Source organism: Acipenser ruthenus, chromosome 2 (assembly GCF_902713425.1).
Source record: "Acipenser ruthenus chromosome 2, fAciRut3.2 maternal haplotype, whole genome shotgun sequence".
NCBI classification, from domain to species: Eukaryota; Metazoa; Chordata; class Actinopteri; order Acipenseriformes; family Acipenseridae; genus Acipenser; species Acipenser ruthenus.
Genome location: NC_081190.1, coordinates 31259310 through 31547667, shown reverse-complemented (window position 1 = coordinate 31547667; position 288358 = coordinate 31259310). Strand labels below are relative to the sequence as shown.

The window sequence follows — 288358 nt, the reverse complement described above, 5'->3', positions numbered from 1 at the left end:
AAAGGTACTTCAGAGGACTCATTACACTGGCAGGAGATTGTTCCTGATGGGACTCTCTAATACTGAGGCATGTCTACATTGTGAAGAAGGGGTTCCAGACAATTATCTACATGCACTTTGGTCATGTCCACCCATTCAACAATTTTGGTGTAAGATTCTGAAGGCTATATCAGACATTATGGGCTTGAGTGTTCCTTATTCTCGAGCTGTGTGTTTTATTGGAGACCTCTCTGTCGTTGAGCTTCCCACCCATAAGTCAAAGTTTCTGCTTCTTTCCCTTACGATAGCAAAGAAGGTTATATTACAAAACTGGAAAAATAGGACCAACTTGTCATTTATACACTGGCTTAATTTAATGACTGAACATGCATCACTTGAAAGACTCACAACGAGAATTAACAATAAAAACACTGGTCTGGGACCCATTCTTCACATTCCTAGATTAAAAAAAAAAAAAAAAAAGATCTGCCCCATCATACTCATTTTCAACCACTGTCTGTTGTAATGATCAGTACCCAATGTAACAGCTCAGCTATGATCTGTTAAGACACCTTCAACAGCCTTCTCTTATTTAATTCATTTCTCTTCTACCGCTTCTCTTTTTATCATTTGTTTTCTTTTCTATAACGAATCTGTTATTTTTTATTTTATTCTACTCGTTTTGTTTTGTTTTTTTGTTTTGTTTTGTATGTGCTTGTTTGATTTTGTATTGTATTGTTATTTTTTTTTTAATAAAGGAATATATATATATATATATAGTACAGGCCAGCCATTATGTTGGTTCTCACCAATTGGCCATACGTATATGTTATGTTTTCTGAAGAGTCTCTTACTGCTGACTCCAAAAGCTAATCCTGAATTACTGCTTTATATCTGAACTCCCACTTTTCTGAAACCAAGGAAAACATACTTGAAGTTATTGACTGGCAGTGATTGTAATAGGAGTTAACAGATTCTTGCTCTGACAAGATAGCAAAAATTGAGAAGCTTTGATATTTTGACACATGTAAATATGTACTTACATTGCCAAACAACTATCAGAACACTACAGAATGTCAGGGTATTTTACAGAAGATCTTTCAGTAAAGCAAACAAAGTAATTTGAATGAATGTTCAATAAACTACAGTATAGAGAGAGAGAGAGAGAGAGAGAGAGAGAGAGAGAGAGAGAGAGACACATTCTTTTTTTCCATTGGGTAAACTCCTCTCACAGAATATGTCAATAAAGAGGTTGTGATACCATTTATGCAGATCCATTAAATCATATTGCCTCTAATGCAGGAGTTGACCAGAACTGGGAGCAGCATATTCTTTGATAGGGTAAACCTCCTGCAGTAGTGGGTTTGACAGCAGGGATTTGTGGACGGTGAGTCATTCCAGGTGGGATGGCAAAGCAATGACACATCCATAGTCGGATCTACACTTGAACAGTGTGCAAAAATCAGTGTGAGAATAGATAAGGTTGTGATAAAGGTCATCTGATCTAATCTCCCTCTCCCGACTGTGAGTCTGCTAGTCACACTGTGTCCCTGTGTCATGGCTTTATTAATGTATGCCTGCACACCAATCCAAAAATTAAATTTCGTAATGAGGGGAAATGAAAAAGTTTTACAAGTTGTGAGGTGAAACTGTTTTCAGCACGGAGAATTAGATTTATTGATTGCAATTGCAAATGGTTTAGTGAACTGTGATGTGCGCTCAGGGCCCGATTACTGTGATTGGCGCTCAGGGCCCGAGTGAATAATATATTTGGCCAGAGGCCTCGTCCGTGGGTGCGCTGGGGGAAGAGCCCAGCATCTCCAGCCTGACCACGCACCCCGCGGAACTAAAAACAAACCGCTCAGCACAGGTAAGGAAAAAAAAAACACTCATATATTTTAATTTTTTGTAGGGGGAAACCTCAGGGAATCCATGGCTGAGGGTAGCCCTTCCTCCAGGCTCTAAGTGGTCAACTCCTATTTCGGCTTCCCAGCACTTGACTGAGTGGCCGAAACAAAAGAAGCAACATGAGAGAATAACACACAGAGCTATTATGCACTTGCTGATGATGTGTTGGTTAGGGCCAGATTCTTCTGCAGAAAAGCAACCGAGTTTACAATTCTGATGTTTCTTACAGTGTCTGTATATAGGTGAGAAAACAATGTGATTGTCATGGCTCATGTGCATTGCGAGGCACACAATCGCTTCAGTCAAGCCAGCAAAACCACAGCACATTCTATAAAGTGGATCCTACAGCTGTATGTGAGCAAACACAACAGCAGTCTCTCTCTCTCTCTCTCTCTCTCTCTCTCTCTCTCTCTCTCTCTCTCTCTCTCTCTCTCTCTCTTTCTCTCTCTCTCTCTCTCTCTATATATATATATATATACACACACATAAAGATAGATAGATATTAGGGGTTTAAATCTTGACATTGTCTATTGATCGAATAATCATCTGATCTACACGATTGATTAATTGATTAATCACACCTGTTTGCTAGTGATATGAAATATGAATTTATTTCTTAGCTGATGCCCTTATCCAGGGCGAGTTACAATTGTTACAAGATATCACATGAACTTAGTTTTGAATGGCTGTTTGTGGTGTTTTATGGGTTGGGATGCTTTTTTTAATTTGAACGTTTCATTGGAAGGGGAGGGAGAGAACTACAAATGGATGGTTTTCTTTTTCTATTTAATCAGTGGTGCTGAGGATGGGTTAAAAAGTGTATATAGCTTTAAAAAATAAACAAAGAGAAAAAGGGTGAAGATGTGTGTCTGATTGTTTGGAATGTCAAGATGTGTTTGTTTATTTGATTCACTCTTGTTTGCATGTTTTTAACGATTTGATTAATTGCATTTATTTGATGGAGATAACAAAGTAACATTTAAAAGTTAAAAAAATAAACGTGTCCAGCATCAGAAATGTCTTTAGATTTCTTCACCTTAAGTTTTAACACCCCTAACTATACAAAAAGAAAAAAAAAACATTTTATTGAAAATAAGGCAAGAAATAAAAAAAGCTCCCCACTTCTTGAAAGCTTATTCATTAACTTACTCTACTATCTGATTTCTGAACTATTTTTATTTTTTATGATGCAAACATACGGCTAATTCTACCAGTAAATGAAACAGTCCTCAAACATAATATATAACAAGTAATTTGAAATAATATGAATTTAAATCTCAATTAATATTAAAAAAAGAAAAAAAGAATGCAATACATCAATTGAGGAATCCAGAGGCATTCTAATTTAATCAGGGAACTCACTTCATATAGTGTAGAAAATGGTAGGAACCATGTCCTGAACAGCAGTGTACCAATTTGTATGAAACCTACAGTATTTGACCAGTCCAAGCCTTTCTTCCAACCATATTAATACATTAAGTCAGCTGAGACACTGACCAGGTCCTGAAGTACTAAATCATTTACTTATACATATTGAACCTGGAGTGGAGTAGCTATGGCTGCAACATTAATCAAACTTTGACTTCATTTAGGCCTAGGTCACAGATGGGCAAAGTTGGTCCTTCCAGCCTCTTCCTAACCCTGTTCTAAATGATTAAATTGCACCAATTAAACTTCCATTCAATTCCTAAAGCAGCTATTTGTTTAATTTAAACCTGGAATTGAATGGCCCTCCAGGAATGGAACTGGGTACCCCTGGTTAAGGTGAAGTGCTTAAGCATGTTTTTCAAAGCACCTGCAATTGAATACATTTATCCCACATATCTTTGTTGTTAGCCCACGCATATGTAAATAAAAAAAATGAAAATGAATCACTTTCTCATGAATACAAATGTAATTAGTTGCAAAATAAATTTTATTGACATAATCTATGTATTTAGCAAAGTGGTGGTTCAGGCAGGGAATTTACTTTTAAAATTGCAAACATCAAACATACTAGACGCCTCCATTGCCAGAACATTTGTCAGTCAAATGGCAAGCATCTAATTTGTCATTCGATAAACAATACCTCAATCCATTTGTTCCTGTTATCAAAGTTCGCCTCCTTCTCCTCAGCCTCCACCTGTTTTTTGGCTTTGTTTAAGGGGGAGGGATTTCCTGCTCCCCTGTCCATGGCTTCCCTACAGTCAGCCTCTCCTCTATCAGCAAACTACATTATTATTTATTATTATTATTTATTTCTTAGCAGACGCCCTTATCCAGGGCGACTTACAATTGCTACAAGATATCACATTATTTTTACATACAATTACCCATTTATACAGTTGGGTTTTTACTGGAGCAATCTAGGTAAAGTACCTTGCTCAAGGGTACAGCAGCAGTGTCCCCCACCTGGGATTGAACCCACGACCCTCCGGTCAAGAGTCCAGAGCCCTAACCACTACTCCACACTGCTGCCCCCCAAATTAATAAATAGCTCATAACTGAAACTGTACATTAATTCTGACTGGTTATCATTATTCTTTAAAGGGCATAAGCTGAGTTAAATAATGACCATTTTCGCTGATGGAAATTGTCAGAATGCCAGTATATTAGAAATATAACATGAGAGGGAGCTCTGCCATCATGAATTTTATAAGCTGCGTTTTCTGTCTGTGAAATATGATCTTCTTGTGGTTATCCTACAGCATGTCATAAACGCATTAACACTCATATAATCTCCAGCAGTGTTAACCTCAGTTTACTCAATAAGCCTATCTATAAGAGAAGGCTAGTTGTGACGGGTGGATGACGGTGTAATACTTTGTTCGAATTCAATGACCATTTATATAACTGGGCTGGCTCCTGTAAAGGAAAGATTATTTAGATTATCCAGTTAAATAATCACACACTTGATTATGCAAATCACTGAAAGTATACGTGAAGTACCTGATTACTCATGTTTGCTGTGTTCCTTGCGTGCCAGTGCTTTTGTGGGTGATTACTGTTTTTTTGTTGTTTTTTTTCTTTACACCTTCCTGGCTCTGAATGAACACTGTTAAGACTTTATAAACAGTCACACATCTGAGGCACTTGCTAAATGGTTATTTTTCTGCCATGCAAAAGCTGTACAGGCCTGTACTGAAACCACTTCATCGTCCAGTTGGCAGCACTGAGCTTGGGTAATCACAGCTATCATTCTCCTAATTATCAATCAAGGTGACCACTGTAATCAATCCAAGAGTAGCATCCTAAAATGCAAAACAAATGTCCCTTCTAACACCATGGTAACAGAAACAATACTTGGAGCAGACATGCAACTTTATTTATTCAACCAAAAGCCTGAAAAAGTACTGTGCTTGTCATCTATGTATTTTTATTATTTTGTTTGGTACCTAAAATGTTTTTTAAAACAGAAGGCATTGTTATTGGTGATTTACAAAGAAGCCTCACTAATATACAGTATTTTTTTTTTATTTTTATTATTATTTCAAAGCGAGATCAATATCAAATAAAGCTCCAGTTGATTTTCTCCTATCTGATAGTGTTTTTGACATTGGAAAGTATGTGAGAAACAAAATCGACTAGTTGTAAACCTACCAAACACCTAATTACTCTGTACTCTGTACCTAATTGCTGTAAACAGCACTGGAGGTGCACAGTAAGGGTCACATATACCAAGAATTTGACATTTCTTGTTGCATCTTGTTAACTCCTTATTTTGGAGGTGACAAGTGTGTTCGTTATTAGTGTGTTGTGTGGAATCTATGTAATTTGCCACCATTGCTGTTTTGGCGCTGGGGTCACGTGACTGCAACCCCTCAATAGGCTTCAATTTTTTTTCACTCAGTTTGCATTTACCCTTATGTGTTTATTACTCACACCATTCTCATCCTTGACCTAATTGAATAGGTATGCTAATTTTTGTGTATTTGAATGAATGACAAACCAAATACAATCATAATGAGTTCCAAACATACCAAAATTAAAAAAATAACCCACCTGCTAAACAAATGCCTGCAGTAGATTTTTGTTTTTTTCATTTAAAGGCACTGGTGACAAGCCATGTATTATATCGTGCATGGTGCTTGTCCTTTCTCTTCTTGTAGAATGCTGATAGCTTAGCATTTAGCTGAAAAATCACTACCATTAAGCATAGACCAGTTTTATACAAGTATTCTCTGTACAATTGAACCCCCTTATTTCTTTATAAAAACATGACAGAATAGCAAGTGAGAAACACAGCATTTTCCCAGTCTGTGAAACTAAATGGTCCCAAAATCGACATCATTTTTGCCATGCACTTAACTCTGAATCTCCTATACTTACGTACATTCTATTTTGTTTAATGTAGTGATTTTGCCAGTGCTGCTGTGGAAGGGCCATGGTTACTGGGTAGTGGAAGCCCTCAGGGAGGGTTGCACTTAGCATAGGTGAATGTAAACAAGAATACACTTTTTTGAAGGTGCAAATAATGAATAATGAAATTTAATCATAATTTTACCTGGTGAAAACACTTAAACACATTTAACAATGAATATGTTTCTTTATGTTTTAATTAGGAAACTGCTTTGTGGTACACATTCATTAAAATATTAGCAAACCTCTTCATCATTCCAAGTTTATTGCATTAGGATGTGTGTTAGAGCTGACTAATCATGACTGGACTCACCATGGGTGCAGTTTAACTGCAAGAGAAGAGCGTAGGCACTTCTGAGAGGGGGCTAAAGGAAAGGGCTCCTGACGTAAGGGATGCATTTTGACCACTAGACCTGCTTGAATTTGGGCTTAAAAAAAACTCCCCCTTGCTCTGGGGTTTGGTTAAAACAATCTCCAGTCTCCAGGATATCAGTGTCAGACTCCCAGGTTCCCTTCAAAATTGTAATTATTGATGGAATTATTATATGATATATCATGCACAAAATGCCCTCCTGTGCTTATACGATGGGAGAAATTCATTTGCTATTGGGAAGATATAGATATAGATATGTCTATTATTGTTTTACTGCACGTGTAATATAACTGTTCAGTTCACAGCAGTAAACAACTGACAGAGATTGGATCAAGAAGTAACGACATTTTGGACACAAGGATAGATTTGATTTAATGACTTTATAGTTATCTGAGTTGTGAATATGATACTTTGCAGGTATCAAATAGAAAGGGGTTGAAGACAATTTCAAATAAAAGCTGACCGTGTGAAGAAAGCTCCACGAAAGGACCTAAAAAAATGGCAACCAAGAAGGCTGTGGCTCAGTCTTATTTTATCGGAGAGTACAATAAGAGAATAGGTGGAGTTTACCTCTTTGATCAGAATCATGGAAAGTACTGTGTAAAGATCCACAGTAAAAAAAAATGGTACTGGTCAATTGTCATATTCCAAGAGCCAGAGCTGTTTGTCCCAGAAGAATCCACAAAAAATATATTTTTCAATCTATTTGATTTTCATATTTTAAACATATTCACATATTATTATTATTATTATTATTATTTATTTCTTAGCAGACGCCCTTATCCAGGGCGACTTACAATTGTTACAACATATCACATTATACATTATTTTACATTTTACAGATATCACATTATTTTTACATACAATTACCCATTTATACAGTTGGGTTATTACTGGAGCAATCTAGGTAAAGTACCTTGCTCAAGGGTACAACAGCAGTGTCCCCTACTGGGGATTGAACCCACAACCCTCCGGTCAAGAGTCCAGAGCCCTAACCACTACTCCACACTGCTGCCCTACATATTCAGAAAAGGGTATCATAAAAAGGTACAGGTAAACAACTACAACATATTTTTGACCCCAGAAAGGACTATCGTATGATATAGCATATGTTAAAATGGTAGGCTATTGTTATTCGTTATTTCAAATTCGATAATTCACATATCTGGTTAAGTCCAGCCATGTTGACAGTAAATTGACAATACTTTACAAGCTGCCGTCTGCTGGATGTCAAAGGGAAGCCCTGCAGGTGTCCACTTGAGCTCAGGAGGTGTCTGTGCAGTAGTGTCCGATGTGGCACAATGAGGAGAAACAGTCGCTGATGGTTTAGAGTGCTCCCTATGGAATACCCAATGGAGATCGTCAATTTGGCATAGACAGGATACAAACTAGCGCTCACCTGACTGTATGACTCACCCTACACACCACGCAGTCATGCCTTTACCAGGTGAGCCAATCAGATTTCCTATTAACGATGGATTACTGTATTACCAGATGTTTTAAAATGAAAATTAATGTATGCAAAAACAAGTGTTTCTTTCAATACTACATATTTGAGAGCTATATAGTGAATGAAAGTGTATGACAGGTAAGATTTATGAAATTATTTTTTAGCAACTAACTTCATTCACTGAGCTGTTATGTAGTTAAACATTACCTTCTGATGTACATTTACTAATGCCAATGATCAAAATGAAATAATAATAATAATTGTGATAATAACTTTATAAAGGCATGTCATGAAATGTGGTTTCACGCTATCTGAGAATCTTTGATTTTTGTGTAGGAAGTGTAATGCTAAATTCCCAGTTCAGTCTATTTCACCTCTGGTATTTGAACAGCCTACAAACAGGAAACTTTCTCAAAAAGGTTTTGTTAAACATACATATATATAAATAATCACTTTAGAGAACCCTTTTTGTGCTGTGAGGGAATCTTAATATCAACATTGAACAAATATTTACGCTTACCATCCAGTAGAACGCTCTGGTTAAATGTGCTGTAAACCTGGATGAGACACAATTAGGGAAGTAACATTGAAACGTGTCTGCAACATCATTCTAAAACCTTACATTGTAAACACCCGTTTTAATTATTAGCATTTCTCCTCCTTAATTACTATAAAATGACCCCCACTTAGAAGTTTGTTGTTTCTTCAGCAATAATAGTGTGACAATCATAGTGTGCTACCTCTATTTTCATTGTAAGACATGTCAAAGAGATAGATCTAGAGGGAAACAGACAGTAAATCCTGAGTAGAATACCTCCTGACTATCTGAGGTGACTTTTCTTACATTCTTATGGCTCCAGTAGTTCACTAAGGTACGAGGGCTAGGCCTTGAAGATTACAGATTAAAACAAGAATTTGTAATTCAATACAGAACAAAATAGGAGGCAAATTGTACAGTAGGGTAGCAGTGTGGAGTAGTGGTTAGGGCTCTGGACTCTTGACCGGAGGGTCGTGGGTTCAATCCCAGGTGGGGGACACTGCTACTGTACCCTTGAGCAAGGTGCTTTACCTAGATTGCTCCAGTAAAAACCCAACTGTATAAATGGGTAAAAATAATGTGTAAAAAATAATGTAATTGTATGTAAAAATAATGTGATATCTTGTAACAATTGTAAGTCGCCCTGGATAAGGGCATCTGCTAAGAAATAAATAATAATAATACAGTAGCCATGTAAGAAGTCTAGCTGCCCAAGTTTGAACATGCTGTAGCTTAGCAACAGAGACTTGTCAATGGCCAGTATAAGGGAATTGCAGGAATCAGGCCAATATGACACCAGAGCAAATATTGTCACATACTGTACTGGTCACTCACCAGTGAGATAAGCAGCAGAAATGTTGATGCTAGAAACACCTGCATCCTAATCATAAACTTTTATCACACTTTTACCCCAAATCTTTAACCTAATCGTAACTTTAACGTCACTATCAGATTACAAAATTGTATGTACATGATCCATGGCGAACCAGAGAAACAATGGCAAAAAAAGTCTTCTCTTTTTATTTTCATACTATGTTAGGAAATATAAGTCCAGATTCCATTCTCTTCTGTAGAACACACACATTAACTTTTGAACAAAGCTGTATTAATGCAAGAAATGGAAGAGAAACTGTAGATTATAATGTGTTACGCATGACAAATCACATGTCAGAATTTGGTTTTACATTTATTGAAGCAGTGATAACCAACAGTTTATTTTTTAAAGTTGAGAGAGTTCATTATTATTCATTTTAACATTAGGGATGAGATTATTCTCATAAATAAAAGCTTCAGTACTGTTGGTTCTACTATCTGCCTCATTAAACTGCCACTAAGTTTAGCGAACACAGCCACTCAAAACACAACATTTTGGATTCCTGATGCATTTATATGACTAATTTAGTGCGTACTACAGTGGGTGAAATAAATGCCTTATGTCAGTAACTTTAGCTCACTTCCACCCATGTAACTTATGCTAAGTGTCATCAACTCATAGGCTAACCAATTAACTGATATGACTGGAAATCGGTACCAATTAAAACAAAAAGAACACAGAAAGACATGTATTTTGTAAGAATAAAATAAAACCAATAACAATACACAGTGCAATAGCACACGTTAGATGCACAAGTAGAAGCGACTTTTATTATGAACCCAACTGACATCCAGTTGTCATGGTCAACTGTTCACTCTTCTTAACAGAGCATCATCTTTTTAATGGGTGCAGAGAGGATGGCTAGAGTCTGCACAGTATAATCCTGATGTGATTTCTGGCATGCCCTGAAGCATCTTCCACCCCTCTCTAAAGCGTGAGGCGCCTTAAGCGAGCCTGCACTAACAGAGCTCACTGTAGTTTTACTTCATATAGGATAAATAGGGGAATACGGGTTCAACTCTTTAGCTACTGATGTCCACATTTTTTGAACCCATAGTTTTTCAACTGAAGAACTGAAAACACGGTACAGCATTAGATTATGTGTTGTTTTTCTGGCTTGTTATGATGTGTTTATGACATTTTGTTTCTACCAACTTTTTTCACAGTCATGTTTTAGTTATGCATGTTTGTGTTCTATGCTATACATAAAGAGCTGCCCCAACCACACAACTAATCTTCTTTGTTAACCATCACTTTCAAGATTTTACATGTCACTTTAAACAAAGGATGCATTTATGAAGGCCTGCCTAGCATTTGCAGGTGATTTTCTTGATTATATAGTAGAAACACACCCACTAAAGTTACCAACCCAGGAATAAACAACTAAGACATTTGATTTTGGGGCTTGTGATAAGTCTAAAATATTTTTTTTTATTTGGTTTACAAATGCAAATGGTGTTTTTTTCTTTCGGACGAAACAAAGTTCTACTGATGATTTGGCGTAAATAGCTTTGAGAATTTAGCCCTTTCTTACTCAGAAACAAACTTATCAGGTGTTAGTTCTGTGTAACTGACACCGGGAAATTGAATTATATTGGATCCCCCAAGCTTTTACATACAACTCGAGAAAAACTTTTTTATTTTTGTATTTATTTTTTTATTTAGAAAGCCCTACTCCATTCTAAATTAACAAAGTGATCACTGCAAACACTGATCAAACAAATCTTACCAAACTGTTTAAAAGTGGGGTATGATGTTGCATCCACAACTGTACTACATATGGCTAACATGTGAAAGAGTAAAATGTTACCAGAAACTTACTTTTTACATTTTATTTGTTTAACCAGAATTAGAGAGTTGGTAATTTCACAACAGTTAGAGGTTACTCAGGCTATGCAAAAATATGAATAAAACATATTATTTGATAAACAGACCCGTTGCAATACTATATATTTCATTTCCAGTCTTCCAGTCTGTCACTTGTATATATCATGTCTGGCATAAAACCACATATGTATATGTTTTTATCATTTTTTCAAAAGTTTTGGCTGATAAAGAAAACAGTTATACGGAATTGTTTTCTTTATTCATGGAAATATTTATTCATTACAAGTAAATGAACTAACACAGTGTAACAAATTAAGTCTGGGTTTGAATTAACTCATTGATAGGTTCAGTCACAACACTTTAGTGAGTTACTTGTCATTAAAGTTTTTTTTCTATGGATTAGAAATGGATTCTAAAACTGTTCCATGACTATCAAAATGGATTTTATCCATTAAAAAGCATTATCACTAAAACTGTGAATTGGGCTCACAATATACCAGTGGGGCTAAAAATGCTGTGCAACCCTCGGATTAGCAAACAGTAACCCTCCAACTGCCATAGAAAAGTTGCTGTGGTACTATAATCTTTGTATTTGTTGTAGTTTGAAAGCACTCTAACTGTCTAGCTGTAGCCAAGTTCCAGGTGCAGCAGTTAATCTATAGTGTTGTGTTTTAAATTATTCCATGATCTGAAATAACATAAAAGTGAATAACTAAAAGATCCTCAGCAAAAGAGGTGCAGTAATTGTGTTAATACAGCTAAAAATAATTGATCAGCAGGTCAGGTCATTGGCTTTTATAGGGTGTCTGGTTTAAGTATTTTCAAATACTATTTTGCAAACCTAAATATATATGTTGACTGACGACTGAGTAAAAGTTGTGTGAATAGAGGCCATCATGAACCCTTTATATGTTCAAGTAATATATATAATAGACTTTTTGGACAGTTGGTACTCTCAGAACACCATGCTATCTGGATTTCTCAACATCTATTACTATTTTATACATTTCCATTGACTTTTGATCAATTCATATCCCAGATTAACCAATTATTGATCAAGTTTATGCTATAATTAAAATACAATTCAAATACAATATACGGAAAAAACTCTCCAAATTGCTTTCTCTGATGTACTGTATAAAATTGCTTGCTGCTCTGGCAGCTTCTGCATTAAACTAGCATTGCTCCAGATTACGTAAACCAGCAGAAGTACTCAATCACAGAGTTTACATGATCGCGAAACTTTCCCAAAGGTCGGGAAGAATGGCAGTGATCCAGTTTACATAGTGTATAAAAGTCAGATAACAAGGACCAGCCAGGATTTTTGGAGGAGAGATGTAAATGCTGGTGCCAAAGGGTGGTCACATTTCTATAAGTCTGACATAGCACTAAAGTCAGATAAAAGCTATATGTAAATCAGAATAAATGATAAAAAAAATAAACCATTGCATTATTTGCCCATGAGATAAACATGGGTTCTGGGATTTAAAGTCAGGGAGGTATGCGGTGTCCAACGAAGATGCAAATCAAAGCGAAGGTTTGGAAGTTTAACAAAGCAGAGCTTACCTTTGTTTTGTTTGATATTCTTATTTTTAATATATCACTTTGAATACATTTGTTAGGCTCGTAGATGCAATTTTAGCATGACAATTATTTTAAGCATCTCGCCTCAGAAATTGTAAACAAAATAACCCCCTCAAACATGGCTGTACAATCATTCTTGCTTTGACGTGATGTTTCGCTGTCCCCAAGCAGAGCCACGGAGGTCACATGCAAATTGACCCGTTAGAGATCAGATGGGCGTGCACAAAACAGATAGACATATGAGCTAAACATTCATTCTGTCATGTAAAGGCTTTCTGCAGCGCCCATGTCTAAAATAGTCATTGTTTACATACTAAATCTGTATATTATACTAATGTATTTGAACTATTCTGTTTGATATGTGCAAATAATTTGATGGTGAGGCCTACCGGAGCTGAGGCCTGCCTGCACTTTAAGTTATACTGTATGCCACACCAAGAGCACTAATGTATGTTTTAAATTGTAGCCCCAACCTGTAGGATAAATGCAATATACAGCACTTTACATTACAAGTAATGGTAATTTTAGAGCTTAGTAGGGTTCCGGTACTATATTTTATATGCACAATATCTTTTGTCAGATCATTATTTTTTTATTTTTTTATTTTAATTTGAAATACATTAGATATGATATAAACAATAATACCTATTTCTTGAAATTTACACATATGCTTGGAGAAGAGATGTTTGATGTCTTGAAAGCTAGTGGCTGTATATCACAGTAAATCAAAAACACTGTATCAGCTCTTCAGGTCTATTATTATTGTTTTAATTAAATAACCTTTAATTATTTGCCTTATACAGAGATAGAATCCCAGCAATGCACAGACTATGCCAGAAGTCACTCTCATGTCCAGGGGAATGTTGTAGAAACCATGGTTTTTATTAATATAACATTACACCTAGGATTGATGCAGGAGTTAGATAGTTCAACGTTTGATGGAAGCAGTGAATGACAGGGGTAGCTATAGCTTGCACGGTAATTCTGGTTTGTGATAAGTTTAAAAACCTTAAACAAGCTTTCCTGAATGAGCGTGTCCCCAAGTTGCACATCCAGTTAAAGTGCTGGCGCTGGGAGTGCAGGATGAGTCATACAGCTTGGACGACGCCAGCTCGCGTCCGGGCTGTGCAAAGAGGTTGAACTTTGCTGGGGACTCTCAGAGTGGATAAAAAGCAGGGCTGATCTCTGTTGTCCGGGATCGGTAGCCCACCCGCCTCTGCTCTGGATTGCTCGGTGTAAAAGCAATTCTGGCTTTAGGCTTGTGAGATCGTAGGACGTTCACTCGCCCTCAGAACGTCTGTGCTGTGTAGGGACTCGCTGCGGTGAGGAGAAAAAACATAATTGGACATTCCAAATTGGGCGAAAATAAATACAAATAATAATTGGTCACTATAATTGAAAAAAAAAATTAAAAAAATAAAATGGATCAGAGATTTCCTTTAACCTTTAATACGTAAATACAGTATTCATATATTTTACCTTTTTTCTGCTTGATGAAAGAAAATCTCTGTTCTAGTACATAACACACCCTCTGAATGCTGTCTGTCAATGTAAACTAAGTCTGCTTCCTCGCTGTCCTATACGTTCAATCTATCTATTTAAATTTAGCATAGCAAATACAGTTTAAAAAAAATCGAGAATAGTGTTTGTTGTCAGCAGCTATACAGTAACCACAACAGCAAAAACTGGATGCAGTCTGATTACTTCGGTTCGGGACATTTAACAGCACGTGACGGGCCTTACCAGATGGTAAAGCCCTCTTCTTTGGGTTTAATTGTAATATTGCACAGTGTATACTAGAAAGTTGCTTTTTGTCGTGGTTTAAAATTGAAACTTGCTCAATTTTTTTTTTAATTGAAGTGGGGCTGCCCACCTTAGAAATCAGGGAGCTTTTAAGCGTCACATGATGTTACCAAATTCTGCAAAAATCTTAGCCATGGAATATCATGACAGGAGGCATAGAAAACATGGTTCAGATTAAAAAACTCATAATTGTAGAATCGATGTCTTTGACATAAATCTATGTAATGTGCACCCCATCAATATGTATTACAAATACATATTGTATGCTGGCCTAAAAAGAGCTGATCATTAGCCTGTCTGCATTCAGACCTGAACGTGAGCTCAGTGGCTGCATTTGTCAGTGTCAGCTCAAACGTAAATCATATTTAGAGATGGCTGGTCAGGCATTACAAAACAGGGATTACTGCTCCTTAGTATACCGTCTATAATAATAATAAAAAAAATATTGTTATTGCTCGACGTACATCTCACATCTGTGGTTTTAAAACTGTTGTTTGTCTTTGCATCCAAACTATAATTATTTGGGTTTGTTGGTTCAATTTATTCTTAACCTACTCATTTACTTATTAGTAATATGGTCAGTTGACCAAAAAAACATATACATGTACCAAAATATGGAGCAGGTCTGTGGAAATTTGCCCCTTACAATCATCCATTTCTTATACAGTATATGTGTTTTCTTTTTAATTTTGCTGATGGGCTGACTGGTGTGGTGTTATACCAGGCCAGAAGGCAGCACTGGAAGTATGATTTTTGGGGTACAATTTAAAAGACTAGGTAAAGGTTACTCTTCTTCTATAAATTTCAGTCTTATAGTTGTTCAGTACGTCGACTTTAGTTAATAAGTCTATTAAAGTTGGATTCTCTGATATCAGTTTTTCAAAATGAATTCTGTTACACAAGGTTGCATTCGCAGGCAACACTGAAATAAACAACACTGGCCTCCAGATTTCACATCTGTTCTGAAAAAGAAGGGACTACATGTTCTTACCTTGTACAGTATGTCTGTTGTGGCCTGTGTATATTGTATATTGCTCGTGGAAGCCATGTCGCTGTATGACAGATGTGATAACCTCATACCAGTAAAGCTAATATCTAAGTGAAGACGTCATCTATATTGTTGATGCTGTCCTCTTAGGCTGTCATCATCTCTAGATAATTATAATAGGGATTAGACATGCATGGTTTGCGCCACTGCAGGCAACTGTAAGACTATAATGAGATCATTTAAAGGTCTTGAACATTCGTTACACTGTGGAAATAGTGCATGGGTCATTACTTTATTGGGGTCACTAAATCTTTTTGCACACATCCTTAAATTCGCTGTAACATGATAATTAATGCTTAAGGGGCAAGCTATTAATGTTGCTAACTTTTCTGATAAGAACTGCATAAAATCTGGGATTTTTATAACATTCTCACTTATACTGTTGCCTCTTGTGTACTACTATTTGCAAATGTATTTATGAACATAATTGTTTTTATATTTTTGTGTGTCCTTTTGACATAGTTACACTGGGAAATTGTTCAGCCACATAAATTCTCTGAGAGCATCTCCATTTTGATTTCTGATATTAACATAATAATCATTTAACATACGAGGTAGTTATCAGCAGTTTACTTTCAATCTATAGCACTCTCTTTGAAATATCACTCGATTCTGAGTGTAAAAAAGGAAAAGAACTAAAGATCTTGAATGAACGAAAAGGCAGGCCATGATACTGTTGCTAGTGCTAATCCGAGGTAATAAAATGGATTAAAAACCTTGATCATGCTTTTCATGATTAACACCTTAGACTGAATTGGCAAACAGTAAAATCTCTGATGGGACCAACTCAAAAAACATGGAACTGCTCAAAGTGCAATGCAATGGTTTTGTTGTTTTTATATCCATTATTATTTTAGATTTTTAAAGGGAACACAACAGCATCTTGGTAGTTAAGTGAACATGTCATATGAGTGTTCATCAAATACTGTATGGTACTGCAACTTCTACCACATGGTGTGCTGAACCTATAGGACTCCAAAGCACAATATGTGCAGAGGTTCCCTTTGGAATGATATGCACATCATTACATTACAGGAGCAAGTGAGCAGCGTGTATTCATAAACATTTTCTGAATTCAGAAATGCACACTGTTTTGAGGAGAATCCAAATATTTCCCCTTCTTTAAACATTTCCAGGCCCATAAAACGTTGCAACATAGATTTCCAACTTATTACTCAATATTTATGGGGCTTCATCAAAACCTCTTATTTAGGTCAATACCTTGAAGACATCCAGCAAAGGATGTAGATCAAATTATCCATCCGTCTGGAAATTGAACTTAATGGCCATAAAGAATCTCATTGAAAAACAACAGCCTGCAAACTCCTGTTTGCTCAACCATTCCAAACTAAATATGCTTTCAACTTACTTTCCAGAAACTTCAATTCATGTTTTTAAAACCAACAGCTCTGCAAATCTGGTTTCCAAGCCCAGGATGTTATTTGGCTGAAGTACACAGCAACAATCAGACTCATATTGAAGTCTAAAATATCAATAATGTATATGTATCTGTGGGTTTATTGTATTAGAATTGTATTAAAACACAATTTCCTCCGTTTTCAGAAAATGTCAAACAAATTATCTAAAAGGAAATATTAACTCTGGAACTGTTTCTTTGTTGTTACAGAAGAAAGTCAGGTTTTTTTTGTTAACATCACATTTTTATTTATTCTTTAGGATTAACATACAGAACTGAATAACATACAGTATATTATATATCCCCTCCCACCTCCCCCTCCCCCGGCAACCTGTCAACTTCCCTGGACCCATAGATATAGCAAAGCAAAAAAAAGTGAAAAAATACAGTACAACCAGAGCACATAGAGCTCATTCAAACTGCTGCAGAGTCCAACAGCAAGGACACTTTAGCTGCTGCTTCCCCCCATGTTACCAGCGTGGATAATTTGGCTTTATTTATTCAGGCTGTAGAAAGTTCCAACAGAATAATCTCTTTAAAATTAAACAGCCATTGTCGCAAAGGTAACTGGTGAGGGGGAGCCAGTGTTGCACTATCATTTTTTTTTGCTGCAAATAGTGACCATCACGCCCGTGGGTCACGTTATCATTCTAGAAGAAACTTTATATTGAGTGACTCAGGCTCTCTACTAGTTCCTCAGTAAAATTCCTAATTGAAAAGAAAGTCATTGACTATTAAAATACTGATGACAAAACACATTGACAGACAATTCACTTTACCCGATCCCGATGGGGTCGTATTTCGGCTTGGGGTCCTAATATATATATATATATATATATATATATATATATATATATATATATATATATAATCTCAACAGCAAGAACCAATTTTTTCAATGGAAATTAACCTTATTAGAACAATCACTTTTACAGGATCGACCCAGGTACAACGATCTCAGTAATGTTTAAATGTTGATCAATGTGAAGTAATCTTCATAAAAGTACTATATATTGATGGAACACGTTATAAGGCGGTACAGTCATGGCTCCCATTTGCCCCATAATGTCATTACAGTAACACTAGTAGTCTCGTTATAAGGCAAAAAATAAATAGCATGGTCTCTTAACTAGGGCTCCCGACTACAGTGTTATAAATCTATAGATCTATCTATCTATCTATCTATCTATCTATCTATCTATCTATCTATATATAGTTTATGTATAATAATATCCATTTATATGGACACAGGCACATTGTTAGTAATTTCAGTGGGGTCCTAATGTTTATTTTTGTAATACATTTTAATTTGTTATTAAAACAGTACTAAAAATCTAAGTTTTCAAATTTGACAAATAAATAATTTAAATTAATATTATTATTTTTACCTAAGTGCTCCATTGGAGTCCTTTCAAATATATGCTTTTAAGAATGTTAATGGTGAATGGCCAGTGCTGCAAGATTGGTGGTTTTCCAGCCAAATTACCATAAAATTGTGTAATAATTTGGGTCATATAGGGTACAGTATTTTTTCATTGAATCTAGCCCTTTTACTTTTATCTAACAAACAGCGTTGGGAGAGTTTGCATTTGAAATGATATTATAGCCTTCCATCCAAATTCTAACAAGGCCAAAATCTAAGACCATGATTCAAGTTGATAAGACTTAAAAGTCCACATGTTCTGGTGCAGAAAGGATCCTCCTGTGGTCCTGTTTGAAGCTATCCAAGGTAAATCGCTGCATATTAAACTTTTAAGCAGAAAGCATATGAAGCGGTCTGTGAGGTTTAACCTAGTTAGTGCTGAGCCTGAACACAAATTTGGATTCAGATTTATAACAAATGTTGCCTATACAAGTATCTGGATACAATTTATAAAGCATTTTCAGCACTGAGTGGGTCCCTGTAGTGCACAGAGGCAGGGAGTTCAGAGTGACTGGACTGAGATGCGAGTTGTAATAAGTATTAAATAATTGTTTCAGAAGCAGCATTGTTTCAGTTAGTCTTTTGTAAAGGTTCAATTCATATTTATTTGTATTTATTCTCATTTAATACAACAGCACTAGCACTACATAAGACTGATCTTTTCAGGACATTCTTCTGAGAAAAAGACACATGACATGCACAATATGTTGGTTAATTGTGTGGTAATTGTATGATTTATCAACAGCATTTGTTAAACACTGACTTATAAAAAATGTGTACACAAAAATGGTGTTGTCTTAGTAATAGTGTGATGTATATTAAAAAGGAATCTTGTTTTGCCCTCATCTACAGACAGACAGACACAGATTTGTGCTTCACTTTATGAGAACATTCAACTGTAAAAGACATTGCATCAAACATCAATGACAAAACCCAACACTTGAATTGAAATAACAACTGTCAAACAGACAAAGCTCAGTACTCAAACTGAATTAATATATGCCAAACTCAAAATACTCAACACAATAATTGAATTAACATATGTGAAATTTTCAAAGCTCAGTGGCCACTGATATGTGAGGCACTGGCTTTCACAATTACACTTTTGTTACTTTCTCTCATACCAGTTTATTTTACAAGCATTCAGTCCCTTTTTATTAACAGTGTCTTCTCAAAACAAAAGACCAGAAAAATCCTGGTGCAGCATGTCATATCTTGAAAACATTAATATGTAAATATACATTTCCATGTACATGTTTCAATACCTTTTCCTGTGTTTGTCCTGTGAAATGATAGCAAGAACTTGACAAGAATCCTTTAAATGTGTATAGAATGCTAACCTATTTAGAATGTAGTATGAACATCATATAGGATCATATTTTACTATAAAATTGAACATGTATTAATATATGAATTGATAAACTTGTTTGTTTAAAAATCAATGCTAATTCTTAGATAGACTTGTTAATGTGCGTTGTCCTATGTTGCTAACTGTGCAAAAGATATTTTGCATGGTTTCCAAGCCCTACACAGGCTGAGAGGCATGGGTTTCGGTGGCCTTTCTCTTTATTAACAGATCTCCAGATAGCTAATCAAATTCTTCATCTTATAATCAGTGGAAGATCTGCTCGAAGGCCTGTCTGTTGAAAAGCACAAAAAGTAACTGTGGTCGACATTCTAACAACTCAAAAATCTCCCCACAATCAAAAGAATTGTATTATATTCTATGTTGTCCTTGACCAATTAAGGTTTGAATACTTAAATGTTCATTTAAAGTCCTAAATTATCTGACACACCTCTAATTTTCAAAGTTCAATCTGTTCAATACAAGTTGCTTGTAGGGTTCCCTTTTAATTCGAAGATGACCACCAAAACATTACGTATGGGATATGCCTGCCTATTGGTAGGCTCCTTCCTGGGATGACGCCCTCTATCCTGCCTACAGAGGGATTAAATAGTCAAACCACGGAAGCCATGGTCTCAAGACGGTAAGGTAAGACCCCCTGTGTTGGTATCTGAGCATATTGTGAAAAAGAGCTTTTTTAGTCAACTGCAGTTCCCTTGCCTTTCAGGCTGAAAACTGGCTTGCTGCTTTCACTGAATTAGTGACTCCTGATTCAGCCTTTTTCTTTCTTTTGCAACCTGTGCACGCTCGCGTTGCAGGCTGCTGCTTTCCTATCTGTGGTACGCGAGTCGACTGCCTGTGCAGTATTGATTTAAAGGAGTGAGTGTTGTTGTTTTTTTCCAGCCTTCATTCGTGTGGGAGCTGTGCCATACCCTTGCTGGCACATCTGCAGTGCTCATGCGGTATTCCCGCTTGCCTGTGTTGTGCAGCAGCTATGTAATAAATAAATAAATAAATAAATAAACAAATAAATAACAGCAGGCCTTGTCCTCCACGGGCTGTATTTTTACTAGACCCGCTGTAGAATAGACCTCGTCGACTGCCTCGGCCCGCCCACCTCAGTGCGTCGAGCCTTTGAAAAATCAAACAACAACAACAGCAGTGTGCTCCCCAGTAGTATTGTTTGTATTGTTTTTATTGTGTTGTACTCCTTCCACAGATTCGCCTGCCGCGGCTTCGGTCTGTGTGTCCCCTGGTATACCCGATGTGGCTGAACCCTCAGTGCAGGGTTACGGAAACGCATCTAAATAGGGCCTACACAGCAGAGGCGCATGTGACCTGCATTCCTAACGGCGTATTTGGATGGCGTGCTCACAGAGACCCCACTCCCAGAGCCGGTGGCCACTAAGCTTCGTCTTCTTTCTGGCACACTCTTCCAGATCTCCGGTCTTCAAGTGCAAGCCCTAGGCCGGAACCTGGCAAGCCTGGTGGTGGCTCGCAGACAGCTGTGGCTGTCGCAGGCAAAGGTGCCGATATCCCTGGGACATACCTTCAGGCCGGCTGTGGAGGAGATTTTGCAGTGCTCTCATCGAGAGCGCGATGCATCTTGGCATTGGCTGGGCTGCTCCCTCCCCGTGCTCCGGTGCGGGGTAGGTCGAGCCGTTGGCAGGATCCCCAGTCGCATACCTTTAGTAGGATGGTCCTGTTGCCAACAGCCCCACTGGGTGACCTGAGGCATCGCCTGCAGGCCACAGCGGTGGCAGGCAACCGAGCCCCTCCACAGAGCAAAGGGAACGCAGGGCGCGGTGCGTCCACGCAACAGCATTGATGATTTCAGCACCGTCACCCTAGGCAGCCACCTCAGCGTGCTCCACCCCACCCTCAGCAGCCCCAGTAGGGGCCCTGAATGCTTGCGGCCTCAGGCCTATTCGTTCTCTGTACACCAGCTGCAATACTGGCACGCTTGCACCTCTGATACCTGGGTGCTTGCTACCGTGCACAACATTTACGCGATGCAGTTCCGTTTGGGACCTCCCCCCATTCGAGGAGTCATGCACACATCCGTGATGGACCCTCTTCAGGTCTCGGTACTCCAGAAGGAAGTGGCCGCCTTGCTGTGCAAGCGAGCCATTCATCTCGTAGACCCCACCTCCTGCAGAGAGTTCTACTCGAGATAATTTCTGGTACCCAAGAAGGACGTCAGCTTTCACCCTATCTTAAACCTGAGATTCCTCAACAAGTTCTTGAAGGACAGGAAGTTCCAAATGTTGACTCACCATCACATTCTCCAGTCAGTCCGGCCGGGCAACTGGTTTCCCTCCGTGGACTTATGGGGCGCGTATTTTCACGTTCCCATTCATCCAGAGCACAGGAAGTACCTTTGCTTCGCCTTTCATGGAAGCATTTACAAGTTCTCCGTACTGCCGTTTGGCCTCTCCCTAGCTCCTTGTATGTTCTCATAGTGCGTGTACGCTATCCTGGCCCCCTTGCGGTTGTAGGGGATCAGAGTACTAAACTATTTTGATGACTGGCTGATGACAGAGTAGCAGCTATTCAGGGTTGCCTCTCCCTGTTTCAATAGGGATTGCAATAGGGGTCCCTTTTGTGCAGTACTAAAAACTGTTGGGTCTGATGGCCACAGCTGTATCAGCCATCGAGCTGGGTTTATTACGCATGCACCCACTCCAAGTGTGGCTCAATGCCTTTCATTTACACCCCAAGCGCAACAGACACTATCGTCTGACAGTGTCTCACACATGCTCCGCGGCCCTGCGATGGTGGAGGATGGGAGTGGTGTTAACTCGCCAAGTGGTGACAACGGACGCCTCCAAATTGGGTTGGGGGGCAGTCTGGGAAGTCAGAGGAGTCTGCGGCACCTGGTCGGGCCATTGGATAGCCCTGCACAGAAATATGCTGGAGCTGCAGGCTGTTTTCCTGGCTCTCCAGCACTTTCTTCCGGTGTTCCAAGGAATACATGTGCTAGTCCGAACGGACAACACTTCAGTGGTGGCATATGTCAACCACCAGGGTGGCCACTGGTCCCCGGGGTTGCATCGCATCGCCTTCCGGCTCCTGAATTGGGCGACACATCTTCCTGGAATGGCAAACTGGGCAGCGAACCTCCTGTTGAGGAAAGGTGCGCATCCATCAGAGTGGCGACTCCACCCGCAGGTGGTGCAGCGCATTTGGAAATGGTTTGGGAAAGTGCAGATCGATCTCTTTACCTCGGCGGAGACGACACCTTGCCCCCTGTGGTATTCCCTCCACCGCTTAGGCAGTCCAATTGGCATCGACGCCTTAGCCCACAAGTGGCCCAGGACGCTCCTTTACACATTCCCGCAAGTGCAGTTGCTCCTGGCCTTCTTCTCGGTGGCCCAGGAGAATCAGGTTCTTGACCCTATGCCAGCTCATACAGGCCAGCCCTGGGAAATACCACTTTGCCTGGTTCTCCTCAGTCAGACGAGAGGCACTCTCTGGCATCCGGAACCGGGCAGGTTCCAATTATGGGTCTGGCCCCTGAACGGGACCACTGGACAGCCCGAGAGCTATCAGACGCAGTTGTAGGTACTTTGCAGAGTGCTAGGCCAGACTCCACTAGGTCGCTGTACGCCTGTAAGTGGAAGTAGTTTCAGAATTGGTGTCTGACTAGAAGTCATGATCCAGTTTCTTGCTCTATGCCAGTTATCTTGCAGTTTCTGCAAGAGCTGTTTGTATTTACCCACATGCAGGATAACACTGTGGAAACAAATATTTTATCTTAGGTAGTAATTACTAATGACCTGAAAAAGCAGCTTAAAGCATTTCCACTAACCGAAATGCACCCTGTTGAGGATTCATTGTCCTGTGAAATAAACCAATATACTGGAAAATTTTGTGGAAAATGCCATGACCCCAAACTTGATCTGTTAAAAAGTTCAGGGATATAATCATAGTAACACACAACCCCTTGGGATGTGAAGTGCAGAGCAATATGTATTGTTGATGCAACTAGTTCCGAAGTAACATTGGTCTCCAGGGCAACAGTGACATCTGCTAAAACAAACCGACGTACATGATGAAGGTTGCTTCCGTCTCTGATATTCTTTGCTTCAAAGAACATGATGGAGATCAAGTTCTGCAGCAGAATAAGCCTGATAGAAAAAAAGAAAAACAACTTGGAAATGATTTCCATATTATATTTAGGCATATATCTCAAATTAATGAGATATATGTTGCATTTTATGTCAAGGGGTTGTCTATAAAACAGAACGTGTTCTGCAATACCCTACTTCACTTGTGTGGCATTGACAAGGATCAAGATACAGAGAAATTGTAATGGGCTAAGTGCTTGTGATAAGGTTGGGAACGAGTTCTGGGAATTGTTAAGCCCATTATGGATTTTGTTTGCAGACACTGCTTTTTCTTACTGAATGCTACACTGAAGAGTGGTTGATTGATTTAGTTTCCATGGAAACATTTATTTATTTTCAAGAAAAACATCATTTTAAGCAAGTATATTATAAACTTTTATGTATTTGACAAAAGATGTTCTTCATCATCAACATCATCTGATGGTACCAAACCAGTCTTTCTATTGTAGCAAGTTTTTAATAGCATGAGATGGAACAAAACTGCGCAGGATGCACAGTAATCTATATTACATGGAAATAAATGTCCTTTTGCAGGCAGAGGTCAGATCATGCAAACTTAAAAAGCTAAATTACAAACTTACTCTCAGCAAGCTAGAATATTCCAGAATCAACAGGAAAGCAGAAGTTATCAGTCAGCTACAGATATGATAACATGTTAAGGATTATTTTAGAGAACACTGATGTCCAAAAACACCTGCATGGTTTTTTGGATAGTCAGGTGAGTTCAGGTGTTTTGTTTTATTTTGTGAAAAAAAAGATAAAATAAAGGAACATTTTACCTTCCCTGTCAGCTTAGCCTACAATCTTTTATACCTGGACAAGTCACGTGACCAAGGTTTTGTGCAATTAGAACTCTAGTGAACTGTGCTGAGCACTGTCCCACCATTGCCACCAGTGTGGTAAAACAGCAAGCCTGTGGAACTTGCATGTAGCCTCGATCATAATCCACTGGTACCACCTGGCATTGGCGCAGAATTAGGTTTTGCACAAAACCTTGGGCTCTCAGCACTATATTCTCATACTTAACCAAGTAGTATTGATGAATGATTAATTGAAAATACAGTTAATTTCCGATTATTAAATTAAACACCAAAACCGACTTTGAACGATTAATAAACTGCACAATTTCGATTGATTATTATACTATAAAATTTCACGTCTTCTTTATGGTCAAGCATCATAAAAGTTACTTCCGCATTCCAGCCACTTTCGATTCCAGCGGTTCACGTCAGGCAACCACTGAGTCCAAGAGAACCTCGATACCCGCCCGCCTGTTAGAGCTCCCATAATGCATACAAAACGGCGTCATGAACAAAAACATACAGAGAGCATAGCGTAGTATCAAAACCCTTCGTTCTAAGTACTTGTCAGAGAAAGGTGAGCAAGTGTTTAAATATTGTAAGTGAGCTCCCCAAAGTTATTGTATTGTTTTACTTTGACTTTCACTTGTATGTATCTGAGACGGTTTCTCATTTTAGTTTAGTCAGCGAGGCAGGTTAAGAAATTACATTTTTTAAAATAATAAACAAAAATGTTTCAAATTACTATTTATTGTATTACGTTTCATTTAACAATTAGTAATTATTAAATGAAACGTAATACAAGTACAATGGCAACCTAAAAGAAATATTATAAAAATAATTGTAATTATTAATTAATAACAATTAATTTTATAATATTTTTTTGAGGTTGCCATTCTTTCTTGTATTGTTATATTTAATGAGTTAATAAACTGCCAGCCATGTATTATTATTATTATTATTATTATTATTATTATTATTATTATTATTATTATTATTATTATTATTATTTTCTGTTATGCAGCATTATCAACCCTAGAGAGTTAAGGATTCAAAAGAGCGAGAAGATTTCAGGCTGTTGAGACCAAGAGAGTGCTTTCCAAGCTAAGGGGCAGTCTGGACAGGGAACTGAGGGTAGTAAGAGGAAATTACCCAGCATTGTATGGGATTATTTTGATAAAACTGATAAAGAATCAGCAGTATGCAAAACATGCAATAGTGAAATCAAATGTCTGACAGGAAATACTACAAATGCCAAGGATCATCTAAGAGCAAAACATTGAAAATTGTTTAGAGATCTGGAAGAGAAATCAAAGTTCAGGGAAGCAGAGACAGCCTCACCCTCAACCCCAAAACGCATCAGGCTCAGCCTGATATTGGCAGTTTCATGTCCAATGTAAAATGTTCAAAGGATCATCCAAAGCAGCGAAAAACAACAAAGATTGCCTCAATGATTACACTTGATCTAAGGCCTTTCAGCATTGTTGAAGATCTCCTACTAGATGAACTTGAGCCTCGCTATGATATCCCTCATCGTACATCGTACATTTTCAGCATCAATCATCCCTGATTTATTTGCAAAACAGCAAACACGTGTTAAGCAAACAGTACACAATGACAGCCCTCCTGCCTTGGGAATGGCCAGTGATATCACCAAGAGCAAATGATTCATTTATTTCTCTTACAGTGCATTATCTCACTGAAGATTTCAAAATGAAATGTTATCTTCTGGATACACCTTATTTTCCTGAGGCACACACTGTTGAAAACATCCTGACAAAGTGTGATGAGTTACTGGACATGTTTGACACTGACGGGTCGAAAATAAAACTGTTCAGTGTAAATGACAATGCACGCAATATTCAGGCTGCTTTGAAAATGATTCAAAATGTACTGCCTGCAATTCCCTGTTTGGACACACACTGCAACTAACAATTAATGATGCTGTGAAAAATGTTCCAGGACTCAGCAACAATCTGCAAATTGGACTAGCTCTAGTGAGTTATTATTCGTGAAGCCATAGGAATGCACAGAACCTGTATGAAAATCAGAACAAGCTGGACCACAAAAAGAATAAATTGGTCCAAGCCATGGATGTACGCTGGAACTCAGAATATTATAAGGAGCAGCGCTTTGAAGAAAATCGCAGGCCATTACTTGTTTCATTGGTGGAAACAAAATGCTCCAAATCACGAGCACCTGCTGAATGGGAACAAGCCAGTGTCTTTGTGAAAATAATGAGCAAGTTTGAACAGGCAACAGCTGAAGCAATTGGAAAAAAACATCCAACACTGTCAATTGTGATTCCTCTCATCCACGGTCTCCACTCAAGTTTAGGAAAACTGATTGGCAGCTCTTCTAATGATGGGGAAATTGCAAGCAAACTCCAAGCAGCATTGAAGCAATGTTTCCCAGCAAGTTACAAAACCAGTCTGTACCATGTGTGTCCATGCTTGTCGATCCAAGGTTTAAGGACATTCTCTTGTCTCCTTGGGAACTACTTGATGCAAAACAAAACCTGTTATCATACACTGAAAGTGTACAAGTAGACAGTAACACTGGTGTGAAGGAAGCAGCTTGCAGTGGAAATCCACATGAGGAGGACACAGACACGGGTGTCAATGTTGTTTGGGCAGGCTTTGAAGAAGCATTAAGAAAAAGGAAAATAAATGAAGAAGTTCAAAGGCCTGATCCAGTTGAAATGGAAATTGACCAATTCCTCATGAGCCAACTACTTGTCGTCATAGCAATCCACCGAGTTGGTGGCAAGAAAACAGAGCCAGACTCCCTAATCTGGCAAAAGCAGTACAGTCCTGGTTGTGCATTCCAGCAACAGCTGGAACATATTGACAACTCAAAGGGAGAATCTTGCACCAGAAATTGTGCAGGAGTTACTATTCCATCATGAGAGCTTGCTTTGTTAAGAAATTAAACATGCCAAAAAGTCTTGTTGACCTGGGGTCAGTGTTGGTTAAATTATATTTATATTGACCTGCAAATTTGTCAGATTGTGTGTGCTTTTCTTCTTTATTTAGAAATGGTTTCTGTGAAGTGGTATTGTTTATATATTGGTTTTGCTGCTTTAGTAGTGACTTCAATATAAAGCATACTGTGTGTTTTGTAGGTTTGAAGGTGAAGGTTTTATAGGTGCTGTTAAAAAAAGTTATTGAAGTTTTATTGTAGTTTTTAATTAGAAATAAAAAATAACATTTATCAGGAACCTTTTTGTGACTTTTTTCCCCTAAAATGAATGTTATTAGAATAATCAATAATCGCAATCAGGATTATTTTCAAATATCAATCAATAATCAAATCGACTTGTAAAAGTGATAATCGCTCATCACTACCAAGTAGTATCCACATGTCATAATGAATATTGTATACCCAAAAGAAAGTTCATAGAAAGGTTTTAAAGGGTATCATCCTCTTATACTGTTGGGAGCAGGGGTCGGCAATTTGTCGGTACACGGACACGCATGCCCGTGGCAAGAGTTATCAGTGTCTGTGGCAGTGAATATGTCTAACAGACACACAAACACACATGTAATTCTATATAACTTCCATTTTGTTTGTTTGCGGCCAAGATGTTGTTGTTTTTTTAATTGTCCATCACCACTCAACATGGTGCTGACCCCTGGTTGGGAGGGCTTTTCTTTAGCCAGTGACATACAGTGGCTCTCAAAAGTATTCACCCCCCTTGGACTTTTCCACATTTTATTGTGTTATAACATGGAATCAAAATGGATTTAATTAGGAGTTTTTGCCACTGATCAACACAAAAAAGTCCATAATGTCAAAGTGAAAAATAAAATCTACAAATTGTTCTAAATTAATTACAAATACAAAACAGAAAATAATTGACAGCATAAGTATTCACCCCCTTGAGTCAATATTTGGTAGAGGCACCTTTGGCAGCAATTACAGCCATGAGTCTATTTGGATAAGTCTCTACCAGCTTTGCACATCTGGACGCTGCAAATTTTGCCCATTCTTCTTTGCAAAATTGCTCAAGCTCCGTCAAGTTGGATGGGGACCTTTGGTGAACAGCAATTTTCAACTTTCCACATATTCTCAATTGGATTGAGGTACGGGCTTTGACTGGGCCACTCCAGGACATTGACCTTTTTGTTTTTAAGCCACTCCAGTGTGGCTTTGGCTGTATGTTTGGGGTCATTGTCCTGCTGGAAGATGAATCTTCTCCCATCCCAGATCTCTTGCAGACTTCAGCAGGTTTTCCTCCAGGATTTCTCTGTACTTTGCTGCATCCATTTTGCCCTCTATCTTCACAAGCTTTCCAGGCCCTGACGCAGAGAAGCATCCCCATAGCATGATGCTGCCACCACCATGCTTTCACGGTAGGGATGGTGTTCTCAGGATGATGTGCGGTGTTAGGCTTGCGCCAAACATAGCGCTTAGCGTTGAGGCCAAAAAGCTCTATTTTGGTCTCATCAGACCATAGAATCTTCTTCCACTTGGTCTCAGAGTCTCCCACATGCCTTCTGGCAAACTCTAGCCGAGATTTGATGTGAGTTTTTTTTCAACAATGGATTTCTGCCACTCTCCCATAAAGGCCAGTTTTGTGAAGCACCCAGGCTATTTTTGCTGTTTGCACAGTGTCTCCCAGCTCAGCCGTGGAAGACTGTAACTCCTTTAGAGTTGTCATAGGCCTCTTGGTGGCCTCCCTGACTAGTGCCCTTCTCGCCCGGATACTCAGTTTTTGAGGGCGGCCTTTCTAGACAGATTCACAGTTGTGCCATATTCTCTCCATTTCTTAATAATGGACTTTAGTGTGCTCTGGGGAATATTCAGTGCCTTGGAAATGTTCTTATATCCTACCCCTGATTGGTGCTTTTGAAGAACCTTATTCCGGATTTGCTTTGAATGTTCCTTTGTCTTCATGATGTAGTTTTCGTTAGGAAATGTACTAACCAACTGTGGGACCTCCCAGAGACAGGTGTATTTAACATGAAATCATGTGAAACACCTTAATTGCACACAGGTGGACTCCATTCAACTAATTATGTGACTTCTAAAGGCAATTGGTTGCACCAGAGCTTATTTAGGTGTGTCATAGCAAAGGGGGTGAATACTTATGCAATCAATTATTTTCTGTTTTATATTTGTAATTAATTTAGAACAATTTGTAGATTTTATTTTTCACTTTGACATTATGGACTTTTTTTGTGTTAATCAGTGACAAAAACTCCTAATTAAATCCATTTTGATTCCATGTTGTAACATAATAAAATGTGGAAGTCCAAGGGGGGTGAATACTTTTGAGAGCCACTATATAACATATTTTGAGCTTTAGTTACAGGAAATGATGTAGTTTCCAAAGGAATTTGTGCTACATTATTTGAAGTGACCAAAATGAATGGGATTATAATGCAACTTGTTATGATTCAGCCTCTGGTTTTGAAATGTCACTTCTCATCCTCTGCATTCACATGTCTCTTCCCTAATTATTCAGATTAAGGCTGAAGTGGGGCAATATGTTTTAGCTTTCATCTATGACTGACTCATAAATGTCAGCTCCATCCAAGCCCCTTAAAAACACCTTCTTTCGTTGTTTTTGCTGCATAATTTACTGTGATTTGGACTGTGAATAAACATGTATGTATTACTGTTCATTTAGGAAGACCACGGATTGGACAAGTTAATTGTGCTTATTAGTACTGTTCTTAATTCTTACAAGGAATCATAGCAACCTCAGATTTGTAAGTTTATACTTAAAAATGAACTGTCTGAACCCAATTCATAAAATATTTACATTTTTTAATGTAATAAAACATATTTTACTTATTTATTTATTTAATTACTATTTTCAAATGTATATTCATTAAACATTTTTAGACTTTTGGCATATAAAAGTATGCTGTGGTGCTGGTTATTTTTCTATTCAAAAATTTCAGATTACAGATGATAGTTAAAGACTGAAGATGAGAAAAGCTCTATCTCATCAAAAAAAATTAAAAAGTTTTTTTGCTGGACATTCATTAGCTTTCTTGCAGCAAAGCATACTATGCATTGCCATTATTGTTAGAAATCATGGAGATTCTAGCCTTTCGGCTTTACATTACATTTTGAATCGTGCATCAAAACCAACATTTAAATTCTGGTCACACAAGCAACTTTTGCTGATGACAACAAGAGGGAGACTTGAGCTGTTGACTATTGCCTTGTGTGACCACGCTGGTCAACATTCTGTCGACTTGCCCAGTTTAGGACACTGTTTATTATACTTTTTATTTTTTATATACCAGAACTAAGGCCACATCAACACTAATACTGATTATGTGCTCATCACTATGTAATGCCCTACGGGGGCTGACTGTTCACCCCTAAAATCAAAGACAATGTTCTATGGAGGCCCCCTACCCCAAGACTGCTGCAATATAATATTACAGGATTTCTAAAATAGAGATAGCATTTATGTTTGTATTCATACATTTAGCTAAATTCACATTTTCCATCATTCTATTTTCAGTTTCATGTTAGTCTGCTGAAAAAAGCTGTTCATCCGATCCTGATTTGTGCCTCCAAATGAATGCATGAAACCCTCTCTTCATTGTTTTGGACCTCCTACCTAGCAGCTAGTTAATCTGTTTTATCCTGATTGCATACGTATTAGTGAGAGCTCTTTTAAGATTTATTTTGTCTGTCATCACGGTTGTAACTCCTTTGAATTTTGCTACAGATAAAAAAAAAAAAAAAACTGGCATGGTCAAAATACTGTAAATGCAGAGGAGAGAATACAGTATACTAAGCATGTCAGTTTAGATGGGGAGGAGAACAGATGCAGGCAATGTATACAGTAGATGAACCTGTGAGGAGCAGTGGGGGTTGCCGAACTGTCTACAACAAGCACCCTTGGCTAAACTTAATTTACCAGTTTGTTGCTGAAATTGAAAAAGACAGATATTAGGCATACAGTACAAGCCATGGGTGAGGTCATGAGTATAAGGGTCGTGAATGACCAGAAGCAGTTTCTGAGTAATAATTGGACATGTGGTGGGGATGATAAACCTGCAACACACAGTAAGCAATGCACAGCTGCAATGATATTAATCAAACTCCTTCCAGAATGTCTGTTTGTTAATGGGCAGCAGTGTGCAGTAGTGGTTAGGGCTCTGGACTCTTGACCGGAGGGTTGTGGGTTCAATCCCCAGTGGGGGACACTGCTGTTGTACCCTTGAGCAAGGTACTTTACCTAGATTGCTCCAGTAAAAACCCAACTGTATAAATGGGTAATTGTATGTAAAATAATGTGATATCTGTATAATGTGAAATAATGTAGAATGTGATATCTTGTAACAATTGTAAGTCGCCCTGGATAAGGGCGTCTGCTAAGAAATAAATAATAATAATAATAAAACACATGCAAGGCTGTTGCTCTTGTATTTTATTTCCTTTTCACAGACTTCTATATTATACTGTACGTGTTGAGTGGCTATTACAACTGCTGGCATATTGTGGTTTCAGTGTGGGGAAGTTATTATTAAAAAGTAATCTGTTAAGTTTCTCCGACTATAAGAAAACTACATGGGAACCTACACTACCCGAAAGGTACTACCAAAATAGCGTGTGAAAACATTGAGACTTATATTTCTTTTTCCATGGAAACTGCCCCATTGTTTCTCCTTCCTGATGTCTAAACACTTTTTTGCTCTGTTCTCAACATAGACACAGGGAGACCAGAGCAGAGCAGGGCAGCGTGGGTAGGGATGGTGTAAGGATACATTGCTATTGTATTTATATTTGCTTAAATTTATAAAAGTAATAAATACAGAGCTCATTCATTGCAAAAATAAATGGATGATAAAGCTTCAATTCGGACAGTTTTATAAGCACTATACCCCCAAATCATCAGGACATTATACTATAATCATGTCAGCTTGAAGCAATACAATCAATAGTCAGGTGTTCTGGACTCTATCCTTGCAATAATTTGTGTAGCCTTGTCTTCTACATTTTAAAAACTGCCTCTGACTATAGGTCAGTGGATATAGCAGCAAAAATAACTTTTTCATATCAAATGTTATCTGTTACCACATGTCATTATCTATCAAAAACATACCAATAACACAAAATTTACAAGAACAAATAATCTGATTAGTGTAACTTTATTTCTTTATTCCCCATCTCTGAGTACACTGACTGTTTGGTGCAGATGTTTCCCCTGTCTTCACCTCCACCCATCGTGGGTGTCAGAAGACCTCCTGGATGTACTGGTTTCTGCCTAGTGACAGCTCTTCTAGTTCATGTATGAAACTTGACCAAAACCCACAGCTTCTGCATCCTGCTTCCCGTAGAGATTTCGCTACTCCAAAAAAGCTAAATGAGTGAAGGACATCCATCAGGCAGCTGTCCTAAGCTCTGTCCATTATATCTTTTATCAAGATACAAAACTGACAAAAAATAAGCTGTCTAAAACATGTTATTTTACAAACGGTTACAACTAATGTAGAAAAAAAATCTCTCTTCACTTGATGACAAGAAATAGATTTTTAAATAACATTAATTTGAATGCAACAATTATTTAAAAAAAAGGTTAAACTTTCAATAAATAAATACATCACCAAATGTTCTGGTTTCTCCCAACACTGTAGACTTATTCCTTGTTCCCCGTTGCCACAGGGATCAATCTGAACAAGTCGATCTCGACAGTCTATGGCCATTTATCTAAAAGAAAGTATATTTAAACCTATATTGAGCAGATGACTTAGAAGGATTACTTTTAATAGATCAAGCTCCGCATCTGCTTCTGCTTTACAATGTGATATTTGATACACTCCGGTTATTTTGTTGTTGGATTTGAATAAATTATTATTATTATTTAATCCTGTACTTCAGAATACTGTAATCTGCCAAGTGTTTAACCTGTAGTACTTTGTATTTAATCATATCCTGATGTAACTATCACTATTATCTGCTGTATTATTGAATTGTGGTTTGTCACACTTGTACTTTGCTTGAACAAAAGTTATTGTATTTCTTGCTCTTATTGTATTACTTGTATTGTAACACTTGAAATGTACTTGCTTACGATTGTAAGTCACCCTGGATAAGGGCGTCTGCTAAGAAATAAATAATAATAATAATAATAATAATTGTTTTTTAATTACATGGTTCTACTCTAATAACACAGTACTATCTTAGCAAAGCCAATTACCCCACCAATTTCACATATTATATCGACGTGTACCCTGTTTTAGATGAAGCTGTCGTTTGGTACCTCGGGTGTTACAAATGTTCCCTGCTTTTCACATTTCGTGAGAAATAGCAATTGCCGCAAAGCATTAATTTCCACTCAAACATGACTAGCTCTCAACATGGCCAGCGCCAATCAAACTGGTGTGCCTTAGGGCGAATTTCATCACCTCCAACATTTACTCCAGCAGCTTCCTCACCAAGTCTCACCTGATCATCATTATCATTTACTCCAGCAACATCCTCACCAAGTCTCACCTGATCATCTTTATCATTTACTCCAGCAACATCCTCACCAATTTTTAGACACAAAAAAACAAACAAAACGCTCACGATATTCTTTCAGAATACTGGTCCTTCCGGGTCGTTCCTTAACCATAACTGAGGGAACAGATTACGTTGCTTCAACCCCTATTTGTTCCGTCACGCATGACCCCTTGGTAAACGATTGCAGCCGCTCCTCCAATCCGCGGCTGCCACATCATTTCCCTTCCGGGTCGATGAGTTAGTGCACCGAAGCTCCGCCTCCTTTCTAGATGACCGACTTCCTTTTAACCCTAGGAATAAATTGTCAGGCCAAACAGTCCAGGGTACTCTGTTCCCGTTACTTAGCGCCCTCACAGGTCGGGAGGGAGATTTACCCCCAAGAATCATTGTCTTTCTGTCACAATAAGTTACTTTTTGTCCCTTGAAAAGCTAATTAGAATTATAAATTCATCTGAGAAAGTCACGTGGGTGCAACACAGCTGAAGTGATTCTGTGGGATTGTATAATTTCATTCATGATGCATCACACAGGCTCCAGCCAGCAGCCTGATGTAGGTGGCTATAATCCAGGTCCTCGTCTCCCACGTCAGCACTGTGACTAATGCATTTGCTTTCCCACCTTACTTTCACTGCTGAATTATGGATATTAAATGCATCTATCATCTTTCATCTGACTGTAGTTTAAACCACTTTAAAACCTCTGGTTGCCTTTCAATTCGAAGATGACCACCAAAGCATACTTATGTGATGTGCCTGCCTTAGGTAGGTATTCACTGAGCTCTTTATATCAGAGCTGCTGATAGGCCCCTTCCTGGGGTGACGTCCTCGGTCCCGCCTACTGAGAGATTAAACATTCAACCCACGGAAGCCATGTTCTCTTTTGCCTCTCACCTACGGTAAGGTAAGACTTCTGTGTTACTAACTGAGCGTGTTTTGAAAGAGCATTTACGAGTCGACTGCAGTTCCCCTACATTCGTGCTGAAAGCTGGCTTGCTGCTTTCGTGGAATCAGTGGCTCTAAACTTTAGCTTCTTTCTACTCCTTTCCTCACAGCCTGTCTCGCTTGCATTGCAGACTGTCTGTATTTACTGTCTGTCATATGTGTGTGACTGCCTATGCAGTATTGATTTAAAGGAGTGCGTGTATGTTGTCTTTTCAGCCTACACTCTTGGGGAGAACGCAGTTCCTCCGCTGGGGCTAGGCTTTGCTGTACCCCCGCCACTGAGTGATTCTGCCTGCTGCCTGTGTGCGAAGTTGGGCGAAATATAAATAAATAAATATTACTGTGTACTGTTGTTGTTGCGTGTTGGTGTTGTCGGTGCACCAGTACTGTATTCTATCTCACTCAATGCCCCCGGTGCTTCTGCACCTTTGGTGCCTGAGTGCTTCAATAGACAGGTCTACAACCTCCGGTATTCAAACAACGCCCTTGGGGCCATACAGACATCAAGCATGGCTAAATTCCACTATTAAACGTCCCTCACAACATCCCCTGCTAGCATGGCTAAGCCGTAACTGGCGTTGGGAGCCCCTGGCCTGGCAACCTCAAGCCCTTGCTCTGGCCCCAGCTCAGCCGTTAACGCTGGCCCCAGAGCTGACTCCACCTGCACCAGTGGTCACCCTGGATATTACAGAACCGGATGTCAGCATTGCTGACCATGATGTGATTTCGATTGCAGCCTCATGGGAATGTGACTCCTTCCTTCAGAAGCAGCCCCTACCTCCCCTGACCATTCCTTTGAACCAGCGGTAGAGGAATTGCTGCAGGGCTCTCACCGAGAACACAAGGCGTCCCAGCAGGTAGCCTCAATGCTCCCCTCCTGTACTCTGGAACAGGAAAGAACGAGACGTTGGTGTCCGCCGTACTCGCCAGTCTGTCCGGCCAGGCGAATGGGTTATAACAGTGAACCAAAAGTACACATATTTCATGTCCCTATTCGTCCAGCGCACAGAAGGTATCTCCACTTCGCCTTTCAGGGGAGTGTCTTCGAGTTTTCCGTGCAGCCATTCAGCCTCTCCTTAGCCCCCCACATGTTTTCAAAGTGCATGGATGCCATTCTAGCTCCCTTGCGGCTGCAAGGGATCAGGGTGATGAACTACCTGAACAACTGGTCGATCTGTCGCAATCGCAGGAAGGAGCAGTGTCCCATGCAGCAATGTTGACAAAGCATTTGTTGAGGCTGGGTCTCGCCCTCAACGATGCCAGAGCCAATTAATACCGGTGCAAAGTACGATCTATTTGGGTTAAGCGGTTCTGATGCGTCCCTCATATGCTGCCATTCCTTCTCCCTCGCAACTGCTCTGGTATACTTTCCCATAAGTATGTTTTGGTTGTTGTCTTTGAATTGAGAGGGAACGTTAGGTTACTTACCGTAACCCTGGTTCCCTGAAAGAGAGGACGACCACCAACCAGTGAGATCACATCGGTCGCCCTCACAGGTACGATGCAAGAGAACATGGCTTCCGTGGGTTGACTGTTTAATCCCTCATTAGGCAGGACCGAGGACGTCACTTGAGGAAGGGGCCTATCGGCAGCTCTGATATAAAGAGCTCAGTGAATTACCTACCTAAGGCAGGCACATCCCATAAATATTTTTTGGTGGTTGTCTCCCCTTTCAGGGAACAAGGGTTACGGTAAGTAACCTAACATTTCAAATGTCCTGTAAAAACAACAAAATAATTTTTGTGAGCAGAGGTAACCAACTTGTCAATGATTTCATTAGCAATTTGTCACACAGACTGTAGAATGAAGTCCTCATGGAAATGCAGAGTTTGCAGACCAGAAATGAAAAAAGTCCAAAACAGAGGTGTTCATAATATTAATAGGGTACAGAGTCCCCAATATAACTGTCCCTCCTTCAATTTGTTTGTCCAAATAAATAGAGCGTTTTATAATGCATTGGGCTCTTAACTGCGGCAATACAAACAAGCATGTCAGTGACATTCATCCTCTGCCATGGCTATAAATACAAAATTAGAGTGAGCCATCAGTAACAGGAAGCAGTTGATTGTTTAAATCATCCTGTTGATGATGTACAAATTGAATTTCTACATTCAGACAGAGCAAGCTTCCACAACTGGACATGCAGTTCTCTAGATACAATATACATTTATATATAAAACTCTAAAATGACATACAGAAATACAGTCAAGAAAACAGACAGAATTGCCTCCATATACTTGATCCCCGGTGTGGGATAATAAGCATACAGGTACACTATATTGACTAGAATTGTATAACTAATACCATGTTGCTATTTAGCACAAAAATAGAAACAACCTAAGTCCTAGAAAGGGAATACTGTACCTTATTTTGTATAAACTGCTTTACACACCTTGTATTTCCATTTATACTGTCATTAATCAAGCCTATAATCCAATACACAGTGTTTTTTTTTTGTTTGTTTGTTTTAATTTAGTTATTTGTTTTAGCCAGTGAAAGTTTAAGTGCATTTGTATATATTTCCTAGAATTCCTGTTAGATTGCAGTGTCAGTTGTCTCACATCAACGATTATCCAGACAATGATAATTTGTACTATTGTTAAAAACAATAAGGAACTAAAACTACATTCTTTGCTGGCGCAGCTTTCTAAACTCCCTTTAAGACTTGAGCTGCTAAAAATTACCACAGCAAAACACAAAGAACATTTTCTTAATTCAGTGGTTTTAGTTCTACTTATAATAAACATGTATTTTCATTTTACAAAATATATCTGTTCTATACTAGGTTAAATAAATGTATGTGTTTGCTTGCCTTCATTTCATGTAGTGTGTCACTGTTTCATGTCGTAGGTCATTCACCTTACCAGTGTCAAAACATGTCACTGAGTTTCAAAGCAAATTATGAGAAGCAACTGCTTAATTAAAAACAGAAATTGGGAGTTGAAGGGATGGGACCAGTTTTACTATCTAGATGAAATGACCGAGCATGTGCAATACTAACTGAAAACAAGATGTTCAAGTAGATCCTTTCCTTTAAACTGAAAATTAGGGCTGTCAATGAATCGCAGTTAATTTCTGCGATTAACGTGTACATTTTTTGGGAGACTAATTTTTTTTAACGTACATTAATCGCACTCCTGTCTTGTCCCTCTTTGCATACCGTAATTCATTTCCTGAGGCACCATTTTAGTGCATGCCATGATTTAATGTGTAGTCATTGTCTGAATATAAAATTAGTCACAGAACTGCATTATGTAGCAAAGCACTCAAACTGAAGGTCTTGTTAATGGGACGTTTATTTTTTTAACTTTGTGATGGTTCATTGGATAAAAAGAGGGTTATTTGTATTTACTGTCAAAGTGATTTCCAGTGTCACAGAAGTGCATCTAGTCTGCTGTACCACCTGCGTGCTAAACATGCTTTCACTTCTCAAAATACACTCTAGAAGTTTTTTTTTCTGCTCCAGACAACAACAACACAACAAATGAAACCCGTCAGTTTTGACAGAGCACTCTTTTAGAAATTCAGGATCGCTGCAAACCCATGAATCAAGCTCAGTACGATACTATAACCAGTGCTGTTGGATAGCTACCGACTGCAGACCCGTTAACATTGTAGCTTTTTTTTAGTTTAATAACCACATTTACTTTTAAACAATATTATTCAAAATTATGGAGGATATAACCATTACTCAGTGAAAGTTATTTATAAAACAGAATTTAAAATTATTATTATTATTATTATTAGTCATAGTAGTAAAGGAAACTGATCATTGTAAATGCAGTAAGGTTAGTAATAAACTGACTCCATTGTGATTTAGCAGTTGGTTCAAACAATTTAACAACAATGCTGGATTGTAAATAAATATAAAACTATAAAGAGAGTCCAGAAATAGGAAAACAGGGTTTTTATGCTGGGTTGTTTTTTGTATAATAATAATAATAATAATAAAAAAAAAAAATCAAGTATAGAAAGGAGAAAATACACTTATCATATGTATTACAAGTATGTAATATGTTATATAATAATAATAATAATAATAATAATAATAATAATAATAATAATAATAATAATAATAATAGCATCAGTAATAAAAACAAACTTAAATGAGATGGATGCAGTAATTGTATCAATTAAATATGCGATTAAAACCAAGATGAACTGAGATTCATTTTTTTAATCCCATGATTAATCACGATTCATTTTTTAAATCGCTTGACAGCCCTACTGAAAATGCATTTGTTTTTCAAAACTGCCAATATTCTCACTATTCCTTCTGTTGAAGATATTTTGGTTCTTTGCTTGTATTTTATGAAATTTAGATGCATCATCAAAAACGCTATAGGTACCAGCAAGCAGCAACAACTTTTATAGAACAGTGTATCTCTAATCATAACCTACATATTTCCTTTCATCACTGCAATATCCAGTTTCCTGTGTATTTTGTTATTCTAGGATCTATATAACCAATCTACCAAAGTAAAACAACCCTCCTGATTGTTTCTTCCTCACATTATCTCCAGTCACCCAATGCTTTGCGCTCAACTGAACTGAAGGTCTAAATTAAATTACAGACGGTTTGCTGCAATGTGTCTCTGCTTGCGATACAGCAATCAATTTATATGACTACATTTGTATCATTCCTTAATTTCAGGTACAAAAGGGCCATATTTAAAAAAGCTAAACAAAAACACAAACTTTAAGGACTGGTTTAACTGCTTCCCTATATAGCGAATGGACGGCATGACAGGTAACTGAGATTTTTCTCTTGTTTTATGTTTATAGAAATATTAAAAAAATAAATAAAAAAAAAGCTACAGATACACTGTTTCGTCATGTTACCTTTGTTGAGGTCACATTGTTGGTCTGATTGCAGCCATAATGGTGTGTACCCCCGCAAACCTTATTCCTGTGACTACAGCTGTATCAATAAGTTTTAACACAATACAGAATTTAGCACAATACTGTAATTGTTATACTAAGTAGGGGCATTTCTCTTAGTATCCCTGGTATTATTTCAAAATCACTGTGCTCTGATGAGCCTCTGAGCAGGAGCCATGGTAATGTTTTTAGATGTACACAAACTGACACTGCAAGTACAAATTACTCCTGACATCATCTGCCTGCACCTGTCAAGCCTACAGATATAAACCGATGAATAATTCCAAGTGACTGCAAAATAATTATATAATGTGTTAAATGAAAAACAAAAATCTGTACAGCAGAACTAAAATGTAGGCGAAGACATCCATTCCTGTTCTCCATGACCACTATATCACAGATAAGAATGTCCTATATATACTGTATATATATATATATGTTAGGGTTCAAAGTCAGAGCGACCTCTCATTTAAACATTCTACAATCTGGTTGATCGTATTCCATCTTGGGATGCTGTCCTATACTCTGAAATGGTGGCAAGGTGGTCCTGTGGGGTAACTGACTAGCATCTCATGCCATTCACTTATGAATCCGGGAGGCCCAGGATCTGAATGGCAGGGGGTGTTCATGCTAAACTGAGGTGCGCTCACAGAGCTGTTTGAGGATGCTATGGCTGTAGCCCGTGCCATTGTCTCTACCATTCATGAGTACGATATTTGAAAGCAAATGATTTTACATACAGTAGGCCTATAATGGATTACCTATGAATGTGGTGTTGTTTTTATTTATCAGTATTGGAACATTTTTTGGAATCTAATGCATTACCCACATTATTAGAACGCTTTAGCATTGTAATATAATGGATCTTATACATTACTGAAAGGTTCTTGAAAGAAGTATGTCTCAAGTATAGAAAGGAGAAAATACACTTATCATATATCTAATATGGTATATATAATAATAATAATAATAATAATAATAATAATAATAATAATAATAATAATAATAATAATATGACTGTTGTTTTCCTGATAGATTCTGTTCACTGCACTTCCTACAGTATATACATTTATACAAATGTATTATTTGCTGACCTATTTTGCTGATCTTATTCTGTTTTCTGTGTCTATCACCTAAAATCTGTCCAAGGAAAATTGCATTGAGTTTTGTAATTGCAAAGATTATAGTAATAAAAACGAAAAATGGATTGAGTTTTTAAAATCCCATGTCGTAGGATGAAACTGTTTGGATGATGCCAAAATAATTGTTATAAACTGATTGATGATCTGAAAATCTTGCTGCTAGAAGCTGCTCCATTAAAACTCATGAAGCTGACAGCTGCTGTAAGCAATTTTTTGTAATGGGATCGCTTTACAAAACTGCTTACCATGGTGAAGGTACTGTACAAGTGAGCTAATAAAGTCAAGACATATTTCTGAAGTGCCATCACTATCAGAATTGGTGTAGTCTTAACAAATAAATAATGCCTAATAATGCAAAGAAAAACATGTTTCAGTATTCCACGCATTGTGTGTACTTTACAGTACTATTGTCCCTATGTATATTTTGCATTTTTGCACAAACTGTTATTTATTTGAAGGGAAATATTATTGCTTCTAAAGACCCTCTTCTAAGCAAAACAGATAATTGTGGAGATTACAGAACAGGAGTAGCAGTGAATAGATGACTAGGTGAATAGAAGAGTGACAGTCAACCTCCAAAACTCGTAGTCGACTGCTATTTTTAAATACAAGCCAATTTAAAACATATTGCACGAACAGTGTTACAAAACAGTGCGTTCTCACAATAAGTACCAGACATTATCAAATACAGTACATGATTTATTAACAAAATATTATAGTGTGGACTAGTTAAACTAGTCGACTTTCTTTCGACTACCCGTTACCAATGTTTGTATTTTAATAACTATTAAATAATAAGGTCTAGGAACTGTGGAAATAACGTGGAGATGAATTCTATTTTTTTTTTATTACTAAAAGCCCACAGATGCCAAGGTCTCATTTGCAGTGGTGTTCAACCTTTAATTTAATATTCCATTTCTTGCAGATTGACACATTTTCAATGCTTTAAATCCATAAATGTATTGGGAAATTGAATTTTATTTTTTGTTTTTGCTTACTGTGTATTTGGCAAACCCTATTTATTATTATTATTATTATTAGTATTATTATTTTTGTATCTTGCAGCAAAATGTTTTAGATTGCAAACTTCCATCTCAAAATTGAACATTTTTGACCTATAAAGTTAAGATGCATTTATGAAATTATTATTCAATTTCTATAAAACCATTTAAAGGGAAATATTATTTATTATCCGGACCAATAGGAAAGTTAATAATAGACACAGTGGGTGTAAGCACATTTAAAATGTTTTTCCTTTTGGTTAGGTAGCCAATGTTTAGTCTTTTATGCAGTGTTTCTTCAAAATAAGGTGAGCTAACACAATTACAGTGGGTAGTGTTGCATCCAGCAATATTGTTTGACAAGTATGATCACATGCAATGCTGTGTGCAAGTTTCCAGCAGGAATAACCTTTGTTGATTTTTGTTTTGTTTGCTTAGGGTTTGTCGGATGGAAGTATAGTTTATATTAGGCCAAGCTTTTCTTTTCTAAAGCCTTACTGATACTGTCAGCATTGCAAGGTCTGTCTTGAAGAGAAACACAACTTCAATTTAACTCCCCTGCTTTTATGCAAATCATTTCTGAAGATAAGTAATCATGCATTCTATGTTAATATTCATTCACTGAAACAGCCAACTGAGATTAACGTGTAGGGTCTTGATTTCAATAGGGTCTTGAGACACTGGGAAGTTAAATCAGTAGGGAGACATTGTGCATTGAAACAAATGGTCAATAATACTAGAGTACAGAGTGACTGTATAAATATACAGAATGATTCACAAGTGTTCTAAATGAATGGTTGTACAGACCGTGCAGTTTGCGTAATAAGGCAGCTCTTTATACCTGTTCTGCAGCTTCACGGGGCGGAGCAAGGCCACTTGATGTAATGTTTGAGAACATGGAGTTAGTAACGTATAAACATGACAAGACAGGGGCGCCGCCTCTTCGAAGGCCCAACATATAGAAGGGGGGACATCGTCTCTGAGGAGACCCGACATACGAAGAGGGGTCACCGTCTCTGATGAGACCTGACAAACCAAGTGGGGTCCTGCCGCTTGGGGGCCAACACACAAATAGAGGCATCAGAACCTGAAAAAGAAGAAGAAAGGGATCATGCAATGCTAAAGGTGGAGTTTGGCCGGGGATCCACTCTGGCTCGTGGAGAACCCTCCTCTAAGAGGTAAATGAAGTGCAGCTTAACAAAGGGTTGGAGAAAGTGGAATCACTAACCCCCCAAAGGATGGACCCCCAGCTCCCCGCTAAAGTCTCCTACATATGTAGACAGACAAGGAACCACCAATGCATATAGAAAAACAAAGAAAAAGAGAAAACATTTAATACAAGAAGAAAAGAAAACATTTAACATGACAAAGGGGTAAGGAAGTTGCTCCATACTAACTATGTGTAGACCCTCCGCACAGAGGAAAGGAATAACCCTTTGCTGTCCATTGTCGGACTGGGTCCGACATTGCAATTATTCCTCACAGGTCCTTTGTCGGACTGGGTCCGACATCATTATAGCAACGCAATAAACAGGTGTTTAGTCGTTTTTTCTCCGGAAAAAGCCGAGAAAACCATTCAATTGCCGAGTGGGAGCGACAAGAGCCGAGACAAGTAAAAAAAAAAAAAAAATTAAAAAAAATGGCGTATCTCATGCATAGTCATACATGGTATCAGGTATCAGATAACGGGGGAGGTCGTAAGTAAACAAGTTGGCTGACTGAATCAGCACACAGAAAACACGGACATTTGCAGAGCTTTTTTGAGATGTAATAAAATAATGACTTGGATCGCATTATTGAGGAGTTTGGTGATAAAACAAGTGATCCGGAGATGATCGATCGGTATGTATTATTATTATTATTATTTATTTCTTACATAGGTGAACGCTATAGCAAATGAAAGGGTGGGGCGGGGCTGGAGATGCCTAGTGAGTGCTTTGTTGATATGCAGGGCCATTTAAACCTGTTTGACTGTGAAAAAAATACTTTTAAACAGCGCGTCTAAAATTAACTGCGCGTGTGAAACTTAATTAGACCTGGCGTGCCTGACGCGCGATTAATAAATGGACCGCAAAGGGATAAAACCAATTTCTTTTTAGGAGGAAACCTTTGGTTGCCCTGGCGGAAAGGTCCTCCCCACTCTGCACATACTAGCAGTGGACTGGTGAGCAGAGGATATTTCGAATGGGGAAGAACGAATGTATTCAACTGCTGATGAGGAGTGTAGAATTGTGGGGGAAATCTTGCTCTGGAAACCAAAGTGGAGAGATGAGAAGTGAACCAATGTCTTGATACAACAAACCAGCTTGAATTGATGAACAGGAGGTCAGAAGATGAAATGGGTTTGCATTCTGCAATATATCTCTGCATGGAAGCATATGGGCATAGAGGAGAGTCAATTTTTGAAAGCTGAATACATTGTCCTTGGCGAAGCTGATCCGTTTTTGAAATGCATAGGAAGAGAATAATATGGGAATCTAAAATGACTGCAGCGAATATTATTATTTATTTCTTAGCAGACACCCTTATCCAGGGCGACTTACAATTGTTACAAGATATCACATTATTTTTACATACAATTACCCATTTATACAGTTGGGTTTTTACTGGAGCAATATAGGTAAAGTACCTTGCTCAAGGGTACAACAGCAGTGTCCCCGACCGGGGATTGAACCCACGACCCTCCAGTCAAGAGCCCAGAGCCCTAACCACTACTCCACACTGCTTCCCATAGTAGGCAAGCTGGCAAGAAGGAACTATATTCTGAGCATCTCAAGAAGCCAAAAAATGCAGATAGACATATGGTTTCCATTGTTAAGTCATCAAATGCTGCCTTGACAATATAATCTATTAAATCACTGCAGGACAACCCAGCAAATAAAGTCATTGATCACATACCATGACGAGTAAAATACAATTTGAAACAAAGCAGGCAATTACAGCCAATAATACAATATTTACATTGTTTCTAATATGATCAGAACAATTGCATTAGGCAGTTTTTTTCACACGTTGCAATCATATTGGCCACCCTCAAGAATGAAATGCTAATTCGGACGACAGTGATATGAGAGGATTGCATGTTGTTTTGGTTTTACGTGTTGGAAACAACAATCCAATGGCCATAACTAGCTTCCCTAGCTTTTTACTTTGGGGAAAAAAAGTCTGTTATGTGTATTACCTGTTTAATGAACAGTAAGTTTTACTACAGACCCCTATGTAACATGAATAACTTCTGACTGCTCTGTACAGTACGTATGTGACAGACTAGGAGTGTATGTGATGGACACGATCAGTGTATCATTTTTGGAATGAGGACCGTAAACATGAGCGACAACAAAGTTGTTCAAACTGACTTGAATTTGAAACTGAACTCACTTTAAAGATCACAACAGGATAAGAACAACTGGGATTAAAATAATACTATACTCGGCCATCACCTGCCCTGGGTCACCTGCTGTATCAATGTAAATGTATCATTTTATTTTACCTGTCATTTATTTAATATTTTGGTTCCCTCTAGTCTCTGTCTTAAGCTTCACTGTTCTAACTAGAAAACTCTTTCGGCTCTATTCTTGGATGATTTCATAAAATCGTGAATAGAAGCCTTGTACAGAATCTGGGGACCTTGACACTTGTGTGTTCCATGAAACATTCTATTATTATCAAGTTTAACTGTCATTTGAAATGATTTACATCTTGTTTATAAATTCAACCTAAAATAATTATTGATATAATATTTTTTAAACCAAAAACCCCATAAATCACTGAGTCCCGAAGCTACACATCATTTTCTTTTATTCTGATGCCCAAGGGCACTCTGTGCTGGAGGCTGACAATATTCATTGAAAGTTGTGTAGATTTCAGCGTACCAGCCTTGTTCTTACTTTCATTCGTTCCTAACTCACATGCAACAAACAGTTAAGGACTGTATGCACATCTTATTGCAGTTTTGTGCAGCAGAAGTAGACAACCTGCTTCATCCCTTCAACCTCCTGGCAAGAGCCTGAAGCCAGACTGGGATATCTGTTCAAATCAGACTCCTTATCACGACAGGAATAGCTTAATTCACTTGACATTGAGTGACAGAGTTTAAGATGCTGGCAACAGTCACACCAGGGTCCTTTAATTCTTTTTGACATTAAATGGCAAAGAAATACAGATGTTTGATACACGTTAGCTTTTGACAGAATGAATGAACAGATTGAGATAAATAGGAAGTGTCTTGAGAAATATAAGAAATGTATATTTATAAGAAAGTATTAGACTTAGCCATACTGATGAGAATGATGTTTAATTTATGAATGTGTATTCTATTTTCATTATTTAGAATACTGTTTATTGTTATTATCCATATAATTTAGGCAGGTACTGAATTTTAGTGCATATTCCGGAAGAAGAGAAATATTTGAATCCTAACAAGTACATTTTGATGAAAGGCATTATAACTTTCAAAATCCTTTTTTCAGCAAAAATCCTGAAGTTAAATTTGATCCTTTTATCAAATTCACAGTGACATTGTAAATAATATACTATTGTTTTTTTGTTTTTTTTGTCCTCTGTTAGAAGAAAATGTGCTGTTGACAACTTGAAGTAAATATGTTGTGTATGGTGGTGATTGTGTGAATTGTGGTGGTGGCTGGTGAGCTGAATTACAAGATATATTTTTAAAGAGGATGTGGTAATTGTAACTTGCCATGATTTGATACAGCCAATACATATACTGTACTGGATAAGTATAGCTTGTAAATTATATTAGTTTTCTCAAAAATATGTGGACCCTAAAGTATACCCTTTTCATACCCATAAACACAATTTGGCAACCTAGGTTCCACAGATTCATTCCTGATTTTGTCATTACGGTGATAAATTATCAAGGGGACAACATGGGGAAAATAAGTGATATGTTTTTGTTTGTTTGTTTGTTTGTTTGTTTTAACTACAGTATTGTACCTTTAATAATACCTTACTCAACTCAATCATAACTTGAAAACAATAAAGACATAATACAAATGCTGATTTATTTTAGCATTAAGAACTGTTAGGACAGCAAAAGGGCTATAGGTTCCCTTTCAATTCGAAGATGACCACCGACGATACTTTTGGGATATTGCCTGCCTTTGGTAGGTATTTCTGAGCATTTTATATCAAAGCTGCCGATAGGCCCATCTGCGGAGTGATGTCCCAGATCCCACCTCCCAAGGGATCAAATAGTCACTGTGCAGAATGCTCTGTCTCTTTTTGCTCTCACCACCAGTAAGGTTAGTATAAACTAACTATCAGTGTTGTGTTGAGTCTTTTCAAAGAGCTCTCACAATTAAGAGTATTTCCCCTGTGATAAACTCGCTGGAAGTTGGCATTGCTGCACTGCCTGTGCTTCTTCTTTCTTTCTTCACGGTCTACATCGCTGTGGCAATGTGCCCCGTCCCTGTGTGCATTTGTGTGTTGCGTGCGTGTGTTAATGTTGGTGTATAGATTGGTACACGGGATATAAACGGGTCTGTGTTTCACGTGTATTTAAAAAGTGTAGATTTGTATTTAGGCACGAGGAGGGCACAAATCACTTCACGTGCTGGTTAAATGTAATATGTGAGCACGGGGTTGCACAGAATTAATTCACGTGCTGGGATTCAAGTGAATAATTAATTAGTAATTGAATCCCAGCACAACAGTATATATAGAGACACGTAGCATTCAGTCAGTGTTGGGTGTTCGGTGAGTGGAGAACGGGATTGGAGACGGAGGTAATTGTGAATATATAAAAGTGAATAGTTAGCGTTTTCACTCACCGTGTTTGTTCGTCTGTCTGTTTAAGTGTATAGTACGTTTTGTTCGTCTATTTATTTTGGCGCAAGTGCCGTGTCCTGTGTTTTGTCTGTTCCAACCTTTTATTTTCTGTTCTGTTTATTAAATGCTGAGCGAAAGCATTCGCGCATCTTCACCAAACCCCAAATCTCTGTCTGTTTATTTCCTGCATCTGGTCTGACGCCACCCACTCCGGGGATAGCTGAGGAAGACAAGGGCGCTATTTCTTGGGTGCCCTCGTGGGATGGTGACTTCCTTTCTTTGAAGTGGGCCTCAGCTCTGAGATATCCTCGGATACTGGCTTGCCCCACCTCTCCAATTTGAAATCTGTGCTTCTAGGAGAGAGCTTCAGCCTTCCTCAACATTCCCTGGAGGGCAGCAGCTGAGCCACGCCGGTCCGTCTTTAGGACAGGCTGTGGCTCGGCACCTTCAGCCTGTCCCCGCGTCCCCCCACTTCCTTGAGGAAGTTCGCACCTCTTGGAAACATCCAGCATCGGCGCCAAGTGTGCTGAAGCAAGCTGCTCAGCTGGCTTCTTTGGAAGATGCAGAGAAGCTGGGCATGGTGGGCTTTCCCCCTGTGGACTCCACCATCGCAGCCTTAGTTAAGGCTCCACCGATAGGTGGCTTACCCAGAGACCCTGCTTGACCTAATCCACAATGCAGGGTCACAAGGTCCACTTGAAGAGGGCTTACACTGCAGGTACGCAAGCCACTTGCCTGCCGAACACAGCAAGCTTGCTGACGGCATACCTCGATGGTATGATCCAGGCATCGCCTCTCCCAGAGCCACTGGCGTCTGAGTTACACACAGTGACCAATTCTCTACTCCAGGTCTCTGGGTTCCAAGGGCAAGCCCTGGGCTGGAGCCTGGCCAGTATGATTGTGGCTCGCAGACAACTCTGGCTGTCCCAGGCGAGGGTCCCTGATGCAGACAAATCAGCGCTCGTAGATGCGCCGATTTCACCAGGGCATACTTTCGGTCTTGCGGTGGAGGAGATACTTCAACGACTGCAATGCTTCCGGCGAGGGGTAGGTTCAGCTGTTGGATGCAGCAGGTGACACGTACGGTCCCAGTCCCCACGGCTTCCGTGGGTGACCTGAGCCTACAGTCCACTGCGCCGGCGGGCAACCGAGCCTCCCAGCAGGGACATGGGAATGCAGGACGTGGAGCCCCCGCGCAGCAGCGTTCCAAGCGGCAGTTCCAAGCCCGCCGTAGGCCACCACAGCAGAGTGCCCCGCCTCAGCCCCAGCAGGGACCCTGAAGGCTTGCGGCCTCAGACCCTCCGCTTCTCTCCACACCAGCTGCAATACTGGCGTACTTGCACCTCGGACATTGGGTGCTCGCCACTGTACAAATCGGTTACGCTCTACAGTTCTGCGTGGGACCTCCTCCTTTTCAACGGGTCACAAATACATCTGTAACAGACCCTCTCCAGGCCTCTGTGCTAGGTGACAAAGTAGCCACCTTGCTCAGCAAGCTGGCTATTCGTTTCATAGACCCCATCTCCCACGGGGAGGGATTCTAATCGAGATACTTCCTAGTGCCCAAGAAGGATGGCGGCTTCCACCCCAACTTAGACCTGAGGCACCTCAATGGTTTTCTGAGAAGAAATGCTAACCCACCATCACATTCTCCAGTCAATCTGGCCGGGCGACTGGTTTACCGCAGTGAACTTAAGGGAGGCGTACTTTCGCGATCCCATTCGTCTAGCGCACATGAAATACCTCTGCTTTGCCATTTGGCCTTTCCCTAGCCCCCCGCACCTTTTCAAAGTGCGTAAAGGCCATCCTGGCTCCCCTGTGGCTGCAAGAGATCAGGGTGTTGAACTACCTAGACTGGTTGATCTGTTCCCAGTCACGGGAGGGAGCAGTGGCCCATACGGCAGTAGTGACAGAGCATCTGGCGAGGCTGGGACTCACCCTCAACAATGCAAAGAGCAAACTGATACCGGTGCAGTGCGTAACATTCTTGGGTCTCCGGCTGGACTCCCTGTAATGCGCGCTTACCTGTCACATGACAGAGTAGCAGCTATAGAGGATTGTCTCTCCCTGTTTCATCAGGGATCGAGAGTTCCCCTGGTGTGTTTCCAGAGGCTACTGGGTCTGATGGATGCAGCTATGGACCTCGGTCTACTCTGTATGCACCAGCTCTAAGCGTGGCTCAACATCTTCCGGCTACATCCGAAATGCGAGAGATACCGTTGGCTGATGGTAACTCGTGCGTGTTCCATAGCCCTGTGTTGGTGGAGACAGCCCTCACACCTCCGCGAAGGTGTGCATCTATGAGTAGTGCTGAATTATCAGGTGGTGACGACAGACGCCTCCAACACGGGCTGGGGTGCAGTCTGGGAGGGCTGAGGAGTCCACGGGTCCTGGTCGGGCCTCTGGACGTCCCTGCACATAAATATGCTGGAACTATGGGCAGATCACCTCGCTCTCCAGCACTTTCTCTCGGAGCTCCACAAAAGACGTATAAGTCCGGACGGATAATGTCGGTAGTGGCGTATGTCATCCACCAGGGTGGACTGAGGTCCCCAGGGTTGCATCACATAGCTTACCGGCTATTGATTTTGGCCCAGCAAAATCTTCTATCCCTCCGGGCAGTTCATCTCCCCTGTGTAGTGAATTGGGCAGTGGACCTCCTCTCCAGGGAAGGTCCATGTTCGTCAGAGTGGCGGCTCCATCCTCAGGTGGTGGAGTGCATTAGGGAACGGTTTGGGCAAGCGTAGGTTGATCTCTTTGCCTCGGCCCCCTATGGTACTCCCTCTACCGTGCAGGCGGTCCACTCGGCGCAGACACCCTAGCCCACGAGTGGCCCAGAATTCCACTTTACGCGCTCCCGCCGTTATCGCTGCTCCCAGCCTTCCTAGAGAAGGTCTGGTTTGAGAAGTCGACGGTTCTCCAGGTGGCCCCTCGGTGGCCCGGGAGAATCTGGTTTGCAACCTTGTGCCAGCTCCTTCAAGGCCAGCCCTGGGAGATGCCGCCTTCCTTTTCTATGTTGGAGGATAGGCGTTTGAATACTCGGGCATTGAGATGTTATGTTGAGCAGACTAATGCTTTGCGTCATTCTGACCAGCTCTTTGTCTATCATGGTACACCGACCCTGGGACAGGCCCTCTCCCAAGCAGCGACTGTCGCACTGGATTGCAGACACAGTCTCGACTGCATATGATAATGCCAGCTTACCACCAACTGGGCGGGTAGCTGCGCACTCTACTAGAGGGGTGGCCACTTCTTGGGCCCTCTTTAGAGGAGATCCACTGTCCGAGATTTGTACTGCGGCTAGCTGGACTACGTCACATACCTTCACCGGGTTCTATTGCGTTAATGTGGTAGATCCCTCAGTGCACAGGGGCATATTCTTTTATGTATTTGGGCACAGGAGCCCTTGAGGTTGCACACTCCCATCCTTATCGGTTATGTGTGGTTGAGGTATCCCTGTCATACTGCAGTCGAACTGAAAGGGAACGTTAGGTTACGGATGTAACCCTGGTTCCCTGAAAGAGAAGACGACCACCGACCAGCAAGGTCGCTTCGGTCGCTAATGCGGCTTTGAGGCAAAAAGAGAACGAGCATTCTGCTCAGTGACTATTTGATCCCTTGGGAGGCGGGACCTGGGACGTCACTCCGCAGATGGGCAGCTTTGATATAAAATTCTCAGAAATACCTGCCAAAGGCAGGCAATATCCCAAAAGTATTATATTTATACTGCAGTATCACATTTTAGTATCAAACCTTTAAAAAAAGGCTGGGTTTTGTTCACATGTAGTTGAAATCTTTAAATCTTGGAACATGCAGAATCATTTTCTATAATTGATGACTTACCGGTACTTATATAAATAATTGTTCCCCATAGAAATGTATTGTTCCTCTTTACTAGAATCGTGAGACCTGCCAGCACATTTATTACATGCAGTAACCACATTACTTACTTAATTAGTACAACAGAATGAGAACAGATACTGTCCAAAATGCTGACTTACATAGTTTCAGTTTCTAACACCTAAATTGATCAAGAAATTCAAGAAGTTATACAGATATTTTGCAGGTCGAACTACAGTATAAGCTACTAAGTTAATTTATTAGGTCAATTAATTTTACCTCAGAGAGTTTCTTTAAAGTTGAAGATGAACAGCGCATTTTAAAGCAGTCAACCATAAGGTAAAGAGCAGTTAAAATAATAAGTTAGGAATACTGTTGTTATGTATTCACAAGACAGAATTTAGTAAACAGGAATGGAACTTTATTGTTAGAACAAAACAGGCCCATTTGTCTCTCAACTATTTTACGACTGCCGTCAAAACTCAGCTGCCTCAATTTACGGTAGCTATTGCGACAGTCCATAATGTAATAGCAGTGCTGTACTACTGAATTCGTTTTTAAACTGAACATAACTGTCAACTTATTTATTTAGTCAAAACTATTGTATATATCCAGGCAACAGCTGTCAAATGAGTTGTCTACATCGCTCACTTGATCTGAGCAAATAAAACACTTTACATAAGCATGTACCACAGCAAATAAAACACTTTACATACGCATGTACCACAGCAATTTGACATGGTTTTGGTGCTTTCGGAGGACGTGGTGCGGCATCTAAGTTTTGATTGACATCTCTCTGCAGCCGCTGAGATAAGACAGGGAGGCATGGAGAGAGCATGGTTTAAATGTTCCTGGTTTAAATGCTGTTGGTAGCTTTCACTGACTGAAGGTTTACATTCATGTGGGAGACACCTCTTTAGTGCAATGTCTGACAGAAGGTTTACATTAATGTGGGAGACACCTCTTTAGTGCAATGTCTGTCAGACCTTTGGTGATGGTTGTAAGGAATTTCCTGTCAGCTAAATTATAATTGTTTGCAAGAGTATGAAGATTTTCTTGCCTGAAACTTTACAATATTCCTTTCTGTTTTAGATGGTATTCACAGAGAAACTAAAGTTCCAGATCCATTTTTGCTAGTAGTCCACAATCTCCACTTATTCATTAAAAAAAGTCACAGAAATGAATCAGTCCTCCCCGCATGTCCCCATACATGTGTCTCTGTAGTGTAGTGGAAACCTCTTATCGAATCATAAAGTAAAGCAGTCTTTATAATGCAGTTGAATTGATTAATGAGTGATTTTATTTAGCATTATATTGTATCTGAGTGTCCCATTTACAAGTGCATTAAACATAAAAATAGATATTACTGACATAAATTGCTATTTTTTAAATTGGGACTGTACAGTGGAATATTTTTTAAACTAGAAAAGGTCTCAGTTGAGTACATCTGACACACACATACATATATATATATATATATACACACACACACACACACACATTATGCTTTTTGTATATCTGTCTGACTTTCTGCTTTACTTTAAAATATCCCAATTCTGTTTCTTGTCACTCATACCTATACGAGTGTCTGTGAGAAGTAGTTTCTCAGCCTCATTACCTTTGCATTTTCAGTACATTCCACTGCTGATGAGGGCTCTGAATCTGCTGAAGTGACATGATCTGCCAATGGAATCCCTCAGCAGAGTTCTTATTCAGATTTTACATCGGATGTTTGCTTGCTTAAAAACAGCATTTTGCATATTTTGCAAAGCTTATTTCACACCTAATTAAAACACCTGTTAATATTAAGGGTCAGTCCATTTTAATTTCAGGAACAAATCTGGTAAACAAGGAGGTTTTTACAATTGCAAAATAGCAAATACCTAGGCGGCGTATATATATATATATATAAACACACCTTTAAGGCATGTAAGAGGTATATCTGTATATTAGAAAATTAATTGGAGATTTCCTTTAACCTGAAAAATATGTAAACATATTCCTTTATGTATTTGACCTTTTTCTGCTGTTGAAAGAAAATCTCTGTTCCAGTCACACCCTCTGAATGTTGTCTGTCAATCAACAGCAATACAGTAAGCCCAACAGGTCTCCGGTTTGAATGACAAGTTGTAGAAATCAAACAACTGGATGCAGACTGATTACAGTGCTTCTCTTTATAAGGCGGCCCTTTATACTGTGGAACTGGTTATAAGGCAGTACAGTCATGGCTCCCATTAGCCCCATAATGCTATTACACTAACACTAGTATTCTCGTTATAAGGTGGAACACAAATAGCACGGTCTCGTAACTATGGCTCCCGACTACAGCGTTATAAAGGGGGACACTGTACTTTTAATAATCTTTATGAACACGTGAACAAGTTACAGAGCAAACAGCACAATCATCACTAACACATGTAGTCTACTAGATATTTTTACTTACTAAACATTTATTTTGGTTTTTTACTTTCGCTAATACATTTTGGTACCTAATGGGTAACTTAAATTTACACAAATACACAAACCTGCACGCAATTCCTAATTAAAAATAAAAAGCTACAGATACTTTTATTCTTTTACATGTTTTACATTTGTTTAGATTTGTATGTAGGAGGTACCTGAAGTGAAGATCAGTTTTCAGGTAAAGCCCTCTTCTTTCAGTTCTATTGCTTAAATTAGATATTTCACAGATTCACTTCAATGTACCAAATGAATCAACAAGCATCACGAGAAGCTTCTCTCAGCTGTAGCACTGGATATTGGCAAGGTGAGGAACAATTGTAAGTGAAGGGATTTCAGAGAACAAAACATCTGATGATGGGACAGCCTTAAACACATCAATTAAAGTGGTGACTTTTGTGACTTTATTGTCACTCAATGATGAAACATTCCTATTAGCTGCATGAATCAAATCCGGCAAGGTTCTCAGCTGGTTTTCTAGACGACTAAAGGCCAAGTCTTTTGCTTAAGTGACCTTGATTAGTTGTGGAATAACATCCGTTGGCATGTGGAACCGACAGGCTTTCAATTGCCCTTGGAGCAGCCAGCAAAACGTTGTTTCAATTCGACTGTGGTAATATCCAAAGCTTCAAAATACTGCATTTTAAAGAATGCTTTTGGCGTTTTAAATGGATGAGAATGCAGCTCAATTGCGGCCAAACCATGAAAAAACTGCAGAAATTTAATTCTAGTGCCTTAAGGTAATAAAAAAAGCCTTGCATACCTTATTTCATAACAATACTGATCTGAAATGGCAGAAATGTAAAACAACTAGCATTATTTTTTTAATGGCAATTTTATATACATGTATAAGCAGAAATGGTTTACAGTAAATCGCTCACAAAAAGTCAAGTCCAATAAACTTTGTAGAATGACACTACATTTACAGTATTGTATCTCCTGCTCGCTCAGAGGGGCTACAAACAGAAGAGTTATTTTTAATATGTTGTCCGACTACGCTAGTTCAGTGTGACAAAGCACAGAACAATATTATATAATCGATCAGGTTCTTTTTATTCGGATACACAGTTAAAATATGGGAACAATGTCACCAAGAAAACACAGTCAATAAATACATATAAAATCAATGATAATGTTTTTTATTTGACACCATGGTTAAAAGGAGCAACAGCACACTGTTCAATATCCAAGTGATCAATTACACATTTTCCAGGTCATCATAATTAAGATTTATCAAAACAGTAATTTTACACTAACACTAGTAGTATATTGCACTTTAGAAAGTGCTCAGTGCATTAAGGAAGGGTGTGGTTCGTAAACTAGAGGATAACACAAACACTGACCGTTGTCTGTGCAGGGGAGGGAACATCAGAGCAAGAGAACAATCTGTATAACAATCGCTTTACTTTCCATGTCATAGGTTCCAAACAGCTCAAAACTCTTAATTCATTCACGCTCATTGTTCAAACCAACATATTGTACGCCAGCCAAATACTTCTTGTCAAGGTACAGTAAGCATCTCAAGTGTCAAAGTCTGCATAATGTAATATACCACAACACAAATCAATACTGTATAGATTTACACTGAGATACTGCAAGCCTGCAACACTACGGCAGACATCAACAATGTGTTTATTCTAAACTGTGCTGTGTACTGTGTTGCAAGCATGGGTGCTTTTTGGTTTTATAAAATGCATATACAGTGTACCTGAAGATTTCCTAAAATAAAACACAGTTTTGCAACTCATTGAGAGAGAGAAACCCGTTGGTGTAAGTACAATCCCTAGGCCCACAGCCAGCTTGTGGCGACAGGTAAAGAACAGCCAGGTTCCAGTTGTACTGCCAAGATCACACATGAGCTAAACTTATCATGTGCATGCTGTCACCTCAAGGTGCCAGATTACTTTGACAGTTCAATATACTCCCCAAAGAAATGTTTATACTGTATTCCTGGAAATGTGTTTTGGTGATTTGGTAAAATTGCAGGCAAATTATCCACTTCATAGTATGACATGGGCCACCTGCTCAAAGTGGAAAATAGGGTCATGTGACAGATTTCTGGAAACTCCAGATGATTTCTACTGAGAGAGTATATAAGAGCACATGCAGCAGTATAGTCTATTGCCAGCCTGTACAAATGAATCTATGAAAAGCAGCAGTTCAGTGTAGATTAAGAGCAAGTATAAACGTAGCAGGATCCAGAAAAGGGGAACCAGGCAATTGAAAATGCACACTATACTTCTGTGGTTTTGTATTTTTTATTTATTTTTTGCTTCAAAGTCATGTCTGATTATGCACTGGAAATAACTTTCAATTCTTACAAATCTTAAAACGTTACAATAGAATTGCGATGACAGTGGCATTTCAAAATGCAAAAGTCATCATGTGTATATCAGTTAAGCATTTCTTGTATTTTCTTTTCTTTTCCTGGACCATCTACAGATGACACCAATTTTAAACTTGATTCAGATTTTAAGCAGGTACAGATGTTATAAAACCAAGTCTGAAGACCACAACATTTCAGTGGAATGTGAGTAAACAGATTTACAAATGGTTACTTTTGTATCTGTAAGGCAGTTATGCCATGCCAATCAAATTAAACATGGCTGTATCTACTTAAATTTAATCCAATTGAAGCTCATCTGAAATTCATGTTTCTGATTTGAATGGAGCTTATCCAAATTTTGTGCTGAATGCTCCAATGAAGCTTGGATTTAGTAGAAAGGGAATGGAATGATAACCTTTGATCATTCTGGGTTTTCATTTGACTAGTGAGTACAGTATATACAGTGTGTGCTATATGCATTTGAGAACAAGACACAAAGAGAGACAGCAACACAGACCAGTAAACTGAAAATGCACATTGAAGGATTATATATATATATATTTTCCAACAAAACATATTCTAACATTATTTTAAGATGACTGTGAACAAGGCAGTAATCAATCAAGTAACAGTATATCCAAACTTTTTAATAAATAATTTATGTAACACGATTAATCAATTTGATTAATAACTCAATTTAGTTAATATTGAAACATTAATAGCTTCACATTAGTCACAAAAAATGTATTAATCATAGGCATCAGCTGGATTTCTAGTATCAAGTACAAAACTCAGTATCTCAAAACTTAGCCCACAGTACAATGCATTCAGTACAACTTTCTAGTACAAACACATTTAACAAATTAATATCCTAAAAGCATGTATTTTTTTTAAATACTGAATTTTTACTATATGTTGGTTTGTATCACATCAGCCAGCAGAGTAATCCTAACAACAGTGACCTATTGCCAGAGCGCTCGCCCTGTGCCCCGCCTCCAGATAGACAATCTGTTAACTCTGATTTGCAGATTTGTGTTTTGATTGACAGTCCGCCAATACTACTATGGTTATTTTTCTAATCCCAGTAGATTAGATGGCGCCTATATATTTTTTTCTGTTAAGTCATTAAAGTCATTAAAGTGTGCTCAGAAAAGGGTCCCCCCAAAGACTGGACCCATGTGGAGTTGCATCCCTTGCACACCCCCCTGAAGACGGCCCTGTCCTGGAGGATCAAAATTGTACGTTCTTGAACCAAGGTCTGTTTTGAGAAAGAGCCAGATGCTATCACAAAAACAACAGCATGTGTTCCTAGCTCTCGGATAATATGCTCATGTTTTTTTTTTCTGTCAAGATGCTTGGTTACTGAAGATGGTGAAAAGAATGAGCTAAGGCTAATCATTTTGAATAAATATGATTATCATTGATATTACAACTTTCTGAATTACACTTATGCTCTAAAAAGGATTCCCTACATCACTGTTAAGATTACATTTAGGGGAGACTTTTCTAGGCTTCCATTAAAGTTTCATATTCAGAATTTAAAACAACTGACTCACAAACAGGAGTTTATTTAAAGGGTTCATTAACGTGAACAGTTTAAATCCAGAAACCCTTCACAAAGTTTTGTGGAAGTATCAATTCTGAAACCATGGTGGTGTTTGTGAATCCTTAGGGGATGTCCCTTGAATAAAACTGAAAAATGTTAGCAAGCCACGGACTCCAATGTAACCATTTAGGGAATTTCCACTTTTGCTTCTAGGAATCCCGAGTATGGACATCACAAATCAGGCTGGAATCTCTCTCTCTCTCTCTATTTTTTACTAGAATTATCTCACAGGAAGGAAGACTGTTTCACATAATAAAATACATATGACACCCCCTCATGAACTGTTTTAACTCTAATGTGCTTTATGTAAACATATATTGTTTAGATTAGTTGAATGTAGGCCAGTGTGTCGAAGATACCCCTGCTCTAAGCATAAACAAAGTCTCCAGTACCGCCAATCCATAATGTAATGAGCATCAAGGAGGGAACAGAGGGAGGAGAGATGCATATTGTAGTTCCACAATGTAAATGTTTATGCAGTTAAAACTATTGCACCACTGGGATATGGGTTATCACCATAGTAAACTCTGAAGCAGAAAGAGGATGCAGAATGGAGCATTGGTAACAAGCCCCTAACAACTTCCCAAATAACCGTGGGATTTCTGTTTTATTCTGAATTTGAAAAAATAAGATACGTGTGTTTTATCTCCTGAGGTTGACTGGCTTGCTTTCTAGTTCATTCCAAATAGTTTGTTTATCAATAAATGTCAATTGTTTGTTCAGGATCCTCTTTCTATAGCTACGTTTACAAAGACATTTTGCATGCCAAAATGATTTCCTGTGATTGTGATGTCAATGCACTGCTGTCACACTTTTGGGTGTTTTTTGGAAGTGGGTGATGAAATGTTGGCAAATTCTATTTTGGCACTTCCTACATATTCCCACTTTTTTTTTTTTTTTTTTTTAACGGACCGTTCCAAAATCAAATATGTTTTCATTACAGTATGCAGAAAAACTATGGAGCAATACAGTTAATAATATGCTATTTAATATAGGCAAGGCTTGGTGGTCCAGTGGTTAAAGAAAGGGTCTTGTTCCCAGGAGGTTCCAGTTCAATCCCAGCTCACTGTGTGTGACCCTGAGCAAGTCACTTAACCTCATTATGCTCCGTCCTTCGGATGAGATGTAAAACCAAGGTCCTATTGTAAGTGACTCTGCAGCAGCAGTTGTGATGCATAGTTCACCCCTAGTCTCTGTAAGTCGCTTTGGATAAAAGCATCTGCTAATGACTAATAATAATAATAATAATGATTTTACATTTCAACAACACCACTTTGTGCTTGAATCTTAAAAGGAAGTACACTTAACCATTAAGGAAGTATAAAGTAATGGTGGGTGTTTTGGGGTTAAGGTTCATTATTATTATGTGAGTTTCATTCCTTAGACTTCCTTCCTTAGAGAGAAAGTGTATAATTTTTTTTTTTTTTTAATCATTCTAATAACTTATAAGTGTCACCAGCTTTCATAAAAATAAACAAAAATTGCATTTAAATGTATTTTGCTGTCCTATATACATTAACCGGCCAAACAATTTTGAAGGGTCACTCCGGCACATTCTTCCGATGGAGACAGGTGTTACTTGTTGGCTACCATGCACCTTGTGAAGTCTCTGAGATCCTTCATCTTTCCCACAATTGTTGCTGAATAGTTGCACACAACTGTCTCACAGCTTAGGTCTTGTAGGTCATATACAGTACATTTACATATACTGCAGACTAGGGTTGTTTTTTGTTTTTTTTTCAACAGTCAGAGTAGTTAAAGTGAAATTTTATATTTATTTTATATTTAATTAAATATATATCAACAGCATTTCTGCTTCATATTCTTGATAATGGATTTTAAATTGCATGTAACAAAATTATTCTTTACATTCTTCTGATGTTTGTATAATTAGTTTCCTATTTCCTACAGTTTACTAGTGAACAGGAATGTATTGGGGCAGGTGTACAATATGCTTATCTTTGAAAATGTTTACACATTTCTGCATTCTCTAGCAATAACATTATCTTAGAGAAATGCAGGCAATATCTGCATGCTAGAGAAAAATGAGCTTGACCCCAGATTTAACAAGGTGTAAAATATCACATTGTGTCCTTTTAAAAAGCATAGTGAACCAAACCTTTCTGGTAGTTTGCAATTCGGTCCTAAAAAAGAAGTACCTACTCTATTACTAACATGCTGTAAAGAAATGTGCAACTGTCTCGCAGTTTTTTTTTCATTACTGATGCTGGTGATAAAATGCTTACGTGATACAGGTCACACTACTTAAGATGTTCATTTCCTTTTGCTGTTCTTACTCATAATGTAACCAGACACCCATTTATGATGATGTGGCTTCTGCAGGCTGTGCAAATATGTTCTTAATCCTGAAAAATTGGTACGATAAATTACTATTCATATGAACTAGATTATGAACAAAGGTTACATTTTTCTATATCACTTCCCCAGTGCCAGACTGACATAATTCATAACAGTGGGGACCACTCTCAAAGCAGTTTTCATTGATGTTTCAAAGCACAAAAGAAACAACTTAAATGTGGATTACCTCAGCCAATGAGGTTCAAAGTAGAACCGATCCACCAGTGGATGGCCACTAAAGCTACAAAACAGTTTTACACTATAAAGTTGACCATGACTGCCAGATGAAGGACCTTTTCTTTCTTAGGTCACTAGTTTTTTTTAAATTTTGTTTTACTATTTTACCATGGGATTGATTAGACTTCTATTTAGGAAGGTGATAGCTTACCCTAGCTTATTTTAGACCAGCAGTGTATTTGTGTACAAGAAAGCAAGTCATTTCAGAAATATATTCACAGAAAGCAGATCGTAATCTTATTCAGCTTTGCAGAATTGGAGTGTGTTGTTGTTAAAAATCTTGCACAGCGTTTCTTTTGCAGTTTCCTTCCTTCCTTTACTTAATTAAAGTGAATAGGCCTGTCATAGAGCTGTCAGAGCTGGAGGTACTGGATCTCAGACCTCAAGCAGTCTGAAAGTATATCCTTCTATAAATGTATCGGAAGCCTTCATGTGACCAAAAACTTGTAATTCACAGTCTTGTCCGGTGTTTTATATATATATGTATATACATCGATACAACAGTGTTGGCTTTTTACTATTGGGGTATCTGCTGATGTCCAGTCCACTGTAATGTCAAAATGACAATACATTTTCTCATTATTGTTCATGAAAAAAAAAATCCACGCATGAAGATGGACAAATACCTGTTGTGCCTCAAAGAGGGTGAGAGGGTAGCCCATGGCCTTCCTCCTCAGGATAATAAACAGAGCACTCTATGAATGTTCATGGATTATTCTGTTTATATAATGGAGAATGTTAATCTAAATTAAATATAATTTGGAACAGTGCAATTTGCCAATTCATTCGCTAGAACTCTTGTTGTACAATTAGCTATCTCTAATGTTTTGTAAAACATTCTATTATACCCATAGTATATTAAGCGATAACTCAGATTGCATTCAGTGCAGAAAATAAAACCATAAACTGTTTTTTTGTTTGTTCTTCCTATTTCTACCTCATTTCCAGTGTAAACCGTGTGGCTGACTGATGCGTTCCAGTGTAAGATTGTTATCTGTTTAAAACTATCAGTGTAGGATGATGTGGCAGTATGGCCTTTGTGCGTATTCTTCGTTTCCAGTGTGGGATTGATTGGCTGTCTGGTTTACTGCAGACCTCATTCATGACAGAACCTGTACAGTAAACGATGCCAGGGCATTCATGTCTTGTTCAAAACAGGCATGAAAAGAATATGAAACAGTACCAGCAGTGACGATAATGGTCATTTCATACAATTCACTCGCACTGAAGGTTGGAGTGTTCAGTGTCATAGCATTTTATCTACATTTGCTATTAGTACACCGTGAGCAGGAAGCTTTCTCTTTGTAAAGTCAGCAATATTTATGTGCTGTCATTCCTGTGTTACAAATACTTGATACATCTGGGACCCAAAAAAATACATTTTACTGCATCAAGGAAGAGAGATTTATTTACTGGGGCAAATTATATTAGTAGTAACAATAGAGTATGATTCATTGGCAATGCCTGTTCTTTAAAGTATCACTTTTATGTTCCAAGCTGTGCGAAAAACTATGTGGAACTAAAATTGGCTTTTCTATGCTTTCAATACAGCTCATTCTAAAAGCAGTGGTAATGAAAGGTGTTTGATAGCTAGAGGTACAAACCACAATGAAGAGCAATAATTTGTGTGGGTTGACAAGGACATGTAAATTGTAAGTCCTCGTCCCCAAGAAGATGTACAAAGTCTCTGAGGTGACAAGGGGAGCGTCTGTGTCACGGCGGCCGCTGTGCAGAGGTAGCAGCCAGGTTGGACCTAACTGCTGGCTGCAGTGGTGAGTGGCCCGGGCTGCTACTAGAGCGGTCCCAGCTGGCGATGTAGATGCCCCAGGCAATGGTGGGTCTGGGTCCGCTGCCCTGTTCGCTGAACCGACAGTGCTCCAACCCCGGTGCAAGATGGTCATGGTGGAGTACCACTTTCCGGTCCCTGGGTGTGAGCTGGACCCGATAGACAACCTCTCCAACTCGCTGCAAGACCCGGCAGTGTCCCACCCAGGCACTGTCCAACTAGGAGCAGGGGCCCCGCTTACGTCAGGGACTGTAGACCCAGACTAACTCCCCAGCCAAAAAAAAGTGCCGTCCCCTTACCCAAGTGTCATAATGCCGCTTTTGACATCTGTCCCCGCCAAAACAGTGAGCATTATCCAGCCGGTCCTGTAGACGCCTGGAATATTCCGTGTCGGTAGCATCTGGCAGGCGGCCAAACAGTTTCTCAGCTGGGGTCTGGAGCTTCTGGCCCAACATTAGCAGTATGGGGGTGCAGCTGGTGGACTCCTGCACTGTGGAGCAGCAAGCCAGGAGTATCAGCGTCAGCTGGACATCCTAGTTGATGAGCAGTGGTGGCAATAGCAAGCTTCCAGTAACTGGTCAATTGCGAGCTCCTCCTCGACTCCCAGCGGCATATTGGCATAAGCCTTTTGGTGAGTGCGGTGTAGTCTAGCCGGTGTTCGGATGAAAGCATTAGGAGACAGGGCAGTGCATCCTTGTGTGATCAGCTCGAACACTTGGCATCCCAATCCACCTTCCCTCCATATTTCAGGGTCTTCTGAAGGTTCTGCTGCTGCTGCCCTTCTCAACGGCCTCCTCCGCTGCTCCCTGCTGGCTGCCCTTCTCCATAGTCCTCTCCGCTGCTCCCTGCTGCTCACTGCTTGCTCCCTTTCTCTCAGCGCCCGCTCTGGCTCTGCTCTCCGACTCCAGCTCAGCAAGCCATTCTAGGAGAGTGCCCCCTTCTGCTGTCAACTTACACCCGGTCAGTGGAGACTCCAGGTGTGCCTTCCTCCGTCTCCTTCTTGATGCTCCAGAATTTCTGTCCTTCTTCCACTTCTGAAAACACCACTGTAGCATACCAGATGAGATGAGATTTGGTCCAAGCAGTAATTATTTTATTCAGCAAGCACAGAAGTCTCGGGCAGCTGTTCAACAAGACCCTCACCCCTCAGGTCTTTTCATACACCCCGAGCAGCTCGCAGGTTCGCTTTAAATAGCCCTTAGCCTGCTAACATTTTGCAAAATTGTAATAACCTCAACCAATCACAGCTCCCTATCCCTTATCTCTGTCCAGGTCCACCCCTCCATCCCCTGAATCCCTTGAACCTTGGGTCACTGCCAGTGTAAAGTTGCACCAGTGTTTCCTATGGGGAGCAGTCTCTGCAATGGTTGTCAGCTCCAGGGTCCTGTGCTGTACATGTGAACCAGTCACAGGACAGTCCATGTGTGTTTTGTGGGCTGGTTGCAAGCTCTGCTTTCTGCTTGTGCAACCCTGGAGTTCAGACTGCAAGTCCGGTGCGCCTTTGAAACAGTCCTGTAACCCGAAACAAACGCAGCAAAGTGTTCCGACTGTGCTCGCTGTTACAGTATAAACAGAAATAGTAATTATACTATCTACATGAAAAGGACCATCAATCATTCCATAAAACACCTCAAATAAACAACCAAAAGGTATGTCTAACAATTCTACCACATTTTGTTGCCAGTTTTTCAGAGTAAAAGATCTCATCAGTCCAATCTTTGTCTTACTAGCGACCTCAACAGACAAGTATGTCAGTACCATACATGTACAGAATAGTATAGAATATGAAATGTCAGTGAAAAGTGATATAAGTGTGACATAAAGACAGATGAGTATGCACAGACAGATACCTCAATGGATCCCTATACTCTCAATAACTATGTTAAATAATGTTAATATCAAGTTTCAAGACAATTGGACAAGCAGTGTTCCCATTTTTTCCATATATCTGAAAGTGTCACATACATTTGTACATACAGTATATATGTGTGTTCGACCTCCTCCACTGTATCCCCTTTGCAGGGGACTTCATCCTCAGTGGGAGATAATAAGGATCCAAGGTGCAACAACTGCAGAGAAATCTGGTCGGTTTCTAACACAAGATGTGATGTTCCTCTGCCTTGGAAACAGTGGGTCTATAATTTTATGTTGTCAAGGTAACCATTCCCAAGACAGAAATAAGATCGGGAGTCAACTCCCTTATACTGATACAGACAAGTAAGCTATAAAAAAATAAATAAAAATGGAATACGATCATAAAATACAAGACAGATAACAACTAAATATTCACCAATAGTAATATACTTGAAATTACACAAATATGGGGATTACGTATAAAAGGGAACCAAACACACACACACACACACACACACACACACACACACACACACACACAGTCAGAACAGTTGCTCCACAGAGGTGTAGAGGTTTATTGGCAAAAAAAGGAAAAAAAAATGTTTTTTTTTTCTTTATTTTTACATTAAAACAGTCAAATGGTTTAACCCCAAGTCCCCTGTGGCAATGTGGTTTGCAGCGCGCAGGTGTAGAGATAATACGGTTCTCAAGTAATGACAAACAACAACGTTCACGGTGCAATGATGATTTATTTATAATCCAAAGTCACTTGACAACTGTAAATAATAATCACTGGCAATACACAACTATGTGTACTGCTCAGTAAAACCCACAGAGTTCAGTCCCAAAATAATAATCACAGTAAATACACACACAGAACACAAATACTGTCACAAGTCCAAAGTGAGTGCTTTTTAAGTCCGAGTGGTGACATACAATTATTTGTGAACAGTAGTGCAGTGTTGTCCAGGTTGGTGCTGGCCGTCTGTGGCAGGGCAGGGCCCTGCCTGTAAATAATAATATTATTGTTGTGTGGTGATTTGGTGGTGGTTGGCAGGGATGGGGTTAATTTCCTATCCCTGCCAAAATACATGTGAGAATGTGGCTGGAGCGAATTGAAGAATTGATAAACAAGGTTTGTTTGTTTGTTTGTTTGTTTGTTTGATTGTTTGTGTGTGTGTGCATGCGTGCGTGCGTGCATGCGTGCGGTGTTTATTTTTTGAAAAAAACTGTAGTGAAGGCTAATGCCCAGCCTACGTTTTTTGTATTTTGTTTAAACCTTTTGTTTTGGCCCTTGAGTCGGTTATTTTGTTTGAAAAAAAAAAAGATTAAAGTTGTTGTAGGTAGGGAAGAAAAACTACTCCATGATGAAAGCACTGCATAGTTGACATGCTCAAGCAATTTTTTTAAAGTTAAAGTAAAACTAAGGTAACACAACCACTAAATACAAGAACGATCTCTCCTTTAATTTGTTTACTATTTTAGCATGATGAAAATTATTCTTTTACCCCCTAAAAGACCTGCCATTGCTCAATAAAATCATTAATAATCCATTCAGACTGCTGAAGGAAAGCTTTTTCATAAAATGAGTAGCTATAGCAACCATCTAGCAGCCTGGAGATGCCAAATTCAACTTGAAAGTTTATTTACAGCAGAGTATACTTGTCCCAGGTCAAGCGTAAATCGATGAATGGTGCAAAACATGGCTTTGTTCACAATATAAACATGATCCTGTCTGCCAAAGTAGTATGGTTATTATAAATCATAAAGTCCTTCTCTGCCAGTCAAAATGTACCAGTCCTGAAGATTTCAGTATATCTTTTTTGAAAAACTTTGCTTTTCTAGAAAGGTGAATCCGCCTGTGACGGGGTACTGCCCCGTCTTTATGATCAATGTTGGGACTGGCAGGGAGGGGGTTAAAATTCCTCCCTGCCAGGAAAACATGTGAGAATGTGGCTGGAGCCCTAATTGACTAATCGGCAGTTATTGAATAATTGGGCTCCAGCCACAGGGAATAAAAGCCAGGGGAGAGGCCCTGGCTGGAGGGAGAGTAGGAGAAAGAGAGTTCCAGAAGAGTGTTTTGTTTGTGCTGTGTCTTTGTAAGTTTTTGGTTCCAGTGAAGGCAACGCCCAGCCTGGAAACTTTATTTTGTAAGTTTTTGTTTTGTGTTTGTATTTTGTGTTTAAATCTCTTTGTTTGGCCCTTGTGCTGGTTTATTTTGTATTTCTGTTTATTAAAAATCTTTATTTTGAACTTTATACTGTCTCTGAGTCTCAAACCTCGGTCCATCCTGTCACACCGCCCCTAACCAACACGTCACCGCCAAGCACCATAAAGGCTCAGTGTGGCTTTCACTCATGTTGCTTCTTTTGTTGTGGCCTCTCTGTCACACACGGTGAGGTCGAAATGGGAGATGACCGTCTTAGAGCCTGGAGGAAGGGCTACCCTCAGCCATGGATTCCCCCCAAAAAAATTAAATAATGTTGAGCGGTTTGTATTTAGTTCTGCAGGGTATGTGGTCAGGCTGGAGAGGCTGGGCTCTTTCCCTCAGTGCAGTCATGCTCTGGGGAGTGGGCTGTGTCTCAGCTGATGCACTTTCATTCATCTTTTTCCATATTTTTTGGGGCGGTAGGAGGCAGTGTGCCACTGCAGCTCGTTGCATTATTCACTCATTATTATTTTATCCATTCTTGGTTTGGCGGCCTCGTCTTTTGGGGGGGGGAGGTGGCCCTGAGTGCCACTTCCTATCTGCGGCATTAGGATGCATGACATGATTGGCTTTCACTCATGTCGCTTCTTTTGTTTTGGCCTCCTCCTCCCCTGCCACCACCTTGCAGCGTGCCTTGTCCTGGGGGAGGTGGCTCTGGGCGGCACTAGGATGCATGATATCGTTCGTGTTTTTCCTAGCCGGCCTCACGCAGGTAGCTGTTGAGCACCCACGGACAAGGTCTACGACCAAATTTATCATTCATCATTAAATCGTCTGTTCAATTGCAAATCAATAAATCATCACATTGCTTGAGCTATTTATTATTATTTATTCCTTAGCAGATGCCCTTATCCAGGGCGACTTACAATTGTTACAAGATATCACATTATTTTTACATACAATTACATTATTTTTTTTACATACAATTACCCATTTATACAGTTGGGTTTTTAATGGGGAAATCTAGGTAAAGTATCTTGCTCAAGGGTACAGCAGCAGCGTCCCCCCCCCACCCCCCCCCCCCCCCCGGGATTGAACCCACGACCCCCCAGTCAAGAGTCCAGAGCCCTAACCACTACTCCACACTGCTGCACTGCTACTAACCACTACTCCACACTATTTACTTACTTATAGGAGAGATACATTTAATATGTACAATAAGTACTATAGCAATACTTTAATAGCTTTTTTTTTTTTTTAATTGATTGAAAATAATTTTGAAGTTGTATATAACTACATTTTCCCCTAATCCTAATTGAGAACGAACCAATATGGAATGGAACAACTGTAATTTGTCTCATTTTCAATATAGGAACTGGGTAATTGTGTAAGATGGTGGTAATTTTGACATACAAATACACACAGTACTTTCAGATGTATGGAGGTGGCTATATTTTGGGAAATATTAAGAGTGTTTCGTGGAACAGTGGAAACCAAGTATCAAGTGCTAGACTACAGCAGTATAAGCAATGACAACACAATGGATTTGAAACAAATTATGAACAGTCATTCTGATACTGCAACCCACTTGGTAACATTCAAAGAGGGTATAGATCTATTGTATTGCCACTGTGGTGACAAGGGTAAGGATAGCAGTAGATATGTTGAAACCGCTCATTTAAATGACCTTTCATATACATTGGGTCTTTAGTGGTATAATTAAGTGATGATTCACATCAAGTTGTGTTGCTATTCTGATACATCAACACATACGCTATAGTGGCAAATATATGTACAGTCGTCATTTAGGTTATTAAAATAGCTACCTCCCTGGGGAATAAGAAATGTTTTAATTCAGTTCCAGTTATCCAACAGTTTGTTAGAACATTAGGCAGCATAATAGATTGCCCTAGAAGATACAGCAGCACAGATAACATAAACATCATCTCAGTTATAAAGCACAGTGGGTTGATTGCAGTGTACCAGTCCACACTGAAATGTGGACTAGAAAATCCTGCAAATCTGTACAAACTTAATCCTGATTGCACAGCACCAAACAGATGATCCCGGTAATTGGCTTAACTGATCAGAACAAGTGGAACAAGTTAGGCAGATAATTAGGACTAACCTATAAACCAGTATAAATGCAGATGGAAAATTGTTATTTTCTTAGTTTAAAGAAAACATTGTATACCTACATGTTACACTTCATTAGTATTATATGGCTGCAAAAAGGGTTCCAAATTTTCCAATAGAGGTAATTAAAAACAGCATTGATGTAGACAGCACCGGCAAAGAAGCGAAAAAAGTTATACTTCTTAAATGGCATGGGAAAGCATTGAACAACGCTTCAATGCTAACTTTCCTGGACGCCTACCAGTTTCAGATGAACATTTAAAAATGCCTGTGGAAAAGATTAAAATGTGAAACCAGAAATGCCATAAGTAAATATAAGAAAAATCTAGAAGCTACCGGTAACATGCCGGTCCAAGGTGTGTCAGAATTGCACAAACATGTGCAAATGACAGTGCCTACTTTAAATGACTCAATTGAAGGATCAATCGACAGCGACCTAGCTGAAGAATCCACTTTGCATAAACATGATAAGTAATTTCCTTTTTCTCATAAAACGAAGTAGTTTTGTATACCAACTACGTAAAAATGTGATTTATTTCTTGTGCACATGTGGCCAATAAATTGAAAAGCTGCAGTTTATGTACAATTAATTAGCAAAACATTTTTTGTCTTCTGAGAATTTTTTCAAAATATTTTATAACACTAGTAATGCCTTTTTTTGTTTGTTCTTTGTTGTCAGTCAACTGATTTATTACAAGTATTCTCTTTTTAGTTGGTGTTGTTTCCAGAGAATCCTGTGTAAAGGCAACACTGATGAAGGTATCTGACACTTTTTCCCTCCCCCCGTTCTTTAAACACACTCCAACCTTTGCACGCTACCCCATTCCCCACCCTCCATACACTTTTTTCGAGAAAGTTTTTTTTTTTTTTTTTATTATATTTTTATTTAAATATTTAAATTAATTCTTCAATCTAGGGTGTTCCTGCCAAGAATAAGCGGCCACCAGTTCTACAGTCGACAGCACAACCGGGCTCAGAATCTCAGGAAACACAACCTGCAAAAGCAGATACAATACCTGTAAGACACACACGTGCCTATTCGGAAAAGATATGGGTCATTACCAGGTCACATCACACCAGAAGAACAGAATTTAACCACAGGGACACATACATCCTCCTCATCCACAAGGACTGCATCAGAAATGTAATCCGCCACACCTAGTTAATAAGTAGCAGTCCATGTTCATCATAATTTAAACAGGCTTTCACAGCATGAACATAGTTTTATGCCCGAACACGCACCATCTCAGCTAACTGTATTACAGTTAGTGTTAGCAGGGTTTCTCAGGGTGCAACGACTGGTGGTTCATCCCAGTCTGTAGTGATTAAAAACAAAGTCTCTATAATGTGGCCTGCACAAAGAGGAGAAGTTCTTAGCCCAAAGGATAAGCAGCAAAATATTTGCTCTAGAACTACAAGTGTCCTGTCAATACAATTTTGTTGTACTGTTGTTCAGGTGCTGTGGCTGGGTTGTGAACAGAAGTTAACAGATAGCATTTTGCTAGACAAGCATCCTGGCATCGTGGGTGTTTCCTGGCCATTGAGCCACTATATTTCTAATTCTCGAATTGCTGTCACATACCATTTGAATGTTCAAGGATCTTTATATGTGCCCGTTTATGATTGTGTCTTCTCCTCTTTGTCCACATCTCATGTGTGTAATCTATTGCACCTATAATACCTGGCATTCTAGATAATATATAAAAAGACGTCACACTGTCCAGCCTTTCCTCATCATTTGGCATAGTTATTGTCACGGGTTCCCCTCAAGTTAGCCTTACCAGTAGCCAGGATTGGTGTGGAATATAAAACAGCCAGAACAGCATTGTATAATTTATCCAGAATTGCAGGGTTTTCATTTTACATTACAGGTTACAGACCTTAATCACAGGTACAGGGCACACACTGAATTGGTTAGCTCTCTAAACCCCGTTCTCTCTCTGTCTCCCCTTGAGCCGTTCTGACAGCCTGTGGCAAGGCAGAAGCCCTGCTGTAGTGTGGTAATTTGGCCTGGTATTTTTTATGTATGTTATTGACTTTGTACGGCCATACTTATTAGAATGCCAAGAGACCAGCTATTCTTTTTTATTTATTTATTTATTTATTTATTTAATGTCCTGCCAATGAATCCTGTTCGGGTACGTGTCTTTATTTAAACCCGAAGAAGGCAGCTTTACCATCTGGTAAGGCCTGCCTCGAGCCGAAGGCTTTTTGTTTTTTTTCGTGATTTTATGCAGCACTAGTTTTTGTTGCTACTGAATACAAAAGTTTTCCTCATTATATACTACATTTCCCACATTATATACTATACTGTATATATATATATATATATATATATATATATATATATATATATATATATATATATATATATATATATATATATATATATATATATACTTACATGGAGCTATTCTTCAGTTCAGGTACCTCATACACAAAATACGCAATCTGATTGGTCAATAATCTGATTGGTCATACGCAATCATGGTTTGTGAACTGTTTGTAAAACATTTAAATAAAAGTACCAGTTACTTACCAGTATTTTTATTAGGATTTGAGTAATTCAAAATATCTAATAGTCTATGTGTTAATGCTGTTCACAGTGTGTTCATAAAGTTTTGCTGAAATAAAGTTGCTGAAGGTTATCTGACTGCAAAAGTTGTTTGATTTTTTCAAGTCGTCATTCAAACCGGAGACTAGTTTATTGTGGTTACTGTATTCGCTGACAGCAAAACACTCTTCTCGACTTTTTGTTGTTGTTTTATTTGCTAAACTAAATTTAAATAAATAGATACGACAGTGAAGAAGCAGAATTAATTTACATTGACAGACAAAATTCAGATGGTGCGTTCATTTGAACATAATTACCGGAGATTATTGACCAATCAGATTAAAGGAAATCTCACAGATCACTTTTCTAATTTATCGTAACCGCCCTTGCTTGACAGAAATTAGAATGTTACGTTCAAATAGAAAAGTCACAGGATAGGTACAAACATCCCGTGGGTACCAGTCTGTGTGACGACTCTGTATTATGTATTAAGTGCCGCTCTAAATCTTATGTGCAAACTGGCGGATCATACTTGCATATTAAACTGCTGACACAGGCACAGAAAAGTTTAATTGTGTGATAATGGAGAATTAGTTGTTTATAGTTAAAGAGTATTAAACTGAAATTGTATTGCATTAAACTGAAAACGGACATAAGAAATGTATGGAATACATTTTCAGATGTAGGCCTACTAATCATTTTGGGAAAAATGCAGCTGTCTCTGAAACATTTTAAGCAGTAAATGCTTCAGACGAGCAAGCGTACGAAGGCCCTATCCACACTATATAACAGATCTTGAGAACCGTACTCATTTTAATTAATCCAGCTCAAAGCGACCACACTAAAGGACCTGTCAGGATGCGGAGGGTGAGGTGGTACAGGTGCAGTTCAAACAAAATAAAAGAGTCTCAAATGGCGTATTTAACCCGCAGGGCCTTTTAATATTTGAGGCAAGTGATTTTTACAGTGATGTATACTAAAACAAAGAGTCCATACCAACAGGTTTCCGAAGATTACAAAATATTGTCTTTTGATTCTGTAATTCAAAGTTTTAGGATAAGTTTTGTAGTCTGTCCTTAACCAACAGTTTGTCTGTTGTTTATCAGATTATTCTGCCTGGGTTGTTGCTTTTTTTTCAGAGACAATGCCACGGAATCGCTTTTGTGAAATTTTGAGATTTATGTGTTTCGATCTGAAGCAAACCAGAAGCGCCCGACTTCAAAATGTTAAATTAGTCCTGGCATCTGAAATTTGGACCCACTTTATTGACAATAGCCTTCTCTGCTACAAACTGGGCAGCTTTTCCCAACAAAAGCAAGGTGTATAGTATGTCTGTGTATAAACGCATAGCTTCGGTTGCGTATATGCACTTTGTTATGTAGGCAATATAAACCCATTTATTAAAAAAAAAAAATACTTAAATTGTTTCAGTTGTACAGTTTTGTATGTACATGATATACCTGTATATACACACATTTATTTTCAAATATTTGTTTATTTCATTTTTTACCGGTTTTTGAGTTTCAGCTTTATGTAATATGTCTGTATATAAACACATTTCTGTTCAAATGTCCGTTTATTTACAATGTTTTGGTTGTGTAGATGCTTTATATGATGTTCCTGAATAAAACTACAATTCAATTGTTTGTCCTTTCATTATAATATTTATGTTGTTTTTAATATGCTGGTCAAATTGACCGTGTATGGTTTTTCTAGGTATGTGTATAAACACAGTCGTTCTAGTGTTAAAGGCATAGTGGGGACAGGGCCTAAGTTAGTCTTATTCTTTACAGTACTAAGTTACTCCACTTGAACAGGATCATCATGAATCTGATTTGGTACGCTGCAATCAGGATCTGGTTAGTCTGATTTAGCAGATGATCCACATGTGATGATTAACTTCTGGTACGCTGCAATCGGGATTAGCAGGTGTACTAACTTTAATTCAATCAAGTGGACTAAACCTGCTCAATACACTAGTTAGACACATCAAGTGGACTACATTTGGTACACTGCAATTGACCCAGTATGTTTTCACTCTGTCAAAAAGAAATTCCTTTGTCCATTCAAAACATATAAATCAAATACAGCAGCATTTACAATCAATGCAAGGCCAGATGTGTGACGGACTAAAGGCTACCAGATGTAGCTTCCTTGGGGAGATGATTCCATGTCCCACCCACATACCATTGTGTGTTTCTTTCAGCTCCGTGGTTTTCAACTGGGGTTATGTCTAAGACTCATGGGGGTACGCAGTGAAAGTAAAGGAAAATAATGATCTTGAATTTATTTTTTTAACGGTATTATATATTATCTCTACACCACTGTGCATACATATTTTAGTTTTGTTTAGCAGCACAAAGGTTACAGTCTGACTAGTTTCAAAATGATCATCCACATGTACGCATGCATGATTTTGATTGAACGGATTTCCACTCTGAGGTGCGAATTTAGTTCAACAACAGCAGCTGGTTGAATATGGTTTCGGTGTTTGATATACATTCAGATAATCATGTGTATCGTTGCTTGAGTCATTGATAAATGTTTTACTTGCAAAAGAAAAAACATGGACTACAAAAAGTGCAAAGTGACAGGAAGTTATACCGAGTCCCTGTGGATCATTTTTATTTTGGCTTTAATAAAAAGTTTTTAGTTATTATAGTTTTATCTTAAGGTTAATGTTTTTGATGCTGTTAACATTTTAAATGGCACACATAGTTATGGTGAGATAGGAAGTAAATGGTAATGTGATAAACATTTACAGTGCAGATTGGATTATTTATAATAACCTTGCCAAATAGAAAGTGAATACTATGTTTCCGAAGATTACAAAATATTGTCTTTTGATTCTGTAATTCAAAGTTTTAGGATAAGTTTTGTAGTCTGTCCTTAACCAACAGTTTGTCTGTTGTTTATCAGATTATTCTGCCTTTTATTACAACCGTGGTACCATTCAATACAGCGAAACTGATAAAGGGGTACTTGAACTGAAACCTCCAGACAGAAGGGGTACAGTTTTAAGAAAAGGTTGAAAACCACTGTTTTATCTCATTCTTTGTCAAAAGCATTGGCTTGCCATCATGGGTTACTTTATATGTCCTGCACTCTCAATTCCTTTGAACCTGATGAAGTCATACATTTCAGGACAATTCTTGGGTATTAGCCAGTAAGCCTGCAGTGCTTACATACAGAATCTTTGCTGGTTCTGTGATATTTAGTGTCCTTGGAGGAATTTACACAAAACAAACAATATCACCATGGTGATAGTAAAAACACATAATGGGTGACGCATCAGGATATGAAGGTCATTGCGGAGTGTCATATTATCTGGAGTCTGAGCTCTCTCAATTTTTTAAAAGGATGTGTTTTAGATGAATCTATGTAAAAAATAACCTTAAAGAGTAATTAGCTTCAAATGTAACTTCAATAGATTTTTTACATTTCCCTTTTATGGTGCTGAGTGATTCTGGGTTATATTGCTCCCATATTTAATAATTATCATTTTTCTCTAAATCTGCCTTTATCTAGCTTTAGCTTGCTTTACACTGTTACTGAACAGGCTCTAGGGGTTAAAACACCACACATTACATTCCCTACCTTTCTGCTTTTGTTGTTCATATTCCTGCAATTTTTCAACATAATCACAATTGTTTTGATATCCGATTTGACTAGTTGCACATCGGTTATGCAGAGTCTTCCTCTCAAAAAGACTTCTGAATTCACAACATCGGCGGCTTCAATCCAACCTGTTCAATCTGAAACATTTCATTGGGTCCCGACTCCTTTCTCAAAGTTCAGCATTTTGATTGGTTCATCTGTCCTACCTGCTTGCTCTGGCACAGGTTCAGAGGGAAGGAAACAGGTTTATAAATATGCATGACAAGCCATCCGCTTGTCACAACATCCGCTTTTCAGACCCCCGACCGGGTTAGACTGAAGATGCAAGATGTGCAGGGGGCGTACCTCCAACCATATGAACATTTACTTAAAATGTGCATAAGACATTGTCTTGAGAAACAGGGCAAACTGCTGTGTTTTGAGAAGGGGGCCTCTTGCTTTCAGACATACTGAACTACGTGAACTGCGCCTGGACTGGATTAGGTTGAATGGACAGTTGAATTATGTACAGATAATTCACACATGCAACAACAATCGTTTTGACGCAAGAAAGACATAAACTAGTGATCCAAGCAAAACTAAACATTTTGCGCTCCACATTGAATTCTAAACAAGGTGCTGTCACTGCTATGCAAAGCTCCAGGACTCTGCCTAAAAACGGACCCAAGAAGAGAAAGCAAGCTGCAAGCGAGTCAATGACCACAAGCAACGAGACTGAGGCCTGGCTGGAGGACTGCCGGAAAAAACATACAGAGACTGTTATCAGACAAACCAGTCTAGGTCTGCTGTACACCTTAAACCACAGTATCCAAAATAAACTGTGCCCTGCTACCTGCATAGCTAAAAGATTCAGCGAAGAGGACAGAGCGGACGGGTGCTGTTGTGGATCCTATACTGAGGACTGAAGACTTTGTTGCAGCTGTTTGTTGATTCTATCGAGAATTGAAAGCTTTGTTGCCGAGTTTGATCCAACGTGGGATTGAAGACTTTGTTGCTGAGAGGAAAGCCTTTTGTACTGGACACTTCAACAGATTGAGTTTCCAAACCAGCGGACCAAAAGTCTAAGCTTCAAGGAACCGTTGAGTATAATTCCAGTTGCACTTTCCTTTCATGAAACTAAATTAATTAATTGTAACACATTCACATAGAATTGAACTGTTAATTATTTAGTTTACACCCTTTGCGTGTGAAATAACTTTTAGTGAAATTTGATGAAGTAACTATAAGTAAACTACCTCATATTGTTGTATGAAGAATTTCTTAATCTATATACCATTAATAAGCTTAATGTGATATAGTCTGCATCATCTCAATTGAGGCTGTGCTCATATGTAGGCGTTTGTGTATGTGAGCAAGCTACTAGCTACGTCACAGCTTGCTTGAGCTGCTGCTTGTGTGTGAGGAGACAGGCGGTGTCATATTTCAAGTACCTGCTAGCCAGCATGAGCGCACTGAGAGATTTGAATTGTGTTTTGTGATTAGAGACTAAGAGATTTACTTTCTAACTTTTCTGATTTCTGTTTAATATTTGTGTACTTAATAAAACACTACTATTGATTAAACATTCCTTGTGTCTGCGTGTGTATGTGTGTTTATAGTAAATTCTCGATCTTTGTAACACGTCAATTAAATATTATTAATAAGAGAACTAATCAACCCAGATAAACATTAAATTATCAATTATTGAATTGTTCCTATACTTTAGTATATGCTTGTTTAAACAGGTTATAGATTTAAACACTAACACAACATTTGTTTTTGCACTTGTATGTACTAAAAACTACAAACTACAACTAGATATTGATATGTACTGTACAGTAGTTTACCTGCACTTGCAATGTCAACCGTCCAACCTGAGATACTGAGATTTCCAAGTGTAAAAATACATCCATAAAGTATAACAATAAAACTGAAATTAAATCAAGGTATTTTATTATAATTGCCATGCTCATGATGCAAAAACACACTATGATGGAACCTCATGCATTTTATTGAAGCTACTCCCAAACAAAAGAGTCTCCCAAAACTAGCATAACACAACTGACAAAGCTTGATTTCTATATTTGTAGAACTGTTTGCATGTAGGCTTACCTTCATTGTTTTGTGGCTCTGTCTAAAGCTAGCACAAGCAATTACAAGAAATGATTAACAATAGCAGCTGTCTTGTCTTGTCAACACAAATGTCATTACTTGACCAAGATGACGTCACTCTAAATACCTTCTATAACTCCTAGAGATATTTAATAGGTAGGTTTACGGATTGGGGATCTAGGAATGGCCTGCCAGACTTGCAAATCATACAGACTGTCTCCTGTGCTAATGAAAGGTTTAAAAAAAGATTTAAATTGATGTTATCCAACTCTTGAGTGATGTTTTCCAAACAAACACAGTTCCTCAAATCTACACTGCTGATAAAGGAGTTTTTAACCAATTCCACACCACCTCTTCATTTTCCTTCCATACTATCTTTCTATACCCCCACCCCCCACCAATTAAAAGCAACAGCATTACATTATTGATTGTGAAAGTGGAAACTTCATGTCCTCTTTGCCTTAAATAACTATGAACTCCCATATTGTCCTAAGAATAAACAAACAAGCACGATAGAACATTTGTTATATTTGATCTCTTGTGCCTTCTCCATCCATTGCAGTCTAAACATAACGGTAAACATAAGTTGTGTATTCCATTAAGAGTTTGCTACTTGTAGTATTACAGAGATAACCATTAGGAGCTGGCTAATGAACTCTGCAATACCATGACTAGATAACCACCGTCAGTTTTGGAGTCATGCTATTGCCTTGTGCAGGCGCCAGACCCTACGGTTATAATTTCCTTCCTTGTTAGCCAAACTGCTAAATTAAATCAGCTGTGTTTTTATTTTTGCGGTACAGATCCTACATCTCTCCTTTCCTCCTTGCCACAGAAAATACAAAAGAGAGACTGCTGGGTCATTCTACCATTAGAGTGCATTTTGGACCTTGTAAAAACAACATGTATAATATACCTAAAAACACCTTTGCTGAGCTGTGAATAAATCCCTGTCTGAACTATATTTTGTGCCAACTACGTTACAGACATTTCAGTAACAATCTGACAGTGTTCAAGCTATTTACGTTTGAAATCAAACATATTTACATTTGAAATCATTTTCTTTTTAGACAGATACCATGTCCCTAAATGTAGTTCTTGAAACACAGTAAAATAACTTTGTCAACTAACTCACTTTTTAGTTGAAATAATATTACAGAATCTAGAAACTTTCACTTTGAAGCACTTTTTATAGAATTAATTTTCACAAAATATTTTGGATGGATCATTCTCTTCCCAGTTGCCAATCCCAAAGCAAGTTATGCTATTATAAAACATAAAATAAGATATTGTGGAGTAATATATTTGCAAGTAACATAGTTGACATCAGTGTAGTTGACAAAAGTAACATAACTGATTGGACAATCAGTGCAATGGCTATTGTGTTCATTTTTAACATGTGTTCACATATATAAAGGTGTAGTAATTACACATATCCTTGTGATATACAACCATGTGACATGTCTTTTTTGCCTTCAGAATTTTGTCTTAACATGGTTTCAAAGTGAATTTGATAAACTGAGCCAAGAGTTATTTGACTTTGCAATTGCTACACAACAAAGATGCTACAGTGCAATTAACAATGTATGTGTTTTTAACGAGGGAATTGTAACCTTCTTATCCGTGTTGATGTAGAAAAAATACATTTTATTGTAAACAAGTTCAAAATCAGCATTTAGCTGTAACATGGAAAATAAAAGCGTGTTCAATGACAAGCACGGAGACATCAGCATTGCAAAGAATTCTTTTAACATGAACATTGCAAATATCAAACCTGTCAACGAGTTCAGCTGTAACAAAATATATTCAACAGTGCCTTATTTTGACAATAAATGAAACTCATGAATTATGCAGGTCTTAACAATGTAAGTAAGATGCAACAGGTTCAGCAATACGTGGAAGAGCTTAATTTGGCATTTCCCTCAAATTATGGCCATAAAATCTTACAATTTTTCTATGCAATGTAAATTTGGGGTTTTCCATAATTACACAGCTATTTTGGATTATATTTCTTTGGAGATCTCTACATGGTGGGTAATCACAGGGCGTTGAGGTGAATTCATACATATTCTTTTTGGAACACTGTATATTTTTATTAATACCACAAGCGTGGGTATATCTAGCTTGGGATACATTTTTGTTATTCCACTAAGTGGAAAAACATGCTTACCAGGACTAGCTTAGAATGTGTCTTTGCTTACACTCCAATAAAGTGATGTGCTGTTGAAATTCAGGACAGAGCTGCACTTTGGTAATTCAAACAATACTGCCACTGATACGTGTTTTATAACAACTTTAAAATGTCTGAAATAATTTCAGACTTCTATTGTTGTTTTGTTTTGGATCCCGATTTCCCTGAGAATGAGTTTAATCAAGACATGCCAGTTACTGATCTGTCTGCGTATTATTTAAATTCCAGCAAATTTCGTCCTAAAGATGTGCACCTAGGCTGCACACTGACAGACTGAGTTCAAGGTTCTATCTGAAAAGATGGTTGTGAAGAGACCATCAACAGGGTTCGAAATTAATCTGCGTCAAAAGCATAGTCTGTTGAAAATGAAAGTAAAGATCTGCCATGTTATTGCTATTCATTAAAAAAACATACTTGTGGTATAAACAAAATATTGAATGATTGCTCGTAGTATATGGTTAGGAGGATGTCCTGACGGTGCTCGTGGGTTGCTGGGACATCCTCCTGTGGCAAATAAAAACACTTTGCCACGAACAATAATTCAATATCCTCTATATATTGTAAATAGTTTGATATATATATATATATATATATATATATATATATATATATATAGATATAGATATAGATATATATATAGATATATATATATATACAGTATATATATTGTAAGATAGGGTAGTCCTGGGGGAAAGAGGACTACATGTCCCAGAAGGACACAGCCTTTATTGATTTCATTGTTTAATTATTTGTTAATTGTTTTATGGTTAATTATCCCCTGCACCTGGTGATAATTATAAATTAGAACCAGGTGCAGGGTATTTAAATGAAGCAGCCAGTCTGTTCTAGGCTGCTGTGTGGAGAGCCCGCTTGGTTGTGTGTACAAGTGTAGGAAGAAGAAAGGTAGTGTAAACCTGTGTGGTTTGTTTTGAAGATTTTGTTTTGTGTTACAAGTAAACAGCTTCGCTGTCCTGATTTATAGTTTATGTTCCTGTTATGTTTAGTTAGTGCTCAAAAAAAGAGCTAGGTGTTTATTTTGTTTTGTTTTGTTTGTGTATTAGAATTAGTACGTCAGCGCTTTTGAAACCTCCTTTCCTGTGTGTTGGGTCAGTTTTTAAAGGGGCAAAGAACCAGAGTGTCAGCGGTTCTTTTACATTTGGTGGAAGTGGTTTTGGGCGCCCCTGCGACCCAGGAAATGGAAACCATTGAGGAGTTGATCGCAAAGATCAACCAGAATACCGCTGCTCAAAAGGAGCAGAAAGAAAGGTGGAGACCGGAGCTGGGACTGCCGGATCCGGAGCCAACCGAGCTGGAGCTGCTGCTCCAAAAGTGGGAGCAGGCAAGAGAGGCACCGCTGGCTGCAGCCCTAGAGGGGGTGGAGCTGCCGTCCCGTGAGCCAGAGGGGGTGGAGCTGTCACGGGAACCACCGGCTGCAGTCAAGGGGAAGGAGGTGAGCAACACACCTCCATCACGGCCTCAGCAACAGCCCGGGGTAGTTACTCCGGCGCGGTCTAGTGCGGTCCCATGCTCTCGCTACGTGGACACCAGTCCGGAATGCCCCGACCTCCCTCCACTCGACCTTATGCCCAGGTCGCAGCACTGCCAGGCACGACTGGGTGCACGGTCCCCAGCTCCGCTCCTCCTGGAACCTGAGACGTCACGCTGTGGGCGTCAGACGTCGCGTGTGCTCCCCCTTCCTTCCACTTTGTTCCCCTCGAGGTCCCAGATGTCGTTGCGCCGGTCCCGAGCGACCCACTTCTGCCTGTCACTGCTCGCTCCCGGTCAAAGGCCTGTGTTTCGGTCGCCCAGGACAAGCCGTCCGGGTCCTTTGTTGCTGGTGCATGGTTCCTTCCGGAGTGTGCTGGTCTTTTAAGGGTGGAGGGAAGTGGCAGTCGAATGGCCGGTGTCTTGGAAAGACAAGGGGGAGGAAGTGTAAGATAGGATAGTCCTGGGGGAAAGAGTACTACATGTCCCAGAAGGACACAACCTTTACTGATTTAATTGTTTAATTATTTGTTAATTGTTTTATGGTTAATTATCCCCTGCACCTGGTGGTAATTATAAATTAGAACCAGGTGCAGGGTATTTAAATGAAGCAGCCAGTCTGTTCTAGGCTGCTGTGTGGAGAGCCCGCTTGGTTGTGTGGAGAGCCCGCTTGGTTGTGTGTACAAGTGTATGAAGAAAGGTAGTGTAAACCTGTGTGGTTTGTTTTGTTTTGAAGATTTTGTTTTGTGTTACAGGTAAACAGCTTAGCTGTCCTGTTTTATAGTTTAGGTTCCTGTTATTTTGAGTTAGTGCTCAAAAAAGAGCTAGGTGTTTATTTTGTTTTGATTTGTTTGTGTATTAAAATTAGCACGTCAGTGCTTTTGAAACCTCCATTCCTGTGTGTTGGGTCAGTTTTTAAAGGGGCAAAGAACCAGAGTGGCAGCGGTTCTTTTACAATATATATATACAAATAAATTAATACATTTAAGATAAATAAATACATACAGTCCATCCTAAATTATGTATTGAATTTAAAGAATAACAAATAGTTGTCATGCCATCAGAAACCTATAAATATATCTCTACTGTTTGAATTCAAACACATGCTCCCTTGAGAGTGTGGCAGAATGGTTGTAGTGCGCAGGCGTGGTGACGTCACGGACCAGGAAGAAGTGCAACAACAACAACAACAACAAAAAGGTACGAGCTGAAACTGAAACGCTATGGCTGCGCTCAGTGTTTTATTTAAATAATAAAGAAACAGTTTAAACAAAAAAAAAACACAATAACAAAGAAAAGGGCTCGTTGGCCAAACAAACAAAACACGGAACAAATTAACAAGTATAAATCTAAATATAGAAATTGTTATTTCTTTTTACGTTGGTTCTCTTGACTCACGTTTTGGTCTCTCCTCTGACACTCTATCCACCTAACGAGCCGAGAGTGAGTCCTTGTATATTTGTGGAACGGGGCCTTATTTACCTATGGCTCCAGCCACATTCCCAAGAGAGTTTTTAGGGCTATGGAGTATTTTTCCCATCCACACTGACAATACATTATAAGACTGGCTTTTCAAAACCAAGCTGATCAAAAGGATAACAAGATGGCTGTCCGGCTCAAAGGCAGGGCGGACTTTCCAGGGATTCTTGTGCGTTCAGTAGTGCAGACTACTTGAACAGAAAGGCAGTGCGACGTTAAAGAACTCACGCATTCAGACAACCGGAGCGCGAAGAAATCCAGACCAGTAAGGGTACCTTATTAGATAAAATGATTTTACTCTGTATTTGTTGACGTTCGTTATTCTGAACGTGATAATCAGAGTCAGTATGGAGGTATATTTACAGTATTGGTTTTCATCAGATGTTGTTTTATGTGCACATATATGTGCTTTACCTTTCTACTGCATTTATAAAAATGTAAACGTTGATTTGCTGCGCTTCTACTCTCAGATTAAATGCTACTCTAAATACAACTGAGTGTGTCGGGTATTACAGTATGAATTGATCTGTTAATTATAGTGGCACGGTACCACCACAGTTATGGTTGAGTAGGCTTTATTGTTAAACACCAATTTTGCACTTTAATAATTTCTACCTTGTTAAATGGACTGGCTCAACATTTTGCATGGATGGTCTTGCAGGGTAAATGTTTCTTGACATGGTCAAATTTGTTCCAGTCAGATATGCAGTTTTTGAGATCATTTTTTTGTGTTATTTTTGTTTATTTTTTTAAGAGCTCTCTAAAGTTTACAGCTCTCTAGAGTTCACAGCACACAGCTTTTCAGGAAGTTTGGTGTAGAAACTTCTTACATTTCCCAATTTATAAAGCACAGATTTTATTCTCGATGTGAAATAATTAAATTAATCTTTTAAATTTGACAGCAGACAGTATATGTTTTTTTTTTTTTTAATTATACAAGAAACTATGATTTTTGTAAATACTGGTGGTGTTTTTCTTAAATCAGATTGCTCTAGCTAAAGTGCATTTACAAAAACTATTATGACATCATGCATTAATAAGAGGGGCTATTTTGTACTGGTGTTTATTATTCTTCTATGGGCCTACAAGCAAATCATCTAATTTTAAATGCATCTGCTTGAAGCAGTGTATTAAATCAAATTTCTTACAATGTGAATGCCCAACTGTTAATATATTTTTCATGCTTTGTTTTATGTGTGATGGTGCAGACCACTTAAGTTGAAAATGTTTTTAAAACAGTTTTTTTTTTTTTTAAATTTTCTGTTCATAGTTATATTCTGTGGAGGCTGTGTGGTCCAGTGGTTAAAGAAAGATTTGGAACCAGGAGGTTCCTGGCTTTAAATCCAAGCTCGGCCGCTGACTCACTGTGTGACCTTGAGCAAGTCACTCAACTTCCTTGTGCTCTGCCTTTAGGATGAGGCGTGAAAACGAGGTCCTAATTTAAGTGACTCTGCAACAGTGATTGTTGTTGCATAGTTCACAGCTTAGCCTCTGTAAGTTGTCTTGGATAAAGGTGTCTGCTAAATAAATAATAATATTATTATATACCTCTAATATAGTTATTCATTATAAATAATATGTTTAATCGGGAAACTTGTTTTCATGTCTTCTACAATACAATCCTTTTTATACTTTTTACCCAACTCATTAAGTTATGCCTAAGTTTAAACTGAGTATAATTAAATAGCTTGCTGCTGATTGTAATACTGTACCTCTGGTTAGGTGTGTCAGTGCCCCAGCTCTGCAGCCACAAAAACCTATGTGTGATGACTATCATAGTGTCATGCTCTTGGTTTGTGTTTGTTTTGAAATAGTTCAGTTCTGTTGGAGCAGTGTGTTTAACATGCACTTCCTTACCTCAGTAGGTGATATATTTTGTCTTGTTGTTTACACTTCCTGCTCTACTTGGTTGTGGTTGTTTTTCTTTGCAAAGTATATTTATAATTGTTTCAAGTATGTTGATAAAGGACACTTTATGACTGCTTTTTTTCAACTTTTATTGCTATACGTTCCTGTGTGGTTAAAATAATTCTATAGATGTGGAGACAGTAGCTAATGTGTATTCCCCTTACTGTGCGTCACAGTCTGTTCTCTTGAATTAAATAAAGATAGACAAGCGTAAACGCTACCTGAAAATGATAAGGATCTCTGCTGCCATCCGGACCGATGCTGGCTTAAGTCTGAGTTGTAAATGAGGCATAGAAGTGTAGTAATTATTATGCGATACAAAACCGCATTACCCACATTTACCCACACTTTGCCGCCCCCCCCACCCCCCACCCCCGAATTAATTATGTGGATGCCCATGGTTCTTATTATAATAAATTCTATTAAAATTCAATAAATGTATGCTGTATGCATTTTATCTAAAATGTCAACACTGTTGCAATCAATCAACTATGTTACTCTAAATAGTTGACCAGTAACAAGGTTGACATATATAAGAAAGTTTAGCCTTCATGTCCTACTTGGTAAACAGAATGGGAGCACATATTGTGCTTCAGGTAAAGGGCTTCATGGGGTTTATAAATCTAATTATAGATTTGTGGAAAAATAGTTTAATTTACTTCATGTGCAAACCACACATACTAGTTTTTATATAGCGCCTTTCATAGTGGACCACCAACACAAAACACTTCACAGGTGTAGGCTATGAACTGTGCATTATATGCAGTCACTTACAGTAGGACATTGATTTAACATCTTATCCGCACGATTGAGCACAAAGAGGTTAAGTGACTTGCTCAGGGTCACACAGTGAGTAAGTCAGTGGCAGAGGTGGGATTTGAACCAGTGACCACCTGGTTACAAGCCCTGGACTTTAACCACTGGACCACACTGCCTCTTGTAACATGGTTGGCACTTATAAAGTACCCTACGTACTCCAAGACAAGTTAGCTTTAAAATATATACTGTGTATATAGATAGATAGATAGATAGATAGATAGATATAGATATATGAAAAATGGCTTAGACATGCCTCCAGGTGTTTTCCTATACCTTCTTTGTTGATGGTAATGTCACACGCTGAAGGTCATGTGATTTGTGTGATAATGAATTATTTTGCAGGGGGGGGGTTCTCCTCAGTAACAAGGTTTTAAGGGCAGTATTAAATATCTTAATTTCTGTTAATATATATATATATATATATATATATATAATCGATTGTGTAAATGAATAGTTGAGAAACAATATAGAGTTGGGTTATAATGGTAACATTTGATACATGTACTAGGATTTAGTGAGTTCATTTCTTAAAGGATTTATAAACAGATCAATGCTTCATTTTGCTTAAATAATAAGCATGTTTTTCACTTTAAACACTTTGTAGTGTGTTTTTTCTAGAGCATATAAATATATACTACATACTGCAGTCCTTAACTTCTTATTGGCTTCCTCACATTTACTGGCATTCTACACATCAAATTAAATTGAAGCAGCACAGATTAAACAATGTGCTTCTCCAATGTGACTGTATATTGATTCATTTTTGTTACTAAAATGAATTCTGGTCCTATATACAGATATAATCTTGTCAGTTGTACGTTACTGCAAGACTCATTGAAGCAATCAGAGGCATAAACAGTCTTTTACATTTAGTTTAGCGTGCTCCGAACTGTACTGAAAACGGTTAGTTACTTCTCACTGTTGTTTATTCTCTATCTGTGGGCGTCAGAATCATAACTGCTCAACCATACTTACAAATGTGGGAAAGCATGACAATGATAAAGCTACATGCCGTGAAAAGTATTTCATTGAACATATGCCCCTTTCGGAGCAGGAAAGCCTATTTATAGCAAAACGATGGTTTAGCCAAGCTTCTCAAACACCTCAGCAGGCTTAAAATCAGAACTCAGAAACGCCAACTCAGATAGCTTGAGGGCAGACCTCTTTTTTTTTGTGTGTGTGTGAAAAAAACATTAAGCCGAAAACAGTGTAATTTTTAATAATTTCACTAATGCTTGATTCCTGGAATTGGACTTTCAAAAATCTATTTGTGAAAGTCCAATTTCTTTTTCATTTCTTACTCAGTATTGGTTCCAAAACTCTTATGGAATTTATACTAAATTAAAACAGATTTGCTCTTGGCATGCTTGATTACTTCACATAAGAAGTGATTTCAGAGGCTCAGGTCCAGTGGTTAAAGAAATGGGCTTGTAACCAAGAGGTACCCGGTTCAAATCCCACCTCAGCCATTGACTCATTGTGTGACACTGAGCAAGTCACTTAACCTCCTTGTGCTCTGTCTTTCGGGTGAGATGTAGTTGTAAGTGACTCTACAGCTGATGCATAGTTCACACACCCTAGTCTCTGTAAGTCGCTTTGGATAAAGGCGTCTGCTAAATAAAGAAATAATAATAATAATAATAACACGGTATTGCTGTTGATAACTGATGACTGCATCACTGGGTGTGCTCTGCCAACCTCAATAGAGGTTGAACCTTGACAGGTTGATAACAGTGGCTTTTAGTACAGTATTACAGTTTAGCTGCGTTGGAGCTCCCATTATAAACACAAAATCTGAGCTATGAATAACTTGGGTGAATAACAATGGAGAGAGAATTTGGAGTTTCTAAACTGCATGTAAACCAAGCCTTTGATTACTCTAAATTAAAAGAATTTTCGGTTTTTATCACAAATAATTTTTTCTATAATCTGAATAAACCAACTTTTAACCTGCTTTATGTCAACATTGAATTATGCCTCTTATTTTAATAAATAGCATTATTATTATTACTATCATTATTATTAAAGCAGGGTTATTTGCTTAACAGACCAGTATATATTGATTTGGGTCAAGTTCACCCTCGAAACCATTAGTATCACACAGTAGCCTCCCTATATTAAATGTAAAACAGGATTTGTTTTGTTTAAGAACCTTGACATTGCAGTTAAGATTGCTGTACTGTAAAAACGTAACCGCAATTTCCCTAGTTTTATGGGTTTGTGTTGCAAACTTAACTTTATCTTAATATATTTTTTTCAATGAATATACAGCACCTGGAACCATGTCATCGATGAACTCAGATTAACTAAAATACTCCATCCATAACTATTCTTGTGATCCAAGCATTCTATTTTTACCCATCAAACTCAATACAATATAACTAATTGTAGTAGCAGGTCTGACAAGACCATTTATTAAAGGGGAACTTCTAAAGGCAAATCTCTTTCAAAAAAAAAAAAGTAAGTTAGAACTATGAAAATATCTAGTTTGAAGGAAATATTCAAAACAATGAATGTGAAAATTGCAGCATAGCATGTATCAATTTAAATGAAGGCAGGTATCACACAAACAAATTATTATAGTTCAGCGCTTTTGTACACTTTTACTATTGGTTAACAGAAAATAAACAAACCAGGCTGTCTAGCATCAGAGCTATGTCTCGGCAAAAAATACTTTTAGTACCATGTGATAAAGAGAGAAAGAATCGAAGCTGTAAATCTCCCTCCCGACCAGAAAGGGCGCTGTGTAAGGTTGGTAGTACACTTCCCCATAGACGGGTCGACTCGATGGTGGGTGGAAACAGGAATTCCACCATCTTGGAGGAAGTGTGTAGCTGCACATACTTGAAACGATTCCCATGCGATCAGCTGCGGGCCAGGCAGCGATTGGTTACACTGGGACGCCAGGCTGATTGCAGGGAGGAGTTGGGTAGTACAAAGGGGACGCAGCTACGCAAGTACGGCTCCCTTGCGCTGATAACGTAACGTACAGCCGGAGCTTTGTTTGTTTGTTTGTTACGTGTTTGTTATTGTCTTGCAGGGGAGGAGTAAGGAGCCAGGGGCTGCAGCTGTGGAGCCAGCCGATACCACTGAGCACTTCCTTCACCTCACAGCACCAGCACTCACCACGGTCCCGCTGTTTGAATAGCCCACTTTCATGCCCTGGGACGTGGACTGGGGATTATTATATTTGTATTTGTTTTGGTCTGCAAGCCAGCTGTGTACCCCCCGATACCATCGTTAGTAGAGGGGCGGCTCCTTTTGTTGTTTATAAATAAAACACAGACGTTTTGGGAGTAACTACTGTCTGGACAATCACTTTGTTCCCCACACCACTCGCACCTGACCACATAACCACCACCCAGCTTAGAATACAACCTTCTTTTTTAGCCTGATTGGGCTTTCTGCAATCTTATATATTTACCTGCATAGCAGACGGATTAATACAAAAATGATGTATAAGGATGTTCACTTGGGGCTGATGCAGAATCAAATCTGTGCTTCCAGGAAGTGATCACAAGATATTTTATTTGTGGTTGACTGTAATAAAGTTAATTGTCCCTTGAGTTTCAACTGACATTAAAACAGAAAAGGAGATCAGCCTTGAAATGTCTGCCTGGTTTTCTAATTTGCCTATTTAAAAGGTAAATCTTGTATGTCATAGCTCTGTGCCCGTCTCATGTCACCATTCTACAACTCTGTATTGGCAGGGTTTGCTCAAGAAGAAGCACTGATAGCCATGGCAACCCTGCAGTGTGTCTTTTGTCTAAGTGATTTTAATAATGAACAGCCACAACAGTGAATGTGCAGAACTTCCATGCCTGTGGTGCTCTTAAGTGCTTTCAACATCTTTCACAAGTAATAATGAGTTTAATAATTAAGAGCAATTTCTGAGATACACCTTTTGATCTGTAATAAACCACAAAAGACCATAAACAGTCTGTCCAAGCTTTATAAGAAAATGCACTGATATAATAATAGATGCAATAGATGCATTAATAGATGCATTTAAAATACTGTTAAGAAATGTAAATACTGTAAACTAAGGAGATATGTTTAATTATGAAGGCATGACGGGATGGGTTGATATGATATAACTGCACACTTAAGGTGTTAACACTTAGGACATTAACACTTAAGAGCGGTTATGTCATGTTAACCCACCCCCTGTAGTGTCTTAATGCTATTATAAAACGATTATAAAATAATTAGATGTATTTACTTTTTAAATTAACACAGCAAATTAAAAAAATCTTTCCAATAACAGTAAATATCACTACACACAATAAAATAGTTCCATTGAAAAGTAAACAACATTTGTTTAAAATGAGTAATGAGTAAATAACCTCTGTATGTGAATTATATTAACTTATTACAGACGTGCTCAAATTTGTTGGTACCCTTACAGCTCATTGAAATAATGCTTCATTCCTCCTGAAAAGTGATGAAATTAAAAGCTATTTTATCATGTATACTTGCATGCCTTTGGTATGTCATAGAATAAAGCAGAGAAGCTGTGAAAAGAGATGAATTATTGCTTATTCTACAAAGATATTCTAAAATGACCTGGACACATTTGTTGGTACCCTTAGAAAGATAATAAATAATTGGATTATAGTGATATTTCAAACTAATTAGTTTCTTTAATTAGTATCACACATGTCTCCAATCTTGTAATCAGTCATTCAGCCTATTTAAATGGAGAAAAGTAGTCACTGTGCTGTTTGGTATCATTGTGTGCACCACACTGAACATGGACCAGAGAAAGCAAAGGAGAGAGTTGTCTGAAGAGATCAGAAAGAAAATAATAGACAAGCATGGTAAAGGTAAAGGCTACAAGACCATCTCCAAGCAGCTTGATGTTCCTGTGACAACAGTTGCAAATATTATTAAGAAGTTTAAGGTCCATGGAACTGTAGCCAACCTCCCTGGGCGCGGCCGCAAGAGGAAAATCGACCCCAGATTGAACAGAAGGATAGTGCGAATGGTAGAAAAAGAACCAAGGATAACTGCCAAAGAGATACAAGCTGAACTCCAAGGTGAAGGTACGTCAGTTTCTGATCGCACCATCCGTCGCTTTTTGAGCGAAAGTGGGCTCCATGGAAGAAGACCCAGGAGGACTCCACTTTTGAAAGAAAAACATAAAAAAGCCAGACTGGAATTTGCTAAAATGCATATTGACAAGCCACAATCCTTCTGGGAGAATGTCCTTTGGACAGATGAGTCAAAACTGGAGCTTTTTGGCAAGTCACATCAGCTCTATGTTCACAGAAGAAAAAATGAAGCTTTCAAAGAAAAGAACACCATACCTACAGTGAAACATGGAGGAGGCTCGGTTATGTTTTGGGGCTGCTTTGCTGCGCCTGGCACAGGGTGCCTTGAATCTGTGCAGGGCACAATGAAATCTCAAGACTATCTAGGCATTCTGGAGCGAAACGTACTGCCCAGTGTCAGAAAGCTCTGTCTCAGTCGCAGGTCATGGGTCCTCCAACAGGATAATGACCCAAAACACACAGCTAAAAGCACCCAAGAATGGATAAGAACAAAACATTGGACTATTCTGAAGTGGCCTTCTATGAGTCCTGATCTGAATCCTATCAAACATCTATGGAAAGAGCTGAAACTTGCAGTCTGGAGAAGGCACCCATCAAACCTGAGACAGTTGGAGCAGTTTGCTCAGGAAGAGTGGGCCAAACTACCTGTTAACAGGTGCAGAAGTCTCATTGAGAACTACAGAAAACGTTTGATTGCAGTGATTGCCTCTAAAGGTTGTGCAACAAAATATTAGGTTAGCGGTCCCATCATTTTTGTCCATGCCATTTTCATTTGTTTTTTTATTTACAATATTATGTTGAATAAAAAATCAAAAGCAAAGTCTGATTTCTATTAAATATGGAATAAACAATGGTGGATGCCAATTACTTTTGTCAGTTTCAAGTTATTTCAGAGAAAATTGTGCATTCTTCGTTTTTTGTGGAGGGGTACCAACAAATTTGAGCACGTCTATACATGTTCATTTACTGTTTCATTAATGCACGTACATATTTAAACTTAGTAAATTACATAAATAAATCTGATACAACTTTAAATTAACTTTAATTATAGATCAGTGATTTTTGGAATAAATGTACGCTTGAACATTGTCAGATATTGTGCGGTTTGAAAAAAACATTCTCTGAGTTAAGTGTATTGATTGCTGAACTGCCAGAAGGGGGCGCTGCTACAGGTTAAAGCAGCAGCGTCAGTGTGAGGATGCTCGCTTCATGCCTTGTGGGAACTTGTGTCACATGATGTTTTTCAGCTCAGGATTTTCTAACAAGCCTATCTTCGTTTTTTAATTACTGCTACGAATACGTTGTTAGCATTGTTAAATGCTGCGTCCTTCGCTAAATTCACTTTTCAGCTATACGGTGGGTCATTCACTAAAGTGATTGATCCCAGCTCACAGAATTATAAAGCTTCATAATCTGTACTGCTCTCCATCTTTATTCCTTATGGAACCATAAAATTCCCACAATTTTGTAGGATATTCACATCCCATTTAGAAGCCTTTATTGTGTTTTTTTTTTTTCATTTCAGTCAAGTTCGAGTTGATCCAGTTCTGTTTCTGTTATTTCACTGTGCCATTTTTGTTTTAAAGGAAGCTGAATTACTGGTACTTTGTCTGGTTCAGGAAATTCATCTTCATACCATTCTTAAATAGTTTTTTTTATTAAAAAGATCACCATTTTATTCTGGGTCTGAATTTTTTTTTTAAGTTTTAAGCAGGATTTTTCCAAGCAGATTTATAATGTTTTTTAACCAATACACTTCCATTTTGACCATGCTTGATAATACTGTCCAACACACACGGGAATATTCAAATTATCAAAAGAAACACTGTTTGTACAAACAAAAACACAATTAATTACATTAAAAAAGAATATTAACTATTGTAATGCAAATTGCAATATCTTAGGAGCTTTTGCACGTTAAGAAAGCCAAACTTGGCTAATCCACTCCATGTTTTATCCACCGCAATGCAATAAAAAAGCTCTTTCATTTGTCGTGGCATGTTTACTAACTATACCCAAAATACCTTTCAAACTGTTCAGTTCATTAGAAGCTGCATGCCAAAGGCAGCAATTAACATTTCTACTAATGTTGGTTCTCCAGCTTTAAGCCTTACTTTTTTACAATGGTTAACCCCTGGTTAAGTTGGTTATGTTGAGTATTATAACTCAAGGTTCAATAATTTACTTTACCCCAGGATACACAAGGTGACAATATTTATACCCCCCAAAAAGTATCTGCTGTTGAAAAAATACCTCCTAAAGTAGAATATAATTTGAAGAAACACATTTTTCATTTTTTCACTTTTTTGTATATTTTGATTGTTAGGATGAAATTGTAGAAGTGTGTTTTGGCAAGGGTTTGGAAATACAAAATAAAACATTTTCACTCTACTGTTTCAAACAAAATGTGGTAAAAACATAAAATGCTTGGCTGTGAGGTGACATTTGTGACAAAAAAAGCTTGGCTGTAAACAGTGGTGTAGTCCTAAATCTAAAAGTACTGAAACGCCAACAAAATATAGATTTCTTAAACACAAATGATACAAATTCCTGTTGTATTTGTTCATTGAGCTTGAAGTAACATTTAATAGGTAATGCATGCGTCTCACATGTGACTTTTATAGGCCACACCCCCAGTTAGTGCTGCCAGATTGGCAGTTTTCCAGCCAAATTTGTCTTGTTTTGAAAATATCTTGCGGGTAAATACTGTTTGGTTATTTTTATCATGCATGTTCTTTTTCTATTCCTTTTAATTATGAGGTCATCACCAGTGCAGAACTTCAATCACCACACCGTCCTGTATAGTATATCATATCCTCCCCGTCTTTGTTCTGGAGCTCTGCGTCCAATAAAATTACGAATCACACAAACGCTGTTATTTTTTTTATTCATCACCAATTTCAGAACTGTACAATTACAATGGTTTTTCAATTTATTTTTAAAGAATGTATCCGCTGACAGTTCTGGACAATTTAATTTTACACGACATTGTGAATACATGTTTTTTTCCTGGACCTACCGCATTTGATCTCATCAGATAAAAAAAAGAAAAGAAAACAGCAGTTCTGGTACTATAAATTGTGAGAAAAAAAAACAAGTAAAGCTGATAAATAAATACATACTTTAGAACATTACTGTGTTATTTTTAAAATAAATGTGTAGCACTTATTTATGCTTTTGTGATATACATTAAATCTTAAATGTAAGTGCGTTTTTTGGCTGTTTTAAAAAACACAATTTGGCTACTTCCGCATTTTTACTAAAAAACATTGTTAGCCTTATTAAACTTTAGTACTGTAGTTTGTAATAAAAGTTCCTAATGTTCTCCTTCATTGCATCACAAGGATGACTGACTGAATCGTACAGTTGTGCAGGAATCAGGAGATGTGTGTGACTTGACTCTGCAAACATTTAAAATAGATGTTTGAGACGGAAAGATTCTGGTTGGGGATTTCAATCACAATAGAAATAAAGCAACGTTGGTGCACAGGTAAGTCAGCTGGGCTGAGCTGAATGGGGGATGGAGGGGGGTGATTCTGGGATGCCAGAGTCATCGTCGAGCCCTCTTGAGGTGTCATGGTCTAGTCGACGAAACACCAAGGATGAAAGGTGCCCACTTGAAGACCCCAGAGATGTACCCTACTTAGCTCAATCCAGATGGTTGTCATGCTGAGGCGCTGGGGAGACCGCACTGTGGTTGATCCCTGGAGCCAGCATCGCAGCCGTTGTGTGTGCTGATGCGCCAGGGAGGCAAAATCAGCTGATACTTGGAGACAGCATTACACTTTAGCCATCAACACCAGGCAGAAGGATATCTACATCATCAGCTGGAAGGAAACGCAGATGGATCACATTAGTTTACTGTAAAGCTACGTCTTAGTTGGTGCTTATCTTGGCGAGAGCACCAACTAAATCAGCATGAAGTTTTAACATATAATCTCATGTAATGGAAATCATAAATACATGCCGGTTAGCGGTGAGGGAGACTCCGATTCGTGTACCATCAGTAGTGGCACCTAGGGAATCTGGTTCCTAATGTCTATTCAATGGCATGGTACTGAAAGACTATTTTGATTTCCACACGGAAAAGAGATCGCTTCATCGGTGTGCATGCATCAAAATTATTCTTAAGTTGATTCTTAAGTTAACACTTAAGTTAACGCTTATTGATAAAAGTACCAGAACACCGTTTCGACGCGTTCCGGCTCGACTACACCACAGGCTGTAAATGGGTTAAAGACCTTTAATGTAAATGTCTTAAGTGATTGTTGAGCTAACAAAATGTAACCTCACCTAGTAACTATTTCAATCACTTCATGAAACTAACATTTTCTTTTATTTGTAATTCATTTTAAATGGTATTTATATTGAAGTTATTACTGAACAGAAAATACAGGTCACTCATTGCATATACAGTATTTCAATGTCCCCACATTCTACTTTACTTTTTTTTTTTTTAAGACTTCAAACTCCCAGAAGCCTTATGATTTTCTATGTGTTTTCGTATCACCTTTCAAACCACCTTGTGATCTGTTGATGTTTTATGTTAGCTCTGAGGGTCAAATTTGTCAAGGTCTTTATATCAAAATGCAATTTGCGCTATCAAAATGATCATCTTACAAAAAGAGAAACAAACAACTCGGACACACTTCTAAGTCACTAAATTAACCTTCTGATTTTAATTTTAGTAGTTGTATTGGCATTCGTTAAGTGTTTAATGCTAGCAATACATATTATGCAGAAAATATAAATGTTGGAGTAAATCCACAAGTCTATTGGAAAGTGCTATTGGAATTTACTATATTTTTTTCATTATTCACAGAGAGAGCCCAGTCTCTCCATTTGAGCGTAATTATTTGACATGAATGACCTTTCAACACATTGAACCCTGAGGTGTTCTATATGCCAGGGAAAAACTGTTATAAATCCCAACAACACTTAAAATTAGGGGTTGCATTTTGATTTGTATTCATGTTTTTAAAAAATCCATCTTGTTTGTGGCAACAATGAACTGGCACATAAAAAAAAAATTGGCAACATGGAAGCTTGCACAGGTGTTGAAGATGAGACTTACACTTACAACTCAGACCTGAACTGGCTTCGATCAGATTAAAAGATTCTTATCAGTTGAGCCACCTGTTTACACTTAAACACAGACCTAGGCTGGCCTTGGCCCCGTATGCACGTGCATAACCCTGGAGTGCGTACCCGATGACATTATATCTACCACCCCTGTGGGAAGACATTTCCCATCCCCAAAACAAGGCAGAAGTGTTCATTTGGACATAAGAAATGGAGTGTAGAAAACTTGCATATTGGACATTTAAAGAAACAGGTGTTATTTTGTAAGCTGAAATACAACCCTATCGGGTTCGTGTCGACCCCATCATCTTGTGGTTATTTGACGTCATTTGAACATCATGTTCGGCTTCGGGTTGTCTTGCGAATGACCCCATGTGGCAATGTGCCTGTGTGTATTTTTGTGTTTTATGTTGCATGTAGTGTGTAAATGTTGGTGTATTGTAGTTGCTGCATGGGATACAAATGGGTGTGTGTAGCACGAGTTATTTAAAATGTATAATTGTTTTTAGGCACGGGGATTGCACTTCACTTCACTTGCATTTAAAGTATTTAATAATATGTGAGCACGGGGTTGCACAGATTTAGTTCACGTGCTGGGATTCAAGTGAATAATTAATTGGTAATTGAATCCCAGCACAATTGTATATATAGATGCACGTTTCATTCACTCGGTGTTGTGTGTTCAGGACGAAGGAATGGGAGAGAGTGAGGAGCTAAATAATAAGAAGCAATTGCTACGTGGTGCTGGAGGACCAGCCCGGTACTTTTTTGTTTAGTGTTCGTCCCAGTTTGTTTTGTTTGTCTATTTATTTTGGCCGCAAGTGCCGTATTCTGTTTTTGTTCAGCATTTTATGTGTATCATTAAACGCACTGAGCGCTGCAGCGTCTCAGTTTCACTCACCAGAGTACTGCCTGTCTGTGTGTTTCTTTCTGGCCTGACGTCACCCCTACAGCCAGCCCGTTCACACCCCACCACGATGCAGAACATTCACTTTACCAGAAGAAGATGATCCGCTTTTGTTCTTTTGAAATGTAAATAAATAAATACATTGGATGGCTTGATAATTTTTATTTAAAAGCATATGTCTGCAATGTATTTAGTAACGTTTTTTTTTTTTTTTAATTCAAAATTGCTTTGGGTAAAGTGAAAACATTTTCAGGATTCAAAAAATGTCAATGAACCCCAAGCCGTTGGGCTTCGACCCAGTCCCAATTGGGTCGTATTTTGGCTTGGGGTCCTAACATACACATCAGTCTGGCAACTCATCTTATATGTAAAAGTAAACAATAACTCCCGTTTAATTTCCAACCTATTAAAAATACTTATTTTTGCTATTCAACAAAAGCAAAACTCATTTGTTTAATAGCTAAAAAAAAAAAAAAAAAAAAAAAAGTATTCCTTCAAGGGGGCAAATACAGTGTGTTGGGATGTTTTTTTTTTTTTTCTTCAATTAACTGACACTATTAAAATACAGTCTATAATAATGTAGCGTCCGCCCTTATTCTTTGACTAGAATGTCAATAACCCCAAGGTGGAAGTCAACTGGATTGAAACGGTGGTAGTGTGTGTTCCTGCCACCATCTTTAGTTTACCGCGAAGGTCTGGTACAATAAGAGGCCTTAAACAAGGGAGGCTGTGTGGTCAAATTTACCAGTCAAGGTTTTATTATACAAAAGCTAAAATATAGGCACACAAATCAATCTGTAACTATTCCAAGAAAGACTAACTAGAAATGTATAATAGAAGGGGCAACACTGGATCTTTAAACTCATATTAAATAAAGCAAACCACTGATCATGAAGACAAGAACAGGGCCTTAATGATGCCACTGTGACAGATGCTTATCTCCTTCCAAGAACTGACGACACTCTAGAAGCTCTGAGTTCAGCACAATGGTTTTCCACCCTTGATCTGGCCAGTGGTACAGGCAAGTAGAAATTGACCTTGAACAACGTAATAAAACTGCTTTTATTACACGTGACTTTTTTTAATTTAATGTCTTGTTTTTTGGACTATGTAATGCACTGTGGCAAAGGGGCTGCTGATTAGAAACAGGTGCAGAGGTGATGCAGTGCAGAAATAATCACACAAAAGGAAACTGTAATCCAGTTTGGAAAAGGGGTCTTTTTATTTGTAAAACTCCCAGTCTGGCGACCAAACAATAATCCTCCGGCAATACACACCAATGTGTAAAGCACGGAAGGAAACGATAATAAATGGTTTGCAGACCAAATAATAATACATGTTATCCCCCCCACAATAATACAATACACGGTCACCAATCAGGGTGCGTGCAGTAGTGCTCGTGGTGGGTGATAACAAATTAACAATCCGGGTAGTGCTGGCCCAAGGCAACAGCTCCGGAGATGTGTTGTCCGTCTAGTGAATTCACAAAAACAAAAGACAATTACTAACAGCGACTTACAACTGTTACAAGATATCACATTATTTTTACATACAATTACTCATTTATACAGTTGGGTTTTTACTGGAGCAATCTAGGTAAAGTACCTTGCTCAAGGGTACAGCAGCAGTGTCCCCTACCAGGGATTGCTGGCAGGGGCGCTTTGATCTCCGTAGTGCCGGGGCAGAAGGTCTGGTTGCTGAGTGGAGGTTGGCATGAGAAGTAGAAGATATGAAGGAAAGATTTTGAGAAGAATCCAGCAGGGACCAGTTTCCTGGTCTGAATCAGAGTTGTGAGGGAGTTGGTTCATGCTGAAAATTGAAATTTTTTAAATCGAGCAAAGAACAGGTGGCAGCATATGCAAAAGCAAAACACTTGACAAGGGAGATAGACAGGAATACGCTTTAAATAGGGAGCAAATGATGATTGACAGGAGCCGAAAATTAGGAGAGCCCTAGCTCCTGCCCCCCAACTTCACATGAAGGTTAACATTTAATATGCAACCCCCAAACTAAAGCAGAATAAAGATATAATAAAATTATAATTATAATACTAAGTGGTGCTATTTCTCAAATATCCCATCTTTATCATATCCGTACATAGATTAACTGCCAATTCTTATTAAAACAAACTCAGATAACACAGATTTCCACATAATACAAAGTTCCTCTACTTTGGCATGTCTATTTGGCATGTGATAATACTTATAATAAGAATTCCTGATATTTTTTCTTGTATCTTGAAATTTGTCCGAATTAGAACTGACTTTTTTGCAAAAAAAAATGATCTCCTGAAAAATCTTGTCTGTTTCATATTACATACATACTTAAAAATTGTATATCAACTAAAATAAAAAAAAAGTATTTTGTTATTAATGTCAGACAGTTTTTTCTTCTTTTTTTGTACAAGTTTTTAAATTGTTTTTTCAAAGAGTAGCATAGAGTGTAAGGGGGTAATAAAGGATGGGCTGACCTTCAATTCACAAACCTTTGAAATGTCAATGGTGCTAATTGGCTGTGAAATCTATTGGAAAGTCTCTACATATAACTAACTTAGTTTCTAATGTTAATCACGTACTGTTCTCAGACACTCAGACGGTCAGACATGAGCACTAAAATCTTGCTCTCTTCAGATTACATTCAGGATAAGTCAGGCACAGCCTGTTCATTTTGTGACGATAGATAAAACAAAGGACAGAGTGTTTTCTTATTATTATGTTGCACAATTAATCATGAGTTAGTGTATGAGTCATGAATACGTCATTTTAAAATAGTAAATCCAGTCAAAGCAGAGATGAGTTACTACTTGGCATGGCTAAAGGTGGATGGATCTTGTGCAGCCTCCCTTTCTCAGGCCCTATTATGGCTTGCCACCTCGCTGGGAGTGAAGTCTTGGGTGGATGGGTGTTGGAATACCCATTTACCCATTTACTGTAGTTCACTCCTTTTGATCTGCCAGCCTCCAGGGTTTTCCATGTGCTGGGTGATGCGTGTGGTTTTGACCTAGAACTTGTTGAACACTCATATTTTATAAATCACAGGGGTTGGTTGTTCGATTTAATAGGGATTTGATAGAACAATCTCTTAAGCCTTTTGCATTTACAATGCAGTGGTGTTTAAGCCTACATGGGTTGGGTGGGAGTTGATTTCATGTCTTTGACAGCCTCACCCATCATCTGAGTCACTTTAAATTCATCCATAGAGTTTATGCAGCCAGTCTTACTGGGTGAATCTGGATTAAATTAGCAGCTGAAGTCTTCGGTGTCAGATACCAGTAGAGAGGTGGCAGTGGCAGAAGGGATGTGGTTGTATGTTATTGTCCTGTGTTTCTTTTTATTATTATTATTTATTATTTAAATATTTTAACCCATTTGTTAATTAATTGATTCACCCTTTTATTACTTAACTAAGATTCCTGAAAACTGTAAGCTGGCAAATTTCCGAGTTGTTTGACTTCACTTAACTCTCCCAAGACACTTTACCTTACAAACATTTTGATTTAATTTCCTTTATATAACACATTTTTTAAATTCCAAAATCTATGAGGAGGTGGAAAAACAAGAAGATTATTTTTATGAATTCCATGTGAAAATGTGAAGTTTCAGTTAATTATATTACAATGAGTATTCATTAAGAAATAGTACAAAACACACAGTTAGAAACATGGGTACAAATTCAAGAAGAGATTCCAAAACCTCTGTCAAGCTTTTAAAAACACGTGCAAATGTTGAGATTCAGGCAAATTTGTTTTATGTATCATAGATGTTACTGAAGGTAGAGAATTTGGGTATGTAGTCGTTACACATGTTTCATTAATAAGAACATAAGAACATAAGAACATAAAAAAGTTTACAAACGAGAGGAGGCCATTCAGCCCATCTTGCTCGTTTGGTTGTTAGTAGCTTATTTATCCCAGAATCTCATCAAGCAGCTTCTTGAAGGATCCCAGGGTGTCAGCTTCAACAACATTACGCCTACAGCCTACAGTCTTTAGCAGTTTTTTGTTTCTATTTTTCTAGTGACCAAATAGCAACAATGGCTATTTGGTGTAGCAAAGGATATTAATATACTGTAGCTTGACATGACATTTTGCAAAAGTAATTGATATACTGTAGCTTCACATGGCATTTTTACATCATAGAAAATACAGACTATTCAAACTACAATGTTGCAAGAATATTGGACTATTTGCAAAATCAATGTTGCTGTAGAAAAAGCCAAATAATTGACATTTAAAAGCAACAACAGCTAGGAGCTGGTGGCTCAGTGGATTGGAAATGGGATGTGATGCCTTTCATCTCTGGCCGCCAGTTTCATTCCAGTCAAGTTCAGTAACATGACCTACAGTCATTTCCCCTTGACAGCTCGTCGGTGGCCAATGTGAAATTAAAATTCTTGTGGTACTGTATTTACCCATGGGGCAGGTTTTAACGCATGGGGTGCCAGTGTGCCTACTGTTATTGCACTTTAAAAATAAAACCATTGAACTAACAACTGCACAGTTGGGAGGTAAGCATCTTATAGGGTCAGCTAAAAATGAGACACAGTATAGGCTGACCTATATATGAAGATACACAGTGAGTAAGGGCATATCTATTTCAAAGTAGTCAGAGGCATACTGTCTTCCAAAGGCAACAGTAATAAGTATTGTGTGGTTTGATATGGTCTGGAATTATTTACTAGTGAACTCAAAAAATGTTTAAAATAAAAGGAGCTATGAGCTAAACAAAAGATAGGATTGCTTAGGTTAACATCAACACAGGGGACACATTGAAAAGCTGGCACCTTTCTGTTGGAATGCAAGGCACTTCATTATATTGGCTTAATGCAGAGTTTCTCAAAAATGAAATGATGTAACTTAATAAACATTTTATAATTGTATACTGTAAGTCTCATGGTGCAGGTCTCCATAGAAACCAGCTAAACACAAGGAAACAGTTCTTGGAAAGCTCTAATGCAAGTCATTCTACTTTTCACTTATAATACACACTTTTCTAATTAAAATGATGTTGATATGGCAAAGGGCTCAATGGGCAATGTCAAGGAAAATAAATAATAGGTGCCAAAAATAAAAAAAAATAAAGATTTCCATTACTGTATTCATTGTAATTTTGTTAAGCAACCCCAGGAAAGCAAAGTAATCCACAAGCATTCATTTAGCGTGCCGCCAACCCCCCTTGCCCCCCATACACGCACAATTACGTGCTCTGCAGACCATGTGAAAAACTATAGGGGCTAACGTGACGGGTCACCCCTTATACTGTATCAGCAGAATATCGTTACACTACCAATCAACCCATAATAAGGCAAAGCATAACTGTCCATGGTAAAAATGACATTCATTCATCATCACCAGTTTTTCGCAAATACTTGGTAATTAAACTACTGGTTCCTCAAATTCATAAAGATTCTATCACAATCTTGAAGATTTTCATCAGGATATCATTATTTGTGTGGGAAATTAAATTTGGAAAATTACTCCGGGTAACGTGCTGTTTGGTCTTTGGAAACTTTACAGTGACTATCAGATTTCTCAATTCCTAGAATAGCCCTTCACTCTAAATACATAATTCAGCACGTAAAACATTTGAAAATAACAAGAAATGTCAACAACAGGGAATAAAGCATTTTGTATTCATGTAAGAGAGTTACACTTTAAAAAGTTCAGCTGAAAAAGAAATAAAAACAGTCTAGGATTAGTTTCCTGAATGCTGAGGGAGTCCTTGAGTCATTTACAGTACTGGTACCATCAAAGTCAATGTACAGTAAAAATCCTTATATTCTAGGAAAGTACCTAATTATGTTTGCATATACTGTGTTTCCAAGTGAGTAGCCATACAGTTATTTCATACGTGCCCTGCTTATTAAATAGAGGGGATTTCCCAAGGATCCCTCATTCATTTATGGAGATGTAGAACAGACACCTGCTGAAAGCAGTGCTGGAAATTAACTGTGTGAAAGTGAAAAAGCAGTAATCCACACTTGATTTTGGTAACCACCAAAAGAACTGATAAAACACACAACAGATATGTACTTGACCCACAGGCAAAGAGAATACTACACTTGTTGTCTACTTTTTAAACATTATATTAGTGAGACATACACATAAGGCCCTTGAGCAGACAGCAATAAAAGAAGGGTGTGCAGTTTTGCACAAATGTCAATAGTTGTCACAAGAGATTTTTACTTAATAAAAGGCATCGGAATGCATTGAGAGGTATAAAAACAAACCTAACTGTGCCAAACTGTTCCAGTGAACTTGAAGCCACAAAGTCAACCTATAATGCTCACCCTATGTTATATTTAGCACATTATATACTTCAGTGTTGGCATGTTTTATTTTTTCAATTGGCTTGTTTGAAAAAAGTAAACACAGAGTCATGTAAATGGATCTCATGGCAAGAAAAACAATAGTCATCCAGGATTACTTCACTGGAGTCCCCACATTACACCACAGCCAACACTGATCTTCTGCTACCTAGAATTCTCCTCAGTCCCTTTTGTCTCTTTAGAACTTTCCAGCAGCATTACAAAGATTACTCTTCTTCAGCATGGATTCTATATGTGTGGGTTGAAATAGGAAACAAGTGTTACTTTCATTTCTTCCTCCAGTTTTTCTCGTTGGAACACTGATGGAAATTCCAGCAATGACCAGCACTGGTGGTTTGCTGGTTTTAAGCTGATCGTGCTGGTTTAGGAGACTTGGTGCTGGTTGATGAGCTGGTTAAGCTGGACCAAGAAAAAACAGGTGTATTAAAACTCCCTTTACTGTAAAGTTATAAAGATGATTGTTTATTGTCTACACTGTAAACCTTATGGATTTTATATACCTGCTGAAATATGTGTTCTAATTTTCAACTCACAGCTAGTTCTCCAGCAGATGCTGAACATTTCATTAGGGAACCAGCTTTACGTAGCTTAATATTGGATAGTTTACAGCAAGAATAGAGGCAGCACATAGCAGTGCTATTATTCCTGAAAAAAAAAAATCATTTTTATTTTGATGTGGGTTTACAAAAAACTTCTAAGTGCGCAACTAGTGGGTGTAATTTTATGGTAATTAAGAAAGGGTCTATGCTAATAATTATATTATAATGTTGTAACAATAGACTACTGTACTACTAAATCAACTGAATTGTATTTATTGTTTTATCTATGTACTATTATTATGTGTTTTGTTTTATGGTTCCTCCTCACTCAGCAATGTAACCATCAGTATTAATACCTTAAAACAAAATGCGTCTGGTGAAAGTCTATAACTTCTATAATTATTACACTGCACTTTTATATTAAAATACTTTATAACATTCGATGCTATGATCTTAGAAATGACAAGAAAAGGCTTTATTGATTGAGATACACGGAGAGCTCAGCTTGCAGCTGAGATCTGGAGTTGTCTATATCTCGACTGTAGCATTTTTGTAATTTTTATTTATAAGTAAATGCAAAAACAGATTAAAATGTTTTGAGATTACTCAGGGAAGTATGTTGTAAAATGCCATGGAAATGCACTCAACAGCTTTGTGCCTTTTTCCTGTTTGGGATTTTTTTTTTTTTAATAGTTTCATTGTCCCTTGCGTTATTTCTTCTGACTGAGTGATAATCATTTCTTAACATGAGCTATGTAATGGGATTACAGAAGATGTGTATTTTTCAATTTGCCCCAGGAATGTATCGCATTTTGACCCATGGAACAATGTTAATTGAGCCAGACTGGCACTGGCCTACCCGCCTCCAGATGTTCTACGCTTGGAACATGAAACTCCAAAATCTAGAAAAGTATAGTATGGTGATGGCATGATGACATACAAAACTCTAGAAAAAAAAGTCCACTCTGGGTGCCAAAAGTGGTTGTAAATGTAGCATTTTTTAACAAACAAGCAGTAGTACTAAAAAGACACATACATATAAAATCAGACAAATGTTTGTTAAATACCTTTTTAATTTCTGGATGGCCTACTGACGTACATTAGTGCTGCTGGATTGTGGTAAGGGGATAATGAGCTGCCTAAATAGTCTGTTTTCTTAGAACTTGATTTATATTGAAGCTTAGCTATGGTTCAGGGAGGCTCAGAGACAAGCCTGCCTTCAATGTCGCAATGATCAAGTTCTAAGAACAGTACACATATTATGTTGTAATTTGTTATATAAGTAAAAAAACAAAACGTAATCATGTGTAGTAATTATAAATGTAATGATTTGCATAAAATAACCCAGGTTAGAAAAATGTGACTTAAACCAGGACATGATTGAGAAAATTGCTCTCGAATGGCACGTTCTACTAATGTTGCAATCCAAACTTTTTTTTTTATGGCAGTAAATTCTATTTAAGAATCACAGGATAAAATACTGTCATGTTTAACACAATTACTGCTATGTTAAAGGAGATGGTAAGTTGTATGCATATGTCCCTTTGCCTTTTGTTTCAAGAGACCTCTACCTCCCCTGCTGTTTAAGCTGTACTAAGGCTGATGCCTCACCAATGCAGGTGACAGATCAAGTCTCCCAGGGAAAGAAAAAAACCACCAAATGTACAGTATAAGAAAAGTTTCGCTGTATTTTACCGTGTTATGCCGATAAAAGATTTGTGATGCCTCTGTGGATTAAATACGTTACAATGTAGGAGGATCTTCCTCTTTTTTTCTTGAAAGCTCTAATAATCACTGGGTTAAGGAAGCAACTGACGCCGTTTCCACCCACAGGCTCTCTGAAAAGAAGATGTTTCTTCGTAGCTGGGAAAGATTCCTGTGTTAATGTTTTTCAAATGAATAATAAATAAAAAAAACAACTGACGTTAGCAATTGAGAGGACATCTCTATCTTACCCCTAACCAATCAGTCCTGGGTGTTTTTTCTTTATGTGGCCTAATGTTAAATATATTTTCTGACGTTAGTCACGCATTATATACCAGGTGCTTATTCACAGCTCAGTTGTAACCAGGCCCTAAACTTTATTATTCCTCATAATTCAGTTCTCCTAATTTCTTAGCCGGTTTTAGAAACAGTCTGCTCTAGATATGTAATGCTCTAGCTATGTAAAAGAAAGTGACTGCTACTTGTCCCCTGAGATATGCTATTACAAAACTGCAGCACTAAAATAAAGAAAACAAGTTATCTGCAATCTCCATTTAAGCAACAGCAACAACAACAACAATACATAATAATGCCACTTCATACTATACCAGAGCGCCTCAGTTCCTGTAAACAAGGACATATTTATTGTCTTTCCATATCAATGGTTCTAGGTGGTGCCAAGCATAGCATTCACGAGACCTCCCTGCCCTGAGGGATGTTGCCATGGCTACAACAGTGATAACAAAAAACACAGCTGCCAAAATGGTTCAGAATGTTTTTGTTTTTGAATATAACACGGATCAATTCTTGTCTTGTCTTTTTCTTCTTTTCTTTTTTTCTTTACTGTGGGCACTTTTAATTGCACAATTATTGTTCTAGCCTGCCATGTGGGCTTTGCATTAGTTTACTGGAGATGTATGCAATACAATATATTAGAAAGAAATTAGTTTACTTTGACAGTGATACTCCTAATAAAATCTTTTCAAAATGAGATACACCTCCAACCCAGTTTCCTTAGCTTTTTCTGCCCCCCCCCCCCAAAAAAAAAATAGTAATAAAAAATAAATATACTACAAAAAAGTAAATACTGCAAAGCTACAAGATCTTAAGCCATTTTATGATGGGAATAAGCTATTCAGCCCATCAGAGCTCACAATTTTCCTGTAAACTAAGTCGTATGGTTAGCAGCTAGAAATATCACAAGGTATTAAAGCTAATGTATTCCACACATTAATATTAAATAATGGTAGCTAAGTGTTGCTAATTTTCTCGGATTTCAAACAAAACATACAATTCTATTAAAAAAAAAGCCTGCTGTGTAATTTAAACTAATTTTACAAAATCCTTCTGCTGTTCATACCAAGACATGAATCCTCGCATCTGTAGCACTGCTGTCTTGGAGTCGAGCCCACAGGTTAGACTGCGTCTTTGTGTGTGTGTGTGTGTGTCTGTGCACTGCGATCATTAAGTCTACATTGGCAATAATGTACTGTACTTCAGAGGTGAAACTCGTCAGGGAGCCGCATATGAATGGGGTGCAGATAAATGAGGGTCTACTGTATTCAGTTTGTAGTTGAGGTGGAGGTGGCGGGTTAACAAGCAAAAAAAAATATTCAAAACGCAAACAAATGTTTGGTTTTAAAAAGTAAATGTTAGTAAGCTGCAATCTGGTAATGATCAAAGTGTATGACCTGCCTTTTTTATTACACTATGTAACACAATTTTTGTTCCTGGGTAGTAAGTGTTATTTTCTAATTGCTTATGCCTCAAAAGTATAGAAAATGGCTATTATTCCCCACAAACTTTGCTTTTGTGACCAGGGCAGTGATATTTTGAAATTTACCTATTTCCAATGAGAAAACGGGCGAATTTGTGTCTTTTCGTTCACATAAAGTCAGAAAAAAACAACATATGAATCCAAATTAACATGTATTTATACTAAAGTAATACAAAAATGACTACAAAAGATTTAGAAGTGAGTAGTTTTTCGAGATTTACGATTATACTGTAAATCACTTTCACGAATCAGCCCCCAAATGTAGTCTCCCATCATGTTCTCGTTATACTGTCCTTCATTGACAGCTCATCCAGGAGCCTCAAAGCCGTGCTGCTCCATAATGGTAACAAGTACCCGTCTCTTCCCCTGGCTCACTCGGTGCACCTCAAAGAGGATTACAACAGCATCAAGACCTTGCTGGACGCCTTGAAGTATGATGAGTACGGCTGGGACCCCCGGAAGGTGCTGATGCCACCACTGCACATCAAATTGGGCCTTATGAAACAATTTGTCAGAGCTCTAGCTAAGGAGTCGGCAGCCTTCAAGTACCTTCAAGACTTCTTCCCTAAGCTGTCTGAGGCAAAGGTCAAAGCCGGTGTCTTCGTCGGACCACAGATAAAGAAGATCCTGGAGTGCAATGAATTCCCCAAGAAGCTCACGAGTAAGGAGAAAGCGGCTTGGAACAGCTTTGTCGCAGTGGTTCGGGGCTTAAATTCAAGGAGAACATGGGAGCGTACTTGGAGGAGCAAGGCAAGCGCTTCCACCAGGATATACTGGACTTTGAACGCCGCTACCAAGGACAGTATAACGAGAACATGATGGGAGACTACATTTGGGGGCTGATTCGTGAAAGTGATTTACAGTATAATCGTAAATCTCAAAAAACTACTCACTTCTAAATCTTTTGTAGTCATTTTTGTATTACTTTAGTATAAATACATGTTAATTTGGATTCATATGTTGTTTTTTTCTGACTTTATGTGAACGAAAAGACACAAATTCGCCCGTTTTCTCATTGGAAATAGGTAAATTTCAAAATATCACTGTCCTGGTCACAAAAGCAAAGTTTGTGGGGAATAATAGCCATTTTCTATACTTTTGAGGCATAAGCAATTAGGAAATAACACTTACTACCCAGGAACCAAAAAAAAAAAAAAATTTGTTACACGGTGTTATTATTATTTTTTGTTATCTCATCCACATAAGTATTCTTCAGAATGTGTTGCTTGAAAAGCATTTGACCTTATAAAAAAACATTTATTTCTAGCTTAGTGCAAGAAAAAAGCACTGTAATGTTAAACTGAATCCTGTATGTAGTATTTATATATTGAGTCACAATTGTCCCCAGGCATACAGTATTGGTAAATGCATTACTAATCTGTCATGTTATTACAGCAGCAGATCTTTTACATCACTCATTCTGGCATTTGAATACAATTTGAAGTATTTTTAAACAGGCATGTCAGTCTATGTTTTCTTTAAACACAGCTTCTAGTATCCATACAGTGTATGGTATACAGTGACTTACTTCTATGCATGGTTTGAAATAAATGCTGTTTGTGATTGATTCATGAACAATTTATGACAATTCAGATGAAACCAATGAAACCACATTCAGAGGGCCCTCATAATCGGATAGTACCTTCAAGTTGTTAACAGCTATAGTATATTTTTTCTAATAAACAACCTATTTAGGCAGTTATTGTGGTCACAATGTGGGGAATTGCTTCGGTGATGGGAAAATGATTGGGCATTCTAAATTGGGAGAAAATTGGGGAAGAATAATAATTGGACGCACTAAAATAAATCAGTTATTTTTGTTTCACATTGGTTATGCATCGGGTCTTCCTGTCAAAATGGCTTCATAACAAAGGCGGCTTCAATCCAACCTGTTCAATCTGAAACATTTTATTGGTTCTCGACTCCTTTTCCAAAGTTCATCGATTTGATATTTTCATCTGCCCTACCTGCTCGCTCCGACACAGGTTCAGAGGGGTGGGAAAAAGTTTCCTGTATATTTCCTGTAAATAAATTCTGCGCATCTGAACAGTGTTGTCAACGTATTTTTTGGAGGTTAGAGTTGGATGATTTCCTGGTGACTCAAGAACTTCTGCTTTCTGAGTGCCATCATCAGTCTACACTGCCTAACATCCCATGGTGGGCATATGGCTTAGGTACATTTTAACTAAATTTATGTCCTTTATTATTTTCTAAAAGTACTGTGGATAAAACTTTAAATTTGCAGGCCATTGATGTTTGTTTTGGTACGGACCGTGTTTTGTTGTGTTCATTTACTTTTTAAAAAATGAGGTTAGCAAGTTTATCATCAACCTTATCAAACATGGCTCTCACACCACCACCTAATCTCACGCTACAGTGTATAAGAAGACAGTCCCTCCTGGATGATGCGGGCACATACTATTCGCATAATTTGTTGTCCTGCACATTTAGAAAATTACAATGATTCATAGCTTGTATCTGTATGACGACCGTATTTTAACATTTTCAAGATACTGACACGTAAGTATTTTGTAACTATCTGAAATCAAAAGGCACCAGTTTTTGTAAAAAGTCTGATAGTGATGATGAGAATGATGATTAGTGGTCAGACTGGCATACCGTTGTTGTAACATGTTTGAAAATTGAAATGAGTGACAAAAGAGCATTTTTGACTGAAAAAAAAAAATTCTTTTAGATTTGGTGTATGTAGGCTACTTTATAGCATTTTTTGCCATATTTGTTGATTTTACAAAAGTAAATATTTTGGACTGGTTTCCGTTTAAAAGCTTTTTATTTTCTGTATAAAAAGTTGCTACTACAATAATAAAATGGTTTGATTTAATATTGCATACATCGTCACAATTTGTCATTTTTGACGCATTAAACATGTAACAAATATCGCATCATTTTGCTTTTTCTTTCGCATAACCCTGGAGGGAGTGAGAAGACTGTAAAACACTGAAGTATAATAATAATAATAATAATAATAATAATAATAATAATAATAATAATAATAATAATACGACTACTACTAATAATAAACAAATCTCTTTTTACTGTACTGTGTTACTTTAATTTGAAGCCCATTACAGAAATAGTCAGTCTCCCTTGGTTTTGAAACCTTTTCACTTCCTGTGCTTGGCTTTCAGTTCAGCCTCACGCCACTCCATTTGAGCAGCGAATAGAACTTCCCTGCAGAGTAGACAGTTGTTTGTACGGTACTGTACATCACGTACATTTTAGGCACATACTGAATGCCCTTTTCTTTTTTTTTTACCACAAAGGGAACTGATACAATCTATACTGACCACATAACCCCTTGTGAGCGGGTTCTCTTGGGTTCTCTGTTTTGATGAATAATTACAAAGTTGATTTCTCTATCAGACCAGGAAAGAACCAAAAAACATGAGGAAAAATGTGTACTTACCTGTCAATCATATCAAGTTCTTCTAATGTCAATCCACTTGTTCATCCAATTTCCCCTTTAGAATCTGTTTATAACTTCTTCTTGTCCTGACAGTAATATTGTCTGGCACCTTCAAAGGCAAACCAGTTAGAACGGCTGTGCTCCTTCCTTATTGCACAGAAAGTCATGAATGTCTTGGGTTTCACTGACTTCTCTGTTGTTGCACTTGCACTAAAAGCTAAAACATCACCTAAATTGAGGCCTGTTGTTTATTTTGGTGGCATTTTTGAAGGCCTTGTTGTTTTTTTTTATGATCAGTAACAGAATTCTGCCAAATCTGTACCCCTGTCATATGCTCATTAGCAGTCTCAAGCCCAGTCTTCCATATGGATGGGTGTCTGGTCTTGGATATACCTTGTCCTGATAATTACATGATCCTGGGCTTGACAGTGACCTAACCTATAAGGCTTGAGCTTGCTTGGCTTAGCCTTGAGGATCTTGACCCCAGCCTTGGCCTCAGAGCTTTTTTTTTCAAATAGAAACCAGATATGTGTTAGTGGTTCCCAACCTTTTTGGGTATGCGGATCCTTTCTGAACCTCCAAATATTTCGCAGCCAATCACGTACTACTATCATAGTGACACACAGCCGCTATACAAGGACATTTTTTGCTTTCCACTATAGTGCGGCAATTGGTAACGATGTCATACGGGAAACTAATTAGCTTACCTAATGAGATGGCTTGTGTTGTTTCAGCAATGTCATGGCCTGAATGTCCGGTTGGAGTTATGGCAGTTTTAGCCTTAAATCTGGTTCCACATCCAGCCTACTACACTACTTTGATTTCAACCCAACAAGCGCGGAAAATCCACTTTCACAGTGTGTGCTAGCAAACGACGTGAAGACTAACTTTAAAGAGCTGTCACATGAAAGCTCTGTTAGACTGTCTTCCTCCTTTGATGTCAAGTTTGTGTGCATTTCACTGTCAAATCTGCTGTTGCAGGGGTAGGCAACAACCTGCAAAACAGGAAATCATCATGAACCTCTTCATTGAATTCATACCTGATGAATGTGAGAAGATTAGAAATATTGGCAACGTCGGTGGATTCATCCATTTGCAGGGCATAGTAACGACTTTTGCGTATTCTTGCTATTAGTTGTTCCTTAACGTTGTCAGCCATTTCTCCTATCCGATGCTGAACAGTGTTATTTGACAACAATATCACATTGCAAGCCCTCTCGTCTAGCATGGTACGGACCATTTCCTTTCCAGCTGGTAATATCAACTCTTCCCAAATGGTGTGAGGATTTCCTGTCTTTGCTATGAGTAAGAACACCTGGTAAGATGCTTCAACAGCCTTTGCATTGTCACTGCCTATGGCACTGCACTGCATTATTTTCTTGCTTTCATGGAATTCAATGGGCTTACCTGGGAACTCACTGTGTTTCTAAGTGGTGTCGAAGATTAGCTGACTTCAAACTTTCGTTTGACAACACCTCGTAACATACAACACAAGCGGTCGCGGCTCCTCTTCGCTACCGGTCCAAGTAAATACCATTTCCAAATATGTATTGCTGTACTTCCGAATTTTGCATTTAGTCTGTCTCTGTTGCAGAGTTTCACGTGGTACTCCACTGCCACTTGCTTCATTTTCACTCGCTTTCCTCTTCAAAGACCCTGTTTTTATGCAGTTCATCAATGCCGAAGGAGCAAAAATTAGAGTTTCTAAAAATTCACCTCAGAATTCAGTTTAAGGACTTTATTCAGAAGTAGACCCTGTGGTTAAAAGGGGGCATTTCTTAGTTTGTCTGTTAGGTAACAATCTACGCAGAGACTGTAATAGAGAATTATACAAAGCATGTATACTAGAACATTCAACAGGTAAAATGTAGATGGCATAAATTATTCCTTTTCAAACACCCACTGCTGAGATGGGTTATATTAACAAAATTCCATGAGTATATAATGAGTCACAAATCATAATTCAAATTGGACCAATATCAAAGCTTGTTAAGTGCTATGATTAATTTGAAACATATACTGGCCAATTATCCATGGCTCACTGATAGTTTAAAGCTCTCCTAATAATGTTAGATCATAAATGTCTCTACACAGGCACATGGATAGAAGGAATTGAAATGGTAATGTGACTGACATTTTTGGTAATTGTAACTAACTTTCTTGAATTATTTTAGATTACAAAAAGCCTGATGCAAACATGCTGACAGACCTGGGTAAGAATAACTGTAGTACCTGCTCCAGACGGATTTGGTGGATCTACTTCTCCCCCAAAACAGTGCATTAAATGAACAAAAAATTCATTTTTAAAAAATATAATAATATTAAAAGTAAAAAAAAAAAATGGAATTAAAATTAAAGCTCATTATTTAAATGAGTCATGCATTTTATTGTCTCAATTTTGTTACCAGAAAATATTAATATAATGATTTCTTCTTTCCTTATCATGCACACTATATATTTTTCAAATGCATAACTTTTGTTGCAAATATATCTACGTGGATGCCAAAGAAATATACAAATAACACAGTTTGCATATCTTAGGTTACAACAGAATAGGCATGAATTTTAAAAATGTCTCAAAGTGGTGGGTGAATGTCAACACCCAGAAAGGAACGTTCTTTTTCTCGAATCTTTATGTTATTATACCGTCATCAGACTGTAACGTGACATCATCTTGGACACTGTGTTTGTCTTGTTTGTTTGTTTGTTTGTTTGTTATGTCCTGTTTGGCGTTATGTGTATTATAAGGGAACGGGGCACACTGTTAGAGTGTGTGTGTGCGTCTGTTAGAGTGTGTGTGTGCGTGTGTGTTAGAGTAGGGTGTGTGCGTGTGTTAGAGTAGGGTGTGTGTGCGCATGCGTATGGGGAAAGGGGTAAGATCGAATCCCGCTTTTGAAGGCTATTTAAATACAAATAAAAGTTAGAAATCTGATATCATTTTTTTACAACTTGCTACAGTGTAGCGATTCTTGTTAACCAAAAAACAAAGCACATATTAAGTTAAGTAGTTAAAAAAAATAAACTTAATTAGTAGTAGTGGTAGCATGTTGGCACAACTTTAGCACATCACATTAAGGAATCCCATTTATTCTATGAGGGAATCCTAATAGAAATATTTAACAAATAATTATATTTAACCACCCTTGGTGATAGAAAAAACAGAGATGACCAGTAGAATGATCCAGTTATATCTGCCTGGTCCCAATAATTTATTTTTAACGTGAGTTGGACATTGACTTGTGTTTTGCAGGCTACAGAATACATTTGAGAAACATAGCAACAATGGGTTTGATTTAAAAAAAAAAAAATCTGTGGGCACAAAGACCCAAAGTAACTCAACAGACTTGCCTTTTGAGGAAGCATCCATTATTGTGTGATGCTGCTGAGAAAGAACGCTGGTATGCTTGATCAAGGCCCATGACCATGACAGCTTTAGACAGCACCCATCTTAAAGCATGAAACTTTTAATAACCTGCCAAACAGGGCTGATACACGACACCAGTGGACAGATGTAGGTGATATACAACAGTAGTGATGCCAAAAGTGCTTTCTGCAGCATACTGGTGCTTCTGTCAGATTCAGTAATTATAATGACCATGGCATAGATCTGAGGCTTTAAAGAAAAGTGTTGGGTGGGGCATTGGTTTTGAAGTCAAACTTTCCACAGTCACTGACTTGGTCTTCTTGGCACTAAAAATGAAACTAGTTATGTCCATATAGCTGTCTGAAGATAGTCTGCAGCTGCTAGTCTGTCAGCTGAAAAGAAGATATTATAAGTGGACAATTCAATGTTTATTTTTAAGAGAATTTTATTTATTCTATTTTTCAATTCAAGTAGAGAATGAGTAAAATCTACTTTTAAAATAAAACACAGACTTTTTATGCCATTGAAAAACATACAAGTCTCATTTTGCAAAAAAAAAAAAAAGGTTTTCATATTCAGCACGCAACAAAACCACGGTTACCAACACTCTAATTGGACAACATTCTAATTGAAAAAAATGATTGGTCACAGCAGAGCTATACCTCGTAAATGCAGAATATCATCATACAAAGATAAAGAACGTACACACATTTTAAAATCGTCCTAAATAAACCATAGAAAACTGTCTAATAAAGTGTTTTAGACTTTTGTTATTCTGAGGCATAAGTGTGCATGTTATGTAAGCAATAAGGCACGACAGGGTGTGTAATATAATCCAGTATCACCACGCCCCAGATGCGTTGCACCCTGAAGTGCCTTATTGTGCTTATAAAATGGGGTAACTAAATTGAAAGAAATATGAAAAAACGTTTTTAAATGAACAAAAAAGTAATTTTTATTAAATAGCTTTCCGCCTAAAACTTAATTAAGAGGAAATAGTTCCATATACAGTAACTTATACAGTAAAAAAATGCATTAATAAAAAAAGCGATTTTTAGATGTTGAATTGAATATTGCCACTGAAAATGCATTTGTTATACTTCTCGTAGTTCTTGGTTTGTTCATTAAATTTTAAAGTAAAATATTACTGCCCATTTTCATCAAATTAGTCTGCCTTTAATCACACAGACCCTTTCCCACAAGACCTGCAACAGTATCAGGTGACAGTGCTGTTTTTTTTTTTTTAAATCATCCTTTGTTATTCAGGGAAGTGACAGGAGGTATCCATACCAGATTAGTGCTACCACTTCAGATTGGCGAGAAAGACGTTTGCATTATGTAATACCCGGTCACTTATCAAACTGACTTTGTGGTTTATGGCTGGACAACATTGAGAACTACTGGGTCCGGGTTAAGACACAATTTAAAACAATGCAGGGCACAGCAGAAGAGATTATACCTGGATTTATGTGGAGAGAAAGATACGGCAGGAATTGTCGGGATACTTTTCTAAATATCCATTGTAGCAGGGCGATTGCGCTGCACATGGGGAAAGTGTTGGTGTAATTTATATGTGGAAACGGGTTTGTTTTGTGTGCTTTTTGGAGTTGTTATGTTTGATTAAATGATTGTTTATAGACAGGCGCTCGATTGAGATTTGCTGCCTGCTAGGTTTGGTTGAGAGGAAGGGCAGTGAGTGATTGGCTGTGCCTGTCCTCAATCAGCAGGTGGGCGGGTCTCGACTGAGTGTCCGTCAGCATAAAAACATCCGGTGGGGATCGTTCTGGGTGACTGCAACGCCATGCGACACAGAGGGGTGCTGCGTTCACTCTGCTTGCATGATATTGTTTGGGATATTGCTCTGCTATAGCTGCATAGAACTTAATTTGGCCACGTTTTTGTAGTTCTGTTAAGTATTCACCTTTATTTGACATTTGCTAACCACTTTAATTTTGCACTGGCACCAATTCAAAAGATGTGCACGGCTCACTTCCTATTTTCACAACTAGTGGAAACAAATGGCAGAATTCACGGGTTCCATAAAAGTTGTGATCACCGTGATATAATCATATCCCTAGTTACAAGTATACTGTGAATAAATAAATAAAAGTGAAGTATCAGGAAAGTTGTTCTTGCCTGTACCTGTTAGAGCTTTTTGCATGTTCTGAGCAGAGGTTCTGTGTGCACTGTTCAATCTTCCTGTCACTCTCCAAAACAAGAATAACAATCGTTGGTCAATCCTTTTGTTACGTCTAGCCTACAGTTTTTGACATATGCTGCTCTTTTTTCTCTCCCACTGAGACCTGCAGTATATTGATTCTGGTGACTTTTCCCATTTCTCATGGCAGTCACGCTTTTTAGTTAATGCTTCTGCACACAGTTCATTAAAACCATGGCTTACAGCCAATGCTGATACATAACTGCACAGATGGAAGTAGAGATTAGCATACCAAAGGTCACCAATCAAGAATGATGCATCTAGGAGTGGTAGTGTTTACTGTGTCAAATGAGCCGGATAAATACATTAAATTGCTTTTTAAAGTTTTCTGACAGCAACTTGACATCATCATTGGAATATTTTACCATTTAGTCCCGTCACATTCCCCTAGTCTGGGTCTTTATATATTGTTTTTATGCTATACAGTAAACTCTTTGATTCATGTCACCTAACTGAATCAGTGTTTTCACAATTGTACACACCTATTCAGCTATACCCTTATTAAAGTTAACTACAGTAAAAGCATAGCAAAGCGTAATAAAGCACAGTGAAAGCACGGTAAAGGATACGTAAGCATGGTAAAACCCAGAGATGTATCATGAAGCATGATAAACTATTGTAAATATATAGTATAACCATATTAAAAGCATGGAAACACTACAATTTACAGTGCAAATCTACTGTAAATTGAATAAGGGTATAGGGCTTAATAAATATAAAAGAACATTTGCATTTATTTAACACAGCCAAAATAGAAAAATATGCAACTTTAATTTACATGTAAAAAAGTCTGTAATTATTATTTTTTTGCATAAAGGTAAACAGTTGGAGTGTGCTGAGTACTCAGGTCATACAAGTATCCATTCTGACTATAAAAATCATATTTCTTATGACTTGTAGCTCATGATTGATCTTTGTACTAAATCAGCTCCTGGTCGCAATTGAGCAGTGATGACTGTCAAGTCCAGGAATAGACAGCCAATCCAAGCAAGAAGGACGAACTAGTACATCATAGATGGATTGCACAATTAAAAAAACAAACAAACAAAATAAAAACAATCCTTGGTAAAAAATAATTTTAAACACTATCTGGTCAATTTGCCTGAAATGTTTTAAGGCACTTGCGTTTTTAGCCCTGCCACTTGATGTAACTCCACTGTATGTCATCTGAGTACCCATATAAGCATGGCGTCTCAGGGTACAAGGTATTTACAGGGTGCGACTCTTACGATATTCTAAATGTTTCAATGACCCTTGAAAGCTAAATACCTTTAAAACTTTAAGAAGGTGCAGCCACTTATATGCTTTCTTTTGTATTTATGTTTGTTTTGATTCTAAATGGAATATCTGAAACTGTATTATGACAGCTAACATGTTTCTAAACATTTCTAAACAAATATTCAACAACAAAAATGATGCAAACAAAACATATGTTTCCATACTTTTTGAATGTCTCATTATTAAAAATATGATCCTACAAGCAAATCTTGCCTCCATTAGTTAGAAAAGAAGAACAAAGGTTTGGGGAAGAGCAGGTAAATTAACAGTTGTTTCTAACTAGGTTTACAATATTTACAGGATGTAACAGAATCAAAATTGGACGCATAGAATATGCGCTTACGATAAGCCTAAAAATATTTGAACACTGTTACTTGATGTGGACACAAGTACTATAAAGTACATTTTATTTATTTGTACGCATTCAAAGACTTTGGATAGTTGCTGATAAAGTAAGGGTTCATCTGACTTTCTTCAATGTTTTGGAAAGCCGTGCAGAAAAAAAAAACACTCCACAGATGGATCAGGGTAATGCAATGCACGGTTCTAACATGATGTTGCTTAGTAATGAAAATAATAATGAATTCTTATGCATTTACAGCATGACAACTTAAAATGACTTTAGTGTGTTCAGAAATAGAGCTGTCTGCTTTCGACAGCAACTAAACATAAGGGATACAAATTAGAAAAAAAGAACCCTTTTTGGATCACAATGTTGGCAAAATTAGGTTTTATTAATTTTATTTAGCGACACAGATTTTGCTATACTTTCCAGATGCAAGGCTTACATGGATACAGAAGTTTGGCACACCTATACACTAAGCAGTTACTTCTAATTCATTTATCAATTACAACTAACACATGCACATAATTCCTTAAAGATTTTAGACCAAATGACTAGCACTAGTATAAATGAGCTTTGGGTGTGGTTTTTAAAAACCCTTGACAAAAACAAGAAAAAATGCATTTAAACCGCTGTGTCCAAGGGAATTACATTGAGACATCTAACAGAAACAAGCTTCAACTGTAGTTAATTTACAACTGCTGTTATCCCACAGTGATTGTAAAATGCATGTTTATGGGCAACGCAAGCATGTTTTTTTTTATATTAAAAAGGTGCTTCAGTATGACAATGGTCATCCTTTGATATATGGCTAGTAGGTTGATGTTATTACACATATCACATTCCTTTATTGCAGTGTAATAGTATATAGCATGTATTTATTTTTTTTATTGAACTATTTTTCTTAAACAAACTTACTTTTGAATTCCAGCCACAAGACACCTTCAAAGTTCCATGAGAGATGCCAAGATGCATTAGGTCTTATCAGCAACTTCCTACCTCATGCTGGCTGAGTGTAAATGTGACTGTATAGATACTTCATGGAGAAAATGCCTCAAACTTTAAATGTACATTTTAATTTGACTTTGACCTCTTGACTCACAATGATATCAAATACCTTTCCTAACTAATATAATCTAATTGTGAATGTTATATATGTATCCAATGTACTTCACTTTTAACATGTTGTGTTGGATTTGTTATGTATTTATAATACTCTTCAGTGACTTCATGTCTTAATCTGAATTTTTAAACCAAAAAATATATATGTTATATTTAAGGCTTCTGAATTTCAGTTTGAACCGATAATCGATCCAAAAAAATTGGTGTATAGCCAATAAACACCAAAGAAACCCAGAAAAACACTGGAAATGGTTACTCAATTAACATTGACTTCACCCATTTCCCATATAACAAAACAAACAAAAAAAACTACTACAAAATAACAAACTACCTTTCCCAGTGCAGTTGGGCAATATCCTTCCTTCCTGACTTGTATCTATCATTGATTCTTTCTGAATACTTTAAACCCACCCCGACAACTGAATGGCAGCAAATTCCTACACTTCTGTTGGAGGATTGTAACACGCTTGCGAGATTTAAAACGAGATTACAATTAGAAGGCTTGTTCGGTGGATTTATAGCTATATTACAGAATTGCAAATTGTGGTGAAATGTAAAAAAATGCTGTAACAGGATCATGTGTTACATATGTGGGTCAACACTGAATAATCACGAGGCGGACACAGAGCATCAGTGTTGACACGCTGAACAGGCACGCAGATTTAATAAACACACAGGCTGTCACGAGGGTAGCAGCAATGCTAGCCCTGGTGTCACATTTAATAAAGAAAACAAAACAAAGATAAAAAAAAAAAAATTGGCACAGATGGCGAGCACTCGCCTCATTAAGAGACGTCCCGCTCCAGGAACCTACTACACTATGATACTTAAATATTAAAGTTAATTATTGTTGGTCCTTAAAGGATGACGTGAAAGGCTCACCATTTTTTGTCAGTTAGAAAATAAATAAATAAATAAATACTCTAAACACGCAATCATAAACTTGATTTTAGCTAATTCCTTTCTTATATAGTCATACCTTAGATAATGTGCTCCCATCAGCAAAAAAAAGTTATTAATATATATTATATTATATTAAATAATGATACATTGATGACATAAACTTGTGGAAGTATCTCTTTGTGCTAATGTGAATTTTCCCCCAAAGTAACATACATTATTATTATTATTATTATTTATTTATTTATTTATTTATTTCTTAGCAGACACCCTTATCCAGGGCGACTTACAGCTGTTACAAAATATCAAAATATAAAGTATCACATTACAGAATAGCACATTACAGATAAGAGCAGTTAAAGTACAGTAAAATTAGTAGAAAATAAGATCAAATTCAAATGACCAAAATAAATACAGTAAATAATTATATTTAAGAACGAATTTGACTAAGAGCAGTTAAACTCATAGTAAAAATATTTGCTTAAAAGAGTAAATTCCATTAAAAGCATGTAGTAAGTACGATAAACAGATAAGAATGATTTCAAATAAGAGCAATTACAAAAAATGTGAATATGGATACCTTTAAGAGTAAAATCAAGTATAAGATACAGAAAATAGTTTTAATTAACAGCAGTAGTAGAATACGGCAAAGTATGGAGCAGTTCATTGCAAGTACAAGGTGATGCAAGTACTGGTACAATTGGGTGCCGTATAATCCAGTACAGTCAAGAGTTGTGAGGTTTACAGCTGCTGTCTGAACAGGTGTGTCTTTAGGAGGCACACCTACAGTATACATAAAGCAACACTGTGAATTAAATGCATGAAAAAGATTTAAAATGCTTCTCTTTGTATTCAAATTTGAGAAAATCTGATTTTGTTAGTGAAACAAAAAAGGTACAAGGAGCAAAAAAGATTGTGTTGCTTCTATTCTTCATACCCTAAGAAACCAGTTTTATGAGGTTTTTGCTTCAAGAACACTCAATAGAAACACAGTTGGCACCATAATAAATATCCATGTACAAAGTGTAAATTGGTGATGTGATAATAAATATTCTTGCTGTTATCCCACAGTGACTGTAAAATGCATGTTTATGGGCAACGCAAGCATGTTTTTTTTTTATATTAAAAAGGTGCTTCAGTATGACAATGGTCATCCTTTGATATATGGCTAGTAGGTTGATGTTATTACACATATCACATTCCTGTATTGCAGTGTAATAGTATATAGCATGTATTTATTTTTTTATTGAACTATTTTTCTTAAACAAACTTATTTTTGAATTCCAGCCACAAGACACCTTCAAAGTTCCATGAGAGATGCCAAGATGCATTAGGTCTTATCAGCAACGTTACCTCATGCTGGCGAAGTGTAAATGTGACTGTATAGATACTTCATGGGGAAAATGCCTCAAACTTTAAATGTACATTTTAATTTGACTTTGACCTCTTGTCTCACAATGATATCAAATACCATTCCTAACTAATATAATCTATAGAATATGTTATATATGTATCCAATGTACTTCACTTTTAACATGTTGTGTTGGATTTGTTATGTATTTATAATACTCTTCAGTGACTTCATGTCTTAAGCTGAATTTTTAAACCAAAAAATATATATGTTATATTTAAGGCTTCTGAATTTCAGTTTGAACCGATAATCGATACAAAAAAAATGTAATTGGTGTATAGCCAATAAACACCAAAAAAAAAAACCAGAAAAACACTGGAAATGGTTACTCAATTAACATTGACTTCACCCCTTTCCCATATAACAAAACAAACAAAAAAAACTACTACAAAATAACAAACTACCTTTCCCAGTGCAGTTGGGCAATATCCTTCCTTCCTGACTTGTATCTATCATTGATTCTTTCTGAATACTTTAAACCCACCTCGACAACTGAATGGCAGCAAATTCCTACACTTCTGTTGGAGGATTGTAACACGCTTGCGAGATTTAAAACGAGATTACAATTAGAAGGCTTGTTCGGTGGATTTATAGCTATATTACAGAATTGCAAATTGTGGTGAAATGTAAAAAAAATGCTGTAACAGGATCATGTGTTACATATGTGGGTCAACACTGAATAATCACGAGGCGGACACAGAGCATCGTCGTTGACACGCTGAACAGGCACGCAGATTTAATAAACACATAGGCTGTCACGAGGGTAGCAGCAATGCTAGCCCTGGTGTCACATTTAATAAAGAAAACAAAACAAAGATAAAAAAAAAAAAATTGGCACAGATGGCGAGCACTCGCCTCATTAAGAGACGTCCCGCTCCAGGAACCTACTACACTATGATACTTAAATATTAAAGTTAATTATTGTTGGTCCTTAAAGGATGACGTGAAAGGCTCACCATTTTTTGTCAGTTATAAAATAAATAAATAAATAAATACTCTAAACACGCAATCATAAACTTGATTTTAGCTAATTCCTTTCTTATATAGTCATACCTTAGATAATGTGCTCCCATCAGCAAAAAAAAGTTATTAATATATATTATATTACATTAAATAATGATACATTGATGACATAAACTTGTGGAAGTATCTCTTTGTGCTAATGTGAATTTTCCCCCAAAGTAACATACATTATTTATTTATTTATTTATTTATTTATTTATTTATTTATTTCTTAGCAGACACCCTTATCCAGGGCGACTTACAGCTATTACAAAATATCAAAATATAAAGTATCACATTACAGAATAGCACATTACAGATAAGAGCAGTTAAAGTACAGTAAAATTAGTAGAAAATAAGATCAAATTTAAATGACCAAAATAAATACAGTAAATAATTATATTTAAGAGCGAATTCGACTAAGAGCAGTTAAACTCATAGTAAAAATATTTGCTTAAAAGAGTAAATTCCATTAAAAGCATGTAGTAAGTACGATAAACAGATAAGAATGATTTCAAATAAGAGCAATTACAAAAAATGTGAATATGGATACCTTTAAGAGTAAAATCAAGTATAAGATACAGAAAATAGTTTTAATTAACAGCAGTAGTAGAATACGGCAAAGTATGGAGCAGTTCATTGCAAGTACAAGGTGATGCAAGTACTGGTACAATTGGGCGCCGTATAGTCCAGTACAGTCAAGAGTTGTGAGGTTTACAGCTGCTGTCTGAACAGGTGTGTCTTTAGGAGGCACACCTACAGTATACATAAAGCAACACTGTGAATTAAATGCATGAAAAAGATTTAAAATGCTTCTCTTTGTATTCAAATTTGAAAAAATCTGATTTTGTTAGTGAAACAAAAAAGGTACAAGGAGCAAAAAAGATTGTGTTGCTTCTATTCTTCATACCCTAAGAAACCAGTTTTATGAGGTTTTTGCTTCAAGAACACTCAATAGAAACACAGTTGGCACCATAATAAATATCCATGTACACAGTGTAAATTGGTGATGTGATAATAAATATTCTTTCACTTTCTAAAAGCTCTGTCACACAGTTCTTTGCCAGCTTTCTGTTCCCTTATTTAAAACCATGGAACCAAGCAGTGGCACTGTGGCCTGAACACAAGCTTGTTATATTCTTTGAGAACAGTTAATAATTTACCCAGCACCCCCTCTAGAAACTGTTATAGGAAGGGCATCGGGAGTTGGATGCTGAATAAATTATTAGCTAGTTGTATGCAGTTAAAATGGGTTATTCCTTTGCACTTGTTTTAAAAAGGGCCCAGACCTTTTTTGATCCTTGGTTGAAAGTATTGTCATTTTTTTACTGCAGGAACACAGGCCAACATATTCCACGTTTCTACTTTTCTTTTTTCACAAACTCAACAGCAAAGACTAAAGAGACATAATGTATTTCAATTGAGACATATTCCAGAAATGTGAGCAGTAAATGAAGAATGCACATGTGAAACAATGAAATTTTGATTATATTTGTCATATAAATTATTTTATCTGATTTTCGGTGTATAGCCAATAAACACTGGAAAAATAGTGGAAATGGTTACTCAATTCACATTGACTTCACCCCTTTCCCATTTAAAAAAATAAAAACCTACTACAAAAAAACAAAAACAAACTACCTTTTCCCAGTGCAGTTGGGCAATGTCCCTCCTTCCTGACTATCATTGATTCTTTCTGATTACAGTGGTGTAGCCGAGGGTATACGCAGGTAAACAACGTTTACCCACTTTTAATTTGGGCAATATAGCGTTTACTCACTTCTCATATAAGCAATACAGAGTTTACTCACTTCTACTCTCATGTGATATGCAAATCCTGAGATAAAGACAAGATATTTTAACAGTGAGCGTCTCTGTGTTGTGTTGCTGCACGCAAGACAGACAGCTGAGAGGTCTCAGTCTGAACTAAAAGGGCAGCAGTGTGGAGTAGTGGTTACCAAAGTGATTGTTTAGGCTACATCATTTTCTCTTTGTATTTTAAGTCTGTTCCCACCTCCCGGCTTCTTCTTGGTTGTCTGGTTACTATTGATGTTTAAGCAAAAGAACTCGAATTCACTCAGGTCCCGTTCACGTGAGTTAGGATGACAGAGGGGTGATCGCCATGGTAACCGTCACTCTTGCAGCGAGCAACACTGACTGCGAAAGGGTGTTCAGCATACCTGTCAACACTGAGTTTTCAAAATAAGGGATCTTTTGTAAACTGAAATCTTAGTGGCCTGAATTAAAGTGAATACCTTCTAAGACAAAATCATACAACTATTCCATTATTATTTGGTAGAATGATAAACTGTGATACACTGCTCCTTAATTGCTTTTAAAAAGGAAAAACAGAAAAACAGCCATGATGCTTCACAATCGAAACAAACTATACAAGGTAACACCACTCAGAAGTAAACATTTTGCTTTTAGTTTAGTTCATATTCTGAAGAAACAAGTAGAGCAAAAACATCCTTAATTTTTTGTCCTAGTCAGAAACAGTAAAATTACTATTTAGTTAATCGTCCCTGTTTTGCGATTGTATCATCCTTTTTTTAAAGTACAAAACTGCATCGTGTTCTCAGCAAGATAATAGCAGAGTAGGCCTAATTTATTAGGTTGTGTTAGTCCATTCTAAAATAAAATAAACAATCTTATGGATTATTTGTTTAATTATTCTGATTATGTGTTTATCATGTTTAAGTAATACTAATAGCTGATCTATTTTAAAATCTGGCTTTTTGTACATCTAACATGTTTTCTGATGACAATTGAGGCAGAGCAGATCCCTGCCTGTAAAATGTGTTGGGGGTTGGCAGGGATAGGGTTAATTTCTGTCCCTGCCAGATAAATGTGTGTTTGCACAGCACAGGTGTAATTAGTTCATTTAATTTAATTTGATTACCTGTTTAATTGTTTTATAATTTAATTAGTGTCACCTGCCTGGGATTAGCAGGCAGGTATTTAAACAGGGAAAAATGTTCTGGGCAGTCTGTGAAAAGGAAAGAGGCTGTCAATGTGAAGAGAGTGGTGTGGTTTAAAAAGAAAGGTAGCTGCTGAACAATTATACAGTAATATAAAGTTACTTTCACCTCTGTCCAAACCAAATTAAAAAAAAAAAAAAACGGAAATAATGGTCAACCTAAGTTTCCACTGCCTGGCCTCGAGCACCAAACAGGGGGGTATACCCACTTTTTTATTTACCACTACACCACTGGTTCTGAACACTTTAAAGCTTACAGTTACAGAGGATTTAAAACATAACTGCAAATTGTGGTGAAATGTAAAAAAATGCCTAAACATATATACCCCAGAAGAATGATTTTGTTGTGGAAAGCAAAGGAAAGAAGGTACAACTTATGTGGGCAAATACTGTCGAGTTGCTATACATATTTTGACAGAAAAAAAACACCCAAGCATTTTGGAAAGTAACTGAAAACAATAATTTCATACAGTACATAAAAAGCAAAAGCCCAGAAAAAAAAAAAAAAATTACATAAAACTTGAAAATAGTAAAAAAAAAATAAGCACCAAAAAATGAAAAACAGAAGCACTACACAAACTGTATATTGACATTTGTTAATTGAGACCAAGCTCCTTGAGAAGAAAGCTGCAGAACAGTTTATTATCAAGTGGCTATGAACATCTTCAAATATTTTCAGTTTATTGAGGAATATAGAATTCAAAAGAGCTGGTCAAATTTGATAATTCTCTAATAGTTTTCTCTTTTAATTCACAGCTTTTTGAACGATATCTTGTTTATTCTTAAGCATTTCTGAGAGATGTAGATAGGAAGCACACTTTGTTCTCTTGGCAGTGCTGAAAATGACAGTGACCTCTTGCTGGGGTGGGGTGATTGATTGGGGAAAATATGGTCTTAGTGTTCATTCATTGCTTTTCTTTTTACGAGCAATGATGATTATTTCTTATCAGATAATACAAGGATTTGATGAGGGGGCTTCCACTAGGGACTGAAGGGAGAACACCAACATAATTTCACTTCTGAGATGAGACAGATTGGAATTGAAGACCCTAGAGGTGAAGGACCTGTAATCCTTTTACAGCAGCAACCAGATCTTGGAACAACAACAGTAAGGTCAGAGAGTACACTTAGGGGTAGATGTACTAAAGTGTTGCGACTGTCACAATATTCGCAAACGAGTCGGAAGTTGGATGAAATGTACTAATCAAGTGCAATGCTATTTGCGACTTTTTAGGGAATGCTTTGCTGCAGCAGTTTTTCTTTGCAGTTCAAGCGTAGATAAATATTTATTTATGGGCGTTCCTGCATAAATTTGCAAAAAGGAGGCAGAGATAGTGCAAATTAGGGTTCTCAAATATTATAAAGATGTACGAAAGCTGCCAGCAATTGTGACAACTTACAATTGCATCAATTTGTTAAGAACGTTTGAAAGCATGTTTTGAACAGTCACAATTGTTGCTGGCATTTCCCAGTCCATTTTTTCTTGTGCGTTGCCAGTTGTGCTCAATACATTTTTTTTTATTTTTATAAATTTAGTCGTTGCCAATTATTTTCTCCCCAGTTTGGAAATGGCCAATTATTTTTAGACTCAGCTCACCGCTACCACCTCTGCGCTGACTCGGGAGGGCGAAGACGAGCACACGCTGTCCTCCGAAGAGTGTGCCATCAGCCGACCTCTTTTTTTCACACTGTGGACTCACCAAGCAGCCACCCAAGAGCTACAGCATCGGAGGACAACGCAGCTCTTGGGCACCTTACATGCAAGCCGCAGGCGCCCGGCCAGACTACAGGGGTCGCTGGTGCGCGGTGAGCAGAGGATATCCTGGCCAACCTAACCCCCCCGGCGGCGCTCGGCCAATTGAGCGCCGCCCCCTGGGAGCTCCCGTCCTCGGTCAGCAAAGGAATAGCCTGGACTTGAACTCACGACATCCCTTGAAAGCCTTGAAAACAAATTTCTAAGAAATTTCTATCATTTCTGGTTTTCCCCCAACATGCTGGGAGCAATAGACTGCACACATGTGCCACTAACCCCTCCAGCTCATTCTGAGCATTTGTATAGGACCATGATCTATTGGGTGTCAATTGTCTAGGCTACTAGGTGGGACAAGTTAAAAATAATAATTAAAATTAAAAAAATGCTAAAATCATTTAGTTTTAATTAAAAATAATCTTTTGTTCGCATTGTACACCAATTTATTTTGTGTTACCGGTAGGCTAAAGTAAAAAAGTGCACTAGGTATTCATTTGATTTTACTACTGTATTGTATAGGCCTACTGTACAGATATATATTTTACTTAATGTAATGTGTAGCCTACCCAAAACACATTAGTGTTATTTCAGTGCAATGATTTAAATTTAAAATGCATTGAGTACTATAAATATATGTGTGTGCGATTTCATTGTATTATTTTTAAACCCAACACCTCCTTATGTCGGACAAACATGTCCTGTTTAGCGAGGGGCTACTGTATGATTATGAAAAGCTTTTTGGGGGTGAAGGTGGGGGCTCCACTATAGATTCTGATGGGATTAAACTGCCTTTCATTTTTATAAATATATATATATATATATAACAGTATTAAAATAGGTAAAATGAAGATGGAACAGAATGTATTGTACAGATGACGTTTACATTTAACAAAAAATATGAATAGACGTTATCCTTTGGGCAAACCAAAACTCAACTCCTGCTATTTATTTGAACAATGTTGCATGACTCTCACAATGTATAATGCTAGCGATCTCGCTAAGAAGACGCAACAAATATTTAAATGAGTATATTGCGGCTCTCTATTCATTAACATATTTTCTCTTAGTACATACAACAACATGTCTACTTTGCTAAGTGTCGCAACAAAAATGCAAATTGCAGTATGTTTGCGCTGCGACTGGCCCATCTTAGTACACCTACCCCAGAGTGTTAACTGATGTTTTCATCATTCAGTTAATTGTACCTGTGGAAGAGCTTATACAGCAATTTACTTTTTAATTTTGATTTGTTAAGCCAGAAATTGGTCCTGAATCATAGCTACATGTTGTTAAAATGTCAGCAACCATAAGCAGATGCTAATAATGCTAAGCAGATTATAGTTGGATTCACTGTATCATGTTACATTAGTTTTAAGTCTTTGCTTGCTCAAAGCCCCAGGCAAAGGTTGTGGCAGCCCAGCTTTTTACAGAATTTTTTTAAATTGGTTAAAGTGTTAAATTATTCTGAAATAACTGGCCCAGATTACCTGTTACTGTATTTAATTTATAATACAATTCTGATTTCCCAAGTGTCAGGACAAGTGGTTATTACATTGTTTCTTGGATAGGGTCCAGCTTTTTAACAAGGTTCCATATGCTTTTTAATGACCACACCTAAGGCTGTAATGAGCCATTACCCCAAACCCACTTTTCCCCTCTATTCCACTTGATTACAACCATATTTTAGTTCCCCTTTGTGTTCATTACAGTTATTTGTATTTTCCATTAATTTCTACCACTTAACACAGCTCAGAATGTGCACTTCACAATTTGTGAGGAGGCCCTTAAATACAGTTTGACACCTGGCTCACCAGAAGAGTCACTGTGACACACAATAGCTGAATTTAACTGGTCATTTCATAAAAACATCAGCACCCTTTAACTTTCTTTTAGCATCAAGATGATATTTGTGATGGAAAGCTAGGTTGATTTTGCTGCATTGTCTTCTCTAAGAGCTTCAGAGTGAGCATGATTTGCTAGGCTCTTCTAGAAAGGTTATGCAACCAAAAATGAAAACCTTTTTTCGAGGAACAGTTTGCTCCCTGTAATCCCACCATGAGCCCATTGATTTTCCGCTGGTGAAGTACAGCACTGTTCTAGTCATCTTGATAATTTGAGTAAATGTTAATCATATACGTTATAGTGCATGGGCCATGCTTCATGTTTGCCTGACAATCTGTGACAATACTGAACTGATGAGGTCTATGAGGGAGTGGCTGTTCTATATTGCTGGTTCTTCACTATTCAGCACATTTCTAGGGAAGTCAAGGTTGTTATAATAGTAGAACACACTGTTGGAGGTTTTGAGTAAATTGTTGATGCATCAGAGTAGAAAAATACAACAAGACTTTTGCACAGCAGTGTGTATATATTATATACACATTATACAGGAGGGTAGATTGAGCAATTTTGAGTTTACGAATGGAGCTAAAATCCAGCACTTTACGTTAATGATATATAAAAAATAATAATATCCAGTCCAAATGTTTAGTAGAGTACATTTTCAAAATACTGGTATTAAATCTACAACTCGCTCCTACATTTCCCACTGCATAATATTCTTATAATAATAATAATAATAATAATAATAATAATAATAATAATAATAATAATAATAATTATTATTATTATTATTATTATTATTATTATTATTATAATACATACCTGAATCCGAATTCCACAGGGACGATGCAAGGCTTTCACCAGTAGTTCATGTTTTCATTCTTCTGAAACAAGATGAAAAAGGTTTAAGAGATTGTACTTCAAATCTATACATGGTCGCTTAAGCCTGGTGCTGAGGTTGGTAGCCTGCTGCAATAATATAGGCGAATACTGGCACACATTCCCAGGTGCTACTTTAATATATTTTGGGGTACAAAAGTTACTTTTTTTATTCTTAGTGGGTACCCATGATAGATGGTACTTAAGACTAGTGTAATGTGAATGGTATCTTATCTTACTGCTAAGAGACTGAAAAGTCTAAGCTAAAGCAATCAGCTATCCACTCACCAGACATGAAAATAGCAAAAGTGTAAAGGACAAAAAACATCTTTCTATGCTTTATTATTATTATTATTATTATTATTATTATTATTATTATTATTATTATTATTATTATTATTATTTTACTTTGTAGTAGTTTTTTGGTGTTTACTTTGTAGTAGCTTCAGTTTGGTTTTTTTTTTAAACTTTGCTTATAAAACAAATAAACTATAAGGCACTATTATTTTAGGAGTCACCTGCAAATGGCAATAATTTGAAAAGTGAATAAATCACTGTGACAGGAATGGCTGAGGGTCTGATGTCACGGCAGAAGAAGGCACAACAAAAACAAAAAGGTATGGTGCAGTGGCGCGTGCGCCGTTTTATTTAAAGCAAACAAAAAATAAATATTTAAACAAAAATAAACACTCGCTCACTGAGCAAAATAAAAGGGTAAACAAAAAAACAAATCACGGACACAAAATAAATCAAACACAGGTCAGGCTGGGCAGATTGCCTTCACTGTTCCTATGCTATTTTCTTTTAGTTTCGCTTTTAATCTCCATCTCGCTCTCTCCGCACCTACAACACCCACCACGAGTTGGAGATCTGCAGGCTTTTTATAACAGGTGACCATCTCCCGATTAGCAACAAATTAAATCACCTAATTAATTCGGGAGATGGCCACCTTCTGCACGAGTTTTAATTATTACTCCTGGCAGAGGACGAGCACCGATCTCGCCTCTGCCAGGACACGTTTTAAAAATAAACAAAACAATAACACGGCGCTCGCCGACATAAATACAATACAATAAAAATAATACAAAATAAACACACTGCACAGGGGCAGAGGGGGAGACCCCGATCTAAAAATAAATAAAACAATGTACAGGGCTGCTCGCCCTGTTACAATCACTTTAAAAAGAAACATGATTAACGAAGAGGTCTCTAAAGCCCTTGTATAATTAATATTATTTTTATAATTTAAGGGCTCAAAGAATCTTGCCAGGGCTACTTTCAGCAGATCTCGGTTGCCAATAAAGAATTGCTTAGGCCTTTAGTTACAATAGAAAGTTGTGCGAGGTTAAAAATGGGATCTTCACTGCTAAAGTCTTGTGAACATATACAGCAGTATCTTAGTTTTTGGTCAATTTGCACAGCTTTTTAGTGTAAGAAGGTGATTTACCCACCCTTTTTAGTCATACCGGTACCATATTTTGGCCATGTGATACGTGCATGCTACGTCACATTCTCATGACAATGGAGAGAGAATTTGGAGTTTGTAAAGTGCATGTAAACCACACGATTATCTATCCATGCTCACACTCCTCTGGTCAGCTTGACCGCAAGGTCATGTTTTCACTCCAGCATTAGGTAAAGGCTCTATGATTCTAAGGCAGGGTTTTGAAATACAATATTGGGTTCTTTCACGACTCATTGTTCATGGTAAAGTAACCTGGAAGATACAGTAGGAAAGCTGTCAAAAGTATGTTTAAAGCAAAATCATACTGCTTTTTTTTTTTTTAACAAAGTCAACTTGCAGTCAAAAGGTCAACAAGGAGATCAGGGTGGGGTTTAGTATAAATACCATTATTAAGTTTCTTACAAACCATTTTTCTATGTATTTAGTTTTACATTTACTAATTAAAGTCATGTTGACTGAATGATTAATATGAATCTTTATAACTGACTGGCTGACATAGTTTTGGGGGAAGGTACGGGACTCGCATGTCAATTTTATGCAAAGTATGATCTGTAAGGTCCCAAATGACTGACGAGTGAGGTATTTCCCCATTAATTTAATTTGTGTATTTTTTATAATGAAGTTACCTATATTTATCAGATCCTATTTTCTTTGTTTCATTCATTCAAGTCAACGCCCACCTTATAAATGTTTACTGTAGTAAAAGCACAGCAAAGTATAATAAAGAATAGAGAGGTATGGCAAAGCATATTAATAAATACGTCAAACCAGGGTAAGCTATGGTAAATGCATAGCTTAACCATGGGAAAAGCATGGTAAGACTGAAAAAATACAGTGCAAAAATACTGTGGTAAACTTTCATAAGGGCCACAACTTGAATTAAATGAAAAATGAATGTATTTAATTGGTTCTGTAATTGATTTCCATTATATGAGAGTAGGTGTTAAAACTTCATGCTGATATTGGACTCCTCTCTCTAAGACATAGCTTCTTTAACTAAACTAATGCGATCCATCTGCGTTTCCTTCCATCTGATGTACTGGAGATATCCTTCTGCCTGGTGTTGATGGCTGAAGTGTAATGCTGGCTCCAGGGATCAACCACTGTGTGGCCTCCCTAGCGCATCAGCATGACAACCGTCTGGACTGAGCTGAATAGGGTACATTTCTGGGGTCTTCAAGTGGGCACCTTCCATCCTTGGTGTTTCGTCGACAAGCCCACGACACCTTAAGAGAGCTTGACAGTGATTCTGGCCTCCCAGCATCACCCCCCTCCATCCCCCACTCAGCTAAGCTCAGCTTACTTACCTTCCTTTACATCAACATTTCTTTCTTTCTTTCTACGATGCTTGAGGTCCCCAACCAGAATCATTTCGTCTCAACCAGAGCCAGTTGCTTCAGATAAGTTCTTCACTATGCGTCACAACTCTTGACCACTGAAACCGATGTCTCTGAGAAACCAGGTTGTGGAGTGTGCCACAAATCCTCGACAACCCACCTCCACCGGGTAAACCTGGACTCTCCATTCACACTGTTCTGCTTCAGCAGCTAGTTGAGTTTCTTCCTTTCATCCACAACATTCTCCCAAGGCACTGTTAACTCTACCAGGTGAACAAGGTGTGCTGATCCAGGCACAAGACAACATCAGGTCGAAGGTTAGTGGTGGCAATCTCAGGTTGGAAAATAAGCTGTTGTCCAACATCTGCCAGCATTTTCCAGTCTCTAGCAGCTTCCAGTTGTCCTAGATGAGTTTTACTTTTAATACCTTTTCTTGGTGGTTGCTCCCCCGGACAGAGGAAAGTTGTTCTTTGTGTGTCATATTGCTGGAATTGGTAGAAACCTGTTGGTCATGCTGCGCTTGTCTTCCAATGCTAAGGCCAAACATCGCAGCACCTGGTCATGATGCCAAGTAAACCGTCCTTGGCTAAGACCCACCTTACATCCTGTCAAAATGTGTCTTAATGTAGCTGGTGATGAACACAAAGGACACCACAGATCCTCTCCTACCCATAGATTAAGGTTCTGTGGTGATGGGAGAACATCATATGTTGACCTGATGAGGAAACTGATCCTGCTCTGTTCCACTGTCCATAGATCTCGGCAGCCGATCTTGCCTTGTTCCATACTCTCCTATCTCATCCATCCTCCTTGCTTGGCCTGGGAAACTGCCTTTACGCACCTCCTCCTCTCCTGCTTTTGCACCTCGTTGATTACCAGCTTCCTCCATTGAGCTGGAGCTGCTTTGTGCCATGTAGGAGGTGCTGAACCGAGAGCAATGCCTTTTCTTCCATGCTGTACTTGCCCCATGATATTACTGATATGAAAGGCAGCCTTTGCATCTTCCACAGCTTCCTTTGCCGCCCACTTTCTTCCAGTTTTCAACACAGGTGCTGCCTCCCTCACACATTCGTCGTGTGACTCTATCAACGTCATTTCCAATCAAACCTTGGCACACTTAAACTTCTCGGTTAGATCTGAGACTGGCAGCTGCAGTATCCCTTTACCATACAGTCCCACTCTGCTGAGGCAGCGTGGAAGTCCTAACCATTTCCTGACGTATGAACTGATTCACGCTTCCACCTTCTCTACTGTTGTCAAGGAAACCTCATACACAGTGAGTGGCCACAGAAGTCTTGGCAGTAGACCAAACTGAAAGCACAAGAGTTTAAGTTTTCCCGGTAAAGCGCTGCTGTCTGTGCTCTTCAACCCTTGCACTGCTTGTTGTCTCACTTCTCACACACGAACTGTGTCCTTTAGGTCCCCCATCTCCCAAGACTGTTCATAGGTTTCTCAGACACTGTTGGTATTGCCTCACCATTAATGTAGAACCTCTTATCCACTACTTTACCTTTAATTATATAGATGCTCCTTGACTTAGTGAGCTTGAATTGCATTTGTGCCCATTCAATGTTATTGATTAGTTTGCCCAATAACCGATTAGTGCAGGCTACTGTTGTAGTCATGATTGTAATGTCATCCATGTATGCTCTAATTGGTGGCAGTCACATTCCAGAAGCCAAGTGTTCTCCTCCCACTACCCATTTTGATGCCTAATAATTACTTCCATTGCCATGGTAAAAGCCAGTAGAGAAATGGTGCATCCTGCCATTATTCCAATTTCTAGACATTGCCATGTAGTGGTGAATTCTGAAGTTGAAAAACAAAATTGCAAATCTCCTAAGTAGGCTTTCACTAAGTTTGTTGTTGTCCTTGGTACACTGAAAAAATCAAATGCTGCCCAAAGAAGCCCATGTTGTACTGAATCGTATGCATTAGCTAAATCCAGGAATGTCACATGGAGCTCCTTCCTCTCCTTTTCAGCTGTTTGAATTTGCTGTCAGATCACACTGATGTGCTCTAAGCATCCTGGGAAACCTGAAATACCTTTCTGTACTGAAGTGTCAATGAAGCAGTTATTTAATAGGTAAACTGACAATCTCTGAGCAACAATGCTGAAGAAAATCTTGCCTTCCATGTTTAACAAGGAAATAGGGCGAAACTGATTAATACTCAGAGAATCTTTTTCTTTGGGTATAAAGACCCCACCTGCTTGGCGCCATGCTCTTGGTACAACCTGTTTTTTTCCAGTGCTATTTCCACAGGATTCGTAGACAACCAGGGGCACTCTTGTACACTCTGTATAGAACTCCATTAGGCCCAGGAGATGATGACGCCCTTGCCTTTTTCACAGCTTGCTCTACTTCTTTCCACTTAGGTGTACAGTCCTCCATTTGGTATTCTGGTGGATTGACAGGTGGGATGTATGAAGGAATCGACATAGGCTCCTGCCTACAGTATGTTACATTTAAGACTCAAATGTGTCTGGTTTTTGGATAGGCAATTTTGTTTTGGAAACTATTATTATTATTTATTTCTTAGCAGACACCCTTATCCAGGGCGACTTACAGTTCTTACAACGTATCACAATACAAAGTATCACATTACAAATTATCTCATTATTAAATATAACATTATAGACTATCACATTACAGAGAACAGCTGTTGTAAATTATTATTATTATTATTATTATTATTATTATTATTATTTATTTCTTAGCAGACGCCCTTATCCAGGGCAACTTACAATTGTTACAAGATATCACATTATTCTTACATACAATTACCCATTTATACAGTTGGGTTTTTACTGGAGCAATCTAGGTAAAGTACCTTGCTCAAAGGTACAGCAGCAGTGTCCTCCACCTGGGATTGAACCCACAACCCTCCAGTCAAGAGTCTAAAGCCCTAACCACTACTCCACGCTGCTGCCCTATGTAAAGTATAATAAGATCAAATTAAGTAAATTACAGTAAATTATTACATTTAAGAGCAAGTACGACTAAGAGCAGTTAACTTATAGTAAAAAATATTTACTTATATGAGTAATGTCCAGTAAGAGCATGTGGTAAATATGATAAATGGCTGAGAAACTAGGATTAGTTGGGCTGTTTAGTTTAGATTTTTCCAAAATCAGTTGATCATATTGATTTCATATTGTCTGGAGTTAGCAGCCTAACGTGTTAGTTGAACTGTTCTGTAGTGTTTCACACAGCACAAATCAAAAGACATCTGTTTTTTTTCTTTAAAACCCTTTCTTAGCAATAAAAAACTAACAAACAAAAAAAACACCTTTTTTCTCCCTAAGATTAACCCAATTTAATTCCACAGTCTGTTGCACCTTCTTTGCATTACATGTCACTAAAAGCAAGCTATAGTGGATGATAACAATTTGTGGTTTGAATCTCTGCTTGGGTCATTAACTTTCTCACACTATGAAAGTCAAAACATGTTATCTAATGCTAGAGTCACTTTTTAAAAAATTATCAACAATTGTATCATTCTGTTTGTGAAAACCTACACAAACATGACTAAAATTGGCATTGGGGAACTTTTGGTGAAACACCCAAGTTCTCCCTTCACAGTACTGAAAAAACCTTCACAGTTTTCAACAATGGCACGCTAGCTGCTGCAGCACATAGTTCTTCTTTGGTCCCCTTCTCAAAAGTAATTGCTTCCATAATAATGAGGGACCAGCGACTCTTAAGTATGCCTCTGCAATAACTGTCAAATGCAGGTGTTACCATTAACTGTACAGCAGGTGGATGGGGTTACTGGGTAATCATAGATGCATTATAATGATGGTGGGTGGTGACCAGTGAAAATTTCCTGTAAAAAAACCACAGACTGAGAAGCGATGTCATACACTTCCGAGTTGCCATCACCACAGACTGTAACACAGGCTGAATAGATAGATAAAGGATAAGGTAAAGTACAAATGTAGGTGGCTAGCGCAGCTAAATTATTAGGCAGTAAATAAGAGAAATAGTGTCATTAGGGGATTTTTTTCCTCTTTTACTGTGGAAATGTGGTTGACATTTCATGTCACATGATTTATTGGTGATGATTCGTAACACTGAGCCCTTTATCAGGGTTTCTGCTTTGCACTAGTTTGTGATTGATGCTGTCGATGTTTAATTGAGTTTGAAGTTATTAATACTGTAAATTTCAATAAAGAATCTAAGCTGTTTCTTTTTTCTAGTGGATGACCATGAAGCCAATCTTGAGTGGGATTCAATGACAGGGTTTCCATGGAAAAATAAAAATAAGTCTCACCTTTTTGGCACACTATTTTGGTTGTACTTTTCCGGCAATTTGGGTTTCCATGTAGTTTGCTTTCAGGGAGAGGAATTCTCCTTCAGAATGTAAATGACCTCATTAAGGGAGGGTAGATTTAAATGTTTCTGTCTGTTCCAGTTTGGCCTTGCGCGACGACTGATATCATGAGGCTTTCTTAAACTGGGTTTCCACTAAGATTTTAGGTTGTGTTGAAGAACCTGCGGCCTGCCTCATTTGGCCACCAAAAAATGTAATAAACAAAAACCCAGACATAGCGTTGCACAAATACAAAAATAAAATAAAAATACCAACATTCTATAAGAAAGTGCTGTGTACTATCCATGTATGTATTATTTGCTAAACATTTTTGACTGCATATATATTTATTATAAACCTGTTATACACGTACATTTATAATATATACAAGTTTTCCTACAGAACTGTAGTTTCAGCAATTCTGATCCTTGCAGTAGTCTACGAACAGAGCTAAAATCCAGCATTTAATTATATAAAAATGATCCAGTCAAAATGTTTAGCACACTACATTTTCTAAATACTGGTAGTAAATCAACAACAGGCTACCTTACTTGCCCACATTCCCCACTGCATAATATTTTAATAATAATAATAATAATAATAATAATAATAAATAGAGTAGCTGAATCCGAATTCCTTAGGGACAGTGCAAGGCTCTCACCAGTAGCATGTTGTTATTGGGGATCCAGTATACCGGTAGTCTATACAAGTTCAACACATTTCTCAATAGATGCTAATCCACCTGGGCATTTTTGTAACAATCTGGATCTTCGTTCTGTAAGTCTTGCAACAGGCTGATGTTAAGCCCTGTATTTGTCTTTTTGAACAAAATGAAACTGGTGGAACCACCAGTTTTTTTTTTTTATTTCTTTTTCATGTTTCCGTTCTTCCAAAACAAATCTTGCTCAATGAATTGAAGAGATGTTTAAGAGATTTTACTTCAAATCTATAGGTGGTTGCTCAAGCCTGGTGCTGTCCGTAGCCCGCAGCCATAATACAGGAGACCACTGCTGGCACGAATTCCCAGCTCTGCTAATTCAATACACTTAGTGGTACAAACTTGTTTGTCCTTGGTATGTACCCATGATAGATGCTACTTAAGGCTAGTGTACAATTAATTGCAGCTTATTGCCAAGAGACAGACAAGTCTAGGTTTACATCAGTCAGCTTTCTGTGCTTTGCAAAGGGTTTTGCTATTTATGTATTTATTTATTTATTGCAAAGGGCTGCTTTTTAAAATTTGTAGTAGCTTCAGTATTTTTTTATAACATTGCTTATAAAGCAACTAAACTATAAAGCACTGTCATTTTATGAGTCAAATGACAATAATATAGTAGAAAGTTGCACGAGATTAAGTCACAAATGGGATCTTCATGGTTTCCATGCAAAGAAACCTTTTTTCCTATAGTGTGAGCAATGTGAGTGATATGTACCTGTTAGGTCACATTCTCAGGAAATGGAGAGTTTCTAAACTGCATGGAAACCCTGCCAATGTAACAACAACATTTTATTAACTTACATTTGCTGTTAACGTATATATATATATATATATATATATATATATATATATATATATATATATATATATATATATATATATATATTTACAAATGCTGTTTTCAGGCTTCATGCTGTTTTCTTTCTGACTCCTTCACATCTACAGAAATCAATTTATGCGGCATGTTACAGTAAAATAAATATACAAAAATAATAAAACCCCCACAGTGTTACTGTTACTTATATTTATACTTTATGTATTTGTCTGTCTGATCATCAAATAAATAAAATACTCAACAACCACAAGTGTTTCACTGTCTCCTTTAAGGAGGGTTGAGTTCTGAAATGAGAAAACCCACCCCTAACATGTAAGCTATCATGCATTTAAAACATTTTCATACAGACACGTAGCTACCGAACACAGTTACTTTTCAAGTTTGCATTAGAAAATTAACATTTAAGGTTTGAGAATGTTTTGCAACTGCATCAATTTCAGTTGGCCATGACAATTCCCATTTGAGTGCAGCATATCAGCTGTGATGCAGAGTTTGTATTACTAGTATATGTAATTTGGATGACAGAATTCACTAAATTAAGCACTAGAGCTTGAAGAAGATGGCATTACCGTCTGGTAAGGCCTGTCTCACGCCATTAAATTTCCCGACCTGAAGGTGAGGGCATTTAACATAATGAGAATGGGCTTACCAGACGGTAACGCACTCTTATGATGGTCCTATTGCTAATAGAAAATGGATACGTTTAAAAAAAAAATACATTTAAAGTTTTTCTGTTTATTTTTTTCATGATTGTATGCAGCAGTAGTTTTTGTTGCTAATGAATACCAATATTTTCCTCAATATTCCATGAGTAATGTGGTTTGCTCAGAATTCCATGTGTGCCCTGGTAGCCTTCAAGCTTCAATATCCCAGCTGTGGACTATGTCACGTCCTGGGTATTTCCAATGGCGTAAATAATAACTCAACACTTCTACTTGCATGGAGCTGTGCTTCAGTTCAGGTAACTCCTACACAAAAGCAAACATGGCTTGTGAACAGTTTGTAAAACATTTAAAGAATTTTTTTTTTTTTAATTAGGATTTGAGTATAAGTTCATGTATTTGTGTAAGTTTCAGTATTTGTTAGGTCCTAAAATGTATTCGCAAAATAAAAACATAAAAACATTTTTTATTAGTCTACATGTTTTAATGCTGATCGTGCTGTTTGTAACTTGTAATTTGTGCACATTGTGTTTCATGTTTATTCAAAGCCTCCTTCCTGGCTTTGTTAGAGAAGAGAGCACCGTCCGGTGTTGTTACTGCGGTTTGCTGAAATAACGTTGCTGAAAGTAATCAGACTGCATCCAGTTGTTTGATTTCTTCAACTTGTCATTCAAACCGGAGACTAGTTGCTATTGTGGTTACTCTATTGCGGCTGACAGCACACACTAACTTAATTTGCTATAGTACATTTAAATAGATAGATGGAACGTATATGACATTGAGGAAGCAGACAGTCTAAAAACTGACAGACAACATTCAAAGGGTGTGTTATGTACAAGAACATTTTCTTTCATCAAGCCGAAAATAGTTCAAATACATGAACACTGTATTTACGTATTTTCCAGGCAGATTGATTTGCAACAGTGATTATTTTGAACGATAGCATTCGAGGTCCTTTATCAGAGATTAAGGACCAATCGTATGCTTATTGGTGAATAAAGGCTTATTGTGTTTAAGTTTCAGTTCACTTTTAATAACTTTTACAATACTCAGAGATCAGGACATTGTTTCCATTTATTCTTAGATTCTGATCAGCAGAAACGCTGTCTGACTTCATGATTGTGGTGCGGCAGAAATATCCAAGATGATAAACAAGCTTTCAGTCATATCCAACATCTGCTTGGTCAGACCTACGATGATTTAGAAAAACATAGAAATGTAAGAAGCCCTCTCACTGCAGGTCCTTATTAGAAGATTGTGCCAAAAAGTCAGAACACGGGACATTAAAACAGACTGTATTTGTATAGACATATCTTTAATCAAATCAATTGAACATAAAAAGAATATTCAAGGGATAAAAGGTTGATTAGTATGTTTTTGGTCCAACCCATTTACTTTCCTAGGTTCACTTGGATATATCCACCCATTATGTGGTGAACCCCAGTCTGCTCAAAACAAATAGGTTGTGTTTTGTGCGCTGTTCTTACAAAATAACCACCAAAAATCCCTTCCAGACAAGGGGATGAACACGTGCAGGGGAGTTGACAATCAAGAGTTGGTACAAATACTGTTTTTCATACTGGGCATACCCAGCATATATTAAATATATACATTAACAGGAATTACATTCTTTAAGAAGTGCAGGCAATGACTTGACTTTATACATTTACAGTAAAGAGATTTTAAATTGACCATTGGCTTTGATTTGCTGTATTTTGGACTATGTAGTGTTATCTTAAAATAGTTCAAGATAAGTGCTAACTGTGGTCTGTAAAACCAGCTGTGTGTGTGTGTGTGTGTGTGTTTTTCTGAACCAGCTTTTAACCATTACTGACACAGACTTGCTGTGACTCTGTTTTGCTATCTGGTAATTTGATCGTTGTTTTCTATTTGAAAAACATCCAAATGAGCAGTTCAATACGGCCACAAACTCAAACCTAATGCTGTTAACAGGATTAATAAACAGTCAAAACAGCAGAAACGTTGAGGCATTTGAAGACTGGCGGTACATCCCGCTTAAACTAAATAGTTACATGTTGCAACTACTATATGATAAGCAAACTGGGTCAGTTACCTCAAAAAAGAAAGAAATACAAAAACGACATTTTAGGAACATTTTGCCAGCAATGCTCCTATACTATAAATGTATTAATACACATTTAAGCATGTGGGTTTTGTGACCCAAATAGTGAAATTGCAAAGTCTAAGTAGGTGTATATTGTCAGAGCCGTACTGTAAGAATCCATTTTCAGAAGAATTATATGAATAAAAAGAATCAGAATAGAACAGGACTAGGGGCAACACAGCTTATTCAAAAGATTTTCAATAAATCTGATGCAAAACTCGATTACCTAAACTCCTCTGACACACATTTAGACAATCAGAAGTTTCTATTGTTTCAAAGTTTTGTCAAGCTTTTTTCTCACTACATTGTCAAAAGCAATTTACTTTTTTCAGAAAGGAAGGATGCACCCAGTAAAGTTGCAAAACCAGAAATAAACCATGCATTTATTCAGTGGCTTGTAATTTATCTGAAGTTGTTTCTTAGTCTTTGTAATTTGAAGGATGCGTTCTTCCATTAAGTGCTACAAACAATTTAAGAGGAGAATCCGTCCCTATCTTGGAATCAATAAATAGATCATGGTCCTATCTTCCATCTCGCAAAAAATTTCAATGAGCATTTTGTTTATATAAATATAATAATTTACTACAAATGCAGAACTACTGGGTGTAAGAACTCCGGGTTTACCTAGTAAATCAAACAGAGAATGTCAAATATAGCTTTTATTAGTTCCTTTCTTAGTTTAATTGTTCATGTAAATCAAGTCATAAAAGATGTCAGTGCTACACCTGAGATGACATTGTACAACATGTGGGTTGTGTGGTTTATCTGGGTAACTTTGTGAAGGCCTGATTTCCCTGAGTGGCAGATCTAACTTCTAAGAATAATGACTAATACGAATCACATAGCTTTCCACATGAGGTCCCTTTCAACCTCTGCTAACCTCCACATTTGTTAAATGTGCGCATTTATGTAATTTTTTTTTTTATGTTACTGTAACAGGGTGCGTGTTACCTACGTGCAGGGGTACAACTAGTGTTTTCCATGGGGGGTTCAAGAGGTGATTTTGGGCCCCTGACGCAACAATGTTAGACAAAAAAAAGCATTATGTAAATATAAAACAGCACTACTCCATTATACTGACAGCAAAAAAAAAAAGCAAAATAAACTTTTTTTTTTTTTTTTACGATATATATCGGATTTAAGTTTTTATCAAACTAACTGTTTACAGTGTAATTCAGTTAGTCTGCAGTTCTTTACAGAGATTTGTTGTGCATACATCACTGGCATAGCCAGGAATTCTTTGCAACTGGGGCAAAAATACCAATAGAAACTTTGTATTTTTTAGACAGTGCTGAGCATAATTTCCTATTAAATCTGATTCCGTTTTTTTCCTATCTTACATAAATATATTTTGTCATCTTTATTTTTTCTCAAAACATACAGATTGAAAACTATAATCAATGGTTTAAATAAAGCATAACAGTTTTGTTTACTGTATTAAAGAGTGGCAGTGTCAAATAACTGACACCAATCTAGTTAGATATCATGACATCAATTAATTACACATTAATAAAATACACCCAACAATTTACCTTTTTGTAATAAAAAACAACAATGTTTAGCTAACTGTTAACAGTAGTTGTGCCCCATACCATTAAAATCCAACACACGCATAAACTTCCAATACTTTAACTTACCTAAAGCCTCCCCAACTATGCATCCTAAATCATCAACTGTGAGAATATGGGCTGCCAGCTTTAATGCACTTATTTTACAGAGTTGTCAGCTTGCATCTGACTTAAATCTTGTGTCAAATAAAGTTTGCACATTTGAAAAGGGAGATGCATTTCTTACATGCTTCTCAGTTTTACTATGAGTTACCAGATCGCTGTGATGTGCTCGGAGTTCACATTTGCAATATCTGCACACTGCCTTTGCCTCATCGCCAGGTACACTCCTAATCCATTCTTGTAAACCTTTTTTCTTTTTCTTTCCATATTAGCCCACTTACCCAGTGGTATTTCTGTGGTTTATCACATTGATTAAAAAAAAACTGTTAACATATACTTTTCCCTCTCATTCTTTTTTGCTTGTTCAATACACACTACAGAAAACCATCAAAACTTGTATAACACATCTTGTTTATACCAACTAAGATATCAATAAGAATATCCCTCTCAATTGAAGGTACTGTACGATACTCCGTCCTTCCAACAGGTGAGCTAGATGAAGACATGTGTATAAAGTATGCATTAATTACATTGAATTTGAATTTATAAGCATTCAAGTGTTTTTACGGGGTGTTCTATGATGTGGTGATAACATGCAACAGTGTCAATAATGGTGTTAAGTGAGTCTTGTAGTATGCACTATTTTGTTTTTCATTGCTAAAGTTTCTTCAGAATTGTTAGAGTTAGCAAATAAAGAATGGTTTGCCCTATTGTTTCTTCAACAGTAAAATACCAATTCAAATTAATCACAAACATATTGTGTTTGATTTAAATACTGTATATTCAAGAATGCAAAGCCATTTTTAAAGACTTTTAAATGGCATTGGAAATGTCTTAAATTCAGTATTAGCCTTTGTTTTAGTTACATGTTCCATCATATAGATTTCCTCTGGGCTATATTGTGGTAAACTATACATTCACCATCTCTCTATGTATCTGTTTGTTGTATCAACTGTATAATGTAACAGGTGTTATCATAAACCATTGTTTGATAAACAAGATTTTAAATGTAAAACCTGCATTACTTATGTGTACCTGAAACTGATTTTAAAACCAGGTAATGAATGCAGTATTATAAAATCAGTTACACTTTGCTTGGCAAAACAATAATTAATTCTTTCACATTCACCACACCACTTAAAATAATTAATAGAATGACTAAAAACAACAAAATCTACTACTTTCGGAATAGACAACTTTGTAGGAATTGAATGTAGGCCTAATTAAGAATAAATGTCTGACACAGCAGCCGTAACCCTCTGGATAACTGTAATAGTAAGATGTCCAGAACCGAAGGTTAGGACACTTAAAAAAAATAAAGACAAGGTCAATTATCTACAGGTGATCACCAGGGATCCTAGGAATCCATTAGCTGCGGAATAACGCTGAAACACACTGAGTTTCTATGTTGTCAGATCATTTTTAGTTTTACACTTGAGGCCTTTTTTGTTTGTTTGGTAACCAAATCAATACACTTATCATATCTACTCATCAACACAGGCAATTTTGCTTTAAATTTACGCAAACATACTTGTTCAATAAAACGGCTTCTGGTGTACAGAGGTCAAGGTTGAACGAGGCACACTGACACATTCATGTTGAAACGTAGCTGCAGTTAACTTCAGTATCCGGTGCGTTGTTACTACTGAACAAGCTGTTTAAAGATGCCGCAAACAATAAAAATCACCCCTAAAGATCGGGTCATTGAGTTTGGCAATAGCCATCCAGGTAACAAAGACTAACTCGGAGATAAACTAGTACGAATACTATTTTTTTAAAATTATTATTATTACTACACAAGTATTTGTAATCTTTCAAGTAAAATGGTAAGTTTGTTTATATTATTTATTGATGGCAGCGGTGAGCTTGTAACTTCCTTAGAATTTAGAAGTGTACCAATAAATACTTCCTGTGTTAACTGTTATTCAGTAGTACTGTTTGTGTATCTTATAATGTGATGGGGGGGACTCAGTTTTAGCCTTTTATTTTAATTGCGGAATAATGCAGTTTTTTTTTTTAAATCAGAGAATTGTTTGGGTTTTTTTATTGCAGAAAACTAGGATCCCTGGTAATCACCACAGAGGGCTATAATAATGCAAGTATAAACTTTTTTGTTATATTTTGAACTTGATTGCAAAGTCTGTTAGCTTTAGAGAGCATCTACCTGTGGAATAATTAGTGCTTGATAAGCTGAAACTATCTGTGGGGTTTACAACTGAAAGTATTGAATAGTAATTCTAAATAACAAACAATCTATTTGTTGTATCAAATTACTTAGCTTTATTTACTTAGTAGTTTGTAAGTCGTGGATGATTTTAAACTATTCTTAGTAATATTTATTCATTTCTTTACATGATACAAGTTACAGTCATTAAAAAATTAAATTAAATTAAAAGAATATCCAGTAATGTCAACAGTGATATTATCCGACATTCCAAATCCATGACTACTGTCTACTGCTTGAGCTCCCTAATTGGGAAAATGTGTGACCCCACAACCTTTATAGGGTTCATATTTTGGTATGTTTTATATATGGTTTTTATTTATTTATTTTTTCTTCTTCTAATAATTACCCCTTCTGATGTTTACATTTGCTAATTTTATTTTCAGTAATATGATTAAATACTGTAACATGACTAAGATTGTCTTCCAGCTGTCGTAAAATGATACCAAGCTGCAAGTCTGTATGGACATACTATATAAAAGAACTAACTTTACAAATTACTGGGTACTTGTAGCCTTGTTTGTAACGTTGAACTATTATTTGTTTCCACTAGCAGCAATATCAATGCAGCTTGAACTGGGACTGTGACGGTGTCATTTTGGAATATGGACTAAGAGAATCTTCTCAGTCAATCTGATGGAGGAAGTTATAAATGAAAATCCAATTAAAATGAAAAGGATGTAGGCAGAAGGGATGGGTGTGAATTAATTATACAATCAGGGAACTATCATTCAAAAACCCAATACATAATTCAAAAACCCTATACATAATTCAGAAACCCAGTACATAATTCAAAAACCCAATACATATTAATTTGTGTAGTCCAGTGGCAGGTTGGCCTGTAGACTGTAGATGGAACCAGTTGCTAACCCAGTTTAATATTGTAACAAGATCAGATTGAGTTATGCCGACTGGTTAGCCAGACCTGGAAAGAGTTCCCACTCTGCCCTCTCTTCACACCTGAACATCAGATTGGTAAGGTTCAGGGTTAAGCTTTTCACTTCACCAGGTTACCCTGAAGAACTGTAGCAGAACCATTGGATGATCACACTTTCCCTGCAATGGCAACACAGTGGGTTTCCAACATATGCTGCACAGTGGCACTGACATGGTACCATGATACCTTAATGGATCAAGCCATGATGTCTTTGGTATGTCAAAATATGAAATCTATTCTAATGTTGCGGCTACTATAGCTTCCTATGTTCTATTGTTTGTACCAATTGTCTCTTTTTACCTGCATCCACCACTGTTTTAATAATTTTTTTAAACCCAACTATGTGTGTTTAGAGATGTAGTAATACTTATTATGATGCCACTATGATGCGTTTGTCCTTAATCAAGACTCTTCTGCTGCTGGATTCAATAAGCTGGTATGTATAATAGGCAAATCAAACATTACAATGCATCTTTAGCATAAGTGCTGCAGTTTAGTCATATTTTGTTTTTAAATATGCAATGATTTTCAAGTAGTATAAAGAGAAAAGCTGATGGTTCTGAGGGAATTCTTCTGTCACTCATACTGTAGATTAGTTTTGCACTTAGACAGCCCTCTTTTAAATCATCCTTGATGAGTTGCATATCTGTTTTTGCACACCAGCAAAACATAATCTCTTAGTCCATCTTTTCAGAATAGCTGTAGGTGGTTTTTTATAGTCATGGGTTAAAATTCTCACAGCTAATTACTCCAAATCGTAATCAATAGAATTACAAAACCAGAAATAAATAACTCAGACTTTTAATTTAGGGGTTTATAAGTCATCTTAATTTGTGTCTTTTTCATTTTAATATTATAATAGTGTTCTTTTCTTTCAGAAAAAATGGACTCTTTAGAGTAAATAGCTTTGCGAATCTAGCTCATATTGTCTATTTTCCAAGGTGTTTCAGAATGGCAATAAATATAATTTGTACAAGCTTGTACAGGGTTCCACTTCAAGAATTAATTTTGAATTTCCTAGGAAATTCTATCGATTTGAGATCTCTAACTCTTTTCTTTCTGATTTTCTGATTCTGCTTTATAAATGTTTCCATGACAACGAAATACCTTTTTGAATGATCAGTGCAATGGGTTCTAGTACCTTGAGAAAGCAACAATTGTTTTATTATTGCCAGAGGAATCTGCAATGCTTAGTCAGTGACTAAGTGCATTTTATTGTGATATCTAGGTAGCTTGACATGTTCTTATATCCTACATTCTAATGATAACAACTACAAGTATTGAAAATAATGTTCATTTACAATACATTAATCCTTTCAGTATTGAAAAGATAGGAAGGGTATCAGTACTTTTGGGCACCACTGTACTGCATATGCTGTATAAAGCAACCTACGCTTGTTTTATACTCTTATTTCTTGCATGTTGAACGTGATTAGCCAGATATGCCTCTTTGGAAAAAGTGTATATGATACTATTTCATAATAATTCTGAAACTGTCTACAGTCATTCTGCAATTTCAGTACCTCCATTTATAGTACTGTCATGAAAAAATAAGGATGTATCTCTTACAAACACGTCCACAAAATACAGCAGTTGAGGTTTTGGCTAACTTGGCTTGTGTTTTTGATGTAAGTTTGATCCGCTTTTATTGTGCCTGAAAAACACAAGCTAAGTTAGTAGAAACAATTGGGGCAACCTTGACACCCACCGCTTTTACAGTTGTGTCTATTTGCTTGGTGCTGGCCAAGGTTGCCCCAGTTTGTTTCTTCTAACTTGGCTTGTGTTTTTGATACAAGTTAGAAGAAACAATTGGGGCAACCTCGGCCCCCGTTGGTTTTACAGTTGTGCCTATTTGCTTTGTGCTCGACAAGGTTGCCCCAATGGTTTCTTAAAACTTGGCTTGTGTTTTTGATATCTCTACTTTAAATGGCTGGGCACTTTTGATAACTTGGTGTTTTTTCACATTTCCAATGTGTTTTTGTTTCAGATATCACTTCTTTTTTTACTTTAACACACACACACACATTATGGAAATAGCAAAATTGTTCAACCTATATTAAGGCAATGTATTGCTGTTTGGATAGGGTAAATGTAAGTAGTAGCCAAGTCTGTTGAAAGGGTTAAGATGTGAATCTGTGTAGCGTAGCGGTTATGTAGTTGGAGTGAAAGTATGACTAGTTAGGGTTCAAATCCTGCCTATATATGCATGTTAAAGTTATGTGTGCAAAAGTATGTATGTTCAATGAAAGTGTCATTAATATCAACTATATTTTTTCACGTTAAATGTGTTTTTACACATAAATAAAACACTTTTTTTTAAGTTTGCAATATAAACCCTGTGTGGGAATCGAACACAAGACATGCTTCCAACAACAAGTACCTCATTCACCCCATCGCCATCTCAATTGCCTCAGTTAATACACGGCTCAACGATATGGACAAACGAGTTGCTTCTCCATTACTTCAAGCCAGTATTTGCCACTTCAATCATGGCCACCATCTCTTCGGGTTCAGCACTTCCGGTCCCCACAGCTGACGTTCCGACCTATAACTGGGCATCAGCCGCCCTCAATGGTCCACAGCCTGAAATCAAGTCCAGCCACCACATATGGTTTCTACTTTTGATATTTGTGCAACATTGAGGGTTAGATTCTCAAAGTTATTTTCCAAGCTCATTTAATTTATTTTTTCTGAAATGGAACATTTTCCAGTACAGTTCTAATTTAGACTGCTTGCAAATACTAAGAAATGGCTGAGTTGTTGTTTCTGTGAAGTTTAATTTTTGGAAACAGGTTTCACACTGCTATTTTACTGGACTTTCCCATGCTGTACACTTCCAGTTTTCACTGCTACTGAACTAGATATTTTCATAATTTCAATTTTACCCCGGCAAAGCCGAATTTCACTCGCCACCCTGCCCCTCCTCGTTCAGCAGCACCAGCAATGCCTTGTCCGCAATAAACACTTGTTTAGATGGCCTTAGACAATCGCTACAGCACCATTGCAGTTCCTCCTTTAGCCTCTCATGTGCCAATCTCTGCCCCCTCCTTCATTACATCTTCTGTTTCAGCGGCTCCATTGCTCGCTCCAGCCCCGCCCCCATCTATCAGCATTCCAGAGTACAACCTGATTACAGCATCTGCTTCAGGCTCCCAATCAGCAGCCACCATCCAACATCACACCCTCTCGCCGTTGATCCAAAGGCAAGTAATAGAAGAAAGCCAAGTTCCACACATGAGACACACATACGCTCTGCACCGCCTCGCGGTCACAGATACACATACGCTCTGCACCGCCCAGCAGTCATAGACCCACACAAGCTCTGCACCGCCCACATTCTCAATGCGTCTTCTCGCTCTCGCCTCAACGGCAAAAACCTGGATTCTCACGTAAAAATATCTTTCAGAAGCAAGAAACCCTCCTCCAGAGCTTCCAACGCTCCAGCTTTCCTCCAATACTCGGATCATAGCAGCCATTTCTGCAGTCAAGGCTGACGCTAATTCCCATTTAATATGTCTGCTCATTCTCTCAAATACTACAAGCATTAATACATGGTGAGAGATGTGGTACGAGACTGGAAATCTGTCTTGATTATGAGTTAAGAAGTTACTATTAGGATATTGACTGGAGTTGTGAAACTGCTCTGAATGTGAGTTCACCTTTTTCCATTCCAAGCAGACATGATAGTAGCAAACCACTGATCGATCCTGTACTAACTAACATATAGGATGGTCGGCATCTTATCTCTCTAGACATCAGAAGATTCCCCAGTTCCACCATCTCATATTCAACTAAACCCATCGCTCTCCAATCTACTCTCATCTGCAAGAGAATACATGTCATCAGTCCTCTCTCCATCTACCAGGTCCTCCTACGCTACAGGTTGGTCGTCATTCTCTTCATTCTGCACCCAGAACCGAATATTCCCTACCCCATTTAATGAAAATTGGATTGTCGCTTCCATTGTCCACGCACAAGACATTCTTCATCTTTCGCCAGCATCCATATAATCCTACATCTCAGGTATCCAATTTCATTATCGTAGCTTGTCCATCCCCTCGCCGACACGTCTTTCCATCCCCGCAGTGCGCCTCACACTCAGAGAAATTTCCAAGAGCCTTCCCCCATCTTCTCCATCCAGACTACCCGATCTACAGACATCCTTTTCCAATTTATTTCAATTTTGCGCTCAGGATGTTTCAACCCATTTGATGACCTGGTGATGGAAGCTATCCAAGTAGTGCAGAATTCACAGTAACATCACTATCCAGTTTCCATTCGTTCTTGTGATCTTTCAATAATTCTTGATAATCATGTCATTCTGTCCCTTCACTCATCCAAGACTGACTAGCTTCATCAAGGACAAGTTATTCAATTATCCAAGATCAACTCCCATCTCTGATCTTACGCGTCCTTGTCCAAGTTCCTATCTGTCAAAAAACCATTCAGTCCCCAAGATCCCGTTTATCGATTGTTCCCGTAATGCCATTACACTAGTTCACAACTCTACTTTCTTCTCTTATCTCCAAAGCAGGTTTCTCTCCCCTGCACTCATTTAGGATCAGTGCAGCCTCATCAGCAGCAAAAGCCAACGTTAATCATCACCTTATAAAAACTGTGGGTCGCTGGTCATCAGCAGCAGTCCACTCCTACATCTGTTCTCTTCCTGCTGACATCTCAGCAGCGCACCAATCGATTGCTAGTATGCCCGGAGTTGGGACACCCTTTCCTCCTAACAGAGGGTTTTTTTCCTCTCCACCGAGCGGAGGGTTTCACATAGCCCGTTTTACTAACCATCTCTCTCTTTGTCCTCGTTTGTCCCTCTTCACTGTTTTATGTTGCGCATTGGCACAAAGTCTTTTGTTTGTCTTCACAGGTGTGGTTCCGGCTCCATCCTTTTGAGGGGTTAATGAGTCTCACTTCCCCGGCCTCGAGTCAGCCGCAGCTACTCATTCCTTCATTTAAAAAGGCTCGACAAGGTTTCCCCAATGGTTTCTTAAAAGGCCTTGCTGCAGGGAGTATGAGGGGACCACCAGCCACGCTGTTCTTTCGAGGCTCATGTGCTATTTTCTTGTCTCACCCAGAGACCGTATTGTTTCTCTCCCACTGTACCAGTAAGAGCTGTAGTCATCTACAATCCTTAAATACTAAAATTCAAATACTAACAAACTCTATCTTTCAGATACCCCTGCAGGCGCACTCTAGTGCCTGGCCTTGGAGAACTCACCTCACCTCTTTGAGGGCAGCTCCTGGAGACAGGGATTCTCTTTCCTTCCTTCTTTACAGGTTATGAACCCTTTCGTCCTCTGGGGGCATGGCCTGGTCCACAAGGCAGTGCCTCCAGGATTCTCCGCAGAGTCAGAGGATTTTTCAGGGGGTCCTGGGGGCCCATGGGGCAGACCTCTGCAGTACGAGGTTCTTGCGGTATAAGGTCCTTTGCCCTGGCCCGCAGGCCACTAACAGCTCAAACAGCTCAAATCTTCCCTAGCCAACAGGCCACTAACACTAAGCCTCTAAATACTAACCTATATTCTTCATGCAGCCCTAGCTCCCGCCCGTGAACTGTATGACAGGTATTGACTTTATTTCTAAATTTCACCTAAGAGCGTTGGGAACTAGAAATTAAAAGTGAAATGGTACTTTTGGCTGATTTATTTTTGCTGCGCCAATACCCTGAAAAAACGTAAACTATCCTTGATGTATAGAGAGTCTCTGGCAGTTCTCGCTGATAACTTTATATTTGTTATTAATAGTGTTCATCATTTTTGCTCCTACTTATTATCCCCTATACTGAGAACTTTTGATTGACACCACCAGTAACACCTTGTTGAACTCAATCTTAATGTCAGACTGCTCTGAAAACCAACTCAGAAAGCTAACTCTTTGATCATTTTATACTATAATTGGTTAAAGACAGAAAACAGGCTTTGTTGTAGATATGTGGAAGAAGGGTATACAGAAGGACATGTTTATTTGTTTTCCCATACTTTGAACAACCCTCTATCAAGTATTCAGACTTTATTGGAACAATACAATACTAACTAGATGGTACGCAAGAGCTCAGATACTCCCACAAGGGATTTTCCAGTTTGACATTGTGAATTACTTTACATCAATGTCCAGTCATATTTCATTTAAGCAATGTAAGAACAATGTTTCTGAGCAAGACTGTGCTGATACAAATGCAGGTGGAATGTGCCCAAAGAAGCACATTCTACATTTCTCTGCCTGGTCCTACTACCCAATATAGCTCCAATTACTGTGCTTCACTGGGTTATCCTTTTAGTGCTCTGAATTATTTATACGCTTTAGCACATAGCTAGGATATTTAACAGGGATACATTTTAAAAAGTAAGCGCATCAGAATCAAAACACTATGACATACATTTTGGCAGCTACCACTGGAAATAATGACTGTATAAAACACCTGTGAATATAGTGTATATTTGTAAGGTTAAAATCAGAATGCTGTAGGAAAGTGAATATCAATAAAGCAAGCGGCGTCTACCGTGGTTTGTTTATTTTATTGTTTGTGTATTAGTATTATTGCTCAATAGTAGTAATTTATATGCTGGTGCTCTCCAGCTCACTGTAACATGTCACTACACGTCTTTGTGTATTCAAAGTTGAACAATAAAAGGTCAGCTTTAAACTTACTACTCTCTGTCTTTCATACTTGCTGACAGCACAAGCAACTCATTTGGGATGACTGTGAGAAGCTCTCACTTTCAGAGACTTGTTTATTTATACAATTGAAAGTATCAGAATAAAATTACTAAGCTCTTTCCTAGATGATAAATCTACTGATAAAAGTACTGTTTGTGGTCCCCTTGAGTCACCCCTCACAAATAAAAAAAAAAAAAAAAGATTTTCATAAATTATTAATATCTTAACTGACTCTCAAGGCAACCTAACATTTTCCAAAAACAACAAAAATGCAGACCCATGTTTTTACACACATCAACTCCAAACTAAGAGAGGATATGCCGGTACTTTTTAAAATTAGACAAATCCAAGGCAGAAATTTCTCTTCATACCAGTGTACACTCTATTGGAGTTGGGGAATATTACCATTAAATGCTTTACTATCTTCAGCCCAGCATCAGTGCTAACATTGATATAAAAAAAAAAAACAGTTAATGCTGATAAAGATTATTGAAATGTTATTGAACAGCTGTTCTGCTAGCTGCAACAGTTGGATAGAGCACTAACCTTTAGTTAGATTCAATCAAATCAAACCATTCACTGTATAACAATAAATTACATATCTGTGGAGTTGAGAGTCAGTGAAGCACTGATTTCTTGTGAACACCAGCAAAAGTAAAGCATGGACACTAGAAATGGTATTGGCTAAAGTCTACAGGAGCTTAGAGCAAACAGACAAACAAACAAACAAACAAAAAAATGTGTGCATTTATGGGTTAATTTGCTTGATGGCTGCTTAAACCATTTCCAGTTTTTTCTTCCTCAGTCAACTGCAAAACTAGGCACTATTGCAGCTGTAATCCACCTTTATTGAGCCGTTCAGTAGGACTATCCTGGGTAGATAATTAAAAGTGACTGCTGGATTATATTAAGCTGTGAGCTGCACCTTGCCTCGAGTACCTGGGGTGTGTATTATTGCACACCCTGTTGTGGGTTATTGCTTACATAATTTACAGTGAGTTGCATATGGTCAAATATACTGTATATATGTTTTCTTTTAGCCTAGAACATCATCTGTTTAATAATCACCATTATTTACAGAGGACATCCCATACAGCCAAAATGACAAGGGAGAATGAAGCATTCTGGATAGTGTATATTGTTTTTATCATGTTACGTATTCAAAGAAGATATTGACAGGTAAACACAAATTAGAAGATAAAAGAAGAAAAAAAAACTGCTGACCCATTTGGATACACTATCCAACTCTTTATTTAAAATAAATTGAAGTTTGGTGGTAAATACAATAAATACAAATGAACAGACCCTGATTAGCATTAATCTTGGTCTGCCTTACCCAAGGTAACATTTGTGAGGTCTGTGAAATCCAGCAGGCATATATAACATTTGGCAACAATCTAACTAAATTGAATATTACCGTAAGAAACGCATTGTTCAATTCTAAAGCCAAACTATGCAACATTAGCCGAATGTACAGTAACACAGTTAAAATTTGTAGAGTTAATATTATATAGTCTCTTCAAGAAAGATAAACTTTGTAGGCTTAAACCTTGAGAGTCGACAACTGTGGTTTTATACAATTTTAAAATACATTTGCTTAGTCTCTGAAGAAATATTGGGCCATATTTTCAAAGCGTTTACTCCACTTTAATTAACTCCTATTTTTTTAAGCGGTAAAACACCTGTTCGTTTTATTCGTATTTCAAGTCCTCTTAAGCACTCTCAATGCATTTTGATTTTCATTTTGTAACATTAACATGAAAATACGTCCCATTATATTAAAGAAGCCATGTCAGTCGCACCTATTAGAACCCCTGCTTTCTATGCTGGATAAGTTCCTGTTCGATTACCACATGCTCTGTTTGATTAAATAGTTAAATATTTACTAGAGGAGACAGGAGCGATTTACTAATGAAATCAGAGGAAATGTCAAAGTTGAACTAAACAGTGAACGGGGGAGTTAAAGGAAGCTCTATTAAGATCTGCCAATGCTTAGATGAATACAAATACACACCATGCAGTGATTAGGCAGCAGGAAGCAGAAGAAACTTTTCATCAATAGTGCTATCTTAAAAATATCTGTATATTCAAAATCAATGTATAAAATACAAGAAAGTAACCAAAGATCTTCAACAAAGGAAAACGGGGCAGTGATAATAGTGCAATATTATTAATAGTATTAAGTGAAAATTGATTTTATACCAAGATAATAGATTGTCCATACATGATTAACTTGAGCATCATCCTCAAAACACTGTTGAAAGCACCTTTCTGCTGATATTACTACACACTGAATTGTAAAGATTATACTGAAAATAAACTTAGGTTTTTGTTTTATTGGGCTACATTTGTAGTGTATTTCCTTGCAGCTAGAATGGACAATATTCCCTAAACCATATATTCCAGTTTAAAATCAAATTAATTCTATAATAACAAATGGAACAGACTGTCTTCTCCACAGTCTGAGGCACAGTTCTCACTAGCGTCTAAAAACATCAAAAATGTTCTTTAATCTTAAAACTATTCATATATATATATATATATATATATATATATATATATATATATATATATATATGAGCATGGGGTAAAACAGTTTTACTTAGCAACAATGACAGGCAGTCCACACAGCCATTCAGGGTGGGTTTCCAAATGATGTCATCACTGAGATGTGAGCTTAGAGCCTGAGCTTGAAAGTCAGGCAGTCAGCTAACATCTTCTGGGAAATTGTGGAATGTTTTGATGGTGGAAATGGCAAGATCAGCTACAGTGTTAGAAGGGGAGTATGTATATTTATTTACATAGAAAATGTTGCTGTATGCTTGCAAATGGTAGGTATGTGGTTTATTGTTGCTGTTTTATTTATTTATTTATTTTTTGTTACAAAAATAAAAAAAAGGCTTAACACTTGTTATTTCAAGTGCAGTAATGCAGCCACAAACAAGCAGTGCCTTGTGCCTTCTCCACCCTTCAGCTCTGGCTCTTGTTCAAGCATTTCCCAAAGTACTATGCAAACAAATATTTATTCTGTGGTCTCAGACACTACCTCATTTATGTTTGTCCAAATTTTTTGTCATCTCTATAAATACTGTAATTTATTCCATTAATATCTTCATGTACCTGCTGCTGGAAAATAAACAGAAAAACTCCTCTGAAGATGTTTTTTTTTGTTTGTTTTACTTTAAAGCATACAAATAGTATACCGTTAAGAGTATTAAAGAAAAATACACTTACTTGGGAGCCATTTTGTTCTCATAATAAAGGGTTTGTTAACTTTATTACAGGTCCCCCTTTTTTAAGTTAATTGATGATAAGCACATTTTTCAGATACAATGCTAGAGATAAACTGCTGTATATTGCAGGTAGACCACTGAAGTGATTAGGTCTCTGTGAAACATCTGTATGAGTCTAACATACAAGCAAAGAACCCAACAATCTTGAAAAGGAGAAAAGGAGGTTCCACAGATAATATTGCTAATTAGAGGAAGAACATATTTTACAAATAAATGACAAAGTAAAATTACACTCGCTCTTCATATAAATACGTGCTCCAACAAGCACTGGGGCAGAATAATACAAGCAGAAAGACTGTGGATGGTGAATTTGTTAGCTTTTTATCTATCTGGACTGTCTCCTTTTCAAATTCTTGCAAGATGTGAATGAGCAATGTGTGCTGTGATATTCGTATCAGTGAACAAACTGTTGCATAAACATCATGTGTGTTCATACAATAAAAAATGAATATCCCATCCAGTTATTTCGTGGGGTAGAAATGGGCAATAGATCAGTTGTGCATCCCGTGGCTAGCCTGGAAAAACATGTGGAAACACAACGTTATTATTCAATTCATTTTAATTTAAAGTTAAAATTGCTAGGGTTTACAAATACAAAAAAATTATGTTACCATTGTGTCATTCGTGTTAATTAATCATGGCCAATTTTTATTACATCCTTGAAACGTACACTATTGTTAAAACGTTTAGGCCCACCAAGATTCATAGCTCTATGCCTCACTCTTGAAGACCAAATATAACATGTATATTCAAGGACAGAGACTGTGGCACTTCATCGATAATTTTTAAAGGGAATCAAGAACCAAGTGATTTAAGGACAGTCACTCTCAAGTTTATTATTTCTCATTAATTTAAAAACAGCAGAACATTACACTGTAGCACTTCTTTGAAAACAGGCCCCAGTGTCTTTAAACCTGACAGTTCTGTAAAACAAAAGTAAAGGCCCCTGGCAGCATTTCCGCTGTCAGCTGGGAAGCGGACAGGATTGCCAGCCATGGGCCCCTTAAGGCTTCTGTTCTTGGCCCCGGACTTTGAGCGGGACTGCTGGGTTTTTAAGGGGGGAGGTGGCCATTAAGGCCATGTGTGCTGCACAGAAGGGGGGGCATGTGTGAAGGGATACTCCCCGCCCCTGTGCATATTATGATTTGTACTTTGTTTTGTTGTATTATTATATATTGTTTGGCAGGAGGAGCGAGGTGCTGTCCGACATTATCTGTTATTGTTTAGAATTACCTTGTGAGAATGCTTGACTGATTAGCTACTAAGTATATAATTAGCTGACAGTCACGCATCTTATTAAACCCGTGCAAAATGTGACTGAGGGATAATAAGATCATTGTTAAGACCTGCAGCTTTGGCTGCACGGGTGGAGTGTCTAAGAGTAGAGAATGGGAGTAGGTAACAAAATAATTAAATAACAATTGCTACGCGTGCTGGGTCAAAAACAGCATAATACTTGTTTCATTTGTTGTTTGTTTGTTTGTTTGGCCAACATGTCCTTTTGCTTTGGGTTTTGTTTCAATCTTTATTTTGTTTAATAAAACACTAGCGCTGTAGTGACTCAGTTTCATCCCGAAAAATCCTGTGTGTTGTGGTTTCATTTCCTGGCCTGACGTCACCGCACCAGCCATCCTTTCACAGGCTGCTTTCACATCTGTTTTGCTAGTGAACTGCACACATTAATTAGTTTTAAAATTGCAAATCATGTTTTCTTCCTTAATACAAAAATAATGCTAATGCCAATTTGGAGTAAATAGCTTTGAGAATCACATTGTATCTAATTACAGACCATGACCATGAGATACAGTATCCTCTACTTCTTTCTCAATTCTGTCTCCCATTTCTGTGCAGACCTTCTAGATGGTACAGCTTGAGACTACTTCTGGGTTTCCAATTGCAGACTGCTGACACCTGTTAAGAGATTCAGTAGGACTGTACATGTGAGTTGTCTTACACTGTACCCAGCGCTCCAGATAAAGTTTTGGGTCATTGAATAATTTACTCTCCAATTTAAACACTGTGTGCACACAATTTATTTTGGGTGAGTAAAATGCAACATTACCTTGAGTACTTCCAATAAATACGGTACATGCTTCAATGTTATGGGGTATGCATTAACTACAGCCTTACATTTTACTGTGTTCTGTTAAACTCCTGAACAAAAACTTAGTCAAAGGAGGATACCGACAACATATGGGAGATACTGAAATTGAAGAAGGAATCTATGAAAAAGATCTAGGAGTTTATGTGACTTTATCTATACCATGTGGGGAAGCTATAAAACAGGCCAACAAGATGCTCAGATATATAGTGAAAAGTGTTGAATTTAAATCAAGGGAAGTAATGTTAAAACTTTACAATGCATCAGTAAGACCTCATCTAGTATATTGTGTTCAGTTCTGGTCACCTCGCTACAAAAAGGATATTGCTGCTGTAGAAAGAGTGCAAAGAAAAGCGAAAGGTATTAACAATGTTAACCCAGGGGACTTTTTCGACCTGAAAAAAGGACCAGGGGTCACAAATGGTGATTAGATAAAGGGGCATTCAGAACAGAAAATAGGAGGTTCTTTTTTACACAGAGAATTGTGGGAGTCTGGAACCAGCTCCTGCAGTAATGTTGTTGAAGCTGACACCCTGGGATCCTTCAAAAAGCTGTTTGACAAGATTCTGGGATCAATAAGCTGCTAACAACCAAACAAGCAAGATGGGCCGAATGGCCTCCTCTCGTTTGTAACCTTTCTTATGTTCTTATTTTCTAATATTACATTCCTTATTCATCGTTTGCTATAGCACTTTAAAGCATCCGGGTCTCTCCAAACACAGAATATTCTATTTATTAGATAGATTTATCTTCCAAAAATGTGCTTGACAGGTAGGTAACTTGGTCGGTTAGGTTGAGGGGAATGCCTCTGAGAAATCCTGAAGATCAAGAAGCGAGTTGCTTATTTACCAGTATCAAACACGCATTGCAAGTCCATACTTTCAAAAATATATATATACAAAACCCGGACTTATTGGTCACGTGTTTCTGGCAATTCCCAGGCAAGCTGAAATTAGCTGTCCCAGTATGTGTATGATTCATTCTCTAGCTACTGCCTGCAGTATATTATCAATTGACCATTGAGATGCCGGGAACCAACGAAGTACAAGAAGTTTGATAACATGCATACTCAAGCTGTGCAGCTAAATTGCTATGCATATTATTTACACTAAATGTAAATATCATACGTAATTCATATTTTTGCAATGCATAAAACACACAGTACGCAGCTTACCTCGAACACTGACTGTACCGACACTTTCTTCTGTCAGTAGTTTGTAAGTAATTTAAGCCCCTTTCACACTGGCATACTCTACCCGGGTCGCGACCTGGTGTCATGCGTTTTGTCAAGTGTTTTCCCACTGCTTTTTGAAGAAGCAGGGTCGCCCTGGCTGAAGCAAGTACAAAATGAGTGTGTGTAATGCCCCGGAAGCAGCAACATTCACATGACCACCCATTCATCTGTTCAGGATTTCAAGATGGCGTGCTTGGCAGGTGCTTCCATCCAAGCTTCTATGGACTGAATCGTCGGCCCAAATGTTGATTAGAGCAAATGTTTCTTCATTGCTCCACACTATCCATGCAACAATCTGGCTCATGGTGTCACTCAATCAACAAAACGGTAATTAAACAGAAACAGCTCTTGTGGAAGTGAAACCTTCACACAGACAAAGTAGCTGTTTGTTTCTTCCTCCACTTACAAGCGCCCATCATGCATTTTGTCTTGCTCAACCCGGGTCAAAGCGTGTCGACCCACATCCTGAGGTGGGTCACACTACACAGGATTGTGACCTGGGTAGCCAGTGTGAAAGGGGCTTTAGATACAGGGTTGGATTAAAGCATGGCTGTATCTAAAAACATTTAGCACCTCGCTAAGTTAACACTATTTATTTAAAACAAACTTCAAAATAAAAAAATCTTGAGGAGGTTAAGTGTTGTTTGTTATTTCTGTAACATTGGCAGTTTGATTTCTCTTTTAAATATTATTTGTGAATATGGCCTTTTTAATAGTGTATTTAGCATGTTTGTGTAAATGGACTGTCTATCACAAGACCATGGTCCCATAACATACTACTCAATAGAATATTTAAATAAACCCATCAGGTTGAATCTGTGCCATCCTGGCAGCCCAAGGTGGCCCTACACCCTATTGATATTATGGCTTGTGATTCTATTTCTCTGTCAAATGTGAGGTTTTGTAAGACGACCCAGAAAAGTAAACACAGCATTTAAAGACCACCATTTTTAATTGAATACCTTTAATTCATAGGAGGCTGTGTGGTCCAGTGGTTAAAGATAAGGACTTGTAACCAGGAGGTCCCCGGTTCAAATCCCACCTTAGCCACTGACTCATTGTATGACCCTGAGTAAGTCACTTGTGCTCCGTCTTTCAGGTGAGACGTAATTGTAAGTGACTCTGCAGCTGATGCATAGTTTACACACCCTAGTCTCTGTAAGTCACCTTGGATAAAGGCGTCTGCTAAATAAATAAATAAATAATAATAATTTAATTTAGTTCCACTGTGCAAAAAGAACAAGCCTTAATTATCAGCTATTACAATTATAAAACTAAAATTACTTTTACATTTAAGTTAATGACCTAGTGGCTGTACTCCAGATATTTCTTTCCTTTGATTACTCAATACCCGGCACCGGTTTGTCTTGGTTTTTAAGAACTGCCTCATGAAAGTGTGGAACCTTTGCAGTGCTGCAACAAGTAACAAGCATTTACTCCAGTCTTTAATCTTCTTTTTTTCTGACAGAAGAATATTCTATTTTAATGTTATGAAACTGATAAACAACCTCTGAATGTGCATTATATTGTGTTTCTTATCTGTTTATCATCTCGTATTACCGTTTCATCACTGTGACAGAAAGACAATGATTCTTGGTGGTAAATCTCCCTCTCGACCTGTGAGGGCGCTAAGTAACGGGGACAGAGTGCTCTGGACTACTTGGCCTGACACTTCGTTCCGAGGGGTAAAAGGAAGTCGGTCATTTAGAGAAGAGACGGAGCTTCGGTACACTAACTCATTCACCTGGAGGGGAAATGATGTGGCAGCTGCAGATCATAAAAAGCAGCTGCAATCGTTTACCAAGGGGTCATGAGTGACGGTATAAATAGGGGTCGAAGCGATGTTATCTGTTCCTTCGTTTTGGTTATTATAGTGACCTGGAAGGACCTGTGTTTGTTGTGGAGATGATCGTGAGTGTCTATTTGTTACTTGAATCACTGGACAGCTAACACGTTCCGTAGCTGTCGCCAGAGGCCAGCACAAACCTGGAACAGCACTTCACTTGTTTCACAGTAACTTGTATTGTACCACAATCACTAATTCAAGCACTAAAGGGACTTGTGTATGTGTTTTGTGTTTAATGTGGGGATACAGTAACGGGACTATTATTTCGGGACCAGCTTGGGGATTATAAACGTAAGTAATACACGCCACTGTATTACTTACCAGCATTATTATTTACTGTTTGTTTCGCCGTCAGGCACTGGACAAAACAAATAAAAACAAACCTTTTCACCTGGATTACAATTGTCTGTCTGTTCTTTAATTACCTGCACACTGTCAACCACTTTGCCACAAGCACTCATGGATATTCGTCAAGTTTAATGAAGTCACCATCACACAGTGTTTTAATTTTGGAACTGAGCAGGCCTTAGTAAAGTGGAATTTCTGCACCACAGCATGTTGGATATAATCAGACAATCAGCTCCAAAAATCTAGCCTTCAACAGTTCATGTAAGCAAAGGTAACTTAAATTGGTCACCATGATCTCTATATAGAATAGCTGATAACAGGAGCCTATGCATAGTTTTACTTAAAGGTGTACGAGATGTTCCATTCAATATCTCATCAGTTAGATTTTTCTTTTTTTTTTAAATTATTATTCTAATATATCAGATTCTACCGAATTGCCATACAAGATGTTTATCTTGCTAATTTAGAGGTAATTTACATACTTTTTACATACAATTCAGTTTTGCTTTAAACTTACCAAGCTATAGTTTTTTTTTTCTTTTTCATTTACTAGGTACTGTAATGTTTAATGAAACTAGGTTCTGCATTACATGATGATCTACATTTTTCACCCCGTTTGTATTGGTTGTGCTATACAAAGTAAGAATATGACATATCTATGTGTCTGTCAAGATTACAACAGTTTTTAGCCTGCATACTTTTAGTCTTGTTCTTAATGAAAGTTTGTCAGATCCTATTTCTTTTTTGTATGTCTGTTCTCCAGAAACATGTTTTCACTGTAACCAGTCTCCTGTCTGTATGTTGTTTTTATATATTGTTCCATTTCTTTGTTAATTGAAAACAAACACAATATTGAATCAATTATAAAGCTCAAATTGCCTTTTTGGTCTTATACTCACTGTTGTGTATATAGCAAACATGTAAGTAAATATGTATTTTGGAACTTAGAAACATAGTCCTATTAACAAAGTTTTAAAGTCTATATTGACGGATTTTATAAAGATTTGAAGCATATAACTATTCTAGAATGTTTTTAAATAAGCCAGTTTTTGCACGTTTGTTTTGGCTTACACTGTGCTTTAGAACGATTACCCATGCCTTTTACATTCCTTTACCATACTTCTCTATGATTTACCATGCTTGCCTGTACATGCTTTTAATATGCTTTATAAGGCTTTGTTATGCTTTTCCCACGATATACCACATTCAACTTTTAAAAGGGTTAAAGACCAAATTGGTAATGGTACAAAAATACTACACTATTTTAACTTTCGTCTTGTTCCTGTTCTTTGATGTTATGCAATTTTCACCCAATGTTTACATCCTGGCAGCGTCTAACATATTCATGTTTTAGTCTTTGATGAAGGTATTTGGAACTGTGACAGGACAGCGTCACTGGCAAGAGTGTTGTTTACCAGGAAGGGAGACTCAGACACAAAAGTTGCAGTTTCAGCGCTAATGCGCACGTTTAATGAGCAAATAAAAATAACTAAACATTATACAAAACACATTAACAAAATAAACTGCATGAGGGCCGAAACAAAAGGACTACAAAAACACTCACGGAGACGTAAACAAACAAACAAGACGTAACAGCACGGAACACGAAAAACATCTTCACCTTCACCACCGTCAACTCTAAACATCACTAACTAACACCCATGATCCCCCTATTTAGACACCTGTGGCTTTTATTCAATTCATGGCTCCACCCACGTTTTTTGACAGTGAGAAATTTAACCCCCTCCCTGCCAACCCAGTATTCCCCACACCAAGACATAAACATGTGCACTGGTAGGGCTTTCATCCTGCCACACTGCCACAGGAACATACCTGTGTTCTGTACTGTATCACAGTGGTGTGCCTTCTCCTAACTTCCTTACAACAACATTCCCCTTTTTTCTAAAATGTGCATTTTAAACAATTTAGATTTTAGCCAATTCCATTATAAGAAACTTAAAGCTTTCAAATGAGGCTCAACAAGTCTCTCCTTTCCTGATTCAAACCATTATGTTACTCTGTTAGAAATATCTCTAAATCCCTGTCTGAAACCTTAAACTATGCATTTAATTAGATGGCTTTTCAAGTTGTTAAAAAAAACCCCCAAAAAAACACTTCAGTTGGTACGTTGCATGTATATTTGTTCTCACTATTCTTGTTGGCTCAGGAATTTTGTACCACTCTTTTTGTCAAAAATAGGGTTGTCAAGTTTAAACATGCACTTGCTTCAGTTTTGTTTACTACCATAAAACATTTAGTCATTGACAAGCATTTAAACTAAACTCTTTGTCGTTAGTCACTAAATTATTCAGTATGTCCTTCATTTGATTTGTTGTTGCCTAATGTGTTTGTTTTAGTATATTCTGTATTAATTAGTAAGTGAGCAATATATTAGCATAATTTCTACAACATGTGTTTCTATCGAACTGCATATATGAGACCATATAGCGAATGGAAGGGCACAACAGGAGATATTTTCTTAGCTACAACCACTTTCAAAACGTGGGTAGGGTTATTTCAACCAAATGCAATGGAACAATAACAATCACCTTTTATGTTTATGCTTCTGTACCATGTGGGAAAATAATATAATATACTGGTACAATATTAAACTTTATTTGGGTTTTATTTGTGTTTCTGAGAACAGAAATGTGTGAAAAGCGATAAAAATGAAGCAGTTCCTTCTTGGCTTGTCCTAACCATCCTGACCCTTTTACACATAGACATTGAAACGTGGGTTCTGAATATCGTTCGGTGCCACTTTGTGTAAGTTTAGCTTTTAAAAAGGTTCATACTATAATGAAATACAGGCATGACCTTGAATATGTCATTATGTTTTGATTTCAGATAAGGTCTATGCAAAAGTTGAATACTAGCCTACAGCAAGTCACCTTTAAATATTTCAACTAAAACAGACTGCTCATGGGAGTCCCTGTAGCGCTTGTGCAGAATGGCTGTTTATTTAGTTGCTTTTGACGTTACAGCTGACCTGTTCAGTGAATATAAAAACCTTTCCAATTAAAGAAAGCAGTGTCACTCCCATAAGACTAAGTGAGCTAGATCAGTACATTTGTGAAACCACAACTTCCATATGACTCTTTTTTGGCAAAAAAGTTAATGTTAGTAGCCTGGATTTAGTAGAGTGCTAAATTTCAATATTTCAATATCACAGTACTTTACTTAAGGTGTCTGTAGCCTGGGACTTTAGCCTAATTATACTGATTTACAATACCAGTAACCTTTTACTCCCTCAAGTAATTCTACTTATCGATTAATTAATGCACAATCACTCCTCGTTGCCATTGTATGAGTACAAATACGAGAAACCAAGCAGTACCTCGGCCGGGGACTGACAGGGAATGCTGGGGTTAGGGTGTATAATCTAGTGACCACTGCATTGTGAAAACAAGGATGGGTTTCACAGTAGGTATGGAGGTTGTCAACTGATCTTCAGTCCTCCGTGTGTAAGTGGGTTTCAGTGGTGTGGTGTTATTCAGTGGTGTTATAAAGCACGTCAAATTGATGAAAATGGCAAGAATCAAGGATACTACCCCTAAGAAAAATGAGGAAATTAAATGCATTGATTGGTCCTTTAAAGTCATCCACTGTGGTTTTACATACATTACACAAATACAGTGAATTTGGGTCTGTTTCATTTCTACTACTAAATAGATAAAAGTATTTCCAACTTGAGTTGAGCATGTTTGGGAAAGACTCTTGTTTGCCAGCTTACCTCGTTTGTCCGTGGTCCCTGATACCAGAGAAACCATGTACAGTATAATGCACCTTTGAACTCTGTCACCTGATTTTTGTCTATTCCTTTTTCCTACAACTCCTTGCACAAAAACTGTAATATTGTCATTCAAACAACAGTCATTTCCTAAAGTAATGCAGCAAAAGAAGAAGGAGGGGTTGTCCATATTTTCCTTAAAAATGGCACCAATTACATCATTTAGCAATCAAAGATCAAAAGTTACAGCAGTGTATTAATGTGTTCTTCATATTATTACATTACATCATGCAACTGAGGGCCATGTTTTAAACAAAGGCAAATTGTAAGACAGAAATAATGTTAACAGTATTAAACTAGAAAGTAACTTTCAAACAATTATGTTTCAGATCCTTTCAAAATGAGTGTTGTTCTTGTAGTGTTAACATTGTTTTAGTCACTCAAAAATTCTTTCCTTTGCACTTCATTGTTTAAGTGTTACAATGATAAATGTAACAATTCTATGTGCAAATAAGTCTTATTTTGTTAGAATGAAAAATGATTTATCTTCCCTGAAAATATGAAAAAAAAGCTTTTTATGTAGTAGTGTAGTTTTGTTAATATGCATTTTCCACAATGCGATAGGTTTCTCGGAAAAGAGGTTGGCGTTCTTCCTTAAAAATAACAGTTTTCCGGAAGACCACATATTACCAGCCATGAACTAATATAATAACATTGGCTGACAGAGCATATAAATAATTACCATAACCCAAAGAGTTACAAACAGCATATATTTTGACAGTTCTTTCTAGGTTAACTTCCATGATTGCATGTTTCTTTCAAATATTTTCAAGAGAGCAATTCAAGTTGAAAATGTATTTTTTAACTGTTGATATTCACCAATCTCTAGTGGTACTTTTTTCATCAATCTTGTACAAATGCAAATGCACATTTTTGGAAGAGGACGGGAGTAATAGATGCAGCAAAAATTCAAGATTTGAGAAACCTTGCAAGAAGGAGCAGTTACATGATTAATGTTTTTCCGGTAATTTCTTGCTAGTTTTAAACTATTAATACTTTTCTGAAATCTCGCGTTAGCCTTTGCACTTGCTTAAAGGCCCTAAGTGTCCGAAAGTGCCTGTGCCAATAAAAATGCTCTATTGCAGTGAGTAGTCAGCCAATCAGTGAGTCAGAGGGGTTTTGATGGAAAATCTCAGTAACTGAATTAGCTTTCCACAAAAACAACACAATAAAATCAATACATTTTCAAAAAAAGTAGAGATGTTGAAATGTCTGCCATATAATGGACTTTCAATGCATTCCTTTTCTGCTCTTCCTAGCTAAATGTTATGTATGCTTTAGCATTTTCAGTTGCATTTTTAGCAATGCATCTTTTTAATATCTTTTTTAAATATCTGTAGATGTTTCCTATGCAAATTTAGAAAGGGCTGAGTAAAATGTGCAGGCTGCACAGCTTGTTATTAAATCCTCTGCAATGTCTGCAGTGAATCTACTGATTTTAAACAATTATGCTGCAGAACTATCACACCTAGAGTAAACCACAAGATATGATGCAGACAAAATGAGCATGTCTTAGCAGACAGACATTTTGGGAATGAAACATTTTTCGTCTTAGATCTGTGGAGTGCAGGTTTTGTGAGAATTCTTTATCAAGACTGGATAAAACAGCAATACAAACATGGAGGCTGGTTTTACAGTCCCTGATGATCAACTAATTTGGGACTACTGAATGATCGGATGTGAATATAGTTAATAATCACTTGTGGAAAGCAGCGATTTAACAGAAATAAGGAGTGTCCCTCTAGTATTTACAACAGTATAGTTGGAAGATTCAGTAACTAAACTGTGCTACACTTACAGTACCCATAGTCTACTGTAGTTCCCTTTGAAGTACCGTGTCTTATCACTTCATCATAATGTAATTATAATGACAATGTATTGCAGTTTACAGTTTATTGTAGCAGTACAGTACAACATACATATTTGTGTAAAGGTTGTCTTACTTCCAGCTTTTCGTGTTCAACCATAACAGAACATACCGGTAACACGAAATAGTACACGACTGGTTTAAGCGTACCTGGTAGAAATGCAAGGTGATGCGTTCTGTAAATTTCCCAGTGAATGCAGTAGGGTCCTCTATTATGCGGTGGTGGCTGCCGTATTCTCTTGCTCCTTTTAATCTTGTGAAAACAAATTGTATACACAATTTTACTTTCACTTATCGTAACCATTCAGTCTGGGGTTCCCACAGTTGCAATGCTTAACATCGCGTGGGGGCACTGCATACCCACAAAAGTTTCGCTTGCACTGTGTATGATTCTGTACGGTAAACACACAATTTACAATAATACATTAGGCATTCGTATGACTAAGAAGAAAAAAAAAACTTTATGCAGATATCTCACCATATACTATGGAGGAGGAGGTAGTAAATGTGACATCAGTATAGTTTCAGGAACTGGAGAGAAAGAGGGCGTGTTATTAGTAATCAGACAGGCAGAAAGTCCCAGACTCGAACTGTCATCAGTCGGGGCCAGACGGGCATAGCAGACGTTAGACTTTAGCTTTATACCCAAAAAGGATATCATAAAAATAAATTATAGCACAGCAAGAAATATTGAAATACACCTGGAATATTTGAACGTATCAAATTTTTTTTCTTTCTTTCTTTTTTTTTATTTTTTATTTAAGGAGATGTTTATTCAGCGCTGCGGCGATTACATTCTTCTATGAAATAGCCGATGTGGACCCACACCGGGCTTGTAAAAGAATAAATAAATGCCTTCAATGGATGTTATTTCATATTTTTGTTTACCAGTCTGATTATTAATCAAGAAAGGTCTAGGTGAATTGGATATTCTCTGGAAACTTTAATAAAAAAAAGACATAACCTGTAACCTGAATCAATTGCTGAAACGCATATTTCCACGCCACACTAGGCACTGATTCCCTGCATGCTGAACCTGAAATAGATTTACCGGTAAGTTACATTTTATATAAAATATTGATGTTACATTAATGTATATTTTACCATATAAGTATATGTTTGAGTTATAAAGTCAGATTTGCAGTACGCTATAAATCTATAGTATTAATTGATGAGCTTGTTGCGTTTGGAGCCTGCTTTTGAACGTAGTCTTAACGTTAAGTGTCCGTGTTTTATTTATTTATTTGTTTATTTATTCATTAATTTATTTATTTAATAAAAGATATATTCTCTTCTAACAGGTATAATCATTAATTTACCATTGAGCGCCAGCCAGCTGGACACTTACAATTAAAACAAACCACACCATGCTCAGTGCATGATGGCTTTCTGGGAATTTTCAACCTTGTGATAAATGCAAATCAGATTATGAAGTTATTATTACACTGTGTCAGAGACGGGTAAAATGGAAACCCCTTTCTATCACGATGATGCCGTGAGTCTCCAAAATGCTGGACAAATCCCAGACTACAGCACCAGGTATTCGAGCCAGAAAATAATGAGCAAGAAAAACATGGCTGCGCAGAATTTCTCAGGTCCTGTGGGCAACAACTCGGGTTTGAAGCTTTTACCTGGACAGAGTGGCTGCAATGGCAATTTAAATTCGAATAATCCTGGTGTTGACAATAACACAGCTGGCTCTTTAATGTCTTCTACAGATGTGAACCTCTTAAAGCTGTCCTCTCCTGATTTGGAACACCTTATCATCCAGTCTAACCAGGGGCTTGTTACCACCAGTCCTGCCCCAAACTCCACCGGTAACCCTTTTATGTACAGAAACCAGGTCACCAATGAGCAGGAGGGCTTTGCTGATGGATTTGTGAAAGCCCTGGCAGATCTCCATAAACAGAATCAGCTCGTCGGGTCTCCCATCTCTCCATCCTCCACAATGCAGGTACCTTTCCATAGAAATGTCCTTCCCAGTGGAGAGATGCCCATTTACACCAACTTGACACCGAGCTACAACCATGGCCAGATCACTGTTTCTGCTTCCTATTCAGGAGGTCAGAACCCCTACACTGTCACTGGTCATGGATCAGTGCACCCTGGTCTTGGGCAAGGACATCATCCCATTGGGAGGGGGATAGACGAGCCCCAGACAGTGCCAGAAGTGCCCCACCTCCCGGGGGACCCCTCCAGCTCTCCGCTCACCCTCTCCCCCATTGACCTGGAGACCCAGGAGAGGATCAAAGCCGAGCGCAAGAGGCTGAGGAATCGCATCGCCGCTTCTAAGTGCAGGAAGAGGAAGCTGGAGAGAATTTCCCGCCTGGAGGAAAAAGTCAAGGTACTGAAGACACAAAACTCAGACCTGGCCTCCACAGCTAATGTCCTGAGAGAGCAGGTGTCACAGCTCAAACATAAAGTCATGAATCATGTCACCAACGGGTGCCAGATAGCAGTGAGCACAGCTACCCTGGCAAAGAGTGGGGAAAGTGCCAGCTGCTGAACCACCTGTGTGTTTGAGTCACTGTGAAGAAATGACACAGTAAAGAAAGATTTCTCAAGCAGCTCTGCAATGTAAGGCATCTATAAGGGTACCCATACTATGCCCGTACTGAATTTCAGAACTGTGATTTAAAGAACAAAAATGGGAGGAAAAACTTTGGGGTGGAGCCCAATAATAACTTTGAGCTTGAGTTTGTTAACACATAGTAGCCCTTGACTGGTGCCATTTATTGAATCTCAGACTTTGCACATCTATACGTAATTTATATCAAAAAGGGAAAATATACCTCACAACCTTTACATTGTGGGTTACAATCCGTAAGACTCCAGCAAGCAATGAGCAAACCAAACTTAGAAATGCAAACTATGGGCAGACTATTCAGACACATTTATTTTAAGGAACTGTTGTTTTACAATTGGAAACATATCATTTGATGCAGGAAGGAGGTTCTTGATTTTTTTCGACAGCATCCAAAGGGACAGCACTTCTTGAACACCCACATTGAAAAATGTGACTCAGTACAAACGTAAGCTTTCAGATATTACTGCTTTATGATGTCACTTCTTAAAGGAAATAGTTTCTCTTACTACAAACCTCTTTTTGAATTTGAAAAGGAACATATGATAAAGTGTATCATAATGTGAATTTTATTTTTATGTAAACTGTTTTACAGAATAATAGGTGTGCAAGGTACCATTTAAGGTCTACATACTGTATGTACTGTATTTAAGTTGTGGCTACAGCCATGTTAGAATGTTTTTGTTTGTTTCAAATTAATTCTGTAATTCTCCAATCAAGATGCTTTTTAACCTTGTATTGGCAATATCACTATGAAAAAGTATTTAGTGTATTGTATGTTTAAGCTTAAAGTGGGCAGTTTATGTTCACAGAATTACCAATACCCCCTGCTCATATTTAAACTGTAACTTTATGAATTACTGATATCATTCCATGACTGAGAAATGCTCAGATGCTACATTTACTCTAAAAGTGGATAACCATTGAACATTTCTTTACTTATGCTTTTTGCATATTGTGTAAAAAAAATAATAATACTTTACACACATTGAATTAGCAGAGGGCTTAGATTTGTATAGTCTTTAAACACATGTGTTTCTATTCTTTTAAAGATGCTAAAGCGGTATGTAAGAATTTATTTATGCAAAAAAATGCATCTTTACTATTTATGTTGTTTGTGTAAAAATGTTTAAATAAAAAGATGAGTGTCTGGCAGACACTTGTATTGTTTTGGGAACTAAACATTGCACTTGAAACAAAAAAAAACATTAAATAATGTCTAATATTTATGCTATATTATTGTTAAATATGTAGGGAAATTATATACAGTGTCAAAGAAGGAATTTGTTGGAGTGACATTTCTTGAGTAGACATGTATAAGTATTTTTTTTTATGAAAGCTATTAGGATGATTCATTTCCTAAAATATAGGGAATCTTACTTAAAAATTGCAAAGTTTGTCGCACCCAAAATTAAACTTTTGCTGTTTGTGTAACTACTCAGATTGTTCCCTTGCTATGTAGCAATTTACTGATTTATTTGAAGTACAGGTTCTATCTCTGACTTTGCAATGAATGCATAAAGAACTGTTCAGCCTTGATATCAAGCAGTTGCTTACAGTTTGTGTTTGAACATTGATAGTAACACATTTGTTTTTGAGTGCACTGAATAATTGCTAAATGCCTTCCATATATTGAGAGTGAACTTTAAAGTGAAATGTAAAGCTGTTACCGAACATCAAGTGTTGTTAAGAATATATTTATTTTTTGAAACTTGAATACGGTTTTTGATGTTGACTACAGTTATATTTTTATATAAAAAACGTAACGTTCTCGATAAAAAGAGGACAGTGTGAAAGAGTAAAGAGGTACTACCTTAACTGTTTATTAAACTTTGACCATTCCAGCAAGCGTTAATTTATTAAGGTTGTATTCAAAGGGCAGTCCTAGAATATATATATATATATGTTTAATTGTTTGTACACAATCCACAAAAATCTGTATAATTTAATGCATCAGGTGGAATCGACAATAATAATGCCTTATTTATGAACCAGGCACATTTTTCAAATTTAACAAATCATTTCTTAAATATATTCTATACTATCTGATTATATATTCATATTCTCCACTTGCTTCATACTATAGTCTGGTCAGGGAGAATGAGTGATTAGATCTGTACCACATTAAGCCTTGAAACAAGTTTTAATTGGTTAAGCTGATTAGTAATACACTACACCTTGTAGTTTGCATCTGTCTGTTTCCCAGTGGGTGCTTGCAACCAGATTTAATTTCCACAAAACGGATTGGGTTAGGAAATCTTCTTTACTAATACCAGAAAAATGAGTGTGCTGAGTGGCGCAAGGAACAAGACATGCAGCTATTTCTATTGGTTTGAGTTGGCTTTCACAAGGATAGGGAGTGACCCTGGCCAAATCCAGCCATTAGGCTACTGAAGATCTTTAAAACAAGAACTGAAAGACTGCTTGTGGTTAATGTGGAAATGAATCCTCCCTTCAGCTTGTAGTACGTCTGTTCTGAAGAACAGGGTTCAGAAAGAGCAGGAGTAAGCCTGAGTCATTTTCAAAGGCAAGATGAATCTGCATGATCGGTTGCTGTTAGTCTGAGTAACACCAAATTAGTAATAAAAAAAAAACAGAATTAAATAAGTAATGCAAGTGTGTGTCAGGATAGAACAGTTAATTCAGAGGCAACCTACTCTGCAAATCATGTCTTTCAGTACGGCTGATAAATTAGATTTTGATTAACTAGGCATTCATAAGCCCAATACAGCGCTCCAAAATTTAGCACAGGCTTTCAGAATGACTTCACACTTACTGCAAGGTTGATTAAAAACAGGAATAGCCTAAACTCAGAATATCATAGACATTTAGTAGGAAAGTATATCTTTCAAAGGTCAATTTGGTCACCATGTAAACTTGAAGCTGTTGAAACCCTAACCCTAACCCATGGTGTACTGCATGCTTGAATGCTATGGAAATCAATGTAAGACTACAGTTTGATGTGTAATTGTGGTAAATTGTTGTTTTTATGTTTATAATGTGTGGTTAGACTGCTAGGGTTGCCAGTTTTAGATTGTTCTGCTTCTTTTGTTTAAGTTAAAGCAGTGCAAATGAGATGCCTCGCCCCTCACTGAAAAACTTAAATGACACATTTGTGCAAACAGCCTGGCCATTTTTCCCTAATACCATTAGTTCTTTCCTATGAAGGGCCTTTGTAGGATAGTGATATTGAATTGTTGTTTATGTGAGTGTGAAAAAAACAAAAACAGACATTTCTGTATACTTTTCTCCAGAATTCTGGTTGATCCCGGTCAATTCTTATATATATATTCAAGAGGACTGTTGCCTGAATACAACCACTAGAAGAGAAGAAAATAGTATTTTGTATGACTAAAAGGCGTCTTGCCTTGCTTTTCTTTAACACATGTTCTCTCGTTTAATATTCTTGAGAAATGTTCACAGTTTTGTTGGAAAATACAATAATATAATAAATTGGTTTAATTATCAAGCGCCCATGAATAATTGAGTTATTGTTTGGATTATGAAAGGTCAAAGGTCTCTTGATGGCAAATTATTGAGAATATTTATACTGGTTTTCCAACTACAGCTTATTTCAAGAAAGGCATGTGCAAATGGGTAACATCGCACTTAATTCCCATCTGCGTGGCTTGTTTTAAGGTGAAAGTTCATTAAGGTGATTGTGTGTAGGTTTTTATGGAAAGACACAATGTGCAGATTAAAGCATGTTGTTTTCAACACCAGATCTAAGCAATTATTTATGAGGGTGGATACGTAAAGGAAAGCAAGGGAATTTTTTTTTATTAATGTAATTAAGCCAATAAAAATGCTTTTCAAATCATGATCTCCTTTTTTGTTATTTCAAATCAAGCTACTCTGTTGTGCTTTTTCTTCTAGTGCAGGCCTCAACAGGAAGTGTTATGGCTATTATTGTTGCTGTGGGGGAAACAATGGTGATTGTGTATAAAAATAACTGGTGACAAAAAAAAGAGAAAAGAATGCTGTTGTAGTATCAAAAAACTTGCTTTTCAATGTTTATTTCTTATTTAGTAACTTGGTATGTGTTTTAAAAGCAGAGTACTGTAGAGTACTGACGTAAGAATAAAATATTTTATCAAAATATTAACTGGATTTGGAAGGTTGCAATATAAAATCAATATAAAACCATTTGCCAACGTTGGCCCAAGTATAAAAGTATGGTATTAAGTGTTCATGGTTGAGCTAACCACAAACATTTCTAACCCTGCAAACAAGTGAGCAGGCACATACAGGGGGTACATTTCCTGTACTTTCAAGTGAGAATGTGTTCAAATGCATACCTATTCATCAATATATGTATCCTCTGCTTATACTTGAACCAACCCCCACTTAAAAAGCATTTCCACAGGCTTAAACCTCACAGCTTTTGAAATTAACATAAATACTCGAAATCATACTCGTACTTAGATTTACTTGGATAACGTCACTGGTTAAAACCGGACGTGGTATTAAAATGCATCTCTGGCCCTGTGTTTTAATGTTTATTTAACAATGCTTTTTATTGTTTTGATGTCCTTATGTGTTTTGTTAATTCTTGTTGTGCGATAATGTATTTATTATCAAATGATATGGGATGTGTGTGATGCGGTAGAGATTAACGTACACAGTGAACATCTAGATCAAATTGCAAATCTGTAAGATGTATTTATTGTGTATTAATTTACAATTCTTAGGGGTGTGGAAGGCCTCAAAATAACACAAAGAGTTCAGTAGTTTCAATAAAATGGTGCACAAACGTTTATTTACACAAAACAACAACAACAAAAAAAAGACAATTATTTATAAATATTTACACAAGTCCTGGGGGGGAAGCGAACACAGAGAGCAAAGTGTATCATTAAACAGTATCGCTGTTCATTTGCAGGACGAGGTATCCCTGCTGCGCCATAGGTATTGCTCTTTGGTCTTCTGAAGCACTTGTTACCTTGTTACTCTGCAGGAGATAAAACAGGAGAGTTTATCATGTAATACATGTGTTGCTCTCGCTTCCCCGATCCCAGGAACACTGTCCTGACCAGTTTAGAGTCTCTTTTGTACACCTTGGCTCCGCCCCTTACCCGATTACCTGGGCTTGGAACCAGGTGTATCTCGTACCCCTCCACCAGCCTCCAAGCAGGCCGACTCTTATGGAATATTAAGCCCGTAGTTGCCGGAGCCTGCTGAATTTCATCTACCCTGTCACAGGGGGATTATTGTGATTGGGGAGGGGGGGGGGGTCCTTATGTACAATACATAGTAAAGCATGATAATATCAGCTATGTATGATGAGAAGACAAAACTGGAAATGGTTCATCAATTCACGCTGATTTTACCCTTTTCCCATTAAAAAATAAAATCTACTACAAAGATAATAATAAATACATTTCACTGTGCTGCTGGGCAATGTCCCACCTTCCTGACTTGTATCTATCATTGATTCATTCTGAATACTTTTAACCCGCCCCAACTACTGAGTGACAGCACATTCCTACATTTCTATTGGAGACTCCGCTTGTGAGATTTAAAACAAGATTACAATCAGGAATGGAGGCTTGTAACGGGATTTAAAGCTGTATTACAGTTAAGATACAGAAGACTTAAAACAGAATTGTGGCGGAATGTAAAATAATGCCTACACACAAAAACCCAGGGATTTCGTTGTGGAAGACAGCAAAGGAAAAAAGGTACAACTTAAGTGTGCAAGTACTGTTGAGTTACTACTATACATATTTTGACAGAAAAAAAAAAACGTAGTACATTAATGACTTAGACTCTGGTATGGTACGCAAACTTGTTAAATTTGCAGACGACACAAAAATAGGAGGAGTGGCAAACACTGTTGCAACAGCAAAGGTCATTCAAAATGATCTAGACAGCATTCAGAACTGGGCAGACACATGGCAAATGACATTTAATATAGAAAAGTGTAAGGTACTGCACGCAGGCAATAAAAATGTCCACTATAAATACCATATAGGAGATACTGAAATTGACCTCATCTAGAATATTGTGTTCAGTTCTGGTCAACTCACTACAAAAAGGATATTGCTGCACTAGAAAGAGTGCAAAGTTGAGCGACCAGAATTTTTCTGGGTTTAAAAGGCATGTCATATACAGACAGGCTAAAAGAATTGAATCTATTCAGTCTTGAACAAAGAAGAGTACGCGGTGATCTGATTCAAACATTCAAAATCCTAAAAGGTATAGACAATGTCGACCCAGAGGACTTTTTTGACCTGAAAAAAGAAACAAGGACCAGGAGTCACAAATGGAGATTAGATAAAGGGGCATTCAGAACAGAAAATAGGAGGCACGTTTTTACACAGAGAATTGTGGGAGTCTGGAACCAACTCCCCAGTAATGTTGTTGAAGCTGACACCCTGGGATCCTTCAAGAAGCTGCTTGATGAGATTCTGGGATCAATAAGCTACTAACATCCAAACAAGCAACATCAGCCAAATGGCCTCCTCTCGTTTGTAAACTTTCTTATGTTCTTATGTTCTTAATAACACTTAGCTCCACTCTGTAAGAGACTGTCACACTGGCCCCTCCTCCTTTCCCTCTGGATTGCCTCTCTGTCTTCAGACTTGAGATTGACAGTTGCCACTGCCCTATTGGAGCCATGAGCTGATTCAATGCATTTTTTTACATATATTCTTTTTCCCTGAATAACGAGTAATAGCAAAATTACTCGTGTATTACTCGTACTTGAAAAAAATGGCCATACTTACAAATACTAGCTTGTGCTTGTGCTCGGGTACAACCCCACCAACAATATCACAGGCTCTTAGTTGAACTTTGCATGTTTTATATTCAAATGAAATGTTTCACCAACATTTTATAGTGCTTACAGTAACGAGAGATTACAATAAAAATATATAGAACCCACACTATGTCCCTGTAGAGATGTGGCTTTTACAGTAAGCACTTCTAGAATGATAATGTTTTTTTTTCTGCTAATGTAGAAGTGTGTTCAATGGTGTCTACTAATGTCTCAAATTAAGTTGCACCATAAAAAGAGGGAAATAATGTGGGTCAAGAAGCAACACAGTATTTTTTGATTGAATTTACCCCTTAAAATATTAAGTTATACATCCTTGAGCTTTTACCACCCCCTGATGAAAGCCTGTGCTGTCTTTGCTCTTGGCTACACTGGTGTGCAAAAGTCTCAGACACATTCAGGAGTTACAATATATATCGATGTTATGAGTATCAACAATTTACTCAAAGCCTCCACTAGTGTTTTCCACTATTATAACAACTTTGACTGTTATTAATACAGCTTAGTTTGGGTGAGAAGAACCCAAGCTTGTCATTTAGAAATCTTTAATTCACATTGATCAGAATCTTCAAAAACGTGTGATCACAACAACTCAAAGTAAACTATAAATGAGCAGCTAATATAAAGGGTTGTTGTAGCTAATCCATCACATTTATCCAGTCGTTCTCAACCCGGTCGCGAGAATCTTAAAAAAAAAATAATAATAATTTAACATGTATACGTGACATGATGTTCTGTAGATGGCGCGGGATGATTCTGTGGTAGTATTAATATTTTATTTAGCTCAGGCAGATTGGATACACAATGGTTGGCTACAACTTTTTTCAGATCAGCCCAAAGTATTTCTATTGGATTGAGATCTGGTGATTGCGAAGGCCATTGCAGAACTTTTATCTTTGTTTTCTTCAAGAATTCCAGAGTTGATTTAGCCGTATGCTTTGGGTCGTTGTTGTGTTGGAAAATAAATTGTCTGCCAATCAGCCTACGAACAGATGGTATCATTGTACTTTGCAGAATGTGTTGATACATGGCTGTATTCCTTCGATCTTCAATTACATTCATGTATCCAGTCCCTGAACTGCTAAAACACTCTCATATCATGATCAAACCACTTCCATTTTTAACTATATGTATGGTTTTTATTCATTGAAGGCTTTCCCTTTTTTTCTCCAAATATTCTGTGGTCCAAACAGAGAATTTTGTTGAAGAATGCTTAAGATTCCTGTTAATATTTCTTAGCACATTTTCTTTAAAAGTTGTTTGTAGCGAGGTCTATGTGTACAACTCTTCTGTGTTCTGTGTTCAGGTACCTTTCTATAGTTCTTTCATGCACTATTATGCCTGATGCTTCTAAATCTTGAAGTCCTTGGCTGTTAATCTTGGATTTGTTTTAGCTGCTCAGACTTCTTTAAAGTGTTTCAGTTGAACTTGTTCTGATTACTTCTTGATCGTTGCTCTGATTGTGGATTTTGATATTCCATATTTCTTAGATACTGTTCTGCAGCCATTTCCTTTGTTGTAGTTTGCTATGTGTGCTTTTCTCAAACGTGAATCCAACTCCTTTGTCTTGACCATCACCTGCTGTGTTGCCAAAATGTTCTTCTTCAACAGATGCTGAAAATAATTACCTCTTTTCTAACTATTGACTTTATAATGCAGCTTAATTACTGTGTAATGCTTTTCAATCAATTAATATATTTTTGAATTAGTCCTATTCAATTTTTACAGACTTTTAATGTAAAGGTGCCAATACTTTTGTCATGAACAAATATTTGAAATTACTTAAGTGCTTTTTTTTAATTATAAATATTCTATATTATAAAACGATTGTTAGAATGCTGTATGCTGATTGGTCCATCAGGGTTCCAAGCCGTTACAATATCCAGCACAATGTCTGTATCCTTATACAAGAGAGTTAACACATGGGATGTTAAATATACACATAGGGTGAAATTCTATAAAAAAGCACCCCTGTTATTCCCCTGTTCTACACAGGCATTTAACAAAACTTCCCAGAGGCTCTGCAGATATGTGTTTGAGGTAAAGGAGTTTTAGCATTTCAACACAAGTTTTTCATTGGATTTGCAAATGACATGGTATGTTTCAACAGTATCCTCCTTTGACTGGAACTTTGATTGAAGAACATTTAAACAGGTAAAAAAACACACAGATCATGAAGCTATATTTTTTGATAGCCTTTTAGTAGCAAGACCTTTTACAAGGCTATGGCTCAGAGGCACCAAAATAATTTCCTGCAGCACCCGATTTTTCTCTAGAGGTCTCCCAGCCAAGTACTGACCCAAACTTCCCAAGCTTCTCAGATCAGACAAGATCAAACTGTGGTATGGCTTCAGGTATGTATGAAAAATATACAAACTCCAAAACAATTTAATGGGCACCAGATTAACCACTAGTAGGGAAATACACTTGAGTAGCAAAGTCACAACTAGAATAGGTTTTGGTTTTAAAACAGCATACCATTAATCATGCCACATAACCTAACCACAAAAAAGAAGCCTTTTCTTAGTTTTAATTTCACCTTTTTAAGTTCGCCTTAATTGTCTTTTGAAAACCGTTTTATCAAAAATGTAGCTTTTCAAGAGGCACGTGACAGGCATTTGCCCATGCATAATTCAAATTTCAAACACGTGGTTACTGGAAAATGTTCTAGATATGCTGCAGTGCCGTGGTTAAAGTCCTTCACCGCTAAACGTTCTTGGAAAAATACTGTTATTATGCAACCTCTTTGCTGTTTTATGGCCAAGCTGCCCATCCCTTCCAGTGCTTTGTTTTAGCATAACAACTGAACCTTGATTACACTCTAAAACCAACATGGATCCACCCACAGACTGCAAGACTTTTCCTGTAAAGAAGTAGTTTATTAAAGAGGACGGGACTTCCAGTAAAGCACATGGAATGGAGGGTCATTGTGAAACTGAAAGTGATACGTCAGCCTGGGGAATTTTGCACACAGGGAATTTCACTGTGTAACCTGGAAGTGTAACATGTGTTTATTATAATTTGCTTGAAACTATCTTCACGTTTACTGTATGAATGAATGTTGAAGGTTCAGTGCTAACACCCCAAAACAACTTTTTTCTTATCTCAACATTTCTTTTTATGAATGTGTTTCAGTTTATAGTTATTTAGACATTCTTCCGCTCATAATCAACCAACACAACAATCACACACTAAAAGGTCACTGTAAACAAATTAATTTACAATAACAGTTTAATTTGAAAGCCTAGTACTTAAATCATACATGTGTGTGTGTATATATATATATATATATATATATATATATATATATATATATATATATATATATATATTAGCTGAATGAAGCACCGACCAACAAATTAGTAGGGCTGACCATTGCCTGTAACATCTTTTAAAGCGTGTCTTTTTACAAATCATCAATTACAGAGCTTTAATGTGCCAGTAGTGGATAGAGCCATTTTAACAAAGCTTTAACTTAGGATTTGTGTATTTAAATTATTATTAATTTTTTTTCTTATTCAAAACAAACTTAAAAATAGCCTGAAAGAAATGTAATGATATGAAAGGGATAATTCATGCAATCTGCATATTCAGAATATTTCTTTTATTACGTATTTACTATCCTATCGTGTGGGTTTTGTATTTTGTTTGTTGTTGTTTTTGCACGGATGGTTATTTGCCTGGTTACTAACTAACCTTCCTTCATGAATTCTAAAAGCTGGATTTCGAAAGTAAGGTGGTTTCAGAAAAGACTGCTTGGGGTTAGTCACAGTTACAGAAGGGACAGAAATATTATTAAATTGTAGATGACATGAAGTATCCCTTTAAGTAATCAAAAGCCATGACCGATTGTCCTGTACATTCTGTTTGTCAGAGAAGCACATGGAATAGAGAAAGTCAAATTGAAACTGAAAGTCATATGCCAATATAGCAGACTGGGGGAATTACACACACAGAGAATTTCTCAGCATAAACCAGGATTGCAGGAGGCATGCTTGCACATGTTACTGTCGCCAGTAACTAGATATGGTAGATAACTTCATTAAATAAAACAGATTTCTGTTTAATTCTCATAAGTACACCTATTACACAAGTGAGTTGTGTTGTTCCATTGTAAAAAGTGAAAAGCTACAATTATTCAGGCAGTTTGTGTTGGATTATTCAGGGGAATACAGATATTATAATGTAACCACATTGGTATGTAAGGGTAACTTTACAGCGAATGACCACTCAAAGCGTAGAGTTGAATTAGCTGTGCCCTTGTTAAATATCATGCTCTCCAATTTATTGGTTAGTTTCCCACAGTTATAAAAGCAGAAAAATGCTACTTAAACATGGTGGCCTATAGAAACTCCACTGACGTGCTATATACAGGGACTATAAAAAATACTGTTTTCAGCAGACATTTAAATAGCATGCTGTAGAATAACTTTTCAAAGAGAACAGTGTTATTCACAATTTACAAGGCAAATGCTAATAATACATCAATGCATTCACATTTTTTCCCATCTTACTTAAAGGATAAGGGGCCCTCAACAGTTATGATGACTTTTTACCAGTGGGATCACCCATCTATTTCTAGCAGGATCTATGGGAATGAATGGTAAACTCTGTTCCTTTATGGGTATTTTTCTCTAATCTTCCAGATAGGCACTGCATGCTTTCCCAATATTACTAATGTACTCAATTCTTAAGCTACAGTAAGTCTACGCTGAGTCAACTTGCAACCTGTGTTCAATAAAACTTGTGACCACCAAATGCACACTTACAAACTAACCACTGGACCACTAGGTTGGTGAATAATTTAAGAATCCTGATATGAAATTATACTGGTTTTAAATCTTTTGATCATGAAATTGTAATTCTTTCAAACATGCAAGGTCACCAAGGCCTGGAAACAAGAGCATGTATGGTGTCTGTTGATAATTTTCAAACCAAAAGTGGTAACATCCTTCTAACAAAAAGAAAAAGATACATTAAACACTGTTAATGACATGAGGGTTCATGTATTGCAGTGCACTGAATCAACTTAAAAGGCTTTGTGTCTCAGTGAACACTGTATGCACATTATTTTTAAATTTGTATACACACTTATTTTCAGAAACACTGTATAACGTTAGGTTACGGATGTTCCCTGAAAGAGAAGACGACCACCAACAATACTTTTGGGAAATGTCTGCCACAGGTAGGTATTCACTGAACATTTATCAGAGCTGCCGATAGGTCCCTGTGACAGTCTGGCTCGCAGTGGTGTGGTGGATGACGTCACGGACCAGGAAGTAACTGACTCCAAACAGTGGATGGGCGGGTGAAACTGAGTGCAAAAGCACTCAGCGTATTTAATAACAAACAAACAAAATATTTAAACAAAATACAAACAAAAGGGCACGAGGGCCAAACGAATAAATAAACAAACAAGTAAGTGCCGTGCTGGATTATCCAGCACGTATTAGCAATTGTTTTTTAAATATTATTCCTTCTCTCCGCTCCCCGTACTCTCTACTCCAACACCCCAACCTCAAGTGCAGAGAGCTGCAGGTTTATATACTCTGGCCGAGGGATTAACTAGTTGGTAATTATCTTATTATCCCCCGGCCAGAGTCTGCACGCGTTTGGTAAGGATGCATGACTGTCAGCTATTTAAGTAATCAGTAGCTGATCAGCCATGCATCCTCACGGGGTTTTTAAATAATAATAAAAGACGCGGCGCTTTTACCCGCGCCGCAAACAAAAATACAAATAATAATAAATAGGGGCGGGACACTCCGCCACACATGCCCCCCCTTGTGCGCAGCACACATGGCCCCAACGGCCACCTCCCCCCTCAGTCTTAAAGTCCCGGAAGAGGGGGAAGCAAGTTACTTCTGGGGGGTGGCCATGGTGGAATCTCTGGCACCCCCCCATTCTTCGTGGCCGGCAGTTCCCTCTTCCGGGGCTCCCGCCACACTCTATCCTGCCGCGAAAGTGCGGCTGGGGTAGCTGGTCTCCTGACCTCTCCCCCCTTCTTCATGGCCGGCAGTTCCCCTCCGTGGGGCTCCAACCACATGATCTCCAGCCGCGAAAGTGCGGCTGGGGGAGCTGGTCTCCTGACCTCCCCCCCTTTCTTCATTTCTGGCAGCTCCCTTTCATGGAGCTCCGGCCATCGTGTAGCGACCCCAGGCGAAGCAGGATCCCTGGCGACCCCAGGCAAAGCCGGACCCTCGACGACCCCAGGCGAAGCAGGATCCCTGGCGACCCCAGGCGACGGCAGCAGCAGCGGACCCTCGGAAGGCGACGGCAGCAGCAGCGGACCCTCGGAAGGCGACGGCAGCAGCAGCGGACCCTCGGAAGGCGACGGCAGCAGCAGCGGACCCTCGGAAGGCGAACTCGGGAGGGGAGCCCCTGGCCATGGAGGCGGCAGCGGGAGCTCCACTTCTCCCTCGTACCCTGTGTCCTGTGGAGAACAAAAGGCAGCCCCAGGCAATGGCGATGGTGGGAGGGGAAAGCAGTCCTCCCACAGCGGCTGAGACGGAACCAGCAGGTATTTACCCTCTGCTGGTGGAGCTGGGAGTGGCAAGCAGTCCTCCCACGGCGGCTGAGGCGGAACCAGCAGGTATTCATCCTCTGCTGGTGGAGGTGGGAGGGGCAAGCAGTCCTCCCACGACGGTTGAGGCAGAACCAGCAGGCATTCACCCTCTGCTGGTGGAGGTGGGAGGGGCAAGCAGTCCTCCCACGACGGTGGAGGCGGAACCAGCAGGCATTCACCCTCTGCTGGTGGAGGTGGGAGGGGCAAGCAGTCCTCCCACGACGGTGGATGTGGAACCAGCAGGCATTCACCCTCTGCTGGTGGAGGTGGCGGAGGCAGAGGCAGCTCTTGCTGCTCTGCTCCTGGTGATGGTGGAGACAGAAGCAGCTCCTGCTGCCCTGCTCCTGGTGGTGGTGGAGACAGAGGCAGCTCCTGCTGCTCTGCTCCTGGTGGTGGTGGAGGCAGAGGCGATGGGGCGGATGCTGGCCACTCAGAGGGAGGCTGTGGCGGTGCTGGCTCCCTCTGCTGTGGCGGCTGGGCTGGTGTGTGCCGTGCTCCCTTCAGCAGCATAAATAGAGGCTGCTGGGGAACACCAGCATCCTGCCCTTCTCCCCCCCAGAAAAATTCAGGGGGTTGAACCTGTAACTCCTCCCCTTCTGGCTCTTGGGACTGCAGCTTGGGTCCTAAGGCTGTGGAAGCGCAGACTTCCACCTCTTGGGCTATGGACGCACCGACTCCCCCCTCTTTGGGCTGTGGACGCACCGACTCCTCCCTCTTGGGCTGTGGACGCACCGACTCCTCCCTCTTGGGCGTAGGACGCACCGACTCCCCCCTCTTGGGCGTAGGACGTTCGGGCTCCTCCCACTCGGGCGTAGGACGTTCGGGCTCCTCCCACTCGGGCGTAGGACGTTCGGGCTCCTCCCACTCGGGCGTAGGACGTTCGGGCTCCTCCCACTCGGGCGTAGGACGTTCGGGCTCCTCCCCAGGCTGTGGAGGCGAAACCAGCAGGCATTCTCCCTCTGCTGGTGGAGACAGTAGCGATGGCTCCTCTCCCTCTGATGCTGGAGACGGTAGCGATGGCTCCTCTCCCTCTGATGCTGGAGATGGCAGCGATGGCTCCTCTCCCTCTGATGCTGGAGACGGTAGCGATGGCTCCTCTCCCTCTGATGCTGGAGACGGTAGCGATGGCTCCTCTCCCTCTGATGCTGGAGACGGTAGCGATGGCTCCTCTCCCTCTGATGCTGGAGACGGCAGCGATGGCTCCTCTCCCTCTGGCGCTGGAGACGGCAGCGATGGCTCCTCTCCCTCTGGCGCTGGAGACGGCAGCGATGGCTCCTCTCCCTCTGGCGCTGGAGACGGCAGCGATGGCTCCTCTCCCTCTGATGCTGGAGACGGCAGCGATGGCTCCTCTCCCTCTGGCGCTGGAGACGGCAGCGATGGCTCCTCTCCCTCTGGCGCTGGAGACGGCAGCGATGGCTCCTCTCCCTCTGGCGCTGGAGACGGCAGCGATGGCTCCTCTCCCTCTGGCGCTGGAGACGGCAGCGATGGCTCCTCTCCCTCTGCTGGTGGAGACGGTAGCGATGGCTCCTCTCCCTTTTGTGCTGGAGATGGCAGCAGCAGGGTCTCTCCCATATCCGCAGCCAGGTAGTTGAACACCATGGCTGCGATGTCTGGGAGGGAAGCTGGGTGGTGTTGCTGTTCCCAGGCCTCCCAGCGCTCCCCATCTCTTGCCCACAGGAGGTTGATCACTGCAGGGAGGGCTTCCTCATAATCCCTCCCCGGCTCCACCAGCCAGTCCCAGACTCCCTCAGAGGAGAGTGCATTCGTCCTCTTTGGAGGATGCAGGTCCTCCCTCACTGGACGCTCTGGCTCCTCTTTCTCCTGCCATGGAGGGGGTTGGTCGGGTGCTATGTGACCCACCTCCCCAACAGCGAAGCACCACTCCTCACCTTTCAAGCAGGTGGGGCAGACGTCCAGCATGGTTGAGCTACAGTGGGACCTGCGACCGGCCCCACGCTGCTGTAGCTGCTGCTTCCTCCGTCCGCTTCTTCCCATATTTTTTTTTTTTTTCCCCAAAAACACACAAAAACACTTTGGAAAAAAAAAACGAACAAAAAAACGAGCTTTTCTTTCCTGGTCCGGCTATTGGAGGTGTTTGTTTTGTCCCACGCAGGACACCATATGTGACAGTCTGGCTCGCAGTGGTGTGGTGGATGACGTCACGGACCAGGAAGTAACTGACTCCAAACAGTGGATGGGCGGGTGAAACTGAGTGCAAAAGCACTCAGCGTATTTAATAACAAACAAACAAAATATTTAAACAAAATACAAACAAAAGGGCACGAGGGCCAAACGAATAAATAAACAAACAAGTAAGTGCCGTGCTGGATTATCCAGCACGTATTAGCAATTGTTTTTTAAATATTATTCCTTCTCTCCGCTCCCCGTACTCTCTACTCCAACACCCCAACCTCAAGTGCAGAGAGCTGCAGGTTTATATACTCTGGCCGAGGGATTAACTAGTTGGTAATTATCTTATTATCCCCCGGCCAGAGTCTGCACGCGTTTGGTAAGGATGCATGACTGTCAGCTATTTAAGTAATCAGTAGCTGATCAGCCATGCATCCTCACGGGGTTTTTAAATAATAATAAAAGACGCGGCGCTTTTACCCGCGCCGCAAACAAAAATACAAATAATAATAAATAGGGGCGGGACACTCCGCCACAGTCCCCCCGGGGAGTGACGTCCTGGGTCCCGCCTTCCGAAGGAACAAATAGTCACTCCGCAGAGCTCACTTCTTCGTTTACATCGAACCCGCTAAGGCAAATAATGCGACCTTGCAGGTTGGTGGTCGTCTTCTCTTTCAGGGAACCGTTCCCTTTCAATTCGAAGACCACCAAAAATACTTTTGGGAAAGTATACCAAAGCCGTCGCGAGGGAACATGAGGGGAGACAGCAGACGAGGGATGTCTCAGGACCGCAAACCATGATTAGCGGTGCGAACGTGCAACCTCGAGGACCTTTGTGCCTAATGAAGGCATAGAAGGATCTACCATATTGAGTCATACTGAAAGTATGCAGGGGAGCCCAGCTAGCCGCAGTGCATATGTCAGATAGTGAGGCTCTTCTGAAGAGGGCCCACGATGTAGCCACTTCTCTTGTAATGGCTTGACCCAGGGTCCTTACACCATAGCAGACAAAGAGCTGGTCAGAGTGACGCAGAGCTCTCGTTCTGTCAACATAGCATCTCAATGCCTGACCCGGGCAAAGGGAGTTTAGTCTCCGATCCTCCTCTGAAGAAAATGGAGGGGGATGGAAAACCTCTAGCTAACTTTTTTAAGTGGAAAGCTTTAATCACCTTAGGGAGGAATGTGGGGTTTGTGCGCAACAATACCCTGTTTCTTTCGTCCTAGACGAGCATACAGGAGCTGTGCACAGACAGAGGCCCGAAGGTATCGGTGTGTCCAGCCCAGGGCCTGACCTTGGTAGCCGGAAATCTGGAGCAGCTTACCAGACACTAGGTGCAGCTCTGAAGCCACCAGTTTAAGAAGGGGAGCTGAATGCAGTATACCATCCAGGTAAGCCATGAGAAGGCTTGCTGTGCTGGCCAGACGCGTAACCTGCTGCATGCCCAGGCACCTGACACATAGAGGGTGCCTGTGCTCTGGAGGAAGCTTACTGCTGCATGATGTGCAGGCATGGAATTTTTGCATGCTCGTCATCATGTTCACTCTATGTGCACTCGGTATCAGGACCAAGGCATGGAGGAGTAGAAGTGTGACTGCCCAAGCACTGAGGGGGTCCAGAAATGAAGGCGCTGGAGCTCTAAGGTTCCTCGGTTGAAAACACTGAAGGCACTGATATCTGGGTGCGTTTGAAGCTGAGGTATCAAGGCACTGAGGGCACCGTGGCTCCAATGTCCTGAAGACCCTAAGCACTCAGGGTGACTAGGGCACCAGAAGCCTGAAGCCTTGAAGGCCCGGAGTGTGAAGCACCGAGGGACTTAAATCAGGGTAGTGTCGAGGCACCGAGCCGCCGAAGCAGTGACGGTACCGAGGCTCTGAGGCACCGAGATGCTGAGGCACCTAGGGCTTCCAACACTGGAGCACTCAGATGCCGCGGGTGCAGAAGCACCGAGGTCACTGAGTGCAGAAGGCTCTGTGGCATCGAGGGCGTGAGGGCACCGAGTGGACCAAGGCTCTGAAGGTCAAAATCACTGAGGAGCATCTAATAATGGGGTACCAAACCACTGAGGCCGCTGAAGCAACGAGGGTACCTTGTGCACTGAGGCTGTGAGGCCCAGAGGGTGTGGAAGCACTGAGGGGTGACGAGCATTGAGGGCGTCTGAATCTGTGGCCCTAAGGCCCCAAGAACACCGAAGCACCGAGGTTCTGAGGTCCTGAGGGCGTAAAGCACCAAGGGGAGGGGCACACAGGGTGTCTGATTATGGAGCACTGCAACAAGGCACAGAGGGCATCGCAGCACAGTGGGCACTGTGTGCACCGAGGCTCTGAGGCCCAGAGGGTGTCGAAGCACCGAAGGGTGCCGTGCACCGAGGGTGTTTAAACTGTGGAGCGCCGAGGCACCAAGGGTGATGAAGCACCAAGGGCACCATGTGCACCGAGGCTCTGAGTCCCCAAGTGGCAAGCACCAAGGGGGCGCGACACCAGGGCACCGGGGGCATCAAAGCACCAAAGACACAGAGGGTCCGAGGTACCGCAGGTGCAGAAGCACCAGCAGAACCTAAAGACCTGAGTATTAGAGTGCCTGGGCGCCGAAGCACTGAGACACAGAGCATCTAAGCACTGAGGGCGTAAGCACAGAGGCACCAAGGACTCTGTGCACCAAGGGTGAAGCACCGAGGGTACTGGGATGGGCGTCTACCTAACTGCATGCAGTCACACAACCCGGGGTAGTGTGTAGCATACACCAGGGTGAATACACAGGCTCGGAGGCTGCAGTAGGCAAGAGAGTAGTGTAAACACACTGTGCTGCACCAGGGAACAGCTCGGCAAGTCTGGCCTTAACCGTGTGCAATCACACGACCGGGGCAGTGCATAGCGTACGCCGGAGTAGAGCACAGGCTTAAGAGCTGCGGTTGGCGAAGGTGCACAACAGTGGGGCAAAGTAGAACCAAGGTAGAAACGTTGTTTGTTTGTTTGTTTGTTTTTTTAAACTGCAGATAAACTACTTAGTTGCAAAAGAGACTAGTTAAATTGTTCTGAAGTTTCTTTCTAGTTTTATACCATTCAAATATATTTATTCCTCTGAAAATAAACATGGAATCTTCTTCTGTTAAGCAAAAAAAAAGCTCTGCTCTGATATTATCAAGTCCATCAATAACCAGAGTTTATTGCAATATTGGACAGGGTGGAAACATCAGGATTCTTGGTCCCTAGCCCAGTCACTTCTCCAATAGAGTTTAGCTGGAATGAGCTAAAGAGCTTGGTGAAAATTAAGACATCTTTTAGGTACTGAGCAGTTGAAAGATCTGTCGAGAAGAGTGGCAAATGACACCCCTCAGACTTGTGCATAAAGCTTATGCTTGCTGATGTATCAAAGCCAAATAAGTCATACCAGTTATTAATACAGATGCAATGAACTGGTGTCATATTATAGTTATATATATATATATATATTTGTGCTAATTTCAAAAAATACATTTTGTCATAAAACTTTGTGTCTGGATAGGGAAGCAAGTTACAGCAGGATGTTTACCAATTTCTGTCTTAGTCGTTGTATTCTTTTTCACAGCCTGCAGACATTGTTCTTTGCACAGACATTTCACTGTCAGTAATCCACCCACTAGCCCTAGGCAGTGAAATAATAGGGGCAGTGCTAGCAATGGGTGAACCGGAAAAGGCACAGTTTGCATCTGTCACATAGTTCATGCCAGAAAGGGGTTTTTACAAAGGGAGGAACGTTAGATGACAAATCAAGGCGACCAAGACTTTTTTCAGCTATTGACATTCTCCATTCTGATTTTAAAAAATAGTACAAATCGGGGCAGTTTTAATAAATCAATCATATATGAAATGTGGGCGTGCCTTTACTCATTATTATTATTATTATTATTATTTATTTCTTAGCAGACGCCCTTATCCAGGGCGACTTACAATTGTTACAAGATATCACATTATTTTTACATACAATTACCCATTTATACAGTTGGGTTTTTACTGGAGCAATCTAGGTAAAGTACCTTGCTCAAGGGTACAGCAGCAGTGTCTCCCACCTGGAATTGAACCCACAACCCTCCGGTCGAGTCCAGAGCCCTAACCACTACTCCACACTGCTGCCCTTATAGCTGCCCTTATATGCTGACAGCTGTGCTGCAGGTACTTGGCATTTTGTACCATTAAGCTCATACACTGCATGCAAACCTATGTTGCTTTACAACAGAACCCAATGGCTTCATTGAAAAGTCAACAGCAAGAATCTTAAACTGTAACCAAACCCACGCATGTTATCATATTTTGTTCTCTTCTCATGAATTAAGCTCTTGTTAATTAAGCTATTGTTATACTATATGTAAACGTGTTTAGTTATGCAGTTATGTCTAGAAAACAAAGTAAGGCTCTTTGTTTTATATAGTTTTTTGAAAATATCTGAAATATTCAAAAGCACAGCTCTGCATTATGAATTTAATTGGAAAAGATCATGTACAGTATATTAGAGGAAAACTACCTGACACATTAGCAGTGAAAGTAGAGCTTATGCAAAACTAAACCACATTCCTTCAGTTCTGTTCCCTACTGCCCCTGGGAGGTTTTCTTAGCTTTCATTCTTGCCCACCCTCCAGTAAATAGATTTACAGAAATTTAATGTGATACAATCTCATTGCAATTAGACAGCATTTTTTTTTCGCTTTGCATATATGGGGAAGCTTGGTTATCACTACACTGTTTAGTCATTGTTTAGCTTATAAGAACAACATTATTTGTATAGAAGACGCTAATCATTAGGCAACCTATAGGTTTGTGCAACAGCACGTGGCACAAACCTATAGATGTTCTTTAAATGTATTCATCTAAATATATGTTAATTCAGGTTAATATGTGGTGATACCTGAGGGCAGTACTGTAACTGTTATTAATATTTATTTTGTTGATTTAGAGGTTCCTCAGTGTACTGATATTTGATGCAATGTGTTTTAAGAGTTCCAGAAAAATAGAATACCAGTTTAAATACAGTTAATCCTTACATGTATGTGTTTAACAGCAAAACTGTACAAGTTATACTAATTTACTGCCCTAATTATAATTAGTTAGGTTTCAACCCAAGATGTAAAAAGCAACCACCATGCTAAATCATCATTCTACGCCTATATTCTTTTTTATGTAGTTTGTGAGAAGCCAAATAATATGAGGAATAATGTACACCAAATTGTACATAAAAAGACTGTAACTTTGAGGGCTTCTGGTGACAGAAATCATGAGAGCGCTAGTATAGAGGTAATGTTTTACTCATTTAGTTCCTTAATTTGATGTCAGACAACTGGTCATTTGCAGTCATATTAACTACAGGGGGCACATGCATCTTAATATTGAGTAGTAGTGATGTACATACTGAACGATAATCGACACTGTTAAACTAAGGAGTTTACAGAAAGATTATTGTTTACCACATATTATAATAATAATGTTAAATAATAATGTTTCATACATAATACTCCCATTACTTACAGTCATTTTGCACATTCTTATTTAGTACATTTAGCTGTCCTTAATGAATCCGGTGAAGGCGCTCCACGTGGAGTGCAGGATGTGCCCTATAGCCTGGAGGTCGCTGGTTCAGGTCCAGGCTATTCCACTGCCGACCGTGGACGGGAGTTCCCAGGGGGCGACACACAGTTAGCCGAGTGCCGCCCGGGTGGGGAGGGTCTAGGTCGGCCAGGGTGTCCTCGGCTCACCGCGCACCAGCGACCCTTGTAGACTGGCCGGGCACCTGTGGGCCTGCCTTACCCAGAGCTGTGTGGTCCTCCGACGCTGTAGCTCTGAGGTGGCTGCATGGTGGGCCTGCAGAGTGAAAATAAGAGGACGGCTGACGGCACACGTTTCAGAGGACGCGTGTGTCCGTCTTCGTCCCTCCGAGTCAGTGTGGGGGTGGCAGCGGTGAGCTGGGTTGAAATAAAAATAATTGGACATTTCAAATTGGGGAAAAAATAAGAAAAATAATTGCCGATTCCAAATTTTTTGAGGTTGTTGTGAGTGCAGATTGTTTGTTTGCCTGTACAGTGTGCGTTGCTGTACATATGATATCATATCTTTTCTCCTGATGGCTGTTTCTGCAGGTTACACAGGTTTTGTATACTTATGCACCACAACTGAATTCAGTTTAAAACATCAATATACAGTATTCCCTTATTGTTAAGCTGTGATCACTCAGAGATCATTACATTCTGCAGTGACACATTTGTGACAGATCATTAAACAGTGAGATAAGCCAGTTGATGAGAGAGAGCTGAATATGTGAAACTTGTCTGCTCTGCTCATGAGGGGTGCAAGGGGGAAACAAAATGGTAGGAATGGGGTCAGACAAATAAACACAGTTCACTGATGTTGTTAGGTTTGTTCATTTCATCGATTGGGATCAGAGCACACCTTGCTGCTCATAATTCTTCAATATATTTCAAATAAAGTTGGATTGATTAACAGCTGATATAACCTGCAATGAATATTCCTGTAGTTGTGTATTTGTGACTTACACAATATTGTATTTTTACAATATTTAATATATATATATATATATATATATATATATATATATATATATATATATATATATATATTAGCACTTAAATCGTGTCACTTATCGGAGTCTACAGTGTAGGTGGGGGTGGGCCGTTGGTTTCACAGACTGCCTAATGTTACCTCAAGTGAACTGGTTCAAGATTATTGCAAATCAGAATTCAAACCAACGGATTGCCTTTCAAATTCCTTTCACAAATACTTTATTTTGTCCTGTGACAGGCAGCACTCCTAGCCTCCATCTGTTTTCCTCCGATGTTTCTTCAGTTATGTAGGCACGATTTCTTCCTGTATAAAACAAAGCTGCCACACCCCTCTCTCCAGCCATACTCGAGAGAGAGGCCAGGAATCTTAAAAACAAATAACCTTTTTTTTTTTTTTTTAAATTGGTGTTCATTATCTTTATAACTCCCTTTATAAAATTATTTTTGGATTTCATTGTTGTGCATCTTGTTTTTATTTTAAACATACTCCTTTTAACAGTTTTGGAATAATCCAGCTTTTGAAGAAACGTATTTACTGCTCATCACTGAGACTCGTGTAACATTTGGTTTGCAATGCCTCTGGGTATACTGAAGTGGTTGACATTAATCCAGATTCCACACACAGCTCATGTATTTTAAATATAAGTGTTTTAACACAGAAGATGGGCGGCTTATTGGCAAGTGTTTGTTTTGTCTTTTAAACGTTAAAACTATTCGGGTCCTAATTGCAGTACATTTTCTTGTGTAATTAAATATATTTTGGTATTCATTAAACTTGTATGTGCCTGATGAGTTTTTGGGGATTTTTTTCATTATTTGTTTCAACACACTCTCTAACATACGATACAGTTTTTAAGCACTCTTAAAGTTGGACCGTCTTCAATGTGTTAATTTGTTCTGTTAAAATAGCTCAGTTGACAGAGATTCTCAGATTTGGTTGATTCACTGTTAGACCTGTGTGTTAAACTTTGCTGTATGACGGCTCTTCAACTAATTGACTGCTTCAGTTTTTTTCACCAAATAACAAGGGACTACTGTAATTCAAGATCTCTTAACCACCCTCAATTTGTTTTTAAAATGTTCCCCAATACAGTATATCCTTATGTTTACTATATAATAGCAGCAACCTAGAACCGTAAAGGAAAATGTCTGACAACGAGAAATCTATTTTACATTGTGTAGCCAAGTAATCATTGTAAGAACTGTTGTTAAAAGTGTTATATTGTCCTGTGCAATGCACAATATTAACCATGATGAATTAATTCATATACCGATACATGTATTTTCCTTGTTTTCACTGATAGAAGAAATTGATAGTTTTCATAATTTGGCATGAAAGGGAATAGCCCATTTCTTTCTGTGAAATTGTTTTCTCCATATCCTCTGGCCTTTTGGAAATTCCATTCCTGTTTATGTAATTTACTACATTTGTGTAACCATGTGAATTAAGCCCACATGCTGATATTTCACATGTTTGCCAAAAAAACTCAGCACTACTTGAAACCTTGAATCTGGAAAATTTTAAGCAGGTGTCAAAAATGTGGGCCATGAATTTTGGGAGTACTTCCATGTGCCACCCTCATCCAACTGTTGTCTGTATTAAATGAAATATTCATGTGTTCTTGATGTATTGCTAACCCTCATAAGGTAATGAAAACTGACTTTCCTGTTAACTGGACCCCAGCAATAAAACAACATATAATTAAGAATTGGAGTAAATGAATTAATGAAAATGTGTATATGAACACTTTATTTTGCTTTTCCTTTACTTTTAGCCATCATTGCTATAATGTGTTGTTTATGCTATGCAAAATGGATAAGACGCCCAATGCGCACAGCTGTCTCCTAGCAAGTGAAGGCACCACTGTATTCTGGACGCTGTAGTTTATTCTAGGAACATGTCACAGGCACGTGAGCTATCACTGGAAAGCCCCAAGCCTCCTCTTTTTGGTATATTGACTGTGTTCCGTTTTCGAGTTACAGGCACTTGAACACACCTACCGATTTGCTGCACGTCACAGCACTGGAGCACTGAATGAGGAGGTGGTAGCGCAATGGAAAGCGCAAAGCCTGCGTTTTTAAATGATAATGAAACCGGACTGTTCCTAACGTCTGTACGGTGCCTGAGATATTCACAAGAGAAGGTCGGGCCGGCGATACACTACACCTGGGGTTAATATGGACCACAAACCTAAAACAATTTGGGTAATTCAACCAGGCTACCTGGACTAGAATTATCCTTTGCATAGTGTAACAGGATGGGTGCCTGACAACTACCTAAAAGGAAACAAAAATCAAGTCACTAGATCTACATAATAACTGATACTAAAGCACTGTGGGTTCCGAATGGACCCTAGGTTACCTTATGAGGGTTAAAAAACTAAAATAGTCTAGAACAGTTTCTACCATACAAATCCAGCGAATCAAACTGAAATTCTACAGATAACTTTAGGAATAGGGCCCTGAAGATTATTGCAATTGTCCCTTCCCAATTCCGATGTATGGCCCTAGAGGTGTAGCCAAGACCAGATCTGTTAATATACAAATAACCGAATGATTTTGAAAGTCTATGACAATACACATGTTTTTCTCATTACCATGAGAGGAGACAAATAGAATACTGCTTTGTAAATCACAATATGCCAACACATATATAACTGTTTATATAAACTACTGTACATAAACAGTAAAAAGCATGTTTTACATGATTAGGCACCATAGCAGCTGATCTTCTTAAAGGATGTTACCCGCTAAACATATATAAAAAGGGTTTCATAATATCATATCGTGTCATTTCATGACACAGTTGTTAAGTTTTTTAGTCACGCATGCGTCTGTCTTGAAATGGGTCATCAATAAACTTTCTTCTTAATTACTTGTCCAATTCCACTTTTATTAAATAAAAAGGAAGACATCTGGAATCCAGAGATGCTAATAATAATGGTAAAGAGGAAGGCTGTCTTTAACACAGACTACACATTTGAGTCATTACTTCATGAACACCCTTCCTGTTGTATACTGATATTCATGTATAGACACATCTCGAAGGAAGATGGTGTCTGTAAAAGGTTTCCCCAAAGCTATTCAAATGATTTTGTGCAGACTTGAATGCACCTGGGAGTCATTTGCAGTGCAACTGTAGAGGGCCTTGGACCCTCATTCTGGATTATATGTTGCTTCTCTTTGTTACTGGTACACAAAGCACTGCCTTCTACTGGTTGGTAATCTGGGGATATCTGAGAACATTTGAGCAGGTTCTTATATTTAGTGCTTGAATTGTTGGTTTTAACCAATAATAATCGATAAAATTGTGACCTATTAGGAAATTGGTCTTTCTCTGATATACAGTAGGTACAAAAAAGTCTACAATGTAACATACACACACACAGTCTAAATATTGTATCTGGCAAATGGAAATAGCTTTAAATCAATTCTAGAGAATTAATATAAGATCAATTTAAATATCATTAAATCAACAAACTGCTATCTTTTCAATCTTGACAGAACGTTTACAGGCTTTCATCCTGTCACAAATACTTTCAGGTAGTGTGCGATGATTACACCGTTAAGAAAACCCTCTGTGCTAGCACTAGTTTTATTTTTTTGGTGACATGCAGTCAGTCTTTGCTGATTCTGCATGCTAAATGCATTGCTTTATTACTAACTGCTTTGTAACCCTAAGCACCTGGGGAGGAGCTAAGGTAAACTGTTTAGGTGCCAAGTGAAATCACTACTGGGGTTGAGCCTGGAAAATATCAACCCCAGTCTCCAGTCTAAGAAAATGATCTTAACAACAAAGAAAGAAAACAAAGGAAATGCCATGACTATACAGTATACCATCTGAAACTGAAGAATGGAGTATAATGTTACAACACATGCACAACCAGCCTCACGACAGCTCACCTTCAGAAAGCAACTAGAGTCTTACAAAACACAAACAGCACTATAATGAACTTGTATGACCCCCATGATATAGAAAAACACTGAAAATAAACATTCCCATTATCCCTGTCCCGACATAACTTATAAATATAATGTAGGGTGTTTAGATCCTCTTTTAGATTTTTTTTAGTTTTTTATTAGGCTTATTTGGAATTATTAGTAAATAAAATAGGCCCATATCATGGCTCAATATAGTCCAAAGGAGATAAACTGTTGGATTGCATAAGGACAACAGCAGCTAAGCTACTGAAGTTTGAAAGTGGCATGATATTAGGTGCTTTACTTGTCAAAACATCTGTACAGTAAACCACAACTGCAATGGGGAAAGAAAGGTAACATTTCTTTAAGCAATGGCAACATTATGAAACATTTATCATTCTGTGGTCGACAGCAGGAGGGGACTGAGTGAGCTGTCTGTAACATCAGGGAGGCATCTATTCATAGGCAGGGCAGCACTAACAATGACTGCAGTAGTGTTAGTTGGATGGGAAAATGTTTATTTGCATGTAAATCATTATATTATGTGAAGATTGGAATTAAGTTTTAGGCTACCAATAATCAGTATAATAATTAGAATTAATAGTAGAACATGTTGAACTGGAAAATGCTGACAATCTCACTGTTGGGCAGATTTTCTCTGTAAGGTTCCCAGCCCAGAATAAAGAAAAGGACTCTCACTCTCTAAACTAGGAGGGCTATCCTTGCCTGGTCTTGAGAAATATTATTGAGCTGCAAGGCTATATTCGGTGCAAGGCTATATTCGATTTTCAAAAATGTTAATGCTGGATGTACCCACATGAAACCATTTGGAAAACTATTGGAAGACTATTCACTTCTCCTAACTTGTCCCCCCAAAAATTGTTGAAACATTCAAAATAAAAAACAGCGATCTTACATACACTTAATGTCTGGTATAATGTTTAAAAAATGTTTAGGATTAGACAATGAAAAAACTGGAGGAGAACAAAGATATTCCGTCCACAAAGCAGAAAAAGCGAGGTATCAACACACTGCAGGACAAAATGTAAAGAAGCCTTGATTGTCCAGTGGAGGATAAAGGATCTTGTTACCAGGAGGTTCCTGGTTCAATCCCAGGCACTGACTCACTGTGTGCGACCCTGCACAAGTCACATAACCTCCTTGTGCTCCGTCCTTTGGATGAGACGAAAAAAAAAAAAACAAGGTCCTAATGTAAGTGACTCAGCAATGCATAGTTCATCCTCTAGTCTCTGTAAGTCGCTTTGGATAAAAGTGTCTGCTAAATGATTAATTAATAAATAAAAAAAGAATAATAATAACCTTATGTTATCTTTTGACACAGTCAGTCACAATACAATATAGCAAACTCTTTCAGTCCTCAAAATGACCACAATATAACCTACACATATTATTGCTGCATTCTAAGCCAACAAAACAAAACAAAACAAAGCAAAAAAAAAACTATGAAACTGCAGGTCACAAACGAAAGCATAAACAAATGACAATATTAGCCTAACACATGCCTTTTTTACATAGGCCTACTACAGTATCCCAAAGCTCTTTTACAATAAAAATTATAAAGATCATACAGACATCACATATCAAAGAATAAGAAACAAGCAAACAGAATGCATACAAATAAAAAAAGAAAGAAAAAAAGACAAGAAATCTGAACAAAATAGCAGGTCACAAATACAAAATAAATACGACAAAATGTATGCAACAAAATAAAGAACGGAAGATATGATATTGAATAACTCACTTTGTATTATAAGCTTTCACAATTATCTTCAGCAAATCGAGAGGTCTTGCTAACGCAGGATCATGAGGGAGGCAGTGTGCCTGTTGTGAGCTGTTTTTCATCAAGTCTGTCGGATTGTGTTTAGTTTGTCAGTTTTGGAAGGAAAAAAAAAACAAGGCCAGCTATTATACTCATTTTGACTTAGATTATTTTAGAAATGTCTTAACTGAATCAACATATGTTATGTGATAACATTCTTTAAAACACTAAAATGCAATCGCCCTCCTAAAACCAGTCGTCACGTCAATTTCAGTTCCCGATGCAGGATTGTAATTTCAGTACAAGACTCGAGTTGCTGTTTAGCTATTGAGCTCACGCTGACGCAATAAAAGGAAAAGTTGCGTTGAGAACATTAACGATGAAGTATTGGGGAGAAATAAAATGGGCTACTATTTAAGAGAAATAACATAGAATGTAAAAAATGGCATTTCACCAAAAATAGTGGATGGACAGGATCCACCCTTCCAAAAAAGTAAATGGACGCCATCGACCCACATCCACCCCAGTTTAACTCTGGTTCACACTTTATTTTAAGGGTGTATTTTTACGAACTGCTAAAAACTAGCTAAATGAAATGAAAAAAATATATATATTTTTAGCAAGTGGTGATACTAGATACTAATGTTATGTTGTCTTATAACAAATGTTTTGGCATGTCTTGTAATCCTGTCAGCAAATTGTAAGTAATCTTTTTTTATTATTTATGAATGTGAGTGAGTAGGGTTAGGAAGGAAGTAATAAATCAAACATAATTTAATAATCTGTGGGCTCCAACTTATTTAAATAAGGATTAAATAAAGATTGATATTCATAATACTGTTATACACTGTTGCTGGTTTGTTTCTATACATGAATATATATATATATACAAAATTAAACATGGAGGGCAGGATGCGCCCTATAGCCTGGACGTCGCCGGTTGGAGTCCAGGCTATTCCATTGATGACCGTGGACAGAAGCTCCCAGGGGGCGACGCACAATTGGCAGATCGCCGCCCAGGGGGGAGGGCTTAGTTCGGCCAATGTGTCCTCGGCTCACCGCGCACCAGCGACCCCTGTGGTCTGGCCGGGCGCCTGCGGGCTTACCTGTAAGCTGCCCAGAGCTGCGCTGTCCTTCGATGCTGTAGCTCTGAGGCAGCTGCATGGTGAGTCCGCAGTGTGTAAGGAAGCAGGCGGCTGACGGCACATGCTTCGGAGGACAGCGTATGTTCATCTTCGCCCCTCCTGAGTCAGCGCAGGGGTGGTAGCGGTGATCTGAGTGTAAAAATAATTGGACATTCTAAATTGGGCGACTACTAAATAAAAAAATAATAATTAAACATGGATCAATACATTGTTGCATATCTGAAACAATAAAAAAGTAAATATTAAGCATTTATAAAAATGACAAGATGCTTGCAAGTAAAAATGTTCATTCTACAGACTAGTGTATTATCTTCACAATTATTAGTCAAAACAATAGTTTCTTTAATGCACATTTATTGCGCAATGCCTTTTAAATCCCTTTTTCGGGTAACCAGGAAGTTTAAGATCAATTAGAAATCCACTGTTCTCTAAACAGGGAAGTGAGAATTACTTTTTGAAATCCATGTATTCATATTCTGACATATTCAGAACTCCCTTGTACTGAGCAAAGGTTAATTACTTGAACGTTTTAACATTGCATTTTATGACACAGTAAAACTAATCATGTTTTATATTGGTGTTGTCACACTTCAGTTCATGACAGTCTATATCATCTTCAATTTATACAACCAGAATGGCTAATTCATGAGCCTCAGATCCTGGTGGTAAAGCAATACTGTGCTTAGCTAGCAAGACAAATAAAAAACTACAAACAGACAATAAGTGAAAAAGTAAGGAAGGAAATTGCAATTTTTATCAATAAAACTTAAACAAATGCAATGCAATCATCCTCATCATGCCCCTTCCTGTACACCTACAGTTTATCCGTTTCCTCAGCAAGATCTGTGACAGTATTTAACATTTTGAAAAATAATTAGACAGCATCTGTCAATTATCTAAACATAGAAGCACAGTAAAATGTATTTGTATATTACTTAAACTATAAAAAGTCTATTTTGCCTATTTATTTTTTTATTGTATAGTGCAGAGGTAGCCAAACCACGGCTCATGAGCCACATGTGGCTCTTTTGCAGTTCAAGTGCGATGCTGGGTGACACACACTTTGCAGCTCTAATGAACTAAAGAAAGAATAATAAGCAAAAATGAAAAGAGAGAGAAAGTATCATTGGTGTATAATTGTGATTACAGCCTTGGTGCAATGTGGCATAAACTCCACAGGGAGCTGGGTGGTGTCTCAAGGAATGTTAATCTATTCAGCCATTAATATTTCACACAATTAGTGCAGAGAGGTAGGCAGGTGACTGTGATGGGAATACCAGTAGACAGACCAGATGGAGAACAGCGTGGGGTGCTCTGTAGATTTTAAAAAACAAATATGTTTCTATTAGATAAGAGCAATTTGCAAACATTTCTGAAGTGGGCGGTTTCACTTTTCTACTGCACACACAGCATATCTCTAACCCTGCAGTTAAAGAAATGATCATAAATACAGTAGGAGATAACGCCTTAGTTTTAGCTATCAGCTCCCATGCATCTTTGGTTCCAGCATTGTGTGCTGAGTTTTCTGAGTAGGCTGCTGGTGCATCCCAACTACAGTGCGAAAGCATCATGTGAATCATGTGGTCTCCATGGTGACCTCTTCTTATAAAGCAGGATTAAGCTACTGTCTCTTTTCTGTTTGGAGTTGAACCCATGGTTCTGTTGATGCGGGAGTTGTATATTATTTAACACCGCAAAGGGGGTCATAATACTATACATTATTTCATTTTGCAAGCGATTTGACCAGTCAGGATGCTTCATTTTCATGCTTTGAGCATAACACCACCCAACTAGTACTGTTATCAGCCAATAACAACCCGCTGACACCAACCTTGAAAAACATTTCTGCTATTATTTGTATTATTTTTTTGACAAATAATTGCTGGAAACAGGCACAAAAAATGCATTTTTAAGGTGAAAAAAAAATCTAAAGTATTTTTGTTTTGTGTTTTTTAATTCACAAACTAAACCTAGTATTGCATTTCAGGTTGGACCTGACCACATAAGAGTAAATATAAAACAAATAACAATGAAATCTTGGACAGTACTGAAGATTAATGGCATCATATAAAAGTGGGCTGACTTCAGTCAGATGTCAAACCACCAACTTACAACGTTAATACCAAAACCATCTAGGCTTCATTTAGGGAAGCCGGTTTTCTTATGGGGTGATTTAACTTTCTTTTTTTTTTTTAACTAGGTTTTGTACTTAGCATTTTTTTCCAGGGACAATTAATACATTTTTGCTGTCAGTATTTTTTAAAAGGGGTATTCTTATTTTCACAACATCGCTTGGAGCACAGCATGTACATCCTTACATCATCTTGAGGTTATTTGGCAGGGCGGCAGCTCACTTGCTGATGTTTGCGTTGGTGTAATGGAATGAGTTCTCCTTTTGTTGGCATCAGCTAGAGAAAACACATCTGAAAACTGTTATCAACTATGATTACATCAGCTAGTCTGGCTGAGGCCCCCGTGAGCTCACTCAGTCGCTGTCGCTTGTGGGGTTATCATTGTTGATGATTTAGCCCACACTGAGGCAAAGTGCAGCCAGTCACTTGAGAGTATAGGGTTTACATAGCGTTTATTATTTATAGGGGTGTAGCTGTGTTCTTGGTTTTCATAAGTTAATGGCAACTGTAAGGAAAACATGTAGTTATTCTTTCAGGTCTCCCTGTTTTGCTTAAAAAGAAAGAAAAAAAAAAGAAAAAAGTCTTGACATACCAGTCTTGTAATAAGCCTTCTTTAACTACGTTGCCTTCCTTGTATGTCCCTAGGGTCCATTGGAATATGGAACATAGAGTAGATTTGGGAATTAGCTGTGTAGTAATTACACTATGGAAAATGTACATGTGTTAGCCAATAAAGTTTTGTAAGCAAATGCAAAGGCAAAGGTACATTTTCTGAGAGGAATAAACCACCTGATATTGGAGTCGGTGGTGAAAGAAGCTCAGATAAGTCCAGCCATCTTGGGAACGGCACTCCAGGTTCACTTTTCTCACCTATCTCCCAATGTTGGCCATGTTTTTAGTGGCAGGTTCTAAGGGGATTGTTGGAGGCAGTGCTTGGGGAAATATAAAGGTTGAGTCGTGTAGGCAACACTGTCCTTCAGAAGATATACTTCCCATTAACATTTTCTATTGTTTTAAAAACTTCAACCATCAGGAGCTACACATTGCAGGCAGTTCATTCTTTAAGTCAGTGTAGTTTTTAAATATTGTGAAATTAAATATAGTCAAATTGAATGATGAACCACTTGCTTCATGAATCCTAGTATTTACATACATTAATATGTTCTAAATAAATTTAGTTTAGTATTAACTTTGTATTTATTAAAAATAAATAAAAATACAAAGTCGTTAGCCTTCAAAACCATTCAATACCAAAGGTATTTGTGAAATCTACTCCACAGAATACTGTAATGTACAGTATTGTGAAATACTGATTAAAACTGTTTCAAGTACAAAAACTTGCTTTGGGGCATTTTAGCTAACCAAATTGCCTACACCAGTACAAGAACTTGCCTAGAGCACTGCTGGCAAATTAAGCTTAAAAAAAGCTAGAAATACATAAACATTGATGTTACAGCACTTGTGTTTATGAGTTGCAAATGCCTGGAAAATGGCTAGGGGCACTTCTCTGGGGGCAGGGTGGATGTCAGAGGAAGGAAATCTCTTATGGAATTGGGTGTGCTCTATCTACGATTAATGTTAATTTCCATAAAAGCTATTGTGCCGTCCACAAACGTTAGGAAATTAACCATTTTCATGCTGAATACAGCAGACCTCTGCAATTTCAAATATCATGTTAATTGCATTTTTACATTTCCCTTATTATTTTATGGTGTCTGCAGTTAGTATGGCAGTGGTTCTCCAATATTGAGTGTTTATAATTTTTCTCTAAATCTGTCTTTACCTGGCTTTGAGCTTAATTTGAGTTTGTCTGGAGTATCCTATGTGCCAGGACTGAACAACAATCTGCATACCTGGAAATGTGATTTTTCAACTGTGCCCACCCAAGATATATAATATATATACCCATTCAAAAAAAGTGATAATTCCTCTAGAGGAAAATATACTTGAACTTTGACCCATTCGACTCCTCGAGACCATCACTTTCAATTAAAATACATAATGTCTCGTTTTCAATAACTCGACAACACCCACAGTACAGAAATGTTAAATAATGATCAACAAAATGAGAATACGTTTAAAAAAATGATGTAAAGCTAATACATTCGTATCTCAGAGAAACTGGAGAGGAACAGGAAATTAAAACAAGGTAAAGGCAATCATCCAAATAAAGCTGAAGCACTAATGGATAACAACATAGAACATCTGTACAGCACTGAAACACTATGTTTAAAAAAAACCCCAACTGTACTGCTGAACCCCGTCTACTTTAATATTAGCATCACAAGGGTATCCATGTATTATAAAAAAAATAATAGATGGATCTCTTTAGTGAGTTACAGGAAAACTATTCCATCTTGGGTTTCTGTGACAGTCTATATATATAATGTTCTTTGCAAAAAAACTTATTTTCCTGTAACTCACTGAAGCCAATCTATTATTTTCATATATATATATATATATATATATATATATATATATATATATATATATATATATATATACAGGTAGTGGACAAAAAATGGAAACACCTAGGTAAATGAGGGATGAGGGACACCAAGTATATTGAAAGCAAGGGCTTCCACACAGGTGTGGCTCATGTGTTAATTAAGCAAATAACATCCCAGCATGCTTAGGGTCATGTATAAAAATGCTGGACAGGCCTGGTTGCCTATAAATATGGCTAGCATGGCTGCAAGAGGAGACCTCAGTGACTTTGAAAGAGGGGTGATTGTTGGGGTGCATTTGGCAGGAGCTTCAGTGACCAAGACAGCTCAACTTGCTGATGTTTCATGAGCAACAGTGTCTAAGGTGATGTCGGCATGGAACTCCGAGGGAAAGACATCATCAGCAAAGGGCAACAGCGGGCGGAAGCGCATACTGCAGGATTGTGATATCCCTGCATTAATTCGAAGTGCAAGGCAAAACAGGCGAGCAACTGTAGATCAATTGATTGCTAATTTCAACCTGGGGTGCAAGCAGCCAATTTCATCAAAAACGGTCCACCGAGAACTCCACAGAGCGGGATACCATAGTGGCCCAACGCCCTATTAAGTGAGTTTACATCGGTGTTTCCATTTTTTTGTCCACTACCTGTATATATATATATATATATATATATATATATATATATATATATATATATATATAATGTTCTTTGCAAAAAAACTTGTTATTGCATCAGTTAGGGTTGATATTAAAATGTCAAAAGTAGGGCAATGCAATGTTAAGGTTTTTAACCCTAACTCTGCATTCCCTCCCACCCCCTTACAAGCAGTGGAAGGGGCAAGGCAACACAAGCAACCACAGACAGCCATCATCGGTTAAGACAAACTAGGTGTATGATCTCTAAGTGCTCCCTAGAGACCTACTGGTAGGCTACCAAGGTTGTCGGGGAAGACTCACTGCATACAGATGGATATTTACAGAATGCATGTGTGTGCTATCTGCCAACATAGTCCTAAAACACTGGCGAATACAGAACATACTGGTATTACAGCACAACGTATACAGCCCAACTGTGACGTGAGGCCATCCCTCCCATTAAACTGTATTCTGTTGCTCATCCAGTATGACACTGAAAAACTTTGAAACTGACATGACACAGCACATTCCACTCGTCCATTTAAACACAGTTTCATAACAGTGTACCTCGTACACTTCCATTTTTGCAGGTGACAATATAATTGTGTCATACATCTGTCGCATGGGTGTCCTGTTCTTAAAGTGCTCCCATCCCCCCTATCCATGTTACTATGAATGCTAATGCTGGCCCATCACCCCTTCCTCCCTTGCAATTGAACACCTGCAATTCCATACAACAGAAAGTTATGCTAGGACATAGATTCATATTACAGCACTACTGGTAGCCCTTCTGTCATGCACCTGTGTCTCACGATTTACCATACATATACACTTCCCCTCATGTTGCCCTGCATGCAGTTCTCCACCCCCCACCCAACAAACTGACGCACATCAAACATGTGGATGCCACACTAGACATTGATCATGGCAGTGGAATTCATAGAGGTACAGTGTGATGTTGGTGCCACTATTATGCATTTGTGTCCTACTAGACCTGCATAAGCAGTGCCCAGATATACACGACCCCCTCCCCCCCCCCCCCCCCTTTTTGAGAATATATTTATAGCTAGAAATCGTGTATATTCTATTAAAGAGCACAACAAGTAATACTGTCTATATTTGTAAACTTGATTAAACACTGACTCAGGTTTATATATAATACACATGATTCGTTTTTCTTCACCTATTCAAACAAAGTGTTTTGCGATCTTAGCCCCACCCATAATACAAAAAATACAATACAAAATAACACAAAATAAACTAAATACACACAGGGGTGAGGTGTACCCCTTCACCCCCTCCCCCCCCCCCCCCCTTGTGCGCAGCACACATGTCCTCAAAGGCCACCTCCCCCGTTAAAAACCCAGCAGTCTTGGTCATAGTCCTGGGCCAGGAACAGAGGCATCCATGGGCCCACGGGTGGCAATGCTGTCAGCAGAAATGCTGACAATGCACAGGCTGGCTCCTCCAGTGGCCCCGCTTGCAGCAGAAATGCTGACAGTTGAAATAATGTCAGCTGAAATGCTGACAGCTGAAATAATGTCAGCTGAAATGCTGACAGCTGAAATGATGTCAGCTGAAATGCTGACAGCGAGGCGAGGTCCTCCTCCAGTGGCCCCGCTTGCAGCTGAAATGATGTCAGCTGAAATGCTGACAGCTGAAATGATGTCAGCTGAAATGATGTCAGCTGAAATAATGTCAGCTGAAATGCTGACAGCTGAAATGATGTCAGCTGAAATGCTGACAGCGAGGCGAGGTCCTCCTCCAGTGGCCCCGCTTGCAGCTGAAATGATGTCAGCTGAAATGCTGACAGCTGAAATGATGTCAGCTGAAATGATGTCAGCTGAAATGATGTCAGCTGAAATGCTGACAGCTGAAATGATGTCAGCTGAAATGATGTCAGCTGAAATGCTGACAGCTGAAATGATGTCAGCTGAAATGCTGACACCGAGGCGAGGACCTCCTCCAGTGGCCCCGCTTGCAGCGAAAAGGCTGACAGCGGAGTGGCACACTCCAGCAGCGGAAATGCTGCTAATGGCACCACTGGCAGCAGCAAGGCTGGATCCTCCAGCTCTATAGAGCAGTGGTAGTGCTGCTAGTGGCAACGCTGTGCACTCCGGACGTGGCATTGGCACTGGCAGCGACCATGCTACTCTCAGTGTGGGACACGCCGACAGTGGCGGCGGCACTGCGTACTCCGGCAAGGGTGGTGGCGCTGGCAATGGTACTGCTGCCCTCAGCGCGGGACACTCCGGCAGTGGCAGCAGCACTGCGTACTCCAGCAGTGCAACTATTGTGGGTGGAGGTGGTCTCCTCACCTCTCCTCCCTTCTCTGTAGCCGGTGGCTCCACGAGCGATGGCGAGCTGGTCTTTCCGGGCGACGCCGAGCTGGCCTCCCCGGGTGATGGCGAGCTGGCCGGTAATTTGGGGGGGGACATTAACAGCCCATGCTGTTGTTTTTTTTTCAGTCTTTGTTTTCTTCTATTTCATTTAGCTGTTGCTCATCTACTGTTATGTGTCTACTCTTGACAGTTGCTGATGCACTTATTTATTTATTTATTTTCAGGTGGACTGCTGTCTTCACTCAGAAAGTTGGTGTTGTACCAGTTATCTGGAATTTCATCCCCAAATATATTAAAATAAATAGGTGGAATGTCACTCATTTTTTGCAGTGGTTTTGTAACTAATAACAAATAAAATGGCAGTTTGTCATGGAATTTAGAATGTAGTGGTGCATAGTGATTTATTCAGTGTGAAGTGGCTCATTAGTATGCAAGCCATGGTAATAGCTTGAAATAGCTTTATAACTACGACCTGGTAATGCAGTAACTCCAGGAATAGTGACAAAAAAAAAAAAAATGTGGTCATGCTTAATCCTAATTGTTTTACTTTTTTAATGATTTTTTGTATTACTGTTTTTATGGTTGCTTTAACAGTTTTTGTCCTGTTAGAATGATTTCTCTCTTTTTGCCATGTATTTTATAATGTTATTTCCTGCTGCCTTCTCTTGCCAGGACCCCATTGAAATGAGATGTAAATCTCAAGGGTTAAATAAATAAACAAATAAGATGTCTTTGATGAAGGCATTTCACAAAACATTCATCAAGTTAACTCATGGTAATAACACACATAGCTGAGGCATTCAATAATAAACTCAATCCTTCTACCTAGCTGTGCAGCTACTAATACTGAGAGGTTATGTTACAATATCAAATTTTAAAAAGCTTTACGTACCGTTCAGCTGCGCAATCAGAATTTACTTTTCATATTTCAGTGGTTTGCTTGTAGCAGTGACATCACAATAACGTCTTCAAGCTTTGAAAGCAGAGCTCCCCACAACAAAATCAATGTTTAATCCATAAAACAAAAATTAATTAATTAAATCTATCAGCATAAGTAAATGGTTAATTATGTTTGATATAAACAGACGTGATGGTTCTTTGTGGGTAACTAAAAAATAATCAATTTGTGCGTAAAGACAAACTGTAAACAACCAGTGTGTCTTCCCTCACTCATTGTTTTGTTTTAGTTACTCATTTAGAGCCATTCCTCTCTTTGTTACAAAAAGTCCCATATAAAGCAGGAAATGCACTGCATTTAGAACACGGTTAGGTAGAAAACTATCAGAATGCCACAGTCTGCATCGCAGTCTGCCTCGGTATCAACACCTTCTGTTTCAAGTTAAAGTCTATGTTAATTGATCAGTGTGACAGATATCTGGATACTAATGAAGTGTTTGTAGTGTATGTCTGTGTGTGACGGATATTATAATATTAGGAGTGTACATTGATTTGATTCCTACCATACAGGTTTTTGCATAAATCACATCAATGGTACCTTCTACACCCACCTTTTTCAAAATTTCTATTGAGCCAAGCCTTAGGCTACATTCCTGTTTGCCAAGATTCACACCCAGGAAATACAGTTTTAAGGTGGGTGTCTGAAACATTTTTTTTTTTTTTTTTTTTTAAATAAGACAAGCCGGTTGTGTTGTTAAACTACAACACTTATCCTGTTTCCTGCCATTCTTTAGACATACAGATATGGGCATTTTTAATTCGCATCTGGTGGGAAAACATGTATTTTATTCTGATTCAGTTGCTTTTAAGATTATCATTCCCGTCAGGTAATATTGCTGTAGAAAACCATAACACTTTAATTATATAAATAAAGAAAACATTTTTCATACAAAGAGCTATATCTCTGCAGTTCAATGTGACAGTGCTTTATGGGTTGTGTCGTGTGGCAGGGCTGAGGCCCTGCACATTTAAATAGAATGATTTTTGTATTTTGTTTCTTTTTATTTCGATAAATAAAGTTTATTGAAAAATAAGTTTGTGCTGAATATGGTGGGGGCGGGGGTTAGAGTTGGCTATACAAGACAGGTGTGTAAGGTGGCCAGGCGTTAACTGATTCATTGATTTCACTATGTAACACAATTTTTGTTCCTGGGTAGTAAGTGTTATTTCCTAATTGCTTATGCCTCAAAAGTATAGAAAATGGCTATTATTCCCCACAAACTTTGCTTTTGTGACCAGGACAGTGATATTTTGAAATTTACCTATTTCCATTGAGAAAACGGGCGAATTTGTGTCTTTTCATTCACATAAAGTGAATCCAAATTAACATGTATTTATACTAAAGTAATACAAAAATGACTACAAAAGATTTAGAAGTGAGTAGTTTTTCGAGATTTACGATTATACTGTAAATCACTTTCACGAATCAGCCCCCAAATGTAGTCTCCCATCATGTTCTCGTTATACTGTCCTTGGTAGCAGCGTTCAGTCCAGTATATCCTGGTGGAAGCGCTCGCCTTGCTCCACCGAGTACGCTCCCATGTTCTCCTTGAATTTATCAAGATGAGCATCAAGGATATGGACTTTGAGGGACATCCTACAGCCCATTGTGCCGTAGTTCTTCACCAGAGTCTCAACCAGCTCCACATAGTTTTCGGCCTTGTGATTGCCCACTGCGACAAAGCTGTTCCAAGCCGCTTTCTCCTTACTAGTGAGCTTCTTGGGGAATTCATTGGACTCCAGGATCTTCTTTATCTGTGGTCCGATGAAGACACCGGCTTTGACCTTTGCCTCAGACAGCTTAGGGAAGAAGTCTTGAAGGTACTTGAAGGCTGCCGATTCCTTATCTAGAGCTCTGACAAATTGTTTCATAAGGCCCAATTTGATGTGCAGTGGTGGCATCAGCACCTTCTGGGGGTCCACCAGTGGCTCCCACTTGACGTTGTTCCACCCCACAGAGAACTCGGTCCGCTGTGGCCAGTCCCGCCTGTGGTAGTGCGCCTTGGTGTCCCTGCTGTCCCAAAGGCAAAGACAGCAGGGAAACTTGGTAAAACCTCCTTGGAGACCCTTCAGGAATGCCACCATTTTGAAGTCTCCTATGACCTCCATGCCGTACTCATCATACTTCAAGGCGTCCAGCAAGGTCTTGATGCTGCCGTAATCCTCTTTGAGGTGCACCGAGTGAGCCAGGGGAAGAGACGGGTACTTGTTACCATTATGGAGCAGCTATTTATATTACTGGAAAGTTCTAGAACGTTCTAGAAGTTACTCCAAGTTTACTCAGCACTGAATCTATCTGGAATGTTCTGGAAAATAGGTAAATTAAAAAATATCACTGTCCTGGTCACAAAAGCAAAGTTTGTGGGAAATAATAGCCATTTTCTATACTTTTGAGGCATAAGCAATTAGGAAATAACACTTACTACCCAAGAACCAAAAAAAAAAACATTTTGTTACACGGTGTTTTCAATGAACTCTCGCCACCTGCTATAAAACAGGAGCTGAGACACAAGTTCTTTGTTCTCAGCAAGGTGGAGGTAAATTGGCTGGGAATCCTCACTGCATGTAGCAACTAGTGTGAGCAACCAAAGCCTAGAGATCCACCCAGTGTTTTTGAGTGTGTGTTGAGAGGATAGGCTTCTGGGGCGGGGCCTCCCTGTCTAGCGAGAGTAGCACATGGCCAAACTACTGTCGGACACCTTTTGTTTGTTCGCTGTGTTTTTGTACAATATTTTTGTTTTGCCTTTTTAGTATTATTTCCTTTGTTTACACCTGTGTGTTGGTCCTTCCGCACAAGAAATACCTTACTGGTGGCCACCCGCAACTGCAACTGCCTTACTTGTAAATAGCGTTGTTAATAAATCCGCGTTCCTGCGTGAAGTGGCAAAAACAACCTCCAGTCTCCCTCTCCCGTCTGTCAGCGGATACTCACAACCCCTTTCTACAGGGTGACTCATAAAAAAGTAAAATTGCAATGTAAGGAGACCAATTTTCTTTAAAAAAAATGGTCTAAGGCTATCAATTGATATCCAAAGGCAGCTCATACGTATGTAATACATTCAATACACTAATTGGTTTTATAAATTCATAACTTTTGAGCTTAATTACTACCCCACGCTAACTTCTCAGTTATAAACGTTCCTCTGCATATGAGTTCCTACTCAGGCTGAAACTAAAACCATAATTTGATTATATTTATTTAATTTTCCAAACTTATGTGTGGGCTTAAACTAAATGGTTGGTAGTTGTAGGAAAATTGTATAATCGTCACAAAATATCCAAGAGACGGAAAAACTTATTCAAGTGGGTGGAACCTCCTGTTTCTATGACAATATCCCATGACACTGGGCGTTGAAGAGTTCTTCAGTCATAGCTTTGATACAGGGCTAAGTCCTAATCACAAGTGAAAACCAGAAACAAACCAAACAGCTTTCACATACACAAGCATTTTATTGAATTGTTAATCCTACAGAATACCCTACAAGTTATCGGTTGGTGCTCCTGTAGTATAGTCCTCATACTGTATTTTTGTTCCAAACTGTTTTTGTTGTTGTTTTTAATTTTGCCAGTGGTAAGGCTTATTTCAATTTGGTATTTATACATTACCATTAACCTAATGTAATTGTAGTGTAAACCAAATGGCACAGTTGTCATTGGTGGTTATTGTTTATTACCCATGAACAAAAATAGAAAGAGGCTTGTGGTTGGAAAGTGTTAAGAGGAACACAAGCTTTATGTATGTTTTTCTGTGCCTCATATAATGCACACTGGACCTTGTTTTCAACAAGGAAACTCTATTTCAGTATGTTGGTCCTACTAGAGGGTGGTCCTAATGGTGAGCTGTTCTTCATATAAAACTAGTCAGAAGGTTAATGCAACAGTGAAGGCTGTAATATAATAATAATAATAATAATAATAATAATAATAATAATAATAATAATAGCGCCATTCACACCAAAGTGTCCCAAGGTGCTGCACAATCAAAATGTCCAAGATAAAAGTTCATTTTTAAACTTTGTAAATTTAAATACAAACAAGATAAAAGCAGAATTTTCCAAATACATTGATAAACAGTGTAAGCATAAAAACAAGAGAAAAACTATTCTCAGTTCATATTTCAAAACCTAGGAAGCCTAAGAAGGGAAGACAGCTGAAAAGAGTTTTGAGAGAATTTTTAAACTGAGAAACTAAAGTAGAATTTCTAATGCAACTGGACAGAGAGTTCCAGAAGGAAGGGGCAATGCAACTAAAGCTGTGCCCATCAAGAGTGATATGCTTAGGTGAAATGCATTTAAGAAGTCCAGAACTGGAAGAGCTAAGCTGTCTCCCAGGGATCTATGAGCTAAGAAGATCTATGATGTAAGAAGGACCCTGACCATGTAGGGCCTTGTATGTCAACAGCAGAATCTTGAAAGTGACATGGGAACAGACAGGTACCCAATGCAAACACGCAAGAGCAGGAGTCATGTGTTCAGTCCGTCTAGTGTCTGTCAAGATTCTATCTGCTGCATTTTGTACCAACGGTAAACGGTTGATAGAGCAAGCAGGAAGACCAGCAAAAAGGGCACTGCAAAAATCTAAGTGAGAAGTGACAAAGGCATAAACAAGGATCTCAGCATCCTTGGGAGACAGAATAGGACAAATTTTAGAATTTTTCTTTAGGTGGAAAAACCCTGCCTTCACCACTGTAGAGATGCGTGTGTGAAATCTAATATTGACAGGGATTATACTGGATTTCAATCATTTTTTAAGGTAAAAACAACCTATGGCAAAAATCAGTAAAAACTGAAAATGAAGGGGAGGCTGGGTATGTAATTTTAAAATATAAATGCATGTTACATATTGTAATGCAGTAGTGGATTCAGAAATCTGCAGCAATCATCTTGAACAGCCGACATCATCACAGCATCTGCACTGTGTCCTGTGAAAGACGGCAGCCATGACTAAATTCTGTTTAACAGATTTCTATGAAAATGAATATGAACCAAGTTTTAACCTAAATGTGTATTACAAAACCTCATGGAGCAACTCAGCCAATCAGGTTCAGAGCAGAGAGGTCATTATCCAATGGTAGAAGCTAACAAGACTTTTCAAACAGCCTAAGCAATCCAGTCCAAAACATTTATCAGGGAAATGCAACACTGCTTACATTGGCCATTGAAATAAACAGTTAGTATGGTACTTAGACCTGATCTGACTCTTACACGTCTATACAGCTCTTTTAAATAAGAGCATCATTTATAATAACATTACAGATTGTATGATCAAATAACACGAATGATACTGTTTTTACTCCAATACCAATACATTATGCACCAGAGTATATAACACGAACAAAACTGAACATCACTGAAAATGATTACAAATACGGTATTGTTCATATAGAAGGAAATGTACTGAAAGCATTTAGCTGTTTTTATATATTTATATTGCTTGTGCTTTAAAGTAATTAAATGCCTTGTATTTATATATTGGCCGTAATGGTAGCTGTTGTAAAATGTTGTGCTGCTCTATTATAAATGTGACTGCATAATATCAGTAGTGGATGAAAAATGTCCGTTCTAATGGAAACATTAGCCTGTGGTAATATCATGACCCTATCTGCTTCGCTCTGTGTTTATTTTTTAAATTGATTCTTTCAGTGAGAAAGACAACGTGCATATCAAATGTTTTCTTTTTAAGAGCTAGGTGCCACAGTTGATTGATCCACTAGCTGTTCACTTATGAATTTGGTGGTCTCAATTCAACATTGGACATTTTTCCACATCACAAAACCACCTCACAACTCTCCACAATTGGCATCATACAAACATTGATAAAAAACTAAAACTGTTTAGTACTTTCTAAATAAGGCTAATGAGACCGTATTCATCCAAGTCAAGCTTGAGGTTTATTCCTCAAAACATACTACTTTTTTCATACTCATATTTTATTGTTTTCACAAAATGACATCAATAAATTATCAAGGTGTAATAATAAACCTATTCAAATAAACTGTTGTTACAATTTTCAGACTTTACTAGATTATATATATATATTTTTTTAAATGAATTGTATTTTTCAGTGAGAGTTACATTTTAAATAGAAGTGTTCTTTCTTTAACTGAGAGCACCACCTGGTGGCTTAATAAAATAATGTACATTTACTGAGGTCAAAGCAGCCCTGGATAAATATGTATTCGTTCCATAGTGTAGTTCATATGTTGAGACAACTCTGGTTCACACACCTGTGATCTTCTCAACTTGAAAAACAAATTTCAAATCCTGTGCATGTCAGATATTCTTGAATGACTTTAAATACGACAACATTGCTGAAATTAACAAATGATATATACTGGGCTGTAGAGAAAAAGAAAATAACTAATGCAATCTTTATTGACTTCTCAAAGGCCTTTGATTTAGTTAATCATAGAATACTTTTTAATAAGTTAAGAAATCTTGGAGTTACGATTCTACACTGTTGTGGTTTAAATCGTATTTATCAGAACGTTTCCAAGCTGTTGTCTTTGACAGAAAGAAATCTAATTTTATGCCTGTATCTTTAGGTGTTCCTCAACGGTCAATTCTTGGACCGCTTTTGTTTTCTGTTTTTATTAATGAAATACCTACTGTCTGCAGGGAAAGTTCTGTCTAGAGAGAGAGAGAATTGTCCAAGAAATGCCCAAGTAAAAATGTTGGCTTGTGTTCCTGAGGTTGAGTTTAATGCATCAAAATGCTGCAATATTATCAATCCCATTTTAAATACATTCAGACAGTAAGCTAGAGACATTTTAACTAGAATGACTGGATCAAATGGTGAAGGAAAGGTTTAAGAAAAGACACAAGATTAATATCATTACCAGACCATATTAACTACCTTAACTTTTATCTGACAAACCCTCTTTTTTACTTTTTATTTTCTATGTAACTAACTATTTATCTGTTTTACCTATCAAAAGATACATCATTAACATAGTGTTAATTGATGGGATGTTTGCCATGATTCTAGGGGCATGACCCCTTTTCACTCATCCAATCCTCGGATACCCTCTAATCCCATCATCCTATGGGCGAGATTCTGGCTCACTGTTGTAACAAATATCAATATCTAATTAATGTCACCACTTAATCAATCTTTAGCTGAGCTGTTGCCTTGTTTGTTGAATGGGTACATTTACATTAGGTTTGTGTGTAGTTGGAAAACAGAAGTGAAAGAGAAATGTTAACGCACACAGAAAAAAAGATAAATATATGTACTGAATAAATATATGATATACTGTATATGTACTATTTTAGTATTTTATTTAAACAAACACATATTGCTTGTAATGAGTACTGAGGCCAAATTAATGTTACTATTTTTCTTCCATACAAGTATAAAGGTAGGATATTCTACCGTTTGAATGTATAAATATTTACCTTCTCACACTGCAAGATGAACAGTCACTCAGATGTGGGTCAAGTGGCATATGAGTCTCTAGCAATCAAATGATCCTTTCCAAATGAAAAAATAGAACATGATTCAGAATTGGAACCTGTGCCCTTTAGGCCAATGAGATCATACCACCGTCAGTATCCCCAATAGACAAAGCACTGCTCCAGTCTAGATGGTTAGTAGGCACTTGGCTTGTTGTTTATGTTCATGATATACTGCGTGATATTTCTCCATTGTGTTTCCTGTTTAAAGCAGCCACTGTATTTCCTGTTCATACAACAAAATAGAGCAATTTAGGTAAACAAAAAGTTACAGGTTCAGAAACTGTCGCTATTTTTAAACAAAACACAGGTATTTAATTCTAGGTTTTTGCATCAAAACATAATTAACACCTGCAGGCCCTAGTGTTTAGAAATTCAACTTTGTTTGTGATAAAATCCAAGCTGAAAAAAGGTCCACATTTATTTATTTATTTATTTATTTATTATAAATTTAGTCATTGCCAATTTTTTTTTATATTTTTTTAACACACAATATAAAGTCAGTTGGCTACCTTTGAACTGCTTTGGAAAACACATTCCTCAGTGACTTGAAGTACCTTTTATGTTGCCTCCCTGTGAAGATTAAATTGTATCTTGGCAACGGAAACCTTCTCCAAGACGATGGTTCCCATATTAGGTACTTCAAGGTTTGATGCCTCAATGTGCCATCATTTATTGTTCAGCGACACCTTGTATATTTCCTTTTGAATAATTGTAAATATTTTATGTACTTAAAAATGATATAAAGCTTACATGTCGAGCACTGCCCCGCTATGTAGATCTCATATATGCAGTTTTGAAAATGCATATGTTACAGTGGATATGTATTCTTTTTTTTTAACCATACTAGGCTCTTAGTTTCCATGCCTTGCTTTCAGGAACTGTTACAGTTTCATTTCCTATGTCTATTTTGGAGCAAAGCTGAAAAGCATGTCAGCCATTATAGGAAGCAGCTTTTTGGGGAATTACAGTTGTTGATGGGGTTTGGATAATGTTACTGTCCAGGTGAAATAATCTAGGATGTGAAAGCATACCTGAAAGTAAGATATGCAAAAAGATATGTCTGGTACTGGTATCAGATGTATTTCTTTTTTTAAAAGCATGTTTCTTTATGACCTGTACCTGTGAGATCTACAAACATGACAGAAGTGCACAACAGATAAGATTAATAGAATTAGGTTATTTCATTAGCTATAGCAGTTTCTTAAAAATTATATAAGTAATGAACAGCTGAACTAAGCAATGACACGGTCAGCAGTGAAAATTGTATCATTAAGGTAATAAAGGGTGAATTCTAAATTGAATTCTAAAGCACATTATCCACTGCTTTCATAATTAATAATTATCTATTTTGGGGTCATTAAATAGTCACAGTGTTACTAATAACATCCGGCTCTACTGAGTCTCCTTACCTTGCCAGCATAGCAGATAAACAAAAAATTAATAAATTAAACTAAGGCACCATCGTTAAATATACCGATACAAATCTTACAGAACACATTTCCTGTTGCTGACATTGCTATGCATATAATAGTTACACATACTGTAATTTCTAACTATGAATGCTTAAAATGTATCTTTTAACAAGACTTGCCAAATGTCTAATATTTTCTACTATAATAATCCAAGTAACAACTACTGTAATTTTAAACATGCCCTTTACAAATTGGTTTTTCATGTGGCTTTTTTTTTTTTTTTTTTTTTTTTGCGTTACCACGTTTTTGTCGATCCATATGCGTCACAATGTAAGAAACCACTCGGTTCTAAAAGGAAAACTCTCGGGACTAGATAGACCAATCAGAAACGCACCTGAGAATCATGTGACAACGAGTGAAGCCATTGCAGCCATTTTGGAAACTGGAGAGGGAGCTCCTCTCACGAATATTATAAATAAATAAATAAATAAATAACCAGCTTAGTTCTATTTCAAATTGTTCATTTGTTGATATTTTGATTCTCGTGCAACGATGGTCCAGTCGTGCTCCGCATACGGATGTAAAAACAGATATCACAAAGACAAAAACATTTCTTTTCACAAGTAAGTCGAATGTTGTCCCACACGCTCTCACTGTCGTATGTATTTGCTCTGGGCGATACACTGAGTAGTTAAACAAAAAAACAAAAACAAAAAAAAAACAGTTAGGATTGTCCGTGACATGCAATGAATTCACTGGCGGAGTAACAATTGCTAAAAAACAGTAAAGGAAGTTTCAGTTGCTGGGCAAAATGCTGCAAACCGTCACAAAGGATCGGCCAGCAGAGTAAATTAATGCATTATTTGATTTGATAATTGTTAATGTATGTTGCTCCGACTGAAACTTTAGTGCATGTTTTTTTTCCCTTGCAATTATTATTATTATTATTAGCATTATTTTACGAAGTTGCATGTAGAGATCATGCATTACATTCTAAAAAATGGACTGGATAGTGGAACGATGATAAATACGTATTTTTGGGACTAGTACGAAAGTTAAACCAAACGCGTATAGGCACCGATGCTAGCTGGTTTTCTGAGCGGTACTCAGGGGGCGGGGTGGTAGTGTTTGCATGCAAAAGAGGCCACAGCAGCATCTTGCCAGATTGGCATCTTTTAATTTTGTAACGAATGGGATGTACAGAGTGGTACATGTTATGTTTCTGTACATACAACATAAGTTGTAACCTTATGTTAAAAATATAGTACCGGTACATGACTTAAATATTTACTTATTAATTCCGTGTGTTCACTTTGAAATTATTTCACCTTTCATGAATGTTATTGCTAAAACATCGCGTTTGTACAGTTGGTACCACAAATGCTACCTGTCCAGGCTTTGTCTGTTATTTACTATTTATTTATTTATTTTTGAATCCTCCAGGTTTCCTCTTGCACGCCCCGACGTTTGTGAAAAATGGGTTTCAGCAATGAGAAGAAATAACTTCAAGCCCACGAAGTACAGCAATATCTGTTCACAGCATTTCACAAAAGACTGCTTCAAACGAGAGTGCAACAACAGAGTACTGAAAGAAAATGCAGTGCCCTCAGTCTTCTATTTTAGCACAGCAAGTGAGAAGGTAAGGCCATTGATAGTCTGGATGTGCCATCTCAAGAAGGGTATCTTAAAGCTTCAACATTTATCTTCAAAATGAAGTAGATTTCAGAGTGGCACAAGTAGGCATTCATAGGCTATGCCATGAAATATACACCCTCCCCCCCCCCAATAAATAGTTGCCACTTTGTTGACTACAATATCACATTCTACGGGTTAAATCATATCAAAATCCTGACTGTGCCACCGCAAGTAGGGTATCATTTTAATTCTTGGCCATGTATCTTCAAAATAACCACCAATTTTATCAAGCAGTTCCCTGTTTCATGTACAGTACCAAATTTCTCTTTAAGGGAACCAGGGTTATGATTGTAACCTAACGCTCCCTTTCAAGTACGAAGTGTGACCATTACCGAATGGGATATATCTCTTATAACACGAATTACCTGAGCACTTGTATCAAAGATGATACTTTTATGTGTCAGGTGTCATCTTCACCCCCAGGAGATATCAATGACTGTCGTACAAGGATCAGCGCCATTTTTCTTTCAGCCTGCCTGAGAAAGGGGTGAGCTCTGACTTTTCAGTCAAAACTACAGAGGTAAGTATATATTTGATTTTTTCTCTCTCATTTCAATTCTCAAATAATTTCTCTTTAATATTAAGTGTATATCTTAGCCTAGGTTCTGATTAAGTCCCAACCTGGCCTTGTGTGCTGTGCGAAGCAGGCGGCTCTCCCCACCCCTTCCCCCAGGACTCAGTCCTTTTCTGCAGCTAAGTTCAACACACTCTCACTTGCTGCTCGGCTCCTTGAGAGTCAATATTATTTCTTGCTAGTGCCTTTTCATAGCGATTAGGCTGACTCCCTGTACTAGGTTTGCCTCTGTACACAGACGGTATCTGTTTTTTTCCATCCAGCTTTTCGTGCCACAGAGACACTGCCAGTGTTGGGGCTTTTTAGCTACACTGTGCTGTTGATTTGGCAGGAACCTTTTCTACTGGAATTTATTCTGAGTGTCTTTTGCTGTTGCTGTGTCTGCTTTAGCGGCACTGCCAACGAAGTCTACTAGATTTCTCGAGTTAGCAGGCGATCTGCAGCCCTTGTCTGCTCAGCAGTGCTTGCTTGCAGTTGCCAGTGGCTCTTTCAGGACTTCACCTGCACGGCACTTCTCGTGGTACCATAACCAGTACCAGTCAGTACCAGAGCTGGTATCAGTGACTCTGCTCGGTACCAGAGCCAGTACCAGTGACTTGGTTCGGTATCAGAGTCGTTACCAACCACCTTGCTCGGCACGAGGCCGGTACCAGTGACTCGGTTTGTTATTGGGGTCGGTACCAGTGACCCACTTGGTACCAAGGTAGGTACCAGGGCCGGTACCAGTGACTTGGTCACAACAGTTCTCGGCACTCTAGTTTTTTGGGTGCATATATGGCACGGCTGAACTTTTCATTTCAACCTTGCACCATGCCTGGGTTTCACCCTTGTGCTGCTTGCAGAGGAACATTCCGGCAAAAGATAAGCACAACAGGTGCACCCACTGCCTGGGAAGGGAGCATGCAGAGGGAACAATTAAAGATTGCTGCTGTTGTGTGTCTTGTGCTCACTTCTCTAAGAAGCAGGCTGGCCCGCTCTTCTAGGGACCGCTCTGCCTCTCTGACACTGGCGCAGCATCCAGACTCGCCCCATTCTTCCCCTGCAGTGCGGTCAACAGAGTCCCCCCATCCTTTTACACCGGGAGCTAGGAAGCGACACTATGGGTAGGAGCAGGACTAAGAGCCTTCAATCCTCTAGATCCTCCTCTCCGTCCTCTGGCTCGGAGTGTTCTCCCTTTCCTCCACCCAGGAAGAAGGACAGACGCTGCTATAGCAGGCATTCTGATAATACTGACCAGGCCTCCCTGGTGCAGATGGCAAATCTAGCCTTGCTGCAAAGGGACGTCTGATGTCCTAATAAACAATGCCGAGTCATGGAAGTGATGCTGAAAAAGGCCTATGCAGTGTCAACGTTTGCACGCGCCTTGTTAGGCTAATGCGCCAAACCGTTTTCAGGATGCACAATGCAAAGCCACTGCAAATACCAGCGCCCTGCTCCCAAGCAGCAGCCACAAGCCCCTGTGAACCAGCAGCCCTAGGATTTTGCTGCCACAGGCCCAGGGCCCATTCTATCAGGCCCACCTGGATTATTGGCGATCAATGCCCCTCGGACACCTGAGTGCTTACCACCAAGGCCGGCTACTCTCTGGTTTCGTTTCGGCCCTCATCTCTTTCAGGACATGATCATAACAATGGTCATGAACCTTCAAGACCCTCAGGAGGTATCGGCCCTTTGCATAATATCTTTGATACAGTCATTTATAAATTCTGTTTTATGAACCAATGGTCATTTTTGCCACCAAATACATTTCAAGCAGTTTTTGTTTGTATATTCAAATACCGTATTACTTTGAATTACCGCTGCCCTTGAATAAAATGTATTTAAAAGAATACAATTACACACTGGAGCATACCAGTATTTTACTGTAAAGTTTATGGAACCCAAACAAACAAAGAATACCATAGGTACACAGCACAATGTACTAATACTGGTGTAGGAGTAAATACAGCAGCACTAAAATAAATCTATATATTTAGGAATTAGCCAGAAAGGTAATACATTTTAGTTGTAATGCAGGAACTGTATGATTATTTCTCTCGTTATTGTTTCCCTCACTATAGTACCTCTAATTACCGCAGCCCTTGAATAAGAGCTGCAGCTGAATTTAAAATAAACGCTGCAGCGTTAATTCAAATAATGCAGTATTTGTCCCAGAATAAATGTACAGCCATGGTAAGGGATCCTTATCGTAGTACTACCAGTGACATTTTTTGACTTTTTTCTTTTCTAGGAAAAAGCACAAGAACCTCAGGAACCGCCCTCACCAGAACCACCCTCTGTCCCGGAGCAGCAGCAGCAGGAGCAGCCCCACCCCCAGCTCCAGCCCCAGCATATGGTTCAGGTGGTGATGCACCCACTGCTCTCCAGCCAGTCTATCTCCTGCGATCACAACTACACTGTGGAGGACACAGTGCAGCAGAAGAAGAGGATCCAGCAGCTAGAGGAGCAGGTAGAAAAGCTGCGCAAAAAGCTCAAGACCGTGCAGCAGAAATGCAGGCGCCAGGAGAGGCAGCTGGAGAAAATTAAGGCCATCCGTGACTTTCAAAAGGACAAAGATGCAGTGTCTGGAGAGAGCTACGTGATCCTCCCAACTGAGTTGTATGAAGTCCTCAAAGGCATAGAATCCATGGAAAGCTTGTAAAAATGTTCATTATTTACACAGCCAAGAGGCATATATCATCTGCAATGTCTTTCATTAATCCAGGATTTTAAATGGATTTACAACCAACTAAGTGTACCTTGCTTCACATATAGTAAAAGCCTGCCATCATTTGTTTAACCCTGGTTGTTTACACTTATTGCCAGATTAAAACTTACGTGTTTTAGATTTACACAAAAAAAGAGGGAATGCAGATGGATGGTGTTAGCTTTTCCTTCAGCACTGCTTGATCTAAACAGTTAGAGAATACATCATTTTTTTGGTGGTCATGATTGTTTTGATAATTTTCTAATGTGACACTGCTCCCAACATAATACAGTTATCCACAGTGATTTTCTAGTTTTTTGTGTTGTGAATAACACGTTTCCTTGTGTTTGGGAAAACTTGTATCCATACAATAGTGGTGGTTGCCAGGTGGCTTTTACTGTAACCTCGTACATGTAGAATTGGATGTTCATGACACAACAAGTTCCCTCTGCAACTTGCTACAATACCTCCCAAAACTGTTTAGGCCTGTACTTGGAATAGAATAGTTACACAAATGACACATCATTAATTATATTGATGCTGAACATACACAGACATGTTGTGGTCCATTTTAAAGCTCTAAACAGGTGGTTCTGAAATTGAAAAAGTGAAAGACATCTTATCTGAATGAACCTAGTGTTCGAGTAGGATTACTTATGATCCTATGATAAAATATGCAAATGTATACAGAGCATTGCAAAAGTAAGTTACAATATGCGTGTGTGTGTCCTTGATGATATGCTAGTTAAATCTGGATGAATTGATAACCTGTTGAAACACATACTTGTTATACTTTTTCTGTGATACTGTATTTTAAAGTTTTTGTTATAAAGTCAATTCCTAAATATTATTTACAGCTTTATTACTTTGATGTGATAGTGGTTTTTTTTTTCTTCTTTTTTTTAATCTAAAAAAAACCCACAGCATTTTCATTATTTTCAATAGGAGCAGATATGTTCATTAAAGCTTTATTATTAAACTAAAGACAAAAAATCATGTGATCTTAAGAAAGGGACATGCTTGTTAGCAAGTCAGATTTTGTTGTAAATGTAAATGCATATTATTGAAAACAGATCGAGAGAAAAGGCCAACATGATGAAGCCTCTTTGTTTTCTTTGCACTATTGTTTGTTTATTAAAACATTTAAATAAGACAGGATAACATTATGTATTTAATGAATGTATCTGAAGCTTAATATTAAATGCATGTTGGTGGCCTCCCTTCAACGTTGTTTAAATGTTTTTCAGTTGCCAGTGTGTGTTTTAATCCACATCTGAACTGTTAGTGCCAGGTGATTGGGAATTCAGTGATCATGGAAGGTAAGAGACAAGACAGGCATCACGCTTTGTTAAAACTGAGGTAGCAAGAAAGCTGAGTTACGATTGGGAATGAGTGTATTCAGAGAATATTCACAAACTCATGAGTCACACTCATTTAGGTAGAATGTTTGTGATGACCCTATTCCTAACTCCATGGTGACAAATACCAAACAGTGATCTCGCTGTGTCTTTTTGCTGTCAGTGAAATGACATCATGACAATGCAGTGACATTATTTTATTAAAGGGAATAATATCTGAGAGGTTATTTCTCATATTTAAAAAAATGTACATCCAAGCAAAGGAAAACAATGGTAGCAAATTTGGGCACAAATTGCAAAAAAAAAAACCAAAAAAACTATTTTATTAGATGTTATTAGAATAATAACCTTTTTAGAAGACTTTTTGGAACGGTGTAGTCAACTTAACCCGTCACCATAATATAAATATGCACCAAGTATTAGAACCTCTTCTGAAAATTTTGACTTGCTCTGCTACACATGTTTGTGGTGTCTGATGGGATCCTACAGTGTTGTGAAGAATGCGTGGGCTTCATGTAAATCAAAATAAAATTAAAGTCTAATACACAGACAATTAGCCAAGTTTTCTCCACAGTGTAATACTGTACGATTACTTTATATAATTAGGACAAAAAGAAAACTACATTATGCCCTTATCTGTAAACAAGTAATACAGAGGTTTGTAAGACTGATTGGTTATAATTTTACGACAAAATCTTTCTACTTGGGGGGGGGGGGGCTAATATATTAAGTGTGGTATCTAATCGCTTCTAGATACATGTACTATTGCTTGTCACATAGATCCACAAACTGTATCAATTAACTTCTCCAATAAGTATATTGAAACAAATTGTTTTTAAAAACCCATCATACAAACTGAACATACGCATGATTTCACTTTGTAACTGACACCAGGTGAATGACATATACCAGTGATTGTGACATTGAAGTGTGCATGTACTGTAAGCAGTGTAGGCCCAGAAGCTCAGCAGAAAAAAACTTCCACTGAAAGCTCAGATGAGGATGAACTTGTTTTCATTTTGCGTGTCAAGGTAGGTTTGAACTGCTGACAGATTGGATTATAGTTATTGTTATGTAACATTGTTACCTATTTGGAAGGCTAAGGCAGTCATAATTCTTTAACATTTAAACAATTTCATATTTCCACTGTACCACAATACATTAATTAAATATTATATATAACTATTTTACTGTTTTATTTTTTAATATCAACATTATGCCTATTATATTGATTAGATGGTCTTGTGTGTCTTTACCAGTATATAAAAATACAGTATTGTCAAACCTGTTTCATATTTCACCCTCTGCTTATTTTATCACGACATTGAAATGTGTGGGGTCTTAAAGAGCCATATATATAAAAAAAAAACAGAATTGGAACATAAAGTTTAGTTCAGTAAAACTACATAACTGAATAATAGTATAGGCATTTTTTTAAAAATGCGAGATAAAACAGACTGCAAAAGACCCATTTGTGACAGTTGTTTTACAAAGCTGCCACTGGGAAAATTTCAAACCCTCATATCTCAGAAACCACTGAAATAGTAATTTCATATTTGCAGTGTTATATAAATCCTGGATGCCACATGAGGTGTTAACTTTGACATTCACCTCTGACCTAATATGGCTGCCAATTTGAGGTAATGTGCATATTGAATTAATATCTTTATGTACGCTGTACACAGCTGCATTCTTAGATTTTCTTAATTAAGTTCCATTACTATTTGTGTAGCAAAAATGGGTAAAGCAGGCACCTGGCGATTCTTCCTCTATGGCGAACTCTGCTCAGAGCGTCGTGATACTCATGAACTTGGCAGTTTTCAACTCGTTGTATACTAAATACAAAACAGTGAAGCACCATCTGTCTGTATTTTGTAGAAGTATAAATACTCCGGTAAACATAAATAACATTCATAATACTCATACTCAGACGGTTTTTGTTTTATTTCCCTTTAAAAACTGCCATTTCTGGAAAAAAAAGCACTGTCTCAAGCATATTCAAACTGGCAGAAAATGAATAAAAATATTAAATTAAAATCTAAAACACACATTTAAGTATAGTATAGTAACTGAAGAAGACGTAACATGTGCAATGTAATTTATTTTTGCTTGTAGTACTTTCTCATAGTGATCTCAAAACAACGCATCACGGCCAAACCTGTTTTCCTGACTGCAAAATAAGCGTTTCGAACGGGTCGAGATATAAACCTAATTTCAGATACCCACTTTAAAACAGCAAAAAGCATCTAAATTTCTGTCCTGAAAACTTACACGCGACAACAAAAAGACAAGTCACAACATCACCCTGCTGTATCCCAAACAGACTTAAACAAATTTAAATCACCGGTAGGACGCAGATATTGCCCAACCAATTATAAAGTAGTTTAAGTAGCTATTGCCAGCTGAGAAAGACAGGAAGTCCTGGAGTTACATTCTCTCTGGTGTACCGTCGCCAACACGTAAACAAAAGGCAGAAACAAACTCCCTTTCTCACCAAACAGTGCCACCTACTGCACAATCTGTTCAACTGTGTAACCAGCCATTTAATTTAGAAAACATTCCCTGGTACAGTCAACTTCATGAGACAAATACTGAAAATATTCTTATAATGTATTTAATTTATTTGAATTTATTTAATTTATTATTTTTTTTAAAAAAAGTTTATCTATTAAATTCATTGGAACTATTTTTCCTAGCGTTATAATATATTTAGGAAAAAATAAACCTATATTAATTTTTAAATAAAAATGTCTATATTCTTATTTCTAAAAATTAGTAACCCATTTTATAAGCGCAACGGCCTCGTGCCTTACTATGCCCCTGGGTGTGTGGTTATTCCAGCACAACCAACACTCTAGAGTGTCTTATTGCTTACTTATTCTCTCAATGAAGTTCTATAAAAGGCAGTGTCCAATATAAGTTAATCATATCAGTGAGAGATCTGTTTCACATTTCCATATTACTTCATGTTTAAAAAGCATTACATCCTATATGAAATTCCCATTACATTATAACCCCTAGGTGCTTTGTTTTTGTTCACATAAAAAACTCCAATTTATACAGTAATTTAATACGTTTACAATTGTTCTGTTTCTCTCAAGAAATGTGCCTTTCTCTTACACTTAGTTTTTTTTTTAAATTGTTTCATTTTCTGACATTTCAAAATTAGTTTTAACCTTAATGCAAAGTAATTTGATATACTTTTCATTTTAATGATGCAATATAGCCACTGTGCTGTTACATCCAGATTTCTCAAAATTAAATTGTTTATAATATTTTTTTATTTATTTATATATTTTTCTAACAGAACTCCATATCAAAAGCCACCCTTTTGCTCTGAAAATCAATAGCTCATTATGGCAAGCGTTAGAAGAGTTCAGTACAGGAACACTGGTAATAGCAGGCCTGACCTGAGAACAGTGCAAGAGGAAGAACCCAATTTGAGACTGGGTCAAAATCAGATATTAAGCAGACAAAATGATGCTGCCATCGTCATTCAGTCCCATTACAGGGGTTACAGAGTTAGGAAGTTAGGTATGGGACTAGATGTTGAAGACCTGGAAAGTGAAAATGGTGAAAGTGAGCATCTCAATGATGAAAGGGAATATCCCTATGATGAAGATCACGAGGAAGCAGCCACTGTAATACAGGCACACTACAGGGGCTTTAGGGCCCGCAAAGAGCTACTGGATAGTGGCTTACTAGACTCACTCTCTCCTCCTTATGATGATTCCTATACTGATGATCCCTACAACCATGTTGCTACCACAATTCAAAGTCACAATCATTGCTATAAAGTGAGGAGTAATGGAAAAACTTCAGAATCACAGAAGGTAGGTATCAAAACTTCCCAAGATTCTACTATGAGTTTGCAAGCATACAGGGATGAAGCTGCCACAGTCATCCAATCAAATTATAAAGGTTACAGAGTTAGGAAACAGTATCAGGAGTACCAGGATGCCGCTGTGACCATACAGTCTAACTTCAGAGGCTACCGTGTAAGGAACCAACTCAGTAATAGTACTAACACTGAGCCTCTTGGTGGCAGACACCAATGTGAAATCAAAAGGGAGTCTAACAGTAACGTCATAGAATATGCCCACGTTCACGGCAGACACTTGACTCCATCAAGCCAGCCTGGCATATGTGTGTCAAGCAATAGATCAAGAGATGCAAGGCTCCGCCACGGTGCCGATGTTACCAGTTTCCGCCAAGATAAACGGCCAAAAGAAAAGAAGTTCTCATATAACAACCCCTCTTCAGGAAAGATATCTTCCAAAAAAGAGTCTGATAAAGAAAAAGATGTTTGTCCAGCTGAACACTATGAAGTGCAGTTTGAGAGAAAGAAAACCCGCAAACGGATCAACGAAGAGAAAAATGCGGCCACCCAAATTCAAGCATCCTGGAGGGGCCATAAAGTACGGGGGCAGATGAAGGCGATGAAACAAGCAGCTGCGAAGATCCAGTCAACTTATAGGGGGTTCAGAATGAGGAAGATGTTGCTCAATGGCGAATATGAACTTGATGATATACCAAACACTGTTTCATTTCTGAATTTTGAAACAGAATTAGGTGATCCCATTTCTGAAGATAAGGAAGAGACTTGGTCCAGGCATACATCAAAGATGTCTATAAATCCATGTCTAAAGATGTCTAAACATCCACCAAAGCAAAATCAGACATTGGCAGGGAATCCAGATAACAGGTCAGGGAGTGGCGCTTTAGAATGTCAGGTCAATAAGGAAACATCTAATTTCAGACAAATTAAGAAGGTTAAATTCAACCCGAATGATGATTATCAGGTTTCTGCAACCACATTACCTTTTGTTGACAGCCTCCAATACAGGCAAATGTCTGTTCCAGACGTTCCAACTACCCACAAGACTATTAAAAGCAGGAAGCAGTATGAGGGGGGAAATACGGCTGCATCCCACATCCAGGCATCTTCTAAAGACAATCAGACGAGCAAGCAACTTAGCAAAGAATCAGTTGCGGCAACTAGCATTCAGTCCATGTTTCGAGGCTACAAGACCAGACAGGAGCTTCAGGGTATAGAGATCACTGGATACTGTGCAGGGGGCCCAGAGATCATTGAGGAGGAAGTGGGGGAAGTGAAAATAAAAAAACGAAATCCTACACCCCCTGCTGCAACACCTATTGGCAACATCCAGACCAATACAGCGGGGAAAGGTATCCCAAATTCTCGTCGTGCGCCAGTATCCATTCAAGTGACAAGGCCCAGTCCTCAATATGACGAATATAAGGAAATCCCTAATAGGAGCAGATACTCGAAACATACTTCAACTTCTGCTAAAGTAACAGTAAAAGCAAATGTAGAGGATTGATTTAGAACTCACAACGCAGAAACCATTGTGACTTAAATAAAAAAAAAACATGTCGTGTTGCAAATATATAGTCCTAAATATATTTGACAATATATTTTAGGCTTCAGTAAATACAATGTCAATTTAAAATAAGTTACATAGTATATTTTTATTGAAACAAGGCAACAACCCAGTGCAATTAAGCAATATAGCACAACATGATGTGTGTTGTTGTGTGATATCACCACGCCTCGGGTCCGTTCAACCAACCCTAAAAGATATCCCAGAACAACGCATACCCTGGAATGCTATATTGTGGTTATGCAATTGCTGTGAGGTAATATGAAGTTAAGAACAGCAAACACAAATGGGTTGAGAACCGTGGCGATCTCCAACGGCTGTAACAACACATAGCCCGTTGAAATGAATAGGAGCACGATCCTTGCCATTGTATTTTTTTTTTAATTTATTTATCAAAATGGTCCTTGTATTAGTATCAATTAGCTTTCCAAGGTGAGGAAGTTAAAGTTTAGATTTTTAAAAGTATAATTTGAAAACTAATGGCCTCACATCCTCAAATTTTCAACGACAAACAAAAAAATAAAAAATAAAAAAGAGGTCACAGGAACACCCTGTAAAAATGGCTTTGACCTACATAGATAATTGCATTGAAGAATGTGAAAGACTTATATTGAAGGGGGAGGGGGAGGGGGATGAAATGTAGTAGTATTGCATCACTAAGGCAGTAGCAGGTAACTGGTCCTAGAGGGCCATTCTACTCCAGGTTTAACTAGTATCTTGAGAGAATTACCTTCTTTAAGGTCTAGTTTAAATTTGTTCAGTTAAATAATTAAATAAATGAGCCAGAGTTGCCCACCACTGCACGGCATCACGCAGTTCCAGGAACAGTGCAAGTTTACTGCTGAAGATAGACAGCTCACTTTTATAGAGTACCATCTTGACCATGTGATGTGTTAATGACACACCCTATGAACATATGCGCTGCAGTATACATTTATTTGTTTAAGTTCTATATGCTTTATCTAGTTCATTGTTTCAGTAAACTTTTCTACGTGTAAAGCAAAACATATGCTGCCTTGAGCACATGCAAGGGAGGCATTTTGGATGTGCATGCTGGTACAGTGAATAAACTGAAGAGTAAGTGCTTTTAAATTAATTATCCTGACCTTAATATCATTCTGGTAACATGGATAAGTGTAACTAAGTTTAGCTCCCCTCACAACATTGCTTGTTGGTACGGTATTAGTTAAAATAATCTGAATAACAGTCTGTGATCTTATCTGGGCCTATGTTACCTTTAGCAGGAGGGTTTTGAGTTTTGTTAAAGATTGTTTTTTAAGCACATTTCCATTAATCAAATCAGGTTTGCTGCTCATGACAGCTTTTTCAGCTCTTTCAGGTAGGGTTAGAAGTTTATTCACAGTCTTCAAAGCACTGCTAAACAAAGGGAATGATTATACACACTTTAAAAACAGTCCTTAAACAGTAAGTAGCTTCAAATGTCCATTACTATTGCATGGTGTTTTCAATAAGCACATTACTTTATCTTTGCTGCGTCCCGCATTGTCCATATAACAATATTTTTTTCAATATTTTACTGATAGTTTAGATATTTTTTATTCACATATCATTAAATTTGTGTTTTTTTTCAACTTTTAGGAGAAATAGATTTTTTGTTCTAAACATTGCAGTGCATCCAGGTCATGCTCCCACCTGCAACAATGCTTGTTCTCTGATTGAAATGAGTGGCGTATTGTGGGAACAGAAATCCAGCAGGGTTGCAGGAGGGTGTGTGTTCTGGATACTCGATCCCGAGTACATTTTGATGTATTGCCCATTTAATGTAAGACCATTAAGAATCAGCCTATATTAAGTATTAATGTCCAATGCAGCCGTCATTCCAGCTAGATTATTATAATTTCTGCAAACCATCTTTACTCAGAGATTAATTTGCCAACTCCTAATCTGATTGAACGAACCGTGAGGTTTATAATTCTTAAAGATCCACCTTCGCAAGAAAAATAAATAGGAAGTGAGCTAATGGTCTTCTTCACAAAGCACCACTTCCAAATGTATATGTATATATACTCATGACAACTGCCACAGTGTGTTCATTGCGTAAGTGCAAAATAAATGCACAAATACAGCTTTTAGGTTAGCTTTGTAGTGTCTCAGTGTGACAGAAAGGAAGAGAAACATGATGCAGAAATGCATCCAAGAAAATATGGCAGTGTATGGCAGGGGTGCACAAATTTGGTCCTCGAGGCTCGGAGTCCTACAGGTTTTATATGTATCATTAAATGATTAACTGATAAAGATCTGGAATGTGGTTTATTTAGTTCAATTAAGTAAGACACACACTGATCCAAGAAGAGGGTAGCCTATGTTGATCCCCTCTGATATTCCACCTATTAATCCATAACAATATCAAATGGAGGACTCTGGGTAAGCAGGTAGTCCCAAGAGCAGGAGCGGTCTTTATCCCCCAAAAAACAGAATTTACCTGCATCAGCCAATTACGTCCAATTTCCCTGTTAAATGTGGAGGGTAAGATATTCTTCAACTTATCTATTGAAGAAACGCATGTTTGACACCACCATACAGGGTTTCAGGATGCTTGGAGCAAGTCAGCGTGATCTAGCAACAGATTCAGTCACAAAAAAGGAGAAGAAGGAGCTCCGTGTAACAATCCTGGATTTAGCTAATGCACGGTTCAGTGCCACATAAACTGCTTTGGGCTGCATTTGAGTTCTTCAGTGTACCCAGTACTACAACAGGGTCAGTGAAAGCCTACTTCTGTTTTTCAACTCCAGAGTTTACCACTACTTGGCAGTTTCTCGAAGTCGGAATCATGTCAGGTTGCACCTTTTCTCCACCGGCCTTCACCATGGCAATGGAAGTCATTATTAGAGCCTCGAAATAGGTAGTATGGGCAGCAGTGTGGAGTAGTGGTTAGGGCTCTGGACTCTGGAGAGTCATGGGTTCAATCCCTGGTGGGGACACTGCTGCTGTACCCTTGAGCAAGGTACTTTACCTAGATTGCTCCAGTAAAAACCCAACTGTATAAATGGGTAATTGTATGTAAAAATAATGTGATATCTTGTAACAATTGTAAGTCGCCCTGGATAAGGGTGTCAGCTAAGAAATAAATAATAATAGTGGGTGGAGAACAGCTGGCTTCTAACACGCTGCTGCCACCATGTAATGTATACATGGATCAGATGACCACCATGACTACAACAGTAGCCTGCATCAATCAGCTACTTGGCAAACTAGCAGATAACATCAGATGGGCACGTATGCAGACCAAGCCAGCTAAGTCGAGGAGCATCTCCATCATCAAAGGCAAAGTAGTGATTAAGGTGTTCTATATTGATGGCGAGGCCATTCCAACAGTGTCAGAAAATGCTGTTAAGAGTCTTGGGAAAGTGGTACAATGGGGATTTAAAAGACATAGTCTGAGTAGGAGAGGTGAGACATCAGGCAGTACAAGGGCTGAAGAGGATTGACAGTGCACTACCAGGCAAGCTTCAAGTCTGGTGCTTTCAGTTTGGTCTTTTTGCAAGGTTGCTGTGGCCGCTTACTGTGTACGAGGTTTCCCTGTCAACAGCTCTAAATGAGGAAGGCTCGTCTGGAGGAAGTTAACATCAATGAAAAGGAATGGATGGGTAAGGTAATTAAACTGGGCTTGCTTCGGTGGGGGATGGAGAGGATTGGTGCTGACATGCCAGAATCACTATCAAGCCTTCTCGAGGTGTTGTGGGCTAGTCAATGAAACACCGAGGGTCGTGGGTTCAATCCCAGGTGGGGAACACTGCTGCTGTACCCTTGAGCAAGGTACTTTACCTAGATTAAATCCCAACTGTATAAATGGGTAATTGTATGTAAAAATAATGTGTAAAAAATAATGTAATTGTATGTAAAAAATAATGTGATATCTTGTAACAATTGTAAGTTGCCCTGGATAAGGGCGTCTGCTAAGAAATAAATAATAATAATAATAATAATTTAGCAATTGCACCAACATGACCACAAGGTGTCACTCTTGCCCCATATCAAATGATCCCTTCGCACCAATAAGGACAATTTATTGCAGACTATTGTTCTTATATTGCAGTATAAATTTAATTAAATGTAGTTTAGAACCTAGGGGCTCCCGAGCGGCGCATCCAGTAAAAGCACTCGCTAGAGTGCAGGATGCGCTCTATAGCCTGGATCGTCGCCGGTTCGAGTCCAGGCTATTCCACAGCCGACCGTGGACGGGAGCTCCCAGGGGGGGCGGTGCTCAATTGGCCGAGCGTCGTCCGGGGGGAGGGAGGGTTAAGTAAGCCAGGGTGTTCTCGGCTCACCGCGCACCAGCGACCCCTGTAGTCTGGCCGGGCGCCTGCGGGCTTGCCTATAAGCTGCCCTGAGCTGCGTTGTCCTCCGACGCTGTAGCTCTGAGGCGGCTGCACGGTGAGTCTGCAGAGTGTAAAGAAGCGGGCGGCTGACTGCACACGCATCGGAGGACAGCGTGTGTTCATCTTCTTCCCTCCCGAGTAAGCGCAGAGGTGGTAGCGGTGAGCTGAGCCTAAAAATAATTGGGCATTTCAAATTGGGGAGAAAATAATAAAAAACTAATTGGCAACAACTAAATACATTTTTTTTTTTTTAAAAAGTACTTTAGAACCTTGTCAGAATTTAAATTGGTTCTATTAGATAATTAAGGCTTGACCAAAGGCGTGGTTGGTGGAACTCGGCTGGATTTTCAGCACACTTTTTTTTTTTTTTTATCACAGCAGAGCAGTTTAAATTCTTGAATACCCGTGTATAATAATCAATCAACAGATTTAATTAATTGTTTTCTAATTAATGGCATGTAGATATTGCAAATAACTGTATTCTCTTTCTTGGCACACACTGAAACAGAAAAGCAACACATACTGTACATTTTCAAAATATTTTTTAATGAATGTAACGTAATACACCATAACACTACCAATGTGGTTTAATGTTACTGTACACTGTTGTTTAATTTGAAATGTCTCAGTACAGCAGAGACGCTCTCTTCTCCCTGTTGGCCCCATGCTCTTTCAGAGCAAAAAAAAAAAGCATTCTAGCAGGAAAAGTTACATTGTAATGTGAGATATTACATGTACAGTCAATGCTGTTTTAAAACCCATATAAAAGGATCACCAGTCTATAGAGACCACCCCAATGTCAAATCAACTAAAGGACCACATGTCTAGAAACAACCACACTTAGTGGACAATCAGCCCCTGATTGTCCACTAAATGCAGTGGGCCTGTTCTATATCGTGCAGTACTTCAGTTTTCGCTTGAGGTTACTTTAAAGAACACATGGTGCTGTTTAAAAGGCCTCCACTAGATGTCACTGTTAAACCACAGTAATTCAGTCACAGTAAAGTTCAATAATGTTTACATTACAAACACTTTCATAGAAATGACAGACAATAGTTGACCCAATAATAAATTCGAATAATGAAATTAGAAACCTAGAAGCTCCTGAACGACCTTAACTTTTTAATAATCCTTTAACTGTTTTGTGGCTCGACATTGTGCAGACAACAGCCTCAGAGACTTACGTGGACTATGCAATAATCGTTATTGAATTTCTTCCACTTTGTTCTCCGTTGACACGTTTTCGTGCGCACCATTTCTGCACTATGATAGGCTTTGATGGTGGCTCCCCATATTCCTCAACAGGATCTATCTATCTATCTATCTATCTATCTATCTATCTATCTATCTATATATATATATATATATATATATATATATATATATATATATATATATATATATATATATATATAATTTTGCATGCTTTTGTTTCAGTATATGTTTCAACCAAAAAAAAACACGTTGTTTGATTTTTAACACCACACAGCTCCCAATGGTTAAAGTAAGAACTGTCACATGACTAGTGTTAGATTCCCCTCTGTTGATATATATCTTGAAAAGGAAAAGGAAATCTAATATTCTAATTTCATTATTCTAATTTATCGTTGGGTAAACTTTTAAATGAAACACCCTGTGTAGAAATAACCCTTTGGAAAATATCCTGTAAGAGATCATGTAAGAAGTATGTTATATTTTCCGTTTTTACTGAATTTGTATAGTCATCAGATTAGTGACTGATACATTTAAATACATACCTGTACTGTGCAAAAAGTGTTTAAACTTACTTGATTATTCGAGCAGCACGAGGAAGTTGAATGCTGGGAAACATGGACATGTTTATAGCAAAGAATGAGCGCAGAGAAGCCAAAGGGTGTGACTGCGAATGTCTATAGTCGTCATCTTGTAACACTGTAGAAAACTGTTGAAACATGTTGAAACATTTGTTAGCGTTTCATGTACTTTGTGTCCAAGTTCCAATTATCATTGTAAATGATGTACATGGTCATTTTCTTTTTTGTTTGTTTTACAAAACAAATATTTAATTTGTTTTGAAGTAAATTAAACGATGTTTTGTAGTCGTCGTCGTAGTAGTTGTTGTTGTTGTTGGTTATAGTTTGTAGTCTATAAATAAATAAACTGCTTCAATATTTGACGTAGTTGTTATATTTCGTTAATTATTACTTATTTTTTAAACAAAATTGGTAGTTTTTCCATGATAGTAATGTATTGGTTAGGGAAACGAGACAAAGGTATTGCAATTGTTTTCTGTTGTAAACGCAGCCATTAAACTTTATGCAAGTACAAGCTCGGTCTCGTGCATCAAATAGTCTATTACATGTGCTCGACCGTAGTAATCTCTTATTAAATCTTAAAATAGAAATGGAAAATGTGGGGGTCATCTGATCCTGATCAATCATTTGAGACTTATATTAGGGAAGTTACAAAAGTATATTTTTACCGTTTGAGAAATATAGCCAAACTTAGACCAATTGGTTCAGTATATGATGCTGAGAGACCGACCCATGCATGCCTTTGTTTAGAATCGATTACTGTAATGCACTTATTTCTGGTATACCAAAGGGTTTGTTGTCTCGCTTGCAGCTCCTTCAGAATACAGCCGCTAGAATTCTGACTAAAACCAGGAAAAGTGAACATATTACCCCTGATTTAGCCTCCTTACACTGACTCCCTGTGCAGTATAGAATAGATTTAAAGATTTTGCTGTTAACCTAAAGCCCTAAATGGATTAGCACCTGGTTATTTGTAGGAGTTACTGACCCTGTATCATCCAAATATCAATCTTAGATCACAGGATGCAGGGCTACTGGTTATTCCTAATCCCAGGGTCAACAAAATTAACAGGAGAGGAAGGGCTTTTTCATGCAGAGCCCCTAAATTATGGAATGCTCTCCCTTCTTTTGTCAGCAGGGAAGCTGGGACTGTTACATTTTTTAAATCAAGACTGAAAACATACTTTTATAAAATGGCTTTCTTACTTTAGTGGGTTTTAATGTAACTTTTACATTTCTGCATTTTTAACTTCGCCGCCGGACACTACAGATACAGTCAGTAAGGCCAGTGCAACTCCAAACAGGTTCAGCAGATGTCACTTTACTCAATCTTGCTGCTTCGCGTACAAAATCCTGTTGGACGTGTGGGAGTCTTTTCTGATGATATGCAAATCGTGTCTTGGTATTTCATTCCCGTGTTGGCTACTGTGGAGCGCTGAGCGCGCTAAACCTTGGAAATATATGTATATATTTTTATAGGATAGTGAGTGCAGATCTTGATTGAGCTGGTGAGTACACATGTACTGTTTATGTTAATATGTTATTTGTTTTGTTTTATGTTGTTGGCTGTGTTAAATCGTGGATAATGAATTGTGATGGCACTCTTGAACTACCAGTATGGAAATGCACGGCACTCAGTGTTAATGCTTCATGAGGTTTAAACATGCGACCCTGTCCTTGTTTTATCAGCCAGTTTATTCGTGGTTTGTTTAGCTGTAAAAGGTGTACGAATTTCGAACTCAGTTAAAAACGATATATTTAGCTTTTACACTATTATTAGTAACTTCATAATCCCGCAGCTTTGTTCAATATTATTAAGGTTTAGTAAACGTAAATATGTGCGTCTGCCTGTTAAATTTGTTTTAACTTAAATTATAATACCACACTCTGGTAATCTAAAAATATATTTGTAATATATCGTTCGTATACTTTTAATATATATATATATATATATATATATATATATATATATATATATATATATATATATATATATATATATATATATATATATATATATATAATCTCGTTGGGAGGTATTCGTGTATTTTCATCCAAAACTTGAAATGCGTACATAAATGTGTTATCTGCCCGGACAGTCATTCAGTCGAGTAAGCTTGTGATTAAATTGAACTCGAGTCAGTACAAACGCATAGTATGTGTGTGAGAGAGATAGAAAGGGCTGTTTTGTTCATCTTTGCTATGCAGTGCGTTGTACACATCATTTGCTGCAGAAGTATCCTAGGCTGTTGAAAATGCCAGTACTGCTGGTTATCTGATGAGCAGCACGAGTTGGAACACACGTTTACTGGTTTCCTAATGGATATATAACCACCTGCACACGTTTACAGCCATTACATTTATTTACGGTAAACTAGTGTAGATATAGCCTAACTTTTACATTTCACAGTAAGGGAATTAAAATTGACTAGAAGTGGTACTTCTGAATCAGCATACAGAGTTCATCCAACATAGAGTCTCTTGAACCAGCAATACCAGTTGCTGGTCATTTAAGGAATTTCCATTTATTTATATAAATACAGGTGTCACTCATCTGTGATTACATTGTCATGGCATTTCGAAGCTTGAAGCTTCACTGTGCATTGTAAGTATTAGGTGTTAATCACTGTGTTATTCCTGATATCTTTAGGGGCAAGTTCAGATGGAACTTAATAATTAAAAGGGTGGTTCATAATGCTGAGTATTCAGTCTTGATCCAATCATTTTTTATTAATCCTTTTACATGCAAATCTATCAGCTGTTCATGGGTTATATGTTTCTTATGCACTTTTAGCAGCTACCCCAAAAGTCTCCTCCAATTCTTATGAGATTCCTCCTGTTCCGGATCATCATACTTTTTTTTAAAATTGTTCTTTGATATATTTATCCCTAACATTGCAAATCCCTCCTGGGTTGCACTTACAAGTCATCCTGGTATGTGAGTAGAATGCATGAAAATAACCCAGTAACCTTTTTGTTACTGTTATGATATTACATTTCTGACGAAGAAAGATTTGTGAAAAATGCTCCAGGGGGACCTCTCTCTGTGTGCGCACGTGTGTGTGTGCGCATTTTTATTTTTAAAGCGATAACTCCAGTCTTTAATTAACTAAACAACTCCTGTTACTGTTACAAAACTAAGTGAACAACCAAGTAAGGTCTCAAGTTGTTAGTTGTGTAACATTAACATTTTCTAAAAAAACAAAAACAAAAACAAAAAAAACAGGAGTTAAAACAGGTAGTACATGCTTTGAAAATATGCCCCTGTGACAGGGTGGGCTGAGCGGTGATGTCAGGTCAGATGCAGGAAGGGAAAAATACTAACACCAGGTACTGCAGTATCAAAATAAAAGACAGGGCGGCGCTGTTTTATTTAAATAATACAAAAATAAAATAAAAGGTTGTAACAAAAAGACTTGCTCACAGAGCAAAATAAAAAGGTTAAACAGAACAAAATCACGAACACAAACAACACAATCAGGCTGGGCAATAAATAGCCTTCACTGATCCTTTACGTTTTTTCCTTTTAGTTTCGTTTTCTCTCGCTCTCTCCGCTCTAACACCCACCACACTGAGTGCAGCGAGCTGCAGGCTTTTATGCAGGTGACCATCTCCCGATTTAGCAACAAATTAATCAATTAATTCGGGAAGGCCACCTTCTGCACGAGGTTTTTAAACTGCTGTGGATGGGGCGACCCATCCACGCTACTAAAGAAAACAATCGGCTATGCCGTCAATACATAAATACAAAACAATAACAAAACCTGCGGTCATGTTGCCGTCATATATAAATAAATCATAACAAATACAACAAAACAAATACAAAATACTGAAGGACGGTACCTCGCTCGTCCTCTATAATAAATCATAAAACAAATACAAAGTAACACGGGGCGGAGGGGGAGACTCTGTTCTAAAAATAAATAAATAAATACATTTTACAGGGCTTCTCACCCTGTTACAGCCCCTCTTTCTTTCCATAAGACATACTGAAATTGAAATTCCTTATCAGTCCATTGACACATGGCTGGTTATCACAAAATGTGCATATCATTTAGGAGCACAAGACCTCCCACCATAACCTACAGCTTATATAAGGGCAGTTAGCGTTTTATCAGAATCCAAAAGGCAGTAAGTTACAGTATATACCTTAGATATGGTATATGCTCAGTGTAACATTACATGAAATACATGCAAATCTCCTGTGTATGGAGAACAGTGAGAGACGACTGGTGCAGTCTGTTATTCAGGGCTTGTTAGAGCTATAGATGCATACACTTGATTAAAGGAACACTATGGGAACTGAGCTACACTGTTTAGCTGCATTTCTCCTGATTTTTATATTACACAAGGGCTGTCCTCTTTGTTTCATCCTTGTGCTGGACATGCTTCATTTGAAACAGAATAAAATAGAAGAACAGTACCCCAGTTCCGTGACATTGACACTACAGTGTGTTTGCGAGTTGATTTTTAACCCGAGCTGTACAAGGGCTTTTCACACACATCTTTCCGATCCACTGTTATCTTACATCTGCCTCTGCTCTCTGTTCACATGATTTACAGATCTGCTGCACGTTCACAGAGTTATCTCCCTTCAGTAACAAGGGTGGCATTTTCACCTCCCCACGAAATCCTAGAGAAAGGCCTTTCCACAAACTGCAAGCATGTACCCGTTTTAGTTTTTAAATATCATTAAAAAATATATATTTCTATGAATAGGCTTCCTTAATAAGCTTCTGAATCAGTTATCTCATTAAATATGATTGATCTTGATCAATTGGAGGCCCCTATATAGCGCCGGCCAGTGTATCATGTGAGTAATTGTTGCTGTAATCTAAATTCAAAAAGGAACATGTTTGGTTAATTTTCGCATCACTTTAAACAGTTTATTTACAGCCAATACTTTTTATTGCAAATTGTGCTTAGCTTACATTTGTTTGCCTCTGTAAAGCATCATTTAACAATGCAGAATACAGAGCAGTGCAGAAACAGTTAAGCAGTTTGTGATGGTGGTCCACTATGAAAGGCGCTATATAAAATAAATATTGATCGATATACATCCCCAGTTGTTTTTTTTATATATAAATTTAGTTGTCGCCAATGTTTTTTTTACCCCAGTTTTCTCCCCAATTTGGAATACCCAATTGTTATTTGTATCCCAGTTCACCGCTGCAACCCCCTGGCGACTCGGGAAACGGAGTCTGGAACACGTGTCCTCCGAAATGTGTTTCTGCCAATCTGTCATTTTTCGCACTGCGGATCCACAGCGAGGCCACCAGACCTATAGTGCCGGAGGACAACACAGATCTGATGGCTCCACTGCAGAAGCCCTATCAGCCACAGGGGTCGCTGGTGCGCGGTGAACCGTGAATTCCCCTGCTGACCTAGCCCTCCCTACCCGGGCGGTGCTCGGCCAATTGTTCGCCACCCCGTAGGAACCCCCGGTCACGGTCGGCAGTGACATAGCCTGGATTTGAACCTGCGATCTCCAGGCTATAGGGTGCATCCTGCACTCCACGCAGAGCGCCTTTACTGGATGTGCCACTTGGGAGCCCCCTCCCCAGCTGTTTTTTAGATCAACATTTTTTAAATGTGGTTTTTAAGAAGTGAGCAGGCATTGTTTCGTTTTAGTTCTGGAGGTCAGCGTGTGGATTCTTTGCTTTTTGTCCACACCAGAAGGCACTGTAGTGCAGCAGTCTGTAAGGAGAACTTACTTCTACTGACCTGACAGGACAGGATAGACCAGGAGCTGCTTCTTATAGATGTTATGCAAATGCACACAGCTCCCTAATTCCCTAATTGTGGTGGTGAGAAGAGGAATAAGACATACATTCTGACTGGCAAGCCAAAACAAGCATGTCAGAAGGTCAGGATGGGGTTCTTTTCTCATTCCTGTTGTGGTTTTACACAAGCACTTTCCTCAGGATGCTCCTGGAATGTCTTCTGTTTAAATATTTCCTTAACCTAGTCTTACACATTTTTATTATACATTTCTCTAAATGTAGGGCCAATAAAATATAAAGATACAAAATAATTATAATCTCCTTTTTAGCCGACAAGGATTTAAAATTAAAAAGTAAAATAAACTTCTTACTGGTTTTACCATAAATAAATAAAATATAACATATTCCAAAGTGAGACGAGAATCTCAATAACGAAACAGCAACTTAAAGGTAAAGACCTTTAAGCAGATGCTGCCGGAACCTTTTTCAGTGGGTGAATTCATAACCTGTAGGGAAAAAACAATATTCAGAAAAACACAATTCATTTTAGGAGCAGACCACCTCTCCTGTTAGGGTTTACATAAGGACAATAAACTTTTATGTTTGAGCCAGGGTTCATCCAGAGGTAGACCTGTGCTCCAGGCAGATGATGAAATTAAAGAGAATTTCCAGCTGTGGGATCATGACTCGGGGGAGCAGAAGTTAATTCAGTGGAAAATGCCAAACTCGTCTGAAGAATGACATTTGCAGACAATGTTTGGCATTGACTCACAAACACAGTAGTTATGCTAAATACACATGGAATGCAAGTGAATTGGCTGATAAGTCAGAGTTGTTTAGCAGTGAAAGTGGCTAGACAACAATTGGTATACTTTATTGTTTTACTTGAACAGTTGAACAATTTGCTGTACTGACCACGGTTCTAGTATACATTTACCATAGTTTACCATGTTTTATATGCTTCACCATAACACTCTTAGCTTTACAGAGCTTACACCTTTTACCACAGTAGAGTTTTATAAGAGAATGTTTCAGTATATATTGCTTCGGTATATACTGACTGGCAGTCAAGGCTGGCCAGTGGCAGAAATAGCAACCCAGACACAGAAAGTGTAGTTCAGCGCTTTCTGCACACATTTAATAAACACATAACAAACAAAACACAGGAACAAAGCAACAGTTTGAACAAACACTCCTAAACACACACAGCACAAGTACAACCCCCAAGCACAGCTATCCTGGTGTTCTACACTTACTCACATTTTACTCAAAGCACACTCCTTCTCCGCTCCGAACTATCCTACACAACCCACACCAAATATTAATTCCTTTCTTTTATAGGGTGTGACCAGGGGTAATTGACAATCAATCAATTACCACCTGGCCACATTCCACAGTTTTCCAATCACACCTCAGTCACTCAATTAAAAAATTAAACACAACTTCCATCACCACATATCCAAACACACGTGCACCCATGTGGATATTGTGATAACTGCAACTCACTTAGGTTCGTTGCCCCTTTACAGATTGACCCAGACACAGAAAATTGGGGGTTCAGCGCTTCCGCGCACTTTTAATAATACACACAATAAACAAAATACAAAACAAAACAAACACCTAGCTCCTTTGGAGCGCTAACTAAGACTCAGGAACACCCTGTCTATAAGTAGGACGGCTAAGCCGTTTCCCCACCAAACAAAAACCCAACAAATTAAAACCACACAGGTTTGACACAGAACTTAACTTTTGTATGACTGCTCGGAGACAGAGCACACCATCTGCCTCCTTCTACTCAGCAGCAATGAGCAGACTAGCTGCCTCTCTTAAATACCCTGCACCTGGTCCTAATTTAACAATAACTACCAGGTGCAGGGGATAATTAACAATAAACCAATTAACAATTAATACAATGTGCATTCCGCACATGTTTTTCTTCATGCAGGGAGGATTAACCCCCTCCCTGCTGTGTTACAATATATATCTCTGCCCTGCCGTATTAAAATGAGCATCCTCAAAACTAGTGGTATCATCCAAAATACCCACAATACCTGTATACAATATGCCTCGGAGAGTAGGTGCGCACCATATCAGGTGGAGCAGTGTGGAGTAGTGGTTAGGGCTCTGGACTCTTGACTGGAGGGTCGTGGGTTCATCCCAGGCCTGGCTTTCAATCGACAGTCATAAACCGTGCACAACAAGCACTTGCTTGTCAGGTCCATTCCAACCCACGACATCCTTCAGATGGTGTTATACCAGGTTGTATTCAAGAATGTGTTGTGAAATAAAGAGTAAATCACTGTAAAATGTGAGTGTCAGTCAAGGCTGCCGTTAATCGAAGCTTTCTGAGCTATAAAATCTTGTTTCTGAATAAAATATTCTGCTCTCCCATTGTTTTCTATGGAGGTCAGCAGTTTTATTTCTCAATAACAGAACAGCAAATAAAACACGACTGAGAGATGATACTAATTAATGACATCTGATCTAAAACCACTACCTACTGATAAAGTAAACTATCAGTGGACCACAATGATTATTTCAGACTAACAACAGTAAATACATAACTTTAAAAAGTGGAATAGAAAAAAATACCTATCTATTATTTCTCTTTTTTTAAATCTCATTTTGTACTAATAAATAAAAACTGATCACAAAAAAAGTTATAGTATAATAATGATAATAGCATTGCTGTGGCCTGTTCCTTGGTAATAACAGACAAAAATGTTTTAATTGCTTATTAAATGAGACTGTGCTTGGGTATAGTAAACTGGAATCACTGAGCATTACAGATGCACTGGATTTGATTATTATCTAATTGTATGTTACCAAACAATTTCCATGTAACGATTATTTTACAATCTGGAATGCTGAAGAACTAGTCTTAGCAAAACGTTTTCTGGAAACAGTGCAGCAATTGTTCTGAGAATTGATGGTGTCTCTGATTAGAAAACGAGATCCAGACCTGTGTGGGTGCACTGAAACCATTTCATGTTTTACAATCCTCTTCAGCAAATCAGAACTGGACTTAGAGGGGGGTTAAAATGTTGGGATTAAAATACTAGTTCACTGAAAGCATCCCTATGTGGTCTTCCATGTCAGAAAAGCAGATACACATGAACTTGTTTTTATTTTTTTATTATACTCCTTCCACATGCTTGAATTGCTAGAAATCAAAATCTTTAAAAAACAATAACAAGAAAACATGTTTTATGGAATAATACACTGGTATATTAATGATATGTTTTTACTTTTTTACTACAGCATAAAAAAGAAATCATCTAGTGTTGATGTTGTACATTTTTTTTCCATGCGGCTCAGGTTTCTGCCTGATGCAGCACTGCGGCAGCACTACACTGTTTCAGCTTTCTGTCATTGTGCTTTCACTACTGGTGAAAGTGATTTGTAACTTTGAAATAATGTCACTAGCGACTTACATTTTATTTAATATATACATGTGTAACTGTGCTTAAATGTGTTTATATTTCTCAATTAAATAAAAACAATATGCAAAATGTTTTTTAGCCGGGAATTCTTGGTGAGGTCGTTGACGAGCCGCCTCTGTACTCCATTGCCACTTGTTTCCTTTTTGAAGAGCCTGTTTTTATCCAGTGATCCGTTGCTGATACTTCCCACTAGTGGGGCGAACCACATGGGGTTAACGTGTGGCGAGTTGTAGCGTGTGACGTGATTTAGTCACCAGGCTAAAACACGTCACATGCTGCAACTGGCCGCACTTAATAGAATGTGTGCGAAGTGTAACGGCAGGTGCTACGTACTGCTGAAGATGATTTGCATTGTGAAATTGGGGACTTGTCGGTGAGAGGGGGCTATTTTTAGGGGACTAGTTTTCCCACGGACCCCCTCTGATGGCCTCGCGGATCCTAGGGGGTGCGCAGACCTCAGGGTTGGATCCACTGAGCTAGACTACATCCAGTTTATTTGTAAACTGAGCAAATTGCATTTATGTGATTCATTAGAACAGGCTATCCAATAGGGCTGTAATTACACTTCCATTTGCAGTAGTTTTGTGTTGTTAAAACATTTGTTAGAGTCAGATTTTTTCAAAACTCCCAGTATAGTAAAAAAAAAAAAAAAAAAGTTGTGATGCAAGCATAATGCATAATTACAGTATAATCTCTATGTGCTTATAGGAAGACAAAATACTTATGAAGGTCAATTAAGAGAACAATAGTGACGTAGTGGAGAAAAATGAGCCAGGAGTTTCAAATCGTATCCAGTGACCCAGTATGTGACTCTGTAGGCAAGCCACTTCACCTCTACAATACTTTCCAGTCCCGTACTGTGTAAAGCTGCAATAGAGACTCAGAGGAAATGAAATGGGTGTGGGAACATTTCATTATGAAATGTCAAATGTCCAATATATATATAAAAAGTAAACATATGTTTTGATGTCTCAGGTGATGATTCTTGTGATATTTTAAGAAAAAGCTGGTTTACTATAGATATTGTGGTTATTGTTTTAAATACATGAGAACAGTACACTAGGTATAAAGCAGGACATGTGCAAGGGGAGGCATGACTTTTTATCAAGGTTATTATAGAAAGAGGGTCATTCATTTTTTAACGTACTGCTGCTTCAGATAGCTATTATACTGTATGAACTTGTAGAACAGACTTAAGTTGCATGGCAGTTGTCTCACTGACTATAGATGATTGCTTTTCTCTTCGAGTTTAATAATGCCATGTAAAGACAGCAGCTCAGGTTTCTTACCTGAACAAAGACATCCTTTCACTAAGACAACCTTCCTCATTAAAGCCTTTAGGGATAAACCAATGGCTCACTGGTCCATTTGGCTTTATGCACCAGGGTCCACATAATTTAGTGCTGTTTCCCTGGCAACCAGGTTTTGCTACTGCATTAACACTTTCACACACAATTGCCGCTACTGAGCCGTCTCAGAGACGTTAAAAAAATTATTGAAAATACCCATTCAACAGCACGGAATTGCGCAATCTACGCTGGTATAATACCATTATAACCCTTTCACACAGCCAAAGGGATCATGTGAGTACAACTTTCAAACCTGTCAGTCAACAGATCATTTTCATGGCAACAGTGATTCGTCCATAAATTACAGCATCACACACCGTCCCTTCTATTTGTGAATTCACCTCCTTGTCAGCCCGTAAAGTTAACAATTCCTTAACTTATTCCAGACTCGTATTACTACCACGTTCTTGATCAGCTATTATATCTGAAAAACATGAAAGCGTGTTGCAAAAAATTCCCAACACATCCGATATACAGTCATGTGGGATGTTGACTTTCAATCCACGGCCACTATAGCGCTTCATAGCATTTCACACAGGAATTAAGACGGTTCAGTGCCGTCTCTGAACCACCTCAAGAGGGGTGGGTCAGAGATGGCATAAAATATGACGACTCTGTGACATTATAGGCAATTCACACAGACCATAATGCCACATCAGTGCCGGTTCTGAGCTGTCATAACCCGTCTGTGTGAAAGGGGTATATGATGCATTTGAAAGAGTGATGCCTAAATTAATTACTTTGTCTTAAATATTTATTCCTTATAAATGACTTTGCATAGCTTTTCCTTCCTTGAGAAATGTCTCATGTTTTTCTAAATGGGTAAAATGTGAAATAAATACTGTGGTGGATCTCACTAGTTTGCCTTTTCACTGGTATTTTATAGCTCCTATACTGCCAATCAAGATTGTTTGAGGGGTAGAGTGCAATGCAATGGAGTGAAAAAGATTGTACAAGAGCTGTGAAAGGCTGTTTCACAAGCTTTAGAAAACTATGAGAAATTTAACATAATTATTTTTAAAACCACAGGAGAGTAAGGACACTTCCAATTGCCAGCGGAATGTCATTTTCATACTTCTTTACACTTATAATTTGAGCACTTAAGGTGCTTTGCCTAGAATGATTTGGCCCAGTGAACTGTATCATCTGGCAGATTGTGTCTGTAATTTGTAAAGCCCAAGGAAAGTCACCAGAGACCTTCCATTATTTGAAGAGCATGCCTTATGTAATGTTAGCAATGGGAGATGACATTGACATAACTGCATTTTCTGTGGGTTTTTGTTAATGCTCTGTATGACAAATTAGCTGTCACTTCAAGGATCTATACTATGAGAAGAAAGAATGGTGTGCAGTAATTCTTCTTCCAGTCCAGTCTGCAGGAGGGTATAGTACTAAGTCAACACTATAGTTTACAGGTGCAAGGGTCTCACTCTTCAAACATCTCAACTTGCTGTAGATACTGGAGAAACAAAAGACACAAAATAAAATAACACAGCACAAAGTATACATGTTTATCTGAGAGTTTTAATATACAGTAGTCCCGTATGAGAATTTCACTTGTCATCAATATCGTGCATAGTGTGCTGTTGTAGTAAAATAGTGCTGTATTGTCTTTCCAATATTAAATACAGAGCAATTTAGCTTTGACTGCCCAGTCTAGTACACACATTCACATGCTGGCCCTGAATGCAGCTGCAAGCACTAATACCGGAAGCTATTACTAGCTGTTCATAGCTAATTATTCAGCTACAGTAAGTCAAGTAAAATGAGTCTGTCAGAAGTAACTGCGCAGCATTTTATGATACAGCAAAGCAGTGTGTTCAAAAGTTCAAACCTATAGAGCTGTGCTTTTTATTTGGTTAAGCATTGAACACAGTGAAATGAATCAGTTACATGGTAATGGGGGGATGAACCAGACTGCCATAGTGAAATGTATATGAGCAGTTTACTGTTCTGAACCAGTTTGAGTTTCATTATTCGTCAATGGTTATTTTTAATTGCTCTGTGAATGGTTATCAGTCAGGGCAAATTGACTACTGGATACAAGTTAGTTAAATAATTACAGGTTGTTATAACTTCTTTGTAAGGGTAGATAATTAAAAATGAGCAGCATGTAACACATGTCCTATTCTTTTTGAGAATAGAGTGAAACTATTGTATGTGCAGCTCAGCACCATGTGTCAGTTATGACTTTAAATGCACATAAACATTTCAATTCAAGTAATTGTATAAAGGATCAGAGGGTAGTTTACACCCAACACCAATCTGAACACAGCTGCTGCTCGATGCAGTAGGCACTAATAGCTGTGTGTCGAATACATCTTCTTTCTAAAGTAACAGACTCCCTGCAGTGGCTGTTCTGTAGTCCCACTGGGAAAATTATAACCTCTTTTTAGGAGAGCTGTCCTGATGGTTATGACGGATGAAGACATCTGAAAGCAGGCAATTATACAGATGGCTGTGGCTTGCTGGTAGGGATTCGGTTAAACAAGCCATGTGTTTTGAATGCCGTAATTCTTTTAGCATTTTAATATTTTCAGTAAGAAAACTGCAGTTGGGTGCAGATGGTCACTGCATTTGTCTAGAATTATCTATTTGACATACCTACAATCTTCAGTTGAGTGGCATAATTAATGGATGACATCACAGAAAGGTTTTAATTTGCCATAACCTTTAACTGCCATTCCATGTCACATGCTGACCAGTCTTTTGTTAGCAGGTGACAACTAGCATAATTGAGAAAAAACAGTAATATAAGCCCTGTTAAAGAGGTTAAACCAAGCCACCCCTGAAAGTGGGAGTTTTCAAGGATGGAATGAAAAACCACTCATCTTAATGGAATTAGTTTTATGGCCTGCTTCAGCACAAAGATTAGGAAGAAAGTTAATCATTTACTTGACCATTGATTGTGTACTGTTAGGAAGTGCTTCATGAAATTTTAATGTAAAATAGTAGAACTTACAGAAATGTAAAAGCTTTCAAGTGAGATTTCTCTTGTGTAATCTTGGGTCAGATAATGATGAGCATTATTAGGTAAGACTATCAGGGCCATGAGTTATTTAAAACAATGTTTTCTTAGTTTAAATTTTGATATTTGTGAAACTGTTCTAGATTGTTGTTGGCTTCTTTTAATCTAACACCTGTCTATTGCAACCAAAACGCAATATTGTAGAGGGTTTATTAGATTCTTCACACAAGTTAGATAAAAAGGATAAATGTATGTACTTTAGACATAAAAGTGACACACTGTGATGACTAGTCTGTCGTACACTGACCAGATTGAAGATGATATGGCCTTTTCTGTTTTTGTTTTACAGTAGCTCTATACTATTATATTTAAGTTATTATTTTTTTCTGAGGTTCTGTATACTATTTTACTACATATCCAGTCTGCCAAGACCATTACGATTGTGTCATTATTAATAAAGCAAGAATTTTGTCATTATTACTGTAAAAAAACAACAACAACAAAAATATTTTTTGAGCACATCAAAGTTAATTTGTAGCAAGAGGCCACAGACCAACCACCAAAATACAAAGCATCTGCTTCATCTCCATGTTGCGTTACCTGCATTATATCCTGTTATGTGTGATCTCTATCATCCTCTTAGTGTTTTGCTTAGACATTAATTACCAGGTTTGAATTTTTCTTTTTCAGCCACTTCTAAAAGCTCACCTCAGTTCAGAAATCAGCTTTTGGAAGTGGTTGAAAGGGGAAATGTGTGCTATGCTGGAATAATAGTTAGTAAAAAAAAATAGTAAAAAGTATCCCTTTAAGAACTGACTAAAAATGATGAAGAAGAGTTTAACCTACAGCTTGAGTCATAGATATTAAATATCAGCAAACTGACTGTGCTTGGTGTTCCTAAGTAAGTCAAACTTCAGGCTTCAGACAGTGGCATGCTAAGAAACAGCGCATTTAAGACATGCCCAGGCTGAGAAATACAATTAGTAAGAAGCCGGAAGTGGTTTGAAGTCTGACATTCCTTGTGGTTTACAGCATGCCCTGTGGTAAATGAAGTTTTGATAGAAAAGCTGTGTGACATTGGCATTAGCCAGCCTGTTCTCTCAGTGGCTAGGTGTGTCTGTTAGCATTCTAAAGCACATAGGCTATGAAGTGTATTTATTAACCTGCCCTTGTAAATATAGTGACTCCACATTTTTCTGTTTCAACTACATTACAGATATGGCCTTCTGCGTGTGTAAAGTGTGTGTGGGGGAATGTAAGGTTGGCAGGGATGGGGTTAATTCTGTCCCTGCCAACAATCACAGGTGTGGCCATTCTCCAGTTAGGCTAATGTTCTGTTGTTAGGCACACTTGGAGTCCTATGAAATTCGTTTTATTTTTTATAAGTTTCTGTTTTATTTTTTCACAACTTTCGTTTTGTTATAGATACACATTAATAAAAACAACTCTAATACATGTATATCAATAATAATACACATCATGTTTTAACTACATACATATGTTTGATTATTATCTGCTTTTTTTTTTTACATTTTGACATACAGACCTCACACAGAAAAATAATTGAGTTACCATAATTTCTCATTAACGGTAACATACAGTCCCCCACTATTTTTTAATTAACTGCCTATTTACAGTAAATACTGCCCATGTCCTCTATAAAAATACATAAGATCAAATAAAAAATATATATTTGCACTGCCCTACTATTGTGGTGCTGTCATAATAATTGCACATACAGCAATCTACCCATTAGAAAACCCGATAGAAATTGTATTTCAGTCCCACTGCACTGAAGCAGGGCTCCAGTATACAAAACAAGGCTGGGGTTTCTCTATTTAAACACTAAGCAAAGCAGATTAATTCATTCAAATTCATTCAAAACCAAAACAGCATTTGCTCCAGTGCAAAGTTTGCACCACTTGAATTAAAACAAATAATTAACATACTAATACATAATATAAGCAAAAAAAGCCATATTTTCCCCAAAAGGAATAAACAGCTAATGCTTAACGATGGTATCTTTCGATTCTCATTTTAGCCGACAGTTGCACAATCTGCACATCATTATTTTGTCACCGTTGTTATGCACAGTTTCGGCATTTTAGAAATAAATGTCTCTCCTCTTCCATCACAATTTTAACCAACTCCAGTTTTAATTCCCAAACACATCGCTCCAAATTATACATCTGCGTAAGTGCTAGTTAGAGCTTCCATTTCCCTTCAGACCGTGTCTATGGTAACGGCTGAGCCTTGACAACTACGATTGCAAGTATTTATTTAAAGTATTTTTTGTATAACGCTCCCAATTTCAAAATGTCATTCTATGTTTGCTTTATAATGATTTTTCGTTTTATTTAGTTTTATATGTTGCATTTCGTGCTATTTCGTATTTGCGAAAAACACCACTTTTCTTTTAGTAATCTGGGAGCTGTTTATTGCAGTTTATCTGGGAGCTGTTTAATGCATTTACCGTAGTAGGTTACTACAGTAGTTTAATAAGAAAAAGAAAATTTGTGGCACAGAGCGATACCGCAGCAGAGAAACCTCACTTCACTTCGGATATTATTAGTCTCCAAAACATATTTAACCTCCACCCAAACAGGTGGATATTATTTTGCCTATTTTTGAATCAAGCCAATTGAGTGAAATGTCTGCATAAAAAAATCTTCAATTCAGGAAACACTACCTTTCAGTAAGAAGGGCATACTGTGCCATTCCTGTGTCCCAATACTGTCCCCAACTTATTTATAAATTAAGGTTACAAGAAGGCTAAAGTTAACAAATGTGGAATATAGCAATGCATATTAAAAAAAATATCCCCAAAAAATGGCTTTCAATTCTACTGCTCTATTTTAACTGAAGGAGGGACCGAGAAAGACGGGGCTCTTGTTTATTCCTGTGGTTTGAGAATCTCATTCGTTTGCTATAAAGTAGACAGTTCACATCAAAGGTAGCTTATCTACCAGACTGTGAAATGTAGAACACTGAGGACAATGAGAACATTAGATCTATTGTACTGGTTGAGTTAAATTAGTAATTTTGAGGTTATAATATGTACTGTTGGACTGGGGTCAAGGAGAAACTCCATCTACTGTAGGAGCAGGAGGCGGAGGAACTGATTAATAAAATACATTTGTCAAATATGGTATCTTTCAGCACTTTCAGCGTACAATAAATAGAGTAAGCAAATTTACATACTCCTTTTTTACATTTTTCATTTTTGTATTTTTATTAACTAATTCTTGCATTATCTCTAGCTTTAAACATGAATTTATGTCTGAAGTCTTTTGTGTTTTTATCAGGATGGGAACAAATACAAAACATGTTTATTATGCAAACTTGCTCTTTGTGAATTCGACTTTGAAGCCCCCGCTGTTAGAATTAATTTTACTTATCTTTTAATCAAAACGCAATCGGCGCGGAAGCTGTATAATTAAAAAAAAAAAAAAAAAACTGCCGTGGGCCGGTAGCCACACAGGACAGTTCATACAATTAAATATGTAGGCCGCTTTACCAAAAAACAGTGTTTACTGAGCAAATAAAAAGTTATTATTAAGTTAAACTGTGTTGTTTCTTTCTGTGGCCAATAATTAGCTTTATACATGAATCCTAAGCAAAATTGCACAACCTCCTACACTTTGGCCTTGACTTTGAGTTTAGTGGCCTTGGTGCCCTCTACAAATGTATTGAGCTGAAGGCCATTTTGGCCTTGCCCTTTCTTTTGCCAGTTTAGAGCCCTGCTATACGTAATGTTTTTATATAGTTAAAGAGTCAAAGATTCATGTTTTATTTCCGTGCAATGATTAGACAGATGTGACATTCTGCTGCTGTTTTTAAAAATATATTTGAATTGAAAGCGTAAGCTTTTGCAATTCTATAGTTTATTATAGTTGTTGCAAATATTGCAATGCTTGCCATTTTTGAATAATTACTGCAATAATATTGTGCAATGGAATTTATACAGCTGTTTAGTTTGTAAATAGGGCTAAGTTTGTATGTCCCGGCCAACAATCACAGGTGTGGCCATTCCCTAATGAGATAATTGAGTGCTAATTGGGGAATGGTTACACATATATAAGGGAGACAAAATCCATTATTTCGGAGAGGGGAGTTTAGGTGAGTGGATGTAAGGGTTGGGGTTTGTTTAAGCTGTTTATTTTGGCCCTTGGCCCTTGTGCCTTCTTTCATTTGTGTAAATAAACATGCAGAGACAACGCTTAAACTGCAGCTTATGTCTCTGAGTCTCTCCTTCCTTCCAGTAACAGCTTGGGCCGTGACGCTCTTCTTACCACAAGCTATTCATGAAACCTGTCCAATAAAACGATAGAATAAAATCATCTTTTTAGTGCAGAAGGTATTAAATAAATCAATTGAATGTGTAGGGAGAGCAAGGAAGCACACTTTGACAGTCTACATTGACAGACAATATTTAAAGGTTGTGTACTAGAACTGAGATGTCCTTTCATCAACAGAAAAGGTAAAATGCATAAATGTATTTATGTGTTTTCCAGCAGATTAATTTGGAACACAGATTAAATATAGTTTGAATGATAACATTTAAGGTCCATTACCAGATATTAGGCACCTCATATTAACCAATCAGGTTATAGGAAATCTCCGATCCATTTTCTAATGCAGTATAATACAGTGTCAGCTAAACCTCTTGAATAAGGTTACAGCGCACCAGACCATTCCATAATAAAATATAGACCTGATCAATTTTTAACTCTATTTTATCTTTGTATTCTGTTATTATTCCTTCTTTTTTTTTTTACCCCCGGTAGACTACAATAAAAAGGACTTCCCAAATCTACAGGGTAAACTACCACTTTAAACATCTCAATAGATACAGTATACAAAACAGATATATGCAATGTATAGGCCAGCTAAATAAACACTTTTTAAGGTTATTGTCTTTTGAAGGGTGTCTGCTTTCATGATTGCCAAATCATTTTTTACAAACCAAAAATATGGTTCTGCGGACTGATGACTGCTTATCTTTTTTCACTTGGTGTGACAATATAAAACAATTATACAAAAAAATAGGATGTGGGATTCACTTGCCTAAGAAATGTAACCCATTATTATCCTCAGAGGCAAAGACAAAACAAATAAAATAATGCTTTAACAAATCATTGAGATTGTAATATTTAATCATTGGTAGAGGTGCTTATATTTAAGATGTGTTGCTAATGTCTCATCAACCTTTTAAGCAACTTCATATTTTAATTGTTGTGAAAGCTCTAACAACTTTAACCTGTGACCCATGGTAGCAGGGATGCTTTTTTTCCACAAAAACTTTTTCTCTGTTGATGTAACTACAGTACAGTGCTAATTGGCAGGAAAAGGGAACAAGGAGTACTCACTGGATTACTGTGTTTTCAGACATGGATTTACTGTGCTCTCACATGGTGGTCAGATGACAGCTCTTTGGATAAATATCACTTTTGGGTTCCAAAAAAGTGTATTTTATGACATCAGAAATAATCGAAGATAACTCCTTGGGAAATCAGATACAAAAAAGCCCTTTGAGCAGGAAATGTGTTTCGTGGTACTGTAACTGTATTTTAACTGGTAAACACAAACCAACAAAATGAACAAACAAAAATATGACTGCTGTTCCAAAAATGTCTATCTAGGGTACTGGACAAAAGAACAAGGAGAGTATGCCAGAGATCAAAGTTCAACCATTGTTGAAGACAGTGAAGGAATTTAACATTTGCATGCAACTCTGCAGTGAAGTCTAGAAAAGGCCATACTTTCTGAGACTGTTCCTCATTAACTTTGACTGAATCAAAAAGATGCCATGCAGAGGAATCCAATCCAATCAATCTGAAATCAGTAACACACATTCCACTGTAGTGTGCAGAAGATTGTTTCACTGCTTTTTGTAATATACTGTATCAGGTTTATTTTAGTCCCAAGATTATTGTACACTGGTATCAATTCAACTTGAGTTTTCCAGCTAATTCAAAATTAAAGTATTCATTCAATTTTATAAGAATATTGAAACATGAAAAACCCATGTTCGTCCCAGCACTACTGTTCACACTTCATAACGCATGTTGATCAACACATGTTATTTGGGTACTGTAGTGTGACTAGAGGATCAGAAGCCTCATATTCTTACATAACAGCTGCAAATGAGTACTATGGGAATGGAGACAGCTGTTTACGTTGGTTCTAAGATGTAGCTAATAAGCTAAGGGCAGATTTCCTCCAATGAAGCAATGCAGTTCAGTTCAGTGAATTGTTGTATTTATTTATAGTGAGTGAGCTGTGCACCGTCAGACCGGCTACTATTTTTTTAGCTGGATTTATTGACACAAGCCACAGCTGTCCACACCTGCTCCTCATAAAGTTGGAGGTTTTGTATGAGTACAGGGCTTTACAGAATCAAAGGGATTTACAGCAGGGGGTTGTGGAGGGATACCCAGCAGGTTGAATGGTAACACCTGGCTCTATTGTTTGTCTTTATGAGGGATGCAGTCATTTGGGAGCTTTCAGGAAGTAATGGGCTTAGTAATGGAAATCAGTCAGTGCAGTAACACGCACATAATACAGTAGTCCTGCTGGTTTTTGGAAAACTTTAGCTCATGTGCATGCATGACTGACAAAACTTTCAACACAATCATAACAAACCTAATTTTATGTTGTACTTTCAATTTTCCTTCTAATGCACCAGGGAGGTCAAATAGACTACCAATCTGTGGAGCAAGCATTATTGGATGCGAGCAGCGTTAGGGAGCCAATGGAGGGAGCGGAGCAGCGGTGTTGCGTGGGAGAAACGAGGAAGGGAAAAGACAAGGCGAGCAGCAGAGTTTTGGATAGAATCTTTTTTTTATTGTGAATGACACAGTGGTCAGCACCAAGACTGTACTGTGAAGCAGCAAATACTTTTTTTGTTTTGTTTTTATGCACTAAAAAAATCCATTCATGTCTACTGTAAGCATATTATATTATGTAAGGCTACGATTTTAAATGTTACTTTAGAGTACAAAACTTACAGTACATACTACAGACTGACATCATTTCTGGTCGGTGACGAGGGTCTCATAATAGCAACAAGTCGTTATTATGTAATCTACAATCTTAAGACGTGCTTCTTTTGGAAAGGAGTACAGCATTAACAGATTGTCAAACCTTTCACCTGTCATTCTAAAATACCTAAAACATCTCTCACTGTCACATACCCGCATCTCTCTAATGTTTGAAATTCTCCCTTTCGGGTTCTCTGTTGGTTGAGAGGACAGATGTACCAATGACATCGCTTTTGATTTTTTTTAAACCTCTTGTATAAGAGGTACAAACTCAGCACATCTACTTAAATGTAAATGTATCAAATTTCACGAATACGGTCTGTATTTAAAGTATGAACAACAGCTGCGACCACTTTGCACAGTCAAAAGGGCGGCGACACGATGCGTGCTCAGCAAATGGTGAAGCTGCACAGCTTTTGCTGTCTGCACCTGACTTATCACATTCATCAGCGACAGAAGTATGAACCAGGCTTTAGAGTTTTCCACGATTCTGAAACAGCATGTTGTAAACAAAGCCTCTGTATGTTGGTAAACTTCTGTTCTCCGATGCATTTGTTCTTCTGTCTTTACAGAAAACAGCTGACTCACATTTCTTTTACATGCTTGCTCGCTCAGCTATGTCATTCGCTGACCTACATAGCGACACGTAAATGCTGTGTGCATACGCAACCAAACAATGTACAGATACTCGCAGATTTGTATTTTCAGTGCATGACAGACTGCATTAAACGAAATAAAGGATCAAATGTGTTTTTACACCCATTTCCAATTTGGGAATGTAAATAAATCCTGTTCTGTTCTCCAAATTCAGCCACAATATACATGTAAACTTCTACAGATCTGCCATGTACTGTTAATGTTAATGGATTAACTTGATTTTTACAGGAAAGAAGAGGATGTCTTGAAAAGTTGCCAGTAAAGACCTTCCCACCCACTGGTAAACCCCTTTCTGTATATTATTTTAAGGAGTCATTTTGTGAGGAAAAGGGGAAATTGGGAAATCTCAGACAGAGGCCTATAAGCAGGCTCCTCCCCCCCACCCCTTCGTCATGTCGATTACCCTGAAGCAAGTCTTCAACAAGGACAAGACTTTCCGGCCCAAACGCAAGTTTGAGCCAGGCACGCAGCGTTTTGAGCTGCACAAGAAGGCCCAGGCCTCACTGAACTCGGGGGTGGACATCAAGGCCGCTGTTCAGCTGCCCCATGGGGAGGACCTCAACGACTGGGTGGCTGTGCACGTGGTGGACTTCTTTAACCGCATCAACCTGATCTATGGGACCATCTGCGAGTTCTGCACAGAGAAGAGTTGCCCCGTCATGTCAGGGGGGCCCAGGTACGAGTACCGGTGGCAGGACGACCTGAAGTACAAAAAGCCCACTGCTCTGCCGGCCCCACAGTACATGAATCTCCTCATGGACTGGATTGAGGTGCAGATCAACAATGAGGAGATCTTCCCCACTAGCATAGGTAAGTAGAAGAGATGATAGCCATGCTTTGTACGTAAAGGCTTAGTGTTAAAAGACTATAAGCTACAGCACTGTAATACACTCAATTAGTCAAGCTAACATGTTACAAATTGTTAAATAAATTCTGTAGCTCAGGAGGTGCCCACTGGTCAGTGATGGAGCCACCGTACACCAATCTTCATCTGCCATTCCCTGTAAACACACACAGCTGGCAGCACATCACACACAGAGCGTCTGGCTTCCTCCTGCAGACTCACCGGCTTCTCCTGCAGAGTAGATGGTGACAGGACGTTGTCTTTGTTACACTCAATCATTCAGTCTCATTGGAATTCAAAATTATGTTATCCCAAAATCGTGTTAACAGTGTAGTTTTTATAAACAAATTGCACAATTGGCTCCACAACGATAACAGCGCGTTGCCTAGGCAATGAATCGGTTGAAGTCAGACTGAGAGTAGATAACTGTTGTACCTGTTATCTTCTCATACACTCTGTGCACAATGTAGTTTTTGCTTGAATATGTTTAAATGTATGGGGGTTTGAAACGGGAGCCACAGGTAGCCTGGAAGGGATTCAGGTGAAGCAGATTCATCATCTGTAGAAACAAAGAATGCTTTCATCACAGGAGAGAGAGGGCAGGTGCTACCGGTGTAATCTACAATCAGCACCCTTTTGATGTCTCAGCACCCTTTTGATGCACCTGGCCAGTTGTTCTCACCTCTGAACACAGTCCTGGTATTTTACTTTTGGGGGCCTTAAATAATGTGCCGTATTTAACATTGTTCGCTTTTTTGCTTTCAATTTTTGCATGAAAAGAATGTGTTGAAATACTCCTTCTGTTTCCCAAAACTAGACACTTTTTCTTGCCAAATACTGTTGACCCTTTGTGTCCATTGATGCTGTTTGCATTATTTGCATTGATTACAATGCTGGAACTTCTTTTAAAAAAAAGTTATTGTCAAGACATGAATACAAACTAAAGTAACATACCTGGTACCATTTATACTCACCCCTTTCAAGAACTGAATTTGCAACCCATCAGAACACCTTATCCATGATTCTTTAGGTTCTTTAGTATCATAGTAAATTGTTATGTTTTCATAAGTACTGTAGAGGGCTACAGGTGGTTAGTACATGTTCTCTTTCACAATGGGACTGAAGAGCATTGTACACAACATGACAACCTTGGATTAGTTCCGATAATCAAGGTATTTATGTATATACATTTCTCAAAAACGAACATATTAGAATACTGTTTGATTTAAATGTATTATTCCAGTACTAAATCCAAAATGTCAGGCAATAACTAACAATGAACGTAGAACTTAAAAATAAAGTATTATGCACTAGGGTTGATGGAAAGAAGCTTTGTTGAAAAGAAACTCACACAATACCTCAGATGTTAGATCCATTACCCTTCACAATACATCAGTTCTGGAGAGGTCTGGCCCTCTCCTGTGAGTGAGTACAACTTGCAGGTATCACTGTTACCTACAGCCATGTATAATTAAAGAGTATTTGATCTCAAAGGTCCCTGGAGGAAACCTGATAGAGCTGGGCTTTGTTGCCTTTGTGTCTGAAATAACACTCTGACTAAATATATATTTGAAGCCTTTTCAACCATTTTTATAGGTTTCACTGCACTGTTAACTTGGCATAAATGATTTACCTGGGGTCAGAAGTCTTATATTGTATTTGTTGTCAAGGTTCACTTCTCCCCTCATTTTATCATATGGAGAAGTATTGTATGCAGTTTGGCAAAATAATGCTATGGCATAGTAACAGATGATGTTCAGGTCAAGTGCCTGAAAAAAAAGACAAACTTTTAAAAATAGTGTTTTGTTTTCTTGGAGCCTCTGTCTGTGCCTGCCAAATTACATTTCCTGATTTCCCTGGTAACAAAAACAACAGAGACACCATTCATTTATAACTGTGTATCATACTAAACCTGTTTAACTCTGGAGGACACTAAATATTGTTTATCTAATGCAGCTTTTCATATCATTTGACGTCATTCAAACCCCCTTCATGTGACCTGCAGCAAGAGCCTAAGTATTTGCATATCCTGAATTAACATACAAAAAACAAGCAAAGAACTGAAAGCACAATAATAGAGGTACACTTAATAATGTTACTAGGAGGAAAGGAATCATTGCCATTCCTTAACATCTGTGTAAATCAGTAACCCATGAACTCCTGTTCTGTGAGTCTGATCTTCCTTCCCAAAAGCTAATCAATGACGTCCCTTGGCCAGGTGCATTACATTTTGTGAGGTAAAGTAACATCATTTAGCTGTATTCTGTGTAGTTACATGACCACAACTATTCCAAAACACAGAAAAGTGCAGTTTTAAGATTTAATTTTCTGATAAATAAATGCCAAATATCAAATTAGCAAACCAGGGAAAAAACGTGTAATGTAGGTCCTGGAGCTTGCTGACCTCAATTAAACTTTATTGTTTTACAACACCTTTAAAGATTTAAACAATACCTGTATTCTTTAAATCTTTTCTTCAATTTAGATTGGTTCCCACAATTCTACACAAATGGTAATTGAAATCCATAATATAGTGCGTGCACAGGTTGTTACCTCTTGTACAGTAAAAATACATTACTAAAATAAAAATAACAAAAACTACCTAATTTGTTTTAAAAATGCAACAACCTACTCAAATGATTTAGAACATCTCACAAATCAATCTTTAGCCTAACATGAAATATTATTTAAACAGCTTAAAATATAATTGAAATGTAAGCCTTTTTCCAGTTATTGATTAGTTTTGATCCAGCAACCCATAATGGACACTTTTAAAAACTACAGGAACAACTTTGAAATGTTACAGTATTTCTGCTAGCCTTATAAATGATGTACAGGCATTTGCCCAGAAACACATTACAGACTGAGCCTCACTTTCTGCAGAAGGGTAATCTCTTCTTAGTCAGAACGAGATTGAAAGTAGTCACTGGGCAGTCTTTACTGAGGTTTACCAGATTACTGCACATAGAAGCGCATGTGCACGTATTTCAGAATGTACATTAACAGCATGAACTTACTGTATATATAAGCTGCATAACTGTCATGGCTATCACCTGTTTTCACCTGCCAAGGTACTGGAGGTGATGCCCAGCCTGGCTAGTCTTCATCTGGCCTCATTGGGAGTCTACATGTTTAGTTCATTAAGGGACCTGTAATCTTATCTGTACTCAATTAGACACAGCACTCACACAAACTGGGATGGTTTAAAGAAAATGTAAGGGAATTGCAGTTCCTGTTTCAGGAAAGGCTGGTGCTGTTTCCTAATGCACCAACTGTGCCATTTTTGGACTGTGTTTTTGGGATGGAACTTCCTGTTGTCAGGTTGGGTCTTCCTGCGGGAAGGAGAGAAGAGCAACACCTGGGTGACACTGGGCCTCTTTCAGAGCTTGTTTTTAAATGTTATTTTAGATCAAAAACAAGCTAAAAATAATTAAAAAACAAAACGAACAGCACTGTATTTAAAAAAAAAAAAAAAAAACAGCAACAATGAATATGAAATGTTTATGTTGAATGTGCCCTTCTCACAGTTTTATGGCACAAAACACCATTGCTGTTTGGTGACAGAATATACATGGTAAATGATTATCTATTAACAGTCACGATTTAACTCTGTGGAATGTGTGCACCTGTATTCCATAGGGAAGTATGGAGCGCTACACTGATGAAGAGTTCAAAGAAATCCTTGGAAGTCTGTGCAGATCCAATGAGGTTTCCTTTACCAGTACTCTTGGGACAAGACATACAGATGCAGACAGTTTTATGTAGCTAAAAAGGAAACCTTTGCAATCACTTGTGTATACACAGAAATACCAAATCATTTGTAGAGTAGCAATTGCTTTTAGAAACATACCATAATAACCCCTTGTGCCAAGTCTTTGAAGTTTTAAAAAGGTCTGAATATGACTTGGTTTGTCTCAAGTCTATAATTGTCACAAAATCCACAATGGAATAGCTTCATAGATAGTTTTTATATATATATCTATAACATGTATTTAGATGGATTTTGGATACTGGTGGCGAGCATGCATCCCATATATTTCCATAACATTTAGTGGTGGTTTACCTCTGTAGAAAACACATTTCCACATACTGTATGTCAGCAGTGGTCTTTTTGCTGTTTCTGTGAAGTTACATTCAAATCTATATTCCACAGTAACAAATCTGTTACTGTGGAAACACCTAGTTTGCAAATACTGTACAGTAGACTCACTCCTTGTCCCCAAAAAGATCCTCTTACTATTAAGACCACTCTCTGTCAATTAATTTCACTTTGGAGAACAATATCTCTGAATTTCTCCCTTTATTAAGACCAAATCTGGTGGCATAGAATAGACAGACCATTTTTGTTGTTAAACAATTAATTACATATTTACAATAGCATCATAACATATTTTACAAACATGTCCACAGCACCGTCAACTGCTCAATTCAAGGACGTATTGCTACAAATGCCATTTTATTGCATTTTTAAACCACGCATCATTTTATGATTTTTTCTAGCATTGTGAATGGTTCTGTTGCTCGAACATTGAGATTTATCATTGTCTCTATTGGTCTTTCAAAATGGCTTGATTTCTCAAGAACCAGGACCCAAAGACACATGAATAAATATAATATAGCTCTCTGCACTTTCAGCATAGTTATAAGGAGGAGCCAGTGTACATTTAAATGTGTTTTTTCTTTCATGGGTCATTCCATGGTATTGGGGTGCGAAAAGTGAGACAGGACCAAAAAAGAAATGTATATATAATACATAGGTAGCAGAACTGATGTTGGCTGGGGATTTTCCAAATAACCCAATTTCATGCTGAGTGACCTCAGCCGTAAGGACTCTCAGCGCCTCCTCAGAAAACTTGTATTTTCTTTTCTGTGCGCCAAGAGGACTTTGCTGCCCTTCCTCAGAAATATTTTTTTGTTTGGTTTGATTTTCGTGCTCCACAAATCTCATACAGTGCCTACTGCTCTCTCTACTCCTGACTTATCTCACGTCTGGGCTGTAAATGCGGCCGCTAAATACCCCGATGCACAGACGACGCTCATTGTGACCCTCATTACCATGACTGTGGCTCATTATTTGTGCGTGTTGAGTAATTTGCATTGCTCTTAAGCTTACATAGGCCGCAATGCAAAATAATTGCCTGGCCGCTAGGCAATTTAGATTTTGCAGCCGCAATTGTTTGCACTCCGCCTATCCTTACATCAGTTACCCTTACCCTATAGTGTCTGATACCTTCCAGCTTCTTAGTGCCATGTGAAAGACTAAGTCCTTGTTTTATGATGTCACACATCCTACTATATAAGTAAGTAATACATGTGGCTTTTTGAATCTTCCAACTCTGTGTTCAATAAATGCACAGGATCTAAATGCTGTTATGTATATAATTATGTATATTTCAAACAGCTTTCTCTTAAATTTGAACAGCTGCTTTCCTTTCTCTTTCAGTCCACCCTGTGATCCCCCCCCCCCCCCCCCGGTCAGATAATTTTTTTATTGTTATATCAGCTCTTTCATATTTGGGTATTATTAAATGGCCAGCATTGTTCCTGGATAAACTAATTATGAAGACAATAGTTTAAAATAAACTGCGATAGGAAAGTAGTGTTTTTGGAGAATAGAGTACTATAGTACTTTTGTATATGTGTTGTGCACCCAATGTGACAAGTGAATAAAAGGAATCCTTTGTATTTTGGTAGAACAAATAGCTGGCCAAATATTGTAAAAAAAAAAAAAAATAGGATTTTATCATTTTCTCATACAAATCCTCAACCAATTACCACTTAAGAGGTATTAGGAGGCCTGTGTAGGGACAGATACTCCATAGGGAGCCTATGAACTATCTGGTAAGAGCCCTTAAACCAGCTGGTTCATCAAAGTGTATTCCCTACCATCGACCATAAAACCAGATGTCTAAAAAACCACATTATGTTTTTTTCATGCCCCAGGTAACTATCAACTGAACTGAAATAGGCAGATGATTCAACTTTCATTAACTGTGCGTCATTGTCTGAAGGCCATGAGGTTTGCCCCAATTTCCATCTTATCAGTGTGTACTCAATAGGATGGGTAACCATGGACAGTAGGAGACTGTTTCCTTGGCTTTTAATTATCTGTCAGTATACTCTTAAGTGATTGCCAGATTCTTGCTACTTTAGCGCAAGCATTATGCCCTACTTATACAACACATTTCTCATTAACCAAAATTAAAAAAGGATAGAGACTGCCTTTCATTCTTGGCTCCTCACTAGTCAGATGGGTAGCTTGGGGCTCTCAGCAACAGCTTGTGTGCTTTTGAATTCTCAACTGTTTGAACAATTTACCTTGCCATGTAACTCTGTGTAAAATGGTGTCTTTCTTTTGTGTGAATATGTGGAATCGTTTTATAAATGTGTAGGGCTACAGACAAGCCAGAGCAGGTATAATTGGCTCAAAAGGAAAAATAAACAGTGGCAATCTGTGGTTTAATTTACTGTGCTGCTTTGTCAGTCGTTTGAATCACAGCCTTACAGAGTACAGTACTTCTTCCGGTCCTCTGCTTGGGCATGCTTTTTTTCTTTATTTCTGGAGGTTCACATTGTTTTCAAGCAGCATTCAAGTTAATCTCCTAAATGTTTTATTTGAGTCAAATCTGTTGATAACTGGCTAACCAAGTCTAGACACCTTTTTTTTGTCCAGAGCAACCACTCACTGCAGCATAAGTGCAGTTCAGAGACATTATTTATAACTGAGGATTATTTAATCAAATCTGTAGTATAACAGTTTTGTGTAGGTGATTACTACAGCTCTAAACCCTTACCCTTTTTTTCTTTTATAAGGGGGGGGGGGGGGGTGTTATGTAGGAAGCAGTTCCACTCAATGTAAGTGTTCCTTCCTAAGAATCCACACTTTATTTGTAGCACATACACTATGTGCTTGTACTTGTTGGAGAAGTAGATATCAACCCAGTTTTATTTTTGAGAATTAGTTACAGTAGCTGCAAGTGTAGGAATAGAGATGGTTAATTGAAGGGTGGTTAATTGTGACATGTCTGGGGGCTCTCCCTCCTCCAAAACTAGTTTCCAAATTCCAATTAGCACACAGGCTACTAATATATCATTTAAATAACATTCTAAACTGGAGCTTATGTTGTTCACAGAAAATTGTTTGCAAATATGGACTTCAGATGTTTTTGCTTTTCTACAACTTCCTGACAGTTGACATGAGTTTTGTTTTCTTACACATTTCTCTAAATATTTAGTAGTTTGGTGTAATCCTGAGGAATTGCTAGAGGTCTGACGCAGTGTGAACATAATTTCTAGAAATGCGGCCCCTCGAAAGCTGGGAGGCTGTAAAGGATTTGGGAACATCTGGGGTGTCGATACAGCAGGCGGCCGTGGGGGGTGGGGGCTGGAGAGCCCAGCTGGGTTATGGCTCACGATTTGCCAGGGCTTTGATCCCAGGCACTGACTTTCCTGGTAGGAAGGAAGTCAGAGTGCTGCCTGCTACAATAAACTCTCCCCCAACTGCATTCCTTCCAGCCCCTCTGGATGACAGCTTTCCTTGCCTTGATGCATGGAGTGCTGCAGTGCTCTAATGAGGCCTGCCACGACTCTTTCTTCAGTGAAAAACGTAAAGCACGTCTTCCGTTTGAAGACTGTAAGGGATCCTCACTTTCTTTACCTTGTTTATAGTGAATTGTATGATGGCTGAATGGTATTATATGGGTTAATAAGGATGGCACACCTGTAAGGACAAAGTCAGGTAAATGTTGTCGTGATAGAGCTCCTATGAAAATGTTGTTAATGAATTATACCCCCATGTTCCTTTCAAATTTGAAATACTCGATTCGAATGTCACTGCACAGCAGTTTTGATGATCAATGGGTGTCAACCCTGGAGACAGGGGTCCAGCATGTGAAGTATTTGACTGGTCTTGTCAGGTGCCAGACAGGTAGAGATCGCTGAAGCACATTGAAGCGAATTATCCACAGATGTTTTTTCCTCCCTTATTCCGGTCGATCACAAAGGTCAATGCAGTGCTCTCTGTGATTCTCTAATCAAGTTGGCGCAAACACGATTCAAGCCATACTCACGTTATTTACCTTGCACTTTCAAGCAGCAGTGCTTTCTCTAGTTGAGCCTCTGGAGGCCCCTCTGAAATTGTATTTATAATAACTTTCAGAATGGTAATGACTAAAACAAAATGTGTTTGCAAGCTTTGCATACACCTTTGTAAGCCTAGGCTTGAATCTGGCTTAAGTCACAACAAGTCAGGGGAGGGTTGCAAATGACAGCCCTCTTCACATCACACAACAAAAACCTAGACTGTGAAGAAATCCAAAGGCTTTTGATTATAAAGCACTAAAGGCCTTCCAAATATATGTAGTAATATACATTTTTGCATTGTTATCATTCAAAACCAAGGTATTAGCTGTTAATTCAATTTAGGCTTGAAATGTTGCTAAATTGCAGTGTTTTGGGCAACACAGAAGTTTAAGGTCAGGGCGGCAAATGAAGACTTTTAGAAAGCAGGCTTGTGTTCTTGAGAATATCACCTTCTGATAGTTTCAAAACAACTCATGAAATAAATGCACAGGTGCAAGAGGAGACATTTTTAATAAGGAGTATCTTATTAATTGTAGGTTTCTAACTATCGGTATCTAAGTTACACCATCCTAAACATTTTAGACAGTCTCTGTGTTTTTTTCTATTTTAGGGGTAATAGTATATTTTTTAGCAGCAGCTTTTCCATGTGAACCACATTCCTATAACCTCGTTCGGATAGTCCTGTTATGGACTGAAACAACATGTGCCTCCTGCACCTGTGAAATTATTTCAGGAGGCCTTTTGAAGTCATTGTAAATCTATATAACCCCTCACTTTTAAAGAGGGGTTTAATTACTACGTTTCCCATGAGGCTGTAATCTCTGGCGTACTGCAGGCCTAGAAATGTAAAGAAGTTGTTCTGCAGTATTCCTGGTATGACTACAGCTCTCTGTGTGAAAAGCTGTTGTTTGATCTTATTTTTCACTGGCCGATTAACAGTTCTTCTTTTGCATTAGTGGTTGCTTAGGCATTCTTTTTAAAGTTCAACAACAATTTCTTGCCAGACTTTCAACAAATACCTGATACAAAGGGGAAAAAATCCTTTACATTTAGGAATTACTACATTTTGAACAATAAATCTCTCAGTAAGAAGAGCGCAAAGAATTGTTTACAAGTACACCACTTGATTTTGCAATTTTAGATTGAATTCCACTCCATAGTTTTGAATAGAGCAAAAATCAAGGTTGCTACATACAGTATACTGTGTTTGGAATGTTTGAAGTGTTTCACAATTGTTAACTTTTGGATTTCTTTACAGACTAGGCAGTTAATAACGTTTTGATGGAGGGCTCAGACTTATACACATCTCCGATCAGTACTGTATATAAGTATGTACATACATACATTTATTATATTAAAACACGTTTCCCTTCGCAAACAAGTGTCTTACAAATATCTAGCATAGCAGTCAACTATTTGGTGGATGATTCTTTACAGGTGAAATATTTTTTTTACAGGGGATTGTGCTTTTGGGTTATGATTTTATGAAGACTGAGAGTGCCACCTCCATGTAAAAACAACCCTTTCCACTGCTATAAAAAATACATAAATAGTTAATGGACCTTAGAGTAGGTCCACTCATTAATCTCTGACAGCATATATCCTTTCCTGTCTTTAATGCCCCAAAACTACAAGAAAAGACATTTCCCAAGGTCATAAGCAGCCACGTGTGTAAGATTGCCTACTATAATTCCTGCTGATGTCAAAGACTTCACTACATCAGACAAAATCCATTAAACTTCATAGGCACCCATGTGATCATTTAATGATATGTTGTTGTTTTTGGCACTGTGGACAGGCAGCGTTGTGGTGCAGCCTTTAACGGCTGTAAAAATAGCAGGCAGGGGCAAAAGGAGGCAGTTTAAGCACTCTTGTGCGTATTTATTTACACACAAAAATAAAGGTTAATATGGTGCACCTATCTACATGATAGCCCAGGCAGAGCAAGGTTATAAACAAGTGACTGCCTGTAAACAGGCACAGCTGTATATGCTGGGCTGGCAGGTAATCATCTGTGGTTGTTCTCGTGGTAGTTGCCCACTTTCAGTCCAGGAAATAAAAAGGTGAACTGTAGTCCTTTGGCTTGGCTCGGCTTCTTTCCCTGGGTTCATCCTCCCACACGTGGAGAGACTGCTTCTTATATACAACTGTGGCTGGGCTTAATTGCTTGTTAATTAATCATTTAAGTCCCAGCCACAGTCTGCACGTGTATTTGGCAGGGATAGTATTAACCCTGTCCCTGCCAAACTGGAAGAACAACAATATAATGGCTTGCACCCTGTCACAGGCACATTATTGAAATGATGTGTGCATGTGCTTACAGTGTATAAGTTATGGTGATCTACCTTTACATTTCACTGATAGCTCTATTTTTTAAAATTTACAGCCGTGTCAGGGGATCAATGTTACTGACATGCTTGTTTTTTTGTGTTGTTTATGGAAAGATAGTCTGCATGATCTCCTTTTTGGGTAGTTATAAACATATTGGAATTTAAAAATGTGTCCACAAACTATTTATAGTTCCTTGAGGTCAACCAAGCCATTTTACAAGGAAACAGGGTTACATTTCAGTGCATGACAAATTACTGACAAGATCCATGCATGCAGTGTTGTCATGTTGGGTTCATGTTTTCTTAAGGGACATCCTTTAACCATCTGCCTTCAGAAGGGATATTTTAGATGCAAGTATATATTTAGTGCCTAAGTTACACCCACATTTTTTTCCCTCTAAGCGGATTCTAAATCAAATTACTGAAAATGACTGAAAAAACATGGTAGGCACTCTTCAAATAGCTTATGTAGTCATGCCAAATTTATTAATCATACCCAATACTTTTTGGAGGATTGTTCATATTTATTTTGGTGCTAATGTAAAATTCTCACTGTGTTCCCATACCCTTGTGTCTGATATGATGCTAGATAACTATCTGTCAACAGACCTACACAAGATTTGAAGACCTTCCTGATCCATAGCAATAGTTCCCAGCCAGTTACACAGGGTGTATACTAAATCATAGGACAATAAGCAAGTGCTAAACCACATGTTTCCGGATTAGATTTGTGTTAGAACATTATTTCACAGGAGAGGGTCACCATTATATTGTAGAATCCCTATACGTTTAATGATATAACCTGTTTACTTATTGTGCTGCCTCACAATTTATAAATATGGTTGAAAAATCTATGGGCTTTCATGGGTGTTTGTGGCAGGGTTGAGGCCTGCCCTGTAAATACATGTGTTTTGGTGGTGGACTAAAGAAATGTGTTTTTTTATGTATTCAAATTTGGCAGGGATGGGGTTAAAACTGATCTCATCCAACTCAATGTGAGCGTGTGGCGGGGGGGGGGGGGGGGGGGGGGTTTGATAGAATAATTAATGATTAATCAACCGCTCAGCCGCATGCTATATAAAGCCCAGCTTCTCCTCGTTAGGGGAGAGGAGTATGGAGAGAAGCCATGAGAACTGAGTTTGTGCTATTTTATTTTTGTCTGTGTATAGTTTAATCAAGTCTTTGCCTCGCCTGGACAGTTTTCTTTTAAACTGTTTATTTTGGCCACTGTGCCTTTTTCTTTGTGTTTTGTTTATTAAAAGTGTGCAATAGCGCTAAAACCTAAGCAGTTCTCTGAGTCTCTCTCCCTGCCGGTAACACCTGCGCCGTGGTGCTGACCTGTTCACATATGGTGTTTAGAAGTGGGATAGCACCCCTGGCAGCTAAAAAAAAATAATAAAAAATGGACCTTAAAGAAACTGTGTACGAGCAGCTGGAGGCAGAACGGGCTTCGTCGTGTGAAGAATGTGGGGACTATGGGCACAGCTTCGAGGAGAGTCCATGGATGGACCCCCTCTTCAAGGAGATAGCGGAGGAATGCCTCCGCTGGAAGGCCTCGCAACCGCCAAAGACGGATCTGGACACCTTCCTCACTTGCCTCGAGGACCAAGGTTGGTGCCTCATCTGTGTGACCTGGGCACTAATACAAGGTGCTGCCCCTTTGAGGGTGAAGGGGATTTGCCACCTGCCCGACAGAGAAAAAAAGGAGCCAGTACCATCCCAAAGGCCAGAGAATTAAAAGCTGCCAGAGAAGGAGGAGTTGCCTGCCCAAAGGTCAGAGAAGGAGGAGCTGCCTGCCCAAGAGCCAGAGGGGCAGGAGCTGATATCCTGCGTGCCATTAGGGGTGGAACTGCAGTCCTGCGTGCCGAAGAGGGAGGAGCCGCTGCCGTCTCTGGAGCCTCAGAGTGAGGAGCCTCAGAGTGAGGAGCCACAGAGGGAGAAGCCCTGTGGCAGGGCTGAAGTGGGGTACATTTTTTTTATAATTTTTTTTTTTTATGTTTGGCAGGGATGAGGTCAAACCCATCCCTGCCAACTCAGTTGTGAGCGTGTGGCTGGGTTTTGTTGAATGAATGATTAATGACCAATAAACCCCTCTGCCACATGTTACATAAAGCCCATCTTCTCCTCGTTAAGGTAGAGGAGTATGGAGAGAAGCCATGAGAAGTTTGTTTTTGTTTGTGCTATTTTATTTTTGGCTCTGTATAGTTTAATGAAGTCTCTGCCCAGCCTGGACAGTTTTGTTAGGTTTTGTTTAAACTGTTTATTTTGGCCACTGTGCCTCTTTTTTCTTTGTGTTTTGTTTATTAAAGGTGCGCAATAGTGCTAAAACCTAAGCAATTCTGTGTCTGAGTCTCTCTCCCTGCCGGTAACACCTGGGCCATGGCGCTGACCTGTTCACAGTGTTACAGGAAACAAGCCTGGGGTGAGCTGTCGGTCACATGTATGGGCTTGATCATAATCCCAGGTCCGAAGTGTGATCAAGATTATATTCACACAGTAAGACAGTATTCTCTATAGTAATACATCAGACAATTACCATTATTGAGAGAGGCAGTTTATTTTCTACAAATTGTAATATAAAGTTGTATTACAGTACCTAGAGAAACTGTAGCAGCATCATTCCCGGTAATAACAGTGTACTATAACTCAGGTGAGTCTTGCTGACAAGAAGAGGTAAAAGCTATAAGAAACTAAAATATTCTGCTAATGCTTTCATCAGTGTTAATACCATGACAAACTTGTATGTGTGAATAAAATTAATTGTAATGATATAAAATGAAAAAAAAATAGTACCTATCTGGAATTCAGTTGTTTCTTTTTAGTATTATACTATATAACAATTCTGAATGACTGGCATTTGAATAGTCTTTCATCAAATTAACTTTACAGGATTGGTGGAACAATATAAAATGCTGTAATACAAGGAGCTCTAGTTTCAGCCTGTCTTGCTATCTGTGGATTTGTAGGTCCAAATAGGCTTATTCATGACACCAATGTTGTTTTCCTAGGCTTCCACAGTGAACATCCTCAAACACAGCATAATTCAACTGTGAAAACTGTGATACTGTAGGAGACAACTGGAGTAGTTTTCAAATAACTTACCAAAACCACATTATCTAGCACTAAATGCTGTGTAACTGTGGATGTAAACGAGAAGGCAGTAAATACATCAAATCTGTAAATCCTTGTCCAAATGACCCTGGCTGTTTTGTACAATGGTGAAGATCTGGGCTGAAGAGTGCGAGGTACAGAGGCCGCTGCCCAGTCTGTCTGTGTATTGTGTTATTCCCGTCGATCCTACTCTGACACCACAGGGCACAGATGGATCTTTATGCAGATGTAGGGAGTGACAGGGAGAGGGAATCCAGTGCACAAGACTGGAAGCAAACTTGGTACCTTGCTCTCTTCAGCCCAAATCTGTACCACTGTACACTGTTTGTATGAGCAGTTGTGGACTCGATGCCTCTTGCACAGTACTGTTGAGTTGCTCCTCCAATTAAAACCAGGAATCAGACAACATCATCTGCTATTGCTGGTACTGTACTGTATGTGGTTATAGGAGATAAGAGTTTGTAGCGGAGGTTTGTCTCCTCTGATGAAAAGAAATCTCTGGACCCTTCCAATTAAAACCCGTGCTCAGATCATGTGACCTGCTACTGCTGGTATTGTGGTTAACAGCAGATAGGAGTTTATATACAATGGAGCCTTGCCTCTTCTGAGGAGCCAAAACTACGGTTACTATAGGAATGTTGAATCTAGGGTTAAGGTTAAAATGCAATTTTTTCTTGCATTTTAGACAATATTTTTGTGTTATTGAACATTATTTTATTACAATGCTGCAAAACAATATATATATATATATATATATATATATATATATATATATATATATATATATATATATATATATATATATATGCAAATCATGGCAGATTTTTAGAAGATATTTTGTAGTGGAATTAACACCTATGCATTTTTTTAGTGTAAGGGTACACAAAAAAAATACTTATTTTATTTACAATTAAAATGTTACAATGTGGATAAATCCTATTATAGCTATTTTGATAATTGTGTTAACAATGCAATATGGTGGCCGGATATTTTATTTGTGACAAGGATCTCAAATGTAGCTTTGTGTCCTTAACAGACACATGGTTTGGTTTATCATATCAAAAAACAGTACAATGTCCTCCTTACAGCAATATAATGCTGCGTTATAGTGCAGCAAGGGGAGATCTTAGTTCCTTGAAAGTTTCCCATCCAAGAATTGACCATGGCCAAACCTGGCCAAAATCTTAAATAAAAAAATTAGAAAACTATATGCTGTGAGGAATACATCAGTGGACTGCTTGGTACAGTTCAAGATTTACAGTAACCAAACATTTGCCTACTTGATTTTAATATAATTTGCTATTGTGTGTTTTAAAGTTATGGATGTGTTAAAAAGATGTACATAAGTATTTTAAGAGGTAATAACAAATATAAAATAAGTCTTTCCCTGATGGAAATAGGCTAATTCATAGTAGTAGGCAAGGGTATGGTTAAAAAGGAGCCTTCTGTACCTGTCAGATGTTGGTTAGCTGTAACACAAGCCTACAGCTGTTTATGCTAAACATTAGTTGTAGAAAGACTGGGCTGGACTGGGGTATTTTATGGGATTTGTTTTGGTTTTGGATTTTGTTCAAAGGTGTACTCTGGCTTGTACAAATGAATAGCTAAGGGGCAGCACTTGTGTTTGTCATGCTGTTGAAGCTGAGGTCAGCAGCTTTGATAGCAAGGCAGGCTTGTTGGCAAGCAGACACAGGCAGGTTTGTGGTTTCAGTGTAATATGTCAGACTGTGATCATTTACAGACAAAGTAGAGATTAACATTTTGCCTTGTAATTTAGACCAGAATAGACAAAATAACATAAAACATGTAGGTGTTAAAATGTAATCTTTATTATTACAGTATATCTATTCTGTCAAGGGGCAGACATACTGTACTGTTTATTTTAGTCCTCATTTCTTTTTTTAAACGCGAAAGAGATCGATAGAATGTAATGTTCTTCTGAATGTACTCTTGCCACTTATTGATAAGGGGGAAGGGAGTGTGAGAACCCCAGTGGGAAAGGTCAGGGTGGGGTCATACGGTTATTCATCATTATCAGTGCAGCAGTAGTGCTGGAGGCAGTTGTTGGATGAATGAGGTTGGTGTTTACAGGTACATGTATCTATATAATAATATATATTATATTATTATATTTAGTTTGGTTGCTGCAGAGTTTTACGTCTCATCTGAAGGACAGAGCACAAGTAGGTTAAGTAAGGAGGTTAAGTGACTTGCTCAGGGTCACACACAATGTCAGGGGCTAAGCTGGGATTGAACAGGGAACCTCCTGGTAACAAGCCCCTTTCTCTAACCACTGGACCACCAAGCCTCCTGTATACAGCAAATTATGGTGGTCTCACACCAATTACCTGTGTAAAAATAGTCAAGGAAATGGTAACTGAAGCATTGTTCAGATAAGTTTACTGTAACCTGAAACAAACTTGTGGCTACCGGTGTTGAACCTTGTGACAGTAGATATGGACACTAGTCTGTTTTGCAGTAACTCCCACACACACTGATTACACAAAAGCATAATCTGAGAATTGTTTTTTTTTTCTTCCCAGGCATTCCTTTTCCAAAGAATTTCATTCAGATCTGCAAGAAGATCGTGTGCCGACTTTTCCGTGTCTTCGTTCACGTCTACATTCACCATTTTGACCGCATCATTCTCATGGGTGCAGAGGCACACGTCAACACCTGTTACAAGCACTTTTATTACTTTGGGACCGAACTCAACCTTATAGACCGCAAGGAGTTAGAACCCTTGGTAAGTTAAAAAATATTACACTGATGATGGCATGTTTTAAATGTTCCTCAAGTGAAGTTTTTAAAGTCTTATTCCTTGGTAAGTTTTCTGGGGAGGAGGAGAGGGGATGAATATCCCCAACAATTGTCATATAGGGCTCAATTATCAAGCCCCTTACGATAGTAAATTGTAGGTTTTCAAATGATTTATGGACATTTCACGACAACCAAAAAATGGTATACGTTTGTGTAATAGAGGTGTGGGAATCCACTGCGAGGGATTGAGAGAGTCAAAGGGATTGATGTGGAAAACGCCGCTGAGGCATCTGGGATTGATTTAGAGGAAGCAAAAGACAAACCATGTTACGCTACAAACAACAGTAATGCATGGGCGCACATACACAACTAGTGTAACGAAACAAAAAGGCAAAATAAAACAAGCAAAACACAACTAAAAACAAAAGGTGCCATGAATACGGGTTGTGCTTCTCTCGCTATAAAGAGAGGTCCTGCTGACACATTCTATTTAGGGGATTAAAAATCCTAAAACTAGTCCCTGTCCTGTGCAGGAGGATTAATAAATGCTGACCCCGGTTCCCTTTAATCACGAGATGCTCTGCCAAGACCCGCCTACCGGCCAGTCAGGGATCCACAGCCGTCCAATCCCTGGCTGCCAATCCCTGTCAACACACACAGCCGGCGAAGCAACTCTCACACAGTGTCTGGCTTGTTTTTGATTTACACAGAAAACAAAGTACAGCGCAAAGACCCAAAACAAAATACAAAAAACATACAATCCCATGTGCAGGGCCTCAGCCCTGCCACAGTTTGTATCATAATGAAAGAGGACAACCATATTAATTAATTTATTCAGGCCATAGTACTGTACATATGTACACATGTCAAATATTTTTATGAAACTTGATATGGACTGGCACAAATTCTTGATTAACCTATGCATGGGATTTGTTATGAGATGGGTATATTTTAAATCTAAACCCTTTAAGGTTAAATACAATAAAAATCCAGAGAAAAGCAGTACTTAAGGGTTGCACAGTTTAGATTTACCACTGTTTGCAGCTGTAGGGCATGGCACCGTTTGGGAGTGCTTTAGGCAACTGACTGAAAATTATTTGCTCTAAGGTGTCAGTAAAGATGTAAACACATAAAGGAGGTAGAGTATTAAATGGTTTGGGAACACTGACCTCAGTATAGCGCTGAATAACAGTGCACCATATTCCTCTTTCAACATTAGACATCTCCTTGTATTCTTTCCATATGCATTTCCACAGAGAGCAAACTTGATTTAGTGTGCATCAGTGAAAAAAGTGCACGTGGACTCTCAAACAAGTGAAAGTCTGAAAGTAGCTCAAGCTTATTGTGTTTTGCTCTACAGTAGCAGTTAGGTAATGTGGTCATGCTCTCTGGACCATGAATGAGCCTTATGAAGACACAAAGCTGGAACACAAAAAAAGAGGAGGACGTAGTTAGCAATGATGCTTGGTTTATACAAATAAAATTAGGTTAAAAATCTAACTGTGGTATATCTGCACCCCGTTTGGTTATGCAACGTTTAAACAAAGCAGACCCTGTTTTGAAGAAAGTGCAAAGACAAAAGCTCATTTGAGAGGAATAAAATTATTTGAACTCAAAACAATACGTTTACTGTTCCTTTATGCTATAGTAAGTAGTTTTCACACAAGGTTGGGGTAGCAGCACTCAAATAGAAAATGCAAGAAAAACAACAGCCTAAATCACTGACACTAAAATTCACAAGATGATGAGAAAACAATGACGGCATTCCCTTCATTATCATGTGGTGCTCCTGTGACCGTGTTTTCAAAGCACCACCAAATACATTTGAGGGTATTGGGAAAACAAAAATTCCACTTCAAAATGATGGTGCATTCAATTAAACAGTGGGCTGGACACAGGCTGCAGATAAACTATCCTGCAACTGAACTGCAGTTTAACAGCAGCTATCCCTCAATTATACACTGAAAAAAACTATTGGATTCCATCTGTTCCCTATTGGACATTTAGCAAAAATGTTTCAAAGTTATACCAAAAGACAATGTCAGTATTGTGCCATTTTACAGAACGATGTTAACATTCTATACACAGATCCACAATCACCTTTTCATCAAGTCTTAAATTTAATTATTAAATATGCTATAAAATATTAATATGTTGGTGTGGCAATGTGCCCCGCCCCTGTGTGCATCTGTGTGTATTTTGCTTGTTCTGTGTTGTATGTATGCGTGCGTATGTAAATGTTGGTGTATAGATTGGTACACGGGATATAAACGGGTCTGTGTTTTCACGTGTATTTAAAAAGTGTAGATTTGTATTTAGGCACGGGATTGCACATCACGCACGTGCATTTAAAATATAATATGCGAGCACGGGGTTGCACAGAATTAATTCACGTGCTGGGATTCAAGTGAATAATTAATTAGTAATTGAATCCCAGCACAACAGTATATATAGAGACACATTTTCACTCACTGGTGGTTGGGTGTTCGAGAGTGGAGAACGGGTGAGGAGAAGTAGGAAAGTAAAGTGAAAGAGATCGTAAATATAAGTGTTTGTACTCACCGTGTTTGTTTGTCTCCGTGCATCGTTTGTTAAGTGTTTAGTCCGTTTTGTCTGTCTGTTTTATTTTGGCTACCAGTGCCGTGTCCTGTTTTGTGCTGTTTACAACCCTTTTATTTGTTAAATAAACGCTGAGTGCAGCCATTGCACTCAGCTCATCATCACCACCGTCTCTGTCTGTGTATTCCTTTTCTGGTCTGACGCCACCCACTCTGGCCGTCTTTGTGACAGTTGGTCTAACATTTATGTTTGTATTGCAAGTTGACATGAAGATACTTCAAATTCAAACTTATTTTAGCAATGACATTGTGTTGACCCCATGTCAAAATGAATATTAGGTTGTATCCATATAGCTCCAGTAAATGCATCAACAGCTGTTCCATCTGCTGTCATGCTAATGACTAACATAGACAGAAAAGTTAACAAATTACCGTTTGTATACCATTATAATAACAGTACGATACCATTGTTTTGTCAATATATAAACATTTTAGTACGGCAGCATCATTCTTCCAATGGCTTAAACAGTGCAGCTGTCTCTTAATGCAGAACAACTGAATTGCCACTTTAGTGCCTGTAACAGGGGAGATCTGTGCTGACTCTTCTGGCGTGTTCATAGTGCTGCAGGGAGAGGGCAGCAGCTCGTCAATATCTGCCTGTCAGTCATGGCAGTGACACGGAGAGGGGAAAGAGTGGGTGTGCGGACTTTCCTTCTCTCTGAGTGGCTGGGAGGCGGGTCTTGGGGGAATTGCTGACCCTATAAGTTTCATTCTGCTGTTCCCTCAGGTCTGCCCACGGAGACGTAAACCGGCGTGCGGAAGCGCTGGAGAAAAATCAGCCCGGACGAAAAATCCCGGCGAGACAAACAAATAAGAAACCAAAAGAAAGAAAGATTTAGCAGTAGCGGGGGGAAAGAAAACTCTTGGGCAGCCCCCGACAAAGTGGATAGCAGGCTGAGGGAGCCGCTAGAGTAGGACGGAGACCCGGGCCGTACGGATAGCGACGGTTGGGGAGAAGCTGCCGAGTGCAGCACTTTTTATTTTGTAGTTTTGTTTACTGTGTTTTGTTTTCTCTGTTTCTTTTGCCTTTTGATTAGTGTTCTTTTTGTTCTAACTTCTGTACCCTGTACCGCTCCGGTATAGTTGTGGCTCTGTCGCTACCATAGTTGGTACGGCAGGCCACCGACAACAGCGCCCTCTGCGGGCTGAACCCAAAATAAGTTTCTAATAAAACTGGGCACCTGTGCGGTGTTTTCAGCCTCATTTCTGTCTCCTGTGTCAGTGAATTACCCACCACCCTTCCACACGTGGTGTCAGAAGTGGGATTCACTGGCACTGCCCCCTTCAAGCAGTGCACACCAGCATGGATGCTTCCCAGTTTGCGGAGATGATGAATCTCCTGCGCCAGACCCTGACGGCAGCGGTGCAAGGGCCGGCTAGACCGGCGGGACCTGACCCCCGGTTGATGAGACCAACCAAGATGACGGCAGAGGATCGACCCGAAGCCTACCTGGAGGTGTTCGAGGCGCTGGCGACCTCTGCCGGGTGGGATCAGGCCCAATGGGCCAGTTACCTCTTGCCCCAGTTAACGGGGGAGGCGCAAGCGGCAGCGAGGACGCTGTCTCCCGACCGGATGATGGACTACCCCACGCTAAAAGCTACCATCCTGAATCGCGTGGGGGCCACACCGGAGGGCTATCGGAGGAGGTTTCGGGAGGAGCGCTTCCCGCCCAAGGAGCACCCTAGAACCATAGCGCATCGTTTAAATGAGTATGCCATGGGGTGGTTGCGGCCAGATGCGACCACGAAAGCGAGGCTGGTGGAGGTGATTGTGGTGGAGCGCTTTCTGGAGTGTCTAGCTCCGGAACCACGGCTGTGGGTACAGCGGCAGGCACCCGCCACCATGGATCAGGCGGTCGCACTGGCAGAGCAGTACCGGGCAGCCGAACCAACGCCAGCCAGGCTGCCGGGGAGAAGCACTGCGGCATCATTGGCTCCACCGGCCCCGGATAGGGCGAAGGGACTGGGGGGAAGGGGTGTACAAGGTTTTGGGCGGGGGGGGGGCTGTGCGAGCTCCCGGCCCGGGGACCGGGGCAGCGTGGGGTTCCCCGCGGGCTGCTGCGGGGTCGGACCGGGGTCTCGCCCGGTTTCCTTACCGTCGAGCCCCTTTGATGGCTCCGGTGTTTCCACCTCTTGCCGAGGCTCCAGGGCGAGAAACTAGCCCACTGCGGTGTTGGACGTGCCGGGAGGTGGGACACCTCGCGCGGGATTGCCCCGTGATGGAGTGTGACCTCAGCCGACCAGGTAAGCCTGTTCAACTACCTCAGTCACTTCAGCAGACGGGTTTTGTTATTCCTGTGACAGTGGATGGTACAAAAACCCAGGCGCTCCTGGATTCAGGGTGTGGTCAGTCCCTAATACAGGATAGCCTAATCTCACTGGGGCATAAACGGTTATTGGGACAGGTGCATATCAAATGTATTCATGGGGATGTACGCTCCTACCCTAAGATAAGTGTGAATATAACGATTGGCCAGCAGGGGACGCAGGTGCATGTAGGGTTATGTCCTCGATTGCCAGTACCAGTAGTTCTGGGGCGGGACTGTGGGCAGTTTAAGGATTGGTTAGCTGCTCTGACAGCCCCGCCCACCCTATTGGCCAAGAAGGAGGAAGTAATTGGAGAGATCTTCCCCTTCTGTGACCCGAATTGGTTTTGCCAGAGATTTAGACCCCGAAAAACTAAACGGGAACGTCGGGCCGCTAAGAATGAGGGCTGGCGATGGAAGGAGTCCGAGAGGTTTCAGGTGGGGGCGGTTGGTGAAGAGTCGGGGGGGGAGGCTGCAGAGCCGGCACAAGCGTCCGGCTCGGCTGCCTCCGCTCCGGACCGACCCGACCCCGAGCTGGAAGCCATGGGAGCTGATTTTTTAGCTCGTTCCCGTGACTTCCGACTCGAGCAAGGGCGTGACGACGTGCTGGGCAGGCTCTTTGACCAGGCAGCGGTGGTTAATGGTCGGGTGGTCGAGCCCAGACGCGCCGCCACGTACCCTCACTTTGAGATTAATCGAGACCTGCTGTATCGTGTTGACAAATTACCCCAGACGGGGGAGGTGCGTCATCAGTTGCTCATCCCTCAGCCCTTTAAGGAGGATTTGCTGCAGCTTGCTCACGCTATTCCCCTGTCTGGTCACTTAGGAAGGGACAAAACCAAAGCGAGGCTTGTGACACGGTTCTATTGGCTGGGGCTGGATGGTGACGTCAGACGGTTTTGTGAACGGTGTGGGGAGTGTCAGAAAGCTAGCCCTAGAGCCGTCCCACGAGCACCACTGGTGCCGTTGCCCCTAGTGGAAGCTCCGTTTGAGCGTATTGGGATGGACATAATCGGGCCATTGGAAAGGAGTGCGGCGGGATACACACACCTATTAGTCATTTTGGATTACGCGACGCGTTATCCAGAGGCTATACCCCTCCGATCTATGTCCGCTAAGTCTGTTGCCGACGAGCTCGTGAAGGTTTTCTCCCGGGTGGGGATCCCCAAGGAGATACTGACCGACCAAGGCACTAACTTTATGTCCCGGCTAATCCGCGGAACATGTAAACTTTTGGGGATTAAGACCATTAGGACATCGGTGTTTCATCCTCAGACCGATGGGCTTGTGGAGCGCTTTAATAAGACCCTTAAGAACATGTTGCGCAGATTTATTAGTAGTGATGTGCGTTACTGGGACCAGCTGATTCCTCCCCTTCTCTTTGCGATCAGAGAGGTACCCCAGGCTTCCACGGGGTTTTCTCCATTCGAGCTGCTGTATGGGCGAAGACCCCGGGGTGTGCTCGATCTGGTCAGAGAGATGTGGGAGGAACAGCAGGATAATTCGACGAATGCAGTCCGGTATGTGTTGGACCTGCGCAAACGTCTGGAGTCTGTTGGAAAATGGGCGCAGGATAATTTGCAGCAGGCACAACACAGACAGGAGACCCAATACAATAGAGGAGCCCGGTTGCGCACATTTCAGCCGGGGGATAAAGTGCTTCTATTATTACCCAGTTCTGAGTCAAAACTCCTGGCTAAGTGGCAAGGACCCTTCGAGGTTACACGCCGGGTTGGGGCGGTGGATTATGAGATCTGCCAGCCGGAGCGGCGGAGAGAGAAACACATTTATCATGTTAACCTCCTGAAGCCCTGGCTGCAACCGGAGGCATTGATAGTGGCGCAGGCAGATGACGTCACCGACCTGGGACCTGATCTTTCTGTGTTGGCGAAAACAGGGTCGGTACAGATTGCAGAGAATCTGACACCAACACAGAAATGTCAGGCTCGGGCGCTGGTGACGAAATTTCCTGATGTGTTTTCTCCCGTCCCGGGGCGGACTCGAGTAGCCCATCATCACATTGAAGTTGAGCCGGGGACGCTAGTTCGCCAGAGGCCATACCGTGTACCTGAACGTAAAAGACAGGTAATAAAAACGGAAATTGATGAAATGCTGAGACTGGGGGTAATAGAAGAGTCCCAAAGTGACTGGAATAGTCCAATTGTTTTAGTGGATAAGCCGGACGGGTCAACTCGATTTTGCATTGACTTCAGGCGAGTTAATGAAAAATCGAAGTTTGACGCTTATCCCATGCCCCGGGTAGATGAATTGCTGGAGCGTCTTGGCACGGCTCATTTTATGACGACACTGGATTTAACGAAGGGGTACTGGCAGATACCCCTGACCCCGAAATCCAGAGAGAGGACGGCGTTTTCGACTCCCTTCGGATTATACCAATTTAGGACCATGCCCTTTGGGTTGCACGGAGCACCAGCCACTTTCCAGCGGATGATGGATCGCATTTTGCGGCCCCATCAGCAGTACGCCGCTGCTTACATAGATGACGTGGTTATCCACAGTGAGGATTGGCCGAGTCATCTGTGTAAGGTAGCGGCGGTATTGCAATCCTTGCGGGAGGCTGGGCTCACTGCTAACCCAAAGAAATGTGCCATTGGGAAGAGTGAGTCGGAGTATTTGGGGTATCGAGTAGGGGGTGGCCAGATCAGACCGCTGATTGCTAAGGTGAAAGCCTTGGCTGACTGGCCGGTCCCTACGACCAAAACCCAGGTGCGCTCTTTCTTGGGACTAGCGGGCTATTACAGGAAGTTCATTCCGGATTTCGCTACGCTCGCTGCTCCCTTGACAGACCTCACCCGGAAGGCTGCCCCAAATACGGTTCAGTGGACGGAGCCGTGCCAGAGGGCCTTTCTCGCTTTGAAGCGGAGATTGTGTAGTAAGCCAGTGCTATGCAGTCCGGATTTCGGTAAGAGGTTCACCCTGCAGACGGATGCGTCAGAGACAGGTCTCGGGGCAGTGTTGTCTCAGGAGGTGCGGGGAAGCGAGCACCCGGTCCTGTACATCAGCAGGAAGCTCCTTCCCCGCGAGAAGAACTATAGTACCATCGAGAAGGAGTGTCTCGCAGTAAAATGGGCAGTCGAGTCACTCCGGTACTACCTCCTGGGGCGACACTTCACCCTGGTTACAGATCATGCCCCCTTGGCATGGCTTCACCGGATGAAGGATAACAACGCCAGAATCACGCGATGGTACTTGGCCCTGCAGCCCTATGCCTTCAGGGTTGTCCACCGAGCAGGGAAACTGCATCAAAACGCAGATTTTTTCTCTCGGGAAGGCATGGGGTTGTAGGATTTTCGAATGGACCGGTGGTGCCATTCTAAGGGGGAGGATATGTAACAGGGGAGATCTGTGCTGACTCTTCTGGCGTGTTCATAGTGCTGCAGGGAGAGGGCAGCAGCTCGTCAATATCTGCCTGTCAGTCATGGCAGTGACACGGAGAGGGGAAAGAGTGGGTGTGCGGACTTTCCTTCTCTCTGAGTGGCTGGGAGGCGGGTCTTGGGGGAATTGCTGACCCTATAAGTTTCATTCTGCTGTTCCCTCAGGTCTGCCCACGGAGACGTAAACCGGCGTGCGGAAGCGCTGGAGAAAAATCAGCCCGGACGAAAAATCCCGGCGAGACAAACAAATAAGAAACCAAAAGAAAGAAAGATTTAGCAGTAGCGGGGGGAAAGAAAACTCTTGGGCAGCCCCCGACAAAGTGGATAGCAGGCTGAGGGAGCCGCTAGAGTAGGACGGAGACCCGGGCCGTACGGATAGCGACGGTTGGGGAGAAGCTGCCGAGTGCAGCACTTTTTATTTTGTAGTTTTGTTTACTGTGTTTTGTTTTCTCTGTTTCTTTTGCCTTTTGATTAGTGTTCTTTTTGTTCTAACTTCTGTACCCTGTACCGCTCCGGTATAGTTGTGGCTCTGTCGCTACCATAGTTGGTACGGCAGGCCACCGACAACAGCGCCCTCTGCGGGCTGAACCCAAAATAAGTTTCTAATAAAACTGGGCACCTGTGCGGTGTTTTCAGCCTCATTTCTGTCTCCTGTGTCAGTGAATTACCCACCACCCTTCCACAGTGCCCTACATTGCCATTGAAGATCATTTGGTAAGGGAATACAGAATCATTGGGCCATATTTATTTATTTATTTATTTATTTATTTATTTATTTATTTATTTATTTATGCATGTATTTATTAATAGCTTAGTTCAACTATATTACTTGTACAAACCCCCTGGAGTTAACTGGAAAAAAAAGATTTGCTTTGCATCAAAGCTCCTTACTTTAATCACTTATTTAGAATGTTGTTTCCTTACCTTAAACACCACTGTTGTTGCCCTTGTTTCATGTTGCCTTGGCAACCATTTGATAGTCAACCAATTCAATGCATATGTTGTATAGAAAAGCACACATCAGTTATAAAATGAATGTTCAAGACAGCCTCCTTAGATTTACAGTTCAGATTTTATTCTACTGTAGTTATATATATCTAAAAAAAAACATTCCTAACATACTTGCATTCAGTTGTTTTCAGTTGAATCCTTCCTTGAGACTAATGTTGCCCGTATTAGGCAGATAATACAATAAAAAACATAGGTGTCATCTACAGGGCACCTGTTGGTAATCCTAGAATCTTGCAGCCCATCATTTAGTCAGTGTCTCTGCCTATCATGTTATATAGCCCTGGGCTGAATGTGTGTTCCACAGCAACATTGCACCTTTTGACCTTTTGACACTCGTACTTCCCTGCTATATTTCAATCGGTATGCACTATGTAGAGATTTTTATGTGGCTATCCTGCAGGTTCACACGCTCCTGTGTAAAGAATCTGATAACGCTTTAGCCTTGTGTGAGCAAACACTCTGAACATTGTCATATAGCAGTATGTTATATTAAGTAAAGAAAATGGTGTGGAGCTGAACTCTTGGACTTGTGTCGTGTATTAACAGAATATTAACTTGAAGATCAATAGTTTGAAACCACATTTTACACAGGGCTGAGGATTTTTGGCTCTGGCCATAAAAGTCAGGTTTAAAGCACATTTTGTATATGTGTCTGTAGGTTGTTACAAATCACAGGGCCAGCAGATGATAGGGAGCTGTTTTTACACCTGTGGGTATTGTTGTCATGGTGATGCTACCTTACTGTACTGTATATAATGTCCTCAAAAGACATACACAATTGTATAAGGGATTTGCCTTCCTAACCAGTCACAACTAAATTGCTTGGTAGACCAAAGGGTACAGGAACTATTACAGTAAATGACACTTTTAAAGAAGAATCACTTTTACTAATTATTTTAAACCAAATTTACTCACAGTGATGGCTTGTACAGCATTAAGCTTTAAACTGAAAATGGGGGAACATGTGTCCGTATTCTTACACTTTGAAGCAATCATTTGAGTGTAGACTGTAATATAGTACAGTCAATTCTATTGTTTCTGAATGAAAAATGGCTCACTTACATTATGTCCAAAAAGTGGGATAGTCATCATGGGAAATGTTTGTTTTTTTTTGCTGGTAATTAGAAAGTGTACTGAACCCTGATTAAACAAACAACACTGTGCTGTTTGTGGATTTAAATTGCAGAGGTGATGTGAAGGCCTAACAGAGTCTCCACAGCCCTTTCATAAAACTGATCAAGTCAGTGGGTTACAAAAGCACCAAACATGCTTTGCAAATACTGCTTGTACAATTAGATGCTTCCAGCTGACCATTACCATAAATACTGCCCCATTAGGAATTATCCCCTATTTTGACTGACTGTCCCTTTAATCTATAACTACACTGTATTAAGCATTGCTTTTTCATATCTGTATTTTATCTTCCTTATAATTTAAATTGTTTTAAAGTGTTAGCTGTTTACATTTTCATGTTGGCACTTTGTGGTGGTCCCCTCGCCTCCTCCTTCAGTAATGGCAACACTGGCAGTGGAAATGCTGCCAGTGGGGCGGGGCACTCTGGCAGCGGAAATGCTGGCAACGGCAATGCTGGCAGTGACGGTAATGCTGGCAGCAGAAATACTGGCAGAGGCGGGGCACTCTAGCTGTGGCCACGCTGGCAGCGGTGCGGGGCACTCTAGCTGTGGCCACACTGGAAGTGGCAATGCTGGCAGTGGTGCTGGCCCCTCCGGACGTGCAGCTGGCAGGGGTGTGGGGCACTCCGGCAGTGACCATACTGGCCTCTCCTCATCATCCTGAAGGTGGCAGCACACTGTATAGTGCCTGAGCATATAGGGCTCAATTCTCAAGCCCCTTACGAGTGTGGAAAGCTTACAGGTGTGGAAAGCTTCCATTACATTTTTCTCATTCTTGCCGATTTGTTCTTGCTTCGATGCAGATGGTGTGAACACAACATTGTTAGTGTTTGTTTACCTTAGTGCAGATTGTCTTAACAATTCTGGGTGTGTGTTTCTGTAGATTTAGGAAAGTTAAGATTTTCACTCGAAGGTAGTGTCCCATACAGGTTTAATCTTACCTGATAAACTTCGGTGGAAAGTATTAGCTACTGTACCTGTATATTGGAGTTTCCTATAAATGGTATCAGTATAACAAAAACAGTTAGAAAAAGGCAATCCTATTTTTTTTGTAATTGATCTTAATGTATACAAAATGTTAAAATAGAAAGGGTTTCCAGTAAATGAATACTTTTCTCACCCACTTGTCATGTTATTTGGTTTCCAATTGTTTTGGTTTTTCATCACATCTTTGAAAAGTACTATTTTAAAAATGATTATTAGGATTGATATATTCCTCGCTACAGAAGACCTTTTCAAAAGTGCAGAACCCCAGAAGGGCTCTTTGCGCCTTCGATAATCAAATAAAGCTCACCTTTAACACCTGTGTGGGCTTCAGTGCTGACAATTGCACTGCGAGCCCTAGTTGAGTTGATTGCTGCTGTTAAGCTAAGAAACAAAGTCAATATAGAAGGTAAAAAACAAAGTCAAGTAGACAAATGTTTTGGATAGTGCTTTCTTCGGTGCTGTTTGAGCAAAGGCCCTTCTTTGATACTGCACAATAGGCATCTAGCAAGGCATGTTGCTATGAACCTTGCTGAGCTTAAACTTACAAATGTATACAAAAATACATTTCAATAGTGTGATTAAAAAGTATTGGAAGCCAAATAACTTTAGAAATATGGGTAATATTGTGTAAAACCTTTCCATTTAGCATTTAACATCAACAATTGTATAGAGCACTTTACCTTAATCTGCAGGGTCCCACAGTCATAAATTTTGTTACAGGTAATAGGAATTGACCTGGGCCCACATACTGAAGTTTCCTATGAGAAGCATACAATGCAAATCTTTACCTGTAAAGCAGGAAGTGAACCTCATATAAACTGAATATGCTAATGTTTCTGCTAGTTATATTATAGTTACATTGAGCCTACATTAATGAAAAAGCAGTTTAAAAACCCACGAACATAATGTCACTTTGCTGCACAGTGAGAGTACAGAGAGCCCTGCAAATAACCTGCTGAGCGCCCTCTGCAGGGACTCGCTGCAAATAACTGTGAAGCCTCTTTCTGGGTCTGATTTTTTAGGGCAGTGCTTGACACCCCTGGATGAATCCACTCCTTGTTATCTTGTGAGAATGATATGTGAACAAAAGTTGGGCAGCTATTTGAGCAACAAAAAAAAAATGTACTGCATTTTCTAGCTTACTGTTGTTTATGCTATTTGTTTTAAGTATGTACTACTAGATGATGATAAACTGGTGTTGAAATGGTGGAGATCTCTATCATTATCTATGCAGTTTGTTTGCTGAACAATGACCCTGTGCCGCTCCAGATGGGTGATTAAGTCAATCTAATTCTGTTCAACAATACACAGCAGGGACAGAAGGTGCCCTGTGGTACAGATGGTTATCAGAATAGCTAGATTTGTTTACCAGTCAGCCCTACATTCCTTAACCCTTCACTTTCTGTTATACAGGTCAGTGATGATGGGCTTCTGATAAAACATTCACCTTTCTGCAGCAAAAGCTTAACCCGAATAAACCCAGCTAGCCTCTTACTGTAATTCAAACTCTGTAGTTTGATAGGTCCTAGTGTAGTTCTGAGAGGTCCATGCGGGTACATGTGACGCCATCTTCAGGCAGGGAATGCAATTTAAAAGTTTAAAAAAGTGGTCAAAATGTGAAAAAAAAAATTAAAACAATACACACACCTTACGTAAACAGTTGTAGCAACACATGGGAACATGTAACACAATAAAATAAAAAGGTCCTTATGTACCCTTTAAATAACAGCTTGTTTTTAAGAGTATCACAGAATATTTGACTATATATATATATATATATATATATATATATATATATATATATATATATATATATACACACTACATATGAATCTAACACACACACACACACACACACACACACACAAAACGTATTGGTCTACTTTGTGTTATTTGGTAACACAACCTTATTTAGAGACTGTAAATGAAATAGTAGAAGCTTGACTGGAGGGCATTCATGTCTAGAGGTTGACAATGTTGGGAAGGTAATACAGTTGCTTAATGTATTGAAAGGACTGCAATTTTAGTTTATTAAATATGTTTATATTACAAAATGATCAAAAAGATATAGATGTTGATGTAAGAACTTTATAGTTACAGTAGCATCGAAAGGAAAACCTGTAGTATTTTTAGGGAGAAAAAGAGAAACTTATTTTAATAATTGAGTTTGAATTTTTTGGACAGTATTATTATGATCTACAAGGGAAAATGTTACTCATGTAGCTACAAATACTACTGGAAATGGAAAAGTGTGTCTGAGAACAAGTTAATTTCAAGTTATGCTGCCAGCATGTCATTTTTCTTTTGGCTCCTCCTTGGAAAGCAGTGGTATGATCTTGGTATGATATGATTAGGAGGACTTATTTATTAGGGAGGGTAACTTTATTACACTTTTGAAACACAAATGTACTTTCTGTTCACGCAATATTTTCCTAGTGTTATAACACTAAAATTATTTATCTCCTTGCAGAATGAGGGCACAAACAATGAAAGCTCAGTCCAATATGGCAAATAACAATCCATCACACTGTGAACAAATGCCTTGTTTGTTATAATGAAAACCTTTCACCAGCTTCTCCATTTATTCCCTGTGGTAAAAGATCTGTAAGCCCGTCCACATATTAGAAAAGCTGTGGAAACAGTGAGCCCCATTCTGAATTCTGACTGTCCTTTGCTGTTTTTGCAAACTGTAAATTATTATGGTAAATGTAATAATGGAAGGTTATGATCTGCCTTCGATCTTTTACTTGATAGGACACACAAAGTTTGTCTGACAGCAAAAACCAAATAAGCCAGAATGGAATCGTACATTTTCAGATCTGAGGCTAAGAAGGAGTTGAGCACTGTTTGGATAGGAGATCACCAAACAACTCTGTAGGAAATTGAGATGCTGGCTCAGTAAATAAATTCAGTATCAGTATTAGGCTGTGGTTTATCCATCGTCTTCCAAAGGATCAAGACAAGTGAGATAAACTTTGAGATAGATAGTTGATATAGCTGACATGTTTGAGCTTAGGTATGTATTAATCAAATATACACATGGCTTGTTGGATCCAGAGAGTTTTGCATTACAGGCATGCAAACAAGTCTCCTCAGGTACAGGACAGCAGAATCGTCAGTCTGCTGTTCTACATCAAAGCAAAACTGTGCCTAAACACACCCATTTCCAAGTTCCTGGTATAGTTATGGAGTGTACTGTAGTTTTCCACTTATTGAAATGAAACTAAACCTGTTGTAAGTTATTTCTAATATAAATGCACTGTAATGTTGCCTGTTAAGAATATACTTTTATATGTTTAAGGCCTATTGTTGGGCCCTGAAACCATTGTATGTTATGTCACCGTGCTTGCTTATGTGCACCACCCTCCAAAAAGTATAGGAACAGTGTTAGGACCCGGATTGCAGGGTAGTGTACCGTGTATGCAAATACATAATACTATGTAGAGAGAGAGATGGAGTAAGCAAGAGGGAGAAATGTTAAATGAATGGTTATACAGAGCAAAAGAGCAGTGTATTCCCAGTACATCTGTCAGGTTGTGTTGGACCTCAGTCAATATGTACAGTTTCGGTGCAGATGCTCCTGTTGGTTGTTGGGCAGGAAATGGCTTGGATAGTAGTATTTTGAACATCTAGATTCATAATAGATTATAGCAATGACAGGGCAGGCCTTTCCAGTCCAGGACTTTCCTCCAACCATACTCTGAATGCTTGAATTAAACCAATTACACCTTTATGCAGACTCTAATATAGTAAACTATTTAATTTGACTAAGATAAACTAGTCATGTATTGAGGACACAGGGTGAAGGGTAGAGCATATCTGTGCTGGAATCAACCCAGCACAGATATGATGTACCTGTTATGGTAGTCTACTGACAAAAGCATTACATTGATGTATTTGTTGAGCCGATTATGTTTTTGAAAATATATTGTGTGGTCAGACCTTAGGAGGTTGTCAATGTGTTTTTTTTTTTTTTTACAGCTTAGAATGCTAATTAAATATATATCCCCTTGTTCTTAGGCCTTCAGACAGCTGCACTGGTTAATCTACTCACTACACACGATTAAAGTTTTTAATTCTGTTCTGTGATGATGATGATGAATGATCACCATCTACTGGTGAAAAATAAATAATTCTACTGGGCCAAACATATGTTTACTGTACCACCTACACTGTTTTAGATACAATGAGTATTAGGGTATAGTGATAATTTCCCAGTAGTAAGAGCAGATGACTAGAAAGCAGGAGATGCTCAACCAACGACATCACATATATATATATATATATATATATATATATATATATATATATATATATATATATATATATGAAGCTAAAAACATTAGGAACCACTATGTGAAATATCATGGGTCTAAATACCAGTCAAAACTGTGTTAAAGACTATTTGTCAATAATGAACACTTTTTAAACTGTCCCTTATAAAAAAAATACTGCTAATAAAAAGGTTAAACTGCAACAATTTGTAAATAAATGTTTTTAGGAGTATCTATAGAACAGACTTTGCACATTTGGGGCACATTTGAAAATACATTGTCCTAATAGCTACTGAATACTCTGTGTACATAAGGAAAGTCATTTAATAATTTAAATTATTTTTTTCTGTTTCACAGAAAGAGATGACATTGCAGATGTGTCACTGAAGACCAGCTTGTGAATAAAAGACAATGAATTTGAAACATTCCACCTTTCTACAGAGGTGAACCAGAGAGAGAGAGAGATATCCCACTACACTGTTCAATCTAACTTTCCATCTACGACAACACCAGCGGAAGCATTTAAAAACAGCAGCAGAATTTATTCACAGTGCATTATGGCTACACCTCAGAAATAGAGAAATGGTTTCTGTTCTGTTTTATTTAGTAGAGCATGAGCTATGCAGGTACCACAAAGAGACCAAGTCTGTGTCTTAACTGTATATCAGACATATTTCATAGTCTCTTACCTCTAATCCAATCAATGCCTTGTCGACTTTGGGACACATGTGCCTTGCAAATAGCAGGAACAGCAGGTTTAGCAGAGATACTGTTTTTCTCCCATTCATATTTGAAGGTGTAATACTGAAGGGGCCCACTGCATTCATCTGGTTACATGTAAGATATTATGAAATACAGTATGTTACCTAGGAATGAAAATCTACCTTCCTAGAAAGACCTAGGGGTAATTTTGACCCTTACTGTGTTTTCTATGTTATAGTTAAAACACCAGTACCATTGTTGATAATATAGTTTTCTACTACTGCCTCTTATTTTAGTTCAAAACAGACTGTAGAAAAATAAGAATATATATATATATATATATATATATATATATATATATATATATATATATATATATATATATATATATATATATATATTTAAAACAAAACATGTAGTGTAGTGTCCTGGTCAGGGCTGGTCTGCACCCTTGGATTAGTAGACCAAGACACGGAAACTGCAGTTCAAGCGCTTTTTGCACACTTTTATAATGAACAAAACAAACACAGGAACAAAATGAAGGTTTAAACAAAAGACTACAAACAAAACTCATTCAAAGGCAAGAATGCTATGAGGGGTCAAAATTACCCCTTGGTCCTTCCAGGTAGGTGTGTGTG

The 288358-nt window shown here is 38.5% G+C and overlaps 3 protein-coding genes and 1 long non-coding RNA gene across 7 annotated transcripts; 3 read left to right on the top strand and 1 right to left on the bottom strand.

Moving 5' to 3' along the window:
* Window positions 1-166867: 166867 nt before the first annotated feature.
* On the top strand, window positions 166868-172708 carry LOC117963780 (transcription factor Jun-like). The gene is made up of 2 exons (XM_058994022.1): window positions 166868-167354; window positions 167603-172708. Exon 2 carries the CDS (start codon window positions 167767-167769, stop codon window positions 168805-168807), a length of 1041 nt encoding a protein of 346 aa, XP_058850005.1. The 5' UTR covers window positions 166868-167354; window positions 167603-167766; the 3' UTR covers window positions 168808-172708.
* A 914-nt stretch (window positions 172709-173622) lies between these two features.
* Window positions 173623-214127, bottom strand: LOC117408775 (uncharacterized). 2 transcript variants are annotated; one of them, XR_009307943.1, is made up of 4 exons: window positions 213662-214127; window positions 197711-197878; window positions 196587-196692; window positions 173623-173836 (listed from the first exon to the last, which is right to left on the bottom strand). It is a non-coding gene; the product is annotated as an uncharacterized LOC117408775 (long non-coding RNA). The 2 variants fall into 2 exon arrangements; XR_009307942.1 differs by lacking the exon at window positions 173623-173836 and adding an exon at window positions 194706-195997.
* A 1390-nt stretch (window positions 214128-215517) lies between these two features.
* LOC117408914 (THAP domain-containing protein 1-like) lies at window positions 215518-221329 on the top strand. 3 transcript variants are annotated; one of them, XM_034014349.3, is made up of 3 exons: window positions 215518-215756; window positions 216577-216772; window positions 219633-221329. In XM_034014349.3, exons 1-3 carry the CDS (start codon window positions 215686-215688, stop codon window positions 220041-220043), a joined length of 678 nt encoding a protein of 225 aa, XP_033870240.1. In that variant the 5' UTR covers window positions 215518-215685; the 3' UTR covers window positions 220044-221329. The 3 variants fall into 3 exon arrangements, with proteins under 3 accessions (XP_033870240.1, XP_033870241.1, XP_058849986.1); XM_034014350.3 differs by lacking the exon at window positions 215518-215756 and adding an exon at window positions 215807-215979; XM_058994003.1 differs by lacking the exon at window positions 215518-215756 and adding an exon at window positions 216338-216403.
* A 13007-nt stretch (window positions 221330-234336) lies between these two features.
* On the top strand, window positions 234337-288027 carry LOC117963775 (MOB kinase activator 3B). The gene is made up of 4 exons (XM_058993991.1): window positions 234337-234492; window positions 254396-254977; window positions 271078-271280; window positions 287376-288027. Exons 2-4 carry the CDS (start codon window positions 254560-254562, stop codon window positions 287403-287405), a joined length of 651 nt encoding a protein of 216 aa, XP_058849974.1. The 5' UTR covers window positions 234337-234492; window positions 254396-254559; the 3' UTR covers window positions 287406-288027.
* The last annotated feature ends 331 nt before the right edge of the window (window positions 288028-288358 follow it).

Coding starts and splice junctions, on each gene's coding strand:
- LOC117963780 (XM_058994022.1), top strand. CDS start 167,767: ATGGAAACCCCTTTCTATCACGATGATGCCGTGAGTCTCCAAAATGCT.
- LOC117963775 (XM_058993991.1), top strand. CDS start 254,560: ATGTCGATTACCCTGAAGCAAGTCTTCAACAAGGACAAGACTTTCCGG. Junction 254,978..271,077: donor GATCTTCCCCACTAGCATAG/GTAAGTAGAAGA, acceptor TTTTCTTCCCAG/GCATTCCTTTTCCAAAGAAT. Junction 271,281..287,375: donor GCAAGGAGTTAGAACCCTTG/GTAAGTTAAAAA, acceptor TCTGTTTCACAG/AAAGAGATGACATTGCAGAT.
- LOC117408914 (XM_034014349.3), top strand. CDS start 215,686: ATGGTCCAGTCGTGCTCCGCATACGGATGTAAAAACAGATATCACAAA. Junction 215,757..216,576: donor AAAAACATTTCTTTTCACAA/GTAAGTCGAATG, acceptor TGAATCCTCCAG/GTTTCCTCTTGCACGCCCCG. Junction 216,773..219,632: donor TTAGCACAGCAAGTGAGAAG/GTAAGGCCATTG, acceptor TTTCTTTTCTAG/GAAAAAGCACAAGAACCTCA.